Source organism: Lissotriton helveticus, chromosome 2_1 (assembly GCF_964261635.1).
Source record: "Lissotriton helveticus chromosome 2_1, aLisHel1.1, whole genome shotgun sequence".
Taxonomy (NCBI): domain Eukaryota; kingdom Metazoa; phylum Chordata; class Amphibia; order Caudata; family Salamandridae; genus Lissotriton; species Lissotriton helveticus.
In genome coordinates, this window is record NC_136059.1 from 1948997681 (window position 1) to 1949286038 (window position 288358).

Here is a 288358-nt window from a genome sequence, read left to right on the forward strand (position 1 = left end):
AACATTGCTATCAGTCTCTTCCACTACCCCTTCTACAATGAGATCCTCTATGATCGGAACTGAGGCGTTTTCACCTTCCTGCGATATTTTGTACTGAGGTATGCGGGGCAAAACAGCAGTTTATTTATCCGGAATATGCACCGGTTCAATAGATATTAAACCCACATCAGTTTTGCCCTCCGCCCACACAGAAGGCGGGAGAGTAGATAATGAATGTGAGACTTCATCAATAACATACTGCTTATTAAGCATCCGCTTCCCAAACGTAACATATAAACCATCCGGTGGACAATAGATGCTTGCATGGAAATGTTTGAGTAAATCGAGACCCAGCAGATTATCAGGACAATTTGGTGCAAGAAGGAACAATGAATTGACAGTAAACGGTCTAATAGTAAGATCCAGGGGTTTAGACACAGGACTAAGAATAGGCTTTCCAGCAAAGCCTATGGACAGGTTATTATGGCCAGACAAGGGAGTCTCAGGGATCAGTTTTTTAGAAAGCGCACTTCGTGTAGCCCCAGAATCCACCAGAAACTTCTGTGAGGTCCCCAATATTTCAGCAGTAACATATGCGCCTGTTCTATCTATCGGTATGGAAACCGATCCCTCCCCTCGTCCTACGCTATCCTAGTTAAAATGCACACCTGTGACATCAGATGCACTGAAATCTGAAATTCTGTCTATTACTAGGACAAGGACGTCGTTGAGGGCCCCTTGCCACTCCCCGTACCTCTACCTTGTTTGTGAAGCAATGGGCATTCGGATCGCCAATGTCCGTCCTGTTTACAATATGCACATTGATTCCGTCCCAACGAACGAAACATCCGAGAGTCTTGATTATTCCTGAGGCCATTTCAATACCAAGTGCGTTGCATAAAGTTTTCCAAAAACATTACAGGAACTGACTCCCATGGTCAGAGATAAGTTTGGACGGGAGTCCATGTAAGCACACCACGTGATCTATAAAGATGGTGCTGAATTCACAGGCTGTTAGCACTTTAGGCAATGGGACAAAATGAGCCATTTTGGATAAAAAGGCAATGATTACAAGGATTGTGGTGTAATTGTGTGCTGGAGGAAGATCTGTTGAGAAATCTATACTCACTGTAAGCCACAGGCTTGGAGGCATGGGCACTGGTTGTAAGAGGCCTGTCAGCGCTCGGTGGGTGGCTGTTTGTCTTGTGCATATTGGGCAGGTGGCTACATATTCTGTAACATCCTTGCACATGATTTCTCACAAAAAGTGCTTCCAACAGCTTGCTAATGTTTTCTGCACTCCTGGGTGCCCAGCTCGGTTCTAATAATGATTCCATTTTAAGACTTGTTCTCTTAGATCTTGTGCATGTAAGGATAAAGAGGCATCATGATAGTGGAAGCCATCCTTTCACTGTGGGCAGGCTTTAAAGGCCATTCATGGGTGTTCTGCTTTTGGCTTGAGGAATGCAGGAGCGTGAAGAAATCCTGCGCAATGTTAGCAGCTATAATCCTTTCTGAAGGAGTCATGCTGAGGTAATCGCTGTTCTTTTTATTAGATGTGGTATGGCTAAAGCAAGACAAACCATCAAAATTGCAACTGGTTTGTAACTGGGCGGTAGGTAATGACAAAATCAAACCCACTAACGAAGTGTAACCATTGAATTTGATGTGGGGAAGGGCTTTGACTGAACTAAAAAAGTTTGAGTTCTTGTGGCCAGTAAATATAGCAACCAGTCTCCACTCCTCAAATATCAGCTTAATAGCTAGCAGTTCTCACTCTGCCATGGTGTAAATTTGTTCTGCTGGGAGCCACTTTTTTTTTTATTAAAAAGCAATGGGATACAAATGCCCAGTTGCAAAGTTTTTCTGTGATAGCACTCCTCCTACTGCTACTTGCGAGGCATCCGTTTCAACAAAAAAGCGTTGGTCAGAGTCTGGGTGTTGAAGCACTGGTGCAGTGGTGAATGCTTCCTTCAATATCTTGAATGCCTGTGACACGGCTGAGGACCAGATGAAAGGCTGTCCTTTGTGCAAAAGCAGCTTGATTTGGGCTACGATTTCTGTCTATAGAAGTTTGCGAACCCCAATATCCATTGTATATATTTCATATTTGTGGGTTCAGGCCAGGTGAGGACAGCCTCAACCTTTTTGGAATCCATGGTTAGCCCGGTTGGTGAGAGGAGAGTTCCGGGAAATTCCACATTGAGCATGAAAGGTAAATTTTTCTAGTTTGGCAAATAAGTAATTGTCACGTAATTGTTGGAGAACTGCACAGACATGTTGGACATATTCTTCCTCAATGTTTAAATATATCAAGATGTCGTCCATATATACAACCACACATTTATCAAGGAACTCTCACAGTACTTTGTTAATGAAATACTGAAAAGGTGCAGGTGCATTGCACAGGCTAAAGGGCATGATGGTACACTCAAATAAACTAAATTTGGTGCAGAAAGTCATTTTCTCCTCACCACCCTCTTTGACCCACTTAGAAAATCAATCTAATAGTTTTCACGACTTTTTCTGTAGAATCAAGGCATCATCTTACTGTACAACTATACCAATATGTCCACTGAGTACGGTGCTACGCATTTGATTGGTAAATTTGCTTTATATATACATCTTATCTGGGTATTTTCAAGTGATATCACTTGTAGGTCTTGTATATCACATTCTTTTTGGTGGCCTGTCTGATTTTCTTTTCCTCTTTTCTTTGGGCTAATGGGGACTGTGCACATGCACCCACAATATCTATTCCCATGATCACTGTCACTTAACCTTCTCCTGTAGGATTATTTCTGAATAAGCAATTATCTTTTCTGTATATCTTATTTGACTTTGGTGATTCAGTCTCTTGAGCACAGTAGCGAGTGTAATTTAGGGCAGACTGTGCATAAATAATATTTGTTCCTATTTTTTTGGGAATAAGATTGGAATATTATATATTGTTCCCAATTAACTTATAACTGATTTCTTTATATATTTGTGCATTTGTATACCTTTTGTTACAGCCCTCAGGGAGGCTTATTCAAGACAAAACACGTGTTGGCTGTATTGAACATTCTGGGACAACTATGTTCATGATTACATTATCGCTACCCTGCATTTGGGACAGAACCATTTTTATTGTCTCTTGGATCTTTACACATGTATTGCTTATTTGTGTGTACTATTGAAGTCACCTGTACTGCATATAGACTATATTTATACAACAAGAACATTGACAATAAATCAGTCTTTTCTGCCATCAAATTAGGTTTTTGGATTTACTGAAACTTGGTTTGTGCTCCAGATACTTATTGACTATTGTATGTGTCTCTGCTTTGGCAGTGCATCTGGGCACTCAGTCAGTCAGTCAGTCAATTGCACTTTATTCGATTAGTTAAAATCATAAAAGCAATAAAACATTTATATACAATATACAAACACTTATTTCATAAATATACACAGTCATTGCAAAATCAGTGATGGGACATATTAGGGACAAATGCAAATCTAGAAGTATTGTAAGTATTTCAATGAGTTGCAGGCTCAACTGTACAGGATCCCTTAGTGGGCACTTTTAATTTAATTCTGTAGGCCACCACTAAGAAACTGGCTACACAAAAAATAACACGAGTGCTACATAAAGACTGTAAATAGACATAGGCAGGCCTGACTTGGATAAAACCTGCCTCTCTTAATAGAGCTGCCAAATATTTCTTCCTAGGTGCCATGTACAAGCTACAAAACATAATAAAATGCATGGAATCCTGTACGGTAAATTCATCACAGCTACATGGGGGGCCGCTTTCCGGCTTGCACCATGAGTGGTGGGAGCCTAAGGAGTAATGTATTAGATTAAATCTAAATTTGATTAACAAAAACCTGTGAAATGGCTTAGTTACAATTCTAAGGTAAGGCTCAAGGGAAGGCGAGTTTAGTAACAAATAGTGTTGTCTGACCGTTGGTTTTGTCAGTTCCTGCTCTTCCCGAGCTACTCTTGCCACATCCAAGAAGTTCTTTTTAGTCCAGATCACGTCCTCCCGCCTAATGCTGGAAGGAACGTTATAAAGGTCTGGACGTCCTAGCCGTGCAAAGGTGTATCTAATATATTCTAGCCAGGGAATTTTCAATGCATTGTCTAATGACATAACATCCGACAAGATGGAGTGGTTAAGTGTTAACTCGTCATTAAGCCATGTCTTGAGCCAAAATAATAGGGGGGCCATTCTGATTCTATCGGTAACATAGTCAAGTCCCACCTCACCATGGATTGAAAATGTTGAAGTGGACTGGGGGATGGATAGCAGGTGTCTCAGGAAATTATTTTCCGCCTTTTGTATCGGTTCTTGTGAAACATAACCCCATAGTGGAGAACCGTACATGACTATGGAAATACATTTAGAATCATACATTTTTAATATGGCATCCATAGGCCTGGCTCCCAACCTATTAGAAAAGCTCAGCAAAGCTGAGGATGCTCTTACCATAGATAAACTTTTAGCCTTTATTTGTGGGCCCCACGTGCCCTTCACATCAAAGATTACTCCCAGATAGAGGAAAACTTCCACCCTCGACACGGCTTCCCCCGTACAGGAAAAAGATATAGTTTTCCTCTTGTTTCTGTGTTGGCCTACCACCATAGTATGTGACTTGTGCGCATTGATCTTTAGGTCCAACTGGTCCATAAAGTTACCAAAAGAATCAAGCAAACGCTGGAGGCCCACCCCTGTGCATGCTATCAGGACAACATCATCCGCGTATAGGAGAGCTGAGATTTCACTTCTCCTATACGCGGTACGTCCTCCTCAACTGCCTCTAGGTGTTTATCCAGGCCATTTATGTAGATGGTAAAAAGGAGGGGGGCCAAGATGCAGCCCTGACGCACTCCTCTTAGCGATTTGAAATGACTTGTGCATCTCCCTTCCTTCGTAACCCTCACTTGGGCGAATAGTTCCTGGTGTAAAAAAGCCAAAAAATGAACGAGTGGTTTGTCCACCCCCATCTGCACTAGAACTTCCCACAGTTTTGACCTATTCACAAGGTCAAAAGCCGAGGAGAGGTCCATAAAAGCTAAAAACAAAGACCCCTCCTTGGCAACTGTGTACTTAGATATTATCAAGTGCAGATTAGAGCACTCGTCCACCGTGCCCCTTTTTTCTCTGAAGCCATATTCAGTGTTTGTTAACCCCCCACACCTGTCGATGTTCTCTCTAAGTTTATATAATAAGACTCTGCCTAAGATCTTAATCGCGGAGTCTAAAAGGGAAATTGGCCTGTAACACCCTGGATCGTCCCGCAAGCCTTTTTTAAAGATTTGCACGATGGTGGACCAAGTGCTGGGAAAGACTTTGCCATTTGCGGCTATAAACACTTTTGTTAGGACCCCTGCCCATAGTCCTGGGGAGTGTCTGTAAAAATCGCAGGGACGCCATCCGGCCCTGGCGCCTTCTTTTTAGAGGTCTCCACAATTGCTTTCTCCACGTCCTCGGGTGAGAAGGACAAGGGAGCGCACTCACCCATCTCCCACAGGCTGCAATTTCGCTATTCCCGTATCCCTCCTCGCAATGCCTCACCCACTTGTTGTCAGGAATAACACATTCAGTAAATGGCCCAAAACTGTGAGCTATTGTGCAGGACCTCACAGGAAAGCAGATCTTCCCAGGCTTTCTTTTTGATATCATTTTCCTCTCATTTACAATTGCCTTATACTCCTTTCTTAATCTGGCCACCACTACCCTATCTCTCGGGGTTGATTTTAAAGCTATCATTAGTGCCTTGTGGGCATTGGAACACTTAGCATCAAACCAGCGATGCTGGTTGAACCCACCCTGTAGAGGTTTAGCCGTTAGAGCTCCAGCAACATGGGAGCATATTCACTCAAAGGCCTTCATCACCTCAAAGGGGGTAGCCTGTTGGTCCTGGCAGGTAGCCATATGGGTACTCCTCCTTGCAGCAAAGGTGCTGTCTGTAGTACAACACTACACTTTGTTTGTTACTCTTATTACTGGCCACGCTTGTGGAAAGGTCTTTGTTTGTAATGGTTGCCTAAGTATGATAAGTGTTGATGTTTTTCTTGACATATACTGATATAAAAGTAGGTTCTAAAAGGGCCCTCATGAGTGACATCTAGTGGCAGGCTGTCAGAATCCTGACACTATATGTCAGAATCAAATATGGCCACTGCGTTTGCCACCCCTCAGCTGTAGCTTCCTGCTCCTGGGGGTAAGTAACCAACCTAGAGAACACCTGTGATATTAGGTACCGAATATTGAACGATATTGAACGTGCCTGGAGAATTTGCAGCTCTGTTGATTCTAAAAGAAGTGCACAATGTGGTTGTAGGGACTCTGTATAGTTTTGGGACAACAGCACTCCAATACAGATGTTCCCCTAAGTCCCCAGCATTCGGTGAGGGCAACAGAAAGGGACCTTGTTAAAAAGCCAGTATTGCCCTGTAATAAGCCTGCTTTGTTTAGCACTTTGATGGAGAAGGGCTGTAAAACCAGTAGCCTCCGCAAAACCTTCAGGTTCAAATTCTTGTGGTGAGATAAGAATGTTAGGGAAGCATAATGAAATGAATGAATGGGTGTCTTATAATGCGCAAACCTAACCCAGGAGGGCATCAAGGCGCAGGGAACATACAGACAAAAAACAAAAGGCAGATACCACAAAATTAAAACGCCTGGGAGAAGAGCCAGGTCTTCAGGAGTTTACGGAAGATCATAAGTGAGGGTTGGCTGGTAAGTTCGGGGGGGAGCGAGTTCCAAAGTTTGGGGGCCAAGGTGGAAAAGGCTCTTCCTCCCCACTTTGGGGCCCATTAGGATGTCGGGCGGATTGCCTCCGCCAGGGTAGCGGTGGCCACCGCCACCCTGGCGGAGGCAATCCGCCCGACATCCTTCCCTGTAATCCCCCCCCGCCATATTACGATGGCGGAGGGGACCGCAGTGGTGGGAAACACCGCCCGCCTGTTTTCCGCCCCGGTCGCCTTGCGGCCGGGGCGGAAAAGGGATAACATGGTGGCGGTGTCTATCAGACACCGCCAGCCATATTAGCATGGGCATTTTTCAATGCCTTTCCGGCAGGCGGACTTCACTCTGGGGGCCCGCTGCGGGCCCCCAGAGTGAAGCACAGTAGGGGGGTGCACACGGTGGGTACCTATGGTACCCCCTGCATTTGCATAATGAAAGCGGCAGGCACCACGCGGTGCCTGCCGCTTTCATCATGCAAATGCTGCAATGCATTTTCAGCATTGTGGCGGGCGGTGCAGAGAGCACCGCCTGCCACAATGCTGAAAATACAGGATGTGCCCGCCACTGTGGCGGGCACATCCTAATGGCACTCCCGGGACCCCCACCCTTAAGGCGGGCGGTCCCGTTTTCCGATAGGGTGGTGGGCGGGCAAAGCCCGCCCGCCATCCTAATGTGCCCCTTAGCCTTTTTAAATCTGGGAACAACGAGCATATTTCTAGAGGCCGAGCGAAGGACTCTGCTCGGGGTGTAGAGACTAACAAGGGATCTTATCGCTTCGGAACCTGATCCAAAGACTGTCCTATGGGCCAGGCAGAGGAGTTTGAAAGATATCCTGGCTTGAATAGGTAGCCAGTGGAGATCTTTCCTGGCCAAGGTTGCCGATGCCCGCCTAGGGAGGTTCAGGACCATCCTGGCTGCAGCATTTTGGACTACCTGTAGACACTAAAGCGATTTCTCATTAATGCCACCATAGAGCGCATTACAATAGTCTAGCCTAGAGGAGACCAGGGCGACTGTTGACTGTTTGCGGGCCTCAGGCGACAGATATGGGGCAATCTTTTTCAGTGTCTGGATGATTGCGCAGCAGGTGGCCACTGTTCTATTGACCTGGAGCTCAAAGGAGAGGGCTGAATTTATGAGTACGCCCAAATTCCTAGCCGAGTGGGTAGGCAGGGGACACTCTCCTAAGGAGGAAGGCCACCAATCTCCCGACCATAAATCCTGGCTCCCTCCGAAGACCAATACCTCCGTCTTTTCCCCATTCAGTTTTAGGTGGTTGCGTATCATCCATTGCGAGACTGCCTCCATACACGCTCGGCATCTGAGGGCAGAATCTTTTATCGGCTGAGTGGTGGAAACGATAATCTGGGTGTCGTCAGCGTACAACAGTACATGGTACCCAAAAGATCGCACAATTTTGGCCAGTGGGGTTACGTAGATGTTAAACAGGAGCGGGCTCAACTCAGAGCCCTGCGGAACCCCACATTGCACCGAGTAGGAAGGAGACAAAAAGATGCCCAGCTTTACTCTCTGCCGCCTTTGATGGAGGGAGGAGGAAATGAGATTCAGGGCACTACCTTCCACCCCTATACCCTTTAGCCTCTCGAACCAGGGTTAGAGGGGACAGGGTGTTGAAAACTGCTGTTAGGTCCAGCAGCACCAACAAAGTGGTCTGTCTCCTGTCCACCTCCGATCTGATGTTATTGACCACAACTGTGAGGGCAGACTCGGTGCTGTGAGCAGCACGAAACCCATGTTGGGAAGAATCTAGCAGGTTCGAACTCTCCAGATGAGAAGCCAGATAGCGGTTGAGATGGCAGATAATCAGTGGAGATCATGAAATGCCTACCATGTAAATAATATCGGAGAGCCTCAACTGCATTTTAATTCCTGCGAGAGCAATTTAAGAAAAATGTATCGGTGGATTTATTCCATCTGCATATTCATGTGAGCATACCAAATCCAAGCTCAGGCCTGAAGCATCAAATTGAAGGATGAAAGAGCATTAAAGTTTGGGCACCTTAACAAGGGATAGGTATTAAGGGCTTGTTGTAAGGATCTGAATATTTCTTCGTTAGGTGCCTGTTTTTAAGAAAGGTAAGTGAGTGAAGTAGTCTTGGACAAAAGAATCTCCTGGAATAACCCACAAACCCTAAGAATGCCCTGACCTATTTTTTAGTAATTGCAAAGCATCCACTTTCTCTGTCTGTGGAATAAGGACTTTGAACTAAATGTACTTGGGGATTTTGCAGCCGTAAACCCTGAAATTTTCAAAATCACGGTTTGTGACCGCAAAATCCCTTCTTCTTTTTAATCAAACACATTTTATGAATTTAATGATTTGAACAATGGGTTTAGAAATTGGTACCAATTCACAGAAAGGAAAGAGCGTGTTTCGGGCATTCCTTTCAAATTCCGTATGAGTACCATATTTATAAGTGATTTGTGACCGTGATTCCGGTTGCAAACCATGGAACAGATTTTCTTTGAAACGTCCCCCTTTGTGAATCAGGGGGCCGTCTAGGGGGACATAGGCAGTGGAGTGGGAGACCAATGATAACTCTTAGTGAAGGCTTTCAAAATTGAAAACCTTTTTTCAAGGTTTGAGGAAATCGACCTCCTTTAAAAAAAAAAGCGTTTAATTTTGAATTGCAATCGAAGTGTTATCTTCTTTGCAAGCCACCATGCCTGTGACTGCAGCCAACTGCAACATGCCAAATTAATATTCATTAGGCATGTCATTCTGCAAACCACTACAATTCCTAATTTTGATTGACTTATTAGTACATTGGTTGGTACGCAAAATTAGATACAGTTCAGTTTGCTATTATAAATTGCTTTTCTGAGATGTTTTATCAGTTTCTGTATTGAAGGCACTGGGTAAGCTTTAAAGATGATACAGAATCGTATGGACATATCTGGCTTGAATATTAGGACAATCGGAGAGCACCAGTTACTGTACTATGTTTAATTAGATTCAGTTGCAATATTTTATCCAATTCCTGCTGAACTCTTTTCCTTTCAGCTTCTTGAATTAGGCAGAGTCCAACTTTGACTTGTTCTCCTTCTGTATTTATTCGCTGATGAATGAGATCAGCTGTTGGAAGGACGTTACAGAAGACAGCCAGTCCTTTTTTCAATAATCTGTTTAACTCTTTCTTGTCCTTGGGACAAGCAGGGGAATAATCAATTAAGTTTTGTAAGGTACTTAATGAATTTATTGGACACGTTAATCCCTACCATGAAGTTCATTTGTAGAGGTTCCCACCATTTCAGAATATTGATATGATAAATCTGGGATTCAGTTCTCCTATTTGGCTTATCTATTCAGCAAGTTACCTTGCCTATAGGTTTAATGACAGTGGAAAGGTGAGAAGTTTAAGCTAAGAGGTTGGCAGCAGAACAAGGAAGTGATCGCTGATTTTCTACTTGTGTTCATTGTATTTTGTGTGTTTTTCATTGAGCTTTCAAGAGATTCTTGTGAGCTACTTCTTTAATAAACTGTAGCCAATCTTGGAGGTTTACATTGCAGTCTACGTGGTGAATTAGTCTTTTAATCCTGCTCTTTCCTTGCTTCCTGGGCAATGCACAATATGGTTCAGGGTTGGTGTGCGAAAAAAAGCTCAAAAGAGCTGAATAAAGTTGATACCTCAGGAGCACTTTGAATGATAAATAGAAGTACAATTAGACCTTTATCCCAGGCCCTTTCATCTGGACTGATTGCCTTTTGTAACATTTGTTTAATGATTTTGTTACAGTTTTTGACTAGTCCATCTGTCTGTGGGTGAATCAACAGAGGTCTTAATATGTTTGATACATACGACTTTGTATACCTGAATATGATGGGCAATTGTTTTCGAGAAGCTCTAGGTACAAAGCTGGGGTTTTGTAACTAACACGTAGAGTGTTACTAATGGAAGGAGATCTAATTTCCAGATTCCCATCAATAGCAGGAGGTTTAGCATTAGCCACCATGAGGAAGCAAGCTTTTCTTTTTTCTTCATTTTCTGATTGTCTATTAATCTTATTCTGTATCGAAGAGGGTTAACATGGACCAATGAAAAGGCTGGTTCTTCTCACCATAGAGCCTCAGTGTAAGCATAGAACATATCAACTAATTCAGTTATGTTGTTATTTTGGTACTTAGAATAGGTGCCTCTGGAAAAAGGGGTAGGATTCTGAATTTGAGGGATGTATCCTGATGTGACACTGTAAGCTGAACTTTCATGGTTGGCTATGCTCTAGTGTCCCTTTGCATACATGTATTGGTATTGGTGTCCCAGAGCACCAAGGTATGTCAGTACACAAATCAGGACTTGTCACCATCTCTAGGCAACCACAGTCAAGAAGACCCCTAGTTTTAATCCCATTGACTTTCGCATCTCAGGCATAGGAATATCCACTAGTTTGTTTATCTCTAAAGTTTTCAATGGCCAGACTTTTCTCTGTAGGTCTGAATTTTCATTTGCTTTTGCATTTTCTGGCCATATAGCTCCATTCATCACAATCATAGCATTGCGGACTCATAGGAGGAATGATGCTCCTTCCTATTCCATGCTCTGTCCTCGCTCTAAATTTCCTCTGATATTCTGTTGTCAAGCCATAGGCTACAGAAAGGAGGACTAGGCTTTACTGCAGAATGTGGAGGTATGGGTTTTCCAAGGTGGGTCTTTGATGAGCTGCTGCCAAACATACCACCTCTCCTTCCAAGGTAGAATTGGGCTATTGTCTCATCCGCTGGTGTATGGCAGGAGGTATGGTATCTAGAAGCTGCTCTAGGACCACCTGGTTCCATATGTCTTCATTGATGGCAGCTGGGGGTTCTCGACCATTTGTCAGCTAGGACTTAGGCTCTGAAGAACAGTTTGTTTGGCGTTTCATACATTTTCAGGCATAAAATTCTGGGGTCTGATTCACATAGGTAAACTGAGACGAAAGTCTACCACTTTTGGTATTCACAAAGGGCATTTACAAGTTGTAAATTTAGACTTTATCACAGTTTAACTTAAGTTTGCACTCAGTTAGACTTAAGACCAAAACTTAAGTTAAACTGAGACAAAAGTCTAACTTTACCACTCGTAAATGCCCTTTGTGAATACAGAAAAACATAGAGTTAGACTTTCGTCTCAGTTTACCTTTGTGAATCGGCCCTTAGTTTCTAAGTTTCCTTCTCATAACCCAGGCATTCAAGTAGGCTTTGTGATAGCAGCAGGTACAGGAAGTGAATAGGAAAGCCTTACTCTTAAACAGCCCATCTTCATTTGATTGACTCACATGATGTCAGGGTGAATGTCAGTATGTAACGCTAAGCTTCTGTTGGTTGAAGACCCTGCCTATTTTTCCAGTGAGTGTGCCTGTATATCTCAAATCATGGCATGTTTTCTGACTTAGTAGTCATTAAACTCCAGGATTACCGGTATCGTGAGATACACCAGGATTACCTGTGTTCTGGAATGTTGGTTGGAAAGGAACCCAAACAATACCCAGAAGGAGGAGGCGGTCGAATGTGTAACCCTTCAAGGCACACCAACATGTCATGCATGGGAGTCCACCTGGTCCTTGACATTCTCTCATCTTTAGAGGTGTGGGTAAAGTAAAAAGTAAAGTCCACATTTGTAAAGCGCACAATCACCCGTAAGGGTCTCTAGGCGCTGGGGGGCCGTCGGGAAGATTAAGCGAGCTATTGCCCAGAGTCACATGGTGCTGGGCTTACCTGCCGCCGGAGCCGGGGATCGAACCGTGGTCCCCAGATTCCAGCGTCAGTCGCGTGAACTGCAAAGGCTTCTGTGAGGCGCGCCATGTAACCCAAGCAATGTTTCCTTGCAAGCTAAGCATTGGGTGTGACTATTCAGCAGGGCTAGTTAATCAATAGGGAGGGACTAGGGATTGGAAGGTCTGTTTCATTCCCCAGGGTAAGTAGGTTATTTATCAAAGAGGAAACAGACACTTGTAACACTCAGGCCATGGGTTATATAAGTTTAGAGTAACCTCAAGAACCCAATGCAAATGTGGTAGGTGCGGTATATTTGATTCGTCCGCCCCGCATATGGGTAGTTGGCCGTTATCATTGGTTACTCCAAGTTAGTGATGTTGCCAGCCTCAACCCGAGGCACCTCTGGCCTGTTTGTGCAGTGTCCAGAGAAAGAAAAAAGGAGTGTGTCAAATTAGAATCTCAAAAAAAGGAAAGAAGGTTTAAAAACTGAAAAATCACCTTGATTGATTTTATTTATTAATGTGATTTTCAGATTGTTAAAAATAATCTGATACTACTCAATTGATCGAGTTACTAGATCAAAGTAGTTAGAAACACTTATTACACAAACGTCGACATGTTTCTGCTCTGTCGGCCCACAGGGGTCTATAGAGCATTCGTCAGGACTCACAACAAAACAAAAATTGAACGAAAATTGTACGTATTACTCACACCTTTTGTGCTGTATTATGTTAATAACCTGTGAAATTTTCAAGGATATTGACTCCTCCGGTTTCTGAAAAGAAATAGCGAGAGGACAAGAGAAAAAAACACACTCGTTGCAAACATCCTATTTTAGGCTAATGCATTGGGTAGAATAATAATTATTATTCATTCATTCCAGAATATCAATACTGGGAAGGGGGGTACTACGTACCAGGGTAGAGTTTAACGCTATAGACATAGTTATGGAGACTATCATTGAAGGGGACTGTAAAACGCACACTAAGCGGGGGTAAGTATTTACTGTTACGCGCTGGCTTTTCTGGGTGCACGCGTAAACAAACCTCCGAAGAAAGGTAGGCGGGTTATTTAAAAACGCAGCGCGTTATCATACCTTGTGACCGGGAAGTACTCGCTTGCATCGGGGGGCCCTCAGGACACAGAACTGTATTTAGAACGTATCGTGTTAGTAAATAATACGCATGATCGCCTTACCGGGATTCAGTTGTTAATGTAACGAAACTCCGCCATTACCCGCGTGTGCTTGCAAACTCGTCTAGTGCTGACTCTGCCCCCGGAAGTTCGTAACTCCGGCTGGGCTGGCGTTTTTAAAGGGGACAGACACTTGAGCTTACGTATTGTGCGTGTAGCAAAGTTCCTTGTTTTTTTATGCAGAAAAACTTTATTAGTCCATGGCTGATTATATTCATGAGATAGACAGTTTCCTATGTTCTTTATATGTTGGGTCATTAAGCAAATTGGTGCCACGGAATAGAATCATTCAGGCCATCATCATAAGTTTTGAGTCGTTCCACCCACCTCTGTTCTTTCTCAAATAATGTTCTTTCACATCTTTGGGACTTGTCGGTTAGCATTTCGATTACTGTCCAGTGGATTTCATCGCAAGAGTGACCTGCCTGCACGAAATGGGAACAAAGCTTGGTGGTATTCTTCTTTAATCTAATATTGCTCCGATGTTCGCCAATTCTTGTTTTTATTTTTCGACATGTCATTCCGATATAACGTTTGCCACAGGGGCAGCTCACTGTGTAGATGACATGGGTCGAATTACAATTCGTATGTTGGCGCTGCTGCCAGAGGAGGGTATCGGAAAGTTGTAGTGTTTTGGTTGCAGTTGTCGTTTTGCATGCTACGCAAGACCCACAAGGGTAATGTCCAGTTACAGGTGTCATGGTTATATCTCTGGGGAGGACTGCTTTCAGTTTTTTTGGTGGTCGGGTATGTACCACGGCGTCCTTGATGTTTTTTGATCTTCTATTGGCGAACCTTGGTCTCGGCCAATCAAAATGGCCTGTATGGAGAATATGCCAGTTTTTATTTACTAATTTCTTTACTTCATAAGAAACCTGACTGAACGTTGTGACACAGGTAGTTAGATCAGGTGTCTTTTCTTTTCGAAATGTTTGGAGGAGGCATTCTCTCGGTTGGTTGTTGGCTCTTTTTTTACAGAGTCTGATGGTTTTCTCTGTGTAGTCTCTCTGTCTCAGTCTGTCGCTCAATTCATTGGCTTGCAATCTATAATCAGAGTTGTTACTACAGTTCCTCTTTAAACGCAAAAATTGACTGTAGGGAAGATTGTCCCTCAATGGTTTAGGGTGAAAACTTTTATAGGACAAGATGCTGTTTTTGGCCGTTGGTTTCCTGAACGTTTTTGTGTGTAACTCATTGTCCTTTACGAATATGGTGATATCCAGGAAATCCAGGTTACAACTGGTGGCTGTATGAGTGAACTTTAGCCATGGGTCAAGGTTGTTGAGCCAGTTCATGAAACACTGTAGATCCATTTTGTTGTCCCAGATCATAATGATATCATCAATATATCTCTTCCAGTATAAAATACTGGAAGAGAAGATGTTGACACCAGTGGTTATGTGGAGTTCTTCAAAATGACTGACATAGAGCCCGGCCACAGAGGGAGCGAAGGCGCTCCCCATGGAAGTTCCATGGATTTGAAGATATAAGTCGTCCCCATAGGCAAAGAAATTCTCCTTCAGCGCTAGCTTACAACACTCTAGGATGAAGTGTCTTGGTGTTTTAAATTGCCAGTCTTTCGAAAATAATACGTCTTCCAAAACTTGCATGGTATCATTTTGAGGCAGACTTGTGAAAAGGGCTTCCACATCTAGGCCCACAAGTAGCATCGTTTGAGGATTGAAAGGTTTTTTGTCTATTTGTACCAAAAGATCACGTGTATCCTTTAAATATGCCGGTGTTTGTTGGACCAGTGGCTTCAGATATTCATCGGCAAATTTAGAAAGCGGTTCTAATATTGAACCGATGCCCGAAACTATGGGACGACCTGGTGGTGGGTTTCTGTTTTTATGCGTTTTCGGCAAGGAATAAAATTGGGGAGTGATAGGTTCTTTTGTCATCAGAAAATCTGCCTCCCTCGATGTTATCCAGCCTTTAGTCTCTGCTTCATTTACCATAATCGAAATGGTATTCCTGAGTCTTTCAGTGGGGTCTGAGTCGATCTTTTGATAGAACCTTGTATCTGATAGTAGAGCTAAGCACTGTTGATCATATCCTTCCTTGCTCAAGATAACAGTTCCACCCCCCTTATCCGCTGGCTTGATCACAATTTCATCATTGGTTTTTAACGCTTCTAGGGCCAAGCGTTCCTTTTTACTCAGATTTTGGTAAGGTTTCTTATTTTTCAATTTGTCTACTCCATTTAGCAGTGCCTGCTCGAAGGTCTGTAATTCTGGGTGTACCGTTGAGGCCGGCGGATTAAAGGTGGATTTATTCCTCAAAGTAGTATCACCTTGTTCTGTCGTCCCCATGTTGGTATTCTGATTGGAGAAGAAGGCCTTCAATTTTAGTGTCCTGCAAAATTCTGCTAGTTCGCTCTTTAATTTAAATGTGTCAAGGCGGGGGGTAGGAACAAATCCCAATCCTTTGTTGAGGATTTCGATCTGGTCATGTGGTAATTCAATACCTGAGAGGTTTACTACGAGAGATTGGTTCGGCTGGTGGAGGGGTTGGATGCTGCCATACTGCGTGTTTGCACATTCCTCTGCTGGTCTTGCCATCTCAGAGATTTTTTCTTTCCTCTTGGCTGGTTTTGGCCTCTCGATAAAAAATGAGGTTCTTTTTGGGTAGTGTGCATGGTGTGCCCCATCTGTTGGTCTCCCAAATTTGGCAGTTGTTGCATACCCGGATTATATGGATCCATCCAGCCTCCATATGGTGGAACGAATGGCTGGTAATATGGCATATTGTACCCGTGAAAGAATGGTCTCTGCCATCTATTTCCTCTCCTCGGGCGGTTCTGTCTATAATTACTCCTGCCTCTCCTGGAGAACTGTTCGTCCGTGCTGGTGAAAGAATTATTTGAGGAGTTGTTAGATTCGTTATCTGATCCTGTATCCTGTGGGGAGTATTCTTCCGCAGTATACGGGTGCATCTTTTCTTGGTTAAATTTTTTTAGGTCTTTACCAAGTTTGTTCAGCTTGCTTTGTGTTAGAAATTCCCGGTTTTCCTCCAATTCTTTATTGATCTCGTCCAACCTCTGTTTGTAAACTGCAGGATTGATACCTTTCTTTAGCTCCTTCTCACAATCTTCTATCTCTTTTAAGAGCCTATCTGATAGTCTTTTAGCGGTTTTAACAATGAGTACTAAATAATCAAGAGTACACTTCCACGATATCGAGGACCAATCCCGTCGAAAGGCTAGGTCACTCAGAAAAATGCGTGGGGCGTTGTTGACCCAGAGGCCTCTGGGGGCTGCTTTCACTCTCAGATATTCTGTCATAATGATACCGTGTATAGATGTTCTCATCTGTTCTCTTTTCTTCTCCGTCAATTTATCCCAATCATCTGCTTGCGCTAATGCTTCCGTAAGTTCAGTGTTCTGTAGGAGTGATTGTCCTGCCAAGATTTCCTCTATGTCATTCGCGTCAAAACTCAAACCCAGGTTCCCCTCCATTTTGAGTTTCTGGGTGATATATATATATATACAGGATGTATATATAATATTTAATCCCGCTGCTGCACGCAGCTTAAGTACTAGTTAATCAATAGGGAGGGACTAGGGATTGGAAGGTCTGTTTCATTCCCCAGGGTAAGTAGGTTATTTATCAAAGAGGAAACAGACACTTGTAACACTCAGGCCATGGGTTATATAAGTTTAGAGTAACCTCAAGAACCCAATGCAAATGTGGTAGGTGCAGTATATTTGATTCGTCCGCCCCGCATATGGGTAGTTGGCCGTTATCATTGGTTACTCCAAGTTAGTGATGTTGCCAGCCTCAACCCGAGGCACCTCTGGCCTGTTTGTGCAGTGTCCAGAGAAAGAAAAAAGGAGTGTGTCAAATTAGAATCTCAAAAAAAGGAAAGAAGGTTTAAAAACTGAAAAATCACCTTGATTGATTTTATTTATTAATGTGATTTTCAGATTGTTAAAAATAATCTGATACTACTCAATTGATCGAGTTACTAGATCAAAGTAGTTAGAAACACTTATTACACAAACGTCGACATGTTTCTGCTCTGTCGGCCCACAGGGGTCTATAGAGCATTCGTCAGGACTCACAACAAAACAAAAATTGAACGAAAATTGTACGTATTACTCACACCTTTTGTGCTGTATTATGTTAATAACCTGTGAAATTTTCAAGGATATTGACTCCTCCGGTTTCTGAAAAGAAATAGCGAGAGGACAAGAGAAAAACACACTCGTTGCAAACATCCTATTTTAGGCTAATGCATTGGGTAGAATAATAATTATTATTCATTCATTCCAGAATATCAATATTCAGCAGGGCTACAGAGCTTTACTTGGCTTTAACGGCAGCCGCGGCCTGTGGAGGGAGTTCCGTGGGGCAGACAGGCGGGCGGGGGAGGGCGGGGGAGGGGCAGGGTGGTGGTGGTAAACACCGGAATATGGATGATTGCAGGTAAGTAAACAATTAAATTAATAAAACGAATTTCGTAGCGCAACATTCATCGCATTTTGCGATGCAGGGCGCGCAATCTTCCATATTCCGATGTTTACCACCCCCCGCCCTGCCTGTCGGCCCCACGAAACTCCCTCCACGGGCCGCGGCTGATTAACGGTAACATGCTGTCCATATTTAACTGACCACAAGTACGGCAGGTAACTGTGGGGTATATTACCAACAACTAGCGATAATTTTTGTCTCTAACTTGTTTAGAGACAAAAATTATCGCCGCACATCGGCGATTTTTATCGCAGATAAACCTTGCTATTAGCAAGGTTTATCGCAAATGCGATAAAAAACAGCCGCAATGCATGAATATCGCTGAAAAGTCAGCGATATTCATGCATTATCGAGCAAATGCTCTTAGCCATGTTATCCACCTCCCATTGGATAACATGGTGAAGAACTGCTCAGGGCAGGTGTTAGCTTTTGGAGATATTCGCGCTTAGCGCGAATATCTCCAAAAGTTGGTAATAGGAGATAGCGATGTTAGCGACTGTTTCCAGTCGCTAACATCTTGGCACGCCCACTTTGCATGTCATTAGTGATAAATATCACTGACATGCAAAGCGGGGCCCAAGATGGTCGCTATCTCCTATTAGCTGTCACTAACTGGTGTTAGCGACAGCTTGGTAATAGGGAGATCATTTTATCTCCGCTTTCTTGGCTTTTAAAGCCAAAAAAGCGGAGATAAACCCCTTGATAATATACCCCTGTGTGACTGTGACTGCAGACTTTCAGGCGAAATTCTTTCATGAAATGTTCGATTTTTTGGGTGATCTACTGGTTCCTAGGGAAGGAGTCTTTGCAGCACAACATACATTTGAAATTTGCATAAGCCTGCGCTGCCAAATAGATATTTGATACGTTAAAAAAATTATGTATCTGGGAATATTATCGTTACTTGAGTCAGTTGTTGCAAAGCAACTGTTCTGAACTTATTTTTCATAAAATACTTCAGAAAGGGAGAGGCCGGGGAAAAACGTGTTTGTCCCGTGGAAGAGCTGCAGCAGAAGGCAGGGTTTGTGCATCTGGCTGCCCTGCAGACACATGACGGGAAGGCAGTGCAGGTGTGAGGTCGAACCCTCCAGCGCGAGCTGTTGTCTCAGCCAAAGCGATGACAGAAACATCGTTTTGTTACCGTCTGCCTTTTTGTTCCAACAGGCATAGGAAATACGATCAATCAGCAATGATATTTTGTTTCATATTCAAATCTAAAGTTTCCTTTCACCTGAGCTACTTGAAACAGAGAGGAAGAATAACACAGGAGGTGGATCATTGTGACGCCAGCTCGGGTATTGTTCACGTTGGACAGCAGAACAATTCATGGAGCTGCTTCCATCCATTGTTGTGTTGGTGTCAGTGGCCCCTGAGACAAACAATGCTAAGGGAGGTTGCCAATAAATAATCAAAAATTACAATGTCTATAACAGCTGGGGCTAAACAATTGAATAAGTATTGTTGCTATTGATGGTTTCCTTATAATGTGGTAATTTAAGAAATACCCACATTCAAAAATGTTTCAACTTTGCTAAATAGCACATAGGCAAAAATACAAAGAAATATGTTCTAGTTGTTTAAAGCGAGATTTGGTTGAGGATGACCACAGCCAGTGCTGATGGTGTCAATGTTGTCAGCTTTGGTGTGGCACATTTCTACTATTTGTAAGGGGTCATATCTAAGGATTCCAGGGTTCCACTTTTACTGATTTGTACAGATAAAACAGACAGAAAATCTTTTTCCTGTTTGTATTTCTTTTTGAAAGCGGAAAAATACAGAACATTGTCCTTCTTGTGAGTGATTCTCTTTGCTGTCTTTCATGAATTCGAAACCAACTGCTAGGCACACAGACACCTTATGGATTCAAAAACAGGATGAGAGTCCCTTAAATACAGGCAAATGTTAACATATTTGTATAAAATGTTAATATTTACTTCCTGGTGTAGTGTATTGTTAAATTTAGCTGCTAAATTTGCTCAAGCGTGGCAGGCAATCAAAGTATGAGTGCATGTTTTTTCAGTTAAATAAATGTGGAAATATACATTTTTTGACCTAATTTATTCTCGAATCATAGCATAAATATAGACAACTACCAATCAAATGGCCCAAAAATAAATACGGACAAATTCAGATGGAAATGTTAAAAAAATTAACACCATAAAACCGGGAGCCCTGATCATTTCGTACTCAGTGTGCTATCACACAGCCATTTTATGAGTATCTATAATTGCCCTTCACTCAATATAAGCACACTGAGTATCATGGGATATGTACAGCCAAAACAGCATGGAGGCCATCTTAGAAAATCTCATCCTAAGTCTGATGTCAGCAATCAAGTGTTGTCTGCATAGACCACCCAGTTACAGCAAAACCAGTACATCAGAGAAGGCTGAGACAGCTTCAGCGTGCATAAGTTTACATTCTTGTTATGTGGGACGTTAACTATTTGGTGAATGATGTAAGTGATATAATAGAAGTAGGCCTTTCTTGCATTCACTGCCATCACTGCTTAAAAGGAATGGCAGATCACACAGCATTGAAATACAACATCCCTGCATTAACAAAAGGCAACCCTGTGACCTAACACTGCAGTTGCCCTCAGGACATGGCAGTCAGCTCTGGGACCACCGAGTCACTCCAGCTCTTGCTGGTCCCATAGGCTAATTCAAGCTTCATCAAATGCTAATAAATGTACAAGTCATAAATCTGATGGCTAATGGCATGCCTCCGTTGTCCTTTTCCAATCCTCCCAAGTAACCAACCAATAGCTTAATAATAGAGAGGAAACGTGAATAAATAAATATGACAGAGGAAAATCCACATTTCACTGTGGCCATTAATTAATTATTTTTTTCCGTTGAATGGTAAAATGCCATTGCTTCAAGCACATTGGTCAAAAGTAATAGTTTAAGGATGGTTTGAAAGGGAATTACAAGAAATTGGGTTGTTAGTTTGGAGGGGTGATAGCCGCCCTCAAGTAACAAACGTGTCCATGTCAGGGTGCATGATAAAAAGTATCAAATAAGCCTGTGCTTAACACTATGGTAGCTTGACACAAAAGCAGTCAGGCCTAACTTAAAGTCAATGTGTGGAGTATTTATGCAGCATTCAAACAGCAATAAAGTTCAAACACAACAAAAGAAAAAGCGCAAACCAATTTAGAAAAATAAAGTAAAATGTAATAAATAAAGTGACCAAAATGACAAAACAATAAGTAGAACTGGACTTATGCATTATACACATAAAAGCACAAAGTACCACTTGCAGTTATCTGGTTGCTCGGGACCTGATTATCAAAGTTAGAAGTTCAGGCTGACTGTGATGGAGGTTCGCACAGCGAAAAGTTTACCTTTTCATAGTCCAAGTCCATGCGAGGAGCATCAGCCGGAGCTTAGAGTGGGTGGAAGCTATGAGTCGATCGTTGTCAGCATGCAGGGCAAGTTGCCAATGGAGTGTTGCATTGGCAGGAGACATGGATAGTCGCTGTTGATGCGCAGATCAGGTCGCTGTCGGAACCTCGCATTGACGAGAGACACTGAGGTTGTTGCTGATGCAAAAAGTTCACTTGCGGTAGCAAAGATCCCAAAACATCTGGATTTTAACCTGTAGTTTAGTCTTTGCAGTTTTGAAGGAGGAGTGCACTTTGATACCAGGCAAGGGTCCAGGGACTGGGGAGGCACCCTTTGGGGATTAGGATTCATTCCAGCAGAGGCCAGCAGCAGGGTTCAGGTAGGTCCAGTTGGTTCTGGTCAGCTGGACAGTTTCAGAAAAGGCCACAAGAAACCTGATGTGTCACTCTAGTTTAAACAGGAGGTTAGCCAATCGACCCTTGGAGTCATTTCTGGGGATCATGGGTTCGAAGTCAAGATTTATGACTTTGTTTAAAAATCCAGGGTGTTAATTCACCAGGCTTTGTTCTACCAGTAGTTGTGACTTGCACCTGGAAATTCAGAAGCACGACAGGAATGCTCCAAGAATAAGACAGTGTTGAAAAGCTAGCTTGTGACCGCAGTATCCTCTAAAGCATCCATGCCTAGCCAGCATCGACCAACACTGTTCGCGTGATATATCTTTATCATATAGTTATAATCCAGGGTACTGTAGGATCCTTTGAACATGATGATGAATATATTCTAAATAAATATGCTCTGTTATGTTCAGTGCATTCCTTCTTTGAAAATCATTTGCATTGAAACTCATAATTCTCCCTGACATCCATAGATTAACTGCTATATGAACACTTTGCTGGGCAAATGTTTCTATTGAGCTGTAGAAATATATAGGGATATATTATCACATTTACTTTCAGGGGTGGGTGAGAGGAAAGGATTGTCATGGTTCATGAATTGGGTAGAGTAGAAAATATAACGATTCTGCAAATACGTACAGCATCAATCCTGAATCGTATTATTGGTCAAAATGAGGTGCAACCTTTTGCTTCTTGTATTAATGGTTGAATTTTGACACTTTTCTGCTCCATTTTGTTACATAGTTTATCAGGATTCTGGTTTTATGAGTAAGAAAATTAACAGAAATTGAGCAGTACAGAACCCCGATATTGTGCCGTTGTTGCCATTTAAATAAAAACATTTGTCTTGACATTTGACCAATTAAGTGGCTGTGGAGTTGATGCTGTGTGCATCCCCAAAATAAAATTGAAATAGCACTAAGTATATTATGTAAAAAAAAAACAAGTTCAAAATTGAACTTTGTTTTTGCCTTAGAGTACACGGAAGGTCCCTCTTTAAAATAAAGGGTCGCCATTTATTTGGGTACATATGTATACAGCAGAAACTGAGCAGCTCACTCAAACTCTGGTTCTTAACCTTTTGATTTCTGTGGGCCACCAGTTAATGATCAGTGGAATCCGGGAACACCCACCGAGTCTTAGCTGGAAGCCTAACGAACAAGCATTTGTCAAACAAATACGCAAAAGATGAAAAATGTTAGTCATTCACACACAAACATGTAAAAATCGAAATTCTAATGGGGATTTAGGAGCTTTGTTTAATCCAACTGAGGCCACACAGCTCCATTCTATATTCCAGTTTTTGCACAGCTCTCGCAAATTAATCTAAGAATACCAACTTAATGTTAGCTTCAATTTTAAGTTCCTTGACCTTTACAGAACGTTTTAAAATGTTCATTTTTACATTTTGCTTCTTTATTTATATGCACTTTATTAATCTGTTAATATTATTTAATTTCATAAGCAGTCGAGGACCCTGTCGAGTAGGCATCAAGGACCCCCATTGGTCCTCGGACCACAGGTTAAGAACCGCTGCTCTAACTCAACTAGTATAATGACACTAAAACACTGTCCGCTGCCACAAAACACAAGTTTAATTTGCAATACTGTTCTGAAAAGTCATGCAAATCTCGGCTTGTGTATCATTTTTCACTTGAAGAAATTAAGAATATGATGTGATTTCTGTCATTGGTGTAGGTCCCACTGACACCTGAAGCATTCCGCAAAGCAACTTTGTAACATGACTGTACAACAATTTGCACAAAACAGAACAGTCTATTTGCAGCTGGCTGAAAGCTTCTTGAATTCTTTCTCTCTGACTGAACAGAAAGAATTTGTTGACATGCTCATTTGTCTCTCTTTATTGGCAGTTGCATGACTGTTTCCATTTTCTGTATTGAATTTCTTTGCTTCACTCAAAAAGTTTGAGTAAGATGCAGCTCTAATCTATCATCAATATGACTGTCACAAGTATGTGGCCGAAGGGAAATGTCTCACACCTGCAAAGATGTATTTATAAAAGCATGCTCTCTCTGGATGTATCCTGGTTGCTTTGTCTTCGATTTAGTTGTTTCTGTTTGTTCTCTACTACACACAGCCCTCACTGTTCTTGTCCCTTGTTGTATGTCTACCATTACACACTCATTCGTCTACTTTTTTATCATTCCCTTAAATCTGCTTCTATTCTTCCACTCTCTCTTTCTCTTCGTCCATCTGTCTTTATAATATCACAAGTGTATCCTTTATCCATGCCTGTCGCTAAATATGCAATGGACGCAAACATATTGAGATGGCACATGGATGCATAATGCACATCAATCCACAAAGACAGGAACTTGAACTAATAAGCACCGTGGAGGGGAGGACATGTGTCTAGCACTGAAGGGAGAACGCGTGTCTAGCACTGGTGCTCTTGCATGGCGCCACTCATGATGCATGTGAAGTTGACAAAAGGGGACGTAAAATGATACCCATTTCACTCTGCTTTGGCATTATAGTTTCAAAGTGAAACAAGAGTGTCAGGACCAATCCCTAGAGCCTACACAATTCAGGGGCAACTGAAAATTCTTGTAACAAAGCATTGCCTATTGTCCATGAAGCTTCAAGAACCAGGTACCACTGCAGGCTCAATGACTGTCAAGAACTTCCTTTTTGGACCTTTTATCTCAGGGGCTAGCGATGACAAGCAGTAAAAGCTGGAACATCTCTAGTTTTTAGAAGGACCTAATCTAGTACTAATGTTTCTTGCTGAAAGTCCAAATTAATCTTTTGGTAAAGAACGTATCAGATTGCTGTCAGAGTTTTGGTCCCATTGTGAGGGTAGACATCCCTTAATATCAACTGGGCTTTCATATTAACCTCAGACAGCTCTTCAACTACCAGAAATCTATTGCATAGTTTCAGTACTCATCTGCCTGAAATGACCACATGAACTGAGGATGTACAATAAAAACCTTCTCTTTGTTCAAGTCTATCCAGTGGACATTGCCTTCATTAATTGTCTATGTCAAGGTAAAGCTCCTTTTCCAGATAAAAGTCTTACCTGCCTATGCTGGACTAACCATTCTGATACGCTAAAACGGATGGACTGAACCATTCTGATAAACTAAAAGGATCTACTCACTTCTACAGATGGTTCTCCAGTGTATGTGTCCTGCATAATACTATATATAGGCTGACCTTCACTCACTGGCTAATATTCTGTTGTACTATAACATGTAGTGAATGGTCTGTACCTATTGTTTACTATTCACTGTTCTTTGAAGTCTTGATCAGCAATCTTCACTGCTAAGCATCAGGGGTATAATCAGGGAACCTAGATTTATTTGGCACTATTGGGCCAAATTATGCGACAGGGTTGGCTAAACCATGCTGTAAGAAACGGGAAACTATACAGCGAACTTATTGCACATTTTGCGGCAGTATTACTTTATTATTTTATAATTTTTACACATCTTAACGCTAAGTAAAACTTTCACATCAATTTCTATTGCTTTGGCATTTAAAAACAGCACTCCGAAACTAAAAGGTGACCAGTTAACATCTGCAAAGGGCCTGCCAAGGCCTGGCTAAGCCTGTGGTGGCATATTTAATTACTTTTGATTGTTTGAGCTAGGAACATTTATTTTTAAGCAGCAACTTATGCAGCGGATAATTGACAATGAATGTAAGATGGACAAATACAGAATTATGTGGAAAATGCTGCAGCTGCAGACTGGGCGCCAGAGGAGCTCTTTGAGGAGTGGTGAAATGAGTGTGAGGTTGGAGGCTGAGTCTGAGACTGGCCTCTGAGTTTTGTATGGTCTGAAACCTTCTGGTCAGTTGAGTGTTTATTCCAGGATTGAGTGATTTGCCGTAGGCCAGCTTGCTGGTGATGATGGCTTGAGTGACAGTTCTGCGAGTATTGATGGGGAGCCATTTGAAGAACTGGAATATCTTGAGTATGTGCAAGCAGGAGACAGTGTTCACTTGGCTGGTCATGGTTAATTGTTTGGTGATTCCTATTCTGAGGATCTCTGCGTGGTTTGTCTGAAGCGATGTAGGTCTGAGTACAGTAGGCTACCAGGTGAAGTTCATGTGTGAAGTGTCTTTGCCGATGATTATTACTTCTGTATTGTCTAATTTGAGCTTATGAAAGTTGATTTTCATCCAACTGGTGGCTTCCATTGGCGGCCTGTTCGGATCTGAGGGGGCGGGGATGAGGAGATAAGGGAGTATAAAAAAAAGAAAAATACACTTACCTCCTCGCCGCTCTGTCCCACGTCATCTTTCCTCTGTCGGCTGAACAGGGAGCAGCCAGGCTTCCCTAAGCCAGTCACAACACTACAATACAGCATTGGGATTGGTCTGAGTGCTGAAATTCAGCACTCAGACAGGGACTGGGGCCAAGACATGTTCTCCATCCAGGCTGTAATACAGCCTGGGTGGAGAACATGCTAAGTGCGCATGACTTTTTGGCCGGCCCGAGACGGCCGGCCAAATCATCATGCACACTTCAGTGTGCCCACTACTTCTCCCCTGCCCTGCTCTGTGAGTAGAGCAGCCCCTCTCTGCCCCATGCTGCCGCAGCAGGAACAAATAAATGATAATTACCTCACGTGATTATCATTTTATTTTTCCTTTTCTTCACTGCTGTAGGCAGTGGGGCGACGCTCCTCTGCCTTAGCTGGTGGCTTATGTCATGGAGGTGGAGAAATTTGTCCGGTTATTTGGTATCTTGTCAGAAAAGGAGAGTATGAATTGGGTGTCATCAGCATATGATATAATGTTGATTCTGTGGCTGCAGATGATGCTGGAGAATGGGGTCATATAGGCACTGAAACAGTGTGGCTGAGTGACATTTCTTGTGGAACTCCGCACATAAGGTATATGTGTGTATATTTATATATTAGTATATAAATATATGTATGCACTTTTGAAATGTTTGAGCTAGAAACATTTTCTTGTTACACTCTGTAGAACCATTATGATCTGAAAAACGCTGCAGCCAGACAATCAGTGGCCCTGATAGATAAACATCTATCTATCAGGGCCACTGGAATTATACGATTGTCTGGCTGCAGCGTTGTTCAGATCATAATGGTCCAGTTGGACCTGTTGTTGTAACAGACCAAGAATGCCCATCCAGTTGAAGGCAGATCCCAGGTGCTGAGCGGGTGCCTGGCTTTGGAGTACGTGTGACTACAAGCCACCGCCTCCCACTGCGACCCATGGTGTAAGGCTATCCTACACAATATAATCACTTTGGCTTTCAGAAACTCTGAGGGCCCTACGACTTAAAACTGTAAGTTGCAACAGTCATTGTTATATACCACAGGTCAGGGTACGCCTTAGCATGCGCACACCGCCACCGTAGTACCTGGTGCTGACGAATGCCTCGCTAAGGGCGTCTGGAGGCAGAAACATGTTGACCGCACTCCTTTTGACACACTGGATGTAGCTGGACATTCTGACCCAGCCCAAACATCCACTACACTGTTTTTTAACTGTGCCTGATTTTCCACTACTAAACTTTATGCTGGAGAAAATCAAGGCATTTTTAATTTTAGCTTTTTCACCATCACCTTTCACATTCACAAAACACATAAAAACCCGCAACACTATAGTCAGGCCAGAAGGCACTTACTTATTTTGGTATTCACAGAAGGCACTTACTCATTTCGGTATTCACAGAAGTTAGGACTCCTAACTTTAAGACTCCTAAATGCCTTCTGTAAATACCGAAATTCTTAAAGTTAGGATTTTTTTCAGTTTAGGAGTAGTAAAGTTAGGACTCCTAACTTTAGGACTCCTAAATGCCTTCTGTGAATACCGAAAGTCTTAAAGTTAGGATTTGTCTCAGTTTAGGAGTCCTAAAGTTAGGAGTCCTAACTTATACCAAAATGAGTAAGTGCCTTCTGTGAATACCAAATTGGTAGTAGGTTTAGGATTTTGTCTTAAGTTAGTTCTGTGAATCGGGCCCTCAGCCTCTCGAGTGGGAATCCAAGATGAAGCATGTCACCAACCAGGTTGGTGAGTGAGGGTTCTTTAAAACAAAAACAAGAGTGACTCCTCTTGCTGGCTCTTCTTCTGTTGGCTTCACTCTTCCATTATTTATTTGAAATTTAAATTTGGGGGACTGAGAGTGGCTCCTATTCTCCTTTTTCCCTCCCTCTTCTGTTGATTAACTACATTAACAGTTACTCCAAACAACTGCAGCTGGTGAACTTTCAAAGAGCAAGTAAAATAGGGACAAATGGCACGTTGCAGAGAAGTTGTCAGAGGAGCGCTCCTCATGAAATACTGCAAAAATGTCATGTTGGGTCAAGCAAACCTACTTGGAACGTTCTCACATCCTCAGGGGGTTCTAATGTTGCAGTCTCACATGGAAGCGCTGAGGCTCAGGTTACAGAACTCATACAGGTTGAGACAGCAGGCAAGTCACACCAAGTTAGACAATTAATAAAGCCTCAGGTGTCAGACGGTAATAGTAATAATGTTATAAAAAGATTTATCAATATCCAAGATGAGATATCTCAACTCTAGTCCTAAAATAGCAATCACAGCAGGACGTGCCTTTTGGCACTTAGGAACATTGGCAATAAATCTTTCAAATTCAGCAGGAATTTCCAAATTAAAGCTTTAAGTATATTTTCAAAATGGATTTATTTTGTCTAAATCAACTTATCAGTGTATGAAAATACTTACATTTTTCCTCAAAAAACATCTTTCTATTTTGGCTAAATAAATTCATTGTATTACCCCCAAAAAATGACTTATTCTTGAAAGTGCAGTCTTTTTGGTTAAAAATACCAGTGCTTCATTTTTATTAAATACATGTTTAGTCCCCAAACTCCAGCTTGTCCATTACAACTACTCACATGTTCTACTACCAAACATGCTCAGATTTCTCCCTCACATGCAGGTGGAAACAATAATCATCACATGCAAGGGATGCCAATCATTCATCACAGATTTGTATCGGTGTGCCAGGGATAACCATAATTATGTCGAAAAATCCCATAATAATATTTCAAAGCTGTGAACTATTGTATAGTACCAATGGCAGACTGCACAATGGCAAGGACGCTCACATTATGACATGGATAGCCAACAGTGTACTTTTCTATGAGCTGGTTTCATTCTATTAAGAATGCCCACAATATGCAAACAATTACCCGATTATGCCCGGGCCAGTGATAAGCATGATCATGCCACCAAAGTCCACAATATACCAAGATTTGCAATAACTATGCAAAAAGGTTACCCACCAATGGCAGCTGGTATTTTTTTCTAAGGAGCTTTATATAGCGTGAACATGACCCAAAGGTATCAGGTATCAGAGTGGTTTACATAGCACCAGTTGCGTTACATGAGGACACGTTCATTTTTTGTTAGGCACAGGGAGATTAAGTGATTTGCCCAGAATCACAGGATGTTCAGCGTTGTGTCCGAGACTCAAACCCAGTTCCCCAGATTCGAGGTCGACTGCCCTAGCCGTTAGGCCAACTCCTCTCCCCAGATACCCCAAATATTTGGTGTGGGAGCCAATCCAAACCCAAAATTCAACATTCACTAGCAAATTGCACATTCCCCTCATAGATCCCGACCTCTCCAAGCCACTCCCACTCACCTGACTGAAACACCCCACAATTCGATCTCAAAAACACACAATACCAGCAACTTTACAAGGCCCCAAATCGTGCTGAAGTCGCATCTAAAAGCTAGGTCCAAAACACTCTTCAAATAATTAGCAAACAAAAATTTGAATTTCTCAACTTCTTGCATCACTTGCCAAATTTAGCCACAACCAGCAGGAAGACTGTCCAATTTCAGCACAGCAAAATTGCAAAATTTACAAGGCCCCAAAAAACACAAAGTCGCAGTTATGAATTTGATCGAAAACAACCATTTCCGTGGATCGATTTTCTTCAAATAAATCACACACTAATTTCACATACCTAGCTATCACAAACAGTACAGTAGCCAACTCAATAATTAATCAAATAAAAACGTCCTTAGTCACTCAACTGGCTTGCCCCCTCCGGTCCTCTCTGTTTCTTTAGTCCCTTGGTGCTGGTCTCTACAACAATTGAAGTCTCCACACCAATCCAGACTCTGCTTTCATGCTGCTGATAATGTTAAGCAACATGAGAGCAGTGCCACAATTGGCTGTAGCCGGCTACCTCGACGCTCCTGCAGGCATGATTAAAAGTGCACATGTCATGCTGGCCATCGCAAGACAGCCGGCTAACCTGATATAAGCACTCTAAACTGATAAAGTGAGCACCACTCCCCTACAGCCACGTCCCGTGGAGGGAGTTTCGGTGGGGCGGAGAGGCGGGGCGGGGGTGGGGCAGGGTGGGGGGTGCTAAAAACCGTAGTATAGATAATTGAAGGTAAGTAAACAATTTAATAAATAAAACGAATTTCGTAGCGCACCCTGCATCACATTTTGCGATGCAGGGCGCGCTACGAAATTCGTTTTATTAAATAAATTGTTTACTTACCTTCAATTATCCATACTGCGGTTTTTAGCACCCCCCACCCCGCCTGTCTGCCCCACCGAAACACTCTCCACGGGCCGCGGCTGCTGCCTTACTGCCTGTCAGCAGCAGTGGCAACACCCCAAACAGAAGCGCAAACAGCAGCATGTGGTGCGCAAACACATGCCTACAGCCACGGCCCGTGGAGGGAGTTACGGTGGGGCAGGGAGGCGGGGAGGGGGAGGGGCAGGAATGGGGGTGCTAAAAAACGGCATATGAATAATTGCAGGTAAGTAAACAATTTAATTAATAAAACGAATTTGGTAGCGCGCCTTGCACATATCCAACATAGAAAACACTCCTTCTGGACTCTTATGGACCCATGGGGAGTGGGGTGCACGTCGGCAAAGCACACCGGCTGTAGAAATCCCACTTTGAAAAACAAGAATTTGCGCGCTCGCAGGAATGCAAGACACTGTACTTGTGAAAGTTCACCTCCGTGTTTATTCACAACGCGTTTCACTTCCAAAGAAGCTTGATCATGTGAATGTGGCAACCAATGCGGGAAACATATAATGACAGAAGGTCATGAGCATAAACAAAGGACTTACACACAGTGTTTGGCAGACATGCTGTAGTGGTAAAATAACAAGTAAGTACATCAAATGTGCAGGCACTACGGTATTTTTGTCATGGGTGAATCCCATTCACAGCATTGATGCTACAATAAGCATAACACAGAGTGCGATAATGTGACATGATGTCTAACACAATGAAATTATACCATGTTCGTGCTGTGATCAATCAAAGTAAGAATAAAACTAAGATAAAACCTGCATCTGAATTTGAGTCTCAATCCTAATCGGAACAAAGTACAGAATACAGTACAGAAAGAAGCATGTCTCTGCCGCAGTGCCCAATAAAGCGGCCGCTGGGAGCGCATGCTGGTGTTGTCAAGGACAGTGTGAATCAATAAAGTTTTGAACGCTGGCTGTTGCCTACGCAACAGGACAAGAGTCAGGTCTAAGCAGCGGCGTGTATGTTAATGCACAGAGCCCTGTGTATTGCCGCTGGTGTCCACTAAAATAGCTGGAACATCGGGTAAAGTGCGTGTGTTTCCAGACATTGTGCTTGTGTCGGTGCATGCAGCAGAGTGTAGACAATATCTAAAGGCATGTAGATGAGACCCATGATGGATGCCATGGTGGCAAGTAATCAGGGCAAGTGTGTGTGTGTGTCCTGACACAGTGCGCATATCAGTGCATGCGGGGGAAAGTTGATGATATCAAAAGGGATGTGAATGCAACCCATGATAAATACCATCGTAGCAAAGAAACAGGGTTGGGGTACCATGTAATGGCACAAACACAACTCACTTCATGTGGAAATTCACATGTAAGCTCAAATGCAAAATTGCATGGGTGGTTCAACATCAAGATGTAACGCGTATCAATGGCAAGTGCCTGAGATAAATCCAGCAGGACATCAAGTCCAAGTATCAAATTTCATGACAAAAATGCACAAAACACGTTACCGCCATGTAGTGATGTGACGATGTGCTCTTGTAACCATAGAGAAGAAAAAAGGGTAGGTGGCCTGTGTTGGTGAGTACTGGTGAGTGGGCCCATTACTTTCCTCCTGTGAGTCAAGAAAAAGAAGAAAAAGTGATTAAAAACAGGATCCTCTGACCCTGTAACAGTACACATGTAACTGTGAGACTAAGCTAGATCAATGATGTAATGTTGGTGAATAGGATGTAAGTTACAAACTTGGAAGAAGGAAACAGAGAGCAAACGTAGATCAGAAAAAAGAGGGAGATGAAGTGTATAAAGAGATGTTGAAAAAAAAGGGGGGGGAGATGTCAGAAGATGTAATCATCAATGGAAGACCAGGTAAGGTAAGGAAAGGTTAGACACATTCATCAAACATGGTTATTCTTTCAGGTGATTTGACATTTCTTCTTCCTGGTTCAGACCTTCTGAGTTCTTAGTTTGGAAGTCTATAATGTACCTAGATTCTTTCTGTCGTAGAGTGAGAGCCCTGTTGCTGCCTCTGGGGTGTTTGTCAATGTGTTCTAAGATGAGAAAACTAATTTCTTTGGTGTTGGAGAAATGTTTGTCTCTGAAATGTCTTGCCACGGGGTACTTGGGATCGAAGATGGTAATGGCCCTGCTGTGTTCTAAGATGCGCTTTTTCGCCATACATGTGGTGCTGCCAATATCCCACAGAGTGCAAGTGCATTCAATGTGGCATATATGACTAGGTGGTGCTAAAAGTCAGGAATTGGGTCAAGTCCTTTCTGATACCATTGTATGTTACCTGTTTCCGAGAGGTACTGTTGTTGCATGCTGTACAGTGGCCGCAAGGGTAAAAACCCTTGAGGCCATGTTGGTTTCTCTGTGGATAGATGGTTATGTCACTATGTACCAACATGTCGCTGATATTTCTACATCTTCTGTACGTAATGCCCGGTCTGTCAGGGATGCTGTTACCTATGACATTGTCACTCTTAAGGATTTCCCAATTCTTGGTCACAATCCTTCTGATGTTATCAGCGTCAGAACTGAAAGTCATTATCATTCTGGCTTGACTGTCTTCAATGTCAATGTCCTGCTCGGGTTTGTCTGAGATGGTCACTGATCTATCCATCAGGTTTGCTCTCTCAAGGGCCTTCTTCAATGCCCATTTAGGGTACCCGCGTTCTATGAAGCGTTCAATGATGGTGCTCTCACATTGGTAGGCTACTTCTGTGTTACAGTACCTCTTTGCCCTCAGCAGTTCCCCATAAGGAATACTCCACTTAAGGGTATCAGGATGACTGCTGAGGGCATGTAGGATACTGTTGCCTGCGGTGGATTTTCTAAACAGGGATGTTCGTACACTGTCGTTGAAGATTTCAAGTTTGACATCCTGATATTCAGCCTCGGTGCTGCTGATCTTACCAGTCAATGTGATATTGTAGTAATTCACGTTGAGTTTCGGAATAAAGCTCAATGCCTTAACTTCCGATCCTCTCCAGATGATGAACAAATCGTCGATGTAACAAAGCCACATCTGCACACGCTCCCAGTCTGATTGGAGATCAGGTTGGGATCTTAAGCCTTCCTCCCAGCGACCCATGAAAAGGTTAGCAAGCTGGGAGCGAAGCAAGATCCCATGGCCGTGCGAGTCACCTGTCGGAACAGGCTGCCATTAAACATAAATATGTTGTTAGTCAAACAGTACTCTGTCATCTCCAACAGCATGCAACTATGCTTGTTAAATCTGACCGGTCTGGAACTCAGGTAGTGACTGCATGCCTCCAGCCCCTGTTGGTGAATAATGATGGTATAAAGTCTATGGATATCTAGAGTGATGAGCAGTAAGTCATCATCCCATTTGAGATCCTTGATCTTCTTGAGGAAGTCCTACATGTCCCTGATGTAACTGGGAAGGGTCACTACAAAGTCCTTCAGGAAATGATTAATGTATGTTGAGATATGTTCTACTGCACTGCGTCTGGATGGGGTGTCCTGGGGGTCTGATAGGATCTTTATGTACCTTCAGGAGGAGGTTAAGCACTGGGAAAATAGGATAATGTCTCTTAAGGTAGCAGTATTCCTCCCAATTACATAAAGATCCCATCAGACCCCTAGGATGCCCCATAGTGTCATCCAGAGGCAGTGCAGCAGATCCCATTGATCACAGCACGAACATGGTATAATTTCATTGTGTTAGACATCATGTCACATTATCGCACTCTGCGTTATACTTATTGTAGCGTCAATGCTGTGAATGTGATTCACCCATGATGAAAATACCATAGTGCCTGCACATTCGATGTACTTACTTGTTATTTTACCACTACAGCATGTCTGCCAAACACTGTGTGTAAGTCCTTTGTTTATGCTCATGACCTTCTGCCATTATATGTTTCCCGCGTTGGTTGCCACATTCACGTGATCAAGCTTCTTTGGAAGTGAAACGCGTTGTGAATAAACACAGAGGTGAACTTTCACGAGTACAAAGTCTTGCATTCCTGAGAGCGTGCAAATGCTTGTTTTTCCAAGTGGGATATATATATATAAATATATATATATATATATATATATATATATATATATATATATATATATATATATATATATATATATATATATATATATATATATATATATATATATATATATATATCACTCCCTCCTGGCCCGATTTTGTACGGACCCCTGGCGATCTCAGTCCGGTGCAGGTTTCAAGGCAGAGCCTCGCCGTATTAATATATCCACATTAATCTTTCACAGATTACAGAAAACGCACTCCCAGGATATAACCTTCTCCAATTAGTTTATTTATTTACAGCGTATCCATTTCGAGGAGCAACCGACGCGTTTCGTAAACACAGTTTACTTGATCAGGGTTAGGTTGTTACATTCAAAACATCCAACTAATTCCTTTCCCCCACAACATGTGATTACTGACATCATCATTCTTGATCAACCCCTCATATAGCATTATGGGATCTGTAGTTCAATGTTATGACTAAAAGTGAGTATGTTTATACCTTTTATATGGTTAAGTGCACTTAATCACCCCACTAATTGTGTAAATCTCTTTTAACAATTTGTTCACTTTTGGCAATGTTGTTTTTCATTTTACATATTTTTTTCTTTGTTAATGTCGTTTCCGTGACTACAAGTGTTTTTTAATATATTTATATGTTATATGTATATGTATCTCACGATCTTTCCGTGTACTCTTAATCACCCTTCCTTAGTTAGGGAGCATACTGTATGCTCACATGTCTATTCACCACTATTTCCTACGGGAATGCTCTCGATTTTATCTTTATCTGCATCCTTTGTACATAATGTTTGATATGTAAATTATGCCCTCTAGTGGGCCTTCATATATATTTTAACCACTTTCCTGGGCAACCTCTTTTATGTTGTTATTTGGTCATTCGACATCTATACCGGGTACACGACCCATAAATTTATGTCACTATTTACGGAGGTATATATTCCTCCTTGCCCTCGATTATATGTTGTATCGCACTATTTAAGCCCTCCAGTGGGCATATTAGATATTCATTTCATGTGTACATATTTTATCTCGTAATTTATTCCCATTAGTATTGGTTAGGACAATTAATTCTAGAAGGACAATATGTAATGTGAGCTTATTGATATGTGATGTTACTTTATAGTTCATATATTTTCCACATTCTTACATTATTGATATTCTTATCGCTGTTTTTCTCATCAGTTCCAAAACTAAAAACCAATTCCTCTATTTAGAGGCGAACATATAAGTCCTCACTCTGATTTAGTCCATATGGCGTCAGTGTTCTAAAGTTCAGAATCTGTCTTGACTCTCTTCTTTTCAATACGATCCCCTCCTCTTACATGTAATGGAATTGATTCCAAAGCATAGAAAGTCAGTTGTTTCCAATCTCCTTTGTGGTCTGCTTCCATATGTTTGGCTATGGCATTGCTGCGGTCCTTATTTATTGTTGCACAAATGTGTTCTAATATTCGTTTCTTTAATTCACATATCGTACTGCCAATGTACATTAGTGGGCAGGGACATTCCACGACAGATACCACGAACTGGCTCTTGCATGTTATTAAATTTCTGATCTGCCACATGGTGTTATCTGGAAGTTTTACTTCTGTTTTGTTCCATGCTATTTGGCAAACTTTCCAATTAAAACATTTCAAGAAGCCTTACGTTTTTAACCATTGTATGCCTTTTGATTTCCCACTTCCTTGATGGTGACTATGGATTAGTTTGTCCCTTAAGTTTTTCGCCCTGCGAAATGTGATGTTAGGATGGGTACCCATGATTTTTCCCACAGTTGGGTCCAATTGCAATAATTTCCAATTTTTTCTCAATATCTTCACAATTTGTTTTGATTCATTTGAGAAATCTAGGATAAATCTTACTGGTTCCTTTTCAACTTGCGTATTTTCTGTGGGTTTCCTTTTTATCATGTCATGTCTTATTTTCTGATCTGCTCTTTTCCAGCTCTTCGCCACTACGTGGGCTTTATGTCCTCGTTGTTTGAACCTTCAGGCTGTGTTTTCACTTTGGTTTTCCCATTCTGTATTTTCTGAACAAATCCGCCGGATCCTGAAGAATTCTCCGTAGGGTATGTTGTCAATTACTGTTGTTTTGTGGAAACTCTCGGCATGTAAGGTTGCATTAGTAGATGTTACTTTACGATGTAAAGTTGTATGCAATTTGTTTTCATGGACATAAATTTCAGTGTCCAGGAATATGACTCTTTCTTTACTTATGGTATACGAGAATTTGATGTTTGCACTTGTTGAGTTTAGGATTTTGAAGTATTCTTTGAATTCTGCAGCTGTTCCGTCCCAAATTATTAGCAAATCATCTATATACCTCAGCCACTACGCTGTTTTGTTTACATATTGTTCATTATTCGGATGCCATGACAATTGTTGCTCCCACCACCCCATTGTGAGACATGCATATCCGGGACTGAAAGAGAAACCCATTGCGCATCCTTTGATTTGTTGAAATATTTCTTCTCCAAAAAGGAAGACATTTTGATTTAAACACATTTCAACCATGTCCATTAGCATCTGATTGTGTTGATCATATTGAATATTCCTTTCTTGTATAAAGAAGCTGCATGCCATCATTCCAATGTCATTTTCAATATTTGTATATAGGGACGTAACATCCATTGTTACCAATTGATAGGTTTCCTGCAAGGAAAGATCTTGTAGATGTCTCAACAGATCAGTGGTATCTTGTATGTATGAGCTTAAGTTCAATACAAACGGCATTAAGAAATTATCTATATAACTAGCAATTAGTTCAAACAATGATCCCTTTGCCAACACAATTGGTCTGCCTGGTGGTTTATTGGGATTCTTATGTAGTTTTGGTAAGAAATAGATTGTCGCTGTGACAGGATGATCGGTGGTCAGAAATTTCTTCTCATCTTCATCAATTAGAATTTTTGAGTGCCATTGTTGTATCTTTACATCCAGCATCTCTTTATATGTTTGAGTAGGATACTTGTCTAGCTTCCGATAGTATTCCTTATTCTTTAACTGGGAGTGTACTTCTGCTTCATAGTCACTGATATTCCACACCACGATGTTACCTCCCTTGTCAGCCATTTTTATTGTTATTCTTTTATCCTCCATCAAGTTTTTAAGAGCCTTCCTTTCTTCCTTGGATAAATTGTCCCAAAATTTGGTTCTTTTGATTTCGTACAGATCTTGAACCACTGCCTCTTGAAAGAGGTCGATCTTATTTCCCTGAGGTAATTGTGGATAAAAGTGAGATTTAGGTCTTTTCCTACTTAGGCCAGCTACCTTCTGGGGACAATCTGTTTCTTCAGTGATGACTTCACTTTCATCCATTACATATAGATTGACCAAAGTTAATAATGCATCCATATTTGTTGTTGTCAACACTGTTTCAGATGTTGTTACATTTTGTTGAGTCTTTCTTTTGTTTGCATATTTGGCCATCTCTTTATTTTCTTCAAAGATTTTTGCAAGCTTGATTTTCCGGACATAGTTATAAATATCAATCCTTGTTTGTGCCAAGTCCATTTGTTGAACAGGACAATAATTAATTCCCCGTTTCAATAAAGATGTTTCTTTTTCCGTTAAGATACGTGTTGAGAGATTTGCAATTACCATCGTATTTATTCCTTCTTCTTCACTCTCACTGGCATTTATTTCTGTTTTTTGCGAATGCTTCTTGTTTTTGTCCCTACTCTCTCTTCTGAACCACTTTCTCCCTTTTCCCCTTCTTGTTGCCTTTTGGATTCCCAAAAGCGACCTCTTCCCCTTCCTCATGGGATTTGTTGGAAGTTGCGGTTTTGTTCCCAGTGTCGCTGTTGGAGGATTAATCTCATGTCCCCTAAAAAATTACGATTTGCCAAGTCTCCAACTGTTTCCTGTTCTCCCTCGCTCGCTTCCCTCGAGGTCAATGCTGTCACACTACTTGAACTTGGAGTTACTGTATCCATTCATCCGTGTTGTTTAAACATATCAAACTTCCTCCCGTATGTAAAAATACACCCTTGTGAATAGTCATCCTTATCATGTTGAAATTTCACTTGTTTCCTTGTTTTCACCACTTCCTCATGTTTATCCACATATCCTTCTAAATCTTCTTTTAACTTTTTCATTTCAGGGCTCAAGTCCAATGTGGCTATTTCTTTCTCTAATTCTTGCAATTCCTCCTTGATTTTTTCTAATGCCACTTCAATATGTTTTACTAGAATGTTTATTAGGCCCAATGATGATTCAAGTACATACTCCCCCCATTCCTGGAATAAGTCATTTGTCGCGTCCTGTTGGCTTGGCATTATGGCTATACGCAATCCTCTCGGAACTCTCCGGACCTCTAGATATTTTTTCAAGGTCATAAGCTCCCACCATTTGTTTATTTCTTTTTTACTGAGCTTTTCCCACTGTTTAAATTTGCTCCGTGTATCAGATTTTTTAGAGGTAGCTATCGTTTTGTTCGCTGATGAGTTTTGTCTTTCTCCCTCTTGATCAAAAAATGAGTCTGCCAACTCACTTCGTTTTGCATCCCGTTTTTTCCATATTTGTTCCTCGATTCACTGGATTACCAAAAAAACATTTATATTTCACACTTCAATTTGTTGAGGTTAATATTCTGTCCATTGACCTCAAAGAGCCACAAATACTGTATTTCCTTTCCGCGCTATATATATATATACAAAATACATATAAATATATATATATATATATTTCTTACATTAACCACTCTTTTACTTTACCATCAGAACCCATGGTATCCACACCATGCTCATGTAAGGTACAGGCCAAGGAGAAAGGCGGCATGGCATTCAAATTGTGGTGAAAATCTTTTATTTTCAATAATGCATACGTGTGGTCATGGCTGAAGCGTTTCGGCAACAACCTTCCACTGGGCCACATATAGCCCATCGTCTCAAGCACATGTATATAGGTTAGTATCAGGTACACATAGTCTTCTAAACTATGTGGAAATTGTCAGGCTGACACAATTCTTCATAATAACTCAAGGCTACATAGGATCTTACTCCTGTTGAAAACATTTTCTGCATTACCAAAAAACTTGTGTGGAACATAATGAACACAAGTCGTCAACTGTCACCTGCACACAAACTTACTCTTGTATACAAAGATTTATACTGTGTTCAATACCTCTACACACCTATTGTGCATTAGGAGCAGATTACACCCATTAGCAGAACCATGTTTTACAAAATTAGGTAGACAAGTAATATGGTACTTATTCACCACTATACAAATTATAAAACAATCTAGCACACTCATTGGAGAATGTCAACAGTTATGTTATCAGTGATGTCATCTATGATGTCATTTGAGATGTCATCAGTGATGTCATAAATGATGTCAATGAAAATGTCATCAGTGAGGTCAAAAGTAGTGCATGACGGGGTAAAGTTATAGTTCGCGCTGATGGATTTCTGTCATTTTTTTTGTTCAAAACGTTAATGTTGTCAGTGAGAAATTCACCTAAATATAATGTTACTTTAACCTTTGTTTTTTTTCTGTGAATTTCTAGGGTTTAAAAAAAAAAAGTAATATTTAATTACCATATGTAAATGCATCCCCCGCCATGCACGCATGGCAGCCTGGCCTGTGGCAAGGTCCTGCAACCAACCTCCACATGCTGACACCTCTCTCTTGCATGACAGGATTGCATAGTAGTATGTGAACAGGGACTGGCTCCTCCACTGAGACCTTTCTCTGCATGACAGAAGTGCATAGTAGGCTGCAGGGAGGGATTGACCTCGCTGTTCAGACCTCTCTTTTGGATGAGGGGTGTGCATAGTAGGGTGTGGGCATGCACTGAACTCTCATTTGAGACCTCTCTCTCAGATGACAGGTGTTGAGTAGGGTGTGTGGATGGACTGCCCTCTCCTTCCAGACCTCTCTCTTAGATGATGAGTGTGTGTAGTAGTGTTTATGGGGAGCAACTGGCCTCTTCTTTGAGTCCTCTCTCTGAAAAAAATGGGTGTGCATAGTAGAACATGAGGAGGGACTGGCCTCTACTTTAAGACCTCTCTCAGATGATGGTTATGTGTAGTTGGGTGTGTAAATGGACTAGCATCTCCTTGGAGACCTCTCTCTAAGATGACGGGTGTATGTAGTAGGGTGTGTAGAAGGACTGTTCTCTCCTTTAAGACCTCTCTCTCAGATGATGGGTGTGCAGAGTAGAGTGTGTGGATGGACTGGCCTCTCCCTTCACACCTCTCTCTCAATGATTGATGTGCATAGTTTAGTGTCCTCCCCAGCCTGCGTAACCGCCAATGACAATGCCACACACAGAGCTAAGTATTATACGTCTTTATTCGTCTGCGTGTAACTCAACATTCTAAACCAGCCTTCCCTGAATTCTGCTCTAACACTTGTGTCACAGTTCTATGGAGCCCATCAGGAGACCAAAAGGGTTTCATCTATCCCGCAAGACATTGCGTCTCCCTGTCTGTTGAATAAAAAATTTAATTTGTTTACAATATATATTAATAAAGATAGACATTTACAGTTAAATCTTTTCAATCAATCTTTTTGGCGCTTTAATTGTTCGACGTGATCTTGTTCTTGTAAACAGGGGATTGTCATCACTAATGTCTAGGATCTGCATCAATGGTATAGAGGCAACTGCAGTCACTCATGTTTCAAACCTAGTCTCACCTGCAACAGTTAGTTCTGATGAACAATTAGTTAAGTACGTAAAATGAGAAGAACCTTTGTTAATAGACTTCACAGGGCGCTTGACAGTTACCATGTGTCCCTTGGTAGACATCACTTGAAAAGTTTCTACATCAAATGGAGCATCAGATTTTCTTCTCTGAATCTGTTGTGCGAGCACTCGATCTCCTTTCTTAAAGTCAATGTTCTTTGCACGTCATCTTTTGTCAGCATATTGTTTGTTCGCTAAGTCATTCTCATGAGTTGCTTTCTCATCTTTCTTTCTCTGATTGGTCCATTAAGGTAACTTGGTGTTCATTGCTCTCCTGAACTTTAGTGTTGCAGGACTTTCACCAGTGGCCGAGCAGAACATTGAACGATAAGCTCTCAAGGTACAAATCAATACAGTTTTCATACCGAGCTTCTCATGCATGATGCACTTATTTCTTTAGCGTACTCCTAAAATGTTCAACAAGTCCATGGCCTGTGGCCACAAAGGTGTGCTCTTCTGATGTTTTCTATTGAAATACTCAAAGAAATCTTTTAAACTCTTGACTGTTGAAAGGCAGGCCATTGTCAGACTTCACTATAGCTTGAACACCCTATTTTGCAAAAATGCCATCTAGTATTTCAATGATTCATTCCTGAGTAGTAGTTGAAAGATCTTCAGTTAATGGAAAATGGAGTATTCGTCCATAATCACCGGCAGATAGTGACCATTGTCGAGTAGACTGAAAAAGTCAATGGCTATTCTCTCCCATGCATGCTTTGGAGTTCTGACTTGTTCAAGGTGTGGTGAGTAGTTATTTTAGAAAGACAAGTGCATAGATAACAGACATTTCATTCTTTTTCAACCCTATCATCAAGATAAGGAAACCAGACTCTGTCTCGGAGAGCTCGTTTTGTGGCAACGATTTCACGATGCTCTTCATGGGCCACTTAAATTATTTTCTGTCACAGACTTTCCAGAATCAGGATTCTCGACCCTCGTAGTTATCCTTCCTGAGTTATGGACAGTGTATCCTTGAGATTTTTGTATTTTTGATATTCACCATCACTGGTGAGCGATCAAGTGTGTTGGTTTCATGACTGATGTGTAATTATGTAGTTTAACGTGTCACTAATATGGCTCGTGGCATTGAGAATTTGGGGTAACGAAATGGCAACTGATGTGTTTGAATGTTGCAATGAAGTTGAGATAGGCCTCAGCCATCTTGGATGGAGTACTGTGACCTTGTATAGACACTCTGGAAAAGTAACCAGCAGGGTTCTGATCCTTCCCTGAACAATGCACAGTGTTAGAATTATATTTTTTTAACCGCAGTCCACATCATTCAAAGCAAGGAAGCAGTTTGGCCTTTGGATGGCCAAATATAGTCAGTAAAGCTTAATGATCAGTTATCAGCATAAAAGGTTTTCCCTACAGGAATACATGGAAATGTTTACAAGCCTGTACCATGGCTAAACTCTCTTTTTCTGGTTGTGAGTAAGCACGTTCTGTTTGGAAACAGACTTATTTATTTATTTATTTATTTATTTTTGGAGTTTTCTATAGCGCTGGCCAGACCCGAGGGTATTGGAGCGCTTTACAGTCGAGCTGGAGAGAGCAGTTGCAAAATAATATATCAAGGAGAGGAGATACAAGTAAGATCAAGGATTAACATTGTTAATTGGCGCCTGAGGGGCGAGTTTGAGGTAGTGGGTTAGAGGTTACTTCTTTTTGCATATGCCACAATATGCCTTCTACCATTCAGGTGTCGACTGTGATGTGCAAGGATAGAGCCTAACCCGACTGGGCTAGCGTCAACAACAACTTCTGTTTGAAGCTTCGAACTGAAATATGCTATTTCAATAGCATTCTCAATGGCTTGTTTAAATCTTTTTCAGCCTTTGTCACGTTAGTGTTACCAATGAAATGAAAAACATGTTTTTGTCAAGTCTCTGAACGGACAAGTGGCAACGTCTTGTATGTATCTGGAGAAGTAACTGACCATGCCAAGAAATGGACCCACCATAGATCAGGAATTTACAGCACTTTACTAGGATCTTGTGTCATACCCCCATCAAAAAAGATATGGCCAAAGAATTTCAGCTTTGTCTTATGGAACTCACATTTGTCTGCATTCAAAGTCAAATCTGTTACAGCAAGTTAACAACATACTTGTGTAAGGGCTTAATCATGCTCTTTTTGTGTAGCTCCGAAAACCAATATGTTATTGCTTTAATTGAATTCATTCATGACAGGTTGCATGATACGTCGAATGATGTGTTGAAACAGTTCTGCAGTGGATGACACACCAAAAGTAAGGGCCTGATTATGAGGTTGGTGCTGCACTGACCAAACCCGTGCAAGGACTGCCATTTCATGAGTATCATGGGTTGAATTTATTTTACATGAGTTCAATTCGTATTACGGTCAGCGGTGCTTTGCCTTTTTCCATGGCGGTGCCTGGAAAACAGGCACTGCTATGGAAACGGCCAAAAAGTTCTAGCATGGCACTGACAGTGACATTCATGCTGTGCTGGACCTTTGTCGGAATACATACATTGGGGAACATGTGCCCTGCTGAATGTATCCCCATGGCGGAGGGCCCTGTTGGACCCCTTTCGTTCCTCCACTGTCAGCCATCTCATGGCGGGGGTCCCGCCCTGAAATGCTGGCAGTGGACACACTTATAATATGTTGAGCAGGACTGCGCCAGTCCCTGCTCAGCATATTGCATTGTGGCACAGCTGCGCCAACACCAGAGAACGACTGATCCTTGTGGTAGCTGGCGGTCCACCACCAATACAACTTTAACATTCATAATACAGCAGACGGTGGACCACCACAGCGAGTTTGGCGGTCTTGTGACTGCCAGACTTGTAATCAGGTCCTTAGTCTTTTGTAATGAAACAGACCAACATGTCTAGAAAAGGTTGTAATGTGCCTACGATCTTCTTCGAGTTCTAACTGATGATAGCCTTTGTGTAAATTAAGGTGAGAGAAGACTTTTTCACCATTTAATTGCATTATCATGTCAGCAATGTTTGGACCTGGATGTCGTTCAATTGCCTTGTTCGCCTGATGCATGTAAACACATATGTATACAGCTCCTTCTCTGTTCTTTTTAGGCACTACTGTGCGAGAAACCCATGGCATTGGGCCAGTTGAATGCTCAATAATTTCAAGCTTAAGTAATGTTTCAAATTCTTTTTCAACAGCTTCTTGCAAATGAAAAGCAATTGGTCTATGTCTCTGAGCAACAGGATGGATCTCCTCATTAATATGTAATTTTACTTTCATAGCCTTAAGCTTTCCCAAAACATGAAATAATGAAGGGAACTGACTTACTATTTCGTGGTGAGCAATCATGTTGAGATTCACAGAAATCAGTTCCATATCAGCGGCTCTACTGAAACTGAGTAGACAGGCACTTGATGCTGTGCCTTGAAGCACATGGATGGGTGCTTGTACGTTTGTTTTCTTGTGTTTCATTGTAACTACAAATGAACCTTGTTTTTTTAAGGGCGTCGATGCAGCTCATGTATACTCTTTGGTTTTCGATGATGTAAGTTGCAGCAGTGGAGATAGTTTATTGTAGTTCTCCTCAGGCACAAGGTTTATTGATGCACCACTATCAAAAATGAAAGGTATCGAACAACCATTTATTTAAGTGCAATCTTCGGACAATGTTTGAATGACTTTGGTGTTTCGCATTTGTCGATCTTTCTTTGACTGACATTTTTCTTCACAAGTGACCAAACCAAACATATGCACACTTTTCTGAGGTAAACATCGACATGGCACAATCATTTTCATCACTTTCACTTGATACTGATATAGGAGAACCGTTTGACGATGATTTAGATGACGATTAACTACTTTCAGTGTCGATTTGTCTTAACTGATGTCGCAATTGGGCTTTGTGGGTGTGCGTCGAACATTGCTTCTGGAACGTTCGGGCAGCCATTTTGTCTTCACACCATAACACACTTACTTTTCCCTCCGCTTTGCACACCATCACAAAATGATTCTCCTTTCCACAGCCTTTACATATCAATCTAAGCGCAGGATATTTATCTTCATTGGGACATTTATCTTTATGTGGAAATGAAAATCCAAATCTAAAACACAACTTTTTACGGGTAGAAATCACTTTGTGTCCTTCTGTCTTTTGTTTTGGCTTACTATCCACACTCATGATGGATTCATTCTGGGCACCTTTGACCTCCATGTCAGCACCGTGTCTATCATCATGCTCTTCAGCTCTTGCAGTCATTAACACTCATTCCAGACTATGAGTTTTTCTCAGCATTTGTCATCTGAATGAATCTGACAAATGTTTGTCAATAGCTCTCAGACGCGTAGCTTCTACATCATTCAATTAATTGAAACTACAATGTCGGATTCGTTTGTCGAGTCTCTCCATAAATCCAGCAATGGTTTCACCAACTTTCTGCTGTTCTTGGTTAAAGATGTAATCAATATTTGGCATTGGCTTCAACTTGAGATTCAACACTACTTTAATCTGATGATATATGACTTCTTCGTCAGTTTGCAGCATTTTCTTTATGATTTTTTTCTTACACCAGCAAGATTTTTGAGATACTAGATAATCTTTTTGTTATCAGTCTCTTCAAGTGCATCAATTAAATCAGTAAATTTCCCTATCCAAGCAGTCCTTCTATCACCAATATTTAGCTTTTTGGTGCTAACGAACAGTGGCGGTGGTTTGAGGAAAGTGGCAGCGTTGTAGACATTTATGGAAGTGGGTGGCATTGAGGATGCGGCTCCATCGGTTATTCATCTTCAACCTGTTTGTTTGAGCCATGTCTAATGTTTTGGGACGTGCTAGCCTCTGAATCATACTTTATGATTTTTGGAAAGACAGCCTTGATCTTTGCCTCCATCAAAAAAACAGTGTTTCACTATTGCAAAGATATCTGCAACCTTCTGATTGTTGCACATTGCTATTTTCCTGTTCAGACCACCTTCAAAACCCCTAAGTCGGCTTGAAAAGACTCACCAGCATCATAAGCACAACCCCTGTGTTTTGCCTGGGTTGCAGCACCTGGCGCCGAGGTCGTACTGGTTCACTTTACTCAGGTTCTGGTGAGTAAATAACTGTTTTATTCTTTGGTGTCTCTTTGCATGCTCTATGCCTTCACCAGTTTTTAATCAGTGGTGACTGGTACAGTTAAAAAGTGGTGGGCAGAATGTTAAATATAAAGTTCAGCAAACTTGAATCAAATATGGGGGCGAGGGGGGTGTAAAGCTCTTTTCTCCCCTGCAAGAACATTTGAGAAAAATTGGCTATAATTTGTTTTAACAAAAGTGAAAATGTACTCACAAATACTCAGCACTCTCCTCTGCAGACAATTATACACATTCTTAACCCTTCACTCCGCCCCACTTTCCCTAAACTCAACAGACACACACTGCTCCATTCACTTTACACTTACACAAGCACACCACTGATCCTGCACTGAGAAGGGCACACCACTCATCCAGGGCATTCACACCAATCACTCCACACTCATGAGGCATGCTGCTTATCCAGTGTACTCATAAAATCACATACATCACTCTCTGCTCACACAGGCACACCCTTCACACATACAGTCTTACCACTCACTCAGTGGACTCTCATTACTAACCCTGCACTCATACATGGACACTGCTGACCCTGGACTCATACAGTCACACAACTTACTCTACACACACACAGGTTCATCCCTCACCCAGTAGACTCTTAGTACTCACTCTGAACTCATACATGGGCACCTCTGCCCCTGAACACATATAGTCATACAACTCACTCTGCACTCGTACAGGCACACCCTTCACCCTGCACTCGTACAGTCTTACCATTCATCCAATGGACTTTCATCACTCACACTGCATTCATACAGAGATACTGCTGACCCTGCACCCATATAGTCACACAACTCCCTCTGCAGCCATACAGGCACTCCCTTTACCCTGCGCTCAGTCTTACCACTCACCCAATGAACTCTCATCTCTCACCCTGCATTCATACAATGACACTGCTGACCCTGCACTCACACAGTCACATAACTCACTCTGCAGCCATACAGGCATACCCTTCACCCTACACTCTTACAGTATTACCACTCACCCAAATGACTCTCATCACTCACCCTGCACTCATACAGAGACACTGCTGACCCTGCACTCATACAGTTAACCAGCTCACTCTGCAGCCATGTGGGCACAACCTTCAATCCGCGCCCACACAGTCACAACAGTCACCATCTAATCTGCATGCACAAAAAGACCCAAGGCTGCAGCAGCTCTAAATCCTCTCTGCCCCACACCCCCTCAAGCAGGGCCCTGCAGTGTGTTGAGGAGGGAGTTGTTGTTGCGGATGCCAAGCAGAGAAGAAAATGGCTGCCGGAGTGCCGTAAGGCCAGAGCTGATGGCTGCCCCTTGGGCAGTGCCAATTGTGGGCAGAGCAGATATGTTCTTTTTTTCTGCCTGCCTGCCTGTCTCCCTCCCCTTCTGATGCTGCAAGAGTCTTTTTAAAGATAGGGTACTGTAAAGGGGAGGCTTTTAGTCACCCTGGCCTTTTGCCCTTCTGGACAGTTTTCTACCGGCATGACCCATATTCTTTTGATCCCCTAGTAAAAATAAATGAATTGTTAAATCACTGAAAGCTGTTGTGTTCAATCTTATTAGAACAAATATTTAATATGACAATTGTAAGAAGAATGCATTACAAAACATGCTCTACATCTATCGTAGTGATCCCTAACTTGAAAAGTAAACAAAAACAAACAGGTAATGTTACATATGATTTATATTAAGCTGTCCTTAAATATATTGTCTGGGTGTTTAAATGAAATGGCTCATATTTTACCTAATGGAGAAGATCACCCAGCAGATCAATGGTGGTGCAGCCAGGGTGCTATCAAAATGTCACCAGGCAGCTGCAAAGGAGTTGGCAGCACTGGCACATCAGGAGCCCTTGTGCTCCGAGACAAGGATAGAGCCATTAGCAAAACATCCTCTTTTCAGTTCAAGTTACACTGTCAACCGCATCCAGATCAGCTTGGAGTTCTTCATTCACTTCTTCCCTCACATGCCCCAAATACAAATACTCCGTTCACCTCTTCCCTCACATGTCTGAAATGCACTCTCAGCTCTTCCATCTGCCTGTCCTCTTCGAAACAAAACCATACAAGCATCGGGAGGGACTCACACTTTTGTGTACACCAGGGCAGTCCTGCCTATAGTCCCCATAGCATTGTGGACCTCTGGTCTCATAACTTAATGCCCACTGAAAGAGAATCACTGCCATAAAATAATACTGCACCCACCATTCTGACTTCACAATACTGACTTGTGCCTCCAGGGCGAGTAAACTCTCACCCGCCAGGTACATGGGTAGTTAGATTCTTATCTAATAAAACAGGTTATTGCTTGAGACAGAGCACCACCAAGTCTACTAAAAAGCAGCTCAGTAGGTTTTTCTTTTCATTATTTGTTAGTAGGGCAACGCCCAGTCTGCATTTTAATACCAGCCATCCCTTTTTCCAATGGTAATGTTAGCTCGCAATTGGTGAGTGACAATAGCTGCTCTTTAAAGATTTGTTTATATCTGCCTTCAGCATTACCGCTCCAGATTATGTATGACTGTATATTGCGTAGCTGCATGCTACCTTTATGTACAGTCTGACCAGCAGATTCTTGGTCGCCGACTTGAAAATTTCTGTGTAATGCTGTTGCTTTCAACTTCCCTATAGTGGCTGGAGATGCACTTTGACTTCACTCGCGTTAAGCATCAGTTACGTACTTCAACTGCAACATACGTGGCAGGCACAAGCAGTTTGCTTGGACCACAGCAAAGTCTCTGGGAGAGCATTGTCGATCTTTGAGTTATTCAGCCCCTAACTTGTCCCAGTTGTTACGTCCTCCCAAGCCTGGGTACCCCCCAATGACTATGCCACACACAGAGCTTAGAATTACACGTCTTTACTCGCCTGTGTGTAAATGCGAACCCCACATTCTAAACTAGCCTTCAATACATTCCACTCCAACACTTATCTCACACTTTTGTGGAGTCCATCATGAGCCGAAAGGGTTCCATCATTTCTAACTCGCAAGACAATACCTGTAGTAGGGTGTGTAGATAGACTGGCCTCTCCTTTCACACCTCTCTCTCAGATAACGAGTGTGCATAATAGGATGTGTGGATGGACTAGCCTCTCATTTCAGATCTCTCTCTCTGATGAAAGGTGTGCATAGTAGGGTGTATGGAGAAACAGCAGACCTCTCCTGTCAGACCTCTCTCTCAGATGACGGGTGCACTTAGTAGGGTGTATGGGAAGAAACTTACCTCTACTCACAGCTGTTCCCAAAATAATGGGCGTAAATAGTAGACTCTGATAAACACCATCTCCAGTAAGACTCCTGCATAAAGTAATAAATGTACATATCAGAATATATTCAAAGATCATTTACTCTTTCCTACATTTCATAATCCTGTGAGAGTCATGCGGGATGTACATTTTTTTAGATAACAAGTAACCATCTACTCATTACAGTATTTATCTCTTACACACATCCTCTCAAAAACAAGGACCACAAAATATATTTCTACTAGTAAATTGTATTGAGAACTCATCTACTCCTTTATGTTATTCACAACACCGCAAGAGCCCAGCGAAATTGTAAAATTGTGTTAAAAATAATATACATTTTTTTCCTTCACAGTAATAATCCTTTCGAAACCTCCTCTCTAAATCTGGGGGGACAGCATACCTTTCTACTGCCTCTTATATCGTTTTTAATGTAATTTTCACAGTACCTCCAATTTTTCACAGTACACATTAAGGCAGGAGGCAGGAGCCTCTCAGGAAAAATGGGCCTCTCTACCAATCACAGGGCTCCATTTTTGATTTTGCGCACTCACTGTATGCTTGCAAAACTCTCCCGAGCGCCACCATCGAATTATCTATATTTGTTTAACCCTTAATATCTCAAAAGCTACTGAATAGATTTACAACAAAAAACAAAATGCACAATCTGCACACCAAGATCTACCTTCCTGACGAATTTGTTGTGTTTCCGTTCATCAGTTTTTGCTGTAGCCCATCTTAAAGAAGTCTTTGTAAAATGCATGGATAATTTATGTTTTGCTACCCCCCTTTATTTTGGGCCCCCACTTGACGGATCACCCTGAAACTTTCCAGGAAGGAGCTGAGGTGAGTGAACTTTTTGGGGAACGTTTTGTGAAGATTTGAAAATGGGGCCAAAATTTGTAGCAAAACAAAAAACAAAGCAGACCTAACAATACCTACCTAATGGCGACCACCACTAGGTAAGGCATCGGAAGAAGGCCGACTGGGGCAGAAATGCATCATGCCGTTTTCCAATAAAGAAGCTTCCTTTTAATCCCCTGTGTTGTCTCTGCTCTTTGTTGTGAAGAGGTTGAAGTCATTTATACATATATATATATATATATCTCGAAAACAAGAAGAAGCAAAACTGCCGTCCCGGATCCCCAGGAAAGCAGGCAACTCCACGAATCCAGTATTCAGGCAAAAGTTTTATTAAGCAACGCTTAACAGAGAAAGAAAACTGACGCGTTTCGGGCGGGGTGCCCTTGATCACAGTCAATTAAAACCCCTCACACCTGAACTTTTTAAACTGCGTGTGCAAACCATGTGACACCTATAGACATGGACAACATACTATCACTACATATATTCTGGCAATTGTTTGGGAGAAGAGGGAAACAAAGACACATGAAATTAATGTGACTTAAAATTGCCTGACACACAGTAAAAATTTGATTTCTGAATAAATTCAAAGAAAAATAGTGACACAGATTCTAACCGCATGAATGCCTAATGTCACAAATTTCTCAAAGTTTTCAAGGGCAAAAGTAGTACAGATTCTACCATTTATATATATCAACAGTAAAGAAATAAATTGAATAAAGTAAATATCATAATTGTGTCACGAACTAACCCAAATTTTAAATTAAATATGTTGACACTATTGATTAATCAATATCTGTACAGGAATATGAATATACACCTATAAAAATTAATGTCACTCATATATGTACAAATATTTGTCGTCAGTTTACTCTATATACAAACGACCATATTTCATATGTACATCTGTGTTGGGGAAACTATGTTCAGTGGACGATATTTTGATACTCAATAAATACTATACAAATATATACAAAACTACATAAAAATCAAATAATTCATACCCTGTTTGTAAGTAGATGGGGACATCGTTAGAAAAAGATGGCAACCCCACCTAACTGTGCTTGCTAAGAGGACATCAAACTACTGATGGCAGCCTCTATTTTCCCAAACAGCTTTCCTACGTCTGATAGTATAATTACCCCAACAAAATTACTGGGATTGTGTACCCAACATCTAGTGAGTAACAACATATAAAGATAAACATAAATAAACAAAATCATGAAATATTGTTTGACTTTGAATATGGTAGTTGTACATGCATCATATTTCAACATACAGTGATGGTAAATTTGATTCAAAGTTCAAACGTGAAATATATACAAGGGGCGAGGTGAAGGAAAGTAAGACAACTTACTAAAAAACAGAAAAAGGGGTGTATATACAATTGTTAATTAACTTTGGTGAATTAATTATAGTGGTCTACGTGGGGAGGCGGACTTCATTAATAAATCTTTATAAATATATATATATTACCTACTGGCGGTCGCCAGTAGGTAGTTATAGTTAGGACCTAGTTTCCATAGGAAATCCGCAACATTCTATTGAGAATAACTTTGGCGCCGGTGGACGAATCTTTGCGAATTTCTCAAAGAAGATGGCCTGCTCCGCTCCGCTCCTTCCCTGAAAGTTTGGGGGGGATTCGTCAAGTGGGGGCTGAGATAAAAGGGGGGTCCCAAAACGTGTTTTCCCCATGTTATTTTCCATAGGACGTTTAGACACGGCTACAGCTCGAACGGCTGAATGGATTTATAAGAAATTTGGTAGAAAGGTAGAGTTCGGCTCGCAGATTACGCTTTTCTTTGAATGGTGTAAATCTGTTCAGTAGTTGCTGAAAAAATTAACTTTGAAAAAATATATATTGGGCTACATTGGGCTATATATATGTTAGAGCCCAAATGTAGCCCAATGTAGCCCAATGTAGCCCAAAGATGGCCACCAGAGACAAAAAAAAACAAATGTAGCCCAAATATCAGCCAGATGTAGCCCAACTATAGCCCAATGACAGAATGTCCCAGAGTGTTCTAAAGAACAACTAGAGCGCTAACAGTCTTACTTATGACAAAAGTATGGTACACCTGAAGTCATCTTGATTGGAATGAAGTGTTAACACTTAAAATATTTAATTTGCAAAGGAACAAAATGAAGGGGTTCATTTTGCCATAGAAATTATGATTAGTGCTGAAGAAAGAAAAATTAGGGCACATTTTGAGTGACTTCTCAAATCCTCTTATATTTCATTAAAAAAATTCTGATATGCAGTCTCCCAAGATGGCCACCAGAGACAAAAGAGCCCAAATGTAGCCCAAATATCAGCCAGATGTAGCCCAACTATAGCCCAATGACAGTAGTTAGGACCTAGTTTCCATAGGAAATCTGCAACATTCTATTGAGAATAACTTTGGCGCGGGTGGACGAATCTTTGCGAATTTCTCAAAGAAGATGGCCTGCTCCGCTCCGCTCCTTCCCTGAAAGTTTGGGGGGGATTCGTCAAGTGGGGGCTGAGATAAAAGGAGGGTCCCAAAACGTGTTTTCCCCATGTTATTTTCCATAGGACATTTAGACACAGCTACAGCTCGAACGGCTGAATGGATTCATAAGAAATTTGGTAGAAAGGTAGAGTCCGGCTCGCAGATTACGCTTTTCTTTGAATGGTGTAAATCTGTTCAGTAGTTGCTGAGAAAATTAACTTTGAAAAAATATATATTGGGCTACATTGGGCTATATATATGTTAGAGCCCAAATGTAGCCCAATGTAGCCCAATGTAGCCCAAAGATGGCCACCAGAGACAAAAAAAAACAAATGTAGCCCAAATATCAGCCAGATGTAGCCCAAATATAGCCCAATGACAGAATGTCCCAAAGTGTTCTAAAGAACAACTAGAGCGCTAACAGTCTTACTTATGACAAAAGTATGGCACACCTGAAGTCATCTTGATTGGAATAAAGTGTTAACACTTAAAACATTTAATTTGCAAAGGAACAAAATGAGGGGGTTCATTTTGCCATAGAAATTATGATTAGTGCTGAAGAAAGAAAAGTTAGGGAACATTTTGAGTGACTTCTCAAATCCTCTTATATTTCATTAAAAAAATTCTAATATGCAGTCTCCCAAGATGGCCACCAGAGACAAAAGAGCCCAAATGTAGCCCAAATATCAGCCAGATGTAGCCCAACTATAGCCCAATGACAGTAGTTAGGACCTAGTTTCCATAGGAAATCTGCAACATTCTATTGAGAATAACTTTGGCGCCGGTGGACGAATCTTTGCGAATTTCTCAAAGAAGATGGCCTGCTCCGCTCCGCTCCTTCCCTGAAAGTTTGGGGGGGATTCGTCAAGTGGGGGATGAGATAAAAGGAGGGTCCCAAAACGTGTTTTCCCCATGTTATTTTCCATAGGACATTTAGACACAGCTACAGCTCGAACGGCTGAATGGATTCATAAGAAATTTGGTAGAAAGGTAGAGTCCGGCTCGCAGATTACGCTATTCTTTGAATGGTGTAAATCTGTTCAGTAGTTGCTGAGAAAATTAACTTTGAAAAAATATATATTGGGCTACATTGGGCTATATATATGTTAGAGCCCAAATATAGCCCAATGTAGCCCAATGTAGCACAAAGATGGCCACCAGAGACAAAAAAAAACAAATGTAGCCCAAATATCAGCCAGATGTAGCCCAACTATAGCCCAATGACAGAATGTCCCAAAGTGTTCTAAAGAACAACTAGAGCGCTAACAGTCTTACTTATGACAAAAGTATGGCACACCTGAAGTCATCTTGATTGGAATAAAGTGTTAACACTTAAAACATTTAATTTGCAAAGGAACAAAATGAGGGGGTTTATTTTGCCATAGAAATTATGATTAGTGCTGAAGAAAGAAAAGTTAGGGAACATTTTGAGTGACTTCTCAAATCCTCTTATATTTCATGAAAAAAATTCTAATATGCAGTCTCCCAAGATGGCCACCAGAGACAAAAGAGCCCAAATGTAGCCCAAATATCAGCCAGATGTAGCCCAACTATAACCCAATGACAGAATGTCCCAGAGTGTTCTAAAGAACAACTAGAACGCTAACAGTCTTACTTATGACAAAAGTATGGCACACCTGAAGTCATCTTGATTGGAATAAAGTGGTAACACTTAATACATTTAATTTGAAAAGGAACAAAATTAGGGGTTTCATTTTGCCATAGAAATTTTATATATATATATATATATATATATATATATATATATATATATATATATTACCTACTGGCGGTCGCCAGTAGGTATATATAGTTAGGATTTTTTCCCTATGGGTTTTTTGAAAATTCTATGTCTAATAACTTTGGCGTTTGTGGACGGAATTGGCTGAAATTTTCAGGAAAATGGCACATTTTGTTTCTGAGCAGCCCCCGAAAATTTTGGGGGGGTTCGTCAAGGGGGGGCCGAGAAAAAAGGGGGGTCCCAAAACGCGTTTTTCCCATGTTAATTTCCATAGGGCGGTTGGCCTCACTTTTAGCCCGAACGGCTGAATGGATTTGCACGAAACTTGGCAAAATTGTAGGGACTGGTAGCCCGATGTGCCTTTTGTAGGTCTCAATATATGTGCTCCAGTGGATTTTGAGAAATTAACGTTTAAAAAAAGATATATATCTGTAACAGCGGACCGGGCAGCGCTCCAGGACGCGTACTTTTCGCGCAACGGAGCTTTGTGAAGCGAAGCTGATTGGTTCTCTGGCGTCTGTCAACATTCCAAAAAGTCCGTAGCTGCCGCCATCTTGTCTCTCGGTAGGATCGAGAGACAAGAGGAGGCCAAAACAAAGGGGCAAATAACCATAAGGGGGCATAGTAGATCCTCCCTGACCCCCTAGGTTTAATGTGGAGGCTTTAAAACGGCCCCGCGGGGCAAAAAAAAAAAATTTTTTTTTTGTTTTTTTGCGTGGGTAGCGCCCGGTCCGGGAACCGGGAAGCTTTCTGGGCAGCGTACTGCAATGAAAAATGAATGATAGACTTTTCAAATACTGTTGTTAATTGATTGTTGGTTTTGTTGATTATTTTTTATTTTTTTTTATTTTTTAAGGATTGTTTATTGTGTTTAATAATTTATTAAACTTTCTAACGCGGCGCGTCATATGACGCATTACGCGACAACGCAGGTCCAGAATATAGTGAAAATGTCTCCACCAACCAGCGGACGGCACACAACCCCTTTCAGCAGGCTAAATAGTTCTGTTAAATGACAACAGAAGGGACGCAACAAGAACCATCAGTCAAAGAGGGGAGGGCAAGTTCTTCTCTACCGGGTCACGTTGGAGCGCTACCGGAACTGATCGAATTGGTAGTCTACAGTGTTTCTGGATGTTTCAGACTGAAGCTGGCGTTAGCATGAGAGCACCACCATTTCGTAGCTCCGTCGTGGCCATTCCACGAGCAATCATGCTAGGCGCTCCCCACCAGAAGCCTGCGGGAGTCGGGGGCCCCCAAGACTTTTGTAGAATCTTCAAGGATGAGGGGACGGTTTCGAGAATGGAGCCCAAGCTCTAGCAGACAAGCGTCCGAGTTCCAAGGTGTCGCAGGCCCATTTTAGTGGACCACGCCCAAATCTGAAGAGATGGCCGCCATTTTGAGAGTCCTGTGGCAGCCGCCTATCGCTGCACCGCAAGAGCGGGAGCAACTCAAGTACATGGTGAGCGAGACGCTGTAGTCGAAAGAGCGGGCGGTAAACAGCTGAATAGCGGAAGAGGCACAGTGTAGCAAAAGCGGGCTGAATGGCAAATGAAATGGAAAAGGGGTGCCCCACTACAGCGTGTCTTTAGGTGAAACGGATTGTGGGACAAGGTGAAGAATGGAAGAGTCACCAAAAGGAAAAAAGTTCCGCTTGACCCCGGGAGCCGGCCACCTATGTCGGGGGCGATCTCAGGCCACACCAGGGCAACACGACTTGGGGAGGGGGCCGGAGCCAAGCGCCCCCTCCGAGTCCGCGACATGACACCGTCCCTCGGGGGCCTCCGTCAAGCGGTTCAGGGTGGCACCGCATCACAACAGCCCCCACTTACTTTAAGAATAGTGAAGATGAAGCAATTGCAAATAGGCTTCAGACAATGTTACAAGCACTCCTCAAAACTTTGAACTTTCAGAGTGCATGAGTTGGGACAGCGAGGGGTGATTTGGTTTCTCGGACTGTTTTTCTGGTCTCTCACCACTGGCATACTTTAACGTTTTCTTGTTTCTAGGACATTAATAGGTTTTATCATTACGTTATGTTATCGTTTCTTTGTTTGTTGTTTAATAAAAGTTCATGTTCATCAGTGGCCTACTGATTTTCGTTTTCCTATTTTTTTCTTTCCAGGTTGTTTCATGGTAAAGTTTCTGTTAACAGGATACAGTGATCACTTCGTTATTATTGCATATGTCCTTTTCACTAGGGGTGCTCTCTGGTCGGGCCAGATGACGTATCTCTAGTAAATGGTCCGGGTGAAAAAGGTGCATCAATCAGTGGGGAGTAGATAGGCATGACAGATTACAACGGGGGAGAAAGGTCCGCATTACGTACCCTTTCACTACTTGCAAAGATTTTCCTACGTTTATATGCAAACAGGGAATACCTCCAAAAAGAACTAATTCCCAAACAGTCAATGTTCGGACAATCAATCAATCAATGAGGAATGAAATAGGTACGACGTGTTAAAGGCTTGCGTTACCTACCCTTCACTATCTGCAAAGGGAGAGAGAATATTCCTATTCTTCCTCGTTTGCAGGTAGAGAAGATCCTTAAGAGAATTAACTTCGAACAATTCAATGCTCGATTGAAACAATCAACAAGGGGTACTGTGAACACAAATGAACGCCGCTTATGTACATACGCATTGCTATTTTCAACAGGTTGTTCCTAATGTTTCTATTTTAGCGAGGTCAAAAAGAGATCCCATTAGTGGCCTACTGATTTTGCTCGATTCCTTTTGTTTTTTTACACGATTTTTCGCTATCTGCAAAGACTAAACAGAGTATTGCGACTCTGTGCTTGTTTGTAAATAGAGAATGAACCAAAGAGAACAATCAATCAAATGGAGAGAGAAGCAGGCACGACGTATTACAAAGGGGGCAAAGGGCTGCGTTAACTACCCTTCACTATCTGCAAAGAGAGAGTACTCCTAATAGAAATGAGGGGTGGGGGGCAGTATTCAAAGCAGATCAGTGTGCATAAACACGAAAATGTTTTTACTTACCACGTACTTGACATTCGACAGCTTATGATATTTGCTATTAAAAAACCATTGAAATTCACTGAAAAAACCATAGGTTATAGACCATATATAGTTAGGAATTAGCATTTACAAAACCTTGAAAATTCACTGAAAAAACCATAGGTTATAGACCATATATAGTTAGGAATTAGCATTTAAAAAACCTTATTTTACTCACACAAAACCATTGAAATTCCATATATAGTTAGTTGCACTAACTATATATCGCGCACCCGCAATCCACTGCTGATCATGTCACATATTACATCATTCATGACATGGTCAGTGACATCACTGATGACATCACTGATGACATCTCAAATGACATCACTGATGACATCACTGATGACATCTCATTTGACATCATTCTTGTGCTAATACGATAAACCTCTTCAGACTCTAATATAACCTTAGATACACTCAGTGTAAACAGACACTCACACACTGCCACTCATCCATGGAGTTACTCACACACCCAGTCAGTCATGCAAAGAAACAATCTCACCTCCATTTCTTCAACTATACAGTTAAACACACCTTACTTATTGAAACATATACTAACACATATTTACTCTCTTATACAATCCCTGATACAAGTTCACAATGATCGATACAACCACTCACTCATTCAGTGGCTCTCATGCACAGTTATTTATATATGCCAACTCTCACATGTACTGTGTTTTACATATGTACTTACTATGACATGTAGCATTGAGATATCCATTCACTCATCAATACACTCATGCACACAGTCAACTGCCCATGTAGCTGTTTCCACATGCACTCTTGAACTCATACACCTAGTGAATAAACTGCTCACACATCTATGCATAGAGTCACACACCTTACAGCCACCCCCACACAAACTCAATCTCCCATAGAAATACTTGGGCAACCAATTAATAACACATATAGCCTCTCGTATAGCTAATGATCAACACATGCAGCAGTTTACAGAACAACAGACATAATGATGCACAAATTAAGACAGTTTAGTCACTAACCCATGCATTCAGTGAGACACATTTAATCACTCACTCATACAGTCAGTCATGCACCTACTAAATCCTTCATCCAGACACTTATACATCCACTCAAGACATATTTTAACTTTACAGAAAAATACAGTCACTGGATGTTGTCATCAGTGATGTCATCAGTGATGTCATTTGAGATGTCATCAGTGATGTCATCAGTGATGTCACTGACCATGTCATGAATGATGTAATATGTGACATGATCAGCAGTGGATTGCGGGTGCGCAATATATAGTTAGTGCAACTAACTATATATGGAATTTCAATGGTTTTGTGTGAGTAAAATAAGGTTTTTTAAATGCTAATTCCTAACTATATATGGTCTATAACCTATGGTTTTTTCAGTGAATTTTCAAGGTTTTGTAAATGCTAATTCCTAACTATATATGGTCTATAACCTATGGTTTTTTCAGTGAATATATATATATATATATATATATATATATATATATATATATATATTCACTGAAAAAAACATAGGTTTTAAACACGTTATAGTTAGGAAGTAGCATTTAAAAAACCTATGAAATTCACTGAAAAAACCATAGGTTTGACACAAGTTATAGTTAGCTGGAAATTTTACTCGCATAAAACCAATGAAATTCCCACGTTATAGTTAGTTGGACTCACTATAACTTGCGCGTGCAATGCACTGCTGATGACGTCACATATTACATCACTCATGACATGGTCAGTGACATCACTAATGACACCATCCTTGTGACAGAGTGACAGACCTCTTTTCACTGTAATGTAACCCTTGAAACACATATTCAAAAATAGAAACTAACATTTTCAAAAAAATGGAGATACCCATACCAGTTACAACAACCAATTCAATAATTCCACCATCTATATACACATCCACTCATTGATCAACAGTTCTGTATAGTCACTCGTACATATACTCACTCATGATATGTAGTGATACACCTATACATCCTGTTACACACCGACAGTCATCCAAAAGATACTCTCACACATATTCACACATGCAAATAAACTATTGAACATCCATTTATTTGCATATACAGCTATACACACACAACCACCTTATTTCTATGGAAACCTACACATACTTACTCTCTTAAACAATCACTTATAGAAACACATACTTATCTAAACAGGAACTCTTACAATATCTTTCTCTCACATATACTCACTTATATACATCAATATTCACATATATTAGATTAAAACATATGTAGTTACTGATAAAGACACTAGTGAGACAGTCATTCACTCACTAATACACACATATACACACTCTTCCACCCATACAGTCCTGCACATATGCTGTCTTCAAAACACATACAAAGAGAGAGACAGTCATTCATGCATCTATGTGTTAAGTAATACCCCCACCAAACCATACAAACACTCATACTGATACTAACAAAAACATCTAATAACCCATATACATACACATGTAGCTACTCACCAACCCATGCAACCACTTATACACAAAGTGAAACACTAATACATGTATTTAAATATTTAAACATTACTCTCTAATGTATGTATTCACTAAGATACACTTAATAAACCAGTTAACCAATCAATTTTTTTTTAAAACATCCAAGTAATCACTTATTTAAACATTTATTCTTCCATCAACTTTTACATATACATATATAACACATATTTATTTTTTAAAAAGACACACATTCACTGGATAGTGTCATCAGTGATGTCATGACTGATGTCACTGACCATGTCATGAGTGATGTAATATGTGACGTCATCAGCAGTGCATTGCACGCGCAAGTTATAGTCCAACTAACTATAACGTGGGAATTTCATTGGTTTTATGCGAGTAAAATTTCCAGCCAACTATAACTTGTGTCAAACCTATGTTTTTTTCAGTGAATATAAATATATATATATATATATATATATATATATATATATATATATATATATATATCCGTTCCAAACTCCCGCTGATCGGCTCTGGATACCGACCCAACAAACGCAGGTACAGACCACACATATATATATATATATATTTTATGTTTTTTCCGAATTACAACTCCTACCACTTCCACACACAGGCGGCGAAAAAGGAGAGACGGACCACTGAATCCAGGCAAGATGTTTATTTCACCATTACAACCAGCACGTTCTGATGACACATTTCGGGCTATATTACCTACTAGCAGTTTTCAGTAGGTAGTTATAGTTAGGACCTATTTTTCATAGGAAATCCGCAACATTCTATTTGCAATAACTTTGGTGCAGGTTGATGAATCTTTGCGAAATTTTCAAAACTCGTGGGGCGCTTCGGTCCGCTCCAATCCTGAAAGTTTGGGGGTGATTCGTCTAACAGGGTCCAAGGAAAAGGGGGGTCCCAAAACGCATTTTCCCCATGTTATTTCCTATAGGAAATTTTACACAAGGCTACAGCCTGAACTGCTGAACGGAATTACACCAAATTTTGCAAAAAGGTAGCCCTTGGTTCAGAAAGCGTCCTTTTTTTAAATGGTGTAAATCCTTTCAGTAGTTCCTGAGAAAATAAAAAAATAGTGGTGAAAAGATAATTTTCCCATATGGATCTTTAGACACATTTATAGAAAAAACTGTTGAACGGAATTACACCATTTGGCACAAATGTACTGCTTGGCTCAGAAAGTAATCAGTTAAAAAATGGTGTGAATCTATCTATATCTATGGCCGCGGTGGATCCACGCACCCTGCGCGCACCCTCCCGATCACGGGCTGTATGCTGATTGGCTGTCAACACTCCAAACCAGCAAGTGTTGGCAGCCATATTGTGCCTCGGTAGAACCGAGGCACAAGCAAACAGAAAAAAACGCGCAAAACACGTAAAGGGAGCAGGGTAGAAAAAGCCTGACACCTAGGCCTGCCCACAAGGACCCCCAAGGCCCCAAAAAAATCGTCAAAATCCGCGCAGGGTGCGCGGATCCTGCTGAGAAAAAAAACGAATCGCGGGCTCCCGTGCTTCGTTAATATTCATCCCCGGGTGGCCCAAATCCCGGGGGCAATATTAGTGTTGGGTTAAGGGGCCCAAACGGGTCCCCCAGCCCAGGGGACTGCCATCCCCCGGGGCTTATCTAATATATTTGCGAGGGGCTCACTGCCCTCAGCCCCGGAGACTGCCACCCCCGGGGGCTTAAAAAAAATGGGAGAGGGGCTCAAAGGTCCCCTCAAGCCCCGGGAACCACCACCCCCCGGGGCTTTCTGAAATGAATGGTGGGGGGCTCACAGTCCCCCCAGCCCTGGGGACCACCACCTCCCGGGGCTTCAACTATACATGGATGGGGGATCAAAGGCCGTCCCAGGGACTGCCATCCCCTGGGCTTTAAGAATATATTTGCAGGGGTTCATGGCCACCCGCAGCCCCGTGGGCCACCACTGTGGGGCTTCTGCTACTTTTAGAAAAAAGAAACCTGTGTGGTGGGGTTTGATCCCCCCCAGCCCCGGGGACCACCACCTCCCGGGGCTTTGGAAATGATGGGAGGGGGCCTGCGGCCCCCCTCTTGGGGACCGCCACCCCAAAGGGTCCTCTTGCAGTGTCCGGGGGTGCCCACCCCTGGGATACTGTAGTTTCATGAGTGATGTCATGAGTGATGTCACTGACCATGTCATGAGTGATGTAATATGTGACGTCATCAGCAGTGCATTGCGGGCGCGCGAGTTATAGTTAGCTGAACTAACTATAACGGGGGAATTTCAATGGTTTTGTATGAGTGAAATGTCCAGCTAACTGTAACATGTGTGAAACCTATGGTTTTTTCAATGAATTTGTAAGGTTTTTTAAATGCTAATTCTGAACTATAACGTGGCTGAAACCTATAGTTTTTTCAGTGAATTTCTAAGGTTTTTTAAATGCTAATTCCTAACTATAACGTGGCTGAAACCTATGGTTTTTTCTGTGATTTTCAAAGGTTTTGTAAATGATCATTTTTAAATGTATTAATTGTTATATATTTTATACTAATTTACTACATTGTTTTAAAGTATTTATTTTTAGATATTTTATTTTTTAAATTACATTACATATTTTTAATATAAATTGAAATAAAATGTTTTTAAAAATATTGAAATTGTAATTTTTTTTAGTTTATATTTTTTTAATTTATATATATTTTATATAGCAGGCAATGATATCCTATGGAAAGAAATTCAAGTTACTGTTAGTTCAGTTAAATTTACTTTTCAGGAATAGTAGTGAGCTGAAAGATGCAGCACTGAGGTCTCTCCAGATAACAGGTGAGTAAATCGGAATTCGTAGTTCGGCTGATTTTTGAGGAATTTTTTTAAGTTCCAAAATTCCACACTTAAAAAAACTTTCTAAGTGAAACCAGTCATTGTTAGCCTATGAAAGGAAATTCAAGTTACTGTAACTACGATTAGAATTACTTTTCAGGATCAGTAGTGGGTTAAAAGATGCAACACTGAGGTCTCTCCTGATAACAGGTGAGTAAATCGGAATTCGTAGTTCGGCTGATTTTTTAGGAATTTTTTAAAGTTCCAAAACCCCACACTTAGAAAAATTTCCAAGTGAAACCAGTCAATGTTAGCTGACAGGTGAGTAAATCGGAATTCGTAGTTCGGCTGATTTTAGAGGAATATTTCGCTCAATAGTGAAGTAAGGGGCGGGGCCTGAGGTGACATGTGTGCAAACACGCCCTGTGGTGCGTTTTAGTTTGGGGAATTAATTCCTCTTCAATCCTGAGGTCCCCTGTGAGCCAACTAGTCCACCAGGTACCTCCAGTATGCGCCAGGGAGCTGCGTTGCAGAGAGGCGTTCAAAGGGCACGTCCCCTTTTTGCAACACTCTGCAACGCAGCTCCGTGGCGCTTGCTGGAGGTACCTGTTGGACTAGTTGGCCTCTAGGGGACCTCTGGATTGAAGAGGAATTAATTCCCCAACTTAAAACGCGCCAGAGGGCATGTTTGCACACATATCACCTCAAGCCCCGCCCCCTACCTTCACCACTATGCAAACACGCCCCGTAGCACGTTCTAAATTGGGGGATTAAGTCCCCTTGCATACTGGGGGTCCATGGGGGCCAACTAGCCCACCAGGAACCTCCAGTATGCGCCAGGGGGCTGCATTGCAGAGAGGTGTAAAAAGGGGCGTAGCCTCATTACACCTCTCTGCAACGTAGACCCCTGGCGTGTTTGCAGAGGGGAACTAATTCCCCTTGCATACTGGGGGTCCCTGGGGGCCAACTAGCCCACCAGGAACCTCCAGTATGCCCCAGGGGGCTGTGTTGCAGAGAGGCGTAATGAGGCCACGCCCCTTTTTACACCTCTCTGCAATGCAGCCCACTGGCACGTTTGCACAGGGGGATCTAATTCCCCTTGCATACTGGGGTCCTTGGGGGCCAACTAGCCCACCAGGAACCTCCAGTATGCGCCTAGGGGCTGCATTGCAGAGAGGTGTAATGAGACCACGGCCCTTTTTACACCTCTCTGGAACACAGCCACCTGGGGCATTTGAAGAGAGGGAACTAATTCCCCTTGCATACTAGAGGTCCCTGGGGGCCAACTAGCCCACCAGGAACCTCCAGTATGCACTCTGGAAGGTACAGTACAGAGTACTGTACAGAGTACCGTACAGTATACTGTGCTTCGTACCCCGCGATTAAAAAAAAAATTGGGGGGGGCTGGACCCCCTGAGCAGGCCAAGGGGGCCAGGGTGTGTCTACCCTGCCCCCTTTGCATGTTTTGCGCGTTTGTTTTCTGCTTTCTTGTGCCTCGGTTCTACCGAGGCACAAGATGGCTGCCAACACTTCCTGGTTTGGAGTGTTGACAGACAGTTGACATCCAATCAGCATGCAGCTCGTGCTCGGGAAGGTACGCGTACTGTACAGAGTACAGTACAGGTACGGTAAGCTCCTATAGATATACTTATGATTTTACTCATGATTTTCTCAGGAACTACTGAACGGATTTACACCATTCAACAAAAAGCGTGATTTGCGAACAGAACTCTACCTTTTTGCCAAATTTGGTGTAATTCCGTTCAGCCGTTCGGGCTGTAGCCCTGGCTAAAGGTGCTATGGAAAATTGCATGGGGAAAACATGTTTTAGGACCCCCTTTTTTCTCGGCCTCTGCTTCACGAATCACCCCCAAACTTTCAGGGAAGGAGCGGAGCGGAGCAGGCCATTTTCTTGAAGAAATTCGCGAAGATTCGTCCACCGGCGCCAAAGTTATTCCAAATAGAATGTTGCAGATTTCCTATGGAAAGTAGGTCCTAACTATAAATACCTACTGGCGACTGCCAGTAGGTAATATATATATATATTTATATACATATATATATATATATATATATATATATATATATATATATATATATATATATATATATAATATATATATCTATATATATATATTACCTACTGGCGGTCGCCAGTAGGTATATATAGTTAGGATTTTTTCTCTATGGGTTTTTTGAAAATTCTATGTCTAATAACTTTGGCGTTTGTGGACGGAATTGGCTGAAATTTTCAGGTAAATGGCTCATTTTGTTTCTGAGCAGCCCCTGAAAATTTCGGGGGGGTTCGTCAAGGGGGGGCCGAGAAAAAAGGGGGGTCCCAAAACGCGTTTTTCCCATGTTAATTTCCATAGGGCGGTTGGCCTCACTTTTAGCCCGAACGGCTGAATGGATTTGCACGAAACTTGGCAAAATTGTAGGGACTGGTAGCCCGATGTGCCTTTTGTAGGTCTCAATATATGTGCTCCAGTGGATTTTGAGAAATTAACGTTTAAAAAAAGATATATATCTGTAACAGCGGACTGGGCAGCGGCCCAGGACGCGTACTTTTCGCGCAACGGAGCTTTGTGAAGCGAAGCTGATTGGTTCTCCGGCGTCTGTCAACATTCCAAACAGTCTGTAGCGGCCGCCATCTTGTCTCTCGGTAGGATCGAGAGACAAGAGGAGGCCAAAGCGAAGGGGCAAATGACCATAAGGGGGCATAGTACATTGTCGCTGACCCCCTAGGTTTGATGTGGAGGTTTTAAAAGGGCCCCGCGGGGCAAAAAAAAATAAAAATAATAATAATCGAACAGCTGAATGGATTTGCACGAAACTTGGCAAAATTGTAGGGACTGGTAGCCCGATGTGCCTTTGCTAGATCTCAATATATGTGCTCCAGTGGATTTTGAGAAATTAACGTTCAAAAAAAGATATATATCTGTAACACCGCACCGCTTCGCGTACTTTTCGCGTTACGGAGCTTTGCGAAGCGAAGCTGATTGGCTCTCCGGTGTCTGTAAACATTCCAAACAGTCCGTAGCGGCCGCCATCTTGTCTCTCGGTAGGATCGAACAGCTGAATGGATTTGCACGAAACTTGGCAAAATTGTAGGGACTGGTAGCCCGATGTGCCTTTGCTAGGTCTCAATATATGTGCTTCAGTGCATTTTGAGAAATTAACGTTCAAAAACAAGATATATATCTGTAACAGCGCTCCGCTTCGCGGAGATAAAATTATATGTGTATTACCTAGCTGTTGCTAACACTAGTTAGCGACGGCTAGTAGAAGATAGCGACCATCTTGGGCCCCACTTTGCATGTGAGTGATATTTATCACTAATGACATGCAAAGTGGGCATGCCAAGATGTTAGCGACTGGAAACAGTCGCTAACATCGCTATCTCCTATTATCAACTTTTGGAAATATTCGAGATAAGCGCGAATATCTCCAAAAGCTACCACCTGCCCTGAGCAGTTCTTAGCCATGTTATCCAATGGGAGGTGGATAACATGGCTAAGAGCATTAGCTCGGTAATGCATGAATATCGCTGAGTTTTCAGCGATATTAATGCATTGCGGTCGTTTTTTATCGTATTTCCGATAAACCTTGATAATAGCAAGGTTTATCTGCGATAATTTCTGACGGTAAAAAAATCGTTGCTAAGCATCGTTAGGGATAAATATCGCTTAACTTTGGTAATAAGCCCCAACGTCTGTTAACGTTCGATTCGAAGGAAATCAGGAAGTGTTGAAAAACATTGTCTGCGCCTTCTTGTCTTTTTTCAAATGCCACACTTTTGTCGTGCACGGCAGCCATTTTAGATGCCTTGACCAGACCCACTCTGTGCACGCTGTCGATCCTTAGCATGGCTCCCCACCCTCGCAAGCATCTCCCCCAGGCAGTGGTCACCCCCGCTCTCTGTCTTATGCATGGGTAATAAACCTCCCCCCATCTGCGCTGCTCTTCCCTGAGAATCACACCCTGTGCCCGCCCGACACCTCCCTTTCGCCCTATTCACTACCGCACCCTCTGACACTCCTTTTCCTCTGTGTCCGATTGTCCAGGCTGGTCCTAGGGTATCAGCTAGCCCTGCAGATGTAGTTTATGGCCACAGCTGTAAAGAATCACCCCTCTTCAAAGGAGTTATAGTAGATCAAGGCCCACACTGGATGAGATCCGTCACAGCAGAAGCGTTGCTATTATCTGAAAACCATCCTGTATTGTGATTGGGGAGGGGACCGAGCCTGAAGCGGAAGATTCCAGGGATGACTCTTTGTACATCAAAGTTTTTACAATTATGTGTCACATTAAATATATATAGCACTCCGACAAAGTAGTAAGATTATAAAACTTTAATAATTTATAAATATATACAAGAAAACAAAAATAGTAATAACATATAAACATTTTTAGGGAAAAACAACGAAGTAGCGGTCAGCTGTGCGAATAGTCCCAACGCAGCACAACGTCCAGATTTCCGGCGTGGGGCGTCGCGGGGGGTGGGTCATCAGTAGCAAACTGTTGTGCGAATAGTTCCAAGGCAGCAGAACGCGCCGAAATCTAGATGACACGAAAGTGATGTCTAGTAAGTTGCCACCCAGCAAATAACGGCATGGGGCGTCGCGGGGGGTGGGTCATCAGTAGCAAACTGTTGCGCGAATAGTTCCAAGGCAGCAGAACGATGGCACCAAGGTGATGTCCAGTAAGTTGCCGCACTGGTTTTGGTATCCTACAATGCTGCTCCGAATAACGGCGTGGGGCGCCCCGGGGGAGGCGGCGTGAACAGGCCTCTCCAGGTGGAGTCTCGTCTGCTGTAGTGGGGCGCCCCTTTACCGTTTCAGTTGCCATTCCGTCCGTTTTTGGTCCACTGTGTCAAAAGCCGCAATTCAGCTGAGTTGCGCCCACTCTTGCGGTGCAGCGATAGGCGGCTGTCACAGGACTCTCAAAATGGCGGCAGGCTGTTTCCTTTTTGGGCCTGGTCCACTGAAATGGCCCTGGGACACCTTGGAAATTGGACGCTTGTCTGCTAGGTCTTGGACCCCATTCTCGAAAGCGTCCCCTTCGCCTTGAGAATTCATCAAAAGTTTTGGGGGCTCCGACTCCTGCAGGCTTCTGGTGGGGAGCGGCTGCCATGATTGCTCGCGGAATGACCACGACTGAGCTACGAGATGGTGGTGCTCTCATGCTGACGCCAGCTTCAGTCTGAAACATCCAGAAACAAGGTGCGGCTTTCATCGTTTGGGGAAAAAAAAAAGTTTTCATCCAATGAAAAGTGTTGTTTTTAGGTCACATGATCAAGCCTTCCATCATTAGGAAACCAAAAGTAAAATGAACCAATGAAAAGTTTTATAAACAAGTCACATGACCTGTTATGCGGCATAGGGTGTAAAATGCGGAGAAAATACGTTGGCACGTGAGGCGGCGTCAGTAGCGGACCGATGTGCGAATAGGCCGAAGGCAATACAACGCGCCAAGATCCGGATGGCACCGAGGTGGTGTCCAGCAAGTTGCAGCACTGGTGTGGCCATCCTACAATGCTGAAAGTCGGCGTGGGGCGCCCCGTTGGCCTGTGAGTTTGCGTCAGTAGCGGACCGATGTGCGAATAGGCCGAAGGCAGCACAACGCGCCAAGATCCGGATGGCACCGAGGTGGTGTCTAGTAAGTTGCCGCACTGGTGTGGCCATCCTACAATGCTGAAAGTCGGCGTGGGGCGCCCCGTTGGCCTGTGAGATGGCGTCAGTAGCGGACCGATGTGTGAATGGGGCCGAAGGCAGCGCAACAATATTTTCGGAATAGAAGACACCACTAGGCGCTGAGATGCCAAGATCCGGATTGCACCGAGGTGGTGTGTAGCAAGTTGCCGCACTGGTGTGGCCATCCTACAATGCTGAAAGTCGGCGTGGGGCGCCCCGTTGGCCTGTGAGTTTGCGTCAGTAGCGGACCGATGTGCGAATAGGCCGAAGGCAGCACAACGCGCCAAGATCCGGATGGCACCGAGGTGGTGTCTAGTAAGTTGTCGCACTTCTGTGGCCATCCTACAATGTTGAAAGTCGGCGTGGGGCGCCCCGTTGGCCTGTGAGATGGTGTCAGTAGCGGACTGATGTGTGAATGGGGCCAAAGGCAGCGCAACAATATTTTCTACTATATTTCCGGAGTAGAAGACACCACAAGGCGCTGAGATGCCAAGATCCGGATGGCACCGAGGTGGTGTGTAGCAAGTTGCCGCACTGGTGTGGCCATCCTACAATGCTGAAAGTCGGCGTGGGGCGCCCCGTTGGCCTGTGAGTTTGCGTCAGTAGCGGACCGATGTGCGAATAGGCCGAAGGCAGCACAACGCGCCAAGATCCGGATGGCACCGAGGTGGTGTCTAGTAAGTTGTCGCACTTCTGTGGCCATCCTACAATGTTGAAAGTCGGCGTGGGGCGCCCCGTTGGCCTGTGAGATGGTGTCAGTAGCGGACTGATGTGTGAATGGGGCCAAAGGCAGCGCAACAATATTTTCTACTATATTTCCGGAGTAGAAGACACCACAAGGCGCTGAGATGCCAAGATCCGGATGGCACCGAGGTGGTGTGTAGCAAGTTGCCGCACTGGTGTGGCCATCCTACAATGCTGAAAGTCGGCGTGGGGCGCCCCGTTGGCCTGTGAGTTTGCGTCAGTAGCGGACCGATGTGCGAATAGGCCGAAGGCAGCACAACGCGCCAAGATCCGGATGGCACCGAGGTGGTGTCTAGTAAGTTGTCGCACTTCTGTGGCCATCCTACAATGTTGAAAGTCGGCGTGGGGCGCCCCGTTGGCCTGTGAGATGGTGTCAGTAGCGGACTGATGTGTGAATGGGGCCAAAGGCAGCGCAACAATATTTTCTGATTTGAAGACACCACAAGGCGCTGAGATGCCAAGATCCGGATGGCACCGAGGTGGTGTCTAGCAAGTTGTGGCACTGGTGTGGCCATCGTACAATGGTAAAAGTCGGCGTGGGGCGCCCTGTTGGCCTGTGAGATGGTGTCAGTAGCGGACTGATGTGTGAATGGGGCCAAAGGCAGCGCAACAATATTTTCTACTATATTTTCGGAGTAGAAGACACCACAAGGCGCTGAGATGCCAAGATCCGGATGGCACCGAGGTGATGTCTAAGTTGCGGACCGATGTGCGAATGGGGCCAAAGGTAGCGTAACAAGATTTTCTGTATGGAAGATACCACTAGGCGTTGAGATGCCAAGATTCGGATGGCACCGAGGTGATGTCTAGCAAGTTGTGCCACTGGTGTGGCCATCGTACAATGGTAAAAGTCGGCGTGGGGCGCCCTATTGGCCTGTGAGATGGTGTCAGTAGCGGACTGATGTGCGAATGGGGCCAAAGGCAGCGCAACAATATTTTCTGACTGACACCACAAGGCGCTGAGATGCCAAGATCCGGATGGCACCGAGGTGATGTCTAAGTTGCGGACTGATGTGCGAATGGGGCCAAAGGCAGCGTAACAATATTTTCTGTATGGAAGATACCACTAGGCGTTGAGATGCCAAGATTCGGATGGCACCGAGGTGATGTCTAGCAAGTTGGTGTGGTCATCCTACAATGCTGAAACTCGGCGTGGGTCACCCCATTAGCCTGTGAGATGGCGTCAGTAGCGGACCGATGTGCGAATAGGCCGAAGGCAGCACAACGCGCCAAGATCCGGATGTCACCGTGGTGGTTTCATAGTTGAGAGGCACTTCATCTGCAGTGGGGCGCCGAGATCCGGATGGCACCGAGGTGATGTCTAGCAAGTTGCTGTACTGGTGTGGTCATCCTACAATGCTGAAATGTAGTGGGGCGCCCATTTACCGTTTCAGTTGCCATTCAGCTGAGTTTCGGCTGCTCTTGATGTTATAGCGACAGGCGGCTGCAAGAGGACTCTCAAAATGGCGGCCTGTTCTTTGGATTTGGGCCTGGTCCACTAAAATGGCCCTGGGACACCTTAGAACTCGGACGCTCGATTTTTTTTTCCTTTCCTGTACATGCAAAAAAAGGTAAATGCCCGGTACGTTACACGCTTCATCTGCCACGATGAACTCTCCAGAGGAACCGGAAAAAAATATAGTTGTGGTAACTATACCATGCATCGTCATATGGAGAGGTGGCACCAATTAATTATAGTGCTGCATAAAAGAGAGATTTGGAGGAGAACCCCTGACCTGCTAGTACATTCATCAAAGAAGTGGCACTGAGAGCTTCAGAGGCAAGGGAAATGGTCCCAAATATTTAGAAGAACTTTGGAAAGATTAAAATGACATGTTTAGATTGTGGTAAATTAATTTCATGTGGACAGATGAGTGTTACTCTAATAAATACAGCATATGAACATCATCATAGTCGATGGTTGGTAGAGACATTTTGACTATATCCTGGACCTGCCCGTCCTCGCCCAAAATGGCGCCGGAATAAATGGGACTCGTAACTCCTTGTTGTGTACTGGTTGCAGAATCTTGAAATCACGAGATACGTATGCAGTTTTGAAGCACATGGCGGGCGGGGACGAGAATTGATTGAATATTTCGACATCCCTATTGATATTAAGTTCTGATGTGTTATTGATTACTGTACTGTTGAAAATTCGAATTAACGTCACCCATGGTACTTGCCCGCAAATGTATATCTAGATAATTTTATTGTAACTGGCCCTGTCGTATTTTAATTATAAAATGTACGTCCACCGATTCCGTAACTGTTAGACACCTTAGTTCTTGCAACCTAATGGCCCGCCCGTTACGTTCCTCTACAGTGTAAATGTCTATTCATCATATACGATTACAGTTTGCTCCGTGACAGGCCCACGTGGTTATAGGCTCGTATTTGTATAATGAAATTTTCACAATAAAGGTTTTTAAAAGAAAACATGGTAGTAGTATATACATTGGTAAAGTTTTTAATAATAGTCACTGTTTTAGAATCATTAAAAGGCAAGTGAAATAAAGCAGACCAATTACATGAAGGGTAAAAGGTATAATACGAAGGAACGCAGTAAAGATAAATGGTCAAGGGCTGTTGTGTTTTCTATTCCTGCAACATAAAGTGATCGATAAGAATCTCATATTCAGGCGTATCGGCGACTAAGACAGCAGGTCGACCCTCTTTTGCTCAACGGCTCCGTCATGGGACGAAGAAACGCTCTTTTTCTCGAAAAAAGAATATATTTTACTTGCAGGACAGTTGTAAAATTTCCGGGAAAGTACATTAGCCTGGAACATTATAACATATATTTAAGAAAAAATAATGTTCGGAAGTAATTAAAAGCGTAATTTTTAGGTGATATGACCAAGGCTTTCATCATTAGAATAAGAAAAGTAAAATGAACCAATGAAAAGTTTTATTAACAAGTCACATGACTTGTTATGCTTACGTTACGCGCTGCGCGCCCCGGATGACTTCCGAATGCGCTAACGCGGCGCGTCATATGACGCATTACGCGACAACGCAGGTCCAGAATATACTCAAAATGTCTCCACCAACCAGCGGTCGAAACACAACCCCTTTCAGCAGGCTAAATAGTTCTGTTAAATGACAACAGAAGGGACAGGGAACAAGAACCATCAGTCAAAGAGGGGAGGGCTAGTTCTTGTCTACCGGGTTACATTGGGGCGCTACCGGAACTGATCGAATTGGTAGTCTACAGTGTTTCTGGATGTTTCAGACTGAAGCTGGGGTTAGCATGAGAGCACCACCATTTCGTAGCTCCGTTGTGGCCATTCCGCAACCAATCATGGCAGCCGCTCTTTATCGTTATTTTGGGCGGGGTGGGTGGCGGAGCCGAGCTGTTTTGCAGCCATCATTGTGTGGAGTTCAGTTCATCTCACTAGTTTTGTATTTGTCATGAGGGGTTGTTCCTAATGTTTCTATTTTAGCGAGGTCAAAAAGAGATCCCATTAGTGGCCTACTGATTTTACTCGATTCCTTTTCTTTTTTTTACACGATTTTTCGTTATCTGCAAAGACTAAACAGAGTATTGCGACTCTGTGTTTGTTTGTAAATAGAGAATGAACCAAAGAGAACTAATTCTAAAACAGTAAATACTTGGATAACAATCAATCAAATGGAGAGAGAAGCAGGCACGACGGATTACAACGGGGGCAAAGGCCTGCGTTAACTACCTTTCACTATCTGCAAAGAGAGAGTACTCCTAATAGAAATGAGGGGGGGGGGGCACCATTCAAAGCAGATCAGTGTGCATAAACACGAAAATGTTTTCACTTACCACGTACTTGACATTCGACAGCTTATGATATTTGCTATTAAAAAAACATTGAAATTCACTGAAAAAACCATAGGTTATAGACCATATATAGTTAGGAATTAGCATTTACAAAACCTTGAAAATTCACTGAAAAAACCATAGGTTATAGACCATATATAGTTAGGAATTAGCATTTAAAAAACCTTATTTTACTCACACAAAACCATTGAAATTCCATATATAGTTAGTTGCACTAACTATATATCGCGCACCCGCAATCCACTGCTGATGATGTCACATATTACATCATTCATGACATGGTCAGTGACATCACTGATGACATCACTGATGACATCTCAAATGACATCACTGATGACATCACGCCTCGGTCCGACAGGGTGGCTAGCACCGTTGAGCGGAGGGCGTGGAGGTGAGAGACAGGCACTTCCGTTTCCGCCTGCGAGTGACCGGTTAGCGGTCTAGTCGCGGTGAGACAGACGGGCTGAGGGTTTAAAAGGCATCCAGGAACGTGGGACGAGTGGCGGTGAGTGAGCAGTGGCAGGGCTCGCAGCTGCTTTGCGCGCTGATATTGTGTACTGTGTTTTAATCGTGCTCACGTAGCGCTTTTATTGACTGTGCCGCACAGCATATTTTCACTTTTAAAAATACTTTATCTCTGCACGGTGATTGGATGCACTTCGAGCAGTGTCTCAGCTATAGTTAAAGCCAAATCTTTAGCGGACTTAGGCTTCTAGTACCCCCCCGGACTCCCTGACTCACCAGAAGCTTTGGGGTGCCTGTCTTGTCTTCCTTCCTTCACGCCTCGGTCCGACAGGGTGGCTAGCACCGTTGAGCGGAGGGCGTGGAGGTGAGAGACAGGCACTTCCGTTTCCGCCTGCGAGTGACCGGTTAGCGGTCTAGTCGCGGTGAGACAGACGGGCTGAGGGTTTAAAAGGAGGATGTCATACCTGGAGCGCAGCGGACGTGCGCAGCGGGCGCGTCGAAGGCGCGCCGAAGTGTCGCCAAAGTCGAGCCCGTCTGCGCCCGTCCGCGGCCGACTGCGGGCTAGGGCTACTACCCCTGGTTGTAAGATCTACTGGACTAGGGAACAACTTCTTGGTTTCCGCCCCCACACTGCCTCCTCTTGTATGCACGGGATGGTGAGCAGTGACAGGGTATGCCCTCACTGTAGCTTTCGTATGACGACGACCACGCTGGCTACCACGGAGCAGGCATTGTCCTGCGGTCTCCTGAACGTAAGGTCGCTACGTAAACACAGGCTCGATGTGTTCGAGCTGATTACGGAAAAAAAACTTGACCTACTGTTTCTAACAGAAACGTGGTTAGATCAGTTTTCCGACTCTGATATCATTGAAGCCACACCGGAGAATTACTCCTGGGTCAGGCAGGATAGGCCTGAGGGGGTGGGAGGGGGGATTGCGATTATTTTTAAAGACACTTTGGGTTGCTGCCTAGAACGCACGCCGATCATGGAGAGTGAGGCGGGTCTCTTCTCGATTAAAATTAATGGGGCCATGACTCTCAATGGCTGCTTGGTATATCGGCCCCCTGGGGCCTGCACCAAGTTTAGGGAGAGCCTGTTAGAAAGCCTCATGGAGGCGACCCTGCGCAGGGATAAATTTCTCCTTTTAGGAGATCTTAACCTGCACCTCAACTGCCCTGAGGCTATAGGGGTTGAGGATTTTGGTCGGGACATGCTTGCCCTGCAACTGGACCTGAAACTTAAGTCGCCTACGCATCGACTGGGACACCTCCTGGACCCGGTCTATGCTAATTGGGAAGGTGTGGAAGTGTCAGGTGTTGAACCCGTTCCCTGGACCGACCACTTCCTGGTGGCATTCTCCATACAGAGTAGAAATTCCAACAAAACCAGCCAGGTACCCTCTAACTATCTTAGGAGGAAGTGGGCCAAATTCTCGGTGGCAGCTTTTAACCAAGCCTTAACGAGGGATGGTTTGCCAGGGGGCGAGGACATAGAAACAGCTGTCCTCAATCTGAATCAGCGCATTACGGCAGCGCTTGACCAGACAGCCCCACTCTGCCGCGCTACTACTACAGGCGCTCGGAAAGATCGCTCAGCTCCTTGGTTCAGTGCTGAGCTGAGACTTACAAAGGCAGACTGTAGGCGGGCAGAAAAAGTCTGGAGGTTGGCTTATGACAACCAGGCCAGGGAGCTATTTCTGGAAAAAAGGCGCATTCACCATAGGCTGATAAAAAAGTCTAAGGCAGCCTATTTTGCTGAACAAATTCAGGGGGCGGAAAATTCTGCCAAGGAACTTTTTTGTATTTATAAATCCCTGACGTCGGTGAATGCATCTACAGAGCCGGAGAGCTGCTCTACGGAGTCTTGTGACCGAATTGCAGACTACTTCTCCGCCAAAGTAGAGAAGATTTATTCAACCTTCCCTATTCGGCCTATAGGGCTGGACCTAGAGGAAGCAATGGGACACATAGAGACGGCAGGGCATATTATACGCTATTGCACCCCTCCTCCTGAGGAACTTTTAGTGGTGTGCCGCTCTGTAAAAACAGGGTCCCCGTGGGATCCGGTGTCACCAAAACGCTTGGCAGATAGTCTGGTAGTCTTGGAGCCTTATATAAGGCATATCCTCGACGTTTCTTTCGGGTCAGGGAAGCTGCCGGTCGGATGGAAACAGGCGGTGGTGCTCCCGCTCAGGAAGAAACCCCATTTAGGCTTCGAGGTATTAGAAAATCTGAGGCCCATCTCCCTCCTGCCTTTTCTGTCAAAAGTGGCGGAAAAGGTGGTTAATACCCAAATTATGAAGCACGTAGAGGAAAGGGGATTGCTCCATGCGACGCAGTTTGGTTTCAGTCCACGTCATTCCACCGAGGCCGCCCTCCTCATGGCGACGGAACATCTGAGAGAGGGCGTGGATGCAGGCCAAACTATGGCTCTGATCTTGCTGGACCTCAGCGCGGCGTTCGACACTGTAGCACACAACATCTTGCTACAGTGTCTGAACAGAGGTGGCATCTCTGGCACCGCGTTGAGATGGATCCAAGACTTCCTCAATGAGAGAAGTTTTCAAGTCAGGCAGGGAGACTGCTTTTCTAGGGGGGTGCCTCTGGGCCAAGGCGTGCCGCAGGGCTCGTCCTTGAGCCCGACCCTCTTCAATTTGTACGTCGCGCCTGTTGCATCGATCGTGGAGAGTCATGGCCTCCAACTAGTCTCCTATGCCGACGACACGCAGCTGGTGATCTCCCTGTCGCAGGCGCCCTGTCTTGCTGCCGATGGATTCCGTTCGTGTATGAAAGATCTTGCCGAATGGATGGCCAACAATTGCTTGAAGCTGAACGGCAGCAAGACAGAGGTGCTGGTGGTAGGGAGAGCCCAGTCTGCCTGGTCGCCGGCATGGTGGCCCTCCTGCCTTGGCCCCACCCCTACCCCGTGCCTAGAGGCGCGCAATTTGGGGGTGTGGTTTGACGTAGGACTCACTTTTGGCCCCCAGATTAATCGGGTGGTGGGAGTCTGCTTCGGGATTCTGAAGCGGCTGAGAAAGGTCCTGGACTTACTCCCGCTGGAAGCACGTCAAACCCTGGTGCATGCCCTGGTAACAGCTAGGGCGGACTACGGGAACCTGTTGTACCTGGGGGCGCCAGAAAAAAGCATGGCCCGGCTGCAAGTGCTCCAGAATGCGGCAGCACGTCTGATACTCAGACTGCCTAAAAGGGCGCCTTCCAAGGCGGCCCTTCAGCAGCTACACTGGCTTCCCGTAAGGAGAAGAGTGGAGTATAAAGCCCTCTGTACCTGTCATCGTATTTTGAATGGCAGGGCACCCGCCCCCCTGACGAATTTGATCAAAGCGTACATACCTACACGGGCGCTTAGATCAACAGGGGGTGGCCTATTGAGGACCCCAAGAATTAAGAAGGCCCGCATGGGAGGCAGGTCTTTCAGATATTTGGCGGCAACAATCTGGAACAAACTGCCAACGGACCTGCGTCTGGAACTAGAGGAGGCCAGATTCCGGAAAAAATTAAAAACTTATCTTTATAGCAAATAATGGCTCGTGCTGTTTTGTGGTCCCTGTCATCTGCCTACTCCCACTTTTAGCGCGTGGACACGCCGGTGTGCGTAAGCGCAGCGCTCAATAAATGTCCCAATAATAATAATAATAATAATCACTGATGACATCTCATTTGACATCAATGACCACATCACTGATGATATCATTCATGTGACAATACAATGCATCTCCTCACATTTTAATATAACCTCTGTTTCACCCAGTGTTAAATACAGAGTATAATTTTTGAAACCATTGACACACCAATACTAGTTACTACATACGCACTCCCTGATTCCTACGTCTACACACACATTCACTCATTCACCCATACAATCATTCATACATACAATCACTCATCTTTACAACACTATCATATGCAGTCATACACCTATACAGACACTCACACTCTGCCACTCATCCATGGAGTTACTCACACACCTAGTTAGTCCTGTAAAGAATCAATCACACTTCCATTTTCTTGTCTATACAGTTAAACATAGAGCACCTTACATTTTCAAACATATACTAACACATACTTACTTTCTTATACAATCATTGATACAAGTACACATTGATCTGCACAGAGTCACACACCTCCCAGCCAGCCACACACACACTCAGTCTCCCATACAAATACTTGGATAATCAATCAATAACCCATATAGTTAATCATATAGCTACTGATCAACACATGCAGCAGTTTACAGAACAACAGACATAATGATGCACAAATTAAGACAGTTTAGTCACTAACCCATGCACTCAGTGAGACACATTTAATCACTGACTCATACATTCAGTCTTGCACCTACTAAATCCTTCGTCCAGACACTTATACATCTACTCATTCTTCAATATGTAAAACATATTTAAACTTTACAGAAACACACAGTCACTGGATGATGTCATCAGTGATGTCATCAGTGATGTCATTTGAGATGTCATCAGTGATGTCACTGACCATGTCATGAATGATGTAATATGTGACATCATCAGCAGTGGATTGCGGGTGCGCGATATATAGTTAGTGCAACTAACTATATATGGAATTTCAATGGTTTTGTGTGAGTAAAATAAGGTTTTTTAAATGCTAATTCCTAACTATATATGGTCTATAACCTATGGTTTTTTCAGTGAATTTTCAAGGTTTTGTAAATGCTAATTCCTAACTATATATGGTCTATAACCTATGTTTTTTTCAGTGAATATATATATATATATATATATATATATATATATATTCCGCATTCCGTTGCCTCACCTCGCTCTGGGATAGCAACCAGCCAGGGTAAAAAAGCTCTCGGACACGGACCAGTAAAGTTTCCTTATTTATTTAGTACAGGTAAAGTCCATATATATATATACATATCCAAAACAAGTTACCATGAGGTGGGAACAAGCCTGTAGCAGGGTAGCTGAAACAGCACGAATTCATGCAAACCAGAGTGCTAGGTCCGGAGTTTGTATTTTATTCATCCTGACGCGTTTCAGAGCCTGGGCGGCTCTTTCATCAGAGGGAAATCACTGCCAAGCAGAAATGCTGCCACAGGCACCCATTTGCATGCCCTGATGTAATTACTCCCAGGTGGGATCGCTGCGCTGCATGCCGGTGCTTGTAGTCTATGATAATCGGCGCTGGTATTCCCCAAGTGGGTTCCGTGAAGCAATGACAGATAAAAGTCTTTAAAATACCCAAATAGGCCTCCGGACCAAAAGGAGCTGGTTTGTTTAATTATTTCTCCCCTGCTGTGCCATAGTTCAAATCGGAAAGTTTTCGATCGTGGCCCCACAAGAGAAGTGGTGGCAAGTTCCCTGCGGCCAGGCTGCCGCATTTAACATCCAAAACAAGTTGCCCTGAGGTGGGAACAAGCCTGGAGCAGGGTAGCTGAAACAGCACAAATTCATGCAAACCAGAGTGCTAGGTCCAGAGTTTTTATTTCATTCATCCAGACGCGTTTCAGAGCCTGGGCGGCTCTTTCATCAGAGGAAAATCACTGCCAAGCGGAAATGCTGCCCCAGGCACCTATTTGCATGCGCTGATATAATTACTCCCAGGTGGGATCGCTGCGCTGCATGCCGGTGCTTGTAGTCTATGATAATCGGCGAACCCTCTGTTTTTACTGCCGTCCGTTTGTGAGGGTCGAGGACTCTGTTGGACCCCTTATTTTCTGACACTGCTTGCGGAACCCGCTCCGCGGGTCCCGCTGCGCACCTGAGCCACAGGGGTGCTTGCCTGTGCAGCGTGGGTAGGTCCAGGGCTGCGAGCGTGCGGGGCAGGACTTCGTTGACCAGAAGCCTCTGCTGACCGCGCCTCCCGTCACCTGGCTGCTCTCCCTGGCCACCACGCCCCGCCTGCAATCCTACGGACAACCCATTTAAGGGAGGGTCATTACCCGCTAAGCGGGAGCGTGCGGGAGCGACCGGGAGAAGCCCGGGACAAGGGCGGGACCGTCTGTGGCCGTCAGGGGCCGAAGGAGGCCGGGCTGGGCCAGGTCATTTACATCTTGTTCTGGCGTTCTGTGTCTCTGATTACTTCATTGTATTTTCTTCTTTTTCTTTTTCTTATTGTTTCATTACTAGAATATTAAGCTTGTATTTTTGGGTCGTGAAAGTCTAAGAGGTCAGATTTAGTCATGAGTCATTCTCATGAGTCATTCTGCCCCCCCAGGTGTAGGCACCTCTGTTCTTGGTCCATTAGATACATTTTTTTAAAAATCTACTGAAGAGGTAGATATGGACCTACTCCTAGCAGAGAGAAGAGCAGAGCGTCGACGATCAATTGAGCAGTTAAAGAAAATCTCTCTGCCATCACAGACAGTTTTAAATTCTACCCATGAGATGGCTGCTCAAGGGTTGAGCTCTATTGAGGCCGATGCTACTGACATTAACCAAACCCCTAGTATATTTAGGTTTCCAATTATTTCCCCGCCCTGTGTCAGTGCTACCAGCGGTGACCATATAGTCAGCCCGCCGGTTGATCACTCTAGTTTTGTGGAAACAAACATCCCCTCTATCAATATTATTGATTCGGATCCTTGTCCTATGTTGCCCAACCTTTCATTGGTTTGTATAGATTCAGGCGAGTGTATACCACCAAAGAGTATATGTAATAGTAGATCTAAGCCTGACGAGGCCAAAAGGGTTGTGCATTCCCCACCGAGGAAAAGAAGGAGGAAGGGTGGAGTAAAAAGGAAAGGTCACAGTGGCCAGCCACCTTCACCAACTCTATCCAAATCAAACACTGAGCTAGTGTTTCCACCCAATGTAGCGCCACTGTTCTCAGACATTCATACTTTGGTAACCCCTGAGTTAGCTAGCGAAGGGGTTAATGAGGTGTCCTTTGCTAACATAGAGAAGCTTATTAAATCATATATGCTACCTGTGCTGGAGCGTGTTAGGATATTGGGTGATAAATTGGATCGTCTGCTGGCGATCATTGAGCCTACACACTCCTCTAGCTTGGACAAACCCAAGGGTTCACCTAACAAACCCTCCGGTTCATCCCAGGGTGCTGGCAATTTAACCAGTTCTATTAGTAAACAAACTAAAAGTGTAGCCAACACTGACACTGTCACTACAACAAATAAAGCTTTGGCCCTGGCTGCTAAATCCCTTACAGCGGCCGGTAGTGCCAAAGCAAAACCTAGGGTGGTAGCCAATAAACCACCTGCAAAAGGAGTAGTGCCACAGACAAGGAATGGGATGGGTAAAATCGCTAACTCCACTGGCAAAATCAACAGACCCCTTCCCCACAAGAAAAATGTAGATTTGCCCCCAGATTCTACGAACTATGTTATTGTTATGACGGGTGTGCCACCAGTTGCGGAAGGGGATAGGGAAAATAACGAAAGTTTAAAAAACAAAGTCATCTTTTGGCTGAAAACAAATAGACCCCTTCCCTCTCATCTTAACGGGGATATTGTTACAGTCAGAAGATGTCGGTGGGTAGGGGTTCGTCCCAAGGATATAGAGGGGGATATAGTAATTATTAATTTTAGGGACCATAAAGTAGTATCCCATCTCTCTGATTGGTATGTGGGAAGTAATGAGGGAGGGATCTCTACGAGGAATCTCACTTATTTTTACCCCGAGACCCTGATCAATCCATCAGATCAACCTCCTGCTAATAACAATAAAATCACCAAAAGCCTCCTTAAATGGACTAATTTTACTCCTAATTTTCATGGATTCCAATTTAATCCTGAGGCGCAGTATTGTTCCTACATGCAATCTAACTACAACTGTCCTGTACAGACGCCGGGTTGGGCTAAGATTAATACCAAGCCCAGAGGCCCTCCAGTTTTACTGGATCTACCAGTCCCCAATCAGTCCCTGTATCCACCGGTTCCTATGACACCTGCCTATGCACAGATACAACAGCCCCCAAGTCTTTTCCAAGCACACCAATATCCCAATAGGTTTACCCAGCCTAAAGAGCTTTGGAATATTCCACTGAGAAATCTATATGATCTTCTTTCATGGTTGTCGACTAATGATTGACCAGCACTTTCGACAAGGGCTGATGAACCTAACTCTGAGTGTTTGAAGGGGGGAGTTGTCTTAGGTATCTGTACAAATGTTGCTGAAAGTCCGGTAGACCAATTCCATCAATTTGAGGAGGGCTGTATTGTTTATAGAGGAGAGCCAGATACACCAGCTTTGGTACCCACCCCCCTGTCTTCTAATGAAGCTATTAGTGTAGGCGCAAGCTCTGGGTTAACTACCCAGGCTGGGTCAATGTGTCTGCTAATGGAAGGTCTGGTTACAGATGTATTGGGGCATGTAGAATCCTCTCTTCAGTCTAATGAACCCTACCCAATTGCTGTAACAAAAATGTGTGATCAAGCATGTGAAAAGGGCACCATCATGGGATGTTGGAACGTCGCAGGAATTGATTCTTGTATATGTATTCCTGATTGGGCTGATTTCATTCGTCAAGGGGATGTCTGGTCGTTTCAGGAGACCTGGGCGACCCAATCAGTTTATCTTCCAGGCTTCCTGAACTTTGACAAACCAGCAGTTAGAGGCCAAAGAGGTAGGGCCATGGGTGGTCTCACTATTTGGGTTCGCCAGGTTGCAGGTGTTTCTGTTAAGGAAATCTCTATTGACTGCCCCGATATATTGATAATTAGTATGAAAACAAATAGTGGGCTGAACATACTGCTTATCAATGTATACAGAGGTATTGCGGGTGGCAGAGTGTCGACCACCCTCACTTGCTTGGATGATTTCCTGGGTTCCACTCAATTAACTGGTCATGTGGTTGTTATGGGTGATTTCAATACCTGTTTTGAACCCTTGGGTAATGAGGATGGGTTATTGACCGAGGCAGAGGATCTGACCTGGGGGATTCCTCAACTCGAGCTACCCCCGATCACTAAGTGGTCCCAAGCAGCCACATTTATTAAAGGTCTCTGCCTAAACTGGGGGCTGCGTGCCCTAAACGGACGCGTAAGCTCTGACAGGATGGGTAACTCCACTTTTTTCAATGGCAGACATAGTAGTCGCATTGATTATATCCTAGTTGACGTTAAAATGTGGCACTTAGTTCTGGACATGATAGTGAAGCCACGACCAGAAAGCGACCATGAACCACTCATAGCGGAATTGAAGGACTTTAGCTTTGCAGGGCCGATTGAACGTCAGCCTAATCCTGTACAAGAGGCTGTGATACTAACAAATGACATGAGGAGGGTGCGCTGGCCAAAGGTTTCTGTAGACGTGGAAGCACGCGTAAAGATCAGAACCCTGGTATCAAACTCCTTAAAGGAAATTGACAAGTGTGAAAACCAGGAAATGACGATCTCAAAAATCACAGACATTCACGCTAGCTTGTTTCTATCCCTAAAAACTCTGTTTGTTAAATTTGTTGTTAACAAGGGTAGGGGGAAGGTTAAGAAACCCGCAAACTGGTTCAATGAAGCTTGTCGTGAGTCCCATTCGTCCTTGTTTAAGGCCTTAAAATTAAAGAACCTTGCCCTAATTAAAACTAGTAGGAAGGCGTATAATGTAGCCAAACGTCGGGCTAAAGCTGCATGGGACGACGAGCGCTGGAGCTTACTAGCCGAGGCCTGTGGCTCCAGGAACCTACAACAGTTCTGGCACCTCTTTAGGTGGGGTCAGTCTCAGGACGACCGCCCAAGTCCCGCATCCATTGAACAACAGAAATGGGTGTCTTACTTCGAGGAACAATTTAGCTGCCATGGCATTACGCAAGATACCATTAGTTGGCCATTAACTACTGATACACTTGTGTTCTCGGCCAAAGAAGTAGAATCAGTCTTGAATGCCATCCCCAGGGGTAAAGCGCCGGGTCCGGACTGTATTCCAGCGGACCTATTCCAACAAGATCAAGACTTATGGGTACCGTACCTAGTGCGATTGGTAAATGCGCTGGTTATGGGCGCCAGGGTTCCTGACTCTTGGGCAGGCGCCGAAATACTGCCTATCTTCAAGAAGGGTGATCGGTCAGTTCCTTCGAACTACCGGCCGATCAGTCTAATTGACGCAGTCCAGAAGATCATAACCCGTCTTGTTCTGTCAAGGGTCCAGGCTTGGATAGAGGAATATAACATTCTTACTCCCCTCCAAGCTGGGTTCAGACCCCATGTGAGTACCCTGGATCAGGCGTTTCGTTTCATGCTTCTGTACTGGAAGACGGTCACCTTGGGTAAAGGCAACCTATATGCGGCCTTTGTGGACCTTCGGTCTGCGTTCGACCTTGTCCCGAGGGCCGGGCTTTGGAATTGCCTATTAGATATGGGCATGCCTCCCATTTTGGTGCGTCTTATAGCGAACCTTCATGCACAGACTTTTGCATTTGTGCGATGGGGTAAACCGGGTGAGGTGACAGAGAATTTTCCAGTGGCCAAAGGTGTCAGGCAAGGTTGTGTTTTGGCACCCACCTTGTTTTCTCTATATATCAATAGAGTTACTAAGTACTATGACAACTTTCCCACGGATGCCCCAAGTTTGGCTGGCATGAGAATCCCCCTGCTCATGTTCGCTGATGATACTCTCCTGATTTCACGAACCAGACAGGGTCTGCAGAACGCACTGTCAAGGTTCGAGAGTTTCTGCAGCGATCATGAGCTGGAGGTGAACGTCTCCAAAACCAAATTTATGGTTTTAAGGGGGCGCAAACAAATAAATGCCAGGGTTTCCATGGGGGATACCCCCCTGGAACAAACAAAGCATTTCACCTACCTGGGTGTCACTTTCAGCGACACCTTGAGTTGGACCCACCAGATTGAGCTCATGTCCATGAAACATCAACAGCTGGGCGGAGCACTGATTAAAGAACATAAAGGGTCATTTACGAGGCCAATGTCTCCGCTTATTAAGATCTATGGTGGTAAGGTTCTTTCAGCAATCCTGTATGGTGCGGAACTATGGGGCGGTAGTAATTTGGATCCATTAAAACATGCCCAAAACAAATTCCTAAGATTGTCCACAGGTCTGCCACAGTCGACTCCAATAACACCCCTTCTTTACGACCTAGGGTGTCACTCGGTGGTGGACCAAGCAAGACTCCGTCCTTTAACATTCTGGCGTCGTTTGTGGACAACGCCAGAACTCCATCATTATGCTGAAGCTTGCTTGGAGGTTAAGAACAGCTCTGGTGCCTCAAATATTGGATGGTTTAGAGACCTTAAGACTACCTTACTAGCTTTAGGTTATGGCGATCTGTGGTCCTCGCCTGAGTCAGCCAATTTCCCCTCCAAAAAGGATTTTAAAAAATGCTATTGGGATAGGGTGACCCACAATATGTATTTGGAAACGAACTCGAGCAGTCTCACTGGACTGTTCATTGTACATAAGGACACACCCAAGTTAGAGGGGTACTGGGACACTATAACTAAACCCATGGACCGCAAACTATTTTTTCAATTTAGATGCGGCTCACTTCCCATAGGGGAGTTTACTAAAAAATGGGGAACAGAAAGGTCGGGTTTTTGTCCTAATTGCCAAGGTATTGGGGAAAGCCTGAACCATTTTTTGTATGTGTGCCCTTTATACTCTGCCCCCAGAGCCAAATGGTTAAAACCAGTATGTAGGCAGCTAGGAACCAGATTGGCTGTGGAAGCTACTAGATTGCTAAAAACCAACCTGGATCCCCTTATTGTTGTGGGGGTTGCTAAATTCCTCGGGTGGGCCTGGGTGCTTAGAAGCAGGCTCATCAAAAATAACTAAAATAACTAAATGGTGACTGCCTAGTTTCCAGTAACCTGTTGATGTATGGTTGTACATGAGTCCTTATGTAAAGTTTTGTATATTTGTACAAGAAGCTGATTAGCTTGTCAATGATTTAATACTTGTTTTTTAACTGTTTTATATGTATATTGTATTTTATGTCTTTTATGATGAACTAATCGAATAAAGACTTCTTGAACTTGAACTTGATAATCGGCCCTGGTGTTCCCCAAGTGGGTTCCGTGAAGCAATGACAGATAAAAGTCAAATAGGTGCCTGGGGCAGCATTTCCGCTTGACAGTGATTTTCCTCTGATGAAAGAGCCGCCCAGGCACTGAAACGCATCAGGATGAATGAAATAAAAACTCTGGACCTAGCACTCTGGTTTGCATGAATTCGTGCTGTTTCAGCTACCCTGCTACAGGCTTGTTCCCACCTCAGGGCAACTTGTTTTGGATGTTAAATGCGGCAGCCTGGCCGCAGGGAACTTGCCACCACTTCTCTTGTGGGGCCACGATCAAAAACTTTCCGATTCAAATTATGGCACAGCAGGGGAGAAATAATTAAACAAACCAGCTCCTTTTGGCCCGGAGGCCTATTTGGGTATTTTAAAGACTTTTATCTGTCATTGCTTCACGGAACCCACTTGGGGAATACCAGCGCCGATTATTATAGACTACAGGCACCGGCATGCAGCGCAGTGATCCCACCTGGGAGTACTTACTTCAGCGCATGCAAATAGGTGCCTGGGGCAGCATTTCCGCTTGGCAGTGATTTTCCTCTGATGAAAGAGCCGACCAGGCTCTGAAACACGTCAGGATGAATGAAATAAAAACTCTAGACCTAGCACTCTGGTTTGCATGAATTCGTGCTGTTTCAGCTACCTTGCTACAGGCTTGTTCCCACCTCAGGGCAACTTGTTTTGGATATATATATATATATATATATATATATATATTCACTGATCATACCAAAGGTTACAGGGACATTATAGTGTTATGTGGGAATCTAGGACCCTAGTGTAATTTTCCCGATTCATGCCCATATATAGGTATAATTCACCCAGTCCTTATATAGGCATAGGAATCGTTGCCATATTTAGTCTTAGCCTGTGCAGCCCAAATAAGGCATGGCTATTTTCACTAAACTCCGAAAATCCACAACGATTTCTTGGAAAAACCAGCCTTCAGCAGTCAGGGACTTCCCCCTGCTTGAATACTAATTTATCCAAGAACTCCTGGAGTTTTCAAGGAACTGAGGCACTAGTGACGACATTACGTCCAATCTTAGGTCAAACTCGGCACCTTCAAAGTATAAATATGCCTACATTTGCCCAGTCAATCACACGGTGGTTTAGGAGCAGATCGACTAACTACTTGCCCGACGCCCTGCTGCTGCAAGTGCCGAAGGAAGCCGACCCTCCAACTGACGCACTGAGAAGACGCTGTCTTTTCTCTTGCAGAGAAATCCAGCTCCGGTGTTTCCAGGCTACCCTTGCGGGTTGCTGGGAGATCGAGTCCTGAGAGAGCGATACAAGACCTCTATCATTCTGAAACCAAGGTACGGAGCTGATTAGACCCTTAGAGAATTCTTGGAACAGATTCTTGGCAGATAATTACTAGACTTAAGCTACACGACACTTACTCCTCCCTCGTACTAGACTTAGGTTAGATACACCGGGGTAGGCGTATTTTAGAAGCACCAGTTGAGTACTTTTAGCCACTATTTTATCACTGTATGTATTTTATGCATTTTATGTATTCTTTGTTTATGGCTTAGAAACCATATCATGCTCTTACAGCACTATTTTATAATACTATTTGTATTATATGCATTGTACTTCTTAACTAGCATTTCAATTGTAGCAGTGCATTTCTTATGCTTAAGAAATAAGACTGTTCAATAAATACTTTTATTGAAAACGCCCGTCTCTCTATTTCTAAGCAACTCTGGTGAAACGAAGCATGCACATCTGACTGAGTGAAATAGCCGTCTATTGTTTCCGCGACTCTAGAGATACGTTTCATTCTCGGGAAACAAAGTTGTCATGTTATATGGTTGTCAGAGACTAATCCCTTCTTGTTTATTTGAGAAAGTTTCTTGTGACCTCTGAGCTAGCTGGCACTCACAATTAAGTCTAATATATTCGGCAGAGACCTAGTCGACTTAAGTCCTACGTCTAAGCTGTAGGATATATTATTCCAATGCGTAGAGCCTATTGGGAATGTAGGAACTACACTACATGGCGCCCAACGTGCGGCAAGGCAATAATTTAACGCTAGATACTAGAGTAATTCAGTCATGCTTTTCACACAGACCCCTTTTTCCCGTAAAAACTCCAAAAGACGTCTGGTGTGGGTAAAAGGATAAAATCCGCCAAAACTGAGTAGGACGAAAAATCCTATGTATTAGCTTTTGGTTTGTTCAACGTTGAAGGATACAGTGTTTCAAAATATTGTGCACCTAATCTTTGTTTCCTTGAAACTTGTTCTGCAAACTCTCAGCCGACTAAAATGTTGGATAGTGATACCGAAATAGAGAGAGCTGCAGCAGCAGCTCAAGCGGCTTTAGATGACGCTGCTATCTTCGAAAATGACACGGATGCTATACTGCTCCCGGTAAATGTAAGGAAAAGTATAAACTTACAGACTCATGAATAATGGAGTATCATCAAAGGGTGGCAGGGTAATCTTTGTTATAGAGGCACATGAGTATCGGCAGACAGAGGTATTCTATTCATGGATTCAGTTTCCAGCAGCTAATGTGGGAACACGTGAGTTCCACTACTGCAAAGCAGAGGAACCTCCACCGGAATACGTTCCTTTCGAGGACGTTGAAATTCCATTAACTTACTAAGAGCATCAGCTCTGGTTTAAAGGCGCCCTAAAACATCAAAATCACATTACCAGGCTCGGTCCACTTGGTAGACCAGGAGCAACATGGCCAGTACTAGCCAGCTTTACATCACATCCAGACATTGAAAGGATGTCAGATGCAGAATTGTAAGCTCAGCTAAAACAGTTAATTAAAATACATAGACAATTGGTTCAATATGCCATGCGGACATTAACTGTCCAACCAGCTGTAAGAATTCCACAGCACACCCCTCACCAGGGGAACACAAATAAAATCACACCACAGACTATACAGTCAGTCATTGGTAAACTACCAGCAAAACGAGAACAAATTCTGTTCTGGTTAGCACAAAAAATTACTCAAATATAGGCAGTATTTCCAGATAGTACGCCTCATGAGAAACACAGGATTCTGACAATCTGTTTACCTATGGGGATTGCACCACATATAGAGGATTGTGACATTTAGGGCACAGTCTTTGCTTCAATCTACACTAAAGCACATGGTGTTCCGTCCATGGCGGTAATACCAGACGTTCTAAGACAGATTCAAAATGAATACGGTCCAGAACCGGCTTTAAATCGAGGTATGAAATTACTGAAAGATTTCAAACAGGTCTCGGCTATACAATAGACCAACATTAAAGGTGAAGCAGCATCAGTGGCAATCCGCCCAAAACTAAAAGAAACAGATATTACTGAGCAACCATATGAGCTTGCCAGAATTATTGAAAAATCCTATGAAGAACTAGGTAGAGATAGTTTGGGTGGGAAACCACTGAAACCACAACTAACAGGGAATCCTGAAAAAAACTTTTATTAAAAATAATCTCACTACTCCTAAAAAGAAGTGGGAGAACAGTAAACAAACGCTTCCCAAAGAATAGCATTCCCAGTCCAGAGGAAGATCTCCTCAATGAGGAAGTAGGTCTCCCCAACGGGAGCCCTCTGAAAAGAGGTACAACCTCAGAAATATGGATACTTTAAGAAAACCTGATAGATATTAAGATAATGATACACGCTCCTCTTGTACCTTTCAGACTTCCTTGCAGAAATCAGAAAGAGGAGGATCGTCAGAACAGAAAGAAGAACGCGTCAAGTCCAAAGACAAAGAACCCGTTCACCAATGTAAAAAAGCTAAATTTTCCAAAAAGAGGGTAGCAAGTGTAAAGATCAGACATGCCGAGGATTCTGAGGAAACAACTCAAGAACGGGGACTGGGCACAGACAATGCTAGACAGCGCAGCAGAAGTAACCATAGTTCGCAAGATCCTGAAGGATAATCTGGAGACAGTGGACTTAAATGAATGCATTCAAGTTGAAACTGCCGACACCAGGGTTAGTATACCCCACAAGTAATATGAAGTAACACTCTGGATGGAGGGGGACATAACTATAAAAATAAAAGCTCTCTTTTGGGACAAGCTTTCCAAGGGTTATGACATACTTCTAGCTGAAAGAGACTGGCCACCTGCAGTTGTTAGGGAGTGCCCACACAGAAGAGATAATTATGCCAGGCTTCTCAAATCACATTCCAATTCATAAAAAATATACATATGCCAGGAAATGGGCTGTGGCCCAAGCTCCAGCATTATATAAAAATCACATAGGATGGGATGAGGATTCTCCTCACCATAAAATCCAGTTAAAACATCAACCTACTGCTCAGAGGCAGTATCCAGTCAAGCAAGAAGCTAAAAAACAAGTCAGGGAGATCTTAGATCAACTTGAATATCAAGGGGTGATTGAAACATGCACCTCATCTATGAACAATCCTTTGTTTCCTGTCTCCAAGCCAGACAATTCATATCGTCTAGTTTTGGATTACAGACACCTAAACTCTTGTTGCAAAACTTTTGCAGTACAAAATTCACATAGTGCAGCACTGATGAATAACATTGTGTGCAAAAAATATAAAACCACATTAGACATTTCAAATGAGTTTTTCTGTCAAAACATTGCACTGGAAAGTAGGCAATTGACCGCTTTCTCAATCTTTGGGACACAGCGACAATTTTGCTGTCTCCTCCAGGATTCAAGAATAGTCCAGGGTTATTTTCAGCTAGAGTAACAGAAATACTACAAATGTACGATGATGAGGCATTATCTTATGTCGATGACATCTATCTTACAGATGATGATTTGGATGTGCACTTGAAAAGAGTGAACACCATAATACTTGGTTTCGCTTCTGAAGGGTATAAATTCAATTTTAAGAAATCACGAATTGCCCACCTCAACGTCCTATTCTTAGGATACGAGTTGTCAAGTGAAGGCAAAAGCCTGGCAGCAAACTTTGTTGAAAAATGTGCGCTGCTCCAACCTCCAAAAAAGCTGAAAAACGTAGTCAATTCTAGGTTTCCTGAATTTTGGAAGAACTTATGTTCTGAATTCTGCAGAAAGGGTTAAACCTCTCTACGAACTAATCAAACCTGATTTCAAATCAACAAATTGGACTTAGAAACAAACAGAAATTTTGCATTCAGTACAAACAGACATGTTAGCAAAAACACAATTAGATACACGCAACAATGCGCGCAATCTCGTGATCCGTGCCATCCCAGGGAAATGCAAATTCACATACCTGACCTTTAATGAAGGAGAAAAGGTACCAATTGCCTTCAAATCACACTTGTACACACAAGCTGAAATGAAATTCACTTCAACAGAAAAAATTCTGACAGCGGTTCAAACTGCAGTAGCAAAAGAGAGAGCTCTTGCGCAGGGTAAACTTATAATGATCGTTACACCTGTTCCTGCCTTAGAGGCAGTGATGAAAGGAAGCATTCCAAATGCAAAAGCTTTACATCCAAGATGGATTGAATGGGTTAACTCTCTTGCTGCAACAGACGTTGAATACGTTTTTGACCCCTACTTGAAGACACAAGAATTCCTATAATACGAATACGAATGTCCTCTGCCAACCGAAATTCTGCCTCTAGAACATTACAGCTGTATAATATATACAGACGGATCAGCACAGCCCGCAATTGGGGGTAAACAAGCTTATAGTGCTGCGTGCGCGATCGTTAAAGGTTGTTGGCGCGAAGGTAAATTTAGACCTATGGTCACTAAAACTCAATCACTCGGAGACTGTACAGCTCAGCGAGCTGAACTACAGGCTTTCAAGATGGCGCTTGAAAATACAGATCACGAATTCCCCACACTAATAGTGTGCGATTCGTATTACTGCGTCCAGTCTTACAATGAGTATCTACAGAACTGGGTTCACAACGGTTTCAAAGACGCAAAAGGTGGCACAATTAAGCATAACACGCTTTGGGAACAAGTAGTTCTATTACAGAAAGAACTACAAAAGACTCTCGTGATTCATACACTGAGTCATCAGCGTGATGGCTTTCACGTTACAGGGAATCCATTGGCTGATGAAGCTGCGAAGGCAGCTGTGCAAACGGCTTCCGTAGCTGCGATTACTCGGTCATAAACAAAAATAGACAGCGACATAATGCAAGCTGTCACTGCTTCAGTTAAAAACAGTGGTAACACACTCCCGAAAGGCTTTCCAATAAAGTACTCATATACAACTGATGCGAATAATGTTCCTTTTGCTCAAATCCCTGGAGTGGGGGATAGGGCAATTCCAAACATGGAACATAGGTTAGGACTGATCTTAGCAGCACATGAAAGACTAGCATCTGCACACGCAGGAGTTTCCGCCACAGTATCATTATTAAAACAGAAATATTGGTGGCTGCGCATGAGGAAACAAACTAGAAACTATGTTCTAAAATGTGAAATCTGCCAGAAAATGAATGTATCAACAGTGAAACGTCCTGCACAGATGCCCCTCCTGATTTCAGATAAACCGCTAGCGTGTGTTTATCTGGACCACTGTGGTCCCTTTCAAAGGGATGGTAAATATAAATATATCATGGTCGCAGTGGATTCTTGCACAAAATTTATTTGGATATGGCCCCAGCGCTCGGCTGACGCCAGAACTGTTATAAAGGATTTGCGAGTCTTTATCGGCACATACGCAATTGGCACGCTACATTCTGACCAGGGTCCTGCGTTTAGCTCTCGAGCTTACAAGGAGGCCATGGCTAGCTTGGACATTGCATTGCGGTATTCTAGTCCCTTCCATCCTGAGGGTAATGCGGCAGTGGAAAGAAAAAAACGTGACATAAAGCAATCCATAACAGCTAAGGTATTAGGTTCGGGTGATGGGTGGGTCAAACATCTAATAAGTGTCCAACGTAGTCTTAACAATCTGCCAAGAAATTCTCTGGGTGGAGTCACTCCGTATGAACTAATGTTTGGTACTAGAATGATAATCGAAGACCTCGATTCTCAGACCTTAGTGGTGGAACAAAATCCCTTTGATGTCAAAGATCGTTTGACTGTTTTACTGGACTTAAATGAAACATGAAGAAGTCTGAGTAATACAATACAGAAGCAAATGCCCACTGAAGACAAACCACCTGTCCCAGCAAGGCCTGTCTGGATTCCAAAGATTGGGGATCTGGTCAGAGAGAAAATCACGGTGAAGAAGGAATTTGGGCCTTCTTACAGAAAAACAGTACCTGTCTTGGCAATCCAAGGAACAAGATCAGTAGTACCACCGCCCCTTGCTGGTAAAAGGGAGAACAGAGTTGTATCAATTGACCTGGTCAAACCACAACATGTGGCCGATAATAAGTAGTAGGCCTAGTGGACTCCAGAGAAGTAGCAGACGACCGAATCTTGCTACAATCCAAGAGGTTCAAACTAAAAGACTTATCACTTTTGATAAACCAGCAGTACGAAAAGAAGGACTATGCAACAAAGCCATGGAACTTGTAACTCTGGAAACCCAAATAACAGTTTGTCAAGACACGCCTGTCTACAATGATAGTGACATCTGACTATACAAACATGGCGAAACAAGAGACAGCTCCAGTGATTTCAAGTAATCCTGATACAATCCCAACAATTGACAGAACTGCGTCTGGCTACTTTATCAACTTCGATAACTTTTCTGACGATCCCAGTGAACCTGAGGAGGAGCCAGCAAAGACAAACTTCAAGAAAAAAGTAACAGAACTCCTTCATCTACTAGAAAAAACATATCTAGTTTCACCATGGGTTGAATTTTGGATTGGATTAGGTATATTTTTCCTCCTGCTCTGGCTCGTACTAGTGTTAAGCTTGGGAAGGATGATTGATGGAAAATATAGTACTATGGACACAGCAAGTAAGAAAATCAACTTGGTCCTGAAACCTTACAAATCATCTCAGCGTGAAAGAAGAAGCCTGTCAGCAGTGAACATCACAGCCATTCCTATACCTGGGGGTTATAGCATGGGACAGAACTGATTATGACATCTATGGTCCGGTGGAATTATTGAAGATTTCACACCAGTTTAAGGTTTCTTTGAGTGACTTTATCGCACCCAGTACATTTTCTGATGATTGGGACTTTGAGACTGTTAACAACATGATGAAAGATTTAGAAATGTCAGCTAAATTTACAGAACTTGGCTACTTAGAAGGCTCATCAGATTATGAACAAATGTATTGTTTTAATCATTATGGTCACCATTATTTGCATAAATCTGCAAACCCTAGAAATGATTAAGGGGCCGATTAGGATGGCGGACGGAAATGGGTACTGTCCGCCATGGTGGGGGAAATTTTACTCCCGGCTGCGCCGCGGAGAAACCGCGGTTGGGATTAGGATATTCATGTCACGAAACTCCGACCGCGGCGGACGGAACACAACCAACACCGTCCGCGGTGGACGGAACACAACCAAGTCCGTCCGCGGCGGACGGAGTCCAATGAACAACCACTGCCGCGGACGGAAATGACCGCGGAAAATAAAACATGTACCGCCATCCCTGAGAATACTCCGTGGCCGCAATTAGGATAAATCCGCCCGTACAACGGAACTCACAGCCATCCACGTCCGCGGCGGAAACAATGCAACGAGAACCACAGCATCAGGGCGGAAGGCCAACACGCACAACATCCCTAGCGCCTAACAAATGTATGAAAGTGCACCGCAAGTCCTAAGCAAACATACGAACATTGACAAGGCCCCCCCCCCAGCACAAGCCACCATGACACGTCCCAATTATCCAATAATGCACACAAGTCAACACGCCCACCTACCACCTGACTGCCAACAACCATCGAGACACGACTATAAAAAGACACCCCCACACAACCACAATCCCTTGCACCACAGCATTGCTGCCAGCAAGAGGGCCATTCGAGACACTGCGAACTCACATAAAATCACATAGAAGACACCCACCCACCACCCTACCACACAAACACCCACCACACAAATCCTACACATCACACACCACACACCTGCACCTCCCAACTCACTCAACTCACACACTGAGCACCACACACCATGGCACCCAAAAAAAAACCCAAATTCACGGAGACAGAGTTGCGGGTAATGGTAGATGAAATTATCCGTGTGGAGCCCAACATCTTCGGGGCCCAAGTCCAGCAGACGACCGTGGCGCAAAAGAACCACATGTGGGACAGGATCGTCACTCGTGTGAATGCGTCGGGGACTGTGCCGAGGACCAAGCACGACATTCAGAGGCGGTGGCATGACCTTAAGACCAGGGTCAAGGGCATCCGAGCGAAAAACCACGCCAGAGCCAATCTTACTGGCGGTGGCACACCCCCGGAGCCCATACCCTACACCGATTGGGAGGAGAAGGTGCTGGTGATACTACACCCAGAGAGCCTAGACGGCCTTGACGAAGGAGAAGAGACTGGTGAGTACAAACCAAGCACCACGATCAGCACGACATGGTCAGGCTCACACAACTGAGAAGAAACATCCCCCACGCCCCAACCCATGCACGTCGGACACCAACACACTAACATGTCCATGGCTCCCAACAGGCCCCCATGTTCACGGGGAGGGTGGTGGTGGTGGTGGCGGTGGTGGAGGGTGGGGTGTGTGAGAGGCCCAAACTACAACTCCCAACAGGCCCCCATGTGCATGGGGAGGGTGGCGGTGGTGGAGGGTGGGGTGTGTGAGAGGCCCAAACTACAACTCCCAACAGGCCCCCATGTGCACGGGGAGGGTGGCGGTGGTGGAGGGTGGGGTGTGTGAGAGGCCCAAACTACAACTCCCAACAGGCCCCCATGTTCACGGGGAGGGTGGTGGTGGTGGTGGCGGTGGTGGAGGGTGGGGTGTGTGAGAGGCCCAAACTACAACTCCCAACAGGCCCCCATGTTCACGGGGAGGGTGGTGGTGGTGGTGGCGGTGGTGGAGGGTGGGGTGTGTGAGAGGCCCAAACTACAACTCCCAACAGGCCCCCATGTTCACGGGGAGGGTGGTGGTGGTGGTGGCGGTGGTGGAGGGTGGGGTGTGTGAGAGGCCCAAACTACAACTCCCAACAGGCCCCCATGTTCACGGGGAGGGTGGTGGTGGTGGTGGCGGTGGTGGAGGGTGGGGTGTGTGAGAGGCCCAAACTACAACTCCCAACAGGCCCCCATGTTCACGGGGAGGGTGGTGGTGGTGGTGGCGGTGGTGGAGGGTGGGGTGTGTGAGAGGCCCAAACTACAACTCCCAACAGGCCCCCATGTGCACGGGGAGGGTGGCGGTGGTGGAGGGTGGGGTGTGTGAGAGGCCCAAACTACAACTCCCAACAGGCCCCCATGTGCACGGGGAGGGTGGCGGTGGTGGTGGAGGGTGGGGTGTGTGCGACAGGAAACAGAAATGTCTACAAATCAATGTAACCATGTACTGTCCACATTACTGACCTGCTCGATCTTGTCCCTCAGGTGATCGTCAACTGACTGGGGAAAGCAGTACCCGGCCGCCAGCCTCGCCTCCCACACCTACAGGACTCTCTGCCGACGACGACACAGGCAGCTCCGGGGCGGAGGATGGAGCGGGACCAAGCACGCAGCCAGGGCCATCTGGCTCACAGGGACTCCCGGGACCGATCAACGTCGCATGTGTGACTCCCGCGGCACCCGTCTCTGTGATCTGCACAGTCCCCACCACCACCAGTACCACCAGTACCACCAGTACCACCACTACCACCACTACCACGAGCACCACGACTCCTGCCGGTGCCACCCAGCATGACCCAGCGCGCAACGCTGGTCCAACGGCCCCACACACAAGCAGGGTGAGTGGGCCACAAACACAGGCAACGGGACAACTGCCAATCAGGCGACCCACACACCGCCGGTCAGAGGAGGGACAGCTACCCGAGCCAGTGGCACAGTCCCTACAAGCTCTTGCCAGGTGCCAGGCCTCATACGACCGGTCCCAGGCAAACGCTGATCGTGTTCACGAGGACTCAGTGGACAACACCAACAGCCTGCGCGAGATCTCTGGCATCCTTGGCCAGATGTTGGTGATCATGGGCCAGCAGGCAACGATGTGGAGGGAATGGGTTGCCCGGAACAACCCCCCCCCCCTCAACCATGTGTGTCAGCGCCACCGCCACCGTCACCTCCGCCTCCCCCGTCGCCTCCGCCTCCGCCTCCACCGCCGCCACCACCACCTGAGCCCCTGGCGACGGATGTGGCCCATCACCAACCTGCCCTCCCAGCTGCCTCTGTACCACCTCCGAGACGGAGGGGGCGGCCGAGGCAGGAAGTTGCTGAGAGCAGTGTTGGAGCGCCAGGCACACGCTCCAAGAGGGGACGACCTTGACAATGCCACTGCCTGTGCCAGACATTCACCCTGCAAACCATCCTGTCCCACATAGACAATCATTGCCACTGGTCTGCTGGACTAGCCTGACACCCCCCAATGTGGTGTCAGCACGGACATTTCATCTGCCATTACCTACAACTCCAACTCCCTCCCTCCCACTTACTTGTATATATTCACCAGCACAAAAGCACAACCTGTCAATAAATTGCATTTACTCACACAATGATGTTTTGCCTCCATGTTTATTCACATGATTGCCATCAGATACAGACGTAAACAGGTACAGGGATCATAGTCGCACATGATCATGGCGCTGCGGGAGTGACCTAGAGAAAACCAGAGACAGCAAACACACGTCAGTAAAGAGATTCACACACATCACAACACAATGCACAGCAACATTACACAAACGACAACCATCACACAAGCATGGGATGGGAGCACACACATCATGGACACTCCTATGTCCAAAGACATGAAGACACACATGTGCAACCATCACAAACCACACCCAGCTGAATAACCCCATATCCACACAACACCAGAAAACATACATGAGGCATTGTCAACCGCCACTAGAGGTAGATACTCACATTCAAGGGAAGTAGCGATCAATGAGCTGGCGCCTCTGGTCCACACCTTCCTCCTCACCACTATCCTCATCAGTCGACATGGGTGGGATGGGAGGCCGAGGAACTCCTTCGTCTTCAGGGTCCAACAGCAGTTCAATGTCATTGCGTACTGCCAGGTTGTGGAGCATGCAGCAGGCAATCACGATCTTGCATACTTTTCCTGGTGAGTAAGGCAGTGCCCCTCCGGTCTTATCGAGGCACCGAAACCTAGACTTCAGCAGTCCAAAGGTACGTTCGATGACTCTCCGTGTCCTTCCATGTGCCTCATTGTACCGCATTTCACCCGCCGTCCTCGGATTACGTAGGGGACTGAGGAGCCAGGGCCGGTTTGGGTAAGCCGAGTCGCCTATGTAGGGGGATGACAGAGACAAACATCAGAACAAGATATGGTGGGTACCCCATGCAACACAGAGATCACAAGAGTCCCCACTGCACACTCACCAACAAGCCACGCTTGACCGGGTGGCAGATTTGCCATGAGTCGTGGGACATTGCTGGTTCGCATGATGTGGGCGTCATGTGCGGATCCAGGAAATCTTGCACACACATGGGAGATGATGTTGCTCGCCAGGCACACCACCTGCACGTTCAGCGAATGAAAGTGTTTCCGATTCCTGAACACTTGTTCGCGTGCCCGTGGTGGAATGAGCGCGATGTGCGTGCCATCAATTGAGCCCACAACGTGAGGTATGTGGCCCAGTGCATAGAAACCAGCTTTGACAGCTGGCAACTCTTCCGGACGTGGGAAATGTATGTACTCATCCTTGTACAGCATCATAGCTGTTAACACATCCCGAAGAACCGTGCTGAACATTGCCTGTGACATACCCCCGGCACCTCCAACTGTATACTGAAATGTGCCAGTAGCGAAGAAATGTAGTACCGCCATGACCTTTGCAGTGGGTGTAAACGAGCCAGGATACGTTCTACGTGGCTGCAGATGAGGAGCCAATTGAGCCACAAGCTCCAGCAACCGACGTCGATCCAGCCTGAATTTCCGAATCACCTCCTCGTCTACCATATCCTCCAGCTGAGTGTATGGGCGATGCACATTTGGAGCCCTCCTGTGTGGGAGAGAGATGTAACTTAGGTCAACGTACAAACGACGCATACGTGTACAACTCCATCACATGTGTACCTTACTGACATAACTCCAGTCGTCACCCTAATGTATCGTAGACACATCACAGACACTCATGCAACTGCATGCACACAAACGATAAGTTTACACACGCCATGTCATCAAGCACAAATGCCACCACCAATGATGATGTGCATACGGTAATGACATGCATGGTGACAGAACGTATAAATCACATACACGGAATGCATGTGTACCACCACCACTGTAGTCACCTCGACACAACACTACCGACAACAGATGCATGAATTGGCCACACAGCCGTGATGTACTGTGTAGTTGTGAAGATGTAACAACGTCTGTAGGGTCAAACCCGACGTCAACACGTACGAATGCACATCTGTTGGCCATTGTGTGCCGACCGATGTCCATTGTATGGACACACATGCTATATTGTATGACATATGACCTTTCACAATCACGCTCACATCCCTCATGACGCAACTGCACACAACACATCACGGTGCAGCGTCTGACAAGATCACATATTTGGCGCCGCCATGGCGGTGCTCAACTTCCGCTACTTCCCAAAGGCAGAATGCGGCCTGCGTCCCTCTTCCCATTGGCTGCATGTGCAGGGACCGTGACGGGCACACATCGGCAACCGCACGTGCAAGCTTCAGGCACGGATGCTTCAGTTGCAACAATGTACTATCACTGGCGCCTCCATGGCGGGGCACGTACACAGCGGGGGAGGTGCAGGCCTATACACCCTGCAGATGTACTCAATGGACATGCCAGTTCATGACCCCCCTTACAGTCACCTTGCATCATCCACCGTACACCGGCCGGAGCGGCCGGCCCATGAACAACCGCCGTGCCCGGCCATGAACACAACCGCCATGGCCGTGCCCGGCCATGAACAACCGCCGTGCCCGGCCATGAACACAACCGCCATGGCCGTGCCCGGCCATGAACAACCGCCGTGCCCGGCCATGAACACAACCGCCATGGCCGTGCCCGGCCATGAACAACCGCCGTGCCCGGCCATGAACACAACCGCCATGGCCGTGCCCGGCCATGAACAACCGCCGGTCCCGGCCATGGCGGTTGTGTTCATGGCCGGGCACGGCGGATGTTCATGGGCCGGCCGCTCCGGCCGGTGTACGGTGGATGATGCAAGGTGACTGTAAGGGGGGTCATGAACTGGCATGTCCATTGAGTACATCTGCAGGGTGTATAGGCCTGCACCTCCCCCGCTGTGTACGTGCCCCGCCATGGAGGCGCCAGTGATAGTACATTGTTGCAACTGAAGCATCCGTGCCTGAAGCTTGCACGTGCGGTTGCCGATGTGTGCCCGTCACGGTCCCTGCACATGCAGCCAATGGGAAGAGGGACGCTGGCCGCATACGGCCAATCGCAAGTAGCGGAAGCTGTGCACCGCAACAACAGGGCCAGTCATTGGCCCATTTCACGATCACGCTCCCAGGGCTGACCAATTGCTGGCGACGTATGCCACTGACACGTGCTGAGGGCCCTATATATGTGTCTTGGCCAACATGAAACTTCCTACCCTGGGGACCAGTGCTGCCTGTGACCATCACCTCGACCTGCTGCTGCTGCTGAGCTGACCACCGACTGCTGCCTGTGACCATCACCTCGACCTGCTGCTGCTGCTGAGCTGACCACCGACTGCTGCCTGTGACCATCACCTCGACCTGCTGCTGCTGCTGCTGCTGAGCTGACCACCGACTGCTGCTCTAGTGCCATACTCCGTGATCTTGCCATGTCGAGAGGCAAAGAGATCCGGTCTCGACCCTTCACCGCCGCGGAGCTTGATGTCCTCGTGGACGGTGTACTCCGCAACTATGGACGCCTCTACGGCGCACCGGGACGGGTGGTAAGTGCAGTGTGGGACATGTTGGTGTGCATGAGGGGGCCAAATGATCAGGCCTATTTATATCTTAGCTGTGTAGTGTGGGCTAGACATATGTTCCTGATTGTGCATGGCTGCTGACAGTAACGTCTTGCCCCTATGTGTGTGACAGGCCACCTGTCCACTGACTTAAACCCTTTTGTCTCCCATCATGGTAGGTCAAGCTGCACCTTCGCAAGGACCTGTGGAGGACCATAGCACGGGAAGTACGGGCATTGGGGGTGTGCAACAGACGACATACACACTGCCACAAACGCTGGGACGACATTTCCAGGCTGAGCAAGAATGTAGCGGAAGTAACACTGGGCCTGATTCCAAGGACGCCCCGTCTGGCCCGACGCTCCATGACCCCTCTCATGCACCGTATCATTGCAGTGACGCATCCTGAACTGGCCGAACGTCTGAGTGCCGATCAACAGCAAACTAGCGGTGAGCATACTGTCTGTGTAGGAAACTTGTGAGTGCTATGCATGTATTGGTGCACAGACACACCATTGAGTTCCGTGTTGCGTATGTATGCCTGTGATGGCATTTTGGTCCCATTGGGTGGTACTCATTTGACATCCAGGTCCGCCATGTTGACACGCCACTTGCTTAGTAGTTGAGTGTTAAAGCACATCCCCTAGTGGTCCATGTCCCCATGGCAGAAAATGTGAGGATGACTGGTAGGGGTGGGCCATGTGCAGGCTGAGGGCTCATGAACCTTTGTCTGCTATGTGATTTGGCTATCCTGTTCCTTCTGTACGTGAGTGTGCCCATGACTCACACATCTTTTCTGTGCATTTCAGCTTTGACAGAGGACACTCAGCCACAGACGGTGGAGAGTAGCCGAGGAAATGAGTCCGGCTCAGACTTCGCACACACGCAGACTGACACGGAGGAGGCCAGCGCCGGAGAGGGGGACAGGACCGTCCCTGAGGACTCGCATGTGGAGACACCATCGTCCTCCTCGTCGGACACTCTTGGTGAGCCTGCACTGTTGTCACAGACTGGGAGTGGGCACTCATCACCTTCTGTCGGAAGACAGCACACAGGGCCCACACTTCCGCCAACTGCACCATGTATTGTTCGTGGCCGAAGGAGTAGGGGGAGCAGAGTGGCGTTCGGTGCAGGCACCGCTGCCCCTGCCACGGTGAGCCAAAATGCACTGTGTGCTGAGGCCGTTGATCTGCTGCGACAGCTGTGTGTGGGTCAGACCAATATGACAAATGCTTTCCAGGATCATGATAGGAAGTTGGGGCAGGTGGTGGCATTCATGGAAGGGATGCATGGCGATCTTGCAGGTCTACACAGGACAGTGCAGTCATTGGCAAGCAGTGTGTCGTCTGCAATAGTACAGTCGAATGAACAGGGTGCTACTTCTGTTTCCCCATCTACACCGCTGGATGTCTCAGGGGGTAGTGATTATTCAGAGCAGGACTCAAATACAGGTTATTGCACTAGAAGCAGCGTCAGACAGCACGTCAGGGCACGCAGGGCACAGACCCCATCCCCTAGATCAGCTAAATCTGTTCACGTAGACGACGTCAGATGCACTGGAGTACACACACAGGATCCACAAGTGTTGTTGGGGGACATGCCTTCCGGAGCTACACAGGCATTCAACACGAAAGGTACTCCGAAGGCAAGGGATACTCACATGTCCATGGACTGTTCCTTGGACAAGGCCAGTCAGAAGACAAAGGCACCTACTGAGAGCAGGGAGACTCCCAAGAGCAGGCCCACAGCAGAGGTAAGGGACACTCCCAAGGACAGTGAGAAGACTAAGGCACCTACTAAGAGCAGGGAGACTCCCAAGAGCAGGCCCACAGCAGAGGTAAGGGACACTCCCAAGGACAGTGAGAAGACTAAGGCACCTACTAAGAGCAGGGAGACTCCCAAGAGCAGGCCCACATCAGTGGATAGGAACACTCCCAAGGACAGTGAGAAGACTAAGGCACCTACTAAGAGCAGGGAGACTCCCAAGAGCAGGCCCACATCAGTGGATAGGAACACTCCCAAGGACAGTGAGAAGACTAAGGCACCTACTGAGAGCAGGGAGACCCCCAAGAGCAGGCCCACAGCAGTGGATAGGAACACTCCCAAGGGCAGCGACACACACAGGGAGCAGGTGTCTGCTGGAGGCAGGTGCACCACAGACGACAAGTCTGCTGGCAGGAACAGGGCGGCGAGCAGGGCACAGGCTACATCCAGAGACAACACTCCACCTAAGGATAAGGCACATCCTACGGACAAGGCATCTAGCATGGACAATGGCGCAATCAAGGACAGGCATACTTCACCCCTGGCTGCACTGAGGCTGATGTTTTCTACTAAACGCCAAACTGATGTCTCCGCGGCGGAGTCCCCCCATACCTCCACTCCCATCCAGGCCAGTCAGAAGCAGAGGAGGGTGTCCCCTGTTGTTGCATCCCCCATTACACATCATTCCGAGTCCAGGCGGCAGGCACAGAGCAAACGACAAGCAGGCTCCAGCACGTCCCCCGAAACCAGATCCCCGGCAGCAGTTGCTCCACCTATACTGGGTGGTGATTCTTTGGAGTCCCCACCACTTGGCAGTCCTGTCCTGTCCAGGGTGCACTCACACCTCCCTAAGAAACGCAGACACACACCATTGACACCTGCAAACCCCGATTTGGCTCTAGGTGAGCTATCCCCAGCTCCCAGGCCCACCCTGCCTCCTGGCCCATACAGCCCTGTGGCTCATCATTTCAGTTGTCCCAGTGGCGCCGGTGCAGTTGACTCTCATGTATCAGATGGTGGCACAGTGTCAGTTGTGCCCTCTCCTGTTGCAGGTCCTGGCAGTGTATCTGGGTCTATGGCTCACGTGTCAGTTAGAAGATCTGTGGCTGTGTTGCACACTCCTGTTTCTGGTGCTGGCAGTCTGTCTGGGTCAGTGGCTCACGTGTCAGTGACTACATCTGTGGCTGTGTCTCACACTCCTGTTGCTGGTGCTGCCAGTGTGTCTGGGTCCGTGGCCCATGTGTGTGTCACTCGGGCTGTGGCTGTGTCTCACACTCCTGTTGCTGGTGCTGCCAGTGTGTCTGGGTCCGTGGCCCATGTGTGTGTCACTCGGGCTGTGGCTGTGTCTCACACTCCTGTTGCTGGTGCTGCCAGTGTGTCTGGGTCCGTGGCCCATGTGTGTGTCACTCGGGCTGTGGCTGTGTCTCACACTCCTGTTGCTGGTGCTGCCAGTGTGTCTGGGTCCGTGGCCCATGTGTGTGTCACTCGGGCTGTGGCTGTGTCTCACACTCCTGTTGCTGGTGCTGCCAGTGTGTCTGGGTCCGTGGCCCATGTGTGTGTCACTCGGGCTGTGGCTGTGTCTCACACTCCTGTTGCTGGTGCTGCCAGTGTGTCCGAGGCAGGTAGTTCACGCAGTCCCCCCAGATTCTGTGATGTGACGTGCTGTACACTTCACTCAAATGTTAATTCACATGGTGTGTCCATTGAGAACTGCGTGGCACTCTTGTGGTCCCTGTGACGGGTTGGTAGGGACACGTAGTTGTGCTGCCTCTGATGTACCTGCTCTGTACTCTACAATGCCCTGTTGATGCTCTGATACTGCATGCTGCCCTCTCGTTACCTGCCTCTGATGTACCTGCTCTGTAATGCACAATGCCCTGTTGATGCTCTGATACTGCATGCTGCCCTCTCATGTGCTGCCAGTGATGTGACTGTTCTGTGCAATGGACTGTTGATGCACTTGGCCCCTCTCACGTGCTGCCTCTGATGGAGCTGTTCTGTGCAATGGACTGTTGATGCACTTAGCCCCTCTCACGTGCTGCCTCTGATGTACCTGCTCTGTACTCTACAATGCCCTGTTGATGCTCTGATACTGCATACTGCCCTCTCGTTACCTGCCTATGATGTACCTGCTCTGTACTCTACAATGCCCTGTTGATGCTCTGATACTGCATTCTGCCCTCTCGTTACCTGCCTATGATGTACCTGCTCTGTACTCTACAATGCCCTGTTGATGCTCTGATACTGCATACTGGCCTCTCGTTACCTGCCTATGATGTACCTGCTCTGTAATGCACAATGCCCTGTTGATGCTCTGATACTGCATGCTGCCCTCTCGTTACCTGCCTCTGATGTACCTGCTCTGTAATGCACAATGCCCTGTTGATGCTCTGATACTGCATGCTGCCCTCTCGTTACCTGCTATGTTGTACCTGCTCTGGTGCCCACTTTGCCCATGTTCACGCATACACTGTGATTTGACCCCTATTATTTGACAATAAAGGTAGTCTATCAAGTCTCGTGGTCTGTCGTTGTCATTCCTGCTTGCGTCCTGCTAATGTGTATTCGTATATGCTTCTCATCAGTGGTTTCGGTAACATGACACTCCCCCTCCCTACGTCACGTCCCTTGCTGGTATTCCCCTCCAGACAGCCAATGGTTTGTACCTTACCTGCGTCGTCGTCCATAGTAGGCCATGACTAGGACGTGGTGGATCGCGAAGAGCATCGGGAAAGCGTGTAGCGCCGGGTCCATGGTGGTGGTCAGCTTGCGGTGGGTATCTCGGCTGTGTCACCTATGTTCGCTGTGGGGATTCCGCCGTGTTAAGACAGGTTGTTTTTCCGCAGCGGTTTTATGTGTGTTTTCCGCCATCTTGATTTGGGGGACGGTCTTCGACGTCAGTGCGTACGGCGGAGCGTTTGGATGTGTTCCGTCCGCCGCGTGGTCGTGTGTAGTTGGCCGGCGGAGCGTGTTTTTCCGTCGCGGACGGAAATTTGACACGTTTTCCTATCCTGATATGGCGGACGGAGTATCCGCGGCAGGCGGACACGGAAAAGGCTTTTTCCGCCTACTCCAGGGCCGCGGTGGCTCTTCCGTCCGCCATCCTGATCGACCCCTAAGCGTGGGCGTAAAATCCGTTTCGCGGGCGAATTTGCAAATTTTTGACGATTTCGCAATCCATGTATCGCGCAAATTTGCCCAATAATCCACAAATTCGCAAGCTACGAATTATTTTGCTTGGTCGCGCTTGAAAAATGCAATATCGCGCGCGTGGCGTTGACTCTGAGGCTGCCGAGTTGTTTTTCTCCCGGTTTTGCGTGTGCTGCGCCATTTTCGATCTTGCTGTGTGATCGCGCGAGAGTTTTTCGAACGCAATTACGTTATCGCGGCTTGCCATCTTGCACAGCGAGAGTTTGACAACGCGAGTACGACAATGCCGAACACGTAGAAGCTGCGCGCAGCTGACTTCCGGCGGGAGATTTGAACAGCTCGCGTTCCCGAAATTGCAAAAATTGCAATTCTGCACAAGAAATCCACCGCAGGAAGCATAAACCTTGTGAAAATGATCATAATAACTCCTCAGATTGACATTTGGCTGCACTTTTTGGTGCAGGAGTCCATTTTTTGGGGTGGGATGGGAGGAAGGAAGTGCCCCAGAGCCTCCAACTTCCTGTTCCTGTCCAGCAGGCTCCTTCCAGTGCTTTGTCCATGTCCTGGTCACTTTTCATTTGGCTGTGGAGCTGGAAGGATTACTTTTTGTGGCTGCTGCTGGATATTTGTATTTGAGGACTTTTTGGACTTTGGAGTTTGGATCACTTTTGGACATGAGATTTTAAAAGTAAGTTGGTGTTGTTTGTTTGGGGCATTGCAGTTGAGGCAACTCCAGTTGTAAAACTTTTTTCACAACTTTAAAAAATATATATTGTGGTGGGTAGCTAGCCACAGTATCCAGTAGGCCCAGGGTTAGTCATGGGTGCATGATACAACTGTTTCTGTGATTTTTTTAAACTTAATTCTCATTTATGTCATGGAATGTTAGCTCACTGTTATATGTTGGTTTTTTTTTATTTTGGGGTGCCTGTAAAGCCTCACTAGCAGTAGGCCCAGGGGTAGTGAGTGGTGCATGGACCAAGTCTTTCTGTGGGGTGTCTTGAATTTAAACATCATTGAGGGCATGGATGGCATTGGATTGTGGTGATTTTTTTGTGTTTTTCGATTTTTTGGGGTGTTGTTGGGGCCTGGCCATGTGGGTGGGGGCCATTTGAGCCCTGGTACAGGCAGGGCCTGGCCATGTGGTGGTGGTCAAGGGGCCATTTTGAAGGCAGGCAGTGTGCTCAGGCCTGCACCCAGTTTGCCTTGCTTTCATCCATTATGCCCAGGGGTACTCTGTGGTGCATGGACCAAGTCTTTCTGTGGGGTGTCTTGAATGTAAACATGATGAAAGATTTAGAAATGTCAGCTAAATTTACAGAACTTGACTACTTAGAAGGCTCATCAGATTATGAACAAATGTATTGTTTTAATCATTATGGTCACCATTATTTGCATAAATCTGCAAACCCTAGAAATGATAAAGCGTGGGCGTAAAATCCGTTTCTCGGGCGAATTTGCGAATTTTTGACGATTTCGCAATCCGCGAATCGCGCAAATTTGCCCAATAATCCGCAAATTCGCAAGCTACGAATTATTTTGCTTGGTCGCGCTTGAAAAATGCAATATCGCGTGCGCGGCGTTGACTCTGAGGCTGGCGAGTTGTTTTTCTCCCGGTTTTGCGTGTGCTGCGCCATTTTCGATCTTGCTGTGTGATCGCGCGAGAGTTTTTCGAACGCAATTACGTTATCGCGGCTTGCCATCTTGCACAGCGAGAGTTTGACAACGCGAGTACGTCATAAAGGCACGCGATCACGCATTGCGGGAGTAAGCAATGCTGAACACGTAGAAGCTGCGCGCAGCTGACTTCCGGCGGGAGATTTGAACAGCTCGCGTTCCCGAAATTGCAAAAATTGCAATTCTGCACAAGAAATCCACCGCAGGAAGCATAAACCTTGTGAAAAGGATCAGAATAACTCCTCAGATTGACATTTGGTTGCACTTTTTGGTGCAGGAGTCCATTTTTTGGGGTGGGATGGGAGGAAGGAAGTGCCCCAGAGTCTCCAACTTCCTGTTCCTGTCCAGCAGGCTCCTCCCAGTGCTTTGTCCATATCCTGGTCACTTTTCATTTGGCTGTGGAGCTGGAAGGATTACTTTTTGTGGCTGCTGCTGGATATTTGTATTTGAGGACTTTTTGGACTTTGGAGTTTGGATCACTTTTGGACATGAGATTTTACAAGTAAATTGGTGTTGTTTGTTTGGGGCATTGCAGTTGAGGCAACTCCAGTTGTAAAACTTTTTTCACAACTTTAACAAAATATATATTGTGGTGGGTAGCTAGCCACAGTATCCAGTAGGCTCAGGGTTAGTCATGGGTGCATGATACAACTGTTTCTGTGATTTTTTTAAACTTAATTCTCATTTATGTCATGGAATGTTAGCTCACTGTTATATGTTGTTTTATTTTTTTATTTTGGGGTGCCTGTAAAGCCTCACTAGCCAGTAGGCCCAGGAGTAGTGAGTGGTGCATGGACCAAGTCTTTCTGTGGGGTGTCTTGAATTTAAACACCATTGAGGGCATGGATGGCATTAGATTGTGGTGATTTTTTTGTGTTTTTCAATTTTTTGGGGTGTTGTTGGGGCCTGGCCATGTGGGTGGGGGCCATTTGAGCCCTGGTGCAGGCAGGGCCTGGCCATGTGGTGGTGGTCAAGGGGCCATTTTGAAGGCAGGCAGTGTGCTCAGGCCTGCACCCAGTTTGCCTAGCTTTCATCCATTATGCCCAGGGGTACTCTGTGGTGCATGGACCAAGTCTTTCTGTGGGGTGTCTTGAATGTAAACATCATTGAAGGCATGGATGGCATTGGATTGTGGTGATTTTTATGTGTTTTTGGATTTTTTGGGGTGTTGTTGGGGCCAGGCCATGTTGGTGGGGCTCATTTTGAGGGCTGGTACAGGCAGGGCCTGGCCATGTGGTGGGGGTCAAGGGGCCATTTTGAAGGCAGGCGGTGTGCTCAGGCCTGCACCCATTTTGCCTTGCTTTCATCCATTATGCCCAGGGGTACTCAGTGGTGCATGGACCAAGTCTTTCTGTGGGGTGTCTTTGAATTTGAATGTAAACATCATTGAGGGCATGGGTGGCATTGTATTGTGGTGATTTGTATGTGTTTTTTGATTTTTTGGGGTGGTGTTGGGGCCTGGCCATGTGGGTGGGGACCATTTTGAGGGCTGGTACAGGCAGGGCCTGGCCATGTGGTGGGGGTCAAGGGGCCATTTTGAAGGCAGGCAGTGTGCTCAGGCCTGCACCCAGTTTGCCTTGCTTTCATCCATTATGCCCAGGGGTACTCAGTGGTGCATGGACCAAGTCTTTCTGTGGGGTGTCTTGAATGTATATTTAGAAAACAAGGGACCCCTATAGTTAAGTTAGCTATAACATAGGGAAATAAACCAATGAGAGAAAGTTATAGCTAGAAATCATTTTTATGACAGCTATGTTCTAAACTAAATACGATAAGTAAATGCACCCCCCTCCCCCAGCGCCTTGAGACCCTCTGGGTGAGTAGTGCGCTATATAAATTTCTGAACTTGAACTTGAACTTAGACCCGATACATGTCCCGGGTTTTTGAGTATTGCCCGAGACATGGCTCGGGTTTCGGGATAACTTCCCTCATCAGTAGAGAAAATAGTTAGGGGTGGAAGAGAAGGCCGCCAAACAACCGTCAAAGGCCTCGATGCCAGAACCGGCACGCAGGTGCGTTGTCCAGGAGCCCGTCGGCTCAAAGCTCAAGGGAGCCTATTTGTAGAAGCAATCGCAATGAAGCGCACACCGCTAGCCCCTCCTCCGGATCACCCCTAGGGACTCTGGTACATGGAGTTCTTGAGTGGTTCACCCCAGTGGGTGCAAGTCGGTACTTGTAGAACTGATGATCTCTAGACCCGGTGACCGTCCTGCTCCCAGCAGAAGCGGCCGCTCCACACGCTGCTCCCTGCCTCCTGCTCCCAGCCTCACCTGGTATCGTAGCGATCTCGCCTCGCACTGCTTTAGCCTGCATAAATATTTATGTAATTGCAATCCGTAACGATAGAGTGCCCCGCCTGCCTGGTATTAATAATTAATTTTCTGACCTTAAACTGATCGTAGCGCTTGATTGCCAAGACTTTAAAATTTGTGCTGTGCTGCCTGCAGATTAATTTGTGCCTGATTGTGCCATTTACACGCGCTATATTCGCGCTACTGCCGATTGTGCCGCAGTCCTGTTTAGTTATTGGCTTGCTGCCATTTTGTTGTTGTTGTTGGTGCCTCCCTGCCCTGATCTCCACCCCGCTCCCGCCTCCCAGCTGACCCTCCCTCCCACTGATACTGACTACCCCCACTCCGCCGTGCTAGCGCTGTGACTGTCCTGCTCCCAGCAGAAGCGGCCGCTCTACACGCTGCTCCCTGCCTCCTGCTCCCAGCCTCACCTGGTATCGTAGCGATCTCGCCTCGCACTGCTTTAGCCTGCATAATTATTTATTTAATTGCAATCCGTAACGATAGAGTGCCCCGCCTGCCTGTTATTAATAATTAATTAGCTGAGCTTAAACTGATCGTAGCGCTTGATTGCCAAGACTTTAAAATTTGTGCTGTGCTGCCTGCAGATTAATTTGTGCCTGATTGTGCCATTTACACGCGCTATATTCGCGCTACTGCCGATTGTGCCCCAGTCCTGTTTAGTTATTGGCTTGCTGCCATTTTGTTGTTGTTGTTGGTGCCTCCCTGCCCTGATCTCCACCCCGCACTCGCCTCCCAGCTGACCCTCCCTCGCTCCTCCCCCCCACTATCCACTTATGTCAGATACTTTTGCGCGCAGCGGCCGCGCCCCATGCGCACCGAAGGTGCGCCAAAGGTAAGCCCGTCTACGCCCGTCCGCGCCTGGACCGCGCCCAGCGCCAGACCCCCTGGACCCCGCAAGACTCACCCCACTCGTATTACATACGACGCAGCAACCCTCTCAACTCTGAACCCCGGCCGCTCACCACAATGCTACCAGGCTGCCCCGGGACACACCCATGGACCCTTCACCTGCCACTCCTGCAAATTCGATTGTATCAGAACCCACACCAAACCCACTAACTCCAAACAGTGCCCCGACAACAACTACCTGAAGTGCATCCTCCTCAACACCCGCTCGATCCACAAACACTCCATTGAACTCTGGAATCTCCTCGACACCACATCTCCGGACATCGCCTTCCTCACAGAAACATGGATGAACGCCTCTTCAGCTCCAGACATCGCCATAGCCATCCCGGACGGATACAAGATCATCCGGAAGGACCGCACCAACCAAACAGGAGGAGGCATCGCCATCGTCCATAAGAACACCATCCGCATCACGACCAGTTCCGACGATCACCTCGCATCTGCCGAACACCTTCACTTCCAGATCCACACCGACCCCAAGACCACACTCAGACGCACCCTCATCTACAGACCACCAGGACCACGCACACAATTTAGCGAAGATATCACTGACTTTATCAGCCCACATGCCCTCCCCTCCGAAAACTACATCCTACTGGGAGACCTGAACTTCCACCTGGAAAAGAATAACGACAGCAACACCACCACCCTTCTGGACAACCTCGCCAATCTCGGACTCAAACAACTTGTTGACACCCCCACCCATCTTGCCGGACACACGCTCGACCCAATCTTCACCTCCAGCAAGCACATCTCCTTCGATCACACCACTTCTCTCCATTGGACGGACCACAGCTGCGTTCACTTCAACTACAAAAAGACCTCGACCCACAACCCCCCACAACCTATTCCCCGAAGAAACTGGAACAAAATTACCACCGACCAACTTCTCACATCGCTTCACCAAAACCCCCTTGCCAAATCATCGGACCCTAACCAAGCAGCCACCAACCTCACACAATGGATCACCCACAGCGCTGACAGACTAGCACGCCTGAAAAACCATCACATCAAGCAAGGCAACAAAAAAGCCCCCTGGTTCAACGACGACCTTAAGAAATCCAAGAAGCTCTGTCGTACCCTCGAGAAAGCCTGGAGAAAAAACCCAACCATCGACAACCTGGCCTCCTTCAAGATCGCCACCCGCAAACACCACCAACTCATCCGTTCCACGAAGAAATCAGCATTCAAGGATCGACTTGACAACAACGCCCAAAACAGCAAGGAACTATTCAACATCGTCAAAGAATTTACCAACCCCAACGCCGGCTCCAACGACATCACCCCTTCCCAAGACCTCTGCAACTCTCTATCCTCATTTTTCTACAACAAAATCGCCGACATACATAACAGCTTCAAAAACCAATCCGAAGACCAGCCCACTTCACCCACCCCCGAACCAAAACCGCACTCTAACAACCTCTACGCCTGGAACACAATCACCACCGAAGACACCATCCGTCTGATGAACTCCATCCACTCAGGATCGCCAACCGACCCTTGCCCCCACCACATTTTCAACAAAGCAGACTCTATCATCGCACCCCATCTCCGCGATGTCATCAACTGCTCCTTCAACTCCGCTACCTTCCCGGAAAGCTGGAAACACGCCGAACTCAGCGCCCTTCTAAAGAAACCCACAGCCGACCCCACTGAACTTAAGAACTACCGCCCCATCTCGCTCCTCCCATTCCCCGCCAAAGTCATAGAGAAAGCCGTCAACAGTCAGCTCGCCGCCTTCCTTGAATCCAACAAATCCCTCGACCCCACAGAGTCCGGCTTCCGAGCCAAACATAGCACCGAAACAGCCCTCATCGCAGCAACAGACGACATTAGAACACTACTGGACAACGGAGAAACGGTTGCCCTCATCCTACTTGACCTCTCCGCAGCCTTCGACATAGTCTGTCACAGCACCCTCATACAACGTCTCAACAATGTCGGAATACAAGGAAAAGCACTGGAATGGATCATCTCGTTCCTCGCCGGAAGAACGCAGAGAGTCCGCCTTCCCCCATTCAGATCAGAGGCCACCAAATTCATCTGCGGCGTACCACAAGGATCATCACTCAGCCCCACCCTCTTCAACGTATACATGAGCCCCCTCGCATCCATCGCACGCCAACACAACCTCAACATCATCTCCTACGCAGACGACACCCAGCTAATCCTCTCCCTCACCAAAGACCCAAACACCGCCAAAACCAACCTACACGAAGGAATGAAAGATGTATCCGAGTGGATGAAGAACAGCTGCTTAAAACTTAACTCGGACAAAACGGAAGTCCTCATCTTAGGTTCATCCCCCTCTGCCTGGGACAACTCATGGTGGCCACCTGCCCTGGGAACCGCACCCACACCTACGGATCACTCACGCAACCTGGGCTTCATCCTAGACTCCTCTCTCTCGATGTCCAGACAAGTCAATGCCGTCTCATCATCCTGCTTCAACATCCTACGCATGCTCAAAAAAGTCTTCCGTTGTATCCCCACCGAAACTAGAAAGACGGTCACCCACGCCCTGGTCACCAGCCGTCTAGATTACGGAAACACCCTTTATGCCGGAACCACAGACAAACTACTGAAAAAACTCCAACGCATCCAAAATGCCTCAGCCAGACTCATACTGGACATTCCTCGTCAGGCTCACATTTCCGGTCACCTGAAAGACCTCCACTGGCTCCCCGTCGACAAGAGAATAACGTTTTGTCTCCTCACCCACGCACACAAAGCCCTCTACGACCTTGGACCCGAATGCCTCAACACACGACTAACCTTCTACACCCCCACCCGCCAACTACGATCATCCAATCAAGCCCTCGCCGCTATCCCACGCATCCGTAAATCCACCATGGGGGGCAGAGCGTTCTCCTACCTAGCGGCCAAGACCTGGAATTCTCTCCCCACCCACCTTCGCCTTACTCAGAACCATCTCTCCTTCAGAAAACAACTAAAAACCTGGATATTCGATAAGTAAATGCACCCCCTCCCCCAAGCGCTTTGAGACCCTCTGGGTGAGTAGTGCCCTATATAAATTTCTGAACTTGAACTTAGACCCGATACATGTCCCGGGTTTCTGGGTATCACCCGAGACATGGCTCGGGTTTCGGGATAACTTCCCTCATCAGTAGAGAAAATAGTTAGGGGTGGAAGAGAAGGCCGCCAAACAACTGTCAAAGGCCTCGATGCCAGAACCGGCACGCAGGTGCGTCGTCCAGGAGCCCGTCAGCTCAAAGCTCAAGGGAGCCTATTTGTAGAAGCAATCACAATGGAGCGCACACCGCTAGCCCCTCCTCCGGATCACCCCTAGGGACTCTGGTACATGGAGTTCTTGAGTGGTTCACCCCAGTGGGTGCAAGTCGGTAGTTGTAGAACTGATGATCTCTAGACCCGATACATGTCCCGGGTTTTTGGGTATCGCCTGAGACATGGCTCGGGTTTCGGGATAACTTCCCTCATCAGTAGAGAAAATAGTTAGGGGAGAAAGAGAAGGCCGCCAAACAACCGTCAAAGGCCTCGATGCCAGAACCGGCACGCAGGTGCGTCGTCCAGGAGCCCGTCGGCTCAAAGCTCAAGGGAGCCTATTTGTAGAAGCAATCGCAATGGAGCGCACACCGCTAGCCCCTCCTCCGGATCACCCCTATGGACTCTGGTACATGGAGTTCTTGAGTGGTTCACCCCAGTGTGTGCAAGTCGGTACTTGTAGAACTGATGATCTCTAGACCCGATACATGTCCCGGGTTTTTGGGTATCGCCCGAGACATGGCTCGTGTTTCGGGATAACTTCCCTCATCAGTAGAGAAAATAGTTAGGGGTGGAAGAGAAGGCCGCCAAACAACCGTCAAAGGCCTCGATGCCAGAACCGGCATGCAGGTGCGTCGTCCAGGAGCCCGTCGGCTCAAAGCTCAAGGGAGCCTATTTGTAGAAGCAATCGCAATGGAGCGCACACCGCTAGACCTTCCTCCGGATCACCCCTAGGGACTCTGGTACATGCAGTTCTTGAGTGGTTCACCCCAGTGGGTGCAAGTCGGTACTTGTAGAACTGATGATCTCTAGACCCGATACATGTCCCGGGTTTTTGGGTATCGCCCGAGACATGGCTCGGGTTTCGGGATAACTTCCCTCATCAGTAGAGAAAATAGTTAGGGGTGGAAGAGAAGGCCGCCAAACAACCGTCAAAGGCCTCGATGCCAGAACCGGCACGCAGGTGCATCGTCCAGGAGCCCGTCGGCTCAAAGCTCAAGGGAGCCTATTTGTAGAAGCAATCGCAATGGAGCGCACACCGCTAGCCCCTCCTCCGGATCACCCCTAGGGACTCTGGTACATGGAGTTCTTGAGTGGTTCCCCCCAGTGGGTGCAAGTCGGTACTTGTAGAACTGATGATCTCTAGACCCGATACATGTCCCGGGTTTTTGGGTATCGCCCGAGACATGGCCCGGGTTTCGGGATAACTTCCCTCATTAGTAGAGAAAATAGTTAGGGGTGGAAGAGAAGGCCGCCAAACAACCGTCAAAGGCCTCGATGCCAGAACCGGCACGCAGGTGCGTCGTCCAGGAGCCCGTCGGCTCAAAGCTCAAGGGAGCCTATTTGTAGAAGCAATCGCAATGGAGCGCACACCGCTAGCCCCTCCTCCGGATCACCCCTAGGGACTCTGGTACATGGAGTTCTTGAGTGGTTCACCCCAGTGGGTGCAAGTCGGTACTTGTAGAACTGATGATCTCTAGACCCGATACATGTCCCGGGTTTTTGGGTATCGCCCGAGACATGGCTCGGGTTTTGGGATAACTTCCCTCATCAGTAGAGAAAATAGTTAGGGGTGGAAGAGAAGGTTGCCAAATAACCGTCAAAGGCCTCGATGCCAGAACCGGCACGCCGGTGTGTCTTCCAGGAGCCCGTCGGCTCAAAGCTCAAGGGAGCCTATTTGTAGAAGCAATCGCAATGGAGCGCACACCGCTAGCCCCTCCTCCGGATCACCCCTAGGGACTCTGGTACATGGAGTTCTTGAGTGGTTCACCCCAGTGGGTGCAAGTCGGTACTTGTAGAACTGATGATCTCTAGACCCGATACATGTCCCGGGTTTTTGGGTATCGCCCGAGACATGGCTCGGGTTTCGGGATAACTTCCCTCATCAGTAGAGAAAATAGTTAGGGGTGGAAGAGAAGGCCGCCAAACAACCGTCAAATGCCTCGATGCCAGAACCGGCACGCAGGTGCGTCGTCCAGGAGCCCGTCGGCTCAAAGCTCAAGGGAGCCTATTTGTAGAAGCAATCGCAATGGAGCGCACACCTATTTATACAGGCTCCTTTGAGCCGGTGGGGGTGACGACCTCGAGATTACGCACCTGCGCACCACTAAAAGGTAGCAGGACCTATGAATATTTTCGGCAGCCCATGCAGCAACCCCGTGCACACGCCTAATCCCTGCTGACGAGCGGTAATAACCGCAAAACACGTGTCCAGGGATGGCAAGCACAGCAAGTGAATACCCTCAAGACTCGGGTAGAAGCGCACCCGCTCATACCTACATCGACCATCATGCTTCGGGGTCACACGCTGATTGGACGAACAGTGTGCGATCTCATTCGGAATTACTATTTATACAGGCTCCCTTGAGCCGGTGGGGGTGACGACCTCGAGATTACGCACCTGCGCGCCACTAAAAGGTATCAGGACCTATGAATATTTTCGGCAGCCCACGCAGCAACCCCGTGCACACGCCTAATCCCTGCTGACGAGCGGTAATAACCCCGAAACACGTGTCCAGGGATGGCAAGCACACCAAGTGAATACCCTCAAGACTCGGGTAGAAGCGCACCCGCTCATACCTACATCGACCATCATGCTTCAGGGTCACACGCTGATTGGACGAGCAGTGTGCGACCTCATTCGGAATTACTATTTATACAGGCTCCCTTGAGCCGGTGGGGGTGACGACCTCGAGATTACGCACCTGCGCGCCACTAAAAGGTATCAGGACCTATGAATATTTTCGGCAGCCCACGCAGCAACCCCGTGCACACGCCTAATCCCTGCTGACGAGCGGTAATAACCGCGAAACACGTGTCCAGGGATGGCAAGCACACCAAGTGAATACCCTCAAGACTCGGGTAGAAGCGCACCCGCTCATACCTACATCGACCATCATGCTTCGGGGTCACACGCTGATTGGACGAGCAGTGTGCGACCTCATTCGGAATTACTATTTATACAGGCTCCCTTGAGCCGGTGGGGGTGACGACCTCGAGATTACGTACCTGCGCGCCACTAAAAGGTATCAGGACCTATGAATATTTTCGGCAGCCCACGCAGCAACCCCGTGCACACGCCTAATCCCTGCTGACGAGCGGTAATACCCGCGAAACACGTGTCCAGGGATGGCAAGCACACCAAGTGAATACCCTCAAGACTCGGGTAGAAGCGCACCCGCTCATACCTACATCGACCATCATGCTTCGAGGTCACACGCTGATTGGACGAGCAGTGTGCGACCTCATTCGGAATTACTATTTATACAGGCTCCCATGAGCCGGTGGGGTGACGACCTCGAGATTACGCACCTGCGCGCCACTAAAAGGTATCAGGACCTATGAATATTTTCGGCAGCCCACGCAGCAACCCCGTGCACACGCCTAATCCCTGCTGACGAGCGGTAATAACCGCGAAAGACGTGTCCAGGGATGGCAAGCACACCAAGTGAATACCCTCAAGACTCGGGTAGAAGCGCACCTACCTCCACATACCTACATCGACCATCATGCTTCGGGGTCACACGCTGATTGGACGAGCAGTGTGCGACCTCATTCGGAATTACTATTTATACAGGCTCCCTTGAGCCGGTGGGGGTGACGACCTCGAGATACGCACCTGCGCGCCACTAAAAGGTATCAGGACCTATGAATTTTTTCGGCAGCCCATGCAGCAACCCCGTGCACACGCCTAATCCCTGCTGACGAGCGGTAATAACCGCGAAACACGTGTCCAGGGATGGCAAGCACACCAAGTGAATACCCTCAAGACTCGGGTAGAAGCGCACCCGCTCATACCTACATCGACCATCATGCTTCGGGGTCACACGCTGATTGGACGAGCAGTGTGCGACCTCATTCGGAATTAAATACCCTTAAATGTCTTAAATATAGACATGTATAGACCAGACACTAACATAACATGATAAGCAGAAATTACTCATATTAGTTGATATATTTATTTTTTAAAACCGTTTCTTTTTTCTTTTATATCTTTTTTTCTCAGTTTTTATAAAGTTGATATTAAAGTAGGTTGAACAAAGATTTGATTGTGTTATGGAAATCAAAATAATTGTGACACATGAATCGATTCATATACAAACATAAATATATACAAATCTTCTATGATAGACGAGAAACGTTGATTCAGGCAGTGCGGCAGATGTTTACAACGCGCATTTCGGCAAACATGCCTTCATCAGGTAGCCGTCCACTAATTCGGGAGGTTTAATTTCGCGGGTGGTGTCCTCGGATTCCAGGTAGGGTCAAAAAGCCGTATATAGGGGTTCCTATATAAACGGTGGTAACGAATAATCTTTGTAAGGCGGTCCCGAATCGATCGTGGAGCCAGCTAAGCGGTTATAGTGACGAGTAGATTTCAAACGGTCAATAGGTGTTGTCTGATATTTAGATGTGTTTGAGTAGCTTATTAACTGTCACCAGGTCTTACATGACGGATGGACCGTTATAGATTGTGTTTTTCCACTTTTTGGGGTGTTTAACTTATGTTCCTCTGGCTTCCATTGCTTTTAAGTGCACAAGAGAACCACCAGTGCCAGGAAGAAGTCCTGCAGCGGTGTGTGCAGCACAACGTCACGTGACGTCACGCGTGGCCACAGAAAAGACAACTCTGCAACTCGTGCAACTGCGGCCTGCTGTTCTGAGTTGGCATCTGAAGAAGATGGCCCCAAAGAAAGGTGGCCGTAGCGCCTCAGCGAAAAAAGTTGCCAGTGCCACTGCCAGTAAGAAGGAGCAGAAGAAGCAAGTGGCACCACCTACCAAGGAGACTGGTGTACCCACCGACACCTTTTTTGGAGAAAAAAAACTGCGCCTGCAGCAGGAGCGGTGTCCGCCGGGGATCAAGCTGGAAGCATCACCTCCGCTTCATTGGGCTCAGTGCCACCACGCAAAGTTAGGCCCAGGCCCATGAGTGCCGCAAAGGCAGCCACTTTGGTTGTTCAATCACCATCGACCAGTGATGTTGGCTCATCACAAGAAAGTACCATCCAATCAACGCCGGGTGTAAATTAGCTGGCGAGTGTTCAACAACCACAGCCGCAACGACAACCACAAGTGCAACTAGTACAAGCGCAAGTACATGGGCAAGGAGAGGCGCAAGTACATGGGCAAGGAGAGGCGCAAGTACATGGGCAAGGAGAGGCGCAAGTACATGGGCAAGGAGAGGCGCAAGTACATGCACAAGGAGAGGCGCAAGTACATGGGCAAGGAGAGGCGCTAGTAGATGGGCAAGGAGAGGTGCAAGTACATGCACAAGGAGAGGCGCAAGTAGAGGTGCATGGAGAGGTGCAACTAGAGGTTCATGGAGCGGCACAACTGCCTACAACGCTTGTTCCTCCAGAAGGAGGGGCACATCAGGAAATTGATATTCAAGTGGAGGTATCATCCGAGGAAGCCACTCCTCCTGAGGATGATCCATTGTCTTCCAGATTCCCAGCAAGAAAAAGGTCAAGGAGGGGTGCTACTTCTACTACTACAAATTTTTCTTCAAGCCCCCTTCATTCTGATGACCTAGATCGTGATTGGAACCCAGCAATGCAGTCTGACAGTGAGGCACGCCATGAGCCGACAAAGGTAGCTAAGCCTAAAAGGAAGGTTCCCGCAAGGCTTCGACTTATGGTTGATGACGATGAACAAGAAGTGGTGTCTTCTGCTGCTGATGAACAGTCTGACGATGACCCAGTCATCACAGACGTCACTCCAGCCACAGCGGGCATGCAGCAGACAAACATTTTTACCCTAGCACCACCAACGCAGTTAACTACAACACCAAAACGACCTACAGCTTCCATATTTTTTCATCAGAAGGGCCGTCAGGGACCTCCATCCAGCTCGACCTCCATTACCTCAAGTAGTGGTGCTATAAGTGAACAACAGAAATGAATTCAGCCACGCCCATCCTCCACTTCATCTGGCATTGAAAGTCAAAGCTGGCTAAAATGCTAGCGCTGGACCTTCTCCCTTTCTCTTTCGTGGAAGAGGTGGGTTTTCCTGAATTTGTGGCAGCAGTCTGCCCTAAATGGAAGGTTCCTAGCCCGTCCTATTTTGCCAGGGTTGCTGTTCCAGCACTACATCAAGATGTCCTGGAGGTGATTGGCGCAGCTATTCTGAAGAGAGCTGTTCACACTATCCACATGACAACAGACATGTGGACCAGTTGCCAAGCCCTTGATTACATGTGCATCACTGCACACTGGGTCTCTTTTGCAGGGGTCGAACAACAGTTAAAACAAGCAGGTGTTGACACGGAGGAAGTTTTTCAAGCTACTCGCAAACATGCAACAGTAGGCGTGTTTGCCATGGAGAAATCTCACACTGCACCTAACCTTTTGGAGGAGTTTGATAGGAAGGTCTCTGAATGGCTGCATCCAAGAAATCGCATAGTTGGTTATGTTTCCACGGATAATGGCAGTAATATAGTTAAGGCCGTGCAGCAAGGTGGCTATTTCAGAGTGACGTGTTTGGTGCACAGTATTAACATCGTGGTGCAAGATTTCTTGAAAAATGAAAACACAGTCAACAAGTTACTGACCACCCGCCGAAGAATCTGCACACATTTCAGCCATTCTTATAAGGCCCGGAAGGAGCTGAGGACCATTCAACATGAACATAGACTGCCAGTCAAAGGACTCATCCAGGAGGTGGCAACACGTTGGAACTCAACCTTTTACATGCTTGAGCATCTGTCTGAGCAGTGGGAGGTAATAAATGAGTATGTCTATAAACTGGGTTCTACTCACAAAGAGATGAGGCTAGAGTTGGAGGAATGGAAGCTAATTGCAAGCCTGACAGACATGCTCTGTCCTTTTGAGCTCTTCACGCGTGAAGTCAGCAGGGAGGACTGTTCTTTGAGCAAAGCTATCCCATTGTTGTGCATGCTAGAGCACCAACTGAATCAATCAATCAATCAATCACAGTACTTGTTTAGTGCGCTACTCACCCGGGAGGGTCTCAAGGCGCTTGGGGGAAGGGGTTCGCTACTGCTCAAACAGCTAGGTCTTGAGTTGCCTCCTGAAGGCGAGGTGGTCCTGGGTCAGCCGAAGGTGGGTGGGGAGGGAGTTCATGTCTTGTCCGCCAGGTAGGAGAAGGATCTGCCTCCGGCGGTGGCTCTTCGGATGCGTGGTACGGCGGCGAGGGTGAGGCTAGCAGACCGTAGCTGGCGGGTGGGCGTGTGGAAGGTCAGGCGGTCGTTAAGGTACTTAGGGCCCAGGTCGTGGAGAGACTTGTGTGCGTGGCTGAGGAGCCTGAACGTGATACCCTTGTTGACGGGGAGCCAGTGTAGGTCCTTCAGGTGGCCGGAGATGTGGCTGCGTCGGGGGATGTCCAGGATGAGTCGGGCGGAGGCGTTCTGGATGCGTTGGAGTCTTTTCTGGAGCTTGGCTGTGGTTCCGGCGTAGAGGGTGTTTCCGTAGTCCAGTCGGCTGGTGACGAGGGCCTGGGTGACCGTCTTCCTGGTTTCGGTCGGGATCCAACGGAAGATCTTGCGGAGCATGCGGAGGGTGTGAAAGCATGAAGAGGAGACGGCGTTGACTTGTCTGGTCATCGAGAGGGAGGAGTCCAGGATGAAGCCCAGGTTGCGTGCGTGGTCTGTAGGTTTGGGGGCGATGCCCAGGGCTGGGGGCGTGTCTTCAACGTTCAGAGATGATGGTGAAAAGCGAGAAGCATATGATATGGCGGAGAAGTTATTAAGGTGCCTACTTCGCAATGAAAGGCTTACAAACATACATACAGAACAACATTACATTTGTGCCACTATTCTGGATCTACGGTACAAAAAGGCAGTGGCTAGCAAAGCATTCATTCCTTTTGATGAAGCAGATGTTTCAAAGTACAAACATTGGCTAGCTGTGTCAGCCACTCGGTTCGAAAAAGAGCGGCAGAACCTTCAAGGAGGAAGCACAAGTACAACTGAATCAGCAGGCCATCCGGCGTCAAGTTCCACTTCTCAATCCGTGGCCGAAGGGAGTCACTTTCCCTCACAGCCGTTAATGACACCAGCAACCGTATCATCATCCTCACCTGCACCAGGCTGCAAAAAAATATTGTCGGAAGGGGATTGGCTAACTCAGCAAGGGTTTGCTCGGTCCACTGCTGCAAAGGTCGCAGATGGTACGCAAAGTGGATCAACCCTGGAGAACCTTGAGTCGGTGGTGCAGGCCTATCTGGATGACCCAACAGAGGTCTGTCATAATGAGAACCCATTGGGATATTGGTATAGGAAAAGCTCTGTATGGTGACTGATCACCAACCTGGCTCTAAATTATTTGTCTTGCCCACTCGCAAGCGTGTCTTCTGAACATGTTTTCAGTGCTGCTGGTGCCATTGTTACTTCAAAAAGGACCCGCCTTTTGCCCAAAAATGTGGAGAGGTTACAATAATCAAGATGAATTAGCACTTCATACCACCCGACTACAAAATACATGAATGCACGCTGTAAGAAGAGGACACCGACTTAGGTGACGCCAACGGAAGTTCTTCTCTGTCACCAGACCTACTCCTGTCTCAATTCATAGACTTTGAGGATGAGCTCTGCTTCCCTGACACCGAGGCCTGAAAATTACTTCCTTTTTTTCCGTACTTATTCACTTTTATTCCTGTGTGTCTTTCTTTGCTTTGCAGCTTTTACCACAACAAAACTCTAATCACCTAATCACAACAAGTCCATCATCAGCACTGTATTCATTTATTTTCCTTATTGATTTGAAGGTGCCGCAGTCTGCATTCCTGATGTTCACAAGTTCACAACTCAATCATGCTCCTCTATCCTCCTCCTCCAGACTCCCCCTATCCATTTCCCTCAAGGCAGATGGATGGATTATGGAGAAAAAATAAACTTTGTCTTCGTAGACGAGTCCCCTCAAGTGGGACTGAAATAACTGACTGACTACATGCTTGCTGATTGTTGACAGACTTATTTCTGAAATTTACAGGAGAGGCTGCCCTGTGGTCTCTCACTTTCCGAAGAAGATGCGGACAAAAAGTAGAACAGGTAATGAATAATGAGAAGATGGCATGCAGTGGACAGCAATGGCTGTCTGCCTCTGTTGAAACCAATTGCTGTTTGTTTTTTGTGAACAGCGCAATTTGCCATGTTTTGAATATACCAGTATTGCAGGTTTTTGGGGGTTTCTTTGGGGGTGTTCTAGATTTGCGGTGCTGGGTCGGGGGTCTGGGAGCACTGCTGGCACAGTCTAATTTTGATTGCATTTGTTTTTCAGGAAATCCATGGTGGAAAAGGGGAGTTATGGCCTAGCTGCAGAGTGGGCTTGGAGTGATTTTGGAATGAAGCCTAAATATTTCCGGTTTTGCTTTTTGCCTGTTTGGGGGTCTTCTACTTTTTTTTGCCTGGGTTGACAGGTCTGGGGGCATTGCTGGGAAGGTCTAATACCGGATAAAAGTGGTTGGGACTAAATCCATGGTGGAAAAGTTTTTCCGTTTTTGCTCACTTGCCTGTTTTTGGGGTGCTGTTTGGGGGGGGTTCCTGGTGTTTGGGGGTGGGTTGGGGGGTCTTGTAGCAATGCTGGGTATGGTTAGTTTTGATTGCAAGAGGTTTGAAGAAAATCCATGGTGGCAAAGGGGAGTTAGGGCCTAGCTGCAGAGCGCGCACGGAGTGATTTGGGATTGAGGGCTAAATAATTCTAAGTCTCACTTTTTGCGCTTTTGCTTTTTGGCTGTTTGGGGGTGTTAAACTTGTTTCCGTCTGGGTTGACGGGTCTGGGGGCATTGCTAGGAAGGTCTAACACCGGATAAAAGTGGTTTGGAGAAAATCGGAGGTGAAAAAGTTTTTGCGTTTTTGCTCATTTGCTTGTCTTTGGGGTTCTGTTTGGGGAGCTTCTAGGTTTTTGTGGGTGGGTTTTGGGGTCTGGGAGCACTGCTGGCACAGTCTAATGTTGATTGCATTTGTTTTTCAGGAAATCCATGGTAGAAAAGGGGAGTTAGGGCCTAGCTGCACAGCGCATTTGGACTGAATTCCAGGTAGGCCCGAAATTTGCGGTATCACTTTTTAAGGTTTTGCTTTTTGGCTGTTTGGGGGTGTTAAACTTGTTTCTGCCTGGGTTGATGGGTCTGGGGGCATTGCTAGGAAGGTCTAATACCAGATAAAAGTGTTTTGGATAAAATACATGGTGAAAAAGTTTTTCACTTTTCAGAGTTTTCGCTCACTTCTGTGTTTTCGGGGGCCTGCTTGTGGGGGTTCCTGGTGTTTGGGGGGGGGTTGGGGGGGTCTTGGAGCAACGCTGGGTATGGATACTTTTGATTGCAAGTGGTTTGGAGAAAATCCATGGTGGCAAAGGGGAGTTAGGGCCTAGTTGAAGAAAGCGTTTGACACTATTTTTAATTTAGGGCTCGTTAGGGTTAGCAGTATTGCATGTGTTTGGGGGTGTTCGAGATTTTGGCAACTGGGTTCTGGGGTCTACTCTTGGAGCACTTGTCGAGAAATGTCTAATTTTGGTTGCAAGTGGTTTGAAGAACATCCATGGTGGGAAAGGGGGGATTTGGGCCTACTTTACTTTCAAAGTACGTTTTGTCACCATTTTCCACTAAGCCTCAGACAGGTAGCAGTATCACACGTTTTTGGGGTCTGATTGGGGGTATTCTACATTTTAGCGTCTGTGTTTAAGGGTTTGGGAGCACTGCTGGGAAGGTCTAATTTTGTTCTAAAATCGTAGTTTACACTACACCTAGCTTGAGGGGAAAGATCCGGAAAATTCGCCCATACTTATTTATCCTTCAAATGGAGACTCAGAGTACGCCCTTTCGAAGCTATTGTACTGTCGATTCTGAAACTGAAAGTGTGACTTTTTGCACTACACAGCGTACGTACCTTATATTTTTTTCTCAGTGGTGTTTTAATATCACTTCCTGTTTTTCCATCAGCATTTACAGGGCGGCTTTCACCCTGTGCAATGGAAAAAAGGATGAAGTCAGGCTTCACATTAGCGACCCCGCAATTCAGCATCCGCCAGGCAGGCAGTGGAAAGGGTGTCTTCTGGTCACCAACATTGATCGACGAAGCGTCAGATGGAACGGAGGAGTACCGCAAATAAGAGGAATGGCTTGATGCATGCAACTTTCCAAATTCAACAGGACAAGTACAACAACATACAGTAATAGTATCCATTCATTTCTACTTATCTTTTAAGTAATGTTATTGCTGTGAACTTTTATGAGTGTGACTCTGCATTTCTTTGCTCTCTGCTTCTAAATTCATCCCTCCAGCCATTGTATAGTTTTACTTTGCTATTTTTCAAACTAATTTAATGAACAAAGTGTTTCTCTGAGTGCAGAGATAGGCAAGTGAAAACGCATAATTACTGCAGCCCTGTACTGTCGCATTCTTTCATTCATTAGAAAGTACTACTTAGTTAAAGTAACCTAACCATCCATTTAGCAATCTACTTCATGCCTGCAGAAGTGCATGCACTTCCTTTCTGTCCCTTAAAATATTTATGGATATCTTCGTATCCAAAGATTTGTTTATCTTCATTTGTTGTATGTCCATGCTGTGTTTTTTTCCTCTCTCAACAAAACTTTTCCCAAAAACCCCATTCCCATCCAATTTACAAACCCTAACCCTCTTCCCCCGGGCTGTGTGGTTTTCATTGATGTGTGAGTAAATGACAGCAATAATTCCACACACTTGCTGGGGAGGATAAGGTCATAGCAACTGAAAATGAATTATATTTCAAGGCTGGTGAAGGAATCGAAGGATGTATTCTTACTCAGCTTGACACAGGCCCATGACTATTGGCAAATAAAAGCAGATTTTCATGGGCGCCATGAAATGGATTGATCATGAAGAACATCATCCTCCTACACGTGGCAAATGATTACGCTGCTGTGTCCTTCACCTTCAGTACTATTTCTTGTAGTAGTAGCCAATGTCAAATTCCATGCAAGTAGTAGTTATACTTTCAATACTTTAGCATTTGTAAGGCTACATTTTGGCACTGTTCTAGTGTACTGTCACGTGCTATAGTATCTATCGTACCGTTCTAATGCTCCGCTCAGGCCAATCAAGGTTTCAATTTATTTTTTTTTATATGCTGCAACTGCCACTGTGTACCACCACTAGTACCACCACAATGATGCCATTTCAACCGCCAAGGATTGCCAACCTTAATCGCCATTTGCCATGCAGCCAGCCCTGTGCCTAGCTCTAATTTCACACATGAATTACAGGTAAGATAAGCATTTGGGGGAGGAAGAATAATGGAGTAGTATGAGAGACGAGAGACTGGCGGTAGTACTAGTAAAGTCCTAGGACAATTGAATTCACTAACTCTGTGAGAGGCATTTACTTTTGTAAACATTTGGGCAATTACTTACACAATTTGAATCAAGAAGCCACTTAAGTTTCAGGAAAACAAACTTACAGTTAACCCCCCCCTCCAGCCTCAACTGCAGTAAAAACACGTATGCTATGTTTAAGTTGAAAGTAATAATTATATATATCCCTAACAAAAATAAAGTATCCCACAAGACCCGACCCACACCCCTACCTAACCCCAAAGAATGTCCGTGAAATAAAAAGTCCCCAAAGTCCAAAAAACCCAACTCCCAATTCCCATCCCCCAAAAGTCTTTAAAAAAGGGGCAAGGGACAGTCTCTCTTTCTCTAATGCCGCCGGCGGCGTACTTTTTTGGCCAGGTGGTCATGCTCCTTGCGGAGGTTCTTGAGCAGGATTCTCAGTTTCTTCTGCTCCTGCTCAAGGTAGGATTCATAAAGGGGGTGGTGATGGACAGAGTATCTGAATTAAGCAGAACACTCCTACCCAGTCAAAAGATCAGGGCTTGATCCATCACCGTTTTTTAGCTCACTGCACCATCCCAGCTCAGAACCTGGCTACATGCAAATTAGTCTGACCCTGGCCCAGTGCATCATGGGAACAGGGCAGACCAAACTACCAAGCCAATTCTTTACTGGAAAGGAAACAAGCTTCCGGGGACCGGTTTCTGGCATTACAGCCGTCTTCGGCCCGGCTTGCTTGAATCCTGATGGTGCAGTGAGCAAGGGACTCACATCTGAGCATACCCTTCCACACTTGTGGTGGCCAAAACGATTCATAAAGGGGGTGGTGATGGACAGAGTATCTGAATTAAGCAGAACACTCCTACCCAGTCAAAAGATCAGGGCTTGATCCATCACCATTTTTTAGCTCACTGCACCATCCCAGCTCAGAACCTGGCTACATGCAAATTAGTCTGACCCTGGCCCAGTGCATCATGGGAACAGGGCAGACCAAACTACCAAGCCAATTCTTTACTGGAAAGGAAACAAGCTTCCGGGGACCGGTTTCTGGCATTACAGCCGTCTTCGGCCCGGCTTGCTTGAATCCTGATGGTGCAGTGAGCAAGGGACTCACATCTGAGCATACCCTTCCACACTTGTGGTGGCCAAAACGATTCATAAAGGGGGTGGTGATGGACAGAGTATCTGAATTAAGCAGAACACTCCTACCCAGTCAAAAGATCAGGGCTTGATCCATCACTGTTTTTTAGCTCACTGCACCATCCCAGCTCAGAACCTGGCTACATGCAAATTAGTCTGACCCTGGCCCAGTGCATCATGGGAACAGGGCAGACCAAACTACCAAGCCAATTCTTTACTGGAAAGGAAACAAGCTTCCGGGGACCGGTTTCTGGCATTACAGCCGTCTTCGGCCCGGCTTGCTTGAATCCTGATGGTGCAGTGAGCAAGGGACTCACATCTGAGCATACCCTTCCACATTTGTGGTGGCCAAAACGATTCATAAAGGGGGTGGTGATGGACAGAGTATCTGAATTAAGCAGAACACTCCTACCCAGTCAAAAGATCAGGGCTTGATCCATCACCGTTTTTTAGCTCACTGCACCATCCCAGCTCAGAACCTGGCTACATGCAAATTAGTCTGACCCTGGCCCAGTGCATCATGGGAACAGGGCAGACCAAACTACCAAGCCAATTCTTTACTGGAAAGGAAACAAGCTTCCGGGGACCGGTTTCTGGCATTACAGCCGTCTTCGGCCCGGCTTGCTTGAATCCTGATGGTGCAGTGAGCAAGGGACTCACATCTGAGCATACCCTTCCACACTTGTGGTGGCCAAAACGATTCATTAAGGGGGTGGTGATGGACAGAGTATCTGAATTAAGCAGAACACTCCTACCCAGTCAAAAGATCAGGGCTTGATCCATCACCGTTTTTTAGCTCACTGCACCATCCCAGCTCAGAACCTGGCTACATGCAAATTAGTCTGACCCTGGCCCAGTGCATCATGGGAACAGGGCAGACCAAACTACCAAGCCAATTCTTTACTGGAAAGGAAACAAGCTTCCGGGGACCGGTTTCTGGCATTACAGCCGTCTTCGGCCCGGCTTGCTTGAATCCTGATGGTGCAGTGAGCAAGGGACTCACATCTGAGCATACCCTTCCACACTTGTGGTGGCCAAAACGATTCATAAAGGGGGTGGTGATGGACAGAGTATCTGAATTAAGCAGAACACTCCTACCCAGTCAAAAGATCAGGGCTTGATCCATCACCGTTTTTTAGCTCACTGCACCATCCCAGCTCAGAACCTGGCTACATGCAAATTAGTCTGACCCTGGCCCAGTGCATCATGGGAACAGGGCAGACCAAACTACCAAGCCAATTCTTTACTGGAAAGGAAACAAGCTTCCGGGGACCGGTTTCTGGCATTACAGCCGTCTTCGGCCCGGCTTTCTTGAATCCTGATGGTGCAGTGAGCAAGGGACTCACATCTGAGCATACCCTTCCCCACTTGTGGTGGCCAAAACGATTCATAAAGGGGGTGGTGATGGACAGAGTATCTGAATTAAGCAGAACACTCCTACCCAGTCAAAAGATCAGGGCTTGATCCATCACCGTTTTTTAGCTCACTGCACCATCCCAGCTCAGAACCTGGCTACATGCAAATTAGTCTGACCCTGGCCCAGTGCATCATGGGAACAGGGCAGACCAAACTACCAAGCCAATTCTTTACTGGAAAAGAAACAAGCTTCCGGGGACCGGTTTCTGGCATGACAGCCATCTTCGGCCCGGCTTGCTTGAATCCTGATGGTGCAGTGAGCAAGGGACTCACATCTGAGCATACCCTTCCACACTTGTGGTGGCCAAAACGATTCATAAACGGGGTGGTGATGGACAGAGTATCTGAATTAAGCAGAACACTCCTACCCAGTCAAAAGATCAGGGCTTGATCCATCACAGTTTTTTAGCTCACTGCACCATCCTGCTCAAGGTAGGACACCCTGAGGGTTAGGCGGTGCACGCGTGCCTTGCACCTGCTGTGGGGGGCAGCTGATTTTTTGGCTGCTTGGCGGTGGCGGGTGGCTGCGGTACCACGGCTCCGTACCGCTGGAGGCCTGCGCTGACTGGCTGACCCATGGAGCGCGGAGCAGGATGCAGCTGTCCCTGTGGATGTTGTGGTGGTCTGCGACTGCGTTTCCTCCTCCTCCAGGGCCACCAGCTGCCGAAATTCGGCGACAGTCGCCTCCAGTTTCCGTTGCCGGGCCCGTCTAGCCAGCTCCTTCCGTGACAGTTTGGAAGGAGCATCTATATGAAGAAAGAAAAACATAGTCTGTAACCAATGCTCTTTAAGATTAACACAAAATAATTCAGCAGAAAGTTGTGTCACAGTAGAAGTAGCAACTTGCAAGCACAGTACTAGTGGTGGTACACAGTGGCAGTTACAGCATATGAAAAAAAGAAATTGAAACCTTGATTGGCCTGTGCGGATCATTAGAACGGTACGATAGATACTATAGCACGTGACAGTACACTAGAACAGTGCCAAAATGTAGCCTTACAAATGCTAAAGTATTGAAAGTACAACTACTACTTGCATGGAATTTGACATTGGCTACTACTACAAGAAATAGTACTGAAGGTGAAGGACACAGCAGCGTAATCATTTGCCACTTGTAGGAGGATGATGTTCTTCTAACCTCCCACTTCTTCAGCCTTGCTCTAACAGTAGTGGGAGTTTCAGGAATCAATTCTATGAGCACTATGGACTCACTACATTAGAGTCGACTATGACAGTACACCAGTCTTATTCTCATTCTTCTCTCTTGTTTAGCGAAATTGGTACGTAAACTTCTGGAAGCCGGCATAATGCCAGCGCAGTCAACTTGCACCCGAGAGAAACAGACGGTCGCCATGTTGACGCGGGCTTGCGTTACTGTACCAGTCCAGTACATGCAGGTGGTGAAGCTCTTACTTTTCTATTACCGGTGGCACTGAGAATACTCTGTTACAAGGGCTACTGCTTAATTAATTTAACTTTCACCCTACAGTGCCAATGACTACTAGAAAAGGAAAATGAAGAAGATAAATAATATGATTATCTATCCCTTCACAGGATATGTATTTGATTACATATGGGATGACTTTAGGTGCTTTGTTTTTTATTGAGTGAACAATGATAGGCCACACATGAATGACAGAGTTGTACTAAAATTATTAACAGAGGCAGTGAGTGGCCCCCGTAATCGCCGGATATATGCTGTGCTTGCAATACAAAGTACTGCTACTATTCATGGTAGTATTCGGAAAAATTACAACTTCTTTTCCTTGCCTTTCCTACACTGGAACGGACGTGCGGGTGCGGTGTTACATGCTCTTCAAAGTAACACTTAGTTCATCCAGTGACCGTCTACTCTCTCTACATACACATATGCTATCTATGAGTCAGATAGTACCATGATCCAGGCATCCATCCATTCAAAGTAAATGTCAATCATTCTTCTTAATGTCTCAAGTGGGCAAACCTTATTTTTTCTCACGGGAAAACAACATTTTCATTTTATTTTGGAAACCGCAAGCCATGCATCCGTGCTTGACTTGCATTTGAATTTCAACCAAAGGATATATTGCGCACACATACAGTTTCTGTTTCACCCACCCAGGCAGTCCTCTTTCCTTTCTCCTACCACCCACCCTTGCTTCATCCTTCAACCGGCCATGCATCATATTCCCAGCCACCTCGGGCAGCATTGAAAAACACCTATCATTCTTTGCCAGTCATCATTACTTTTAGCTCACTCGTCCTTCCACACTTACTTACACCCTTCTTTCCCTTTTCGTTCATCCCATCCATTAAGTTCATCTCTGATCTGACTTGGATTCTCGAAAAAACTTTCACAGCTGAGTTGAAGTCAATTTAGAGGAGGCTACTACCTGGTTAATAAAAACTTAGTTCTAAATTTGTAAGTCTTCTTAACAGTATAGTATACTTGTACTGTACAACATATACACCCGTGCAGAGAGCACACTCTGCAGTCTGCTATCTCAATAAGTAAGGAATATAATAGCTTACCACTGTCCACCACTACCGTGGCATCCACCACAGCAGCTTCCGCTGGCTGTTGCACCTCCTCCGCGCCAAGAGTGTCCACCTCCGCTCTGGCCCCGACACCGGTGGATGGTTGTGCCGATGTTCCGCCTAGAAAATACATTTCAGATTCTTAGATGCCATATACACCACTCCCTAGTATTTTATCTAGGAATGAAAACATTTCACTAGGACTACACAAACAAATGTAATAATTTGTGACTGTCTAGTCAAAACTAAAAATTTCAGGGAAGGTTGTTGCTTGTCTTGCTACACTTTTTGGCACAACTGATGAATGCTTGCTTTTTAACATGCACAGTTTTTCTCATAACAGACAGAAGCTTCCCTTCTAAGAACAAGAGCAACATCAGATCATCATCACTAGGACGGAGTCAGCAACGATTCAGCACCACAAAGAAGATTTGAAGTTTCAACCAGGTGAGGGCTCGCCCACAATTAATGTGTGAAATCACTAAGCACTTTTCCATTTTCAATCCACCGTTTATGTTGTATGATGAACTTGATTTTAATAAATATTTTCTGTTTGTGCAGAATTGTCCCTGCAACAATAGTAGTATGGATTGTCCTCCTATCCAATCAAAAAGTAAACTAGTATCTTATTCTTTCTTGGTGGTCATTGACATTTTCTTGTTGGGAATTGTCAAAGCATAAACATTTAGAAGACTTCAAAAGACATTATGGACAACCCAGAGAACTGCACTCAGTGCATAGAGCTATTGCTGAATAGAATGGGAGTTTCGTTTAACACCTTTTGCCAACTGTGCAAGCTTAGTTAGCTACACAGACAGACTAATATTAATAATCTAATAGTACCAAAGGGAGTCATAGTAGAGGCAGGATAAGAATTTAGAAACAGTCTACAAGAAGATCAAAGACGATGTAGGAAAAATCGAATGAGGAACGTTAGTAAAAAATAGGTACTCTTAAAGGTAGGGAAGTATAATTATTAATATTAACATGAAAACTTACTGGGGCCAGCAGAGGAGCCCTCGCCGGACCGATCCTGGCCTTCCTGGTCCTTGTCCACCGGCGCCGCTACCTCCTCCTCTGTCCTCTTGCCTCTTGCCTCTGGGGGGAGCTGATGTACAACATGAAAGAAAGACCCAAACATGGATGATTGTTGTCAACCAAATCAAACATTTCAAAAGAACAATAACAAATTATTTCGGGGAAATAGCAAATAGACAACAATTGCACTACATTTATTGACCTATCTGGTGTGGTCTACTAGGATATTAGTATTGCTGGATTCGCGGACCGTCGACTTAGAAAGTTATGTAACTCACTAAACCAACTACAAAAAGGTTCGACCAGGACTGGCGGGCAGCACTCCACAGCACGCGAAGTGACAGACAAAGTCCATCGTGATTGCAGACCAGTGAGAACACTAAAAAGTAAGTTTCCTAATACATAACCAGTCATTAAAATACTCAAACTATCAATCCACCACCACTCCTATTAGTGGCAGGTGTACAAAGGAAGGACTGGACTTGAGGCTCTAGGGGCAGATTTACAAGTCCCTTGCGGCTCTTTTGCTCCGTCGTTGCGTGACTTTTGTGACGCAGCGGCAGCGCAAAAGAGGCGACATGGTGCAGGGTATATTAACAACGTGACGCATCTGGGAGATGCATCACGTTGTAAAGCCCTGCGCCATCAGGGGGCGTTCCGGTGCAAGGGAGGGCATTCCTTTGCAGGAACGCATCCTAAAAGTGGCTGAGTGAAATCTACAAGATTTCACTCAGTCACTTTTAGGCCAATGCTGCGTCACTCTAAACCCTGCGGCTGCTTGAAGCAGACGTACGGCTTGACGCAGCATTGGGGAGATAGGGCACCCAAGATCATTGCTGGAGCTGCGTCGTGGTTGCGACGCAACTCCAGCAATGCGCTGACTTTAGGGCACTGATGCGTGACGCTTCTGTGTCGTTTTTGCCCCATGGTGCGCCGCATTGTAAATGCGGCGCACCATGGGTGGTGGAGGCGTGGCGCACAATTACTGGCGCATCCCTGCTAATTTGCAGGGATGCGCCAGTAATTGTAAATCTGCCCCTTGGTGTCTAGCATTACGCAGTTCTGTAAAGTACACTCATACATAATTACTCAGGCCAATGAAATGAGCAGAAAAAATCGAAAAGAAATAAGCATAGTAGCACCACCACTGAGCAGGAGAGCAGTGCACCTGAAATGCAATCACAGAACATTTTGAAACATAATTTACCTACCATGTAATCGGCAGCATTATTGCTCTTCGGAAAAAAAAAATTGCAATATGATAACACATAGAGCAGGAGAAAACAGAGTAGTGATTAAATAGCTACTACTACTCACCAAGCCCGGGGATCTCGGCGCCTAGCAGGTCGAGCAGGTCGCGTTCACAGTCCAGGAGGTCGGACCACAGGTCCGTGGCCTGGTTGTAGGTGCGCTGGACCCGAGAGTGTTGATACATATCCCGGCACACCTTCTCCCACCGCTTCCGACGCTCCCGGAGCCCATACCCGCTAGTGATCCTGCCGCCTGCCGCGATGGTCTTGGGGAGGCGGCGCTGCACATAGTAAACTAGTGCGGCCACGTCCTCCGCGCTGAAAATCTCCCGGGCTATGACTTTCTCTCCAGGCAATCGCCCACATGGGAGCCAGGTACGGGGTGCGGGACCCTTCCCCTTCTCCTTCCCGGCTCCCTTTGCCATGGTCCTGTACAGCAGAAAGGAAAAAATAGGGAAAAAGTAAAGTAAAAAATGTTTTTTTAAAAGTAGCTTGAAAAGTAACGAAAAGTTGAAAAAAACACAAAGTATAGATCTTTGAAAAAAGAAGGATAGATATAGAGTAGAAAAGATCAAAAAAACTCCAAAGAAACAAAGGATTGCACAGATGAAAGGAGGATTAGAAAGCATGCACAGAACCATAGCAATGAATGAAAAACAAGATGGCCGCGCCCATTGAGGACCGCGTGGGTAAGTTCGCGAGATTTTTCCCCCGTGAGTACGCAAAAACACACGCGAACTCGTAATAGCGCGCCTCACACAACGCAACATTGCCAATAGCGCCCGGAAACGAAAATACGCAACGCGCACCATCTGGCCGCGCCCATGTATGACTGCATGGGCAACCTCGCGGTCGGTGCACTTCAAGCGGTCCGCAAATAAGCAAAAAAACGCACGAACACGCAAAAAAAAGAAATCCGCAAATTCTCACGAATTCGCGGATTGAAAGTTCGATTTCGAGCGAATTCGCGCCCAGCGAATCACGCGAAATTGCAGAAAAATAAATTTTGCAAAACTGAAAGCACTTAGCAGGTGCAAAATTTCAAGCTAATTTTTAACCATTCCCTGTAGTGCTTCCTGAGGGGCCCCTCCAGAGTTCAGTTGCCTACTTGCAACTATTCTATGACCCTGCTCTGACCCTCAAAGCAGGGGCAGAGAATAGTTACAAGTATGGCACAATGGTCCTGTAAAAAAATTTAACTGCAACAGGAAGCACTTACAGCTAAGGAAGCAGGTGCCAGACTTGAAGCTCAAATTCAGTGACACATTAACTAGCCCCAAATTAATTCATCTCAGTTGAGGCTGGGAAGGTGTGCTTTCTCCCCATAATCTACAGTGGTGAACCAGAGGGTGACAGTGGTGAACGAGAGGGTGCTGTGATGAACCAGAGGGTGGCAGTGGTGAGTGCTGAACCAGAGGGTGGAAGGGGTGAACCAGAGGGTGTCAGTGGTGAACCAGAGGGTGCTGTGATGAACCAGAGGGTGGCAGTGGTGAGTGCTGAACCTGAGGGTGGCAGGGGTGAACCAGAGAGTGTCAGTGGTGAACCAGAGGCTGCTGTGATGAACCAGAGGGTTGCAGTTATGAACCAGAGGGTGGCAGTGGTGAACCAGAGGGTGGCAGTGATGAACCAGAGGGAGGCAGTGATGAACCAGAGGGTGGCAGTGGCAAACCAGTGGGTGGCAGTGATGAACCAGAGGGTGGCAGTGATGATCCTGAGGGTGGCAGTGGCGAACCAGAGGGTGGCAGTAATGAACCAGAGGGTGGCAGTGATGAACCAGAGGGTGGCAGTGATGAACCAGAGGGTGGCAGTGATGTACCAGAGGGTGGCACTGGTGAACCAGAGGGTGCTGTGATGTACCGGAGGGTGGCAGTGATGAACCAGAGGGGGACAGTGATGATCCAGAGGGTGGCAGTGGCAAACCAGAGGGTGGCAGTGATGAACCAGAGGGTGGCAGTGATGATCCTGAGAGTGGCAGTGGCAAACCAGAGGGTGGCAGTAATGAACCAGAGGGTGGCAGTGATGAACCAGAGGGTGGCACTGGTGAACTAGAGGGTGCTGTGATGAACCAGAGGGGGACAGTGATCATCCAGAGGGTGGCAGTGGCAAACCAGAGGGTGGCAGTGATGAACCAGAGGGTGGCAGTGATGATCCAGAGGGTGGCAGTGGCGAACCAGAGGGTGGCAGTAATGAACCAGAGGGTGGCAGTGATGAACCAGAGGGTGGTAGTGATGAACCAGAGGGTGGCAGTGGTGTACCAGAGGGGGGCAGTGATGAACCAGAGGGTGGCACTGGTGAACCAGAGGGTGCTGTGATGAACCAGAGGGTGGCAGTGATGAACCAGAGGGGGACTGTGATGATCCAGAGGGTGGCAGTGGCAAACCAGAGGGTGGCAGCGATGAACCAGAGGGTGGCAGTGATGATCCTGAGGGTGGCAGTGGCAAACCAGAGGGTGGCAGTAATGAACCAGAGGGTGGCAGTGATGAACCAAAGGGTGGCAGTGATGAACCAGAGGGTGGCAGTGGTGAACCAGAGGGTGGCAGTGATGAACCAGAGGGTGGCACTGGTGAACCAGAGGGTGCTGGGATGAACCAGAGGGGGACAGTGATGATCCAGAGGGTGGCAGTGGCAAACCAGAGGGTGGCCGTGACGAACCAGAGGGTGGCAGTGATGATCCAGAGGATGGCAGTGGCGAACCAGAGGGTGGCAGTAATGAACCAGAGAGTGGCAGTGATGAACCAGAGGGTGGCAGTGGTGACCCGGAGGGTGGCCGCAATGAACCACAGGGTCGCAAACAGGCTGGACAAGTAGAAACAACATGGTCGCGACCGTTGCGACCACACAAGTAAGTCCGCGTTCCCGAACTTGTAAAAAACCCTCGTGAACTGGCAAAAACCCTTGCGAACACGCAAAAACAAACAAATTCGCAAATTCGCACGAATTCGCAGATTCTGCGAATTGCGAGTTCGCTTTCACGTGAATTCACGGAACGCGAATTCACAAATTTCGCCCATACTTAGAAATGATTATACATATAATCAATGGGAACATTGTCCAACGCCGCCAAAAGGCAGCTCAAAAACATTTCTTGAAATTTTTTCGTACTTCACAGGGTTTAATGTTACAAATCCAGAAACGTTTTATTTCAAAAATATAAATAAGACAGGCATGAAAACAGTGTTGACCAATACAAATTTATTCTGCAAACTTTTGACTTTTGGAAAGACAACATCGAGACGAAAACCGTCTGGGGCACTAAAGACTGGCAGGTGCGAGGTTTAGAAGCCCTGTTCAGAGCCTGCATTATACCAGAACAAATTATGTTTTTAAACAACACTGTTCAGCAAACTTCTTGTCTTGGCCTAGCTAAGATAAAAGATTTAAATAAACCGTCTATACCTAAACCCACATCTGACAGTGATAATGCTATAGAAAAGGAAGTAGACGTACCATATATTTTAAAACAGAACAGAACTAATCCTGATTGGAAAAAATGGTTAATCTGGCAAACAGACACTAATAACTGTCAAGATAGATTCCTGAACAAGACACAAGGGTTCACTGTAAATAGGCCAGATCCAAGATATTCCCAGAGACAACATCCAGGGATAGTAACTACTCATAGTGTAGGGAAGCTGTGCCTTGAGTGGCTTCAGAAATCCACACTTCCAGAAATTAAACAACACTTGTCTTCACTTAAAGAAAGCAATGATTTGCGTGATTTCTTGATGGGGCCTCGCAAACCACAGCAAAAATGTTTCATATACGCCGGAATATATGCGGCATACAACGAAATATGGAAAGTGACGCAAATGGAAACTGCAGAAAGAATACGAGAAATTGATCTTATAAATTTAGAAAAAGCCTCTCTGTAGTGGACCGTGGGTTAACAACTCAGTCCTCTAGAATTTATTCTGTGGACAGCATCGTGTCATCTGCCATTGACATAATAGAACAAGACTTGTTAATGTTACAACATGGCCAGTCTCAATTATGTTCTATCATGCTGCTAGGCTGGACGTTGCAAAATCTGCATTCAGGCTATGTGCCATGGCATCTAATCAATACCACGTCATTGTTTGCTGTATTTAACCTTACAACCTTTGGCACAAAGAGGAGCAGACTATACGGTGCTGAGCATTGAAAAACTCGTAAGATTACAATTAACAGTTTCTTAGAAGCCTGTCATTGAATGGATAATTCATGGCACCATTACGATACCAGTGACGTCGTTTCTGTTTCAGTATTGTCTAGAGCATATACCAGCAGGCCTGTATGAAAGGTTGGGTAAAGAATACATTAAGTCGACCTGGGTTTTACCATACACACACAGATGTTGGAATAGGGGACATGAAGTATTCCTTAGTGGAAAGAATTGTAAAAACTCACTGAGTGGTACACTTCTGTGCCAGGGTATTAATTTACACGGAGCCTGCCATGGTTCTGCAAATAACCTCTCATGCCACCTGCACGGATCCCCCTCCACAGCAATAGTACCAATTTTCATGCAGCTATCCAATGGCAGCTACGTTAAGCTCAATGATCACAGCTGTTGTGGCATGTCGCCAGGAAAAAGTTATCTCGTAACTGTGTCATTCACGGTCACTTGTTGTATGCAAGTATTGTATCCAAAACACGAGACAGAAAGGGAGACGGCTATATGGCCTTCACTGAATATCTCTTCTATAAGAATTGATATTTTAAGCAGAATGAGAGCCATTCTTTTACAAAAAAATGTGCCACTGACCTCGTCTAGAAAAACGTATGATCTACAAGTAGCAAGGTCTTCTGCAGAGATACATGCATTATTATCAACAAACTACCCAGTACATTTCGCAGAAATGTTAAGTCAAATCTTAAACATGTCTGATACCAGCGGCATCGCACATGTATTTAAGACAGTTTTTTTGGGACTGTTAACACCATTTGAAGCAGTTCTCTGCATTTTTCCAAATTTCGTGCACTCTGTGTTCGGCGGCCTGCCTCTCATCTTGGGACTAGTAGCAGGAATTCTATTTTTATTCCTTCTGCTGCGATATGGCAAGTCCGGTCACCAGCAACACCGAAACTACCATGAAACAATGCCTCCTTGGAATGAGATATCGTGAAAGGATTTCACAGATTCTTGGCTTGGCTCGTTTAAGAGATCTGAACACAACGTGGTTTCTATCGTTCAGACCAATCTGGCAAGATTGCATCTTACCTGTTCTTCGATGCCTGCTTTGTGGACAGGAATGCGTGTTGGACATTTGTCTTACACTTCCATCCATACTGCCATCGGATGTTGACGCTTTGCTAGGTCCAGTAACGGCTCATGCATCGTGTTGCCCCCAACGGCTGCCTATTCTGATGACGGCATTCATTGAGGTCTCACTGGCAAGTCTAACTGAGGGTGAGATACGAGAAACTACAGGCATACGCACCATCTACTATGGACATTGCTAATGCATCAAATGCTGACGGCGATGATCCACACTTCTGCACCTTTGATCTGCTAACTGAAGTGGTTCCACTTTCACCTACCACGGTAGACGGTTTCTTTGCGAGCCTAGATAATCTGATGTTTTCTCCTGACACTCCTGAGAATAACTTTTTATTATTTCACACAGCGTTCCTGAACTCTGCAATTCGGCCTTCATTTTTCAAAAACAATGCACTAATTTGAACTTTTTTCAAAATAGAACTGTTGGCACAGAGTAATCTGCTTAAAGTAGTAGAACTGTTAGAGAACAAGATTTTGTGTTTGAACTTCCTAAAATGACAATATTTGGCTTCAACCTATGCAACAAACACAGTTAAAAACTTATGCTAAGAGACAGATTTCACGTATCAATTGATGAATGTACTTTCTTTTTATTTCATGAGAGAATATATGCTCATGATTTATGCTTGATTTCAGATGACGCCCATAACTTTTGCATACAGTATATACTCATTTCATGTGAACAAGCCTATTCAAATGCATTTTTGTATTTTGGGGTGGGATTGTGAACATTTTGCTTTAAATATGTTCAGTGCTCAGGTATTATTGAACGTAATAATCGTGGAGTGGGTGTTATGTGGGAATCTAGGACCCTAGAGTAATTTTCCCGATTCATGCCCATATATAGGTATAATGCACCCAGTCCTTATATAGGCATAGTAATCATTGCCTTATTTAGTCTTAGCCTGTGTAGCCCAAATACTGCATGGCTACTTCCACTAAACTCCGAGAATCCACAACGATTTCTTGAAAAAAACAGCCTTCAGCAGTCAGGGACTTCCCCCTGCTTGAATACTAATTTATCCAAGAACTCCTGGAGTTTTCAAGGAACTGAGGCACTAGTGACGATATTATGTCCAATCTAACGTCAAACTCGGCACCTTCAAAGTATAAATATGCCTACATTTGCCCAGTCAAACACACGGTGCTTAAGGAGCAGATCGACTAACTACTTGCCCAACGCCCTGCTGCTGCAAGTGCTTAAGGAAGCCGACCCTCCAACTGATGCACTGAGAAGACGCTGTCTTTTCTCTTGCCGAGAAATAAAGCTCTGGTGTTTCCAGGCTACCCTTGCGGGTTGCTGAGAGATCGAGTCCTGAGAGAGAGATACGGAGCTGATTAGACCGTTAGAGGATTCTTGGAACAGATTCTTGGCAGAAAATTACTAGACTTAAGCTACACCACACTTACTCCTCCCTCGTACTGGACTTAGGTTAGGTACACCGGGGTAGGCGTATTTTAGAAGCCCCAGTTGAGTACTTTTAGCCACTATTTTATCACTGTATGTATTTTATGCATTTTATGTATTCTATGTTTATGGCTTAGAAACCATATCATGCTCTTACAGTACTATTTTATAATACTATTCGTATTATATGCATTGTACTTCTTAACAAGCATTTCAATTGTAGCAGTGCATTTCTTATGCTTAAGAAATAAGACTGTTCAATAAATACATTTATTGAAAACGCCCATCTCTCTATTTCTAAGCAACTGTGGTGAAACGAAGCATGCACATCTGACTGAGTGAAATAGCCGTCTATTGTTTCTGCAACTCTAGAGATACGTTTCATTCTGGGGAAACAAAGTTGTCATGTTATATGGTTGTCAGAGACTAATCTCTTCTTGTTTATTCGAGAAAGTTTCTAGTGACCTCTGAGCTAGCTGGCACTCACAATTAAGTCTAATATATTCAGCAGAGACCTAGTCGACTTAAGTCCTACGTCTAAGCTGCAGAATATATTATTCGAATGCGCAGAGCCTATTGAGAATATAGGAACTACACTACAATAGTTAGGAAACAGAATTAAAAACCGCATAGAAATGTACTGAAAAAAACCAAAGTTTACAGGGACGTTATAGTCAGGCTCAGATTTCACTCATACAGAACCATTGAAATTCAGCCGATATAGTTACCTAAGCTAAATATAACTTACGCCTCGCAATGCACTTCTTATGACATCATGCACAGAACCATTTACATACCCGCACGCACCCCCATGCAGTCTCTCATACACTTACTAACACACCCACAGATACCTATTCCCAAATCCATACAACTTGTCACAAACCCAATCACTCATCCATGCAATCACTCACATACTCACTCACTCACCCACACAGCCACTCATACAACCACTCACTCACCCATACAGCTACTCAAACAACCACTAACTAACCTATACAACAACTTACACAGCCATACAATCAACCATACAGCTACTCACACACCCGCTTAATCAATCATACAATCACTCAGTCAGTCACCCATACAGCATCTTAATAGATATATTGACATGCCTATACAACTACTTACACACCCACTCACTCTCTCTCAACCACTTACGTACCCATTCACTCATTACTACAAGCACTCAGATGACCCCCATCACCCATACAGCCACTCACACTCTGATACAGCCAGTCACACACCCACTCAGTAAAACAAACACCTACTCAAACAGCTACTCACTCACCCATACAGCTACTTCCACATCCATTCCCTCGTCTATACAGCCACTCACATAACCACTCAGTCACCCATATAGCTACTCACACACCATTCACCCACCTATACAGCCACTCACACAGCCACTCACTCACCCATACAGCCACTCACTCACATACCCAGTCACTCACCAATACAGCCACTCACTCACCCATACAGCTACTCATATATCCATTTATTCACCCATACAGCTACTTATACCCCTACTTATTCACCCATACAGCCACTCACACACCCACTCACTCACTGATATAGACAGTCAGAAAGCCACTCAGATGGCAAATGGTAGAAACAGTATCACTCAATAGTAGTACAGAAAGAATACTAATTTAACTTATGGTGTAGCTTGGTATGTATCTTTAAGTCTAACAAACATTTGTGAAATACTTACACTCAATGGATGATGTCATTGGTGATTTTATAGTGATGTCACTGACCATGTCATGAGTGATGTAATATGTGAGGTCATAAGCAGTGCATTGTAGGGGCATAAGTTATAGTTAGCTCAGGTAGCTATAACTGCTGAATTTCTATGGTTTTGTATGAGTGAAATTTGAGCCTAACTTAAACGTCCCTGGAACCTTTGTTTTTTTTCTGTGAATTTGTAAGGTTTTTTAAATCTATTTCCTAACTATAACGTCCCTGGAACCTTTGGCTTTTCTGTGAAATTCTAACATTTTTAAAAAATTGTTTTTCATAACTATACTGCATTGAGGGGACAGGATGCCTTATCCATGCAGAGCGAGAGCTTTGGGCCACCCAACGATTTTCACCAGACCAATCATGAAATGTGTGTGGGCTATATTCAGACCACTTTCAAGTCAGCTTTTCAGATTATCAGTCATCTACTTCAAATTTGGAATCTAAGCTGGTGTCTGCGATTCTTCAACTTCCGATACCTGTTGCCTCCATTAGGATAGAGTGGATCTCTGAAAAAGAGAGTATTGCCTGGGTTGCAGAACCCTATTCATGTTGACATTCGTGTTCTTCATATTTGTTCTTTCTACCTTCTTAGGAATCAATGAATTTGGCCCTGGTTGTGCCCGCTGTTTTGGATAGTTATTTTGTAAATATTGTAGCACCCTGCAGAAGGTGTGACAGAGATTGTGGGCTTTCCCGAAATGAGCATCGGGGCATATCCAGAAGTGAAAGGCAAGGACCAGCACATTTGTTGAATACTACCTTCATTGGAATACAAAAGTTATCTATGTTTAATCAAATTCATGTTTGAAAAGTATTTTGAAAAATTAGAAAGTAGAAAGACCTCTACTCTGGTCCTTGTTTTGCTTCTAATTGTTATTTTGTTTGTTTTTAGAAGTGGAGGTTTTTTGGAGGAAGGATGTATGTGGTATGAATGATATGTATGCAGTTGGATTTCTTGTATGAGAGTGAGTGGGGGGTAGAGCGTTTTGAGTCGTCCAGAGCTATAAAACTAGTGAATATGTTACTATATATATTTGATGTATACCGGGTTACATGGTAATTATATCTGTATGTTCTTGGGACGACACATAGTAAACATTAAAATAAAAAAATAAAAATTATGAATATTCAATGAGATTTATTGTTTATATGATCTAAATATGTTTTGATGTAGACTGAATCACATGGCTCCCTTGTGACTGAGCTTTTCTCTGACTTATATATCAGGCAGGTCGTTTTTTTGTTTTTTTTGTTCAGTTATTGGTTTTCCATAAGTGTAACCTGTAACCTTTGACAGCCGCGTATGAGTGTCTGTGTGGGTCTGTGAGTGTGAGTGTCTCAGTGGCTGTGTGAGGTGGTCTATGAGTGTGTGATTGGATGTATGAGTGACTGTGTGGGTCTGTGACTGGTTTTGTCACTGCCTGTGAGTAGCTGTGTGAGTGCCGCTATGGGTCTGTGGGTGTGTGTGTGAGTGGGTGTATGGGTCTTCGAGTGGGTGTGTGAGGGGGGCTATGGATTTTGGCCATTTGCATACTTGGGATATTTAAAGGGGGGAACCTCTACTCTTACAAGGAGACATGATTAAAGAATTCACTCGTCGCAGTCACCGAAGTTCAGATTGTGGTCCAATAGATTTACAGTGCATTCACCAAGCCCAATAAGTTAAGACTGTTTCAATTTTACTCATGTGGAGCTTTACCTGGGACACCTGCTATGTTTATAGTTGTAGGTGCTTCCAGTTAATGTTTAATTTACCTGAAAGGAGCATCACATCATAATGGAATATAATTTTTTCAAAGAAGAGTCCATACTTTTGAGAAGAAATTTCTACCCAACTGCATTACTTCCAACTGGAAAATTAGTAAATGTGTTCTCATTGTACAGCGCCAGGAAACCTATGGCGACAGAGCGCTATATAAGTTTCCCCTAAGATAAGATAAGATAAGATTGTAAATCGTCTACTAAATATTGTACACTACAGCTGCACAATGCACCACCCATTACATATTTCTCTGTGTCTCTCCTTGCCATTTGTTTCAGTGGGTTAAGAACTGTTCATAACGAAATATCATAGGATATATGTTCCGGTTTCGTGGAAAGGCGCGAAGATAGCATGTTTTTTGCAAAAGTGTACAATACATATATAGACATATTGTAATTAATAACTACTCTGGTGTTTAAACGTTTATCTCTGTAATGATTAATAATGTAAAGCACTGTTTAATTGTATTTCACGTCGTCGCGATGACACCAGTATTCGCAAATGTCGGCATTTGCGAATATCATATAACCTGGTAACTAAGAAATGTGATTGGAGAAGACACTTTTCATTAACCTTCCCACCCATTTGTACCTTCTTGGAGCTTCCACTTGCTATTTGGATCATTTTAGGAGTTGTCTTGTGCTTTAAGTGCAGAACTCTGGTTTTGCTATTTTGTGGGATGTATTCTAATTTAAAATGGCAACAGGATGAGGTGAGGGGCAGGACCTGCATTAAGAAGCTGAGGAGCAGGAGGTAAAGGCTTGTCCATTATACTCTGGTGATGAGGAACCAGTGCCAAAACGACAAAGCATAGCCTGGGATTTTTTAACCAGACCGTCTGGTGAATCAAAAACAGTCACCAAATTTGTAAAGTGCACCTTGTGTGACAAAATCCTTTCAAGGGACGCTGCCAAAAAATATTCTTGTGGTACAACAAGTATGTTGTACCATTTAAAAGCATTTAAAAGCACACCTTAAGAATCATTGAAGAGGGCTCAGTAGGAGAAAGCTGTGGAGGGACCATCAACCTCTAAGGCTACGCTACCTGTTCCTGGAGACAGAGTACCTGATGTAGTAGAGAGGCAGCTAGCACAAATTTCTCCAGAGTTAAGGAGGGTTGGAAACTTTTGTCTTGATTGCTACACCACCCTCACACACATAGCTGTCATGTTTTTTTTTAAAACTAACACAAGTTTCTCCACTATTTGTGAATAGAATTTTTTTTCCTCCTTGCCATTTTATTTAAGAAAAAATACTAAAAAATAAACAATTTAGGGAAAGAAAAAAAAGTTCCAGAACAAAAAGAAGAAATAAAAGGTTCTCTTCAGAATCGCCTTTCATGGTTAAAATAAAAGACAAACATTATTTCTGTGTGTGTATATATATAAAGAGGAGTGGTTGCATAAATGACTGACTGAGTGTATTAGTGGATGCATGGATGAGTGATTGGGTGTTTTGGTGGCAGCATGGATGAGTGACTGACTCTGTAAGTGCCTGTATGGTTGATGGAAAGGCTGAGTAAGTGTGTGCATAATTGGGTGAGTGTTTGTGTTTGTGGCTGTATAGCTAAGTTAATGTGTTTGTTAGGGACTGTATGAATGTCTGACTGGGTGGGTGAGTATCTGTATAGGTGAGTGACTAAGTGTCTGAATGACTGTGTGAGTGACTGGGTGGGTAAGTGCCTATATTCATGTGAAAGTGTGTGAATGGGATTATGAGTGAACAAGTGGGTGTATGAGCTGCTGTATGAGTGAGATAGTGGGTATGTAAGTGACAGTATGAGTGAGTGACTGTGTGAGGGAGTGACTGTGTGAGTGTTTGAATGAGTGCATGAGAGGATGTATTAGTGAGTAAATCAATGCATGATTGCATCTATGGCTGAGTGAGTGACTATGTGAGTGGCTGCATAGGTGAGAGAGTAGGTAAGTGGATCTGTAGGAGAGTGATTGTATGCCTGAGTGAGTGATTCGGTTGGTGAGTATCTGTGTAATTGAGTGACTTGGAATTTTTGTGGCTGTAGGGGTGAGTGGATGGTGTGATTGGCTCTTTGAGTGAGTGTCTGCATGTATGAGTAGCTGCATGTAGCAGTTGCTGTTTGACTCAACAAGTGGGGTGTAACTCACTGTAAGAATGAAATAGTGGGTCTATTAGTAGCTGAGTGAGTGAGCTACTGTGTGAGTGGCTGTATCAGTAAGTGACTGGGTGTGTAGTGCCTGCATGATTGAATGACTATGTCTATGGCTGTTTTTATGGATGAGTAAGTGGGTGTGTCAGTGGTTGTGTAACTGAGTGACTGGTTGTCTGATTGGCTGAATAGGTGAGTGACTGGCAGTGTGACTGGTTGTTTGGGTAAGTGATTTGGTATGCAAATTCCTGCATGGCTGAGTGGATGCATGTGTAAGTGTCTACATGAGTGACTCCTGATCCCCGCTGGTTTTCTCCTCACTTGGTGCTCCCTGCTGGTTTTCTCCTCGCTGGCCTGGGTACTTCAGGATCACAAGCTCCAGCCTGCACAGCGCGAGGATGCGCCATTGAAATTGTACACTGACCCATGGTGTAGGATGCACGCAGGGACACACCAAGGCAAAGCCCGGGCCAAGGGCAGGCCCATCCATGCCCGGAGAAGGCTGGGCACCTCAGTGCCATTGTCAGGTACTGTCTTATTTTGGTGAAAGTATGTCCAAAAGAAGGGGGCTGGGGGACAAGAAAACAGGAGGGTTAGGTTCGACCTTGGACTCATTCCTGACTAGAGCCGCAAGTGTCTTTACTCACGAAATAGAGCTAACTGAAGGCGCCTATCTATGTAGCCGCATATTTTTCCTCTGGGGGAAACTCTTGATGGATCGAACGATTCCCTATCGGCCACGCAGCCACCTTCATTGCTGATAATGTTATTGGATCTCCCACCAGGCCAATGCGGGCCTACCTCTCCAATTTTAATCACTCAGGCCACACCAAGGAGGGAGTTGGAAATCTCTCCCGTAAATTCGCCCCAAAAGGAGCCTACTCCTAAACTACCGACTAAGCGTACTAGAACAGGGGGTACTACTAACACAAAGCAAAAACAATCCAAAATCAATCATGCCACTAGACCAAAAGGCCCCCAAACTAGAGCGTCTACAGTGAACCCTATAGCACCAGCCCCTCTAGTGTCTGATAGTTTACTATCACTTCAAGTACCTCCAGATAATTCCTTTTTGACTGAAGTGACTAAAAGGTTGACAGCTATTATGGAACCTATCTTAACTAACTTGTCTCTGATTGAAAACAGGTTGGCCGACCTAGAGTCACAGAATTGTCTTTTAATATCTCAAGTCCCCCCTTTAAGAGATCCCATTCGCGAAATTACTAGAAGCAGTAATTCAACTTAATTGAATAAAGGTTGGGAACCATCTATGTCTGAAATATCGTTAACCTTACTGGCTGCTACTATCACGGCCCCAGCACTGCCTCTAACAGTTATTCCCAATCTAAATACATTGCAGGAGACCCAAAATCCCCAAGAGAAGAGCACAAGGGATCTACTGCGGCAGGCACCAAGAGCCCATGACGAACTAGGAGGGCTTAATCAGGCAACAGGTTCTTGTGAGACTTACACAGGAGTGTTAAACAATCATCAGCAACAATTTCTCCATCTTCTACCGGCAGCAGCCCCACTGGTATTGGTCTTGGCGAACATCCCCTCCCTTCGAGAAAATCAGAGTGAATCCACAATACAGCTAATTGACAAATATCTTCAGTGGTTAATAGACAATCTCAAGGGTTCACAAATGGGGAGTTATCAATTGACCAACAAAACCATCAAGGCCAAGAGAGTGGAATGAGTGGGCTGTACAATAAAATATTTTACTGGTGACTGTGTGGTTTTCAATTTTAATAACGCTTATACGGGACCTTCTCTTCTAGCTAATCTTCATAGATTTTCCCCAAGGATCTCGCAGATTATCCCCTTACCACTGGATAATTTTTATAACCAGAGTGTAAAGCCGCACAGGGATTATAGGAACAGAAGAATTCCAGTATTTGCTGGCCCAAAAGATAACAAGGGCTCCAATACCAGCTTAGGGTTAAGGCTGCAAAACAAAGTTTACACCTCGCTCAGATCTGTAGTCATGCAATGGTCTAAATACCCTAAACCCCGCATCATCAGGGAGAGAATCCACTGTGGTTCTCCCAGTGTCAAAGCTACAGGCAAAATCATTAACCTCACTAGTTCTAGAGAGTCCCAGTTTAGTAGCAATCCCCGCTCTAAGTAGTCAGGAGAGTGATATGAGTACCATACTACAGCTGACTACTATAAAGGAAATTAGGCCCACCATGGCATCCTGGAATGTAGCAGGAATAGCCTCTAAAAGAGGATACCCCAATTGGCAAAACCTATGGCAATCATTGGAGATTATATTCTTCCAGGAGACTTGGGCCGTAGACCCAGTCTTCTTTCCAGGGTTTCATAGTTTTCATACCCCAACAATTCCATCGACATCTGGGAGGGCAAAGGGGGGTTACTAACCCTAATTTCAAACACCACACCCTACCAAGTCAGGAAGTTTGGCTCTATCAATAGCCATTTTCAACACTTCCAAATTGCTAATAAAAAAGAGGATACCTGGTTAATTATTATTTTTATAATAATGAGTTTGGGAGTAATATGAAGGTAGTCGTAGAGACACTAGCAATGGAGTTAGAGAAACTTTTTGCAGCCAAAATCAGGGGTCGTGTGAACCTCATATGGGCCAGGTATTTTAACATCCATCTCTCCAAACTTAATGGGACCATGGTGTGTGGACTAGAGGACCCTTATGGTAACCTTTAAATAGGTTACCATGTAAGTGGGATTTCGGCATAATAAATGAAGGAAAAGGAGAGTTAGGGAGCACTTTCAGAAGGGGAAACCAAGTCCATCATAGATTTAGTTTTAGCATTGGCTTCGTCAAAAGGAATAGTGGTTCATAAGGGTACCTAGTTTTCCTGTTACAGTGACCCCGCCATCCTATTCATCCAACTAAGTATTCTGTCTAAGGTGAAAGGCTATCAACTGAAATGGTCACAGGCCCATAAGTTGAAAGTGGTCCCCGAAATTCTAACCCAAACCGAGAAAGAAAATATGTCTGGAAGGGAAACCACCGCCCACATTCTTGGTAACTCAGTTTACTGCTCTCCTGACAAAACTAAAAGAAGCACTTACTCGCACAAAGGCAACAACCATGACTAGTCTCCAATAGGGGTGGGCGGAAGTTGTGTAAGGGACTTTCGCGGAGAGGCACGGAGATTAAACCAATCTCCGTGCCTCTACGCATATTTCCATTACATGACACCCGCCCGCCGCCCGCCGCCCGCCCGCCTCCCGCCCGCAATATTAAACAGCATTAAAGCCTAAAATAAGATTTTAAAAACTTACCTTATCGCGTGGTCATCTTCCTTGTCCATCTAGCCTTCTTCTTGGAACTGCGCATGTGCGGGAGCCTGCGCATGCACATTCCTCGCCAGGAATGCGCATGCGCAGGCTCCTGCGCAAGCGCAGTTTCAAGAAGAAGGCTAGATAGACAAGGAAGATGACCCTGCGATAAGTGTTATTTAAATCTAATTTTAGGCTTTAATGTTGTTTAATATTGCGGGCGGGACGGCCAACTTCCGTTCTGCCCCCGATGTGCGGAGATTTGGCCCCGTTTCTCCGCCTTCTTTGCGAAAGACAGAAGGGGCAAATCTCCGCACATTCCGTGGGCGGATCGGAGATGTCCGCCCACCCCTAGTCTTCAACCACCCGCTGGTTTGATTCAGCATGCTCTCTAGCAAAAAAAGCCCTTGTTAATGCCTTAAAAACTCTCCCTAGAGATCCTACAATGACACCAGCACTGCGTACTGATTATAAGCAAGTGAGAATGGAAAGAGAAAGACCTAAGGGAGCAGGCATGGGAGGATCTTGAACATGCAGCTATTTCGGTCAGTAGTAGAGATTTTTGGAAAATTGTGAACGCCCCCTATTTCAAAGATTCCAAAGACTCCTCCCTAGATTCACTTATAGATGAAGATGCATGGGTGGGACACTTCAAAAGTATTGTTTGTCCCACAACCTCCTTAATCTCCTCACCTCTTGGTCCAGTGGCTGCATGCCAGGGTGGGATAACTTTCTCTTTAGAGGAGGTTAGAAAGGGGCTGGAATCCTGTGCCTCTGGAAAGGTACCGGGGCCTAACGGTATCCCAATAGATCTCTTCCAGGAGAACTATGATATGTGGGTCCATCTACTAACTAATGCTTATAAATCCATCCAGATAGAGGGTCCCCCCCATCCTGCAAGCAGAGCGTAATAGTCCCAACATATAAGAAGGGTGATAGGGGTCCAGATAGAATTATCGCCCAGTTTTTCTCCTTAACACTACTGCTAAGCTTATGGGACGGCTTTTATTAGCCAGATTGGTGGACTGGGCTGAAAACAATAGGATCTTTTTGAAGACTCAATACGTTTTCCGGAGCGGCATGGGGACGGTGGATCAATGTCTAAATCTTTCTCCATCCATAGGAAAATACACAAAGGCTAAAAGTGGGAAAATCTATATGGACTTTATGGATTTGACCACAGCCTTTGAATGTGTTTCCCAACAGAGGGTTTGGTCTATGATGGAGGGAATGGGCATTGATCCACTAGGAATAAGTTTTATTCGTCATCTGTACGCCAATGCCACCGCTTGTGTACGCTATGGCAGGAATGGGGAGTGCACACATTCCTTTAAGATAGAAATGGGAGTGAGGAGGAGTGCTTACTCACCCTATTTCTTTTTTTTATCTACACAAACGGGATAGACGGCGCCCTCTCTGCCACACCACGGGACTTGCCTAAATTCGATCATAGCCCCCTTCTGATATTGGCGTATGCCGACGACGCAGTACTAATGGCCAGATCGGAGGTAGCCTTACAATCCCTAATTACAGCTTATACAACATTCATGGCCTCCCTAGATTTAAAAGTAAACAAATCAAAATCCTTTATAATAGTAGCAGGAGCAGTCAGATGAGAGAAACACTCCAACTTCAATTTGGCATCAAAGAAGATCGAGGTGATTGACTGTTTTTCATACCTAGGAGTCCTTTTCGATAAAAATCACTCTTGGACTAACTTGGTGGCGGCAAGAGCCCAGAGTATGAAAAGGAGTCTCCAAGGTATTAAACGTTTTGTGAAGAAGCTAGGGGCGAGTCCCCTGGACACGTTAAAAAAGATATATTCCTCAAAAACCAAGGATGCTAAAACATATGGGGCAAGAGTCTGGGGGATGGCCAATGTTGAACATCTCCAGCAATTAGAAGACACCTTTTTAAAAAAACGGGTATCTCTACCCCAATCTGCTTCCAATTATATCTAACATCTAGAATTGGGGCTACCATACTTGAGCGGCTGCATTAGATTGGCACCAGTCTTACTGTGGTTCTAGATCTTGCGGAGGTCTACTGTAGATCTGACCCAACGTATTATCAAGGACTGTTGTAAATTGGATCGGCATATCATGAATTTGACAATTTTGACAGATTGGGCTATCATTTTTAACTTTGTATATATAGTCATATTATATGTTTTGCAAATTTAGAATGAAGTTGTACTTTTATGACGTGTGTAGCGAAGCTCAAATAAAGTTGTATTTGATTTGACTGAGTGTCAGTATGAGTGAATGACATGCTGAATGAGAGTGGCTGTATGGATGAGTGAGTTGTTGTATGACTGGTTGCATAGGTGAGACACAGTGTGTGTTAGTGCCTGTATGAGTTACTGATTGGGTGGGTGAGTTTGTGTATAAGTGAGTGACCGGGTGCATTAGTGGCTATAGGGATGAGTGAGTGGGTGGGTAAGTTTGTGCAAGAATCAGTCACTGGATAAGTAAATGGTGACAAATCTAACTGAATGGGGGTGTAAGAGACTGTATGAGTCAGTGATAAGCTGTCTGTGCAGTTGTGTATGTGAATAACTAACTGTGTGAGTACCTATATTGGTGAGTGAATGTGGGTATAAGTACCTCTATGAGTGAGTCAGTGGCCATGTCACTGTTTATATCAGTGTGTGTCTGGCTCTGTCAGTGCCCATATTATTGTGTGTATTTGTTTAATAGTGTTTAGAAGAGCGTGTTCCTGGGTCTATCAGTGTAGACACAAGAGTGTGTCTGGGTGTGTCTGTGAATACCTGGGTATGTTACTCTATGTATCAGTGTATACATGCATGTATTAGTGTATGAATTACTGTGTGTCACTCTATGCATGATTGTGTGTCTGGTGTGTTAGTGTCTGCATCAGTTTCTGTATGGGTGTAGTGCTGTTTAGATCATTGTGTAACTGGGCGTGTCACAGTCAGTCTGTAAATGGGTGTGTGAGTATCTTTATAGATGAACAAGTGGGTGTGTGAGTGTTGAATCAATGATTAATTGGCTGTATGAGAGCCTGTATAGGTGATGAAGTGACTCAGTCAGTGGATATATGTAATAGTGAATATGTATGGAAGTAGCTGTATAAGTAACAGACTGACTGTGTTAGTAGCTGTTCACGTAAGTAAGCATGTGTATGCATCACTGTTTACATGAGTTAGTGGATGTGTCTAGCTATATAGGTCAGTGATTGGGTGTATCAGTACTTACATCGGAATGTGACTTGGTATGTTAGTGGATGTGTGTATGGCTGACTGGATGTATAAGATAGTGTGTAACTGACTGAGTACACATTTTGTATATGTATTCGGAAGTACCTAAGAGTGTGAATATCTGTATGTGTACATGAGATCATGTAGTACTAGTTTTTTATTATTTTTATATAGCATGAACTAGACACAAAGGTATCAGAGAGCACCAGTTGCATTACAGATGGGCACATTAGTTTTTTTTTTGTTAGGCACTATGGGCCCGATTCAGAAAAGTAATCTGAGACAGAATCCTAACTTTATGACTTTTGGTATTCACAGAAGGCATTTAGGAGTACTAAAGTTAGTATTTTGTCTCAGTTAATCTTAAGTTTTGGTCTTGAGTGATTAAGACAAACAAGTTTAACTGAGGCAAAATCCTAACTTTGCAACTAGGATTTTGTCTCACTAGGCGCAATGTTTGTAGCACTAGGCATAGAAGATGTACCAGCCTGCCTATCAGAGCTCGCAGGAGGGGGTAAACCCGCAGACGCCAAAAATCGATCAATTTTTTCTCCCAAAATCCTCACACGCTCCACTAAAGGTAGCATGTATGATTTTATGAGTTTCTCAAGAATGTCGTAACTCTCCTTATTAAACCCAGTTAAAACAGCCTCTGGCGAAGTTGGGTGGTGTAGGGTGACTAAAGGTGCCTCAACCACAGGCAATGCCATAAACTCGGTGTTAGGGTTAGCTATAAAGGGAGAAGGGAAATGATGACTAGAACCTTTTCTTTTAACACCACCCTTTTTCCTTTTTTTCCTAGGTGGAGAACACACAACCTTTTTGGCCTTGGTAGGCTTAGAACCGGTGTCACTAACATTAGGTAACAGAATGTTCTCACATAGACCAACACAGTCTAAAGACCGATTAGTTAGTGTTGAGTGTAGATTAGGTGCCATAGTCTGGACGACTGGAGTATTAAGGTCAATGAGGCTAATGGAAGCGGGAGATGAGCTATTTATGTGGGCCTCACTATTAATACTAGAACGAGCTGGGGAGATATTAGGAACCCTAAATATACTGGGAATTTGGTCCGTACCAAACATATCAGCTTCAATAGCCGTCTTCCCTTGAACAGCCAATTCCTGTGTATTATTTGAGTCCGGTTGAGTGGACAGCGGTAGATTCTTAAGATGTTCAATGGAGCGACGACGATCAGCGCGTCTCTCAGCTAAGAGGAGTTCCTTATCAACCTCCTTGTGAGCCTTCTCGAAATATTTATCGAGCGGCCCAAGGAAGGAAACACCCACACCAGAAGAGAGAGAGGTAGTCATACCAACTAATGGACTGGATATAGCTATCTACTCTCAAAACCCACCTAACTACTCCACAGAGGTACAACAACAACGTAAAACAAATAGACAATACGTGTCAGTGACCTGGCCCAGCCCGGCCTCCTTCGGCCCCTGACGGCCACAGACGGTCCCGCCCTTGTCCCAGGCTTCTCCCGGCGCTCTCCCGCGCAGCGGATCACTGGGATACTTTAATAGCAATTGGGATAATTAGAGGTGTGCCTTTACTGTGGTCCGGTGCTCAGGGGGCGGGGCTAGCAGGGAGAGCGGCCAGGTGTCTTCAATCGGCCAGCAAGGACTCCAGGAACATCGAGTCCTTGCTCCTGCTCGCAGCCCTGCTTGGCCCACTACACCCTGATAAATTAGTTTTTAAGTGGCGCCCTGTCCTTGCCACTTTAACACAAAAGGCGAGTTCAATGGTGCAAAATCACGGCAAGCAATCCCGCCAGCTCCAAACTGCTCCAAACACGAAGGATTCCACCGCACACTAGCAGAGGTGCGCCTTTACCGTGGTCCGGTGCTCAGGGGGCGGGGTTAGCAGGGAGAGCGGCCAGGTGTCTTCAATCGGCCAGCAAGGACTCCTGGAACATCGAGTCCTTGCTCCTGCTCGCAGCCCTGCTTGGCCCCACTACACCCTGATAAATTAGTTTTTAAGTGGCGCCCTGTCCTTGCCACTTTAACACAAAAGGCGAGTTCAATGGTGCAAAATCACGGCAAGCAATCCCGCCAGCTCCAAACTGCTCCAAACACGAAGGATTTTGTCTCAGTTAAACTTAAGTTTGTCTTAAGTTTAACTTAAGACCAAAACCTAAGTTTAACTGAGACAAAATCCTAACTTTAGTACTCCTAAATGCCTTCTGTGAAAGTCGAAAAGTTAGGATTTTGTCTCAGATTCCTTTTGTGAATCGAGCCCTGGGAGATTAGGTGATTTGCCCAGAATCACTGCTGAGACAAAAATCCGGTTCCCCAGCTTCGAAGTCGACCACCCTAGCCGTTAGGCCACATCGGGTTACTAAATGTGTCAATGAGTTAGTTGGTTAATGAGTGGTTCAATGGATGAGTGAATGGGTGCATGAGTTGGGTAATCAGTGTATGTGTGAATGTGTGAGTGGCTGTATAAGTCTCCACCTTGGTGTACAGTTTTACAGTATAAATTTACAGAATTACACAAAATTATAATTACAAAATGGGCAAAACAAAGTGGTGGCAAGCTATGCCAAGTGCACTTAATGTATAAAAACACCTTCCATGGGCATTTCTAAGTAATATTTCTGTGGCAGAAAAAGTGTTTATAGACATTTAAAGTTGTTAAACTCCAGCCGCTATTGAAATAGAAAAAGAACATAAATATATGTTAGTAATCAATTTTCAAAATTACAGAAACAGAACCATACACATTGGTTATACTTTAACACCATATCACAATATAGTAATAATGTAATGTTCCTTTTTTTACTGTTCTCAGCTTTCATACTTATTCACCATAAACAATGGTCTGTATGAAGCATCATCATTGAACAATGGGAAAAAACAATCATATAGATTGTAAAAAAAACAAAGCTGAACAGTACATTACTATAAATAACACTATGCATTGCACTTACTACAATTCATTAATCATTTCTTTTATCTAGCGTTAATACACTAATCTAAGCAAACCTATGTTATAAATATTTCTTACATTATTATATCCGGTACAATACTACAAATAAAAATAAAGCACACTTTAATTTTGGAGATCCTTTTGAAAACATCACCACTGGTAGGCCAAACGATGTCTAACATGCTGATGCCATTCTTTTTGTTTTGAAGGCAGTTTTTGGATTCAACTTAAGGTTGCTGTAAATGGATTGTGCCCATCCAGTTTCAGACTTTAATTAGAGAGTTTAATATTTAGATGTGTTAGTAACTCCTTTTTGGAAGATAAAAGATCTCTTGAATGTAGAATAACTTTTTAAAGACATCACCCCCAATAGGCCAAATAATGGTAAAAATGCTGATCAACCATGCGGAAGGAGCACCGTACCCCACTTTTTTTTTTACCAGAATTACTCCATAGACTTTGGTTGAAGAAAGAAAAGATAGAAGTTTGGTAGTTTGAAAGGAAGTTTTGATTTGAAATTAAGGTTTATGTCATTTCATTCCATCCATCCAGTGTTCCTCTTTAAATGGACAGTGTAGTGTCCAGAGGTTGTATTAATTCCTTTGTGAAAGATGATAGCCATAGTAGTAAAAGTTCTTCCCGAAACTGATACTTGTCCAGCTTTAATGTTTTTAATTTGAGTTTCCAATTTAGAACTATCTGCTCTGCATCTTTGTAGAATTATTATAAGGTATTTTCCAGTTGTTCCTAGAATAAACGTAGACATAACGTCTGATCTGCAGTTTGGGCAAGACACATTTTGTCAAAAGGCACAGTTTTGGAATCTACTAATGTTAAATAGAGAAAATGCTCAGAATGTATTTAAGTGATAGATGAATAATCACAATCTTCACAGTCATGGTTCCATGTGTAACTCAGTCCAAATAAATCATCAATATGTACATCTTCTTGTTCTAAAACTTCAAACATAACCATAACAATTTCTAGTGCGTCTTGTTGAGTGGTGAGAGTAAATATTACTGATAAGCTACATATATCTAAAAAATCTTGAATGCCTGAAGCAGAATGTATCAGTCAGTAAACCTTAGAGGAAATGATACAGTGGGGAACACAATCTTGTATCTGCTTTTTGTTGAATTTGGTTTGCTAGTTGTGGTAAATGAAAAGTACATTGAGAAAAATATTTGCATAGCAGTTGACACCTGAACTGTTTTCTAACTGGTAACCCACAATATCTCCGTCATTTTCCAGTTTTCTCTTCTTAACAGCTTCTAGTTTGTCCTCTTGTCCTTTCTTTCCTTCAGCATCTGTACACTCTTTTGTAATCTTGCACTTTGGACAGACTAACCGTTTCTCATAAACAGGGTATTGGTCTAAATGAGGAGTGTATACAGCTCTTAACCAACTGTACTCTCTTACACACCTTGCATCATAACTTTCTTATCATCAAAATCAATCAAAACAAACTGGATACTTTTCTAACTCGCAACAATGCTTCACATGACATTCCTTGTTTAAAGACATTATTTCCTGTATTGACAAAAAATGCATCTACCCCTAAATAAGGACAGTCACGGGAGTTCCCGTCATGCTCCGTGACTGAAGGTGGGCATGGCTTAGTGGCTGGCGGGCTAGCTCAGCTTGGGAGAGGAAGCAGCGGCTGTGGCTCGCAAACATTGAGTGTTCTCAGTCAAGATTCTTCTGAGGCAAGGATTCCCGTCGTGGGACACTCATAGGGGCGCGACCTATGTGTCCTTTGCACTAGCCTCTTTGGATGGAACTTCTTCCCACGCCTGAGAGGTGACACGCAGAGCAGTCATACTACAAGCTGACAAGGGGAGGGAGCCCCTGGCAGTTGACTCTTTTGCTCATTTGTTGTTCTGGTAGTGGGACTGCTGCTGAGTGTTCTCTGCTGAATTACCACAGATGAAGAACGTGGTGCAGCTCCTGGGCCCTTTTTCTGACTGACTGAAAACCGCCATCAAAGCGGTGAGACAGGGAACAATTTCACTGGATTACAAGGGAGTGGAGGGAGAATTGGTTCTTAATTCCTTCTTAAAAACCTTAGTACCATTCATTAAAGCTTCAATATCATTCAATATCTTTCCCATCAGAGATAGACGTCTGAAGACATCTTGTCAAAGATAGACGCACTGGGGGTTGGGCGCGGAACGGCCTGAGTTGGGTGCGGCTTGCGCTGTCCTCGTAAATCCTTCTATATCTGGGTCAGTCATAAGGAGATTGGAATAGGAATAAGATTGAAGGGATAATTAATATGAAAAGAATATCTCGAGACCCTATTGTTAAACCTCGTCTGCAAAGGGCACTAGAACACGTCGTAAGAGTAAGAGTCCATCTCTTCCACCTCTTAAAGACGTTGAGTGCAGGCTGTTCAGCGGAAGCTTACGAAAAGATTCATCCAAGAAGCCCGTAGGTCTACCAGGTCTGGGAGGTGCGGGTATTCAACAGAAGCTTGATATTTAGCAAAGTATGAATCCCACAAAGGGTTACAAAGATCAAGTAGCGAGGTGGTCCCTAGTTACAATAAAGATGCCGGGAGATCTGAATATTACTGATAAGCCTCTTCCCAGCCCAGCCAACTCAGCTGTTTGCCTCTGCAATGGTAAACCCTCACCAGCAATGTTGGCGCTATTCACAATGGAGGGACTCCCAGCGGATAAACAGTTTGCTTCCTGCCCGCTCTCCTTGGGGCCAAATGGGAAAGCGCAGAAACAGACTAACTTAAAAAGCTTTATTTTATCTAAACCCAATGCTAGCCAAGCGATTCAGGATGCAGGGAGCACCAGGCTCTCAGATGCTTCCCTATCTACCCCGGCAATGGAAGCTGCAACTACAACACCAGATAAGGCCTGATCTCAGGGTCTAATTGCTCAGCAATCAGTCCCATCAACACTAGATTCAAGGAACTTGACTGCTACAGAAGACTCTACACAAATACTTCTTCATCAGATCTTAACAGAGTTCAAAAATAGGAAAGTCTCCCAAGGAGAAGCCTAGAAAAGGACGGAATCGCAACTGAACTTAATTGAATCTCAAGTTCAGCAGCTTACATCTTGAGTCTTAAAAGCTGAATAACGCATATCCTATCTCGAAGATACCGCCTCCGACAAGCGGATCAAGCAATTAAATTACAAACTGAGCTAGTAAGGTTTCAACTTAAGGTAGACGATGCGGAAAAATGTGCCCGGAGATGTAACTTATGGATTACAGGGATTCCGGAAGGCCTTGACAAGGGGCGAGCAAGGGATAAAGTTATTACGGACCTGGTTACCAAGTATATTTGCCTGGACGCCACGGCTCAAATGATGGATCTTACGTGCTCACCGAGTTCCAGCAGTTCAATACCCCAATGCTAAATATCTGAGAAAGATTATCGTGAACTTCGGGGACTTTAGGATAAAGAAAAAACTTCTAGCATGTGCGATCCTTGCTAAAGGGCATCAGACAAGTGATAATTCTTCATTTCAAATCTTCTCTGACATGTGGACCTCACAGCCAAGCACAGAAAGGAATCTAGAGGCATGATAAACTCCATCCAACAAGCAAGGGCTCCTGTGGGAATAGTCCAACAATCTAGTTTGAAGGTCGTTTAAAGGGGGAGAGCTCATATATTTTAATCAGTTAAAGAAGCACAAGAGCTCCTTCATTCTCTGCATCATTTGGGGATGGGAGGGCAAATAAACTATAGTTTGGGAAATAGCACAACTAGCTGGTGGAGACATCTGTCTCTTTTCTTTCTTTTTTATTTTTCCTTAGATTGCTAGCTACAGGCTCACCACCATGTCACAGCACCCTAATATAGGGAGGAGGGTGGGGTCACATGGGGTAGGAGGGAGGGTGTTAGGGTCACTTGGGGGGGAGTGAGGGACCACTTGTGGAGCCCCAGACGGGGGAGGCTCCGATATTGAGTGGATCCATGGGCATGGAGAGGACGGGTTCACGGAGGGTAAGGGGGTGAAAAAATAAAATGTAGCATATTTCTGATAGAAATGCAAGGGATCGAGACAATTTCGTTTTTTATTCCTTCATTTAAATGACAGTTAGACCACTAAAGAATATTTCCTGCAACGTAAATGCCTTTAAAAATAGACAGAAGAGGCAGGCAATGCTGGCTTGGTTCAAATCCCTCCAAGCCGATGTGATCTTTTTGCAGGAGATTATATTACCAAGGCTCATTAATTAATTGGCTAAATTATAACAATTCAGAAAAGATGTCTCCTGCTAATCATTTTTTTGGTTTTAATGCTAGGGGAAATGGAGATTGCCCTTGCTCCTTTCCTACAAATCCCTAAGCTTCCAAAGAGATCACGTTATAAAATTCCCAGGATTTTTGCCTCTCAGTGCCAAAAGTTCATGGAGACATTCGATATCCCTTGGTTGCACACACAGTTGAGATGAGCTGAATGTCAAGACGTCTCTTTTTTTTTAGCTACTTCCAGATAAATACTTTTTTTTAGGATTAAGAAATTTGGGCTGCTGTAAAGGTCTACTGTTAAGTAAAGCTCACTTAAAATTTAAAGTCTGGGGAATTGAGAATTGGTACACACTCCTGAAATCTTCTTTGAATGAGCGAATAGTGCCAAACCATCTGGAAAAATGTTTTGCGTCAATTGGCTGTCGCCTTAATTCTCAACAATGGCAAAGTCTCAAAAATATGGGCGGTAAAGCAGTAAGAGCAGCAAACTTAAGGAGTATGGCTTTTTTCATTAAATGGCTGATTTATTTAACTCTGGCCAAACTACATAAAATGTATCCAGCAGTGGATCCTCAATGCTTTAGATGACATCAGGTAATAGGAGATTGGCTACATATTGGATTTACATGTGCCCAGATTATGAGCTTTTGGAAAAATGTTTTTTCACAAGTAGAATACTGACCGTCCATATTCCTCCCAAGGCTTCTACAGCTCTTTTAGGTCCAGTAGAAGCTAGCATCGCATTAACGTTACCTCAACACTAATTTGTTTTCATCTCTACCTTGGTCGCAAGATCAATAATTTTATCTAATTGGAAATCAGCAGTAATTCCCTCAATCTTCCAATGGCTAAATAAAATGCATAGAATTTTTAAGCTGGAAACTTTATATGCAAGAAAGGTGGGTTCTGTAATTAGATTAAATAGAATATGGAAAGAATGGAAATAATCTTCTTTGTTTCTAGAGGCGGGTCCGGATGTTGACAAGGCTGATGTAAATTCAAGATATGTCATTGATATAATATTATGAGTAATGTTTTAGGATTTTTTTGTCCAACGTATTGATTTATATGTGTTTCAATCTCTATATGCACTTTATGTAAATTTTGGAAGAAGTAAATATAAAATGCTCATTATGCATTTTAGAGAAAAAAAAAGCGGCATCTACCCTTAAACTTGTAATTGCTGGACAGTTACAGCATTTGCTACAGAGAGTAGGAACTGTTAGCGCCTCATGTATGTCTTGTACAACACATTGGCCAATCTGTATCATGCCATCAATCTGATCAAATTTTATGGACAAGTATTCAACCTCATCTTTATTTGGAAAATTAATTCAATTATAACTTTACCCATTGCATGATTTACTAACCCTTCTTCAACATTAAAATTATGCCACAAAATTGCTCAGCTGTTCTGGCATACATGTAAACGCTTTTCTAATCCTGCAATCCTGGATACAGACTTCTATAAAGAATCTAGTTTTGCTTGTAGTTGTTCTGTGAGTAGAATTGTCACTCCCTGATGTTCCATTATATCAATAGCTGTAATTTCGAAAATATCTTCTTTCTCCAGTTTTAGTAATTGTTCATTGAAGTTGGAGCACTCTTGAAATGTAAGCATTAAGCAGACTATGAATTTCTGTTCATGAATAAAATTGTATTTCGTTCTGCTGCTGTAATGTTAATTGGAAATCGTTTCTTGATGAGTCAACTTTCTGAAGAACGTTTTCCATTGTTTGTTAAAACTCCTATTCTAATATCCTTGAAAATATTTCCATAATCCACATCAGAAGCTTGCCTCATATTTTTCCCTAGTTCTTTGTATGCAAAATGTAACCAAATATTCACATTACCAAAAGTTCCCAAAGGATTTCTTACTTCATTACGGACAAGTGTTTTGAAAACAGATTGTACTTTTATGGGGTAACTTGCAGTAGGTCACCAAATACAATCATATGCTTTCCTCCAAAGATCAGATCGTAGTTTGTTCTTAAAATCTGCTCCATTTTTAAGTGTATGAAGGCAAGCATTAGGTTGGATAGCGTGCTGAACTCATCAATGAGTAAAAGCTTCAGTTTCTTCAATACTCTTGTTTCTTCATGGCAAGCTTCATTAGATAACTTCTGTTATTCTAGTTTACTGTCATGTTCAACAGGTAGCATTAGTAATCGATGTGAAGTAATTCCTTTAACCCCTTGCATGCGGCGTACATTTTTGTGCTGTGTTGGTGGTTTGAATAGTTAGTGGGATTCAGACAGCCCCCGGCCGTCCTCCGCACACACCCAGGTTGTCTGAAGCATGCAAGGGGTTAATGTATTGTGCAGCTAATCCTGTTGGTGCTGTTACTACACATGACATATTTGATTCTGTACTCTTCTGTAGAAAACCAGTCAGAACTTTAATTAGAAAACTTTTTCCAGTGCCAGCTTGACCACTGATGTATAGTCATGTTGGTGTATATGAAGAACATTCACATTGTTTTTTCTCATGGACAAATCCATGTTCTATTTTATTTTTAACTTTGTTAAACATTTCTTTCTGTTCATCGTTCAGTTGTTCAACTAATTGTTCAAAATGAACAGTTTCTTATCATGCTTGTTGCATTTCACTCTCAAGCTCATTCGTAGCTACAGTTACTTCGTTTTTAAATTTTGGGTCGCCAAGATGATCTTGAGTCAGTGGTCCAGAACTTTGGCTGCTTTGTGAACTCTCCTTGGCTATTTTGGCAGCAATGGATTGTTCCTGTTCAATCGTATCATTCAAGATTTGGAAGTAGGTTGGAGAAACTGAACACTCAATGCTGTCTTTCACAGCATTGAAAGAATCTTAGCGTCCAAGGAAATCTGATACAGCACTCCATAGCTTGAACAACTGCAAAAGTGCTAAGTGGAAAAACTCTATTCTCTCTGGAGTTTGGCAACTAAGATTGTGGTGGTTAATTAGATTTCCTTTGTTGTGTCTCACCAAACAACCATCACATCCAAGTGCTGCATATCTTCCTTCTTCTATGTTTTCAGTTACACTACTTCTATATGTGTTATAATGAAGTATTTTATAGAGGCACATGTTCTGAAGTTGTAGGCTCCTTCTTGGGTGTATGTACCCAACATATTAGTTTTCAAAATGTCTCTACTTTCTGGATCAAATTCTGCAAGATACTGTATTTCTGGGAAAGACTTTAGTACTCAATTTCGACTGCTTGCAACGGCTTAGACTTACCGATACAATTCCCCTTGACTTTGAGAATAAACTAGCCGAGCTCAATCAGTCCAAACACTCACAGGATTCTATTTCTCCATGGGAAAGTATCTTCAAGCTGAAATTGTACAATTTCTTTGGTAAGACATTTTTCTGTAGAAATCTCCTACCACATCTTTTTCATTTCTGGTTTCTCTGCTTTAGTTATGTATTATATCACATAGTGAGCAACAGTGATGGTGTTGTCTGAAACAAATTGTAGAGTTATATTTGCATTCCACATCTTTAGAATAACAGGATTCTAGCCATGAATATACTTCAAAGCCTCTTCTGTTCTGAGATTATATGTATTTTGGTTGATTTCCATGTTAGTGTATGTCTGACTGCAGACAAAAAGCTGTTGACTCTTCCTTCAGAAATAATAAGTCATTCGAATTCAAAACAACATCTTGTATAAAGTTTTTCTTTGCATCTGTATTTTTGTCAACAATATTTCCCACATCTATGAGTTTGTTGTCTAAGCCCTTTTCACTACCGTCTTTTTGGATGGTGCATGTCCCATACTGCTCTATGAAACTCAAGACAACTGATCACTGTCTGTTCCAAATATTGATGCTTCTTTTATCCTTAACAGAATGTGAATATGAGGAGCACCTCTTGCTTGATAACCTTTGGGCTAAAAGAGATCAGTTACTTCACCAAGAGGAGGACTATTTGTGTTTAAGATGAAAGACATCATGGCTTGAAAACGGTGGCTGAAATATATGCAAATATTTGCAGGATTCAATTAGCAAAGTTCTCCAGCTCCCTTCACTTTGATGTCCTTTATGTTTTAGCTTGCATCTCACAAGAATTCAAGCAGATCCTTCCACGCACACTCGGCGCAACTGAGTGTTAGAAACCAAGAAGCTGCTTCTAGGTTTCTCAACATGCATTTCAGGTCACCGTAATGCCGATACCAATACTCGTTGGTGCCATGTTGACACTCCATCAAATTAATCAAGTTGTATTCAAGGTTTTTGTCTTTTCCTTGCACTTTTTAACAAATTCCCTAGCTGTAAGATTTTGCATATTCAGACCTGTTTTACTGCATAAGACAGTCCTGACAAGTCTCTATCAAATAGTAGAAGAAATATATAGAGAATACACTGGCAACATCTAGGATCTTCTGAATAAAGTCTGGTTTATATGTACAGGGCTACTGGTATTTGTACAGGGTGGTCATCATATCTACCACCTACTTCAGTAGTAAACAGATGAGCTGAACACAGTGAGCTTCTAAACTTTTCTCCCATATACTCAAGGGAGCTCCTTTTACTTCTAATCTGAATCGATTGACCTTTTGAATTAGCCCTCTTGATGATAATGTGTCATCCTCCAAATGTGTTACATCTACGATTTTATAACAAATATTATTTTGTACCAGGTATATGATATTGCTTTTTTGAGTTGACTAAGATCCACTAACTCTTGCCATATTTTTTTGCTCTTGTAGGGACACCATTGACTAAAATAATAAATGTGTCTTCAAAATCTCTCTAAACACCTACTGTTTAAGAATTCTGCTTGGAATCCAATTGCAAGTACACAACTCTATCTTTAAGACCTTTCTGTAACTCTGTTGGAGGTAACATCCCTGTCCTTGGCTCCATGAGAACTATAGCTTGGAATGGATATATACATTGTATTAGAATTGTTTTATAAATATTTTAAGGTGAAGTTCTTGTGGGTTTGGAACTAATTCTAACGTATTGTGGAATGCTGTAGCTGGTATTTTATTATCCTCCAACTTATCATAACAGTACTTACATATACTTTATCGTGGGGAACAATCAAAGCCTTCCTCTACTAATAAATAAGCTGCAAATTCTTGACAATTATCTCTGTTGTCTTCTTCAGTTTTTGAAGACACAACAACATAATGAGTTTGACGCTTGTAGTGAGTGTGTCGACAACATATACAAACACAGTTCGGTTTCTACGAACAAAGTGTGTTATACTTTGTAACCTCTTCTCGAAAGTTATCAACAATAATACCTGTAGTTCCTCAACACCTGCGAATACCAGATCCTCACATTCCTTACACTCCTGTCCAGAACCCAAAAAAAAAAAAACTAAACATCATCACAAACTTTTTCTACTTCTGGTAATGTACCATGCAGAAGCGCTCTATTAATTTCTCCTGTACATAGAGCAGGAGTTTCCACATAGTAAAACGTGCGAACTAGATTTTGCATTTTAGAATGATGAACAGCCAACATTCTAAAGTGATGAAAAGTTCTTGTACACACTTTATTTGAAAAACATGCTAGTGAATGTCCTTGTAATTTACTACACTTCCTTACTTTGCATGAATCTAATTCTTACAAAGCCACAATTTTCTGTTTCACACTTTTGTTTCAAACTTACGTAGGAAAGTTCTCATTATATCAATAGATTCCTGCCGAACACTGCAAACACTTCTACAGTTCCATTTATATACAAGAGCTTCTCTATGCCTTCCTTGTACCTCATCAGCTATCACTTCCTCAACATTTCTTGCTACTACCACCTCTTTTGGAATAAGAGTACCATCCTTCATCTCATAACATCTTCCAGATTCTTCAACTGCATGCATTGTTCTCTTGCAAGTAGCTTTCATCATTAAAGAAAGGTTCAGTATTAGAAGTATGTCTCCATTCAGTGCAAAAAACTTTGCAAAAGTTACTTCTATTTACAAATCTTTTTTTGGCTTATTTTCCACAAATACAACACTATTTTATATAGTGTCCTCATTCAGTTTAGAATTAAACAAATTGCTTCCTCTTGAGAACAAAGGCCTTATCAACTACAACCTCAACACGTTCCTTTTGTCTGAATGCTTATCTTCTTTAATTATTCTTCATAGTTCTCATTAGATTGTGAATTACTCTACTGCAGAACATTTAAACTCTGATTTCTTCAAACTGCCTCTGTCTTCTGGTTAATATATGTTTTTTATACATTTCTTTACTCTTTGTATCATGTAGTTTTTCTACTTTCTTAGTTGAACTCAAACTGTGTTTATTATTTACTTGATTTTGCTGGCTTTCTAGTTGTCTGCATACTATTTTAAGAAATGTCTTCAAATCTCTTACCAGCAGCTCCTTTCTCTTTCACCACTTTCTCTTAATTTTGCTCTTTTTGTTGTGAGGAAATAGTATCCTTTCTTCAATTTCTTACCTCTCTTTTTGATGGCATTGTAGCTGTCTGAACTAAAGTTTAAATTGATGCCTAAAAACAGAGAAAAAAGTACATTTAGCTCTGCATTTTGTACTATCACATTACATAGTGTAAGTATATATCTACCAACATTAACAGCGGTGCAAATATATTATAGCTAATATTACCCTCTCGAATAGCAGCTCTGACCTAAAAAAGCACAAATAGCCTCTGCAGTACTTGGCCTTACCCATTTTTAAAAGATTGGTTGTCTGGATGGGTGACTGGGTTCTGTCAGTGCTTGGCTACATATCTGAGTAGGTGTAGGAGTGTACCTATAGAAATGCCATCAGATGTTGACATAAGTGCGCCGGAATATGACTGTTAGTTGCAGTTAATCTATGGCTCTCCAGATGTGTGCGTAAGTGGTTGAACAAATAGCTCAGGGCCTATTTTGATGAATACAGGTGTAAGTAAAGGTGTCAGCAACTGCCTTTGGAACTACTGGATTCATAACTAGTGTGTGAGTGAATGTATAAGTCTCTCTGTCGCTGTTTGACTGGGTAACAGAGGGGCTCTATGCTTTTGAAAACATGTTTGTCAGTTATTGGAGCTATACACTATGTAGTACCTGTCATAGGGGTGTGCAAGTGCACAAGTAACTTACTGCAGCTCAAAAGCACGTCGCTGATCTTTAAAGCACTGTGCTTTATGGCATACCTACAACTTATCTCAGAGTTGAGTTATCTGAAATAGAACATGGGTTTAAGACTTAAAGAAGGGCTTTTACATGCCAAGTCAAGCTGGCAGTGAGAGGGCACAGACAAGCTCTGCACTGGTAGGCCTGACTCATGATTAAAGGACTATTTGTCTGGATCGTTGACTAGGATGTGTCAGTACTTTACGTAAGCATGTCGGTATATGACTGTCTGTCTCAGTAAGTCTATGTGTCTGTAAATGTGTTTGTAAGTGGCTTAATGTATACATCAGTGCCTGTGTTGGAGAATAGAGGGGGATCTAGGTGTGTGTGCAACAGTCTTTGGAACTACAGGATACATAAGTAATTTTTAAGTATGTGAGTGAATGTATAGATTTCTCTGTCACTGTTTGACTGGGTAACTGAGGGACTTCATGCTTTTGAAAACATGTTCAGTTGCATTATGGGTGCAATGCTCTATGTAGGAGCTGTCATAGGCGTGCACAAGTGCCTGAATAACTTACTGTAACTCAATAGGACATTTCTGATCTTCAAAGCACCAAGCACAATGCGCTCCTACAGCTTATCTCAGAGGTCTATTATGCATCCTAAAACATGGTTTTAAGACTTCAGTGCCAGCAGATGTTTATGTAAGCATGCCGGTATATAACCGTCTGTTTCAGTAAGTCTATGGGTTTGTACATTTGCGTGTAAGTGGCTGAATCAATACTACAGTACCTGTGTTGGTGATTACAGAGGTACGTAATTGTGTCTGCAGAATGTATAAGTGCCTCTGTGATGTCTCACTGGGTGAGAGCGACTCTGTGCTTTTGAGAACATGTATGTTAATTGCATTATGGGTGGTATACTCTAAGTAGTACTTGGCACAGGGGTCTCCAAGTGCATGAATAACTTAGTGAAACTGAAAAGGACATCTCTTACCTTTTAAGTACACAGTACTGTGCTTTATGACATACCTAGAGCCTTTCTCAGATATGAGTTCTGGGTACTAAAAAAGGTGTTTAAGACTTGACTAAAGACTTTTTCATGCCAAGTTAAGCTGAAAGTGAGAGTGCACACAAAGGCTCTCCACTAGTAGGCCTGAGCCATATTTAATGGACTTTTTGTCTGGATGGATGACTAGGTTGTGTCAGTACTTGCCTACATATCTGAGTGAGTGTAGGAGTTCAACTGTGGCAGTACCATCAGTTGGTTAAGTAAGTGTGACACTATGACTGTTATAGTAAATCTATGATTCTCTAAATGTGTATAGAAGTAGCTGAACGAATACCTCAGTGCCTTTGTTGGTGAATGTAGGAAAATGTAAGTGTGTCTGCAATTTCATTTGATACTGTTGGATACATAATGAGTTTCTGAGTATGTGAGTAAATGTATAAGTCCCTCTGTCATTGTGTGACTGTATGAGACAGAGGCTCTATGTTTTTTAAAACATGTATGTCAGTTGCATTTTGGATGGTATACTCCATGTAGTACTTGGACCAGGGGTCTCCCAGTGCATGAATAACTTTGTGAAACTGAAGAGGATGTTTCTCACATTTTAAGCACAAACCACTCTGGTTTATAGTGTACCTACAACATATCTCGGAGTTCAGTTATTTATACTAAGTTTAAGACTTGATGAAGAGCTTTTACGTGCCAAGCCAAGCTGGCAGTGAGAATGCACAGACAGGCTCTGCAATAGTAGGCCTGACACAAATTGGAAGGACTATTTGTCTGGATGGTTGATTAGGCTGTGTCAGTACTTGGCTACATGTCAGAGTGAGTGTAGGAGTCCACATTTAGTAGTGCCATGAGATGTTTAAGTAAGTGTGTCAGTATCTGACTGTCTGTTTTAGTAAATCTATGGCTCTCTAAATGTGTATGTAAGTGGCTGAACAAATACCTCAGTGCCTGTTTTAGGGAATCGAGGGGCATGTACGTGTGTCTGAAACTGCCTTTGATACTAAATGTGTAAGTGCCTCTGGTTCTCTCTGACTGGGAGTGTGAGCAGCTCTATCTTTATCTTAATGGTGAGTTGAAGCATGGGTCGGATACTGCATATAGGTCTATAACTACTGATATGACTTAGTGAACTTAAAACCACATACAAGTACAAAGCACTTTGTCCTTCACCCTACCAACAACCTACCATAAGAATCAGTTATATGTAATATAATGGCAAGGTCAGCTGCGAACCTCCCCGCTTTTTACTTGTTTTTAACTACGCTTTCCTTGTGCACTACGTCGTAGCCTCTAATGTTTTTAGCATTACAATTACTCTTGGACCAGTTATTTTACAAGGGCAACTGTTGGGGGTTTAAATTGTGCATTTTCTGTGCTCTTATTAAGGGTGATACATGAGGTTCATAAAGCTTACCTCAATTTTAGTTCTGTGGCTGTAGTATCTTCTGCGTCTGCTCCCCGGTCCACCACAGCATTTGCTGATTGTGTGGAGGGAGCGCTGACACGATATTCCCCCCCCACTTCCGGTGGGACAATTACGGCCGCCATTTTGGTGCAAGAGACCTTCTAGTCTCTCTCCACAGCACCCATTAGCACACCCTAAAATGGAGGGATCGGCGCTGACGCGCAGCGGGCGCGACAGTGGCGCGCCAAAGGCAAGCCCGTCTGTACCCGTCCACGCCTGACACGCGACCAGTGCCAGCCATGCTGCCAGTTTCCAACCAGGTAGAACATTTTCAGCAAATGATTTCCATGCATTGAACTCTAATAAACATTGTGAACATTATATTGAAGTTAATAAAATGAGTGGCCCGATAACATGCCAGAAATGCAAGCTTCAGATACCATTTTACGAGTCCTCCAAAATAAAGGAGGAGTACATAGAGTCTGTCACCATGTGAGCGTTAGGGCGGGCTTAATCAACTCACGATCCGTAGGTCAACATGCCTTTGATGTTAAGGAATTGATTAAGGACAATAATCTAGATTTCCTATATGTTACGGAATCCTGGCTAAATGAAAACTCTAACCCAGACATTGCGGTGGCGTTGCCACCAAAATTCACAATCTGCAGGAAAGATAGAGTAGGTGGTGGGGGGGGAGGAGTAGCCATCTTACACAGAGACACCTTACAATGGAAAGTCTTCACCTCATCAGGGAATAGAGGAGCAGAACATATGGGTTTCTGCTGTGCTATTAATAACTCATTTTCCTTTTCTGGGGCTCTGCTATATCGCTCCCCAGGCAATAGTAAGGCATTCCTGGATTCGCTTGGAGATGCTCTCAGGGAAGCCATGCTCAGATATTCAAACTTCACGCTATTGGACGATGTTAATTTGCACCTTGAATGCAATGATAGTCCAGGGATAACATCTTTCTTGGAACGGTCAATTTGCTGGGCATGAAACAAATGGTCCCGGGACCAACACATAGAGCAGGACACACCTTGGATGCAGTTTGCACCATTGATGGGAGGTGGAAAAAAACAGCACAAAATGACAAAAAACACAGAGAGGTGGATGTTTGGTTAACTATACTTAAAGATGGGAGCACCAAGATGGTGATTGGGAAGGAAAGTTTCAGTAAGTATAAATGGCATTAAGGATTGCCTCCCTGAACATCTGTGGTCTTAATAACGGAGTGAAAAGACAGAAGGTGGCTGCCATGCTAAGAATGCTTAGGCTGGAAATAACCTGCCTTCAGGAGACACATATTGTAGGGAAGGAAAAATTTGTGTTGGAGCAGATGGGGTTCGATGTCCTTGCTCACACAAAACAAGAAATTAGGACAAGAGGGGTCGCCATACTGTCTAAGAAAGGGGCTGTTAAAGGAAAAAGGAGGATCAAGGGGGGAGATGGGTTATGGTGGAAGTGGAAACACATGCTGGATGCTTTACAATTGTTTCTGTATATGGCTCCAATGACGATGAACCTGAGGTGTTTGAATACTTAGACTTAGAGCTCCCATTGTGGCCAGAACCTGTAATATGTTGTGGAGATTTCAATGTTAACGGCCTGGATGGGTTGGGGTCGATGGGGGGAAGAAGGCTATGCTGGTCGAAAGAGGAAAACATGTAAGGCTATACACAATTTGGCGCAACGTAATGCTCTGGTAGATGTGTGGGCGAAGAACAATCCAATAGGGACTAGGAGTATTCAGCACCCCATAGAATGGTTGCCAGGCTAGACTACTTTTTCATCTCAAGCTCAATAATAAGTGGATCCCAATTAGAACGGCTGCCAAGGATAGTTTCGGACCATAATCCGCTGGTGTTAAGCCTTCCGCTGGATAAAAGGGGTGGGAGCAAAAGCAACACATGGACTTTTGAGAGAGGATTGCTGAGGGAGCCAGGATATATTAGCCACATGCAGGAATGGATTCCACAGTTTTGGGAGATTAATAGGAACTCAGCTTCAGCTGACATGATCTGGGATGTGTTTAAGGATGGAGTTAGGGGGGAAACTTTGAGTTATACATTGCAGAGGAGCAAGAAGGAGAAGATCGGGATGGATACGAGGTAGATGGACTTGGAGAGGCTAGAAGAACGTCTAATTATGGCCATAACCAAGCAAGAACCAATATAGGGGATATTGCTGGAAATAGAACTAAACAAAGCAGAGGCAGGGGAAAGTCTTGCACAGAAGGCGGCGGGAAACTTTTTGGCCAAAAAAGAAAAATGTTACGAATATAATGAAAGAGTAGGTCACCTATTAGCAATCCGGACTAGGCAAAACTTAGCAGCAGGCGAAATAAAGGAAATTAGAGATGGCATAGGGAATGTAGTTAATAAGGTGGAAGAGGTGCAGGAGGTTTTTAGGAAATTCTACGGAAATGTTTACGATCAAAGTTTAGGTAATACAGATTTGGAGATCACGGAGTATCTGGCAGAGATACCGCATCCAATGTTAAGTACAGAGGGGAAAGAGAAATTAGACCTCCTTTTAACTTTACAGGAAGTAAGTGAGGCTGTGACTAATTTACCATCGGGGAAAGCCACAGGGCTGGACCAAATACCGGCAGAATTTTATAAAAACCTTTTGGGACACAGTGGGGGAGGATATGCTGGAAACTTGTAGGCAGGCACAGCTAGGCAGGGCAGTACCACATTCTTGGGCAGGGGCAGATATTATAATGATATTAAAGAAGGACAAATTGTCACTAGAACCAGGGTCTTATAGGCCAATCACTCTTTTAAATGCGGACGCAAAAATGTTCTCCAAATCACTTGCACAAAGATTGAGCAGGGTTATTGAGGGATTAGTCATCACCTCACAACACGGATTCATTCCGGGGAAAGGGACAACCCAGCATACCAGACAAATGATCACCATCTTGGACGCCGCGGAGGTTGCAGGGGACCCTGTTGTGGCTATATTTCTCAATGCGGAGAAGGCCTTCGACAGGGTCTCCTCGGACAATCTGTGGAGGGCCATGGAGTGGTATGGGATAGGTGGGGGCTACATCAAAGCAATCCAGGCCTTATATGAACAGCCGACGGCAAGGGTAAGAATTAATAGAAGCTACACAAAGGCAGTTCAGATAAAATGTGGGACTAGGCAGGGCTGGCCAGCCTCGCCGCTGCTGTTTGCTTTATACCTGGATCCCATGCTAAGGAGACTAGCAAGCAACAACAACATCTCTCCGGTTAGGCTGCAAGGAAATGAGTATAAACTTTTTTCATATACGCGGACGACGTGGCTCTTATAACACCGTAGCCTGGGAGAGCGATAGTCGAAATAGAGCAAGAGGCAATGAACTTCGGAGCAATAGCTGGATATCTGATTAACAAAGGGAAGACTCAGATAGTGCAGAATAGGTTCACAACATACCAGGATGTTAGAGTGGTGCCTGAAGCAACATACCTTGGGATAAAAGTGACTACCGACTTAGACAGCCTTGTGAGGATAAATATGGAACCACTATTAGAAAAAGTAAAAAGAAACACAGAAAGGATCAATAATCTACATCTGACTCTAATGGGTCGTATAAACGTGATCAAAATGATCACATTTCCGAAATTCTTGTATATTTTTAGAGCGATACCACTCTTTTTTGATCAGGCATGGTTTAGTAAACTGGAAGTAATACTCAATAGGCTTATCTGGGCACAAGGGAAGACCAGAAGAGCTTATCGGTTCATGGTACTCCCGAGGGAAAAGGGGACTGGGGGGCCCGAGACTTCAGACTTTATTACTGGGCAGCTGCCCTGCAGTATTTTCAAGGGCTCCTAGGAGGAGGGGGAACTGAGCAACGGGCTGGGAGACCAGGTTTCACGAATGTACATAGAGCACTGATGGTGGGGAAGGCCGAGAACGGCTTATTAAACACGGTTGATTATGGTTATTTTAAACATACCAGGTTCAAGACTCTAAGAGCGGCATATAAGGTTTGGAAGGTGGTGGCAAAAAATATTGGAATAGGTAGATACAACAGATACACCCGACTGTACACAAATCATTCACTTCCAGGGGATATTTTTAGGGATGCAGTCATGAAGGAATGGGAGAACAAGGGGATTAAGAAGGTAGGGGATTTACTGGATATGGAGGGGGGGGGGGTTTGCAATTCCAGGAAATACAAAGGAAATATGAGATAACGGGTAACAATTTTTTTAAGTATCTGCAGGTAAGAAGCTATTTCGCAAACAAAGCAGGAGGTCTGTTAGGGTTTAACCACTGCAGAAAGATGGACTATATTGAACGGAGTAACCGTTGTACAATTCGGCAGCTGTATGCGGAACTATATGTGTTAAAAAACGATGATAGGGAAAAATACGCCAGCAAATGGACGGAGAAAGTGGGATCTGGCCCTGAGGGATTACAGACATCTTTAGACTTAGGGCGGACAGTTTTATGCTCAGCGACACTACAAGCGCAGCATTATAAAACACTGTATTCGCTCTATCACACTCCGGACAGAATTGCACAGGGGGGGGGGGACACAGGAACAACTTGCCCGCGGTGTGATTCAAGAGATGCGGATATTGTCCATATGTTCGCGCAATGCCCACAACTGCATACAGTAAAGGGGCAATTGAGGAATTTTTGGAGGGCTCACTGGGGATTAAGACTAAAATGACAGATGAACTAATAATGTTAGGGGTGTCGGCAGGTGCAGTGGGCCTCCCTATAGAATTTTTGTTTATGTTAGCGGCGGTATACCGGATTGGCATTGCAAGAGTGTGGCTTGATAGGGTACCACCGACATTTCAAATATGGATAGCAAGGTTACTTACCACGTATAATCTGGAGAAAGCTATATACGAACAGAAGGGTAGAAGGGCGAGAGCACTGGGAGAAAGGATATGGCAACCATTAGATCAGTGGAAAAAGAGGGCAGGGTAATGGAGAGATCTCCATTGACGGGCTGGGAGAGGAAATTATATGTATTATATGTATTGCATCAAAGTATGTTTTCATTTTTTTAATAATACTTGTGTTATTTTTGTTTTTTTAGTTTTTTGTGTATTTGTGCTGTAACATGTATTGGAAAACGTGGTAAAAAGGGTTAAAAAAAAATTCATTAAAAAAAAAAAAAAAAAAGATGCAGTTTGCACCAACTATTTCACTCCGGACAGGCAATCCAATTCCGCAGGTCTGGACCGATCATTGTTTTATTCCGTTAGCTTTCCTAATCCCTAACAAGGACAGTGTAGTGAGGATGAATGATGTAGGGGCCCCAAGGAGGCAATGACATCGTTTAGCCACAAACCCCTCTTTGCCCATAGTCACCCAAGACAAGGTTCCAACACTCACAGGAGAACCCTGAGAGGATTCTCGCCGGTTTCGTAGTAGGATTTTGTCTATAGGCGAAGAACTTGCCCCGACGGAGCACACGGCCAGACAGAGTAAAAGAAAAATTCACAATGACCCTTGGTTCTCAAAAGAAATGGACGACTTCATATGCAGTCTAAACAGCTGGAACGCAGATGGAGAAAGGGATTTGATGTTCTCAATCTACAGATTTTTAAAACTTTTAGGAAACTATATCATTTAGCCATTAAACCAGCAAAGAAAGAATATTTTTATAATAAAATAACCCTGGCAAAGCATAATCAAAAAGTAATTTTCACAATCGTAAAATCTTTCACTGATCCCAAAGGACTACATGTGGAAATCCCCCTTCTCAGAAGTTATGTAATGAAATTGCGACACACTTCGAAGACAAGATCAAGGCCATTCAAAAGAACTTTGAGACTTATAATTCCTCAGAGGTCATTGAGGGTCAGATTTCAGATATTTCAGGTGACAGGTCTGGCCTTCATGCCTTTCAAACGGCCAGATCAAGGAGGCGATACTGGCATTCAAATCGGGCTCATTCAAATCGGTTGGACGCATGTCCCCCGGTTCTACTACATCGTATCATGGTTATTGTAAATCCAGTGATCAATAATATTGTGAACTCATCACTCTCCACCGGTATTGTACCGGAGGAATGGAAATTTGCCATAGTGAAGCCTTTGAAGAAAAAACCTAACATCAATCCTTCTAATCTCTCCTATTGCAGGCCTATATCCTTGTTATAATTCTTGGGCAAGATCACAGAGAGAATAGTATATAAAGAACTCTCTAGTTATTCAGAGTCAACACAGATTTTCCATTCCCGTCAATCTGGTTTTCGACCAAAACATTCAACTGAGACTGCGTTACTTGAGATATCTGACACCATTAAATTTATAACGAATAACTCAAGAAGGCAGTCCTGATCCTTTTGGACTTGTCTGCCACTTTTGATTCCATTTTACACAACATCTTGTTAGCCAGACTGAGATCTTGTGGCGTATCTGATTCCGCACTGGCATGGATTACACCTTCCTGTCAAATAGGAAGCAGGTGATATCGCTGGGATCTTTTCTTTCACCTGCACGGACCGTGCCCACTGGTGTGCCACAGGGGCCTTCACTCAGCCCACTTTTGTTTAATTTATATATATATATGGCCCCTCTTATCTCGTTAATTTCAACCTATGGGATCGAAACCACGTCATACGCAGATGATACTCAGTTAATCCTGTCCCTGGATAAAAATTCTACCGATGCTAAAGAAAACTTTAAATCCTGTTTTGCAGCAGTTATAAAATGGATGAAAGATAATCATTTTTGCTGTAACACCGATAAAACTGAGATCTTACCTATCGGTAACAGTAATTGTTTTCAAACAAAGGACTGGTGACCAGACGACACTACAGCCCCCCCATCGACGGTGGAGGTAGCAAAAATTCTGGGCGTTTGGTTCGATTCTTCCCTTTCGTTTAAGCCCCAAGTCCTGGAGACAGCTGGGACCTGCTTTCAGCTTATAAAAACTTTAAGAAAGTTCTTTAATCTGATTCCGTTAGCCGCCAAGAAAACAGTGGCAGTAGCTCTCATACTATCATGGCTGGACTACTGTAATAGCCTCCTCGCAGGAATTAATAAAACTATCCTGAGGTGACTTCAGGTAGTCCAGCACGTTGCAGCCAGACTGGTTCTAGGGCTTCCGCACAGGGCATCGGCCTCGGCCGCCTTGAAGACCCTCCACTGGCTTCCAGTTCATAAAAGAATTTTTTATAAACTACTACTGATGACTTTTAGAGCACATCGTCATGTGGGCCCAATATATCTTTCAGCAAGATTTAAGCCATATATTACAGCAAGAACACTAAGATCTAGTGCTGCAAGCTTGCTTAAAGTGCCGGGCTTCAAATTAGTAACTAGAGGTGGAAAATCAGCCACTGTACTGGGAGCAAAGGCCTGGAACTGTATGCCAAAGGAACTTAGAGTAATTGAACGGGAGGGGCAGTTCAGAAAGGCATTAAAGACTTGGTCCTTTGAGATAGCTGATGCCTGCTGTTTAGACCTAATCTAGGTCCCTATCCATGTAACTGGTCTTTGTCAATTTCAGCGCCAGGAGACTCTGTTAGGAGTGACAGTCGCGCTATATGAGACTCACTTTTCATTTAATTTCATTTCATAACTGCTGTATAGATACATTCTATATAGGCATGTCACTGAATATGCAAATACCTCTGACTCTATCTCACAGACTAAATGAGTTGTAAGTGTTCCCTACACATGTACAAAACTTGTACTATATAGGTAACACTACATATTAAACTTTGCCTAGAAGTTTCAAACTACACATGGGACTCAGTATTACATAAAAGGGCATGTCTTTTTTATCTTGCACATACAAATCTGTCCTATAACTTAACAACACCCATCCTAAAGGGTCTCTAATTCCTAAGTGCCAAGTTTCACAGGTTCATCCGTTAAGTACTGCTGCAGTGCTTTTTCTCCCCTTTCAATGCTATGACGTGTAGTGCTCTTTTAAAATGGAATAAATAAACACTACAAGTACCAGAGTTAAAAGGTAAATATTCTATTTGAGCAACATATTTTTAAGTATAAGTTATAAGCTTACAAAGCAGTTTTTACACAACCTAGAGCATGCAGTAAAACAACATTTGTAATATACAATTCCAGGGCAACACATTGTTAAGCAACTTGTAACACAGCTAGTCTGAACCTCAGACAAACAGTCACATACTTACACACCTCGAAACAGACATACTCACCCATTAATACCAGTATAAAAACACTAACACAACCAGACATACATCGTCTCATAAAGTTACAATTCTTTTCCATATATCATACTGATTTTTATTTATCTCACATAGACATATGCCTTTCCAGTCAAATGTTTTTTTCGAACATCAATATTATTCACATACCTAAAATTTGAGTTTGTTGGTCAAATAGTATTTTTTGCTCCTGTTAGATAGATTCAATACTCTCAGACATTGTGGAAACTAAGCATAAGACTGGCAATGAACACTCATACAAAACAACCATTAATAAAAACCTTTTCAACTTTGCACTCTTTGATGCTGCGGAAGGCAGGTAATAAAACATGCTTTTCATAACATACTGTTCTGACTCCAGTTCTAAAAGGTTAGTATGTGTTCTGTCAGCACTTTTATAAAGGAGCCCAATATAGAAGGCTATTTGTGCATATTCGAGGATTATTCGCGATCGTCGAGAGAAATTCACGAATGATTACGGGAGTCTTAAAACATATTTGGCCTTGTCATTTTATGACTTTAAAACTGCACTACACTTTAGCAGAAAGCCTTCAGTTGGAAACAAACCTTTATTCTTCAAAAATGAATCTACACACTTCTAGTTTTCAAAAATCAGACCACACTCCCTGTAGTAATGGAGCCGGACACGTTGAAGTATTTCAAGGTTGGTTTATTGAAGATTAGTAGTTGAGTCCAGACGTAATAATGTATCGGCCCCACCAGGAGCAGCCAGGAGGCAGCTCAGCCCATCTCAACTGTGCCTTTCTTGAGAGACACCCAACATTCCACAGAGCATCATCACACTGTAACATTCTAGAGGCATTGCATGTGATGAGTGAGGAGAAGGACAAGCATGGACAGAGGTGTAAGATACTACACTCTCTACAAGACCCTTCCCCCGAAACCCTCTCTTAGCAGAGTCTCCATAGCAACCCACTAGAACCTGTAGGTCACAAGTTCACCACACATTCTAGAAGGACCATACAAGTTACAAAATGAGCTGCAGCAGGTGTGGTTTATAGTACAGAATTAGAAGCATATCCAAGCCTGCATTACAATTTTTTTTATTTTTACCAGAGCCAATCACAGATCTAGTGACTTATCCTTTTAAGACACCACCGAATTGTATTCAACTGCATATTCACAACATCCAAGCGAATATTTGTTTTTTAAACCAAGGGCACACCTCCATTTTAACTGCCTTCCATTTTGAAAACTGTCTCATTCAGCTCCAGCCTTCTTCTGTCTGCTATTGCTGCTTCACTTCAAAATGACTAGAATGTGGATCATGGGCCATAGTTATGTCTTTTGAGCTAGGGAGATTGCTAGAAAGAGTGGCATTGACAGGAACTTGGGTTTGGCTAAAGTGGACATTACTTGGATTGGCAAGAGAGGGTTAAAGTGGCATCAATTGCTTTCTTTGGTTGAAAGCATTGTGGACTGCCAACCCCCTGACTTCATGATTGTGCACTGTGGTGGCAATGATCTAGGGACACTGATTGGGGTAGGACTGGAAATCCTAAGGAATTATACCTTTGCACAATTAATGACACCATCACACTTCCTTGGTGTACTCCAACATATACCAAAGGCAGAAATGGAAGTGGTCTAATCAATTCTATCCACAGATTGACAAAGCCAGGAAATATGTTAATAAAACTGTTTCTACCTTCCTCAGAGAATATAACATGGGCCCTATTTACAACAACAACTTGAGTTTTGACATGCATGGAATCTATAGAAGTGATTGAGTTCACTTCACAGACAAAGGCAACAGGGTGTTTCTCAGCAAATTGAAACTCTGCATCTTGTCTTATGTATATAATCAACACAAAGGCTCTTCTCAGAGCCACCCTAATGCCCCAAACTTTTCTTTAAAAAAATATATTTTTTCTTTAAAATTATAATTTTGTAATAGTTTTTTCAAAATTCACAAATACGTAAAGCAAAAGCAGACATTCAATAGACACCAGCACATTTAACATTCATAACTACATAAGTGATTCTGTGCATCACACTGGGTACATTAGTATCTAAATAATTGTATATGTATGAGTCTTTAAATGTGTCTGTGAGTTGGTACATGAGTGTCTGAGAGGGTCTCTGAGTGGGTGTGTAAGTGTTTGAGTGGGTCTGTGAGTAGGTACATGAGTGTTGGAGTGGGTCTGTGCATGATTGCATGAATGTTTAAGTGGGTCTGTGAATGGTTGCATGAGTGTCAGAGAGAGTCTCTGAGTGGGTACATGAGGGTCTGAGGGTCTGAGAGAATCTGTGAGTGGGTACATGAGTGTCTGAGTGGGTGTGTGAGTGTTTGAGGGGGTCTGTCAGAGGGTGCATGAATGTTTGAGTGGGTCTGTCAGTAGGTGCATGAGTGTCTGAGTGGGTCTGTGAGTGGGTGCATGAGGGTCTGAGAGAATCTGTGAGTGGGTACATGAGTGTCTGAGTGGGTGTGTGAGTGGGTGCATGAGTGTCTGAGTGGGTATATGAGTTCCTGTGTGAGTGTTTAAGGGAGACTGAGGGTGGGTGTGTGACTATATTTTTAAAATGTTTCCACCGAATTTGTTGCAAAGTTACACAAGGTGGCCATGCTTAGCATCGCGGCGAATCCGCGAATATTGTGTGTGGTGCAAAAAAAATTATTTGATATTTACAGCCCATACTATATTCCAGAAACGCTTGTTTATCCCACCCATGGGGTCAGGGTACATCCAGCCTGACCACGTATGCCAATTTCTGCCATTTTTGTGTTGCCCGGGGACTTTGCCAATAATCTAAAATGGAATGCCTCAACTTTCTGCTAAAGATCCGGCCAACCAATCATGACATTTCTATTGGCAAACATATTCGCAAATTAGTCACAGTCATAGATATACAAAGTTAGAATTCCTTTAATTTCTTTCAAACTACTGAATGGATTTACACCAAATTACTGATTGTGTGATCTGGGAACCAAAAGTAACTTTTTTGCCCATTTCGGTGTAATTCCGTCCAGCAGTTCGGGCTGTAGTCTTGTTCAAAAGTCCTATGGGAATTAACAAGGGAAGCACACATTTTTTAGCCCCCTTTGGAACAATGATTGTGACCACATGTGCCCTCTAGTTCAACAAGGACAGTTTATTCATGAGTGTGATACCATACACAGGCAAGAGATTTTTAATATTAGTGTGTGCCACTAACATAAATAAAATCCACTTTTTCCATCAGAGCGCTTGCAATAGCATCCACTGTATTTGTTCAAAAAGGAGTGGGCATCTGATGTAATACATCAGGGTTTCTCTATACACTTTGCTGAGTGCATTGGGGCCCAGAATTACAACATTTCATGCAGCGCAGGGTAGCAAGACAACTTGCTCCACTGAGCTTTGTCAAAGGGAGAGGGCAGGAATGCAACATATTTATTTATCAAGATATGTTGCATTCCTGCTCTCCCTGTCCTGGCGCACTGAGTGCTAATAGTGCAAGAGGGTGCCATGTTGCACTGCACTCTGGACTGTTTTGTGCAAGATTGGATACCTCCCTGCACCAAAGCAATACTTAGAGGCAAGGGCAACACAAACCCTTGATAAATCTGATCGCTGCTATACAGAGTAGGGGTGCATATTGACAGACTGAGAGGGAGGGTGTAGGGCCATAGGAATAGAGGGGACATCCATTGAATGATACTGACAGGATTCTGTTCCAGTGTGAGCTAGCTAGCAGCTTGCTTGGGCTGATTTAAGAGATGTCAACTTGAGTCACAATTATGAGAGTAGTATAACAGGGGTGCTACAGTGGTGTAACAAAGGCCCTTGCAGATCATGCTGCGTGGGGGAGACCTCGGGGCCCCCTCAGCACAGTAGCCTGGCATGGCAGCTCCTGATTGAGTCCAGTGGGGGGCTCTCCATGTAGTTTGCAGGGGGTCCCCCTCAAGTTCCACTACGTTAGTGGTGTGTTGGTGTTCTTCTCTGTGGCTGTATGCAGTTTATCACAGTTCCAAACTACTTAAAGGGAATGTGCAGTAAGCAAAGGGAGACCGACTAGACCCATCAAAAGGGGGTGGAGAAGCAATTTTAGGTTAGGAAACTAAGAATAGGCTATCTGATTTAAAAAGTATAATGCTAGGACTGTCAAAATGTTTTTTTGAAGATAGTACCACCAATCATTGTTCTTTTTCTCTTCTTAATTACTTTCATAATCACCCAAGGGCCAAAGGGAATCCAGGCATGCAGCTGCCACCACAACCAGTGCTGCTGCGAGTAGGACAACCACCACCACCAGCTCCATGATCATTTATATTTACCTATTTACTTGTTTTTACCTCCCAAATCTAATGTTTGTTATCGCTGTATTTCTCTGCATTTTCTACATTTCCTATTTCCACACCTGAGTTTCTCCTATACATAGCTTTCTTCTGCTCTCTTTCTTAGTAAGCTTTCCCACACCCCTCTTTTACATGCCTTGTGTCATACTGTTAAGAGAACGGATTTTTGGTAACCTAAAGAGGATCACAGGTCCAAGTGTTCACAAAACATGTTGGTTGAGAATGTTATATTGATCAAAGAATCAAAATGTACATGGACAGAGATAGAGTGATCATGGTTATGGACCCGCAAAGGTTGTATTAGACCAGCAGTTTCTATGAGAGTGCAGCATGGCATGATTGAGATATCATTAATCCAACCAATACTACAAGTCCTTAATTCCTTTCGACCTCTTCATTTTGATTTACTCTTATCCTTTTGTAGCCTTGCGCCTCCATTAGGAGAAAAAAATGTTTGGTTGACTTGACTACCTGGTTTTTAAAATGTCAAATAACAAACCTCCCAAATTGATACTTTTGATACAAGACACTGATAGACGGCTAACCTAACTGTAGTGAGGTATTGCTGTTGTACCTTGTGCAAAATAAATAATGACTTAGGTGGCTACTCTGGTGTCTAAAATGGGTGCATTATGTTTTTCTCTTGGCTTACAGACTATCTGTGCTGCCACAAGTGCCAACCAGCCAGGGAAGTTGGAGGAGGCCCAACCAGTCAAGGAAGAGGGAGCAGTCCCAATGGTGGAAGTAATAAATGATAAGTCATCTTGCTTTCTTATTGACAATACTGTATTTGTTAAGCGAGGCAGATATCATGCTCGTTCTCTCCCTGCCCACCGCATTTCATCACCTAGAACTGCAGCGTGGTTTAATTTGGTGCTGCAGTGTAGGCAGTGAAATGCATTTCTGCTTCATTTACAGCGTGGCACTCCGAAGTTTTCAATGCATACAAACTGAAGACAAGCTGTATTTTCCAGTGCCCATTCAATCACCTACTAGCACTTCACTACGTCATTGATTCTTTGTGCCCCAGCCTACCCAAACATGTAAATTATATTTCGACATTTGCCAATTTTTATGCCCAATTGACTTATATTTCATAGCTTCCATTACGGATTTATGGTTCCAATTTTTTCCTTCCGTCAACCGATGTTACTAATCAAAAGCCTAGTGCATGATCAGTGACATCTAGCGATTCCATTGCTAAACCTCTACTTAGCCCAATCCCTATAACTTGCCTTCCTGTAGACTAACTTTCCTCACTGACAAGTGAAAGTATTTGTTGAAAATAATTTGTGGTGGTGGCCAGGGTGTAATATGGGACAAGGTGCCCGATTTAGAGTTTGCCGGATGGGATTCTTTGTGACAAGCGTGACAAATAAAATATATCCCGTTCTCGTTACTACAGCGCATTATTATATTCTATGCACAGTCTACTGTAATACGGCAGACAGGATATCCGTTATCTGCCACATGTGCTATATGTCAGACTTTAATATTGGTAGGGTAGATGCACAGCTGAATTTGACAATGTTCTTCACTTTTATAGGTGCTACATGAGTGGCGTCGAGAGTCCCACGACGTCTGTGAAATTATAACTCAATCGTGGAACCAGTGGTCCACTGGTTCCATCCTTATGTGCACACTTTGTTGCCTTTGATTCAAAGGACGAAAATATTCAACGTTGATTTTACTTTAGTATTTATTAATACTTTTTTTGTAGGTTTTGAAAAAGTTTTCCAAATGTAACATTTGTCAATCTTTCATAATTTCCAACATGTGACAGGGTCCATTACATATATCCAATGTCAGACTTTATCAGCCCCTAAGTTCGAATTCAGGGTAGAAATGAAGAGGGAGTCAGAGAAGAGAAGGGCCATTGGATTTAATTATAATAAGCTGCCCCAAAAACATGCTGCAGAGTAGCAGGCTCACTAGAATGGCTCCAATAATGTATCACATATAGTCAAGTATTATTTGTGCAGCATATATACACCTATTATTCGCAGCTAATTAATGTATTAACACATATAAAGTGTCTGTTCAGTTTAACGTTGAAATCCTTTACACTAAAGTTACTTTTTGATTATGTTTGTGTGTGCTACTGCATTATGTGATGTATGTGTGGGACAAACTTGACCTTGTGACTAATCATTACATCTAAATTAAATTCCAGTGACCCTGGGGGGCCAGCAATGTTATGTAGCTGTGCAACTATAGCCAGTATGAGCAAGTGTCTGCACTGAGCATCACAATATGTTTTTGCTTTTTTACTTGCTTGATATCGCTACTCTTGCTGCTTGTGCTGGCCAGCATCCATCCCAGGAGGAGATAGGTGCCCAACTGTGGCCCAAAGGTTGGAGACTATGGCAACAGAATGGAGAACGGTAATGGAGAAACTTCGCCGGTTCTCCGGATGAAGGCAGATCCTCAGTTCTGATCCTGCTTGACCTTAGAGACTCATTTGATACAGTGTCACACAACATTTTACTCCAATGCTTACAGGACATTACCATATGCCGGTCTGCACTGTCCTGGTTCACCTCTTTTATGGCCGAGTGTTCATTCCAGGTCATCTTTACACCTTTTGGCTCCCAGCATCACTCTTTACACTACGTTGTCTCCCATTCAATATCTACATTCAACCACTGGTACAGATTGCAAAATCTTCTGGGCTCACGCTGGTAACTTATGCGGATGATAGCCAGCCCATTCTTTCAATCTCTGAAAAAACAACAGCAACTTCCATAAAGGAATGCTTGCAGTTGCAGAGTGGATGAACATCAACTGCATGTGCGAAAAAAACTGACATTCCTTTATTAGGCAAATATTCCCACTTCTGGAGTGACAGTTGTTAGCCAACTACCCTTGGACCTCCTCATAAGCCCAATCTGACTATTAAAATTTGGGAATCTGGATGGATAACACCCTGGCCTTTGAAGCTCAAGCCAAATCTGTAGCTGACACTTATTTTGGGTTTTTAGGAAGCTTCAACCCATCTTGGGCCATTTACACCCGCACATCAGACAAACTAAATTTTAAGCTGTAATTTTGTCTCGTTTAGAGTACTGCAATGTCCTGTAACTAGGAGCCAACAAAGCTGTTACTAGAAGACTGCAGCTGGCCCAAAATGCCACAGCTAGGCTGTGCTTCTCCTTCCCTAAATTCTGGTCTATCTCTGGACTCCTTTGAAAGCTACATTGGCTACCTATGAACACGCGGATTCACTTTAAGATCCTGTGTATCACCCACAAGACCCTACACTCTCAGGGTGACCCCATCCTGGAAATTCTCATATCACCCTCCTGTTGCAGGCCTTCTGCACATATACAGAACTATGAGCAGGAAACCAGGTGTATAGTGGTGTACCAACAACATACCTCAGTGCCCAGAACCCCAATCCGACTAGCTATAGTTTCTCATTCGTTCTCCGTACTAAAGCCAAGCTACCAATGATTAGACATCCTAGAACATGTCACTCCGTCCCTCTCAAGACTCACAGGAATAAGAACACTCTTTTGCATACTCTCTCATACTTGTCCACAACGTGAGTAATCGGAGACACAGTATAGTTTAAAATATTTATTTTAACTAATGTGCTCTATCATGCAGTACACAAGCCAATACTAGCAGCAACATATATAAACACAATATAGTGAGCATTGTTACAATTCCATAGATTACAAACGGGAATATCATGTTATAAATATAGTGTAAGAAGGACTAATGCACCCTACTACCCTCCCCGTGCTAGTTGATTATAATTATAGAGGACCTCTGTGCTTTGTCATGGGGACTCCATACCTCCAAGTCTAGATGCAAAGGTCTACATCTCCGAACAAGCAGAGCTCTTCTTTCCTGAAAAGTTTGTTCCCAAGTGTTCTAACATGCATGCAATGCAACATCAAAAGCACTCAACTTGCAATAGTGCAGATGTGCTCTCGTATTGTGTCTATGTGCGTGGGGCTGACCAAAGCAGATTAACAAAGGACGTTATTTTTTTACCTTGAACATTATGTGCAGACGAAGGCCACAGAGTGCGAAAAAGTGTGACAGGCAGACAGTTCTCATGTGAAAACGCACAAGCAGAGTATTCTCAAACAAAGGCATATAGTAACGTGTGTCAAAGCGGCAGCATGGCCGCCAAGCTCATACTAACTTATGCTAACTTAGCAATGTCTGCATTTATACGCCTGTCCTCACTACACCCTCCCCTGGTAAGTCCATCGCACGCAGACACAGGACGAAAGCAGAGTTCAGGAAGCTGGAGCAGAATGCAAGAGCATCTATATGTCAGTGAATTTTGAAAAAATCTGTAAAATAAAAAAGGGGGTACAGGAAAAAAATAATGCGTCAAAACATAATAGTAAAAAAGCTGGCAGAGATGGGCACCAGCCAAGTTAATCCAACAGAGTCTATGAGCAGTAAGCTGCAACAGCCTCCAATAGGAAATCATTGTCATCAGTAGAAAAAAGCAATGCCATCCAATTTAGTAAACAGAATGAACATGCGTGTTCCTCACAAATAGGTGCCTCTAGCACCATCGTAGGACAACTTGTGTGATACTCAATGTAACTTCATTGTAGGAAATCCTGTGCCGCTTCACAGATATCCATGTGCCAACACTCCAAGTGCCGCCCCGGATGCTATAAAACCAACACCAGAACATTCTTGCTCATGGGCCACTAAGGGACTCATCAACAGGTCGAAATCTGGGTCGGAAGTTGACGTATTGGAGAGGCAGAGATACAATGCCCATTGAAAGTAACATTCCAAGCAAGTGAAAACTGGTTGCACGCAGGCGTAGTTCGCAAATCGAAAAGATAATGCATAAGCCACGCTGACTGTTTCCAGTGGAAAGTTACCATAGCATTGAAGCATACGGTCACAGAGCATTCGCAGGCGGCCCGGGTCGTGCAGGACCACAAGAGAAGCTGCCATTTCGAAGCAGACAGAGCAGGAGCAGGATTCCAGCTGCAATTGTAAGAATAAGTGGTACCGAAGATGCTGGAAAACATAGAATGAATAAAAGCTGGTATCACACCAAATATAGTTTGAAAGGAGGTCACCATGCCAGGCCCCACAACCTTAAAAAAATTTGCGAGGCCTTATGTATGGGAAGCATTGAAAATGGTATGTATTAATTCACCGAAACGTAGTGGGAGGACAGTATTAAGAAGGGCTTGCACCTCCGTCTGGGTGTTTGCCACCTGTGGACATAAATCGCTGTTTGTCCGTCAAATTAAACGGCAAAAACAATTCAGATGTGTTTAAATAATCCCATGGCACTCTACCCATTTTCAATTGATTTTGGCCATGCAGTGGCCAACCCAAAACATGTAGTTTTATAAACGGATTCGTTCAAAAAAAGAATTTGTGAAGGGATAAGTCACACGCGATGTAAAGCTTCTGTGGCCTGAACCTGCCAGGACCTAGAACCCCAAACAGATTTTAAATCAATTGAGGCTTTCCACTGCTCATAGCCACCAACTGATAATTTATCAATAAAGGAATTAGAGTATAAGAATTTAGTGTGGGCCAACATTACCTTGGGAGTAGATGAAACGTTCAATTTAAAATAGAAAGATTCTGGATTGGACCTATCAAAATCAGAAAAATATGTAAACTTATTTAACAGGGTTTTAGAGCTGCCTTCCCACTGTGTACAATTAACCATATTTCTAAATGTATTAGCTCTATGTAGAAAATGGTGTACATAATGCTGGTAACAATAAAAATCAGCATAATTAGCAGTGTTTAAATATAAATCTTCAGCATGACATGCAGCATAATATTTCAAATCGGAAAATAAAGATTGTATGACCTGTACATCCCAATCATCTGAACGAATGTTAAGTTTCACTACATCACCCATAGAAACACAAAGTACATTTGGCACATTAATAATCTCTGGAGGACCAAGAATTTGGAAATCCACAGCATCCCAAACTATGCCATCAGCAACTGGACAGGCGGAGATGTTAACAAAGGTCAGGTCTCTCTTCATGATGTGAGATGATGAGTGTGGAGCCAAAGTTCCATCAACCAATTTAACAGCAGAGCGTTCTGGGAGGTAGTGACCGTTGATGAGAAGGAAAACAACTGCCACAAATCCAATGGACATGAAGAGGAAAATTATGATCAGCACCATTCAGGTATATGTCCAAGGCGGGACCAAATATGTCTGTTTAAACCAGGAAACAAAAATATTGAATTTAGTAGGGCCAATTGATAGTGTGGAGGTCGTGTCAAAGGAGAAAAGTGACTGGTTAAATGTAGTTGGTTGCAAGCCAGGCAGCGACTCGCTTGTGGGATAAGTATATTCAGTTTCATCATTACAAGTGGAAGCTGTTAGGATAATCAAAGGATTAGTAATGGATTCCATCTCGATGGCGGTGTCCCTTTGCGTGGTGTCAGATGCGCCAAACACAGGAATCCTGGATATTGCTGGACTTGATGCAGCTGGTGTTATACTATCCAGAATCGGCCAGATGCTGTAGCTTAACAATGTCCACCGAGATGTATCTGTTAGCTGTTGGTGGTAAAATGACTGTACAAGTACCCTTTATGCCAAGCACTGGAACCGGTGCACGATAAGAGGGGCAAAATTATTTTTTGTTCTCCACTTTCTCTCGGACCAGGTCTCCAAATTTGGGAAGCCAGCCAACTACCGGAATCTGCAGTGCAGCATCAGTGGCAGAGGGTAAACATGCTTTTGTAAGACTGTCACGGGTCTCTTGTAAGTTCTGTAACATAGTAGAATGATTATCTACGTCAAAATCTGCAGCTTCTGCCACCATGTCTAGACCATCAAGGTCTGGCACAAACATTTTCATGCCAAAGAGCATTTCGTATGGGGTCCACCCAACCAGAGATCTTCTAGGGAGATTATTTAGTGCACGTTGCACGCCATACAAGTGGGCTAGCCAGTTCCTGCCAGTGCCTAAGACTCTAGCTGTCAAGGATTGCTTTAAATCACGATTCATTTGCTCTACAACTGAATTGCCCTCAGGCCTGTATGGAGACGAAAATTTCTCTAGCACCTCCAAAGACTGTATTGTTGTACACCTTAGAGGCGAATGCTGGACCTTGGTCAGAATGGAAGGTGCCACATGCAAAAATTCCAACAAAGACACACAAATCCCTTATGACATTTCGAGCGTCAGCACTGCGTTGTGGCCAAACCCACACAAAGCGTGTGCATGAATCAACTGCAACTAAGATGTATTTATTAGCAGTATCTGAAGGAAACAGACCGCAGTGGTTAAGATATACACAACCAAAAGGCTTATTAGAGATGCAGAGCTGAGTTTGTGGTGGTTGTGTAACCGTAGATGGTTTGATCTGCTGACAAATGTCACAGGAAAGTACATAATTACGGGTTTGTTTATATAAACCATGCCACCAGTAACGTTGCTGCTATATTGAAACTGTCGCAGACACGCCAGCATGGGCCGAAGCCATGCCTTGGTGTGTGGCTGTGATCAAAGAAAGTCTGCGGTCCGCGTTGGAAATTGATCTGTCACCAACGTTGTTAATTCTTACATAAGGTTGCCTATCAGGACTTAAATGATAAGAGTACTTTGAAGCGAACCCTTGCGGGAACTTACTACCCTTCTCAGTAGCAACAATAGCTGCCAAAATTTCATTATCAATCTGAGTCATGGATCTTGTAACGGCTGCAACTGTACACGTGGCTACTGCTGATTTGGCTGCTTCGTCAGCCAAACTATTGCCAACAGCGTGTGTGAGGCAGACGTTCTTTAAGATTGGCCACTAGAACCCAAAGCATCTTTTGCTTAATTGCGCTGCCTTTGGAATCACGATAGTCATTCGGAGATCAAAAGAATACGTTGTCATTGAAAGGCTGAACACAGTAATAAGAATCACTTACAATAAGTGTAGTCACGTTAGGATCTACAAACTCGAGTGCTAGCACCAAAGCGCACAGCTCGGCCAATTGGATGGTGCAGTCACCTAGTGCCTGCGTATGAACAACATTGGACTTGAACTCATCGTTCACTATAGAACCCGCCACAATAGCCCAGGCCGCGGAATAAGCATGCTTAGACCCGGTGGTCGGTTACACTGAGCCATCGGTGTAAATGATACTATGGTACTCCTCAAGTGATTGTAAAGACAGTGGAGGAGCACAGCTGTCAAGACTTTTTCAACTATGGAAAATCGCAACTCAGCAGAAGTGTACAAGTGTGACTTGTAAGCAATAGGTACTGTGTCACCTTCCTTAAAGGTTAAGTAAGTGAAACCCACCGCACCTGGTATAATTCTTATCACCAGGTTTGTGTGGTTATCATATGTTAACAAGAATTTAAATTCAAGAAGATCAGACTTCAATGATTACAGAATAGATGAATGTTCCGGTAGCCAGCAGGCTTTTGAAAATGTTGGTTGTATTTAGACATAAAGAGGCTCTGCAATGTGAATTTGTAACCGTAGTCCGCAAACAAAATAATGATGCGGTCAACGTGGCACAGATGTGGCCATAGTTCATCGTCCGTGAGATAAATATCATCAGCATACGAGTATGCATCTGTATCTATGCTGTCTAGCGAAGAGACAACACGGGCGGCAAAAACTCCTAGGCTGTTCTTGTAGCCCATAGCTAATCGCCTAATTTCTTTTTGTTTGCCACCGACTGTGAATGCGGTCCATAGACTGCGTGCCAGAGATAAATTGTGACTAGAAAAGCCATCAGAAATGTCAAGGGTAGTTTTATATTTTTTATGAACAAGACTGTCTACAAGAGCAGAACTGTGGGTATTTTGTACAGCAAAAGTGCGACAATGAGAGTTCAAATGTGGGTTAGTCAAAAACTATGTGGTATGACCAATCGGGTTTCATAACGGTAAAAAGAGGGTTATTCATTGGTGACACGCATGTCTCAATCACTCCCTGATACTCCAATTGAGTGAGAATCTCCGAAACGAGACCTTTCGCCTCCCGCCGGAGGGGATATTGGGGTTGAGGCTGTAGCATAGTCCGCAATAGAATCTCTTGCGGTGGAGAATCTTTATCCCAGCCCACATGAGTCCGGTACAGTGCCAGGGCAAGCACCAAAGCCCACTCTTCTGTAAAAGCTTCTGCATGTTCCTTGGAGACGTTCTTAGACAAATTGGAAGTATCACCTCCGCCGCTTTAGGAGTCACAAGAACAAAAGGTGGGGGCAAATCAGTCTCCGCTAATAAAATGTCATACGAAGAAGTTAGATTTTCCCAAAAAATCTATTTAATGACAAGCTGTACGTCACCTTCAATTGAAAGAACTATGCTAAATAGTTCATCAGGTGGAGCAACTCAAGTCTCTGCCATTTCAACTGTAATGCAAATGTCAGTTGCTGTCGCTTCCAGAAATGAACGCAGTGCTTGCCGCACTATGGTAACCTCTGACGCGCTGTTGAGCAGAGTCACCGCCCATGTTAGATTCTGGAGTCTGTGGCATATCTCACTGTTAAGGCTGCAACTTTCTTTTTCTGAAACTGTGGGCGCTGACGAGGAAAGTTGTCTTGTTTACCCTTGCCGTCAGACTGACGAGGCTGATCACGTACTAGTGGTGCACCCCTACCTCTGCCGCAATCCTGGCATTCCCCTCCACCGGCTTTTCAACCTGATGCTTCCTGCAAAGAACGAGGAGAACACTGATCAGGAACCTGAAATCTGTCAGGAGACCTCATTCTCGCGTGGTTGCGCAAATCATAAGTGCACTGAGAAGAGTCGGCTGCTGGTGATGCAGCACATGACTCCTGTTTCTGTTGTTGCTTCCCCTGGTTCTTATTTTTCCAGTTCTGTTTTTTAAAAGAACAGACGCTCATCTTTATCAGACTGAGACTTCTGTTGTGTTTGTGTTTGTGGTGGTATTTTAGTAAAAGGCCTAGCACCCAAACTAGAGCGGCCAATGGTTTTATAAGCATGTGCAATAATTTTGGGCAATTCGCGTGGCTTCTCACCCTCTGGGACGAGGGCCAAAGCATTAGCTACTTGAAAGTTCACTGCATCTCCCTTCACATTTGCAAGGATGATATCAGCAACTACATTGAACACTCCCACCAACCTCATCCCCAATTCAACTGCCGCTTCAGGGCCATGCTCATCCTGAACACGCTTAACCACGGAGGGGAGTATGGTCATTGAGGGAGTGCTGAAACACTTTGCATATACTGCTGCGAACATTCTACCCCAATTGTTACAATAGTTTAACTCGGGAATTAAGTCTTTCTGCAAACTAATAATCAAAATCCTGTGTTTTTTCACAGCTGTTGTATTCCGAAATACCGCCTCCAACTGGTCAAATTTCACAGCAAGCCTATAAGGTAAATCATCCTTATTCTGTGGGTGCTTGCCCATAACCAAATTAACCATGACAGTCACTCCGCCACATCCAGCAGGTTGCGCCATGACTCGATGTGGCCCCATCTGGAGGTGGCGTGAGACGTATTGTACAACAGCCCTCTCCGCCCTAACTAAGGTGTGCAAAACGCAGAGCTCCATGAGTGGAACTGTTAGATAACGTGGATGTATTGTGTACCCGGCCAAAACTGGCCAAGTGGCACCATCAATAGATAAAGGGCCTAGGCAGACCGGAGTCATGGGGTGGGAGAGGGCACCATTAAACTAAATTTGGTGGTGCCATGCTGTTAGCAGAACCTCAAGAGTCCTCTAAGACCGATATACATGAGGATGTACAGTGGGAGCGTAGACATGGACCTAAATATCGGTTCCATCCACTGCCGGAAAGGTAACCAAGAATAAAATACCTCAAAGCGGTAAGCTGGATCAGCTTCAACCACAAAGATAAGTTCAACAACGCGTCAGGCACTGCATAATTGGCCAAATGACAACATAGCGCAGCGCGGCTATGTGCCGCAATATCCATATCAGAAATGAATATGAAATACAGGGGAATGATTCGATTTATGAGAACAAAGGCTGGAATCAGTAACACAAAATTTTATAAACAACAAGACCTCTGGCACCATAGATTGTACTCTTTTTTGTTGCCACAATAGTCCCTTTTATTGACTTTGGGCTGAAGGTTTCTTACTTTTCATTATTTCATTCTTTTATACATTGGGGGTATCCTTCATTTCAAACATATATTGACCTCTCCTAGGAACATATCTATATTCAACATATATATATACAAATTTATACAAAACATAAAACATCAATTTATACACCATATAGACATTGCTTAATGCATTTTTGAAGTAATTCAACTTAATGTTAATTCATTATAGTTAAGCATGACACACAAGATCTCTATTAGATCACAAATTTTGGGCAAGTTAAATTTCCTCGTGTTTGTCCTACTAATGTTTGAAAAAATACCACACCGGGATCAAATCCTTCTTTGCGCTCAGTGTAAACTGATTCTGAAGTCCTGTATAGGGTTGGATATTATTTGTGTTCATTCAAAGGAGTGGAAAATTAAATCTGTTCCACTGTAGCTTCCCCAATGGGAAAAGTCTATTCCATTTATACTCCAAACCGCTATTGATGCCGACGCGTTTCGACCTTCTCCGTGAGGACCAGAAATCTATTTTGTATAAGGTCTTCTTCAGGGGTGGACACTGTTGTGGTAGGACATCTCTACACCTATGGATATAATAATGTGATTCACTTGGTGTGTGTTCAAGTATAACGGATTTATCAAGTTGTTGCATGCTACATTGATCATTTTTCACGTACCCGTTTTCTTCCACATGTATTGTGAGATGTGCTTCTAATGTTGATTCTAATTCACACGGTTCTCGATCTGCATTGTTCTTGTTTTTAGTGATTCCAAGTGCCTTATCCTAGTAAAAGTAAAATGAAAAGGTTTGTATAGATCTTAGATTACTACTCAAATCAGTTGTTGTTTCTATCTCTTCTTATCGTGATCAATAGCAGTCCTGATATTTGTGGAGATACATATCTATTTGGACTTGATCCCTAATGGTCACTCCCATCTTCTTTGGTATCTCAAGCCACTGTAGCCATTTTATCTTTTGCTATCTTTATCCGGTGTTATACATATACAGACAGTTATGTTTACGGTATTTAAAAAAAGCCTGTTTTCCTATCTCTTGTCTTTGCTGTCTTTTATTTGCGGGTCCTGAGTATTCCTGATCCATTTAGTAAAATATATAGTTTGGGTGTCTGTTACTAGCTGTTTAAATACGCTCTTTCTGGACGGAAAACGCTGTCTTCTTTGCTTGTTCGCTGTATCTGTTTCGAACTGTTGGAGTACGCTCGTTCTCGGCAAGAGGCGCCGTCTTATTTACTCACGGGCATATCTTTTTTAACTGCGGTTCCTCGTCTTTACTGGCTATGTATGTTCAAGAGCATTGCTGTTTTCGCTTGGTTCCCCAAATATTAGTAATTTTCCGTACCTTCCGAACTGCTACAGCACCTAAGGGCTGGCACAAACCCTGTTAGCCTTCAAGTGAAAAATGTTCCTGTTATATTTATTGAAGACCCGGAATATCTAGAAGGCTTTAGCCACATCGGCACAAAATGTTCCAAGGACTGGATGTTCCATTCCATAAAAACTGCTGAACGCTTGAGCCTGAAGGAACTGGAACTGATTAAAGAATTAGAAGAGGCATTCTTAACTAATGCAGCTGTAGAGAATGCTCAAGCCCTTCTTACAAAACTAGAGAAAGAAAATCAAATCTTTCAAAAAAACACTGAGGATACAAAAAGACAGAAACTGCAAAGGGATATTCTGAACTTCTCTGAGAAAAAGACGTACCCATACTTGGAAAAAGATTACTATAAACAAGCACAGAACACAGGTGCGTTAAGAACTTACGGAGGAAGGAGCAGAAGAAAATTTTTGACATTTTCAGACGCATGATCGCTGTCTGACAGTTCAAGCGACACAGAACCATCAACTAGTAATAGAAACAACCAACCTCGTCAATTCTATCAAAGAAATCCTAAGAAAACACAAACTCTTCCTTTCCCATGATGACTTTAAATTGGTAGTGCAAGCACTTGTCATCTCCAGACTAGAATACGGCAGTGCAACTCTTTGCGGTCTGCCAAAACTCAGTTTAGCACTTAGCAGAGCTTCTCTAAATGCTGCTACCAGACTCATCACAGTTTCTAAGAAGAACAACCACATTACTCCAGACCTGAAATCGCTCAATTGGCTCCCCTTTGAAGCAAGGATACAACTGAAGATCGCTCATATGACCCATAGGGCACTACACTTAAACACCCCACTCTACATGGCAAACAAGCTGGAGCTCTCTGGTGGCGCCTGATCCACAAGGAGCACCGGAACACTGCTGCTCTAGCCCAAGAAATGTAATTAACTTAACACATACAATCGTACATGCTCTGGCATCACCCCGGGAATCTGGAACTCCCTCCCAATGGAAATTAGACTGATTCCCTCTACACTTGCCTTCAAAAGGGAAGTCAAAAAATCTGCTAATGAACAATGCACTGAATTAGATACTGTGCTCCTCTTGCCGCTAAGTTACTGTATACTGTCTCGTTTGTTCCTGTTGTTTTGTTTTTTTAAGCCCTATGTGCACTCCTCTTGACGCTAAGGTACTTAATGTCTCGCTTGTTCCGGCAGTTTTTTACCCTATGTGTCGGTCTCTCCCAACCCTCCTCCTTTGTCCTCCTCAATTTCATCTTGCACCTGCTGTATTTTGTCCCACTGTCTCCCTGATTTCTCTCCCCTAGCTGTTTCCTTTGTCAACTTAAATTGTATGTAAAACCCTTCTGGGTCATGTTTGCACTATACAAAACTTTAAATAAATAAATATAATGAAAAAGTTACCATACTGCGTTACAGGAAAAGGGCAGGATTGTGCCATATTTAACACAATAAGGCACATTCTACTCTTTTCCCTAGCCCTAGCGCACAATGGGACACCTAGCGCCTACTCAGGCACCCTTGTACAATGGTGCAAAGGTGCCTGTATTGCATGCAGGATTGGTTTTTTGCAGGTAGGGGCACCCTCCTACACAAAAACAATCCCCAGAGGCATTTTCCTCTATCCATGTGTGCTGCGAAATGCAGCACATATAGGAAAGCAGAAGCAATGAGGAGAAATAAAGATATTTCTCCTCATTATGCCTCACCTGGAAAGGCATATATTTTTGGCACACTCCCAGGTCTACCAGTGATGGTAAATCTGGGAATGTGTCAAAATCCATGGGAGTTGCGTGAGAACATCCACGCAACACCCATGGAATGCCTTCCCCAGGGCAGAGTAACTAAACACATCGATTTGCTCTGCGTTGCGTGACTCCTGATTTATAAAGCCACTCAGGGCCACACAAAGTTGCCTTCCGTGGCTTCATGAATCACATTTTGGGATTGCGTCACACATGCACCATGTTGCGTGGTGCAAAAGCGATGCAACTCCCTCCACAAATATGTCCCAAAGTGTTTATCAGGCTGTTAGACCTGGAACCATTGGTGTGGGTCTCTCTTCCATTTTTTGCCTTTGCCTCCTGTGTTTTTGTTATGTTTTTGCTGTTCTAAATGCTTTGGTTACTTTGCCACTACTATTCAGTGCCAAAGTGCAAGTGCGCCCTATTGTAAATTGTTGTAATGGATTAGTAGCTCCATGATTGGCTTATTTGATTTACTTTTAGACCCTCGTACAGTGCACAATGTGTGCCCAGGGCCTGTAAATCAAATGCTACTGGTGGGCTTGCCCACAGAAGCAGCTTGTAAAATATGGCTCAGGCCTGCCTTTAGAGAGCCTGTATGCAGTCTAGGACTGCCGTGTCGACTTGGCAAGTGCTCCCACGTGCCCGTCCCTAAACCTTTCCTTTTTTACATATTAGTCACCCCTAAGGTAGGCCCAAGGGCAGGGTGCATTGTATGTAAAAAGTAGGACATGCCCTGATGTGTGTGGTATGTCCTGATAATGAATTACAGACAATTTCGTTTTTCACTATTGCAAGGTTACCTGTTCCCATAGGCCAGAATGGGCAGTTTGAGTATACAATCTTTTAATCCTAACTGACCCAGGGAACATCAGAATGTTAAAATACATCTTTTAGTGTGGGTGATTTTTACATTCTGTGTTTATAAATACCACTTTTAGAAAGCAGGTATTTTCTTGCCTAACCATCCAGCATGCCTCTGCTAGGTTTGTGTATTCCATGTCTTGTTTGTGAGTGACAGGGGGCTAGAGAGGGCCTTGGCTCCAGCAGTCTGATGGATCAGGGCTGGGCTGAATAGGACCTGCATTGAATAGAGAGAAGGGGGAGGAGATTTGCTGTCACTGACCTGAGCCCTCATAGAATAGAGAGTAGGGGAGGAGATTTCCTTTCAACAACCTGGGTCAGGTCTGCTCTCAAACAATGCTCTCTCCACCTCCTTCCAGGAAGCTGCACCCAGGAGGACAGAATTGGTTTTGGCTGGGCACAGACACACTCTGCCTTCAGAGGACAAAGGAGTTTGCAGTATATATATTGGGGCCCAGGCCCCAGAACTTTAAATCACTTCTGGGAATCAAGACAAACCTTTACAAGGAGAAGAACCAAGGAAGCTGCAGGAGGAGACTGCCCCTGTGCTGTTTACTGTTTGGGGTTGGCCTGCAGTGGATACTTTCCTACCAAGGAAAGGAGAAAAGGAACTTTGTATGTACTTTTACTAGCTTGAGGAAGATCTCCAAGGGCTTGTGACTGAGCTTACCTTCTGTTCTGAATTCTCAGAGACACAAACACTTCACCACCAGCTCCCTCGGAATTTCCTTGCTGGGAATTCTACCTGCAGAGAGGTGCCTGATGTTGTTCTCGGTACCTCTAGTGTCTGCGTGTTGTTGGGAGCTGGAAGTGCGATGCAATGAGGAGAAGTGTGTCGGTGCCACAACAGTCGCCGTCGCATCGCTGAAGAAGCGTGCCGCTGCCATAGCTGTTCGCCGTCGCATCGCAGACGAAGCGTGTCGTATCACCGGAGAAGCGTGCGGCAGAGGTCACCGTCGCTTCACTGGAGAAGCATGTCGTAGGGCCTGTCGCGGCTCCAAAGATCATCAATTTCGCCGCACGGTCGCCGGGCGGGCAAGCATCGCATCCCCGTTGTCGCATTGCATCCCAGATGCTATTTTTTTGCATCGCACCGGATCGTCACATCGCATTGAGATGCTATCTTCTTGCATCTTCACTGGGCCGCAGTAACAAATGACGTATCAACTCCCCACACAGTAAGGAAGCGACACATCTCCTCCCCTGCGCAGCAGTAAGAAATAAAGCATCCACTCCCCTGAGTGTAAGGAATGGCGCATCAACTTTCCTGTGACCCTTTTGTTTGTATTGCGTGACGCATCCCAGGTACTTTGAGAGTAAAGTGTTGCATTTACCATCTACATTGAACTAAGCTATTTTCTACCATTATAAAGACTTATTTTCTATTACAGTATTGTGATTTTTGTCATTTGGTCTTGTGTTTAGTCTAGTAAAGATTACTTATTTTTCTAAACTGGTGTTGTGTCCATTTGTAGTGTTTTCACTGTATTACTGTTTGTGTTCACAAATGCTTTACACGCTGCATCTGAGATAAGCCTGTCTCCTCGTGCCAAGCTACCAAGGAGGTGAGCAGGGGTTATTTTAGAAGTGCAGCCCCTTACCCTGACTAGCAGCAAGGGTCCCTATTTGGACAAAGGTTCAAGCCATTGCCAAGTAGAGAACCCCATTTCTAACACAGGCCTAATGTCAAAACAAGTATTACGGAGCTTATTACAACTGAATTTATCCTGAAAATAAATGCACATGCCAATATTCAGTGCTTCATTTGAGCTGGTGGTTGTCGGTGGGCATAAAAACTTGGGAACTGCTGCTTATTTTTTCTTTTCAGATATTACCCGAGAGCAATGTTGTATGTATAAGTATGTTTTCTTTTCCATTTTTACTGACCAGCTGGTTTTAAAACACAGATTCGAGTGTGGAGCCCGTGACTTTGAAAATTGTCAAGTCCTGAAAGATCAAACCCCTCCAACTACAGACCTATAAGCTTGCTAAATAATACACAAAAATATTCTGTAGACAGGTCCTATTTAAATTAAATGAATATGTAGAACAGAATAACATTCTTGATGAGGTGCAAGCAGGGTTTAGAACAAAGACCAGCACATTGGACCAGGTCCTCCGCTTCAAGGTGATTACTTGGAAATATGTTACCTTGAAGCGTGACCTTCTATACGTCGCTTTCATTGACCTGAGAGCGGCATTCGACCTGGTGCCAAAAAGAACCCTGTGGGACGTATTGGAAGGGTAAGGCATTGCCTCAGACCTACTAAGAATATTGATAAAGCTCCACGCCATCACTTATGCAACGGTTAGATAGAACAATATAGGTGTTCTGACGGAAAGGATAAAGATTAACCAAGGAGTTAGACAAGGGTGTGTCCTCGCCCCTTCACATTTTAGTCTGTATATTAATGGAGCAGTGAGGAAGCCTAGGAATGCAAGAATGACTCCCCCAAAATAGCTGGTGGGCCTACCCCTATTCTGATGTTTACAGATGATACCCTGTTGATTTCTTGTACAGCCATGGGCCTGCAAACTAAATTGATTGCCTTTGATGCTTTTTTAAGGAGAGAGGTCTTGAATTAAATCCATCTAAATCTGAGGTCATGACAATAAATCCCCATAAAAAAATACAGAGCCAATGTGACCATCGAGGGACTCCCTCTAGAAAAAGTGTCTCATTTTGACTATCTTGCGATGAGGCTAAGCGATAGCCAAACATGGGGTCCACAGCTGGAAAAAAGCAAAGCCATACCCCAACAGAAAGTCTCTGCAATAAGGAGAAAATACAGGGCAGCTTCAGGAGGAGCAATGTCCCCAGTCCTTACGATATATAGAGCAGTAGTGGTAAGATCAGCGATATACAGAGCAGAGATATGGGGCCATGCCACTTCGGAGTCCCTAACTAAGATCAAAAGCAAGTTAATTAAGGGCTTATTAAAACTCCCCCTCAAGCTCATCCATTACTCCACTGAGATTAGACCTAGCTCCAAATCCTATACTTCTAACAGTCCTAATAAAACCCCTGTTATGCTGGATTAGATTATGGTCTACGCAAGATTTAGAAATTTATAGAGACTGTGTTAGAGACCTAATAGGTGTCGACAGGTCACTGTGTACCCCATGGCTGAAGAATATTAAAGAAACTTCACAAAGAATGGATGAACTATGGACATCTCCTGAGTTGATTGTTAAGGGAGATGCACAAAAAATCAAACAGCTATATTGGGAGGCAGTCTTGTTACAAACATGGGAAGCACCTCTGGATAGCAGCCTGACAGACCAGTTTCTGAACCATAAGTGTGTCCCAGGTCTTGAACCCTACATGGACAGAATTTATCCCAGCCCAGTCCAAATGCTTATATGTTCAATTTAGATGTGAGCTTCTACCACTGAGCAGGGCCGGTGGGTGACATTTGAAAGAGGGGTTTGGGGGGGTTACCCCCCACCAAGAAAAGTTTGAAAAAAAAGAAGAAAAATCGTGCATTTTCAAGCAAATTTGAGAAAGCAGGAAGGTTAATAAAGCAATTGTGAAAGTGCAGTTAATACATTAATAGATGGCATAACATAGGTAGCTGCTTATTCAGTATAACCACAGAGCTTCATACATTCCGTCCTATTACGCTCAGGTGCTGAATTCAGACTATGAGACTTTCATGAAAATCTCAGCTCTAAGAGTAGAAGAAGTTGCACAGCAGTTGGGAAACAGCCTTCACAAAGCATTGGTGACGGACAAGTGCTGACACGCCAACTGCATTTTCCTGAACAGTGAATCATTGTAACAGTCATTGCAGAACCAAAGCCAATTTGTTTAGGAGAAAGGTGAGAAAAAGTGGTATGGCCAGTTTGTTTGTTTGTTTGTTTGTTTGGGTGTTACCTGAAAACAGAAACTCTTTAGTGATCATCTGGCGTAGTGTATGGCCAACCTTCTGGAACTGACTGGCAAAGTGTGGATTGCGGACAGACGAGGCTGTGCATAGGTGGATGATGGTGAAGAACTGGGTCTCAAGTGAAGTCCATGTGATATTTGAGCAGAATGGCAAATGAAGCCAGGAGGGCAGCTATTCAAGACGTGTGCAGTGGGCCTATAAGTGTTCTACCTGTAAACTACAGCCAGTAGATAGCTGTGATTATGTTAATTGGCAACGAGTAGCTTATGATCTCTTAAATGCAGAAAAAGTTTCCTGGGAGGGGTTGGCAGGATAGGGATTATCAGAAGCCTAAAGAGAAACCACCTTCTATTACACCTCACTCATGATTTATGGACAACTGTATTTGGGTGTGAGCAGCTACTAAAGCTTTGCAGATTTGCAACCAAGGAAAGAGGCCGGTTTCTGTCATGTGGTCGAAATTAGGGTGTGACCTTCATTGGTACATAATGGTTATGAGAGAGCAGTAATTCAGAGGCAAGAGTAAGTCCAGATCTATGCGTCTAATCAGCTAGTAGGCTTCTTACGTGGTCCACTATCATAGTAAGAATCATTCAATATGTTCAATAATCTGAAGAACAACAAATCCAACACCTCACCTGGAATATAGCTCCAACTATTCGCGATACTTTGAATTCAGATCTGCATAGTTCAGTACAAGTGCGCTTGGTGAGCTGGTTGCTCCCCATTAGATTTTAACCTTTCAATTCTAAATTGTATTTTAACCCCTTCACTGCGGCGGCTATTCCGCCGCAGTGCTAAGGGGGAGGGGCGGCCGCGCGGCGGCCGCATGCTGGTGACGGAACCGCTCCGTCACCAGCGTCGGTTGAGCTATATGCTGGTGACGGAGCGGTTCCGTCATGGCCCGCCTTGCTCAATAGAACCCTCAGCGCAGGCGCGGAATTCACGCCGCGCATGAGCGTTCTATCGAGCGGGGCGGGCCATGACGGAACCGCTCCGTCATCAGCACAGCGCACCCGCAGCTGATGACGGAGCGGTTCCTTCATCAGCGTGCAAGGGGTTAAAAACATGTCCCATATACGGAGAAGCAGACATTTTTTATTATCAGATAACCAGTTGGTGGGTGTATTAAAATGAATGACTTGCAATAGGAGAGGGTGTGCAGGCCAGACACCAGAGAGAATAGGGCAGATCACAAACTTGTGCTTTTAACAACAACCTAGGTCCTTGGCAAAGTTATGTGGTAAGTCTCTGTCTCTCGGTACTCAACTCCAAAGAGAGACTACATCTGCTTCGGTTTGGTCCCTCATCTGTGCTAAGAAAGTGGCATGACCTTCCACTAATTCAATTAAAGCCCCAGTAGCAATTGGTGCCCTTTTAAGCAAGCCTCAGGAGGAGTAAACAGGTAGGAAACCAGAAGTACTCCATAGTCAACTAGAGGTGGTGGTCACTTCTTGCTTTGCTGATAAACATGCCAGTATTTTGCCCGCAAATAGAGAACTCTGAGTGATGCCTATGAAAGAGACAGAGAGAGTTTTTTGTCTGTGTGCGTGTGTCTACCTGTCTGTGTGTGGGCCTGTCGATCAAATGGCTGCCAGGTGTACCATGTTACATCCATTCTATATACTTCACTACCTTTCCAGCCATTACCAGCAGTGTCATGATAGGTGGGCAACGGAATGAGTGACATCTATTAATACCAATCAACACGGTCACACTTTGTATCCTTCCCGTCTAGGTCAATCAGATTGTTTCCATGAGGTTAGGCAGCACATGAGCCCGGAGTCTAATGATTGTTTGTTTTCCCCAATAAATGCCGGGTTTAGGAGCCTTTAATTTAATTCTAAAAACATGTAAAAGGAAAGGAATCCGAAGGCTAAGGCTGTGTGGAAAAGTGAGCCTCAAATGGTGCCTCCCTGGTCCGCATAACTGTAGTCAACAAGTACAGATGTGCTTACAAACTTATATTTTATGGTAATAAGTTTCAAAGCTAGAGACGGTGAAAAGGCAAACTACCCATTTAATTAAGAAATCAGAGAGGCAGAGTCAACATGGTGAAGGCTGTTTATGCACGTGCTTCACCGCTCACTATCTCGAAAACTCTCCCCTTATTTAGCATCGACAAACTTCTACGTTCTCACAACGCCATAACCTACAGAGCACAGGATCTTTGACTTTGATATATCGAAGCACCCTGCTCGCACACAAACTGCACATGTACCCACTGGCACCCGCAATGCACTGGCTATCCATGCTGTACCTGCTGTCCCTTGCACTGGCACCCAGTGGCACACTCGGTCAGACGGTCACCTGCGCTCACCCGCAGCATCACGCCTCCCGGCGATGGCACATGAGGGGCTCTCGAGTCTCGCCGCCGTCTGCTTCTCCTCCTGCCAGGGGTCGCGCCACTCTGCCCCCACCCACGCCGCGCCCCCCTAGCCAATCCTGGTGCTGCATGCAGCACCAGGATTGGCTGGTCCACCGCACAACATCCATTATTGGATGCGCGGTGGACCAGCCAATCCTGGCGCTGCATGCAGCACCAGGATTGGCTAGGGGGGCACACTGTGTACTCACCCTGGGCAGCCTTTGTAAACCCGGCCCGGCTGAAGCCGCACCCCCGGCCCCTTCTCTATGCCTAAAGTGTTTTTCGCGCAACGGCGCATGCGCTGGCAAGTGTCAGCCCGGATTTCTCATGCGCAGCTGCAGCAGACCGGCAGCCCATGCCCCCCCCCCTGCGTACTCCAGACCGCACAAATTACAAGGCATCAACATGATCATCTGATCGTCTGTCCCTCCCGCGCTGCGCTGGCTATGTCGCTACGCTAATTTGAAGAATTCGTGTGTTATGTATATTAATAGCTTAGCTGCAGTGCCACGGTGCGTCCAGGGCTTAGTGGGGCTACGCCCCTACGCCCAAATGGACGCACCGCGCCTGCCACTGAGAACTTACACCTCGAAATGGGCAAATGTGCCTCCTCATTCAAAATGTTGTCCTAATTGCCCTAACATCGAAGAATCGGAGGTCCATTTTATGTTCTTCTGCCCTCTATATAGGTATGCTAGAAAGAAATGGCACATAGCTGTATGTAAACTCATTAGTTTGACACATTATTGGGAAGCTATGCGACTCTTCAAGAGTGATAGTAGTGAACAACTAGCTTTTGTAGTATCTCAATACCTGCTCTGTGCGTGGAAACAAAGAAAGAAGAACACAGATAATTCCTAACCATGATAGTTAAATTGCCAGAGCAAAACTTAATCAGGCTGTTTAGTGACCTCCTCTTTTTTTTCTATACCGAAAATATTAATTGAAGCTATATTTTTATGAATTGTTTTTAGATTGACACATGAACGTGTTTTACAGTTAACTATATGACATTTTTCCTTTTTAGATTGTTTGTTGCACAAGAGGACATATTCTCATTTTACTAGGAAATAGAATTACCATATAGAATTGATATGGTTACAAACAACTACATTAATAATGATCTCCTAGTTGCGCTATTTCTTCCTTTTTATTACCCTCAGGATTGTTTTATCTGTATTTCCCCAAGTGCAATAATTTTGTATGTACGATGAATGTTGCTATTGATTTTATCTATGTAACTTTTTATGGCATCGTTTGTCGAAGAAAAGATATCTAGCTATAAGTACGTAGGGGCATATTATCAAGAACGGCATTAAAAGTTATCGCCGGTTTAACGGCAGAAAACTGCCGCTAAATCGGCGATAATGGGCTTGAAAATATGCCCATGAGAATTCCAATAGAAATCCATGTTCTGGTGTGAACATGGGCTTCTATAGGAATTCTCCACTGCCACTGTCCGCGCCATTCTCACTGGCGCGCACTGCCAAGTCCTTGACCCATGGGGATTGGCTGAAGGTACATTTGATGCAAAATACCCACTGAGCATAACTAAAAGTCATGTGCAATGGTTTCTGACTTAGGGCAGTGTCAAAAACAGAGAATAAAACACTGAAAAGTCTTTGTTGAAGAGAAGTTAATGTACTTTACTCTGAAAGTCACCTATATTCTCCTAAAACGCTTCAGTTGAAGTGCCCTAATAGTTGCAAATGAAACCTAAAAATCACCCTGTGAACTTTGAACCATCATAGTATGCCGAAGAGAACCTGGCAGATAGTCACACGCATAAAAGGTCAACTGATCTGCTTATTTTGACGACCCAGGGTCACCTCCCATGATCTCGAAAAAGTAGGCAGAGGACAATAGGTCGAACTGCCTAGTTCCCAAATTCTAGCGCAAATTACCTCTTTATTGGATGAAAATGCCATCGGCGGTGTAAGGAGTAAAGCAGGACTTTCTGGGATATGAGCAACCATGCTCTCTTTGGTCAAATTATGGTAAAAGTTGCCATTCCATGGTCTGCTATGGCTTCCAGGATATGGAGGGAAATGGAAGCACCAAGCCTTATATATAGGGCAGGACCAATAATACTTCAGCCAATCAGATGGAGGCAGTGAAAGTGTTGGGCCAGTCATTCACCTAGTGAAACTCAATCTCAGGAATGGCGTAACTCTAAGGCTCACTTCTCAGTAACCTGATGGTTAGTCTTGAAGCTATCCTGCCTTGATGCCTCTGCCTTTTTTTTCCTTGCAAGTCTTGGGGGCAAAACGTTAACTGGAAAGACTCCCGGCAAATTGGGTTACCATTATGATGGGAACACAAATCGACCCCTAATGTATCTCCCTTATGTTTTTCTAGGACCAAGGAGGACATTGCTGATAGGAGGACGTTGGGATTATATCGAAGGTAAATGAATGGACAGTTAATAACTACTTAGAAAGCCTTGAGACACTGATATCATTTAATAAAGACTATCGGCCACATGCATCATTGTTGTCGTTTGCGATTTCTTAATTGCGAAAATTAAGGAATTGCAATTAAGAAATCGCAAAAGGCTATGCACCAAGAAATTGCAATTTTTTTGCGATTTCTTAAAATTCCTTAATTGCGATTCACAATTTGCGAATCGCAATTAAGGAATCCCTTCCCATTGATTCCTATGGGCCTAGAGGCCCATAGGAATGAATGGGAAGTCATTCTCAATTTGCGATTAGCAATTTGCAAATCGCAAATTAAGAATGCAATTTCAAGGGTGCAGGGGGGTCCAAAGGACCCCCCCCCTGCACCCCTGAAAAATAACTTTAAGTGCATTTTTCACACACACATGCCCAAAGGGCATGTGTGTGTGTGTAAAATGAAACTTTCAAAAATGCACTTTTGTGCATTTTTGAAAGTTTTCGCATATTACCATGAAGGTCAACTTCATGGTAATTTACCTCTCCCTATTTGCGAATTCGCAAATTTAAAATGTTCATGCATTGCATTTAAGAAATCTCAAATTGCGATTTCTTAAATGCAATCGCAATTTTAGAAATCGCAACATGATTGCGATTTCTAAAATTGCGAAAAACATGATGCATCCCAATTTTGTCAATTGCATTCGCAAATGGCCGAAAATTGTGATTCACACTATTTGCGAATGCAATTGACAATGATGCATGTGCCCCTATGACAAGAAATGGAAACCCAGGAACTACTAAAAGTAACTCACATAAGAGAGAATTAGGGAGCCCAGAGACTAACAGGCACATGCATCAAAGCATTTTGCGATCGCAAACGGTGCGAATCGCAAAAATCGGCTGTTTGCGATCGCAAAAATTGCTTTTGGAATGCATGAAACAAGTAGTCCCTCGCAATTTAAGAAATCGCATAATTTGCGATTTCTTAAATTACGATTGCATTTAAGGAATAGCAATTTGCCATTCCTTAAATGCAATTCAAGAAAAATTTACCATCACTTGTAAGGTGATGGTAAATTGCAATTTTTTTGAAAAAAGCATCAAAGTGCATATTTTAAAGTCCCATGTTACGCACACACATGCCCCTGTGCGTAACATGGGTGCACATATCAATTTCAGGGGTGCAACAAGGTGTCCTTTGGACACCCCTGCACCCTTGAAATCGCATTCTCCATTTGCGAATCGCTAATTGCGATTCGCAAAATGAAAATGTCTTCCCATTCATTCCTTTGGGTCTCTAGGCGACCAAATGTACCCACTGCAGACCTACAACAAGCATTGGCTAAGCCAATAGCTTTCAGCTATGCAAGAGTTATTGGCTTTGTCAATGTTAATGTATTTTAGCCAAGAACACACAATTTAAGTATGTAAGTAAGTTTTAGGTATGGTACAGAACTGGTTTTCTTCCATAAAAAAAAGGTCTGTCTGGACCTAAAAGGATGCCAGAGAGTGAAAAAATGTATTATAGTTCATATAACTTCCAAGTCAATAAGTGAAATGTCTAACTGACTTCAAAGATAATCGCAAAAAGGCAAAAAAATTCAAAAAGATAACTACCAGAACTTTGACCTCGGAAAAGAGCAAAGTAAATAAAGGTACAATTAAAAGTAGTAAAATGCAGTCATATCTCTGAAGGGGGGCGTGCAGGGATACTGTGGCTTATCGTACCTTTGTGCTATCGCATGAGTGCAAGATTGGTTTGGGGAAGTGTGCCCAATAAAGTCAATGGAGAGTAAAACAATTTTGGGGAGCAATGATGGTTTTCAGGGCAGGTGATCCCATTCAAAACTCTTGGAAGCAATTTTGTGTTCTTTTTGGATGGTAAAGACGAAGTTAAAGAGGCTGACGTGATTTTAGCGGCATGTTTGTGCGTTGGAGTTGAATAATAAGAAACGTCTGCACATGGTCACTTCTGCCTCATCTCCTGTTTTTACATGGGTGACTCACAAAAGTACAGATGACAACATGTAGACACACACCTGGACAAGCAATATCACCTACCAGAAGGCAGCAGCTGCTTTGGGGTGCAACACAAGAGGGAGCTGTCGGCAGAGCAGCGATGCAAGAAGCAACAGGAGGGGCAGATCCAGGCTGTATAGAAGCGAGAAATTGGGATGCAGGACCGTGAGACACAAACTGGAGGCTCCTTAACCCATGGAATCTGAAGATAGACTGGCCGAGTTTTCAGCTCTGCAACCTTGCTTCTGCCCATGTCAGAGGCATCTGTTTGCAAGATAAATGTTTTTGCAAAGACTGGGGAGATCAGGATTGGGGTTGAGGTGATAGCTTCTTTAGGGTTCTGAAAGCTTTCATTGCTTCGTCTGATGTGAAGTGGAACCTCCCGTTAGGAGTCCCTTTTTTAATAGGTCAGTTAAAAGTGTAGCTATATCACAGTACACTGGAATGAATCTCTGATAATATTCAATTAGTCCCACAAGGCCCTCACTGTTTTTGTATTGGTGGGGAAAGGCACCTTGGTGATAGCTTTAACCTTCTCAGTTTGGGGTTCTATCACTCCATTCCCCAAGAGGTATCCCAAGTATTTTACCTTGTGGAATCACACTTTAGATTTTTTTACATTTATATGTAAGTTAGCCTTTGTTAATCCCTCTAATACCCTTGTTAGGTGCTCTAGATGGTCATCCCAAGTACGGCTGCATATAAAAATATCGTCAAGACAGGCCGAGGAGTACTCACAGTGATTTCGATTAATTAATTGTTGAAAAGTGGCAAGGGCCTGTGAAGCCCTAAGGGAAGTACAGTGACTTAGAACAGGGCAAAAGGAGTGGAAAAAGCAGTTTTTTCTTTATCTTCTGCTCTTAATGGAAACTGCCAGTAACTCTTGGTAAGGTCTATTGTGGTTATGTATTTGGCGTCACCTAATCTCTCAATCAGTTCGTCAACCCTGGGAAAAGGGTAAACATCTAATTTAGAAATATTGTTAACTGCTTGGATGTCTATACAGAATCATATACTCCCATCGAATTTCGAAACTAATACTATGGGAGAAGACCAGTTACTTTGTGAAGGTTCTATAACATACATTTTTAGCATCTGTTCTTTTTCATTATAAACTGCTTGGCGTCTTGCTGCGGGGATTCGATAAGGTTTCAATTTTACTATTTTCCCCTCTGGATTAGGAATAAAGTGCTCGGTTAGGTTGGTCTTTCCTAGTATATCGGAGAAAAAAATAGACAAGGGTCAAAAAGTCTTTGTTAACATTTCTTTTTATTCTTTGAACAATTCCTCATTGATGTGCAACTGATCTATGGTGGGGTTAGCTCTACTTTCAGGTTGCGCCACATGTATTTGTTTCGGTAGGGGTCCTAGACATTTCTTTTAGAGATTTATGTGAAAACTTTGTTCTGTATGGGTTCCCATCTTTAGTTTATACGAGAGGTTTCCAACTTTTTCAGCAATTTTAAAAGGACCTTTCCATTCAGATTTCATCTTATGCGTAGAATTAGGTAGGAAGACTAGAACCCAGTCCCCAGGTTGGTATATCCTTAACCTTTTCCCCCTATCATAAGTTTGTTTTTGATTTCTTCGGCTTGTCTCCAGATTTTTAGTAGCCAGTTCTTGTAGCTTCCCTATACAGGCTTTTAACTGTTGAATGTATTCTAGAAGGTTGTCTAGAAGGTTGTCCGCTTCAGGCTTCATGTCTTTTTCCCCAAGCCTCTCAGGTTATCTCAAACAGTGTTTGGGGTTTTCGCCCATAGAGTAGCTCGAAGGAAGAACATCCCAAACTACTCTGTACCTGATTTCTTAGCACAAAGAGGGCTAAGGGGGTCATTTGGTCCCAGTTTTTTTCCTTCCCCTGAAAGCATTTTCTTTAAGATGAGTTCGAGAGATTCATTATATCTCTCAACCATCAGTTTGAGGGTGATTCACTGAAGTTTTGATGCATTTGATGTTTAATTGTTTGCATATCTGGGTCATAGGTCGTGACACAAAGGGGGTACCCTGATCTGTGAAGATTTCCCTTGGGAACCCAACCTGAGAAAAAAACTCTATCAAATTCTGAGCAATAGTTTTCATATCAGGACTACAGTTAGAAAAGGTCTCTGGGTAGGGGGTTGAATAATCTACTAAAACAACAAGCATATTGGCATCCTCTTGAGGCTTTGGTAAGGGACCTATCAAATCCATCCCAATCCTCTTAAATGGGGTGCCTATTATGGGCAAAGGTTGGAGAGGCACTTTAGGGGAATGGTTCGGATTCCTTTTTTGGCAACCCTCACACTCTTGACAATACTTCTTTATATATGCGAAAATTCCGGGCCACAAAAAATTCAGAAGAATTTCCTACGTTGTTTTCTGGGGTCCTGAATGCCCTGCTAGTGAGTGTGAATGGGCGTAAAACATAATTTGATCCTGAAAATCTCTAGGTACCAAAAACGGAGGTGGGTCAGTGGGTCCTGGTATTCGATATAGGAGTCCATTTCTTATTTGGAAATGAGGAAAAGTATTTGTATTATCTCGACGAGCCTTACCCCAGATACGTTGGAGAAGAGTATCGTTCATTTGTGTGAAGCAGAAATTGCAGTCTATCATCCAAGGTTCAGGAGTTAATAAGGAGTTTTTAGGAGTTGGGACCTTGGCTTGTTCTTTGGGCTCCTTTAACCGGTTGAGCACAGTCTCACAGAACAAGTCCAAAAAATGTGGGTTATCAGTTCCTAGAATAACATCTTCAGGTAACGTGGGAAGTATGCCGACTTCCACCTCAACCCTTTTATCCAAGATCATAGAAATCAAAAGCTTTGCTATGTGATAGGCTTCTATATCCTCATGTACACACCTGATCTGTACAAACTTCCAGGTATAATTTGTGAGGGGAGGGCTAATTCAGCTTGTACGACCGATTACTTACACCATGAGTCTCACAAAGCAGTTGTCCATTTTTGAATATTTTGAAAACTTATGAAAAAACAGGGTCCTTCTCCCTAGTGAAATAAATGGAGCTCGAGCATAATTGACTTCCATTGGTTCTTCTGTGGATCTTTTATTCTTACAAAAACGGGCTATGTGCCCCATTAACCACATTCAAAACATTGGGGTCCAGAAAGAATCTGAAGTTCCGGTTTCAACAGGAATGTTCTCTTGGTTTCACTAACGACCTTCTGATGTTTTCTGTCATTATGAGGATTCCGTGGTCTGGAGGGGTTCTTTGTATTCTTGTCAGAGTCCATGGAAGAAAGACGATGTTGGACTTGTGAAAAGGTGGTAGCCATCTCAACAGCTTGTTCACTGCTAAGCCCTGAATGTTGGCGTAGCCACTTTTACGTTTGATGGGGTAAAACCTCTATGAATTGCTCTAAACATTTTTTATCCATTATCTTTTCCTTGGTATGGACTTGTGGTTTTAACCACATCTCAGCTGCTGTTTTCAATTTAAAATAGAGCCTTTTTGGGGCATCATCCGGCTTCCCCCTTTCTTGTCTGAATCTGAAGCGATAGGCTTCCTCATCTAGCCCAGCTCTGTCCAATATTACTCTCTTCACTTCTTCATACATGACCTCTCCTTGGGGATTAGCTGTTTGGTATGCGGCTTGAGCATCACAGTCAACAGAGGGGGCTGATAAAAGGGCCACCTCTCTATAGGCCAAGCACTTGCCCTTGCAGTCCATCCACTTATTAAGTTGCTCCTCTTGAGTCATCAGCGCATCTCAAAATATTTCTCTATCAGCCTTAGCTGAAGACATTTGGAGTTCCAATGTACATTTTAGTTTGTGATGTCCTTGTACTAGGTGTTGAATTAGAGCATCCATTATGCATCAATGGAGGGAGTGTGCCCGCATTCTCCACCACTTGTGATCTTGTATATAGCAGATAATACAATGTTAGTCTATATTTGGTGGTAACTCAATATCAAAACCAAAGGGGATGATGGACGGAGTGTTGAACATTGCAAGCACTCACCCCAGTCAACTGATCTGGGTTCAATCCATCATCATTCTTTAGCTCACTCTGCCACCCCAGTTCAGACATGGCCATATGCAAATCAGTCTGACCCTGTGCCTCATGGGAACAGTCCACCCCGAACTGCCAAGCCATGTCTTCCCTGGACCTAAAACAAGCATCCTGGGACCGCTATCTGGTTCATCAGCCATCATCAGCCAGGATAACTTGAATCCAGTGGCAAAGTGAGCAAGGGACCCACGTCTGGGCATACCCTGCCAACTTAGGGCGAACAAAGCAAAACCAAAGGGGATGAAGGACGGAGTGTTGAACTCAATAACTCAATATCATCTGTTCCACAGTTCCCAGAATGAGGCACAATAGAAACAGGAGTCCATTATTAACTATGTCTTCTTTTCTTCTGTAGGGCCTTTAGCGTTCCTGTCAACAGAAAGAAGAAATCAGGTAAGTCATTGCTTTATTGTCTTATTTGTGGGTTAGAATAGTGATCTTCTTAAGTATCCTCTAAAAAATTAGTGAGGTTAATGGAGGAGTGATTCAAGAGAAAAGGTCTGTGCTCAAGTTGAGGGAAAGTAGTCGAAAGACTAAAGATAATACCAAAAACAAAAAACATCAACTCCGGCAAGACAGAATTCTCCTTGCCTCTAACCTCAAGTAGTGTAGCTTCTACCCAAATAGTATCGTCTTTAATTTAATTTCAAATTTGTTTTTATTGAGTTTAAGTGCAAGAATAACAGGCATAATAAGGCGGAAAGCATGCAGTAGGTGTACGTAGCGAGCGAGACAGACAGGCACGTCTTCTCTAGTATCGTCTTTAAAGGGGTTTACCGTCAGCAAAGTTTTCTCCTCTTTTCTCTCTCTCCCGTCCATCTCCCGCTTGGGACTTTTCCTCCCGCTTATAGGCTCTGCTTAGGAACCTTTCACTCATCTAGCTGAGCCATGTTCATCCTAGGACGTGGCTAGGAGTGGAGTCCGACTGGCACACCCTCTCTCCCTCCAAAGTTGCTGAGTCCCTTCTGCACTCAGGTTCCTCCCACTTGGGATCTTCCGGTCCTTCGGAGTCTTGGTCCCCAATTCAAGCTGGATACTCTCCTCTGATCACGCTGCTCGACAACGTGCTTCCCGATTCTCAGCCCTCCTTTCCTTCCGGGTCTGGTTAGTCTCCTCCTATCGACCCGCAGTCGGCTCCAGGGAGGTGATTTGTATTGCTTGCAGCCCCAGGTTCGTGACAGCCAGTTTTTTTAACTTACTTGTGATGTCTCAAAAGCAAAGTCCTTAAATCCAATGGTATATATGCAGCAGACAAGGAGAGTGATCCTTCCATCTCCAAATCCCAATGAAAAGTGACCAGGAGAGAGAGGCAAAGCACTGGGAGGAGCCTGCTGGACAGGAACAGGAAGTTGGAGTCTCTCGGGCACATCCATATGGTTTGAAAAAAAAGTTAGAAAAAATTAGGGGAGGGCGGAGCTCATGGAGTTACTGACAAACTCTGCCAAATTTCGCAGAGTTCCACGAGCGGGCGGAGTGTTGCTCGGCCATCAATCTATGTATGAAGCTCTCAAGTCTGCATATAAATCTGTTACCATCCTTGTATAAATAACACACTACAGCAGAGAGAAGAAGGCTGGCAAGAGCCAACTGGACCCATAGACAGTGAAGTGAGGGCGAGAAGTGTCTTGGCAGGGCAGCTGAGTCTGCAGTAGTTCTCCTAATGGCAAAGTTGGAGCTACCAATATAAATATTAACTTATGCAGGAGGTTCATAAAAGTAAACACATGTTTAACATCGAGATGCTAATTTTGGGGTAAGGAAGCCAACAGCACACCCCTTTTCCAGGCCATGTGGCCCGTCCTTCCATTTCCTCTCCCCGCCGCCACGGCTTCCCAAAGTTGCTTAAAGACAAAGAGCCCCAAAGTTTCACGTCCACACTCTCCCCATGCTGGTAGGCCAGTCTTCTTCTCTTCTCCGTCTGGTATCCACCCACTTGGCTAGGCCTGCAGCCACATGACTGCAAGAACACACTGTGAACAAAGAAGGGCCTGGGAGAACATAAAATGGCAGCTGCGTTTAAACTCCAGGCCAGACACTTCGGGTAAACAACAACCTGCAGCAGAGAACAGAAGGCTGGCAAGAGCCAACTCAATCCTCATATAGCAAAGTGAGGGCGAGAAGTGTCTTGGCATGGCAGCCAAGTCTGCACTTAGCTCTCCTTATGACTAAGTAGGTGTTACCAATATTAAATAACTTATGCAGGAGATAAAAAAAGTAAACACACATTTAACATTGAGATGATAACTTTAGGGTGGCCCATCTTCCCATTCCCTCTCCTGCCACCACAGCTTCCCAAAGTTGCCCAAAGAGCCCCATAGTGCCCCTAACCATCTGCACTCTCCCCATGCTGGCAGACCAGGCTCTCTCTTCTGCTCCATCCAGGCTACATCCAGGATCTGGGGTGAGGAAACGCTGGGCTTTTCTCCTGCTCCCTCTCAAAATATTGCCCTGGTGAGGGGTGACAGAGGATCAGAAATCCTGGGGCCCAGCAGCTGGTGGTGTGTGTCCGTCCAACTCTGCCTGATGTGTCCGACTCAGCTGCCTGCTTCTCCTTATCAGGTTCAACCCTGTCCTGGGAAAAACTGGCTCCCTGTGCCAGGGTTATTGGCTCTGGGGCTCAGCCTGCCCGATGCTCTTTGTCTTGGCGCCCCGACTTGGACTCCTGGCTCAGTCCTGCAAGGATCACACAGTGAGTCAGCATTGCACATTGTTGTGAGCATTCCGTGCTGCCTCTCACTGGGTCCTTGTGCTGCCTGCTGGCAGAGCTGTGACTTACATATTTCATTGGGGTGAACTGCATGTGCTAGTAAACTCTGCTTCGCTGGTGCTAGGCGAGTGTTTGCCGAACTCCACACTCCAAGCTGAGCACGGAGTGGCAAAGCTCTGTGAACTCTGCCAGTGGAGCGCAGTTCACCACCAACCCCTAGTCTATACAGTAATAGACAATGTATCATTCTTTGGAAAAACCTCAAACAAGTTCTTGCAATGGGTGGAATCGATCCACCTACACCCTTGCCCTCTAGGATTTCCTAAATTGAGAACTACCCAATTCAATGTAAGAAGCATGTTAATTTAAAAAGTGGATCTGGAAGTGTCTGAAAAGATAAAAGCCTATAATATATTCCTAAATCAATCTCATCACGCACTATAGATTGCATTTCCAAATCCGATATTGATATTAGATCAAATAAAAGTGCACATTAACAACCAATTTGGAAAGAAGTAAAACTTAAAACGAAGTGCCAAAAAACACCTCAAAATTCAGTGAATCGGGCCAATTCCAGCAATATCCTTTAATGCCATGTGAACTGAACAAAGAACAACGGTTCCTGCGGTGTAATACTTATTAATATACACTTAATATATGGCTTGATAGCAATTGGCACTAACACAGAGGGTTGACAGGGATGGCTGAAAGAAATACACAACCAGTTATACACATCTCAAGAATGTTTTTACTTCATTATATCAGTCATATTCAATCACATTTAAATTGTCACGCAGTCATGTGAATATAAAGACACAAATATAGTGCACAGTGTCCCAAGTGTACATGTGAAACCAAAATAACATAAAACATAAATTACATAAAGGCACAGTGGTTTCTTATTGGATACACAGGTAAAGGAAAATGACCAAACAAAGCGTCAATAATAATTATAGTGAATCTACACGATCGTAGGCACTATTTTAATGGTTCAATTCCTTGTGGCGTCGACGGCGTTTCGACCCTCAGGGATGCGGGTCTCTTCAGGACAAGGCAATAAGGGACATCTACAATTAAAAGGACGAAGTGGGAGTGAATATAATGTATGACAACTATTAGTTGTTATATATATATGGACAAGGGACCAAAAATACCTGGATAATGTCTTGTATTCACCCATGCATGGTGAGGAATAAAACTGACTTACATGTAACCCAGCCGGGTACTGTTATGGAAAAAGCAGAGAAAGTAACGCAATCAAATTCAATTGAGAGGGACTATTTGTTAACACATAGCCCTATTTATTATATGTGACTTTCCACCATACTGTGTGCCGGTTTGGTACTTACCACATGTAGTGGTCAAGAAACTGGAATGTAGTACGTGCACACAATAGTGCTTGCAATATTTTTAGAAACAATATTGGCAAAACACGATATTAATAGATGCCAACAGTTATATCTATTATTTTGGGTAACGTATACAGGACAGGAGTCCTGGGATTTTCTGAGTTCAAAAAAGAAAATTCATGTTTGCTTAAAAAGCCAAGATCTAATCGTTCTTTAGTAATACCAAGAATTTCTTCTCTAATGTCACTAAGTGGATTATGTGTCAGTTTTCATACGTTACCCAAAATTCACAAAAGTATTACACACCCGCCCGGCAGACCAATCTTATCGAGATGTGGCTCGATTTTGGAGCCAATAGGCAAATATGTGGATTTCTTTATTCGTGAATATGTACCGAACCTGCCAAGCTATGTCCGAGATACCATGCATATGATTAACTTGGTAGATACCGTGCTATTCAATGATGACACTGACAGGTTGGCAACCCTAGATATTTCATCACTTTATACGAACATCCCTCAGGATGATAGTATTGCCACTATTGAAAGACTTCTTGATACCAGAGCAAGACCTATGAATGTCCCTACCTCATTTATAATCTCCTTACTACGCATTGCCCTTCAAAAGAACTATTTTGTGCATAGTGGAGTATATTATCAACAATGCTGTGGGACAAGCATAGGGGCAATTTTTGCTCCCAACCTGGCGAATATTTATATGGACCAGGTTGAACGATCCTTCGCCATCAACGATTCCAATCCATATCGTGCCAACATTAAGTGTTGGTATCGGTATATTGATGATATTTTTTTAGTGTGGAGTGGCACTACTCAGAATTTTAATGCCTTCGTGACACATCTGAATGGTATCCAACAACATCTTACCTTTACGTCCACAATTCAGAAAGACACCATTGCGTTCTTGGACTTAAATATCATGAGTGATGGAGATAAACTGATCACTTCATTACACAGAAAAGATACGGAAATAAATACATTACTTTCATATAAAAGCCACCATCCAAGAGCTCTAAGAGATGGCCTTCCCTTCGGTCAGTTTTTGCGCATTCGTCGCAACTGTGCCCGCAGGGAAGACTATATGAAAGAAGCAGGTGTTCTAAAATTGAAATTACTCAGTAGAGGCTACCCCAACAAATTGGTGAAGAGATCACTAAAGCGCGCGTGGTACTGTCCACGGGAGGAGCTTTTAGTGACAGGCCCTAAGAAAGACATGCAGAAGATTGTATGTGTGACCACCTTTGGCACACATACAAATAAACAAAAAACTGGTATATCATTAAGAACATTGATCCATCACTGGAAGTTCCATTGTTTGCTTATAAAAGAGCCAAGAATCTGAAAGATCATCTTGTGCATTCCTCAAATGAGAAGACAGTAGATGGTATAGGTACATTGGATTCAGTATGGGGCCTGCCACCAGTGGTAGGTCACTATCCATGTGGAAATTGTGTGGTTGGTCCTTTCACTTTTAAAACTACCATGTTCCAACACGGTGAAGTCACACACACATTGAGAGCGTTGTCAAACTGCAATACACGCAGTGTTGTTTATTGCATATGGTGCCATTGCGGGCTACCCTACATTGGGCAGACACAACAGCCCATTAAAGCAAGGATAGGCCAACATAGAAGTCGGATTAGGAAACTAGTCCTGACAGCACCGCTTGTTTCACACTACAGAGATCATAATCATACTGCAGATCAAATAAAGTGGCAGGTGGTTGACAGCATAACGATGCCAGACAGAAGAGGTGACATCACACAGATTCTACAACGCAGAGAATGTCACTGGGTTGATAGACTGGATTCTATCAATCGTGGCCTTAACTCCGCTGATGAATGGAGAGGATATGTGTCAAATATGAGTCAATAGCTGGTTCTTATGCCAAATAATACCATATATACATGTATTAACAATTTGCTTACAGACGCTGACAAAGGTACCGACGGTGTCTTTAGTATGTAAATTGCACTCTCCTCAATATGCAAGGTATACTCTATTCTGTATCGGATGCAATAATGTATATTGTTGGCCACAAGCTTTATAGAATGTGCATTATACTGAACACTGTGACAAATAGATCTGCATAATTTATTTTCATTTTCTGTTTTTCTATGCATTTTTCCAAAGAGTTGTCAAAGTAGTGTGATGACAATGAATATAACTATATCGTGGACACGATTTCTATAAGAAAGTAACTAACTTGTAGACCTTGTATATTATGATTGTCACTATATTAAGCTGTAATTTTAATTTTAACAAACAACTTAAATGGCTATTTCTCCATATAAATATTTTCCTTCGTGCTCACTTCTGGTATAATGAATGCCACACTTGGGATAGTCGGTATTGTAGACTTTGTATATTATGATTGTCACTATATTAAGCTGTAATTTTAATTTGAACAAACTACTTAAATTGCTATTTTTCCATATAAATAATTTCCTTTGTGCCCGCTTCTGTTATAATGAATGCCATACTCTGGATAGTCGGTATATGCAACGGGTAGAGACGATCAGACAGTACTCTCTGTCTCCGCAATTGATTGTAAGACCTGACGGCGATCGAGTCCTCCAGACTCTCACCCTCATGTCTGACAAGAGCTAGTAACCGGAAGGGCGGAGAGTCGTTTCCAACCCTTCGATTGAGACAACTGTGACACGCTATCGGGCGCCACACTATACAGGTAAACTTTGGGAGTACGGATATTTTAAACGCCTTTACTGACTTGGGCCACGACGAGAAATGCGCATTGATAATATTAACAATGCGGTCCTTTCTTTTGGGTTTTTCCAAAAACAGGCATCGTCCTGTTGAATATATCGAATTAATTTCGAGTGAAGACGCGGATGCAATCTATGCTATCTGGCGCATTCCATGGGCTCAGGTAAAATTCCAAACTTAGAATTAAACATTTCATTATGACAACATAATAGATATAACTGTTGGCATCTATTAATATCGTGTTTTGCCAATATTGTTTCTAACAGGCATTGTCCTAAAAATATTGCAAGCACTATTGTGTGCACGTACTACATTCCAGTTTCTTGACCACTACATGTGGTAAGTACCAAACCGGCACACAGTATGGTGGAAAGTCGCATATAATAAATAGGGCTATGTGTTAACAAATAGTCCCTCTCAATTGAATTTGATTGCGTTACTTTCTCTGCTTTTTCCATAACAGTACCCAGCTGGGTTACATGTAAGTCAGTTTTATTCCTCACCATGCATGGGTGAATACAAGACATTATCCAGGTATTTGTGGTCCCTTGTCCATATATATAACAACTAATAGTTGTCATACATTATATTCACTCCCACTTCGTCCTTTTAATTGTAGATGTCCCTTATTGCCTTGTCCTGAAGAGACCCGCATCCCTGAGGGTCGAAACGCCGTCGACGCCACAAGGAATTGAACCATTAAAATAGTGCCTAAGATCGTGTAGATTCACTATAATTATTATTGACGCTTTGTTTGGTCATTTTCCTTTACCTGTGTATCCAATAAGAAACCACTGTGCCTTTATGTAATTTATGTTTTATGTTATTTTGGTTTCACATGTACACTTGGGACACTGTGCACTATATTTGTGTCTTTATATTCACATGATTGTGTGACAATTTAAATGTGATTGAATATGACTGATATAATGAAGTAAAAACATTCTTGAGATGTGTATAACTGGTTGTGTATTCCTTTCAGCCATCCCTGTCAACCCTCTGTGTTAGTGCCAATTGCTATCAAGCCATATATTAAGTGTATATTAATAAGTATTACACCGCAGGAACCGTTGTTCTTTAATATAACTGTTTGCCCTGGTTCCTATGTGAGTAGGGTTCCCCTTGTTTCTTTTCAAGAATGAGAACTGAACAAGCAGAGTATTCCCTTAGGGAGGTTTCTGAGGAAATTGAATCAATCAGCATGATTTCTGGTGCAATCAGCAATCTTGGAATCCAAGAGTCGTCCACAGATGAAAAAACTCAACAAATGCCAATTCTGGCTAGCTCGTGCGTTTGGCGATGTCAAGAATGGGGCAATGTCCTAAAGAACAAATGCTAATGCACTTGTGTCATGTAATATAAAATGTGCTTAGAAATACAGTTACACAACAAAATGTAGTCAACATCAAGTACCACCTGTTCACTATTTCCATAAACAAGAAGAATTTGTTATGTTATGCTATGTTACGGTAATTTGTAACACGCACAGCTACTCATGAGTGTCCCGTCACGGGAGCCAAAATAGAAAACTGTGGGGAACTGTATGACACTACCAGTTAGATAAACAATAACGTTTGTAGTCTCTTCTTGAACATACCGATGTCATGAATGCTCGGCAATTCCAGTGGAAGTGAATTCCAAGCTTCGGCCGCTTTGAAAGATAAAGAGCTTCCTCCGATTCAAACAAGCCGAAAGTGGGGGGATCGATGCCAGACACTGTGAGGCAGAATAAGATGCTTCGGGGGGGCATAGAAACTAAACCTTTTCCTCAACTGGAGCGGACCAGTTCCATGAAGTGCTGAGTGGGCCAAAGTAAGAGCATTTAATGTAACTCTTTGAGCCACTGGAAGCCAGTGCAGATCATGCAGATGTAGTTTTACGCTGAACGTGCCCGGAATCCCCATCAGAACTCTGGCCGCAGCATTTTGTACTACTTGGAGTTTCTTGAGCTGATATCCTGGTAGGCCAATATAAAGTGCGTTGGCATAGTCAAGGCGGCTGAGGATCAGAGCACGAGTGATCATCTGCTTAGCAGTCCTCGGTAGTAAAGGAAGGAATTTCCTAAGGGACTTCAATGTGCCAAAACGCTGACTGGCCAGTTTCTTTATATGCATTAAAAAACAAAGATTCTCCTCGGACCAGACTCCCAAGTTCTTGACTGCCTGTCCCATAGAACTGGGTAAGGGGTAATCTGGCGGCCAGAGAGCTCCCCTGAACTGTGGAGGAAAGGATCATTATAAGAGAATCTCAGACTTATCCTCATTACACTTTAGCTGAGCTGCTGCAAGCCATTTAAATACGGCTATTGGACAGTTTTTAGCTTGAGGTGGAGATGCATCAGTGTCCTTCCAAGTGAAGAGGAACTGGGTATCATCCGCGTAGGCGATGATCTAAGCTCCCAGCTCCCAGCTCCTCTGCAAGATAGATCAAGGGTGTGACATATAGATTAAAAAGGAGGGGGTTCAGGGTAGAATCCTGTGGTACTCCAGTAGTCACCTTTTGTGGGGCAGATGAAAAAGGAGCTAGCCACACTTGTTGCGATATATCTTCCAAAAATGACTTAAACCAGTTCCACGCTAAGCCAACAACTCCAATATTTGCGAGGCGGGCTAGTAACAGAGAGTGTGGCACTGTGTCCAAGGCAGCAGAGAGGTCCAATAAAACAGCGCCACTCTCCCGCCCGTCCAAACACTCTCAGATAGCTTCTGATATTTCGACAAGCACCGTCTCCATACTATAAGTAGCTCTGAACTCTGATTGAGCAGGATGAAGCAATCCAGAAGTTTCTACAAAATTGGCCAGCTGCTTAAAAAACGCCTTTTCGCACACCTTAGCCACCGCCGGAAGAAGTGAAATTGGGCGATAATTGGCAGGGTTGGCAGGGTCTAGAGAAGGCTTTTTAAGCAGAGGTAGGAGTTTGGCTTGCTTCCTCTCAGGCGGGACCATGGCGGATTGGAGGGACATATTAATAAAGGAATTAACCTCTGGGTTAACCACTTCTGCCACTGCTGCCAGTAACCCAGCCAGACAGGGATCGGCTGGGGAGCCCGATTTCAATGATTTCAAAATAATCAATCTGTCTTGATGAGCAACAACAGAGAATTCAGACAGGGAGAAGGCCTCCCTTGAACATGCCTGCTTGGGTTATGAGGCATCTGAATAGTCCATGAGAATTTGATCAAGAAATGATCGGACCAAGTTACTTGGAGGGACTCATTTACATTTAGGGGAAAATTGCAGCAGAGCAGTTATGCCCTCCCTGATGCGTAGAGGAGTTAACCCATTGAGTAATTAGGCAAGGGTCAGAGAGACACATAGCTTCCTAGTATCACTCGCCTCTACACAATCCATATAGATGTTAAAAGGGAGGGACAATAATTTCATCAAGGGCCTTCTAGAAAGCTCCTGTGGGGCCTGGGGGCCTGTAAACCACCGTGCAACCCAACTTGAAGTGAGGCGAGATAATAATAGAGAAGCTGAGAGCCTCTCCTGCTCCGATTTCGGTGATCTCACTAGGTCCATTTATCTATAAATACCACTTCTATACCTCCACCTCCTCCTACTTTCTGATCAGCCCTGGAGATCTTGTACCCCCTTAGGATGGGGAGTTCAGTGGCAGGATTTGGGAACTCATTAGGCCATGTTTCTGTTATGAAAAATAAATCAAATTGTTCATCAGAAAGGAGATCGTAAATTTCTTGGGCATGTTTGACCAGGGAGCGGGCATTGATCAGTGCAGCCTGGATGGTGGGTCCTCTAGCGGTGCTAGGTCTTCGAGAACCCGGTAGTGTAAAATCAACCCCTGTAGTATGCAAACTAAAATTGCAGTTCTCACAGGTCACGCGAGAATTATCTTTGATTGCCCACCTGCCAACACACTTACCACCATTATGGCAGCACGCACACAGCTGAGCACAGCTATAAGAAAGACATGAGCCATGGGCCTCTGCAGAGAAATGGGCAGCATGGCTGGCGCTGGCCGCTCCCACGGCACAGACGGGTGCAGATGGGCTTGCCTTAGGTGTGGTTTTGGCATGCATTCCCCAGGAACAACTAGAACGCTGCCTGCCTAAGATGGCGGCCTCTCTGTTGTCTACCCCAGGCCCACCCGGAAGAGTAACAGAAGACTGGCTCCACTAAAGTGACAAGTGCACAGAAGTAATCAAATTGAGTCGCCTGCTAATTCAAATCGTTTTTCGTTTTTTCTAAAAGTGCAGGATCAAATATCAATTTTTAAAAGTGCAGGGTCAAATATTAATTTTTTTAATCAGTTTTACATGTAGGTAAAATCAGAAATTTAAGAAAGCGCAAGATGAGGTACACAACACACAAATGCTAAAATCAGGAACCGCTATAGTTAACAAGTGTTTAGACTCGGTACACTCTCCCATTCCAAACAGCTCCTAATGGCAGTGGCGTCCGCGCAGCGCACCTATTTGTCAGCATTCCCGGGAACAACTAGAGCACTGCCTGCCTAAAATGGCGGCATCTGTTGTCTACCCCAGGCCCACCCGGAAGAGTAACAGAAGACTGGCTCCACTAAAGTGACAAGTGCACAGAAGTAATCAAATTGAGTCGCCTGCTAATTCAAATCATTTTTCGTTTTTTCTAAAAGTGCAGGATCAAAGATCAATTTTTAAAAGTGCAGGGTCAAATATTAATTTTTTTAATCAGTTTTACATGTAGTTAAAATCAGAAATTTAAGAAAGCGCAAGATGAGGTACACAACACACAAATGCTAAAATCAGGAACCGCTATAGTAAACAAGTGTTTAGACTCGGTACACTCTCCCATTCCAAACAGCTCGTAATGGCAGTGGCGTCCGCGCAGCGCACCTATTTGTCAGCATTCCCGGGAACAACTAGAGCACTGCCTGCCTAAAATGGCGGCATCTGTTGTCTACCCCAGGCCCACTTGAAAGAGTAGCAGAAGACTGGCTCCTCTAAAGTGGCAAGTGCACAGAAGTAATCAAATTCAGTCGCCTTCTAATTCAAATCCGTTTTCGTTTTTTCTAAAAGTCCAGGATCAAATATACATTTTAAAAGTGCAGGGTCAAATATAAATTTTTTAAATCAGTTTTACATGTAGTTAACCCCTTTGCTGCTAGGCCTCCCCCGCCACCCCCCCCCCCCCACCCCACCCCTGTGCTAAGCCTTTTTTTGGCTATTTGGGGTAGTTCGCACTTAGGCCCCTGTAACATTTTGACCACATAAGGTATCTTTGCAAAATTTGCGTCCTTTTCTTCCAACATCATGGGGATTCTAAAGGTACCCAGGGTTTGTGGATTCCCCTGGAGAGGACCCAGAAATTAGCGAAAATACATCTAAATGTAGGCTTTTTTGGGAAAAATTGGAAAAAAATGCTGCAAATAAAAGCGTCTGGGTTTTTCCCTGCAAATGCTATCAAACAAGGGTTTGTGGGGCTGAAATTAACAGTTTCTCAGCTTTTAGGGAATGACAGACTTTTGTCAGAAAACCAAAAATTTTAACACAGTTTGGCATTTCTCTGGGACATAGCCTATTTTTTGCTATTTTTTGTGCTTTCAACCTCCTTCCAGTTAATGGTAGAAACGGGTATGAAATAAACAATGGATCCTGGAAAACGGTACATTTTAGTAAAGTAGACACAATTCTGAATTCAGCAAGGGGTCATTTGTGTAGATCCTTCAAGGTTTCTTTATAGAAACTAAGAGTTAAATATAGGAAAAATTGAAAATTAGTTGGAAAAAAGCCTTTTGTGTCAACGTTTTCACATGTAACTTCTTCTAATTATGACAGCTCTTTCAAAGCAATATACCATTACATTTGTGGGACCTTACTGGCTGTGAAGATATATAGGACTTGTAGGTTCACCTAGAACCCGACAAACGCAGAGCCAATAACTGAGCAGCGACTTGCAATGGTTTTTTATTATGTACCGGGTATATAGCAATTATTCTGGGAAAATGTATACATGGAAAAATCGAAAGACACCTATGTATTTCTGAAATGGAAACAAAATATAGAGTTTAGAAACAGTAGATATTTGCACATTTCCGAAATTGGGAATACTCATGCTAGCATAAGAGGTATCTGTCATTTTTCCAAATGACTTCTTTTTTACACATGGTCTTTCAATTGGAAGGCAGAAATGCATTGAGGGGGGCGTGGTCTTACCAGCGATGCGGTGAGACGTGTCTCTGGGGAGCTCCGGGCATCCGCCACCATTATAAGCCATTAGAGCGGAGCAGGGGGGCTAAACCTGCTGCTCTGGGAGTGGACACTGACCAAAGCGATCTGAGGCACCTGCGGTGAAGCGGACTCACGGCCTGCAGTGACAACACGGACAGACGGCGGAGGGTGAACAGAGGCCCCGAGGCGGGAGCCGCCATCTTGCGGATCCTGTGCTGAGGCCTGTCCTGCAGCTTGCTGGCCCCTGGGAGTCCCTGGGTCCCTGAGGCGGGGTGCGATCTCCCATCTGCGGCGGAGGAGACAACAGGGTCCGGGCTGGTGCTTACCGGGGCGAGTGACTGAGCTGCAGTCATCGACCCTCCGGTTGTGGCGGAGACCTTGGGACCTGCGGAGAAGTGGTGACCCGGCTGGGAGGCGGAGGCCCCGGGCAGAGTTGGCAGACTCCCCCCCGCCCAGACGAATCCAGGATGGAGCGGAGCAGTGGAAGTGGGGACCTTGCCGATCGGTGACTTGAGGAGCCTGTGGCTGGCGCGCTGGCCGGTAGCTTGTGAGAGGCCCCGGTGACCCTTGTCTGGGCTGCTGGTGCAGACGGTGAGGAGGTTGGGCCGATCCGGCCCTTTGGTGCTTCGGGGGAGATCCCTGCGGTGGGGTTCCTGATTGTGGGGCAGGCGGACTCTGCCCCCTGAGATTGCTGAGCCCCGAGGCAGCACAGCCAGAACCTGAAGCTGAGCAGCGTGTCTGGGCGCGATCTCCCCCGCCATCTTGTCTCCTCGCGCCGGGCGGCCTGGTGGCTCTGGCCTCTGAGTGTTTCCACCCCTTGAGGCTTGCGCCCGCCCTGAGACCCCCGTCCTCCTGTGTGCTGCTGCCTGGGTGGCTTGAAGAGTGCCTGCGCGGGGCTGACTTGGACAGGCTGCAGTGTGGCGATGGGGGGAGTGCTGCGCGGCGGCGCCTTCGGCCGCCATTTTGCAGCTGCAGTCTGGAGCGGCCTGGAGTTACTGGTCACCCTCTACCAGAGCAGCGAAGGACCAAACCCTGCCTCTGCATAGCTGTTTGGGGGGTAAACAGACCTTGCCCTCGGGGACTTGTGTGCAGGGTGCGATACGGCCGCCAGAGAGGAGCGCAGTGAGGCAGGTGCACCCCTCCATTTCGGCTCTCGTCCCCCCGTGTGGTCCTAAAACACTGGATCTCCGGCGCTGCTGTGATTTGGGGCCTTGCGCAGCCTGCACTGCCTGCGCGGCCTCCGCCATTAGGTGCGGAGGGGGGAGATCACATTACACTTTGGGAGCTGTTAAGTGGGGTGAACTGAGATCGCTGGGTGGCAAGCTGGGAGACAAGCGAACAGGGTGTGACTGAGTGGTGCGATAAATTGCCCTGGTTGCACAGGCTCCCTTGCCCTGGCGAGCCCCTTGATTACCTGCTGCGGGTGGAGGCCAGGAGAGCTACATGCAATTATCTCCCAGGACTGGACATTACACTAGTGGTCTCCTGCGGTCGTTATCCCGGAGCGGTGGGCACCTCATGGACGGAGGCTGTGGCACCTTTGATCAGGACTCGAGGGTGGAGGGGGGGGCAGGCAGTGGCCTACAATGAGGCAGCGACTGTGACCTGTCGGGCTGAGAGTTGGGAAGTGGCCAGCCCGCATCTATACCACGCGTGAAGGCCCGGTTATTTTCAGACAGGAAGCACAGCGATAGAGAGCAAGAGGTTGACCTCCCTAGATACTTTGCTTCTAGCCTATAGAGAAAGCGCTGCTGGGCTGTCTACGGAACGCTTTTGGACTGGCGATGATGCGCTCCAGAGGGGGCAAGGCCGAGGCGGCAGCAGCCCCAGGGATAACTCTGTTGTGGCAATGTGGGGAAAGGCGTGGGCATCGGCTCCCACGGAGGGGCCACCGCAGGCCACCGGAGACTCGATGCCGGTGACCCAAGAATTTATGACTTCCTTCATGTCAGAGCTCAAGATGGAAATTGGCTCCCTACGCTCCGAGGTGCACACCTGTGTGCGGGAACTCCGAAAGGAGGTTACGGACCTGGGAGACCGGGTAGATGGGCTGGAGAAGACAGTGGATGCTCATACGGAAGATCAAGAACACTTGTGGCAACGCCTGGCAGTACTGGAGGAGCAAAACATAGAACTCCAGATAAAACAGGAGGATTTGGAGAACCGGAGCCGCCGGAATAACCTCCGCATCTGGGGGGTTCCTCTCGGGGAAGAGGGGAAAGACATCCTGACATACGTGGCGCAACTCCTCCATTAAGTCTGGGGGGATGACGATGCCTCTCCGCCGGCTTTGGATCGAGCCCATCGGGTCTCCGGGCCCGCAGGGAGGATGGGGCTCATCCCAGACATCTTGACAAGGGTCCACTTTTTTACGGAGAAAGAGGCCATCTTAAGCGCAGCATGGGGCAAACCGGATCTTAGCTACAAGGGACATAAGATACAGATCTTCCAGGACTTGGTGCCCAACACCCTGCGACGAAGACGGGCCTTCAAACCAGTGACTGAAAAGCTGTGAGCCATGGACATCCCCTACCAGTGGGGCCATCCTTTTGCCCTCATTTTCCAGTGGGAAGCTAAGCGAAAAGTGATACGAACCTACACTGGAGGCGGCACAGCTACTTCGCCTGCCGACGTCACTACCGACAAGCCCAACTCGCCCGCGGCGACAGGAGCGGATCCCAGCCTAGCCATCCTGGACTACTGTCCAACACCACCGACGCCCACCTCGCGTGGACGAGCCGTCTGCTTTGCAGGCCAAACAGGACATCATTGCGCATATTAAATCCTTGGAGGGAGACCGGGAGGAGATCGCCTCGCGCCCTTCGACTCCATGACCATCTGGACAGATACCCGCCATGTACTAGGACACACACCTCTGTAGCGCATATTCCCCTCCCTAGGTTTGCTACCTGCAGCGATACTGTAATCCACGCCCCAGCTCCCGGCCAGTGGGGTGGGGGGTGTCGGGACCTTCCAGATAGATGACCTTGGGACTTGCTGAAGACCACTCCCGGACTGCCCCTGAGGGAGTGACATCCCTGAGAGTATCCGAACCCTTGGGTGTAGGATGCCCTGTCAATGGGGCAGAGCAGGGCGGCCCCGTTGGCTGCTGTGGATATACACCGATCTGTGGCACGCTTGGCCACCTTTGTGTTTCTTGATCTTTTCTCTTCCCCTCTGTTTCTCACTGGTTTTCTTCTCTTTCTTTCTCCCCTTCTCTGCGTGCATTGGGTGGGGGGCTATGTGACTGTGGCGCTTTGTGTAGGATGGGATGGATGACTTTCCCTGCATCTATATGCTGCTGAAGGGGTGGGGTGGAGGGGCGTGGATGAGCCCTGTTTGGATTTTACCATGACAGCTAACTTGCCTAGCCCCTTAAAGGTTTTAATGCCTAATGTCAAGGGCCTGAACTCCCCCAATAAACGGCGGCAAACGTGGAGCTATCTCCTGCAGCAGAGTCCTGACATCATTTTTTTACAGGAAACCCATCTTTTACAGGCCGATATAGGGTGTATGGCTCACCCTAAATACCCTCTCCAATTTTGGACCGTGGCAGACACCAAGACAGCAGGTGTAGCGATATTGTGCAGGGCTGGCATCAGGCGGGGGGAGGCCAAGCCCTTTAGGAGCAGGGATGGACGCTTTCTTAGAGAGAGTGTGGGGATTGGGCGGCGCCTATTCACTCTATGTAATGTATATGCACCCAACCAGATGCAGTATCATTACCTCCGGACACTCCTGAAAGAACATGTCCCGCAAGGAGACTCTTTGCTGATTTTGGGGGGGGGATTTTAACTTAGTCTGGAACCCGGAAGTGGATCGCAGTGATGCCTCATTTAGCAGAGCAGGGGCCATGTCCTCAGCATTGCGTACACAGGTAACAGAACTGGGGCTGTTCGATGCGTGGCGCTATCATTCCCCCGGGTTGAGGGACTACTCGTTCTATTCTCACGCCCATCGCTTGTACTCCCATATCGATTATTTATACATTTCCCACGCTCTGATACGGGACATGTTGGGAGCCTCCATGTCTGATATTTCGCTTTCGGCTCACGCTCATGTCGAGCTGCTCCTGTAGGACCCGGCCGTCTGCCCTGCTTGAGAAGCGAAGTGGCGCCTGCCGCCGGGTATTCTCCGGGATGCGGCCGACGTAGAAAGCATTAGAACTGCCATTGACTCCTACTTTGCTAGTAATGATCTGCCGGAGACACCCTTTCCCGTGGTGTGGGACGTCTTCAAGGCAACGATTCAGGGTCATATCGCCCGCTCTCTCGATTGCACGGGCGCGCGAGGCACGGTCTCTAGAAGATAGCCTGGTGAAGGACATAAAGCTGGAGGAGCAACAGGATCAGGGTCGCACTTCACTGGCGTCCAGACGGCGGCTTGCCAACCTTAGACGGCAGCTTCGGCTTTTGCGCACTAACAGGGCAGAAAAATCGTTGCTGGCTTTGAAGCAGAGATATTTCGAGAGGGGGGACAATGTGGGCAGGCTGCTGGCAGGGCGGCTGAGGGCGCGTGCCTCCAAGGCTCATATAGCCAATATCCAGCTGCCGGATGGGACGAGGGCCACCTCGGAGAGGGACAAGTGCAAGGCGTTCCGGGCTTACTATTCTACACTGTATAGCGAGGAGACACCATCCCCGGATGTGGTGGCGGACGTCTTGAGTAAATATACGGGGACGCCGTTACATCCGCACTATGCAAAGACCCTGGAAGGTTCTATCACCCAGGAAGAGGTAACAGCAGCTATGAGGGATCTCCCCCTTGGGAAGACCTCGGGGCCAGATGGTCTTCCTTTGTCTTTCTATCGCATGTTTCAGTCACAGCTATGGCCTCATCTTCTAAGGCTGTATAATTATTTTACTGACACAGAGGGACCGTCTTCCGATATGGGTATGGCAGAGATAGCATTGATCCTGAAGCCAGGGAAGGATCCTGCGCTATGTGCGTCATACCACCCCATTGCCTTACTAAATACTGACTTTAAAATCTACACCAAGCTCTTAGCAAAGCGTCTGGACCCCTACATGCCGTGTCTCGTGGATCCGGACCAGGTTGGCTTCATTCGCAACCGGCAGGGGGCAGACAACGTGCGCAAAATTGCACATCTAGTGGGAAAAGCGCACCACTGGGGGTTCCCGGCCTGCCTTCTGTCGCTGGACGCAGAGAAGGCGTTCGACCGGGTTAAAATAGGACTTTTCTGCGGGGCGGGTCTATGTAAGATTGGGCTAGGTCAGAACATGATCACTCGGGTCATGGCGCCATATCTTGCCCCGCAGGCTAGGATCCGGATCAATGGGCAGCTCACAGCACCGTTCACCATTCCTAGGGGTACCAGGCAAGGATGCCCCCTCTCAACGTTATTATTTGCCCTTGTGGTGGAACCCCTGGCAGAGATGATTCGTCAGTCACCTGATATACATGGTGTCCCCATGGGCGGATGTGAGAATAAGGTGGCGTTGTTCGCAGATGATCTGATCCTCACCCTAACACGTCCCCAGGAGTCCCTCCCGGCACTGCATACAGCGCAGTGCCTCTTCGAGCGGGCATCTGGCCTCAAGATCAACCATGGCAAGTCCTGGGCCCTCAACCTCACCATCCCGAAGGAAGAGATTCTCCTCCTAGAGAAACTTGTGCCATATCAATGGGTCCCCCAACACATTCGCTACCTCAACCTCCAGGTGACTCCCTCTCTAGACGCATGGACACAAGTAAATTGGCGGGAATGTCGGAGGACGGTCCTTGAAGACTTACGGAGGTGGAGGCCCCTGGTATTGTCGTGGCTGGGCGGAATCAATGCCATCAAAATGTCGATCCTCCCCAAAATGTTATATATATTTCAATGCCTCCCCACGCCCATTCCACTGCATTGTATACGAGGCCTCCAACGTGACCTCACAAATTTTATTTGGGGCAGGAAGTGACCCCGGTTCTCACAGAAGCTCCTGATGACGTTGCAAGATAGGGGGGGACGGGCCTCCCCCAACCTCGTGGACTATTACTGGGCCTCACACCTCCGCTTTGTGGTGGAATGGGTGGTGACAGAGAGTGAGAAGGGATGGCTGCATATGGACCAGGCAGTGGCGGGGCGAACCATCTGGGACCTTCCATGGCATCATCGGGCGGCACGCCCTAAGAGTGCCTATATTGCGGTGCCCACAAGAACAGTCCTGGATCTATGGGATAAAGTAGCTGTGCGCAGAGGCCTCACAACATTTCCCTCACCGCATACTCGATAGAGGGCAATCCGTCCTTCCCACCGGCACATCACACGCGTGCCTTTGCCAAATGGACACAGGGGGACTGCAGGGTGATTACCGACCTGTATGAAGGGGGTATACTCAAGACCTTTGCTCAATGTAGGGAGGAGTTCCGTGTCCCGGCGGTTGCGGGACTGCAATACTCCCAGCTAAAACACTGGGTGTCTGAGGAGGAAATGCATCAGGCGGCTACACGCGCCTTCACCCCCTTCGAGCGACTGGCTCGCTACCCTGTTGAATCGAAGGGGCTGACTTCCCGGATCTACCAGATTTTGCAGCATCCAAAGACGCCGCCTTCTCACCCACAACACCGATGGCAGGCAGTGTCAGACACAGACATTACACCCGCACAGTGGAGTAGACTATGGCAGGATATCCCCAAAATATATCGTAGCATCCCGCAGCGGGAAAACGCATATAAACTCATGACTCAATGGTATTTCACGCCCCAACGTCTCCACAAGATGTTTCCTACATCCTCTCCTTTGTGCTGGAGGTGCCGGTCTGCATCGGGGGATCTTATTCATATTTGGTGGACATGCCCGTCGCTGACCCTATTCTGGAAAGAGGTCCTTAGCCACATCAGGGGGGTGTTGGGGTTCCCTTTGCCTGAGGCCACGAGAACAATCCTACTAGGTATTAAACCTGCTAGCCTGAAGGCGCTCACCCGGAGCGATTGGATCTTGACGCTCCAAATGCTAGGAGCGGCCAAGCAGCTTATAGCCCTGTATTGGAAAAAAAACAAAGTTCCTCCAATCGCAGCCTGGTTTGTGCGTTTATGGCATGTTGTCACAATGGAGCTCTTGACAGCGTGGCTGCAGGCACACGACACGTGTTTTAAGACTGTTTGGCAACCCTTAATTAAATATCTCTGTGCTGTTGAACATGAGCGCCACATGCCAACTAAGCTCAGGACGCTGTGCCTCTTTGAAGATGCCGTAGTTCCTCCCGATCCGAGTAGATTGCTCCATAGTTGCCCTCCTGCGTTGAGACCCCATCGCCACTGATGACGGATCAGACCTACTACCCTTCATTCCCCTCCCCCCTGTGCGCACTGCACCTACTCTTGCTGTGTTGTCTCTCCCCTTTATCCTCACTCATTTCTTCTTGTCTTTCCTTTTCTTTCTTCTCTCCGCTACTCTTTGGATTGCTGGGCCCTGTTGGCCGATTGTTGAGTTTGGGCTGGTTGCCTGTTTGTTACGAAGGTGGACCTCAGGGGTCTACCCTTCCCACAGGATCAGATGGCATCACATTATGCAATATGGAACGCGGCCGGCCCCTCTGGGTTGTAGGTGAAACGCTGTGTGCAACCTTGCTTTTTGCATAGATTCCTAACGATGTTAAAGTATTGTCCAGTCACGCGGCTGGCCCTGGATAGGGTTGTAGGCTTAACGCTGTGTATCAAATAATCCTGTGGAATGTGTTTTCGTCAGAAAATAAAACAGATTTGAAACAAAAAGAAATGCATTGAGAGTCAATAGGTAATAACAGTTGCTTTACAAATCTGACTTACGCTAAGTCTCCCAATTAAAATGGTACCTCACTTGTGTGGGAAAGCCTAGTGCCCGCGACAGGAAACGGAACATGGACACACCACAATTTCACAGTGAAAAATGACCCTTTTTTAGCAAAGTGCCTAGTTATAGTTTTTTAACCCTAGCTCTGCCGCCCCCTAGGCAAACCTAGCAAACCTAAACATTTTTAAAAACTAGGCACCCAGGCAAATCCAAGATGGGGTGACTTGACTGGATCCCACTAGGTTCTGTTACCCTTGCAAACCTAAAAAATTGTTCAAAAAAACACATTTTCCTCACATTTCTGTGGGAGAAAGGTCTGGAATCTGGTGGATCCACAAATTTCCACCCTCCCCGCATTCCCCAAAGTCATTCGAGAAAAATGGTACTTCACTTGCGTGGGTAGGCCTTGTGTCAGTGACAGGAAACGGAACGTGGACACACCACAATTTCACAGCAAAAAATTACCCTTTTTTGGCAAACTGCCTAGCTGTAGTTTTTGAACCCTAGCTCTGCCAGCACCTAGGGAAACCTAGCAAACCTATACATTTTTGACAAATAGACACCCAGGGGAATCCAGGATAGGGTGACTTGACTGGCTCCCACCGGGTTCTGTTACCCAGAATCCCTTGCAAACCTAACAAATTGACCAAGAAAACACATTTTCCCCCCTTTTCTGTGGTGAAAAGTTCTGGAATCTGCATAGATCCTCAAATTTCTACCCACCCTGTATTCCCCAAAGTCATCCGAGAAAAATGGTACCTCACTTGTGTGGGTAGGCCTAGTGCCCATGACAGGAAACGGCGCAAAACACAACGTGGAGAAACCACAATTTCACAGCAAAAAATGACCCTTTTTTGGCAAAGTGCCTAGCTGTAGTTTCTGCTGGCACCTAGGGAAACCTAGCAAACCTATACATTTTTTAAAACTAGACACCCAGGGAAATCCTGGATGGGGTGACTTGTCTGGCTCTCACCAGGTTCTGTTACCCAGATTCTCTTGCAAACCTAAAAAATTATTTTTAAAAAAACAAATTTTCCTCACATTTCTGTGGTGGAAAGTTCTGGAATCTGCGTGGATCCGCAAATTTCCACCCACCCCGCGTTCCCCAAAGTCTTCTGAGAAAAATGGTACCTCACTTGCAAGGGCCCTAAACCTATTGAGGCAACATCAAAATTACCTATCACAAACCAACCTGGTTTTGCAAGGGGGACCCATGAGTTTTTGGCACGGGGCTCGACGGCCATCTAGGGAAACCTACCAAAACCAGACTTTTCTAGAAACTAGACACCCATGGGAGTCTAGCGAGGTATGGTTTGCATGGGTTTCTCAATATTCTCCTACCCAGAATCCCCTGCAAATCTCAAATTTCGCACCATTCAAGGGCCCATCACTTTCACATGCCCACATTCCTGACACAGCAACCCCACCAGCTCACGGTTGTGTGGAGTGGCGTTTGGCTAGCAGTTTGTGTAATGACCAGCAGCTAGTCACTACTAACACACCGCTAGCCAAGCACCCGTCCGTGTCCACGCCAGCCGAGCGCCAGTCCACGCACACAGCCAGCCAAGCGCCACTCCACGCACACCGCCATCACATTCAGGATTTTTTTATACAAATAAGAAAACACAAACAAATTGCAAATAGATACAAATCTACTAACACAAAATCTGAAACGAAATACCCTACACAAATGCCAACCTTGAAACTGAACAAAAAGTATTAAACAATAGAGACCAGGCAGTTCACTTATATTTTGCGTGAGGTACATTCTAAAACAAGCAGGCACCCACAGCTCAGGGTTAGAAGGACACTCAGGGCAGTACATACGAGATCCTTCCACGTACCTCTTCGCCAACAGACACTACATCTCCTACTGGGAAAGTCTTTTGAGGGTGTGGGAGGAATGTGATCACGAAAGTGGCAATCTTTCAATCTAGCCACATACTCCACCACTCCAACTCTAGGAACACTTGCCTGTTCCGCTAAAAGAAGGCTACCTATTACAGACTCCTGAAACTTAGAAAAAGTAATCCTTGAAACCAACAAAATCATTAAAGGTTGCCAAGTGGAAAAGATGGATAGCCAACTTCTTATACCAAATGTAAGCCTTACGAAGAGCAGAGTAAGGTTACAACCTCTGATATACTCTGTCAACATCACCCATGTGCCTATTATAGTCTAAAATGCACACAGGTTTGCGCACTTCAGCAACCTGACCCCAAATAGTCACAGCTGAAGTGCTTTCATCATGGATGGTAGTCAGCATGTAGACATCTCTCCCGTCTGAAAACTTCACAGCTACAAGTTCCTCGCAACGCAACGCACTGCACTATCCCCGCACAAGCTTTTGACAAACAAGTTCTTTGGGAAGCCTTTACGGTTAGAGCGGATTGTGCCACAAGCAACACTGTCCACTTTGGCCAATTCCCTGAACAACCACTTACCAGTGTAGAAGTTATCTACATATAAATGGTGACCTTTGTTAAAAAGTCCTCTAACAAGTTCCCACACAATTTTCTCAGTCTCTCCAAAAGTGGACTGACAACCAGGGGGGTTAATCCTGGATTCCTTATCAGTGTACACAATGAAATTAGAGACATATCCAGTCCTACTGTCACACAGCATATACAGCTTAATTCCATAGCACGCCCTCTTACTAGGAATGTATTGCCTAAAAACCAAGTGGCCCTTGAACAAGACCGAAGACTTATCCACTGCTATTTCTTTCCCTAGAGCATAGATTTTAGAAAATCGATCTACAAAGTGATCAATGACGGGCCGTATATTAAAAATACGGTCACACTCAGGGTGATCTTATGACAATGCTAACCATTATCGACAAAATGAAGCATCCGAAGCAGAAGCAAATACATATCACGACTCATGACTGCCGGAAATATAGCCGTTGCCATCAAGGGACTAGTAGCCCAATATGAAGACATTGATGGCTTCCTTAGCAAGCCCAACAAAAAAGTTAAACCCAAGAACTTCTTCTTCTCTTCCAGATTTGTGGGAGTCCACTGAGTGGCTCTAGAATGGGCTTAAGGCTAGCACTGTTGTCCCTCAAAAACTGTTTGGCATAAAAATTAGTCTGCTCAACATCCTCTGCCAAAAACACAAATTAAATAAATGTATTGGCAAAATGTTTTCTGTATTCACTCTACACCCTGGAACACCAGTAAAGTTTGGCAATGCCAGCTGCACCATGCCTGGGGCAACCCAGAGGTCATCACTTCCAACTGGAAGCCTTAAAGCCCCAGGCTGCAACCCAGATGCCTCTTGCCGCACTATACCAACGGGAAGCCTTGCAGCCCCAGGATGAAGCCCAGATGCCTCTTGGCGCACTATTGGCACATCAATGGCCTCCTCTAACACAGGCACTTCATCTGCACTAAGAGTAGCTTCATCCGCACTGAGAGTAGCTTCATCATCCGATGATGTCATGTGGAGAGAAAACTCACTGCCTGAATCTTCCCCAGCCTCCTCTGCCTCAGATGCAGAGTCAGTCTCTGAACCATGATCAGAGGAAGACTCAAAAAGCATACCAACAACCTGCTGAGCAGTAAACACGTGGCTAGCCCTTATCCTTACTAAGAAAGGAGACTGCACAAACAAGTCAACAACAACCAACACTGTGCAAAATAAGTTTAAAAAATGTGTGCCTTTATCACAAAGATCTATATACTCAAAAACTATATGATTCACTTGCAAGAAACCACTACACTCACCAGCACCTACTCTGCAGAGAGACAGCAAAAACGATATCTCACTAGAAAGAAAATAAATAAACCAATTACTCACAAAACAACAAAATACACATCGAGCACAAATGCAAAACGTTTTTGACACTCAAAAAACAGAAGCTAAACATACTGCAATTATTACACCATTTGCAAAAAACACATTCATGCAGAAAAATGAAAAACATTTACATTGTACCAAAAAAAGTCTCTTACCAAACACAAGCAACTACACAAACAGCAGAACCAAAAGTAACGAAACCGCAACCTGGAACCGTCTAAAGAGCAAAAGCATTACAATTGCAATTCACAAGGAATAAAAGAATTAACATTATAACACACTATGTCACTACCCAAATGGTCAATCTGCCAGATGGGCCTTTGTATAGGGCTGTGCAAAAATGGGGGGTGAACTTGCCTAAGGGATCGGGTGAGCTTGTCTGATGGTGGGGCACAAAACAGCAGACAGAAATGTGCCCCCCTTGCAAAAGAAAAAATCCCTGGTGCCTAGTAGGGTTTTCTGCATCCCCTTCCCGCCTAGGGCAAAAAGGCCAAAAAAGGGGCAGATCTGTCCCCAGGAGAGGCAGAAAAATATTAACCAAATTTATTTAAGAAATCTGCCCCTTGGAAGCGACCCTGGCCCAAGGGGTCGCTTTCGTTTTAATTTCAAATAAGTCTGTGGTGTCTAGTGGGGTTTTCTGCCAAAACAAGGACTGATCTGCCCCGAGGGGGAGCAGAATACACATTAAAAATAAATAGCCCCCCCGGAAGCGACCCTTGCTCAAGGGGTCACTTCCATTTAAATTTGAAGGAACTCCTTGGTGTCTAGTAGGGCAGTCTGTCTAACCCCCCCCCCACCCCCCCCCCCCCGAGGACAGAAAGGTCAAATTCACGGGCCGATCAGCCCCCAGGGGGAACAGAATACACATTTTAAAAAATGAGGCCTCTGGAAGTGACCCTTCCCCAAGGGGTTGCTTCCATTTTTTTCTTTTTAAGTTCCCTGGCTCCAGTGGGCGTTTCTGTCCCCCCTGGAAACACTAAGTGAAGAGACTGAGGTGGTTGTTGAAACAAAACTGAAAAGTATAATACTACCACAGTGATAGATAATTTTGCAAGGGCAATTGATACATTTGCAACAACAACTGCAGAAATTCTAGACAAGGTGTGTGTTTCTTGCAGGCAAACTCACTACAAATCACAAGGAAACAAAATTGATATTTGTGAAAAAAACAGAAGAGAGCGATCTAGTACAGTGGTTTATACTTGTTCTTTATTTGATCGCTGAAATAAGATATAACTTGTATGTAAGCCAGTTTGTCTGTAAATACTGTTTTGACAACATGGATGATAATAAAATGTCTGCCAGAGGAATTCAAAATAAATTGGAAGTTTTTCCAATTCCTCCTCAACTTCAAAACCTCAATGTGAATGAGACCATTCGCATACAGACAGTACATTTCTTCCAATCCCTTTGTTAGAATGGAAACTAAAAATTAAAAAATTCCTCCCTCTAAACTACTAAAAGGTTTGAAAGGTAAATTTGTGTACTTGCCTTTGAATATGAAGGAGAATATTGAAACTATACGGGCAGATTGAGATGATTAAGTACCACTAGTAGTTCCTGTAAATTGAGTTCCAACCAAAGAGAAAAAAAATTGGCAGGAACTTGTCAGAATTCATAGGGTTAAGTGAGCTTTACAATACCTTGAAACAGAAATTGTATTTTGCAAAGATATTGATGTAGAGGAACGTTACCTGGCCTAGAATAGAAAGTTCCACATCAGCTTCTTCTGCTCAGTTAGAAAAGGTGGATTTAAGCAGAAGAAATATATGAACATTGCAGAATTCACCCCCTACATTCCAGAGATATAATGGGTAATGCTTTAGAGTTGTGCTAAATGAAGCAAGCAACAGGAAAACCAGCAAGTATGTGGGAAAAGAGATTAGAAGCCCAATGTTTTCCAATACTGTTTCCTAAAGGGCAAGGTGGTCATTATGATGACAGTCATCTACAAGTTCCTGCAACAAAATATAGATGGAGTCGATTATATTCGGAAGCTCCCCGCTTCAGGCAAAATATACAATACATTTTCCACTTTTGTTTGAAAGTGATCTCTCAGTGTTGTCTTATGTTGTGGGTCACGTATGAGAACAGGGGCATGGTTTAATGAATTGAGTACTAGAGATTTTGTGGGAAAAGTACATGGTAAAGATTAGGCACTAGAAAGTAATTTGCTGAATGTTATGGCTTCCCAACGTGGTATCGATGGATATGCGTTCCGTCCTCACGCCTGGTTTGTTACTTTGAGTTGTGCAGAGTATGCTTGGGATAATTTTCATGACTTCCTAAGGCAAGCTAATGCAAACATTCAAGGAATTGATTTGAAGTCTGCGGGTGAATTGTGTTCCATTGATCCTGCAAATGTTTATAGATACTTCAAGCACAGATTTGGAGCCATGCTTCACTTTATCTGCAAAAATTAGAGTCCACCACTAGGTGAGGTTGTGGACATCTTCTGGAGAAAAGATTACCAAGCTATAGGAGCACCACATATACATATGTTTTTGTGGGTGAAAGATGCACCAAAATGTGGTCAAGATACAGTGTTGTCAATTTTTTTAGCAATATGTAACTTGTGAGTTTCCAGAAGAGTCTCAGAACAGAACTTTTAGGCAATAAGTCTTGTGATTCCAGTGGTAAATATTGTTTAGGAGATACAGAGCAAAAGGAAATACTACACTATGGGGCCCAGTATGATCAGGAGAGGGGCACCACGGCGGACGGAAAGACCGTCCACCGCTTTTCCGCCTGTCGGATTGCCGGCCGGGCAGAAAAGGCAGAGCTAATGGAGGTGGTGCCTTGCAGGCACTTCCATCCATATTAGCATGCATGCCTTTCCAGGGCGGAGACTCCGCCATGGAAAGGCATGCAGGTAATCACCGTGGGGGCCCATTGAGGGCCCCGGGTGGGTCGGGGTGGGTGGCTGCACTGGGGGATACCCATGGTACCCCCGTCATTGCCAATGCCAAGGTGGCAGGCACCACACTATGCCTGTCACGTTGTGCATGGCAATGCACAACATGGTCTTTAACTTTGCGGCGGGTGCTGCTTAAAGCCAGTGTGGTGGGCGCATCCTAATTTGCCTGGTGGGACCGCTGCAACTTCGGCGGGCGGTCCCGTGCTCTGCCATCTTAATAGACCCCATAGTGCTGTTTTGGATTCTCTAGGCCTGTAACATCAAAAGGAAGAGTAAACACTTTTATGGCTGCAGTCAGAAACAGTGTTACTTGGAATTCTCCTAAAAATACATACAATCTGAAAATAAGTGATGCTTCAAAACTTATCAATGGTTACATTCAAGTAATCCTGTCCATGTGGAATGCCAAACACGGATATTCAGTTTGTTACAGACAATTCTATTGCTGTAGCTCGATACACTACTTTACAAATAACAAAGTCAGAAAATGAAAGATTTATGAGAAGAGACAGCAGCAGAGAAGTCTTTAACTAAAAAGCTTCACAGTTTCGGTTAAAAATGCTCTCACACAGGGAAATTGGATCCTATGAAAGTTGTGAGAGACTTAGTTCTTCCAGCTTATATGGGAAGTCCAAAGCAATAATTTGGGCTAGTTTAGGCCTGGCACACAAAACACAAAAACATATATTGAGACATTTTCCTGAAATTGAGAATCTTGCTCAGTTTATCCCAGAAAGTGCTGAGCTTCTTAAAACGAATATGAAGGACACATTACCCTAACCAAAGTGTCCATCTAGAAAACATGTGTTTGCATGAAGTACTACAATACTATATATCCAGAAAAAATGTGGATGAGAACATTTGAGCAAGTAAAGTTTGGAGTGACTGGCTGTAACGGATGCTTAGTGAGATATATCAAACTAAGTCTCATTAGCCATTGTAAACTGAGCTGTCAAACAGCCGAGAAAAGTGAATTATTTTACTTGGCTCTCTTACAACTTTTTAAACCTTGGTGGTCAGAGACTGAACTGCTAGGAGATATGACATCTCCGAAGATGCTTCCAATGCAGTCAAAGAGAGTATCCAATGTGACGTGTTTCTCACATATCAGAAAATGTTAAAGGAGGAAACCCATCAGGAGGATACAATTGTAAAGAAGTTGCAAAGAATTCATCACAAGACAACCAGAGCTCAGGGTGTGATAGTCAAAAGATCCCCTTGACCTACCTATCATTGAAAATGAGGTGTCCATAGCTAGGAATGAAGTGAACAATGCTATGGGTCAACTGAGGAGTGAGCATTGATTTAGAAAGTTTGATTGTATAACTAAATGAAGAACAGTTGAAGATGTTTCAGCAAATAACAAAACTTGTAGGACATGGACTGCTGCATGATAAGTCTGAATGTACTTGAAAAACATTCAAGCCTACACTTCTCTATGTCAGTGGTCAAGCAGTCACAGAGAGAGGTTTTCAGATTAAATTGCTCACTGCATTTGTTCAGGGAAAAACTAGGTCTGATCTTTCATGTGCTGTGACTGCTCCTACTGGACTAGCTGTTCACAACATTAAAGGAATCCCATTGCAAAGACTACTTATGCTCCATGTGGAACATGACAACATGACAACAAACTAGAATACCTAAAGTTATCTGTTGATACTTGTCATGAGGTGTCCTGAGTGCTCAGGAAATTGAAAGTTCTGATTATTAATGAAGTTAGCATGTTATCAAACTTATTCCAGCTTTTAATCATCTGAGAATGCAGAAAGTCCTCAGAACTGACTATGATTTTTTGTTAGAGGTAAACACGTCATACTTTTTGGTGACCTTTTATAGTTGACTCCAGTCAAATGTGAACCTGTTTAAAAAAAAACTTGCACATGAAGAAACCAAAAAGTCATAAAGCAGTATTGGAAATGCTAACATCTAGTTATATTTTCAGTGCACTGAGTTAACAGATGATTTAAGACAGGCAGCAGATTTAGAGTATGGGAAAATATTAAAATACATAACAATAGGTATAATTAGCAAAGGAGCTAAAACAAGCTATTGCTTCTTCCATGGTTACATCTCTATTCCCAAACAAGAAGTCACCAGCTTCTACAATGCAGCATAATAAAACAGATTGTGTGCCTAATGCCAACGTTGAACAAGTATGTATAAGTTAACTTAGAAATGCTTCATTTGGAGAAAAAAAGGAAATAGTGACTCTTAATAGTAAAGACAAAATGGAACATGAAGGTTTAAACTTTCTGCTATGTCAATAAGTGGTAAAGAAATTGGACTCTCTATAGCTGTGGCTCGACAGCAGCCCGGCAGGCCTTCCTTGGCGGCCTGTGGACCTTGCAGATAATGCACCCATGGCCCCCCAGAGAGAGAGAGTGGAGAGAGAAAAAGTGGAGAGAGAGAGAGTGGAGAGAGAGAGAGAGAGAAAGTGGAGAGGGAGAGAGGGAGAGAGGGTGGAGAGAGACAGAGTGAAGAGAGAGTGGAGAGAGAGAGACTGACTGACTGAGATACTGAGCTACTGACTGACTGACTGAGAGACGGACTGAGAGAGAGACTGGCTGACTCATCGAGAGACTGACTGACTGAGAGAGAGACTACTGACTGACTGACTGAGCGAGAGACTTACTGACTGACAGAGAGAGAAAGACTGACTGACCAACCGAGAGAGAGACTGACTGACAGAGAGAGAGACTGACCAACTGACTGACTCAGAGAAAGAGCTGACTGACAGAAAGACTGAGAGAGACTGACTGACTGAGGCAGAGAGAGAGACTGACTAACTGAGGGAGGGAGAGACTGACTGACCGACTGAGAGAAAGACTGACTGAGAGAGAGACTGACTGACTGGCCAGACTAATCAGGAGGCATGGTTTTGATTTGGTCTCATATGCTGATAATTCGCAGCTTGTTATTTCTATTATCAAGCAAGCAGAGGTCAGAGCCGCCAGGTTTCGTGCTTATCTCACTGAGATTATGACCTGGATGAACCATAGCTTCCTGAAAATTTACACGACAAAATGAATGTGATAGAGTTTGGCCATGGCCGGTCCCTGTGGAATGACTCCTGGTGGCCAATCGAGGCCGGGAACTGCCCGTGCCGTGTCCCTAAGGTCAGGAATCTCGGGGTTCTTTTCGATGACCAGCTGAATTTTTCTGCCCAAGTGAACAGTCTCACTTCCTCTTGCTTCTTTTTACTAAAACCTCTGAGAAAAATGTTTCTGTTTATTTTCACAGGAACTACAAAAGATGGTGGTGGTGGATCTGCTTCTATCTAGACTTGATTATTGCAATGACCTCTTTTTGGGCATTGATAAGACTCGGATGAGAAAACTTCAGTCTTTACAGAATGCGGCCGCAAAACTACTCTTAAATATCCCCAAAGGATAACCAAATTCAGCAGGAATCAAATCACTGCACTGGCTTCCCATACAGCAGCAGGTGGAATTCAAGGCCTTATGCCTGGTGCACAAAGCACTTTACGGCGGCGGTGCAGAGGAAATTTTTAAAAATGTCCTACCTTACAGCCCTTTGTGTGCTCTTAGATCTGCCAACCTAGGCTTGCTCCAGACTTCTAAGATTAGGCGGGCAAGATGGGGTGGAAGGATATTATCGAACGGTGCGGCAAAAACTATGGAACAAAATGCCAATGACCATGAGATTTCAAGCAAATCGGCAGCTTCTTAGGAAGGATTTGAAAACATGGCTCTTTACTTCCACCTTGTCCCTCTGGTAACATAGGCCTTTCCTCTGACATACACCAGCGCCAAAACACCATGGCAATCGAGCGCTCCATAAACATACATCCTATCCTATCCTATCCGAGACAGACTGAGAAACAGACTGACTGACTGTGAGAGAGAGTCTGACAGAGAGAAAAAGACTGATTGACTGAGAAAGACTGATTGACGGAGAGAGACTGACTGACATCGAGAGAGAGACTGACTGATAGAGAGAGAGAGACTGAATGGCAGAGAGAGAGAGACTGACCGGTAGAGAGAGTGTAGTGTAGTTCCTATATACCCAATAGGCTCTGCGCATTGGAATAATATATTCAGCAGTGTAGACGTAGGACTGAGGTTATCTAGGTCTCTACTGACTATATTAGACTTAAGGTTTGCCAGCTTGCTCAGAGGTCACTAGAAACTTTCTCGAATAAACGAGGAGGAGTTTAACCTCCCTGGATAGACAAGAAGGGATTAGTTTCTGACAACCATAAAACATGACAACTTTGCTCTCCCTGAATAAGAGTGTATCTCTAGAGTCGTGTGAAAACAATAGACAGCTATTTCACTCAGTCAAATGTGCGTACTTAGTTTCACCAGAATGCAGAGAAAAGAGAGACGGGAGTTTTCAATAAAAGGTGTTATTTATTGAGCAGTCTTCTTCCTCATACAAGAGAAATGAATTGCCACGATTGTAATACTCATGGTAAAGTAAAGTACGTACAGTAAAAGGAGGATTATAAAATAATACTGTAAAAGCATTGATATGGTTTCTTAGCCATATGATACTTTAAAATAGATAAAATATATACATACATATATACATTGACTAATCGTACTCAACTGGTGCTTCTAAATACGCCTACCCCGGTGTACCTGACCTAAGCCTAATACGTGGGAAGGAGTAAGTAAGTAGCAGTTTAAGTTAAGTTTGTTTTGCCAAGAATCTGACTCAAGAATTCTCCGTAAGGGTTTAGTCAGTTCCGTACCTGGGTAATAGAAAGCAGGAGGTCTTGTATCTCTTTTTCAGGACTCGATATCCCAGTAACCCGCGAAGGTATCTGGAAACACCGGAGCTGGATTTCTCTGCAGGAGAAAAGACAGCGTCTCTCTCAGTGCGTCAAGGAGGAGGGGCAGCGTCCGTGGGCTCTCGCATCAGCTGGGCTCTCGGGCAAGTAGATAGCTGCTCTGCTCCAGAATCACCACTGTGTGTTTGCTTAAGGCAACGTTGGTATATTTATACCTGAAAGGTGCCTGGGTTTGACATAAGGTTGGACATAAGACGCCAATAAAGATGTCACTAAGAACTGGCCGTTCTTACAGTGCTTTACAGGAGTTCTAGGACGAAATCAAAACAAAAGCAAGGGGGATTTCCCAGGTTGCTGGAGGCTTGGTTTTGTTTAGAGAACTCGGTGTGCTTACTAGGGGGCCGGAGAAGTAGCCTTGCTTAATGTGACAGCATGTGCTACGACTGAATTATGGATATGTTTATTATGCCGTTGTATGTATATTATTGATTATAACCGGACAAGGGCATAAAATAGGAATATCGATTCAGGTTCCTAGATAAAACACTACAAGAGAGAGAGAGAGACTTACTTTGAGAGAGACTGACTGACAGAGAGTGAGACAGGCTGACCGAGAGAGAGAGAGAATGACTGACAGAGCGAGAGAGACTGACTGAATAAGAGCCTGACTGACTGAGAAACCGACTGACTGAAAGACTGACTGAGAGAGAGAGACTGACTGACTGAGAGAGAGACTGACTGACTGAGAGAAAGAATAACTGACAGAGAGAGACTGACTGAGAGAGAGATTGTCTGACAGAAAGAGAGAGACTGACTGACTGACTGAGAGAGAGAGAGACTGACTGACTGAGACTGACAGCGAGAGAGACTGACTGAGAGAGAGAGACTGACTGACTGAGGCTGACAGAGAGAGAAAGACTGAATGACTGAGAGAGACTGACAGAGAGAGACTGACTGAGAGTGAGACTGACTGGCCAACTGAGAGAGAGACTGACTGAAAAAGAGACTGACTGAGAGAGACTGACTGACAGCGAGATAGAGACTGACTGACAGCGATAGAGAGACTGACTGACAGCGAGAGACTGACTGACAGAGAGAGACTGACTGAGAGACTGACTGACTAAGAGAGAGAGAGATTGACGGACAGAAAGAGAGAGACTGACTGACAGAAAGAGAGGGACTGACTGACTGGGAGACTAACTGACTGAGAGAGAGAGACTGACTGACAGAGAGAGAGACTGACGGAGAGAGGCTGACTGATGGAGAGTGACTGAGAGAGAGACTGACTGAGAGAGAGACTGACAGAGAGAGACTGACTGAGCAATGGACTGACTAACTGAGAGAGACTGACAGAGAGCGAGAAACTGACTGACAGAGAGAGACTGATCTACTGACAGAGAGAGAGAATGACTGACTGAGAGAGAGTCACTGACTGAAAGAGAGAGAGAGAGAGAGACTGACTTACTGTCAGATAGAGAGAGAGAGAGAGAGAGAGAGAGAGAGAGACTGTGATGGAATTGGGGTCAAAGTGTGTATGAAGCTATGCAATGCTTCTTAAGATTGCTATTGCCTGCTAATAAAAATGTATTATCAAAATGTGCTCTATGTAGTTACATCTGCTTTTGATATACAGCATTGTCAAATTGTCTAATGATTTGAAACTGGTTTGATTTTTTTACTCTAGCCCTGTCCCACCCACTGACCCCGCCCCCCACTGACTCCACCCCTACCGGTGCAGCCCTCTGCCACAAACCACACTGTAATTTGGGCCCCTGACAGAAAGTTTGTGAGTACTCATACTCTAGAGAAAACAGTTTCACATAGTGCTAGTTTAGAGAAGACTCTAAGCCGCTGTAAAATTTACAGAATAATTTTGCGACTAAATCTGAACATCGAGGAGGGATTTGTAAATGGTGCAATGGGAAATGTGATAGACTTCATTATATATTCCAACAGAACAGGTTATGAATATTCTGATTACATTTCAGCACATTCAGAAAGGAAACAAAATAAGAGGGTGCACTGCCAGATTTCTCCTGGAAGAAGATCTGTGTGTGGAAAGACAACAGTTTCCTCTCTGTTTGGCATATACTGTCACCATTCCCAAATCTCAAAGATTATGTTTGGATGCAGCTATGGTAAATATAGGTCTTTAAAGAAGGAATGTCTTATGTTACTTTACTACGGGTGAAGACATTGTCAGGCTTGTACCTTCTTGATTTTGATGAGAGCAAAGCAAATGCTGATTCATCATGTTTGAGTATAATCACTCGTGAGGGATCTATGTTCCGCATCTGAGCTTATATCCCATTTTTGAGTAGCATCCAATTTACAGAAAGCAAAAAAGTTCTGAGATTGTAGATTTTTGAGAAGTTTCAAAACGAAGTAAAGAATCTACGAATACTTCCAAAAAGCTAACCTCTATTTAAGTTAGTAATGTAATAGGAATTCCATTTTCTAACACTTTTGGAGTCTCATGTTACTGTAGTGTAGTAGTTAATGTTCTATTCCACCTACAGCCAGTGGCTGAAAATATTGTTCAACACAAAGAGAAACTTTTATGTCAAGCTTTGACAACTCTTTTCCATTTAGTACATACTGAACAGCACACGTGTAATTCTAGTACATTGCTACATGATATGGTTGACTACTGTAATGGTGGTACCTAGTTCACTGTGAACGTTCAACAAGATGCAAGGAGTTTTTGATGGTAGTGCTAAATGTGTTAGAAAATGAGATAATTGCAATAAATGCAGCAAGATGCACAAGCGTTTTTTAATGGTTGTGCTAAATGTGTTAGAACATTTGTGAATTGCAGTAAATGCAGCAAGATGGACAGGATTTATTAATGGTAGGGCTAAATGTGTTAGAAAATGAGGGAATTGCAATAAATTAACAACAAACTATTCATGGAACCATGAATATTTATTTATGTATTTTTCATTTATTTAGAAAAGTTGTATATAGCACTGGCTACACCCATAGGTATCAGAGCGCTTCACATAACTATGAAGATAGTACAGTCGAAAAGTATCCAAAGAAATGCACATCGTAAAGTAACAATAAAGTAGAAAAGTGCGATAATTAGATGTGATCAGTATAGGCAACATAACAAACATAAGATTTGCGTTAGTAGCTAGGAAACGGAGGGGATTGATTGAAGGAAAAGATATAATGAGTATACACATTATTTACAACAACAAGAGGATTAACTGCATAGTCAGTGTGCATATAAGGAGCAGGTTTGATGTGAGTGGTGGGGAGGTGTGAGGGGGAGGGGGGAAAGGGTAAGGGAGAGGGGGAGAAAAAGTTAAATAGGGAGGAGGGGGAGGTGGACAGGTGGGAAGGGGGAGAGGGAGGTATGTAAATGGCCGCTATTCAGGCAGAACAGACTTCAATCAGAGTGATGTGTGTACCTTATAATATCAGATTTCAAGTCAGTATTATTTTTTAAAACTATTTTTGAAAGCTGTACTAAACAACTCCTGTCCAGACTGCATATCACAACTTTTGTCTTTATTGCTTTTAAGACACAGTTCAAAATAACTCTTTCCCATGTTAATCAATGCAACTTTAAGGCTGGTCAGTTATCAGTTCATAAGAAAACATACACTACTGTGACTATTGTTTTTCATCATGGACACCCCATCAACTCTGGTCACTACGCAGTCTACCATAAAAATTAATCTGGTTGGACTGACTGCAATGAGGCTTCTCTTACAGTATAGCAGAGTTTACCCAGGAAACTATCAAAATTCCTATCTGAAATTTCTACAGGCAAAGTTCGAGAAGAAACAATATTTAGAAACATGTATGTAGATACAAATTGGTACAAATTGGTACAAAAACCTCAAGTTCATTTTCAATGTTGTTATATGACCTAACAAGGATAATGACTATAAAGTGATAGAACGTATTAAAATAATAATAAATGGACTTAAAACAAATACATTAGTATCATCAATATGTGCTATGTACCAGTGTTGGTCTCATGAACATAAAACATGTGGGTGGTTTTCATAAATCTCAGTGGTTTATTATTCCCCATAGTCATATAATGGATTGCATTTCATTAAACTAAACACACAGTTAGTATTTTGGTGTATATACATTTTACATACTATATCAGGATTTGTTCAGTGTAAAGGCACATTTCATGATAAAAAGTATGATCTTGTGAGAAGCTCGCAAGGGCAAACCAGGAAGCACTGCCCCTTTGAACAGCATGCGAGGATTGCCTCCCTGCCTCTTGTGAGTGTTTGAAAACTCTGGCGAGAGGATTGCAGGAGCAGCCAGTTATGATGGGCTTCTCTGGCTCTAGTGAGAGTCCTGCAAGTGATTTTAAGAACCAAACAAAAAGGGAAACATAACAAAAACAACATACATGATAAAAGTAGAGAGAAGCTCTCAAAAGACCATGTTTAGCTAACTGTTTAGAGGCTCTTCCGAGAGTAATAACACCTTAAAAATAAACTGCTGGTATCATGTATGCGTATGAGAGTTACAAGAACTCAGCAAATACACACTAACTTCTTAAATATTGAATATTTATCTGTTTAATACACTAATTTTACAAACATTTTTAAAACTATAAGCCATACAATACATGTTATATTACAAAAACAAAAATTGTTATTACAAAATAATGTCTAAGCACTATATATAGTACAATATCATTCTACCGTACAGAGAGACACATAAATATTAAATTTACATTAAATAAAAAAAGAAATTCACAGAAAAACCAAAGGTTAGAGTAACGTTATTGTTAGGTGTAATAAAAATATGAGATTTCGATTAAAAAACATTAGAAATTCACTGAACAAGCCAAAGGTTAAAGTAACGTTAGAGTTAGGTGAATTTCTCAGTGACAACGTTACTGTTTTGAACTAAACAAAATCCAGAAATTTAGCAGTTACAGTTAGCAGCACTAACTATAACTTGCGCCCCCGCTATGCAATGCATATAACCTCACATATGACATCACTCATGACATGGTCTATGGCATAATTCATGACATTACTGATGGCATCTCAAATTATATCATTAATGACATATCTGATTCCTTCATCCGGTGTCAGGTAAGTACCATTCTCTACCTTATTGTGTACAGCTTGGGTCCAGCTAATGGGTGTAAGTGTTTACAAAACACATTTGCTCCTAATGCACCATAGGTATGTAGTGGTATGCCAGCAAACCTTAGACAATACGTTTTGAGCCCTGCACCTTCTGCCTCCGCTATTTCCCAAAACCTTGAACTCCACCATCGGTAAGACCTTTTATCGTTCTTTTGTGTGACTGATTCCTCCTCCCTGTCTTCGTCCCTGAGGAGGAGCCATGCCTATGACTTCATCAGTTGTAGCCCAGGTTACGGATGAGGGAACGGATGGGTGAGACTTCTAGATGCCATCTTCAATAGCAGTAGTATCAGCAGAGAGGGGCATTACACCACCCCTCGTGTGTGCTGAATCCTCTTCAGATGCCTTCTCCTTGGCATAGCTGAATGACACATTGGAATGTGCTCCATTAATTAGGGTAGATGGTCTGAGTAGCCGGGGTGATGTCATACATATATTCTCAGCGTTATGGTCTGTTACTGCTCTTTAGCTCAATCATCATTGCCTGCAGATGCTTCCCCTTTTAAGGTTGGACAGGGAAATTACCCCCTGTCATTCATCTGATAGTTGAAAAGGGCAGATGCTGGCTGGACAAAGTGCTATACCTGTAAGGCAGCTGCTCCACAGTCACAGTCGCAGGGGGCTGGCAATGTAGATGTTGGTTTGGCATTGGTAGCCTCCTGGAAGAGTCAGGTATCTATCAAATTGGCCTCTTCGACGACCTTCAACTTAGCTGGACCTATTGGCAGATGCCATGGTCCTATTGAGACCACCACTTCTAGAGGTCCTTTGCTGTTAATAAGCTCTCTCTTAGCCATAGTGACCATCATGAAAATATATAAAAGTTGAGATGTGTCAGGAATTTCTGATATGCGTTTGCATGAGCTACGCATTAGTGAAGTACCATATATTTTTTCACCCCAAACTTCACAGTCCAGAGTAGGTTATGTGGGTGGGTGGTCGAGTGACAAAATATTGCCTCAGTGGTAGTAGTCACATAGTAACATTACCATTGGACTCTCAAGTGTTGTTTCTTCTCATAGTTGGGCTTCTCGGCCTAAGATTTGGTGATATATCCTTATTTTTGGCAGATCAGTAGTATAGTTTAGTTCAGTTCAGCAATCATGTACTCACATTGTATCCCCCTTGACGTTCTCTAACTCTCTTGCTGGAACCTGCTGCTGAGTCATCACATTTCACAATGCTGTTCAGCCAAGTCAGTTTCTAAGACTTAACTGTGCTGGTTTCAAATATTGCCTGAGTAATTATATTGTCACCATTTTATTCACTGATGTTTTCCCATATGCGGTTTCTGCTTGAAGTGTTGTCCGCACTTGGTCAAGCAGTAGTGGCCCATTTTTAACCTTTTGTTCACCTGATTCTCACTAACCTCTTTTACAACAAGCCTAAAAAATTAGCCTTTTCAGCTATTTGCTACATGTGGTAGTACCATCATTAACTTGCCCATGGAAGGGTTTACAGTAAAAGTTTTGACATGGAATAGTAGGGGAATGGGCTCTTCTGCCAAATGCCACAATACACATACATTATGACATTCTCTGATTGCACCTGATCATTATCCTGACAGCGGAGTCCGAGCACTATGTCCGATGCCCGGTGGAGCTGCTCAGTTCAGCTATAGAGGAGTCTGGCCCGGTTTCATCCCCTCGGCCGTCACCTACCCCGCCGGACATTCGGCACAGTTTCTCCCCGTCTCCCTGTTTTTTTTTCCTCACACCACTCCCCTGACAAATTTCTGTAACTTTGCTTTCTTTTTTCCTATGTTTATTTTGCTCTTCGAACAAATGTAACATGTAACCTGTAACTCTGATACTCATAAAATACTGCCTGTACCTGCCTAAAATGACAGCCGCAACAAACCCTCCTGCGTCTCTCCTGACCGTATCTCCCTCCTCCCCCTACCCCTTACCCCTCTCCACTCTATTCTTCTCCACTTTTCTGCTACTGACCTTTGCCCTCACCTGTCCTGACCCTAGTCCCCACCTTGTTTATCTGTGAATTTTCCCTCGTCAATTGAGATCTAGCTATTTTGTCTGATGCCAGATGGAGCTACCTGGTTTAGCTATAGGGGAGACAGGCCGGGGATTCCCTCCTTGGACGTCACCTACCCAGTCGGTCTCTCCTTGTTGTCTCTTCCCTTTTCCCCCCGTTCTAACCTCCCCTGTCCCCTCCACTACTTTACTCTCTCCTTTCTCTCCTCTCCTAATTGTATTGGCTATTTTTTGTTGTATTGTGTACTTGTTGATCTTTTTCTGTTACATTGTTGATTCTCATGTAAAGCGCTCTGATACCTTCGGGTCTAGCCAGCGCTATATAAAACTCTTTAAATAAATACCATTTTCTTGCCATAACGGCAAACTCATGCAACGTTCCCACTCTGTCACAATTCTTACACTCCCTACCAGTAGCCTGCACCACTGAAACTATGCAAAATGAATATAGATTCCGCACTTGTGGAATGTAAAACCTTTCTCCGTTGTTCTTTTTCTTTATTCCTTTTTCTATCCCCTGTACACGTATAACATTACCGACATCACTGTCTTTCTTATCCCCTTTTCCTCATTAACAGTTCTCATCCACGATATCAACTGCTCAATTATTTAGCAACTGTGATAACTTTATCCAGTGGAGGGCCACCTATGAACCAAAGCCTTCAGCTTTTTTGCTACTGGTGTGACAGTGATCTAGTCTTTGATATCTTAATCCCCATAGCATGAAAGTTAAACTAATTTGAAAAATATTTCAATCCAGTAAATGATTCAACCTCCTTTGCTTCCCACACGTAAAATGAATATCTCAAAAGTATTAAATTGACACATAGACTTTGAAATAATTCTCAAATCTCAATGAGATATTGAAGTTTCCTTGAACCAGAACTATTTATAGTAGTTCTGAACTGTTTATTTCCTTCACTGTAGACCCACAAAACCTTATTAGTGTGAGACGAGCTGCGGCGTTCTGCACCACTTGTAATTTTGATAGCAATGTCTCATTTGCTGAGGCCAATAGGGCATTACCTTAATCCAAACGGCTCATGACCACAGCCTGGATCAACATTTTCATCACTTCAAATGGTAGGAAAGGCAGGGCTCTTCTCAATAAATGCATCATATGGAAGCACGAGCCACTAATGAACTAAACCTGCTCCGTTGTGTAGCTCATCTAGATATTCCTTACATTGTTTGCTTTTTAGTCCCTCCAACATCTTGCTCAATAATGGAGCGGAGAGATTAGTTGATAATTAGCACAAAAAACTTTTTTTATTTCTTTTTATTAAACAGTGAAGTTACAGCACAGTCATCAAATACAGGCAGGCTACTTCAGTATGCAGCAATATCTTCAAGCGTACAGAATACATTGTCAGTATTACATAAATCAGATCAGGGCTATCAACAGTGTCTGTATCCATTTGGCGACCAGGTGGGGGACAAATGTCACCTCTATAGTGGTTTCATGCTCCCCATATTTTGACCCACTTCCCGGGCATCCCCTCGCAATGAAGACTGACTTTTCTCTGTGCATACACCAGTCCAGATCTTCCTTCCACCTCTTCAATTGAGGCGGTTGACAGGCCCCCACTTTTGTGCGATATTAGGTTTGGCAACCATGTATGTCCAGGTTGCCCATTGCGTGGTATACGTATTGAGATCAGTAGGTCCCCAGATATTAAATAGGCATCTACGAGCTTCCGGTTGTAAATCCACTCCTAACACAGTCCTCAATATGCAGTGGATGTCACTACAGTATTGTTGTATCCACTGACAGTGCCATAGTATGTGTATGAATGTTTCCAACTCCCCACATACCCTCCTGCAGTCCCCACTCCTAGCTCGCCCCATACGAACAAGACCAGAACCCGTCACATATATCCTGTGTAATATTTTTATTTGTGTCAGTCTCAGCCTGGAAGGGATCGCCACTTCTCGCGGGGAGGAGATAATTAGCAAGATTGATCAATGCCAGATTAACCTTTTGTGAATGGGTCTGACCTGTGCCGCCTTCCAGGTCAACAGTTTTTTCCCTGTATTGATAGATGAATTAATCAGGGAGCAGATCGTAAGAGTGAGCTGATAGGAGAGATCTGCAGAGATTCTCTGATGAGGAGCATTCAAATTTACCCCAGCTGGTAGTAGAATTGTGTGTGTGTGGGGGGGTGCACAGTAAAATCAAACTCTTCACATACCAAATCAGATGAACTAGAAAAATTCTGATAATTTTTTAAATTGTTGTTTTCAAAATGATAGGCTAGAGAGTCACAAAGTGCTCATAATGCATGTTTTTCTTGGAAACAAACATCAGAATGTACAGGATTTAGTGTGAAATCAGTAGATAATCTATACATCAGAATGTTGGGCTGGTGTAGGAGTAGTCCTTCCCTCCAAGGTGCAGATATCTAAAGGTGCCATCTAGGCCCATGAATGCTATTTAATTTTCTTAGTTCACTTGCATGGCATCTGTATCAGAGAACAACCTTCTGTCCATATCCAGCTCAGGATCCCAGGCTAATTGAAATTTCCACCAGCAATTCTCCATTTGAGTCCCCCAGCTGGACATGCAAGAGTTTCTGGAGGAATTATTCCTGGTCTGAGTTTGGGGCGTAGCAACTAAGGAAGGTGTTGGTTTTATTGTATAATTCCAATTGAACTTTGCTGTAGCTTCCCTCCCCATCCCCCTGACTATAATATTTCCACTCCCTACATGATTTTTGTAGTGAAGGGCTACATCAGCAGTTTTTGTGGATGCCGAGGCTCAATATTGGCTGGGGTAGTGTCTGTGATTCTTTTAGAATTTAATACGATGCATTAGGTGATTTCCTGTAGAAAGATCACATCTGGGTTGTGCCTTACTCTGTACCTGCACACTTGCCTAGCCTTTCTTCAATAGTTCAGTTTTTTACATTAATTGAAAGTAACTTTAATGATTATGTGGGATGTAACATGGTGTGCCTTCTTTCACCGTGCTAGAAGCCTCTGCCTGCTCTTAACTTCCAGTGCCCTTCCTTGGGTCCCTCCTCTGACTGTGCTTGTGTGAAAAGTAACACGGCGGAGCTGGCCAACCGGGCCCAACAGGAATACTTGTGGTAGAGCCTAAAAGTGTGGAGTGTGCAAGCAGAAGATGTGCATCAGTTGAAGAGTAGTGAGATTCTGAAGGTGTGTCAATGTTCCCAGTTACCTGTCTTCCCTTACCCAGTCCCACAGTCCCACTGGCACCTCACGCAGTCTTTTATCATTATTATGGTGCATTTGTCACTGACTGTTCATGATTCTATAGCTCATTCATCTGGCTGATTGTGTGATTCTGCACATTCATTAATATACTGGGGGTCATCTTGTACTGCGCCTAGCCACTTCACATATTGGGACACATCTTCCTTCACCATCACCATCACCATTTTAGAGAGATTACTTCAATGGGCCTGTTCTTTGCTAGGTTATCTGCCATATTGGGTGCAGATCATCCCCCAGGGGGTTTTAAATCTGACATTGTGGCCCACATCAACCTGGAGACCAGGGAGTTATTTTGCCTCTTGTAACGATAACACTAGCTTTTGCTGGCCTTTCTAGTTCAACTGGAGGCTGTACGGGTAGCCCCCCTTGGTAGGGGATGTCTTCATATCTGTGGAAGTCTGTTACTGGGCATGCATTTTCTCAGGGCAATGATTATGGTTAAGAGACTCTGGTACAACTAAAGTTTGTTGCCTCTGAAGATTATGGAGTATTTCTCTCTTATTTAGTTCCTCCTCTTTTAAAAAATACACTCATATCAGGATGTCAGGGGGGATTCTTTACAGTCCTTTTGTTGTACATACATGATTTGTCTGACCCAGATTGATCAGAGAAGTGTTTTGTAGGTCCCAGATGACATATAAGAGGTCTTGCACTAATGTATGGATGTTGCAACCTACAGGACTCCTATGCACTCGCCTGATTCTAATGTTGTTTCACCATGCATGATTTTCTAGATCTTCTTGTTCTTGGAGTTTGATATTTTACTCCTTGAGGGCCAGGATCCTATTACAGAGTTGGGCCTACTCCTTAAACCTGTCACCCACTACTCGTTTCAGAACAACTCCCCCACTTTAATGACTTTGGGGCATATGTAGGAAGGCGTTTGCGATTCGCAAACGCTGGAATTCGCAGAATTCCGGCATTTATGAATCGCAAACGGCCTTTTGGTATGTAGGTGCCACATATGAAAATAAGGAATCGCAAACATTGCGATTCCTTATTTTGCTCAAGCATTTAAGGAATCGCAATTTTGCGATTCCTTAAATGCTATGTAGGAGTGCCTTTGACATTGCGAATATGTCTTAAGGAATCGCAAAATACCACCTACTCCAAGTAGATGGTATTTTGCGATTTCCTTTCAAAATGATGATTTTTTTTTATTCAAAGTGCCATGTGGTGCACAGACATGCCCTTAGGGCATGTATGTGCGCCACATGTACTTACAGGCACATTCCAGGGGTGCATCAGGTGTCCTTTGGACACCCTGGCACCCTTGGAACTGCGATTCAATTGCGGTTTTCTTATAGAAAATCGCAATTTTAGAATGTATCCCCATTCATTCCTATGGGCCTCTTGGCCCATAGGAATGAATGGGACACTCATTCCTTAATTGCGATTCGCAATTTGCTAACCGCAATTAAAGAATTTTAGAGATTTGCAATAAAATTGCAAATATTACCTACATTCCATTTTGCAATTCTCAAATAGTGATTCCTTAAAAATCACTTTTTGAGAATCGCAAATTGTGATTTACCTACATATGCCCCTTGACTCCTCATCTCATCAATGCAGGTCTTCAGGTTGGTTCTAATCAACACCATGATGCAAATTTCTTTCAGGAAATGTTCTAGGGAGGCTTAGTTGATGGGACAGTCCTGATGATTCATTTTTTATAGGGGTTCGATAGGACCTAGCGTTCTAGACACTGCTACATCTTATATGAGGTTGAGCAAGCCCACATTTCGGCTACCAAATATTCTTTCAGGTTCCTACCTCGAACCATGCCTCCATCAACTAGATGCCAAGGTCTGAATACCAGTGTGAGTCATAAGATCAGAGGCTTCCCAGTTGCCCACAACCAGCTGACTTCCTCTAATACATTGCATTGCATTTATTACCCTTATGGTGTAAGTGTGTTGATGTTTAATTGTACCTCGTTGTTGCAGTTGAGAACGGCCAGGTGAGGATTCCTGCTTCAACAGTTAGTTGATGCGGGGATCTGAACTGGCTGTTCGCTAAACATCGTGGGTGTTGTTGTCAACTCATAATAAACTCTCTTTGATACTTCATCTAGCACATTCTACCGACCACACTTCCTAGTGGACTTGTCACGCAGGCATGTGTGCTTCATTAGCTTGAAGTTCTTTTCGCTTTTTGGGCCCCCTCTGGAGTTGCTTCACGTGTTGCCCCTCCTTTGGTCTGCTGATCCCCCACAACAGTGCAGGCTTTTTCATCTCTAGTTCACCTCCGAGGTGCTATGCTTTCCTCCTTCAATGCAGGGGGCTATATTGTCGGTGTGATACCACCTGGGTCCTGGTCAGTGTCCCAGTTGGGGTCTGGGCGAACTTACAGGTCTATGGCAGTGTCTATTAAGATTCTTAATTGGTGTCAGCATCCTGCCTTATGCAGGCCTATTATCCAATTGTCTCTCTCATGGGATGAGTACATGGACAGTCTTTGGCACACTTCTCACGCTTGCTCTCTGATAGCTCTGGGCCACCCTACTACATCTCAGTCTGCAGATCCCTACCCTCTTCTTTCAGGATGGGGTAGATCTCCCCAAATCCCTCACCACATGTGATTGTTTCCACTACTAATAGTCCTTTTTGTGGGCTCCTCCAGTTGTGCCTGTGTTTTGGAGCCTTCTGTTTTCCAAGGCTTCGCTCACCCTTCTGAGGCCTGGCCTTTCCCTTTTGCCTCTTGACATTGTTGTCCTCTTTGCCTGCTACTTGCTCTGAAGTTGGCCCGACCTTTAATGGAAGTTATCATTTAGAATCGTAGGTGCTCCTGGAGTGCATTGTGCAAGTACCTTGTGGGCTCCTGACAAATGGGCCACAGGTATCTAAGATACCTGCTGCTGCACTCCGTGGCTGATCCCCGAGTTGACCCACCTTTATTCCATTAGTGAAGGCATCTGGCATGTTTATCAGCTCTCCAGCGCCATGCTTGGACTGTCTGCAATTCATGTCACAGCTTATGATACTGGATAGCACCAATGGGTGCATGCCGACATGGAGCCGAGCTTCTCTGTGCAGCATCCCACTTAATGCTTCTGTGACCAATCATAGAGCACCACAAAGGTTCATAAATCTTCTGTCAAGTAACCGTTATATTTCAGCCATTTACGCCACAATTATTAGTCAATCCCTGCCATGCAGCCCTCAACATTTTACAACGAGCGCTCGGCCTCTTGCCCCATTTACAACAATAAATGGGCAGCTTTGAGGGTTCCTTTCACTCCCCCTAAGGTGATTTTGGATGGTGCATTTGGAGAGATGTAGCCAAGCATTATAGCAGTAACAGCTGTTGTCTATGGGTCTCCACTACAAGAGTGTCATCAGGAGAAGTGAAAGAACCAAGAACCATTGGCAACACAGTCCACATTATACCTTCTTTCCACCGGAGACAACTTTCAACAGGAACATCCAGTACCAGGGAAATGCAGACTTTATAGAAGATTGGGGGTTTTAAGCATGCATGACTCTGTGCTCCTTCTTCCCAGGACATTACAATGAGATCATCAGCCACAATTCTGGGCTGTCTGCCTTTCATCCAGAGGAGTTCCATGAAGTCTTCAGACCACCTGCTTCCGCAAGCCAATCCAGTGCAAGCAGCTAGTCCTTCTTTCTCTGTCCACGCTGAGACCCAGGAAAGTCCTAGCAGGCTCTAAGTCCAGTCTGAGGCCATGGCTTTTACTAGACTAGTGGCTTACCCACTAAGCATTCACACTCGCCTCCTCTCTCCATGGAGCGGGATCGGGATGGTCCAGCGGTGACAGCATCCTTCTCCAGTACAGTGGCCAGTCTCCTGAGTCCCAGCCATAGCTTGCAGAAAGGGTTCCAGAGTGGACTCCGTGATGGGGGCAGCACTCTCCCCTCGGCCTGCTGGATGGCAGTCATGTCACTGAGGAGAAATGGAATCCACAGCTACCAAAGGGAAGGCAGCTTGTGGCCTCTTCAGGTCTCTATGGTCCCCGTGTGAAGGGTCAACCATAGAGAAGGAAAAAGGAGACTGTCATTTCTGTTCTATGAATAGTCTATACAGGAAAAGGTATAGCAAAGTGCGCTGAACACTAAAAATAACCGTTCGCCTCTCACGCACCTCTTCTAGAATTCGTATCCTAGTGAAGTGATTTCCTTTTCCTTGTGTCAACTCCCTCGTAAATCGTTACAAATGATCTCTACACACCAGTCACCAAGCAATTTTGAAAAACAAAACATTAGCTTGTGCTAGACTCCCCTCCCTACGCCCAGATGCAGAGGAAACACACACCATTCCCAGCGCCACCGAAACGACTGGACTGAGGATTTGAATGGGGCAGACTACGAATAGCCATTTAGATCTGTGTGCAAATGCTAAAAACGGGTGAAACTGGTTTGGTGCCCATTTTAGCGCTTGTTCTGTTACGAGTGCAAATATAACACCCTTGAGAGCCACTTAGTGGCATTTTTTGAACTTTTCCTATAGTGTTCCGAGTGACAGGAGGAGGCATTGTTTCTGTTTGCATTTTCACAGGACATTGGAATCTTGCCTGGAATTTCAAAGGGGCTCTGCAGTATTACCATGACTTTTCATGTTATTACCGCATCAGTGCCCAGTAACTATCATGCACTTTTAAAATTAAAATGAACTAGGAAGAAAATAATTTCTGGTAACCTATTTGGACATTTATCTTTCCATAGAATTACAAAATCATGTCTGAAATGAGGGGCTTAATAGGCTGCATAAACACACCTGGTCATGAGCAGAAATGTTATTTTTGTGCCTAAAACTGGTATAAATTCCTAAAGGAGGTGAATATCCAGCTCTCCAAGTTCTTACGGAAAGATTGCTGGTTGGCAGTGGAAGGTAAACCCGTGGGAGGGACACATGAGAGGTGGGGATCTTTACCTGTGAAGAAGAGCCTTGGTCATGGAGGGTAAATCAGTGGGAGGGGCACTGGAGAGTGGGGGTCTTTACTCATGAAGATGAGCCTTGGCAGTGGAGGGTAAACCAGTGGGAGGGGCACTGGAGCGGTGGGGGTCTTTACTCGTGAAGATGAGCCTTGGCAGTGGAGGCTAAATCAGTGGGAGGGGCACTGGAGCGGTGGGGGTCTTTACTCTTGAAGATGAGCCTTGGCAGTGGAGGGTAAACCAGTGGGAGGGGCACTGGAGCGGTGGGGGTCTTTACTCGTGAAGATGAGCCTTGGCAGTGGAGGCTAAATCAGTGGGAGGGGCACTGGAGCGGTGGTGGTCTTTACTCGTGAAGATGAGCCTTGGCAGTGGAGGCTAAATCAGTGGGAGGGGCACTGGAGCGGTGGGGGTCTTTACTCTTGAAGATGAGCCTTGGCAGTGGAGGGTAAACCAGTGGGAGGGGCACTGGAGCGGTGGTGGTCTTTACTCGTGAAGATGAGCCTTGGCAGTGGAGGCTAAATCAGTGGGAGGGGCACTGGAGCGGTGGGGGTCTTTACTCTTGAAGATGAGCCTTGGCAGTGGAGGGTAAACCAGTGGGAGGGGCACTGGAGCGGTGGTGGTCTTTACTCGTGAAGATGAGTCTAGGCCGTGGAGGGTAAACCAGTGAGAGCGGCACTGGAGTGTGGGAGTCTTTACTCCTGAAGATGAGTCGTGGCAGTGGAGGGTAAACCAGTGAGAGCGGCACTGGAGAGTGGGGGTCTTTACTCGTGAAGATGAGGCTTGGCAGTGGAGGGTAAACCAGTGAGAGCGGCACTGGAGAGTGGGGGTCTTTACTCGTGAAGATGAGGCTTGGCAGTGGAGGGTAAACCAGTGAGAGCGGCACTGGAGAGTGGGGGTCTTTACTCGTGAAGATGAGGCTTGGCAGTGGAGGGTAAATCAGTGGGAGGGGCACTGGAGCGGTGGGGGTCTTTACTCATGAAGATGAGCCTTGGCAGTGGAGGGTAAACCAGTGGGAGGGGCACTGGAGCGGTGGTGGTCTTTACTCGTGAAGATGAGCCTTGGCAGTGGAGGCTAAATCAGTGGGAGGGGCACTGGAGCGGTGGGGGTCTTTACTCTTGAAGATGAGCCTTGGCAGTGGAGGGTAAACCAGTGGGAGGGGCACTGGAGCGGTGGTGGTCTTTACTCGTGAAGATGAGTCTAGGCCGTGGAGGGTAAACCAGTGAGAGCGGCACTGGAGTGTGGGAGTCTTTACTCCTGAAGATGAGTCGTGGCAGTGGAGGGTAAACCAGTGAGAGCGGCACTGGAGAGTGGGGGTCTTTACTCGTGAAGATGAGGCTTGGCAGTGGAGGGTAAACCAGTGAGAGCGGCACTGGAGAGTGGGGGTCTTTACTCGTGAAGATGAGGCTTGGCAGTGGAGGGTAAACCAGTGAGAGCGGCACTGGAGAGTGGGGGTCTTTACTCGTGAAGATGAGGCTTGGCAGTGGAGGGTAAATCAGTGGGAGGGGCACTGGAGCGGTGGGGGTCTTTACTCATGAAGATGAGCCTTGGCAGTGGAGGGTAAACCAGTGGGAGGGGCACTGGAGAGGTGGGGTTCTTTACTCATGAAGATGAGCATTAAAGTTGAGCTAGAGAAACATAGACAGCAAGAGTTTGATGCTGGAGCAAAGACATCTGATAGATGAGCGCGTGAGGATCATTCATAAGGCTTCCAGGTTTAGATTTCTACTGATTTTTACAGATAAATATAGACAGAAAACAATTTATTTCCTGTCTGTATTTGTTTTTAAAATTGGAATATTACAGAAAATTGTGCTTCCTATGAGTGACTCTCTTTGTTGGCCTTCATTAGTTCCAGACCAGCTGCTAAGGCAGATAGACACCATGGGGATTAAAAACAGGATGAGATTTCCTTAAATATAGACATATGTTAACATACATTTGCATATAATGCTAATATTTACTTCCTGGTGTAGTGCTTTGTTAAATGTAGTTGCTTACTTTGCTAAAACGCAACAGGAATCAAAGTATGAGCGCATGTTTATCAGTTAAATAAAGTGGGAATATACTATTTTATGACCTACTTTTTCTCAAAACATTAAATAAATATGGATAAATAACAATAAAATAGCCCAAAAATATATATGGATAAAGACAGATGGAAATGTTAAAATAATAAATACCATGAAACCGGGAGTTATACTCATCCTTCACGTAGACTATGACGAGCCCCGAAAGGATTTACATGCCAATGAAAGGACCTTAAATCATTTACTAGCAAACTATCTGGCTGTTTTAGGCTGTGAATGATGCAGTGACAGCGCAGGAGCCCTCGACCGAGCTGGAAAGCTGAGTATTGCAGTAGTCAAGGTGCGCAATAAAGGAGTATTAGACAACCACACTGAGGGACATATTATCAAGAAACGGCGTTAAAATTATCGCTGCTTTGGAGGCAGGAAACTGCCGCTAAAGCGGCGATAATGGGCTTGATAATATGGGGTAGAGAATTCCCATATAAGCCCATGTTCTGGTGTGAACATAGGCTTCTTTTGGAATTCTCAAGGGCATATTATCAAGCCCATTATTGCCGCTTTAGCGGCAGTTTCCTGCCGCTAAAGCGGCGATAATTTTAACGCCCTTCTTGATAATATGCCCCACACATCGTTTTTAGGCGAGAAAGCAGAGACCCTCCCTAAAAGCTGGTTAATGAGGAAGACTGGATATACGCTCTAGTTCACATGGAATGTGAATCTTAGCTGCTGGTAACATGTGAATGTGAGGCTTTTTGCTTCTCTTTCGAGAAAAGGTTTTTATCTAACTGATATGTCAATTTGCATAATGGAGGGCTGACATGCCTGCCTTATAGCTAAATCAAACTAGTTTCTCAAAGGCACAACTTTTGGCAGTTGTTTAGAATCCTAGTGCGCATTCCACATCTTTCTAGTATTTTCTACAGTGCTCACTAGCATATCATGGCCTGCGTTTGTAAAGGGCTTAAAAGACCGAGAATAGATTTTCTAATTAATAATTTCCATAATTGCCGTTCTTTAATAATGCTAATTTACCACAACTATTTTGCCCAATTCCGTTTTTAGAAGCGTTGTGCACATGCACAAGGCAGTAGCTTTGGGCTAGTAAACCATTTCACATGAGACCATGCCGTCCGCTGGCGGAAAACAGCACATCAAAGTATAAGCATTCTGTAAATAATTAATTTGAACACACAAGGGCATTTTTTCCAATTTTTTTTAGAATATCTATCTGAGGTCAAAATAAAATTGGGTCTGAGTGTAAAATTGAGCTCCACTCATTTCCCAAAAACTGCACGTAGTGACGCAGAGTGGAGTTTTCCTCTCTCGTGGCTCACCAACGATATGTTGGTGAGTGTTAGTAAGGAAAATCACATGCTAGACCACCTCCCAGAGAGATTTCTCAATGTGGGCAGTCGCGGCAGGTCACGACCACTCATGTTGAGAAACCATCCGTTCGTGTTGAGAAAGTTGCCACTCGAGTAGAAATTCTACTTGAGTGGCAGAAAGAAGCTGTGCCCTCTTGCGCTGTGCGCGGTGCTATTCGTGCTGATTTTACAGTGCGGAACAATCACCTGGTGCTAAAAATCAGTGCGAGCAGCCGACTTAACAGACTCTGCTGCTTGCAGAACTCTGCGGACTGCAGCGGCACTAACCGGAACTCTGCGAACTCCGCCCAGGCCCAAATATGATTGTTTTTCATTTCTTTACAAAGCCAATGGAATTTTTTAACCATGAACTCATTGACATCGCTGTAAATGAATTTAACCAATTGCATGTTTTGATCACTTACTTCAGAGATTTGGAGATTGATTCCGATGTATTATTATTTTTCTACAGAAGTGAAAGTAACCAGATTCTACTCCTTTTCAAAAGCGCACATTTCTGAGTGCATTCATTGTGAATCTTTTGCGGATATAAGGCAGTCATTTACGACTGCTATGAATCATCTTTTCTTCTCCCATTTGTAGTCCAGCTGGCATGCAATCCATATGAATACAGATGAGAGTGGTACTGGGGCCTCATTACCTTCCAGCTCTACAAAACTACCTGTTAGTGACTCCAATTTCCTTTTAAGGGTGCAACCGTTATGTTCTGACAAAGACCCTTTTAAAGAGTTAGTGGGGTCGAAACGTAGTCAAATTCGGATACTTACTGTGGGAAGGGTAATTATAAACTTTTCCGACTAACATTGAATACCCCAGAAAATAATTGTTTTATTGAGAGTTGTTCTGTTTCATCTCCAGTCACTCTTTTCATAACGCACATGCATTGCACCGTTTCCCACTTTGAAGCACCTTTTCTATGCCCCATTCATTATTTTCTACAATAAGAACGTTAGAATACTTGACTGTGAGTTGTCCCAATACGTCATTTTGCATAGGTGTTGTTTTGGGAATATATTTATGATGCCTAGCGAAATGTTGAAATATTGAATTATTGTAATGAATGTCTCCGAAGGAACATTTGTTGTTAAATATTAAACAGCCTGGCTTCCACAGTAGCCGCAACATACGTAAGGCACAAGATTAAAATTCAATATTTGTATCCCTTTGAATAGCTGATATCAGTCATTGAACTCTTAATCTTTACACCCAACATGGTGTTTTATGACAAGGCACGGAGCTCTTCCCTTTCAGCCATTTCTAGTACTTTCGTCATTGTACCCACAAGAACGAGTTGTAGTGAAGACCAGCATCTAGAGACGGTTATGTGCACAGAGAGCTCATACAAATGCCAGTATTAAAAATAATATTTCTGACCTCAAAAATAAACCAGAGGTACCTACATTTCAAGCACATATGTGTAAAAAAAAAACCTTTCAAAGTCGGCATTTTTATTTTGTAAAATGTTCCTTTAAAAGAACAGGGAGTTTTCCCTTATTTTAGGAAATTGTTTGTGAAAACGTATTATGATTATGTTTCTTTCTGTTTGCTTTACATAGTTTAATTTTGTTACATTATTTAAATATAAAGTCACTTTTAATGTTAGCAATAGAAATCCCTTCAATCTTTGCGTTTTGTTTTTCAAAACGTTATCTTATATCGAAGGTACTTAACGGTTTTTGCCATTTGTCTCTGCGTGGGTGTGCTGTGATAATCGTTTTATATTCACTCACACTATTTCCCACTGTTCACAGGATATATGTCTGAGTGTCTGACAAGTCCAGACGCTTCACTTATGTGACCAGCCCTAAATTCAATCAGGAAATGTAGGATAATCTATGTTTTCTGTTTAGGGAAGAGCAAAGTCTTGCAATGAAGACGAGGCACAGCTAGGCTGTGGAAGCAAACCACAATGTGAAAAAGTGAGATATGTAGATCTCATTGCCAAGGAAACATTGGCGTCTACAATGAAACAAGCAATGGCAAAGCCAATAGTCTCGCCTTTGTAACCTGTTGACTTTCCCAATAGTTTGTAGCCAAAAAAAGAAAGAAAATAAAGCCTTTGACACAGCCGACTGGCCATTGTGTAATTGCGCACAACATGTAGGTGTGCGCCTACATAATGGCCCAGGCACTTTTTTTTGTCTTTTTGGCAACTGATCCCAGTTGGATCGATAGCTAAAAAGAAAATAAAACTTGAAAACAAATTTCGCTTTTTTTTAAAGGAGGTGAGCAGAGGCAGCATGGGAATAGTGAGCGAATGGTAAAGCAACACGGGGAGAGTAGGCGGGAAATGCCGGAACAACAGAGAAGGGGCCATTTTGTATTGTGCCTGTATTTTCGCCTGTCCCCTGTTCTCGGTCTCCTCCCTCCCCGCTTCCCGCCACCCCCGCTAACCACGCCCCTTTTTTCTGTACCCTCCCCGCTCCCGCCTCCCAGCTGCTCCGCCCTCCCTCGCACTTGGCCATATATGGCGACCGTGCGACGCAGGTGAGTGTGGCCTAATCTAGGACACCCCCGCGCCGCACGGCCACTAGCTGCTGCGTGTGCCTCCTCGCTGCCCCTGCTGCCGCCGTGTGACCACGCCCCCTGCCTCCGAGCGGCGTGGTCTCCTGCGTGATAGCGCTGTGCTCCTGTTACCCGTTTTCCTGCTGTGTGCCCCCCTGACTGCTGAGTAATATTGTGTTCAATTTCTGTTCTTTTTTGTACTTTTGTATTGTGCCTGTATTTTCGCCTGTCCCCTGTTCTCGGTCTCCTCCCTCCCCGCTCCCCGCTTCCCGCCACCCCCGCTAACCACGCCCCTTTTTTCTGTACCCTCCCCGCTCCCGCCTCCCAGCTGCTCCGCCCTCCCTCGCACTTCGCCATATATGGCGACCGTGCGAACGCGCAGCGGTCACGCACAGCGGGCGCGCCGATTGTGCGCCGAAGGTAAGCCCGTCTGCGCCCGTCCGCGCCTGGACCGCGCCCAGGGCCAGGACCCCTGGCCCCCACCGACGGAAGACGACCCGACTGTCCTACAACGCCACCGAACTCCTCGCACTCAACACCGTCGGAACCCCTGGATGCTACCGAGCCACCCCGAAGCGCACCCACGGACCCTTCAGCTGCCACGCCTGCAAGTTCACCTGCATCCGGACCTGCCCCGCTCCAGCACCCGCCAAGCCGAACACCAGCAGCAACCACCTCAAGTGCATCCTGCTCAACACCCGCTCCGTCCACAGACACGCCATCGAACTCTGGAACCTCCTCGACACCACAGCTCCTGACGTCGCCTTCCTCACGGAAACCTGAATGAACGACTCCTCAGCGCCCGACATCGCCATCGCCATCCCAGAGGGATACAAGATCACCCGGAGAGATCGCGTCAACCAGACTGGAGGAGGCATCGCCATCATCCACAGGGACACAATCCACATCACGACCAACACCGACGACACCCTGAAAACAGCCGAACACCTACACTTCCAGATCCGCACCGACCCGAAGACCACCCTCAGAGGCACCCTGATCTACCGACCCCCGGCACCACGCACACAATTCAGCGAGGACATCGCCGACTTCGTCAGCCCGCATGCCCTCCCCTCCGCTGACTACATCCTCCTGGGGGACCTCAACTTCCACCTGGAGAACAACAACGACCGCAACACCACCACCCTGCTCGACAGCCTCGCCAACCTCGGACTCAAGCAGCTGGTATCCACCCCCACCCACCTCGCAGGACACACACTCGACGCCGTCTTCTCATCCAGCAAAGACATCGCCTTCAGCCACGCCACCGGACTCCATTGGACAGACCACAGCTGCATCCACTTCACCTTCACAAGAACGACGATCCACCACCACCAGCAACCGGTTGCTCGAAGAAACTGGAACAAGATCACAGCTGACCAGCTCGCCGCTTCCCTGAGCCAGCACCCCCCCGCCAGCTCAACGAACCCCAGCCAGGCCGCCGACAACCTCACGAAGTGGATCAACTACTGCGCGGACGAACTCGCCCCACTGAGGACCCCGCCTAGCAGACCCGGCAGCAAGAAGGCCCCATGGTTCACCGACGAACTCAAGAGCTCCAAGAAGAACTGCCGAGCCCTCGAGAAAGCCTGGAGAAGAGAACCAACACCGGACAACATGACCGCCCTCAAGCTTGCCACCCGGAAGCACCACCAACTGATCCGCGCCACTAAGAAAACCGCATTCAAGGACCGGCTGGACAACAACGCACACAACTGCAAGGAACTCTTCAACATCGTCAAAGAGCTCTCCAACCCCAACGCCGGAAACAACAACATCTCCCCGTCGCAAGACCTCTGCAACTCCCTCGCCTCCTACTTCCACAACAAGATCGCGGACATACACAACAGCTTCAGCACTCAACCGACGCACGTCACAACCGAACCACCGCCCCCCACCACCACCCTCCGTGCCTGGACTCCGATCAGCACCGAAGACACCATCCGCTTGATGAACTCCATCCATTCCGGATCTCCGACCGACCCCTGCCCTCACCACGTCTTCAACAGGGCGGACGCAATCATCGCACCCCACCTGCAGGACATCATCAACACCTCCTTCGACACCGCCACCTTCCCGGAGAGCTGGAAGCACGCCGAACTCAGCGCCCTACTCAAGAAACCTACAGCGGACCCCACCGAACTCAAGAATTACCGCCCCATCTCGCTCCTCCCGTTCCCAGCCAAAGTCATCGAGAAGACCGTCAACAAGCAGCTGGCCGCCTTCCTCGAGACGAATGGATCCCTCGACCCCTCTCAGTCGGGCTTCCGAGCCAACCACAGCACCGAGACCGCCCTCATCGCCGCCACCGATGACATCCGAGCCCTGATGGACAACGGAGAAACAGCGGCCCTCATCCTCCTGGACCTCTCCGCGGCATTCAACACTGTCTCCAACCGCACCCTAGTGCAGCGCCTCAGCAACATCGGAATCCAGGAGAAGGCACTGGATTGGATCATCTCATTCCTCAACGGAAGAACACAGAGAGTCCGTCTACCACCGTACAAGTCAGAGGCCACCGAAATCATCTGCGGCGTCCCTCAATGCTCCTCGCTCAGCCCAACACTCTTCAACGTCTACATGAGCCCCCTTGCGGCCATCGCACGCCAGCACAACCTCAACATCATCTCCTACGCTGACGACACCCAGCTGATCCTCTCCCTGACCAACCACCCCGCCGCCGCCAGAGCCAACCTTCACGAAGGGATGAAAGACGTAGCCGAGTGGATGTCGAGCAGCCGCCTGAAACTGAACTCTGACAAGACGGAAGTCCTCATCCTTGGATCATCACCCTCTGCCTGGGACAACTCCTGGTGGCCCCCTGCCCTGGGCTGCGCACCCAAACCGACAGACCACGCACGCAACCTGGGCTTCATCTTGGACTCCTCCCTCACCATGACCAGACAAGTCAACGCCGTCTCCTCGTCATGCTTCAACATCCTGCGCATGCTACGGAAGATCTTCCGGTGGATCCCCACCGAGACCAGGAAGACGGTCACCCAGGCCCTCGTCACCAGCCGACTGGACTACAGCAACGCCCTCTACGCCGGAACCACCGCCAAGCTCCAGAAGAGACTCCAGCGGATCCAGAACGCCTCAGCCAGACTCATCCTCGACATCCCACGACACAGCCACATCTCCGGACATCTGAGAGACCTGCATTGGCTCCCCGTCAACAAAAGAATCACCTTCCGCCTCCTCACCCACGCACACAAAGCCCTACACGATCAAGGCCCCAGCTACCTCAACAACCGCATCAACTTCTACGCTCCCAAACGACACCTCCGATCAGCCAACCACGCCCTCGCCGCCGTCCCCCGCATCCGAAGAACGACAACGGGAGGGAGGTCCTTCTCCTACCTGGCCGCCAAGACCTGGAACTCCCTACCGACCGACCTGCGCCTGACCCAAGACCACCTCTCCTTCAGGAAGAAGCTCAAGACCTGGCTATTCGAGCAGTAGCAGCACCCCCCCCCCCCCTAGCGACCCTCCGGGTAAGTAGTGCGCTATATAAATGCCTGTGATTGAATGATTGATTGATTGACATGAAAGCAACGGGATAGAGAGCTGGAGGTTATGCAAAAGCAAGTGGGAGGTGGAAACTACAGCAACACGCGTAACGTGGAAAAGGCAACATAGAGTGTGTGGGTTGGGGAAGCAATGGGTAGAAGCACACAAGCAAGTGCAAGAGGGGGGATGGTGAGGAGAAGTACTTAGGCAACCAAGAATAACACAGATTGCAGGGGGAGAGACTTACACAATGGAGACGGCTCAAAAACACGAGCACTCAAGTTGAGTGCTTCACACAAAAGAAAAAAAGCAGTGCCTCAAAAGCAAGCATTGGAGGCAGCAATGCCAGCCAATCAAAGAGATTCCTAAGAGTTAATGCTCCATGTGATGGAAAAACACAAGATTGACAAGCTGGAACGCGAATAAGTACCAGGCAAACGAGAGAGACAAAAAAGCTGACCAATGTCAAGAAATACGTGGGCTCTAAGTCTCTCTATGTTCTTGATAAGGCACAATATGCCTCACAACAGACAATGCATGCACTGTCTAGTAGGCTCTAGCTAACCAGTCTTCAAATCTGTTCCATAGTACATAGCGCTACTCATCGTTGTGGAGAAGCGTATTGGCTTTCACCAGTTGGAGAGGGTTTCTGCATGAATCACTAGTTCCTCACAGTGGCAACGGCCATTGATAACATAGTTGCTTCTGCTCTTCTCCTGGTTGTCTTAAGCTGGCTTCTGGGATATTTCGGATTTCTATGCTCTGTAGAACCCAAACCAGACTGTGCTTGTCTTTGTCAGAGAAGTAGCAGACCAGATGATGGACGATTTGTGCAAGTAGGAAGGGAAGGTAGGGAGATAAGATGGCAGCCTTAAACCTACCCATTACTGCTTGCTCTCCTTTAGTCACTCTTTCACCATCTAGCTACTTGATCTTTTGCAGTGGATATAGCTGGATTGCTATATGAATGAATGTCTGATACAGCTCAAAAAGTGAAATGTTACAGAAAGGAAAATAGGTTCTAGCTAGAGATCTCATGTGAGTGGCTCAGTATGCAGGACAGAAACAAGAACCTGATGTTGTTTTGTCCCTCGTCATAGAAAACCCTGAATGATATTCATACTCTCCACAGAATTGATGCGTAGTTCACTATGATTCATATGTGGTAATTACAGAAAGAAATAGGAATAAATTCAGCCCCTATGAACCGTTAATGATGTTCTAGGACAGTGGTCCATACTCATTAGTGTACTGCACCCCAAGTCTTGCATGCTAGTCTTTTTTTAACTCCATTCTTGTAGAATTACAATAGAAAGTGTCTATAGTTATTTGATATATATTAATAATAATGCCTCTACATTTATCCCCCCCATGTCTTTAGGTATTTCTGAATTTGAGAATCAAGCCAGTTTTGTAAAGTCCCATGGTCTCCTTCATGATTCTCAGCATGGATTTCACTCGGGCTACAGCACAGAGTCGGCTCTGATTGAAATGGCGGACTCTGTGCGGTGGACTCTTGACCGGGGTTTGAGGGCGTTGTTAGTGCTGCTGGATTTATCGGCAACATTTGACACCGTCTCTCATTCAATTCTGCTGAGACGGTTGAGATCCATTGGTATCCAGGGTACGGTTCTAAATTGGATTGCCTCATTCCTTTCGAACCGTAAACAACAGGTTCATACCCCCCCTATACCTCCTCAGTTAGGCCACTTAAATGGGTTGTCCCTCAAGGCTCTTCGCTGAGTCCGCTCCTTTTTAATGTGTATTTTACTCCTCTGGCCGAAATGATCTCACAATCATTAAAATTACATCATATGCTGACTAGTTCCTCACAGTGGCAACGGCCATTGATAACATAGTTGCTTCTGCTCTTCTCCTGGTTGTCTTTAGCTGGCTTCTGGGATATTTCGGATTTATATGCTCTGTAGAACCCAAACCAGATTGTGCTTGTCTTTGTCAGAGAAGTAGCAGACCAGATGATGGGCGATTTGTGCAAGTAGGAAGGGAAGGTAGGGAGATAAGATGGCAGCCTTAAAACTATCCCTTACTGCTTGCTCTCCTTTAGTCACTCTTTCACCATCTAGCTCCTTGATCTTTTGCAGTGGATATAGCTGGATAGCTATATGAATGAATGTCTGATACAGCTCAAAAAGTGAAATGTTACAGAAAGGAAAATAGGTTCTAGCTAGAGATCTCATGAGAGTGGCTCAGTATGCAGGACAGAAACAAGAACCTGATGGGTTTTTTTTTCAGCTCCTTTTTTCACCACCTTTGACCCACTGAAATCATGTCTTAGGAATATTGCGAAATGGATGGACTTAAATTCTCTCAGACTCAATGCGTGAAAAACAGAGGTCCTGTTCTTCAACCAACCATCCCCATTAGACTCTAACTTATGGTGGCCAGAACACCTGAGTCAGGCTCCTCTCCCTAAGGACTCGGTCAGAAATCTGGGGGTCCGATGGGACAACCGTTTATCCTTTGTGCATCAGGTACAAACAGTCTCGGCTGCCTGCTTCTTTAAAATCAAACTTATAAAACAACTCATAAATTATCTGCCCAGCGATAACCGTAAAACCATAGTCCATGCACTTATAACCTCGCATCTTGACTATGCCAACGGACTTTAACTGTGCTTGACAGCAGGTCTGTGCCACAGACTCCAGACAGTGCAAAATGCTGCTGCCCGTTTGGTCGGGGGCATTTCACTTAGGCAACACATCTCCCCACACCTTCTCAAATTGCACTGGCTTCCCATTTCTAAAAGAATTGAGTTCAAGGCTCTGACCCTGGCCTACCGGTCTACGAAAGGCAAAGGACCAGCCCATCTTAGGTCAAGTCTCCATCCATACAGTAATTCCAGAGTTCTCCGCGCTAACACCAAACTGCTACTAGTTACTCCTAGATTAAAAAAAGCACGTTCCTGAGGTAAAACCTTCGAAGTGTGCACCACCCAGCGCTGGAACAAGCTTCCGCCTTACCTCCGCATGTGCCAGTGGGAGCTTGAATTCCGCAAATCCCTTAAAACCTTTCTTTTCTGCCTGTAAGTCCCTGCTTTGGACCATCTGTTGTCTGTTCAATCAGCGCCGGGACACCCCGTTGGGGTAGCTGCGCGCTTTATAAAATACACAAATAAAATAAAATAATAATGGTGTTGTGTTGAGTCCAACTTTGCTTCCCAGCAATGTTTAATTGTCGATAATGCCATAGCTTGGAGGAGGGTAAAGAATACATGGAACAAAGTTTCTCAGTGGACCAAAAAGCTGTTGCCTTAAACAGATTCCTTAAAGTCCGGAAACCGGCAGTCATATTGGCCATTGAATCAATTTCTTCCCTATTCTAAAACCTACATGTGACCTCAATGCTGCCCCTTAGTGCACATTTTCCATTCATATCTAATATTTTTGGTTTTCTGTCCAAGTTTGCCACAATAATAGCATCGACGGAGCATAGTCCCCAAAGCTCGAGGTGTTGTCTCTCTTGCCCTAGTTTATTCTAGTTTATCCTGTGTCCTGCAAAAATCAGAGAAGGCATCAGTAAACGACATAAAGGCTGGTATAGAGCCATTGAGGTAATGAAGGGCCTGATTAACAAAGGACCTCTGCACTCATGGAGTCCCATACTCACGATGGTGTAGCTACCCATTGTGGAAGTCCCTCCATGAGTGCAGGACCTCACCACGAGTGCAGAGGCCCTTTGTGAATAAACCCCTCCATGTCAGGAGCACGCCATTTGCATACAAGTCCTTTCCATGGCCTCCAGGGGTGTCCATTCCGCATGTGTGGACATTCTGCCTGATGGCTGCAGCCACCGGCTCAAGCACTAGTAGGACCACAAATGGTGAAAATGGGCATCGACTATCAAAGACCCATTGATATGTAACCCCCACAGTCTATCTGAGCAGTGGGGTTAGTATAAAGCCATCAGATTTTCTGCAGGAAATCCAGGCTGAGCCCTGCCTAGTTCAGAGTGCAAAAAAGATCTCTCCTTTCCACCAGGACTTTCTCAGCTGGACAGCCAACACTTTAGCCAGCAGTTTGATATCAGACTTCAATAATGACATTGGTCTGTAACTGGCACAGAGCAAGGAGTCTTTGCCCCCCTTGAGGATGAGACTGTTGATCACCCCATTATATTCTGCACCCAGGAAGCTCCAGTTTTCCACTTCTTTAAGACTTTATACAGTAAAGGTGCCACTGACTGCTTATTTATCTTATAGAATTCCATTGGGAATCCATCATCCCCCGCGGACTTGTTGTAAGGCATATTTTGAGATAGCCTCCATGATTTCTTTCACCATTATTTCGCCCTCTATTGGTTGTCTGCCATCCTCTGAGAGAGGTTGTTAAGCGTACACTGTCCATAAACTGTGATTAAGCTTGAAGGTCATCGGCATGTCCCCACTATAAAGATCTCCCAGATAAGTAGCAAAATAGTTTGCTATCTCACTGGAGTGCATTGTCAGGAGACCCATGGAGTCCCTAGTAGTGGGTAGGGCATGGTCAGCTTTCTGTTGATTGAGTTGCACCACCAGTAATCTGCCCATCTTTTCCCTTAGCTTACAATGCCACCATTTGGGACGTAAGAGGGCATATTCCACCTGAGATGTGAAAAGAGAGTGCAGCTCAAATTTCTCTCTCACAAGGTGGTGCAGGAGCTGCGGAATAGAATGTGTGGAGTACTACTGCATTAAGTCCCTAATATCATATTCCATCTGACTCTGTGTCTCCATAGCCACACTCTTGTGAGCCACCAAATCCCTCATCAACTCCCTCCATATGGCACCTTACTTCGCGGCTTACAGGATTTGAGGTGATGAAACTGATCCCTCATTCTCCACCAGGTACTGGTGCAGATGGGTGGCCAGTGCCCTTTTGCCCTCTGGGGTATTTTGATGAAACATGTTGAGGCACCATCTCTTGGCGACTAGTCTGACGTGCCCCATGTGAAGCTCCAAGAGCACTGAGGCATGATGCCCCTCTCCTAAATTCTTCATCCATCAGCACTGGAAAGACCTGATGATTGATAAAAAAAGTTATCAATCCTCAAGCATTTCCCATGAACACAGGAGACAAAGGTGTATTCCCTCTCCCTTGGGTGTGTTAATCTCCAGGAGTCTGTATAGTTCGTCATGACATCAGTCAGCTCCACACGGTCTTTGGCACTGAAATTGTCAGATGACCCAGTCCTGTGGATGTAAGTGCCCAGTGCTATATGCCATTCCCTGCTCGCTACCACCTTAGTATCAACAACTTCTGAAAAGATCTTAGAGAGGGAAGAAAGAAAAATGATCTTATCAGTGTTGGGAGCGTATACCGATTCAAGGACCCAAGACATACCCATTGTACTAAGTTTGGTAAAGACATATCTCCCCCTCTTGTCAACCAAAGTTTTCTGCACTGTATGCAGAAGTGATTGATGTAAGAGAATGGCCACACCTTGCTTCTTAGTAGAGGCAGACCCACTCCGTGCCTGTATGTAACTTGCAGGTCCTACAACATAGGGGTCGATTAGGATGGCGGACGGAAACGGGTAACGTCCGCCATGGTCGCGGAAAAATCACTCCTGCTCGCACCGCGGAGAATCCGCGGTTGCGATTAGGATATTCATGTCAAGAAATTCCGAGCGCGGCGGACGGATCACATCAAACACCGCCCGCGGCGGACGGAACACATCTAACACCGTCCGTGGCGGATGGAACCAAAAGAACCCCCACCGCTGCGTACGGACATGACCGCGGGAACAGGCCCAACCACCGCCATACCTGCGGAGGGTCCGTCCGCGCGATTATAATAATGCCGCCATTCCAACGGAACTCACCGCCGTCCTCCACCGCCGCGGAAACAATACCTCCGAAAACGGACCATGACTGCAGAAGGACCACACAAACACCATCCCAGCCGTCAAACCGATTACAAAATGGCAGACGGAAGTAAATAGAAATTACATCAAACAGAACACCCAACCACCTGAAACACCCACCCCCAGCAACTACACGCGCCAATGACACCCCCCCAAGCACCGAAAAATGCACCTAAATCACCACACCCACAGAACACCTGATTGGCAACTACCATTGGGACACCACCACCACACAGAGTATAAAATGAATCCCTCCCACTACCACAGTCCTTTGCATCACAGCATAGCTGTAAGCAAGAGCCATATTAGCACGACCAGCAGACACACACAAACACACATACAACCTGCTCACAAGCACACACACCACACAACCCAACACAACACCATCCCTACACACCACACACCTGCACATCCCACCACACCCCACCCACACCTAGCACATCACACACCATGGCACCCAAGAAAAATCCCAAATTCACTGACACAGAGTTGAAGGTCATGGTGGATGAAATCATCCGTGTCGAACCACAGCTCTTCGGCAACCTAGTCCAGCAGACAACCTTGGCAACCAAAAACCACATGTGGGACAGGATAGTGAGCAGAGTGAATGCGTCAGGGACCGTGCCACGCACCAAGCACGACATCCAGAGGCGGTGGCACGACCTCAAGGCAAGGGTGAAAGGCATCAGGGCGAAGAACCACCTGCGGGCACACCACACTGGCGGCGGCACTCCCCCGGAGCCCCTACCATTTACAGAATGGGAGGAGAAGGTGCTGGGCATACTGCACCCTGAGAGCCTGGAGAGAATCGAGGAGGGAGAAGAGGCTGGTAAGTACAAAGAAATGACCACGAACACACTGATATGGTCTGCCATGCACAACTGACAAGACAAATCTCCCTGGCCCCAATCCATGCATGTGGACCACACAGTCACCCAAATGTGAAGTCCTCCACTCAAATCCACCCACCATGACCAACCACAAATGTTGCCTCCTACGTTCCAATGCTTGCATGTAGTCAGAGCAACCAACACCACAACTCCCAACAGGCCCCCATGTCCACAGGGAGGGTGGCGGTGGGGGGGGGGGAGAGAGACCAGCACTACAACTCCCAACAGGCCACCATGTCCACAAGGAGTGTGGCGGTGGGGGGGGTGAGAGAGACCAGCACTACAACTCCCAACAGGCCCCCATGTCCACAGGGAGGGTGGCGGTGGGGGGGGGGGTACGAGAGGCGTGTGGCGTGTGTGGGAGACCAGCACTACAACTCCCAACAGGCCCCCATGTCCACAGGGAGGGTGGCGGTGGGGGGGGTGAGAGAGACCAGCACTACAACTCCCAACAGGCCCCCATGTCCACAGGGAGGGTGGCGGTGGGGGGGGTGAGAGAGACCAGCACTACAACTCCCAACAGGCCCCCATGTCCACAGGGAGCATGGCGGTGGGGGGGAGTGCGAGAGAGAGGTAATTGATTAGTAATGTTGTACCCAAAACCATGTCATGTCCACAGCATTGATCTTGATAATGTTGTCCCTCAGGTGATCACAACTTGACTGCCGCAAGCACCAACCGCCAGCACCAGTCGCCCCCTTCACAGCACGGACTTTCTGGGGACGAGCCCATTGCCAGCTCAGACGCAGAGGACGAAGTGGGACCAAGCAGACTTCCAGGACCATCAGGCTCACAGGACATCACTGCCTCCATCACCACGGCCTGTGTCACCACACCATCACCTGCCATAGTGAGCTGTGCAGCCACCACCACCACTCCTGCCTGTGCCACCCTGCCTGACCCATCAGCCAATGATGGGCCATCTACATCCCAGGCAAGCAGGGAGAGTGGACATGAGAGGACACATGTGAGGGCACAGCACACAAGCAGGAGTGCAGTTCCCCGGCGAGGTGGGGAAGAACACCCACCCCATCGGTTGTATGTTATTACAACGAATTCCGTTGCAACGCATGCCTTTACCATGCATGCGTTGCAACGGAATGCTATTTCAACGAATAATCTTTTCCTCTAATTGTTCGTGGTGACGTCGTACGTCGTTAAGAGGAAGCGGGTTTCTTTCCGTTTCCTCTTAAACGACGCCGAGTGACTTTAGGTGAGTTTCTTTTTCTTTGGGGGGGAGACCCCCCAAAACCCCCTTTTTTAATGTTAACCATTCCCACACATGCCTTTACTACGTACCTCGTAGTAAAGGTATGCGTGGTAAAGGCTTTCGTGGTAACCACGCATGCGTTGTAATGCATGCGTGGTTAATGTTTCCGTGGAAACGGCCGTGTTGTAGTGGCCGTTTCCCCACCCCATCCAGCCGCAGAAACCCTGGAAGCCATCGCAAGAGTCAATGCCTCCTATCAGCGGGCGCAGGAACAGTCTGAACGGGCCCACCAAGACTCACAGGAGAACAGCAATCTGTTGCGGTCCATAGATACGCGCATAGGGCAAATTGTGGACATCATGGGCCAAGCAACTGCTCTGTGGAGGGACTGGCTATCTCGCACCACACCACCACCCCCTCACCCTAGTGCCCAGCGGGACCGCTCCCCAACACCACCGCCACCCACACCTGAGCCCACGGACAGGGAGGGGGCCCCTGACCAACCTGCCCCCACAGCTGTCTCCGCTCCTGCTACAAGACGGAGGGGCCGTCCGAGGCTGGTTGCCGGTGAGAGCAGTGGTGTCGCTCCATCTACCCGCTCTAAGAGGGGTCACCAATGACTTCACCCTTGTCCTAGCCTGCCATTCACCCTGCCAACTATCCTGCCCCACAATGCCAAGCATTGCCACACGTCTGTTGGACTATGTGGACATCACAGAACGTGGTGTCCCCACGGTGTTTTCATCTGCCATGACCTTCAACTCTCACTCCCCCACCAACACTTCTTTGTAAATATGCACCAACATCAATCCTCAACCTATAAATAAACATCACGTACACACTCAATGATGTGTTGCCTCCATGTTTTAATTACATGAATGTCTTAGAATGTTAAGTTACCAGGTGCAGGGATCAATGTTGTTGAGAATCATGGCTCTGTTGGAGTGCCCTAGGGATAATGAGAGAACAACAAACACAGATCATGAAAGAGATTCACATCCATCACAACACACTGTACTGCAGCATCCCACAAACCACACTCATCACCAATTAAGTTGATCACAGGACACACATCAGGGAGCATACCATGTACCCCATGTAACACACACATTTGCAAACTGAACATACCAGCACAGGAAGCATAGACACACCACATCCACACTCCACCACCAAACATACATCACGCATTGTCTGGCTGTACAAGCGGTAGTTACTCACATTCAAGGGAAATAGCGATCAATGAGCTGACGCCTCTGGTCCACACCTTCTTCCTCACCACTATCCTCATCAGTCGACATGGGTGGGATGGGAGGCCGAGCAACCTGTTGGTCTTCAGGGTCCATGATCAGTTCTATGTTATTGCGCAAGGCCAGGTTGTGGAGCATGCAGCAGGCAATCACGATTTTGCACACTTTGCCTGTTGAGTATGGCAGGGCCCCTCCGGTTTTATCCAGGCAGCGAAACCTAGACTTCAGCAGTCCAAAAGTACGTTCTATCACTCGACGTGTCCTCCCATGGGCATCATTATAACGCAATTCACCAGGGGTAGTAGGATTCCTGATGGGGCTCAGCAGCCACGGCCTGTTTGGGTACGCCGAGTCGCCTAGATGGTATGATGACAGACACAAATGTCATTACCATGAATTGGGGAAAAACTATGCCACACATACAACACAATTGTCCTCACAACACACTGACAACACAATTGTCCTTTCAGCACACTCACCTACAAGTCACGCACGTTCTGGACGCAGATTAGCCATCAGTTGGGGAACAATGCTGCTACGCATGATGTGGGAGTCATGTGCGGAACCGGGAAATCTGGCACACACATGCGAGATGATGTTGTCAGCCAGGCACACCACTTGCACGTTGAGCGAATGGTAGTGCTTCCGATTCCTATATACAGCTTCACGTGCCCGGCGTGGTATGAGACCAATATGTGTCCCATCAAATGAACCCACCACGTGTGGTAACTGGGCCAGGGCATAGAAGTCCCCTTTGACTGCTGCCAACTCTGCCTGACGTGGAAAATAGATGTAATCATCCTTGTAAAGCATCATGGCATTCAGGACATCCTGCAGAACCATGCTGAACATGGATTGTGACATCCCTCCCGCATGGCCAACGGTGTACTGGAAAGTGCCAGTCGCAAAGAAATGTAGTGCCGCCATCACCTTTGCTGTGGGTGTGAAAGCTCCTGGATATGTCCGGCGTGGCTGCAGATGAGGTGACAATTGTGTGACAAGCTCCTGCAATCTCAGTCGGTCAAGCCGGTATTTGCGGATCACCTCCTCGTCAACCATGTCCTCCAGCACAGTGTATGGTCGATGCACATTTGGAGCCCTCCTGTGTGGGAATAGATGGCAGCAGATGTCAAATGGCCAACCACGCATAGCCGTGCAACACTATCACATCTTGAGCACCACAATGCTAATAAGACATGTTGCAGACAGTGATGATATGTGTGACCGGAACAATATTTCAGGAAATAGAGCTGACTACACACAATGTACAGCCACAAAGAACATCCCGTGGCCTAACATGTACAATGTAACGTGCACACATATTTGAACTTCTTGCAACAACACATGACTGAGGGCCCATATGTGGACAAGCGTCCAGACAGACACACATGTACGTGCACAAACAACATGAAATTTAAAGAAACCCTACTTGTGTTCATGCACCCATGAACACACAGGCAATGCCCCCTCAGCTGACATGCATGGGCACACAACAACAGACACACATACACAGAATGCATGTACACACACATCATTGTTACTTGCACACACAAACAACACACTCACAACAGGTAATGAATGTGTGTACACACCCTTGCGGTACTGTGTAGATGTGTAGAAATGAACACGTGTGTCCACAAGACCAAAACGTCAAAACATCAAAATGCACATCTGACGCTACTTTGGCCCACAACACTAGCCTTTGTTAACCACTGGCAAGGTCTACAGTCTGAGCACACATGCAAAAAATGGACATGAATGTCACACGTGGACATGGTCCATAGACTACACATCAAAATATCTTACAGCATTCCGGACATGTCCTGACACTCTCGTACAACTAAGAAGGTTACATGTGTGCGGAGACATGCAGTGTGTGTACATTCGCCATCTGTGGAGGCCTTCCACCAATACAGGAGATGACCGATTACACAGCAATTAAGCATGACATGTGCTGTATGGTCAATGACCATCCCGGTTGCACCCCGCTAAATGCATGTGCGCACTACCACGGCGGTGCATCATTTGAAAATATTCACTCACTGGCGCCGCTATGTCGGTGCACGCCTTCCGCGGTGGCGGTGCAGGCAGACACGTACATTTGATGATGCAATCTGAAATGGCAGTTGAAACAACCACTTACAGTGTTATTGCCTCACCCACCGGCAGTCCAGGCCGGTCACCCACCGGCAGTCCAGGCCGGTCACCCACCGGCAGTCCAGGCCGGTCACCCACCGGCAGTCCAGGCCGGTCACCCACCGCCAGTCCAGGCTGGTCACACACTGCCAGTCCAGGCCGGTCACCCACTGCCAGTCCAGGCCGGCTATCCAACAACTGCTGCTGTACTGCCACAGTCGTGAACCTTGCCATGCAGGGAGTGCGAGAGGCCCGGTCTCGTCCCTTCACCGCAGCAGAGCTGGATGTCCTTGTGGACGGTGTGCTCAGCCACTATGAACGGCTCTACGGTGCCCCCGGACAGGTGGTAAGTGAAGTGGGTAACATGTTGGTGGGCATAAGGTGGTCACTGACTCCTTGCTTCTGCAAGTTTGGCGGTGTGCTGTGGGACCTTCACATGTGCTGTACTGCGCATGGCTGCATGAAGATACGTGTTTCTGCAATGTATGTGATTGTCAAACAGTCCACTGACGTTCCCCTCTTGTCTCCCATCCTGGTAGGTGAAGCTGCACCTTCGCAAGGCCGTGTGGAAGACCATAGCACGTGATGTACGGGCAGTGGGGGGTTCAATAGACGACACACACACTGCCACAAGTGCTGGGACGACATATCCAGGCTCAGCAAGAACATTGCGGAGATGACACTGGGGATCATTCCGAGAACAGGCCGCCTTGAACGATGCACCATGACCCCTCTAATGCACCGTATCATTGCTGTGACGCATCCTGACAGGTGGACATGCCAGTTGATTAGTATTTAAGGGTTCCAGGACATGCCGTTGAGGTCTGGTGTCCCATGGCATGACATGTGTGGTGGTCTTCATGCACTGGCCCTGTTTGTATGATGTACAGGTTTCACAGACACCCACGTATCTATGATGTTTGGATGTGTGGCAGGGGTGGTTCGTGTACAGGATGTGTGCTACATGTCAATCGACTGTAAGGAACGGTGTGACTTTGAAACCTTCAGTACGTGAGTGTGTCACTTAGGTTAACATCTCTTCCCTCTCTCTTTCAGCTTTGGCCGAGGGCACTGAGACACAGACGACGGAGATGAGTGGTGGTAATGCATCCGGATCCGAGATGACACACACGCAGACTGACACTGAAGATGGCAGCCACGGAGAGGGGGACCGAACCGTCCCTGAGGACTCACATGTGGAGACACCATCGCCCTCATCCTCAGAAAGTGTTGGTGAGTCCGCACTGTTGGCACAGACAGGGAGTGGGCAATCGACACCTTCAGTCGGGACACAGCACACAGGGCCCACACTGCCACCCACTGCAACATGTACTGCTCGTGCTTGCCAGAGGAGGGGGAGCAGAGTTGCCTTCGGTGCAGGAACCGCTGCCCCTGCCCCTGTGACACAAAGTGCACTTTGTGCAGAGGCTGTTGATCTGCTGCGACAGCTGTGTGTAGGGCAGACCAACATGATCAATGCATTCCAAGACCACGATAGGAAGTTGGGGCAGGTGGTGGCATTAATGGAGGGGATGCATGGCGATGTTGCTGGTCTCCACAGAACAGTTCAGTCATTGGCAAACACTGTGTCCTCAGCCATTGTACGGTCGCATAGACAGGGTGCTACTTCTGTACAACCATCCACACCACTTGATGTTACAGGGGAGAGTGAGTCATCAGACCAGGCCTCTTATTCAGGATATTACACTAGGAGCAGCCACAGGCAGCAAGGCAGGGCACGGAGGGCACAGACACCATCCCCTAGTCCTGTGATATCTTTATCCGAAGACGACGTGACCAACACTGGAGTTGACACACAGGATCATCTAGGGGTGTTTGTGGAAATGGATTCACATGCAACACAGCCATCCCCCACCAAAGTGACTCCCAGGCCAAGGCCAACCCCCAAGAGCAGGGACACTCCCAAGGACAAGAACAGTACCAAGGAAAGGGCACCGCCTAAGAGCAGGGATGCTCCCAAGGACAATGACAGTACCGAGGAAAGGGCACCTCCCAAGAGCAGGGACACTCCCAAGGACAAGGACACTACCAAGGAAAGGCCACCTCCCAAGAGCAGGGACACTCCCAAGGACAAGGACACTACCAAGGAAAGGGCACCTTCCAAGAGCAAGGTAGCTTCAAAGGAGAGGGACACTACAATGGACAAGTCTGCACCCAGGGACAGGGCACCGGCAAGGGATCAGGGCCATTCCAGGGACAGGACACCTCCTACGTCCAAGGCACATCCCATGGCCAAGGGTTCTCCCATGGACACAAGCACCATCAAGGACAGGCATATATCACCCCTGGCTGCACTGAGGCTGATGTTTAAGGAATGTACAACACATGTGTCAGCGGTGGAGTCCCCCCATACCTCTACTATCATCCACGCCCCGCAGAAGCAGAGGAAGGAGTACACTGTTGTTGCATTCCCATTACACATGATGCAGAGGGCAGAAGGCAGGCCCACAGCAAACGGCAGTCAGGGTCCAGCACGTCCCCAGAGAGCAGACCACCACAAGCACATGATACACCTTTGATGTCTGGTGATGCCACTCCACTTACCAGTCCAGGCATGTCCAGGGTGCCCCTACGTTTCACAAAGAAACGGAGACACACACCACTGAGACCTGACCACCCCAATGTCGCTCCAGTACAGCTGTCCCCAGCTCCCAGAGCCACCCTGCCTCCTGGCCCATACAGCCCTGTGGCTCATCATTTCAGTGGTCCTAGTGGCTCAGCTGCAGTTCACTCACATGTGTCAGATGCAGGCATGGTATTTGTTGGTCAGTGTACAGGGACATGTCCGGGCAGTGTGTCTGGGTCTATGGCTCATGTGTCAGTCAGTAGATCTGTGGCTGTGTCTCACACTCCTGTTTCTGGTGCTGGCGGTGTGTCTGGGTCTATGGCTCATGTGTCAGTCACTACAGCTGTGGCTGTGTCTCACACTCCTGTTGCTGGTGCTGGCGGTGTGTCTGGGTCGAGGGCTCATGTGTCAGTCAGTAGATCGGTGGCTGTGTCTCACACTCCTGTTGCTGGTGCTGGCGATGTATCTGGGTCTGGGGCTCATGTGTCAGTCAGTAGATCAGTGGCTGTGTCTCACACTCCTGTTGCTGGTGCTGGCGGTGTGTCTGGGTCTAGGGCTCATGTGTCAGTCAGTAGATCGGTGGCTGTGTCTCACACTCCTGTTGCTGGTGCTGGCGGTGTGTCTGGGTCGAGGGCTCATGTGTCAGTCAGTAGATTGGTGGCTGTGTCTCACACTCATGTTCCTGGTGCTGGCAGTGTGTCTCGGTCTAGGGCTCATGTGTCAGTCAGTAGATCGGTGGCTGTGTCTCACACTCCTGTTGCTGGTGCTGGCGGTGTGTCCGAGGCGAGTAGTCCAAGCAGTCCACCAGATTCTGTGGTGTGAGGTTTAGTTGCCATCACTCACATGTCATTTAACTTTGTGTGTAGATTGACGATTGTAACCACCTAGATATTATTATTGTCCTTGTGACGGGTCGCTTGACACACGTACTTGGGTAGCCAGTGATGTACCTGCTGTGTTGGGCACAATGCCCTGTAGCTGTTCTGATAGTGCATTCTGCCCTCTCACGTGCTGCCTCTAATGTACCTGCTGTGTTGGGCACAATGCCCTGTTGCTGTTCTGATACTGCATTCTGCCCTCTCACGTGCTGCCTCGAATGTACCTGTTGTGTTGGGCACAATGCCCTGTTGCTGTTCTGATACTGCATTCTGCCCTCTCATTTACTGCCTCTGATGTGCCAGCTGTGTTGTCCACAATGCCCTGTTGCTATTCTGATACTGCATTCTGCCCTCTCACGTGTTGCCTCTGATGTACCTGCTGTGTTGGGCACAATGCCCTGTTGCTGTTCTGATAGTGCATTCTGCCCTCTCACGTGCTGCCTCTAATGTACCTGCTGTGTTGGGCACAATGCCCTGTTACTGTTCTGATACTGCATTCTGCCCTCTCACGTGCTGCCTCGAATGTACCTGTTGTGTTGGGCACAATGCCCTATTGCTGTTCTGATACTGCATTCTGCCCTCTCATTTACTGCCTCTGATGTGCCAGCTGTGTTGTCCACAATGCCCTGTTGCTATTCTGATACTGCATTCTGCCCTCTCACGTGCTGCCTCTGATGTACCTGCTGTGTTGGGCACAATGCCCTGTTGCTGTTCTGATACTGCATTCTGCCCTCTCACGTGCTGCCTCTAATGTACCTGCTGTGTTGGGCACAATGCCCTGTTGCTGTTTTGATAGTGCATTCTGCCCTCTCATTTACTGCCTCTGATGTACCAGCTGTGTTGTCCACAATGCCCTGTTGCTATTCTGGTACTGCATTCTGCCCTCTCACGTGCTCCCTCTGATGTACCTGCTGTGTTGGGCACAATGCCCTGTTGCTGTTTTGATAGTGCATTCTGCCCTCTCATTTGATGCCAATCATGTAGCTGTTCTGTGCAATGGACTACTGATGCACTTAGCCCCTCTCATATGCTGCCTGTGATGTAGCTGTTCTGTGCAATGGACTGCTGATGCACTTAGCCCCTCTCATGTGATGCCAATGATGTTGCTGTTCTGTGCAATGGACTGTTGATGCACTTATCCCCTCTCATGTGATGCCAATGATGTTGCTGTTCTGTGCAATGGACTGTCGATGCACTTATTCCTTCTCATATGCTGCCAATGATGGAGCTGTTCTGTGCAATGGACTGCTGATGCACTTAGCCCCTCTCATATGCTGCCTGTGATGTAGCTGTTCTGTGCAATGGATTGCTGATGCACTTATCCCCTCTCATGTGATGCCAATGATGTTGCTGTTCTGTGCAATGGACTGTCGATGCACTTATCCCCTCTCATATGCTGCCAATGATGTAGCTGTTCTGTGCAATGGACTGCTGATGCACTTAGTCCCTCTCATATGCTGCCTGTGATGTAGCTGTTCTGTGCAATGGACTGTCGATGCACTTATCCCTTCTCATATGCTGCCAATGATGTACATGATCTGTTGTACACAATGCCCATGCTCTTGGATATTCTGATGTTATCCACCTATTATGTTGAATGAAGCTAATAAATCATGTTTTGTGGTATGTCATTGTCATTCCTGGTTGTGTACTTCAATTGTGTATATTTTTGTGCGATCTGCAATGTATTTCCTGTGACAAGCCACTCCCCCTTCCAACGTCACAGCCCTGGCAGGTACTCCCCTTCCGGCAGCAATAGGTGAGTTGGCGTAGCTGCCTCGTCGTCGATGATGGTCCATGACTTTTTGGTGGTGGAGCACGAAGAGTATCGGAAATGCTTGCAGCGCTGGGTCCATGACTGCGATCTGCTTGTGGTGTGTATCTCCGCTGTGGTGATTCCGCCGTGTTCAGGCAGGTTGTTTTTCCACAGTGATTTTATGTATGTTTTTCGCCATGTTCGGGTGTACTACTACGCGGCGGTGCGTGCTCTTCCGCCGCGTACGGAAATTTGAGAGTGTTTCCCATCCTAATATGGCGGACGGAGTGTCCGCGGCAGGCGGACAGAAAAAAGGCTTTTTCCGCCTACTCAAGGACGGCGGTCGTCCTTCCGTCCGCCATCCTAATGAGCCCCATAGTTGGCACTGAGGACTCCCCCTACTAATTCCCTTCTTAACTTCTTTGACTCTGACCGTGAGAGGTGTGTTTCCAGGCACAGTCGGCACAGGAAACAGCAGTGGTTCGGGGGTACTCAATCCCCTCTTAACGTATCTGACTCTGACTGTGAGAGGTGCTTTTCCAGGCACGGCCGGCACAGGTAACAGCGGTGGGGTGGGGCGGGTGGCGGAGAAGTGGACAGATGATGGGATAGGGAAAGTAAAATAAAAAAAGAAATAAAACCACTTACCATGCGCTCTCCGCATCGCTGAGTCCGCAATACGGTGAGCGCAAGGTAAGTGGTTTTATTCCCTATCGTTGTCTGTCTACTCTCCCCAAATACTTCGCCCCTGACCCACCGCTCCACTCCTGTTAACTGTGCTAGCGATGCCTGTGTGTTTTCTGTAAAAGGACAATGTTGAGGGATTTTGAGACAAAGTGAGTGAGGACCCTCTTCCTCTTGGTATAATGGGCCATAATAATATAATAGGGAGCGACCCTTGATCCTGTTTCCAGGCAGGTCGCTCCCCACACCGCGCAGCTCCACCTAACTGCGCCCGTGTCTCGGCCCAGCTGCTTCTGCTGAGGGAGTTCGAGGCCCACCACCACCCGCAGGCTACCACCTGCGCCTCATCCCTGGTGGCCAGTGGTAGGCCTTAGGTTTGCCTTTGCCCGCTCCAAATTGTGCACTGTATCTGCATTTTACATCTCTATCTGAGAGTTTTTGTATTCCCTTAAAGGAGGGAGATGCGTTATACTGCTGCTCAGCCTGGGTGTCTGGTGAGAGAATGTCGGTGAATGGAATGTTCATGTGTGTGAGTGTTAGTTGTTGATGAGCTGAGCAACAGAGAGGCTGTTCCCGGTGTGGCTCTCTTATGTAACATCCTACCTGAATAAAGATACCTAAAGAATCTACTTGGATGGACTACTTTTATTTACAACAGTATGCAAACCTTCAACCTACCTCCAGCTCTAGACAGTTATGGAACTCCTTTGATACCTTTTTACAAAAAAGGAGACCACTGTAGTTGCAATTCTGACGCATATGATATATTGAGCGTCTATGTCTTACATATCGAGTGTCACTCGGTGCTGACACGGAGCGGATATAGAGCACTGATGGTCCTGCCAACTTCACATAATATCTCTTTCTCTCTCTCCTTCTATCCCCCCACCTTTTATTCGCTGGTTCTTTTCTTCCTTTCATGTTTTGATTTTTGTTGGTGGGATTTTTCACTTGTGTTTGGAATTTTGCACCTGTAGTGTGGTTAACAGATAACTTGTCAACACGGGGTTAGTCTCTAGACCACCTAGGGATGTCTGCGAAATTGGGTTTTCCCTTGACAACCTCGCATTCCCACGCCCCTGGTCCGCACTGCAATCTGTTTTACCAGTGGTATGTTGCATTCCGAGTAGCCTATTGTCTGTCTTGACCATCTCCAGTGTGATAGATTCTCCTTCAGAAGTGTACTGTATTTTCTTGTGCTACTGTATTGGCAGAAAATGCAATAACATGTTTGAAATAAGGAGAAAATGCGAAGGACTCCGTTGTTCAGATTAGTGTGTGACAAGCTGAGTCTATGGGAGTGAGCAAAGAATAGCGGAGCAAGGCCCTTCCATTCCACTGGATTCCTATGGCCCTCAGGAATTGCCAGTTCATTGACGTCAGACATGCTCAGCACCATGACATGGCTGTAAGGTGACAATAAAAGGAATGCCCCCTCTAACAACATATTTCAATTATGCCTTTCTACAAGAATGTATTCATGATTTTTAGGGAGCAGGTGTATCTGGAAAATGGTCACACATTAGGGATCTTTGTGTTACTACTAGGAAACAGAGCTATTTAGCAATGAAATAGTGTCATGTATTGCTATCGGATTTTAAACAGTTTATATCACAAAGTAAAAAAAACATTACTGTGTAAATTGCTGAGGGCTATACAGTGTGTTGTATTTAGCATTACCTACATTACTTGCATTCACTTTATTTAATAAGGATTGAAAAGGGGTCGTAACATGTTTTTATTCCTGAGGTGGCGTGGGACAGCTGTTAGAAGTGGGAACTCATATCCTCCGGCGGAGGGTGACAAATCATTTCAGACAAATCAAGATGTTTTACCGAGTGAGCTGCACAGACTTCCTAAACAAAACAGTGGCTGATTGAATATCGGTCAGTGACGCAAGCAGCGGAAATGTTTGTCTTCCTGCAGTCCAATGCAAACTGTCCGCAGGTGTGAGGTGCGGCAACTGTAAGAAGATGTAAAACGTCATTTACGGTCTCCCACTCAGTGCCAACGTAAATCGGGGGACGTCGGTGATAGAGCTGCTCGACAATACATGAAATCCCTCACAATAGCATACATCATACCAAGGGACACATTTATGAGAAATGACGCATCGCTGCGTGAAAGCAGCGATGCGTCACTTCTCAGTGCGCACTCCTTCCGACATACCTGATGCGTCATATTTAATGTATGACGCATCATGTCGCAAGGAGTTACAGATACGTCAGTATTTCTGACGTATCTGTAAGCGCAAAAGTGACACATTGCTGGGGTGTGTCACAAAAGTGACGCAACTCCAGCAATGCGTCCTTTCACATGGGCAAGTGAAAGGGCCTGCGTCAGTCTTACGCCAGCTGTGAAGATTGTGACGCAACAGCGTCCTAGAAGTGACGCCGTGAAATCTCATAGATTTTACTGTGTTACTTCTATGAGGCTTTTTGCGGGGGAACGCCCCCCTGCATACATTATACGCAGGTATGATGTAGCGCAGGGGTTTACAAAGTGACGCATCTGCTTAGATGCGTCACTTTGTAAATAGTGCGCAGCAGGAAGCATGTTTTACGCCGTCGATGCGTCACAAAAAGTGACACATCGGAAGCGCGAAACTGACGCAAGGACTCATAAATGAGGCCCCAATTATTTAACAGAGAGGGCATAGCCTAAAACATATGCTTACCCTTCCGTGGGACACATACCTTAAACAATTTCGTAGCTTAAGCATTACATTTGGTCCTGTAGCTACTTTCTTATGTTATTTAAACATTCTGTTGACTCAGGGTCACATCATTTTAATTTTTCCAGTCTTTTAATTAAGTGTTCTCTTTTTAAATTAAGTGTACTCTTTCACATTTATCCCTGAGGGTTTTTTTTTTATGCAACTTTTATAAAAGAGAGCATTTCAAAACAACATTGTATATTTCCGCCAAGGTAAGCATAAATATACTCTGTGAAATGGTGTGGTCTTTTGTAGCCTGCAATGAAATGCAACCATGTGATGCAGTTTACATACGTTGAGAAATCAGCATGGAAATGGGGTGTTGATGTATCCATAAACAGGTGTACCTCCTTTTCCTGGCACGTATTGCACATTACGAAGGACACCACCTATCGAATGTGCTTCCTGTCAATGAAGAAAACCAATTAGTCCCCTAAAAAACCCATTAAAAATAGTTTTTCTGAATCGCCCCTCCAGGAAGTGGCTTGAGTTTGTAGATAATTAATTTGTTCATTAATGCATTTTTGTAGGCAGTAGATTTCCAAAGCATGCACGTGTTTATGAGCATTACAACAATTTTGCTTTCTGGACCCCTGTTTTCAATGGTATGTTGGATTTCATTTTGCTGGTTTAGTGCCTCTGCGCACTTTCTCACTGCTGTTCAGTGTTAAAGTGCATGTGCTTCTACTGTAAATTGTGTTTATGGATTGGTGTGTTCATGTTTGGCTTATTTGATTTACTACTAAGTCCCTAGTATAGTGCACTGTGTGTGCCCAGGGCATGTAAATCAAATGTTGCCAGTGGACCTGCAACACTGATTGTGCCACCCACATAAGCAGCCTTTCAAAGGTGTCTCAGACCTGTCACTGTAGTATCTACATGCAGTTTCTACTGCCATGTCAACCTAGCAAGTGCCTCCAGTTGCCAGGCCCTATCCCTCCCTTTTCTTACA